The sequence below is a fragment of the Carassius carassius genome, chromosome 41 (genome assembly GCF_963082965.1).
Source record: "Carassius carassius chromosome 41, fCarCar2.1, whole genome shotgun sequence".
Classification (NCBI taxonomy): Eukaryota; Metazoa; Chordata; class Actinopteri; order Cypriniformes; family Cyprinidae; genus Carassius; species Carassius carassius.
In genome coordinates this window covers 10,578,552-10,822,626 of record NC_081795.1, presented here as the reverse complement: position 1 = coordinate 10,822,626, position 244,075 = coordinate 10,578,552, and the positions used below count along the sequence as shown (strand labels likewise).

At 38.1% G+C, this 244,075-nt stretch overlaps 3 protein-coding genes across 3 annotated transcripts; 2 read left to right on the top strand and 1 right to left on the bottom strand.

Moving 5' to 3' along the window:
• The first annotated feature begins 66,580 nt into the window (after positions 1-66,580).
• On the top strand, positions 66,581-243,432 carry LOC132122693 (reticulon-4 receptor-like 1). Its single transcript, XM_059533029.1, has 3 exons — positions 66,581-67,430; positions 239,830-240,281; positions 240,393-243,432. The coding sequence occupies exons 1-3, from the start codon at positions 67,418-67,420 to the stop codon at positions 241,362-241,364; spliced, it is 1,437 nt and encodes a 478-aa protein (XP_059389012.1). The 5' UTR covers positions 66,581-67,417; the 3' UTR covers positions 241,365-243,432.
• LOC132123241 (uncharacterized) lies at positions 102,232-107,403 on the bottom strand. Its single transcript, XM_059533811.1, has 5 exons — positions 107,169-107,403; positions 106,722-106,823; positions 106,029-106,128; positions 105,745-105,849; positions 102,232-102,990 (listed from the first exon to the last, which is right to left on the bottom strand). Exons 1-5 carry the CDS (start codon positions 107,342-107,344, stop codon positions 102,520-102,522), a joined length of 954 nt encoding a protein of 317 aa, XP_059389794.1. The 5' UTR covers positions 107,345-107,403; the 3' UTR covers positions 102,232-102,519.
• LOC132122982 (coiled-coil domain-containing protein 106-like) lies at positions 107,551-110,797 on the top strand. The gene is made up of 4 exons (XM_059533521.1): positions 107,551-107,890; positions 108,660-108,851; positions 109,440-109,625; positions 110,517-110,797. Exons 1-4 carry the CDS (start codon positions 107,713-107,715, stop codon positions 110,795-110,797), a joined length of 837 nt encoding a protein of 278 aa, XP_059389504.1. The 5' UTR covers positions 107,551-107,712.
• Positions 243,433-244,075: the final 643 nt, after the last annotated feature.

The following is a 244,075-nucleotide window of genomic DNA, read 5'->3' as shown; positions in this document are numbered from 1 at the left end:
GTGCTTTTGTGATTACCGTAATTTATATTTATTTCACGTTTACTGTAATTTTTTTGCACTTAAACTTCTTTATTTCAGTTAGTGTCAAGGCAACCCCTCTAAGTTTCATTTCCCCCCATTTAATTAAAGTTGACCAAAAAACTTTGTGTAATAATTTTAGTTTTAACAACAGTGTTGTTTCATACAATGAAAGTCCATGGTGACCAGGGGAAAAGTGAGTGACGTGACATACAGCCAAGCATGGTGACCGATACTCAGAATTCGTGCTCTGCATTTAACCCATCCACTCTCTAACCACTAGGCCATGACTTCCAAAAATACACCAAATGTTTTATCAAAATGTTTGCATTCCACATCAGAAAGTTAGTCATACAGGTTTGGAATGAGGGTGAACAAATTATATCAGAATGTTCCATTTAGGTTAACTCTCCCTCTAATTCACATTTTGTGTGTATGCAACTCAGTAAGACAACTGTGAGACAACCCATAATGCACCATGAAGTCGGCTCCTAAAGTGCGGGCAGTGAAGTCATCCATGCAGCAGGCCCCGTATGCCACATCTCACATCACTAGTGTGTCCGCCTCTGTGAATCTGACAAACAACACAATCAACCAATCAATGACCTTGATCACCACCCTATTGCAATTCAGATCAATTAGGCTGTAAATAAAGAGTCCACATAGTTGGCAGATCAATCACTCTAAAGCGGAAATATCACTCAGACATCCATGTCTCCGGTTAAGTGGGCTCCCGCTAGCCGTAAACTCATGCACTTGTGCAGTCTGCAGGTTTATAGCTATGGATGCATACTGTCTTACGAAAATATTGTTATCGAAAACTTAAACTGTAGGTTCATACCAGTGGTAATCACTCTACTTCACCTGCCAACATTTTTACTGAAAAAAATAAATAAAAAATTAAATGCATAATTTGAAATATATAGTTTTTACATGTATTATTTTATATTTTTTAAATTAAAAATGTTATAAATTTTTTGCACAAATTGTTTGATAATCTATTAAACTAAGTAATACATTCATAATTTAAAAATGTAAATATATAAAAAACAATCTCACTTAAAAAAACCAATAAATAAACATGTTTGCTGTAAAATCATGCCATACAGTAAAACAGAGGTTTAATGTTTTCTTTGTATTCTAACTTTTTAGCAATTTTGACAAAAAGATTTTGACATTTTGCCTACCTGACAAGTTTAAACAGTTTACAGAATTCACAAGCAATTGCCAAGAAAATGTTTAAATCAGCATAAAAATGAAATGCACATACATGATCCAAAAATTATGATATACAGCAATAACCCAAAAGAGCCAGTGACCCAAAATTCTCATACTGACCTGCATTCTTAAAAAAACATCATGGCCAGTAAGAGATACATATTTATTAATTCACCTGTCATTAGCAGGTGTGGATGAGCAGTAGACTCTGAATTTAAGAATTTAAGTCTGCTAAATGCAAGGGAAGACTGAGCCACCATCTCCAGTACAGCACACTCTTCAGAGATGCAGCTACAAATTGTCCTTGACTTCCTTCCTTCACTTCACAGGACAATGACAAGCATTCCAGTGAGGTGGATCTCTAAGGAGCTGTTTGAAGAACCAACGATCTGTTTTTGTTTGCTTCGGCAGGGGTCGTTAAGTGTTAGCACATCTATTGACTGGTGCACTGCTGCCGCCTCTCCTCTGTGTGACATTTAAATGCAGGATAAACATGAGACTGAAGCACATAAATTATGAGTGAGAAAAAAATGAGAGAGAATGAATATGCGAGGAGAAGAAAGGAGGAAAAAGAGAGCAGAGGCTGTTGTATGGGAAGCTGGCTGTCTGGAAGCAGACATATTTAGGACAGGTATTATTAATAGAACACAGACAGATTTTCTTTGGTTTTACACACACACACACACACACACACACACACACACACACACACACACTTCTAAACCCCTCCAACTGATTCACCTTCTAACCCAAGGGTGTCAAATTCAATTCCTGGAGGGCCGAAGCCTTGCAGAGTTTTGTTCCAATCTCACACAGCATGTAGTTTTCAAATAGCCTGAAAGACTTGATTAGTTGGATAAGGTGTGTTTAATTAGGGTTGAATCTTAACTCTGTAGGGCTCCGGCCCTCCAGGAATTGAGTTTGAAACCCCTGTTCTAACCTCACGTTCAGAATGAACTGTTGAAAGTGGCTAGTACAACTTCATGACACATACAGTAGTACAGTCTGAACTGATTGCTCTGTTTGTGATTTCTTTTTCTACTTCCTGTCTGGGTCCTAGCCTTTTTGTTTTTTTTACTGTAATATGTTAAACTAAAATACAAGAATCTAATGAGAATCACCTTTGAAAATAATGGAGATTACATAATAATAATAATAATAATAATAATGAAGTAATAGTTAAATGTCTGGATGTTAATGAGTAGTACGTGACCGATATGGTTTTTTTGGGGCCGATACCAATACCAACATTAGGGGGTAAAAAAAAAAAAGGCAGATACCGATATATCAGTCGATATTCCTTGTGTATATTATAGTATAGTACCAGTCAAAACTTTGGACACTTTCCTATTCGTGTGTCCAAATACTTGACTGGTACTATATATAGAATACAATATATACATGAACAGAATATATGTACATAAACAATTTTTTTTTGCAATGATCACTCAAATATGGTGATCAAAATGACGTGACAGTGACGTGAGGTATGTAATGTAATTCAATTTTAATTCAATTCAATTCCATTCAAGTTCATTCCGTTGAAGTTAATTTGACTTCAGAACATTCATTCATGGATTTGCGCTACTGTCTTCACACAGACAAAATTTACTAGAGAAATGTGAAGTGTGATTAGAAGTGTGAAGTTATGCGGGGTTAGTTTTAGCACACATTTATATTATGCAAAATATGTGCTTGAGCACTGGAACTGGGAACCGCTGGGCTACATCATGTGTCATTAACCAGCGAGAAAACTTTAACAGTACTACAATACCAGGAAGGAAAACCGGGTAGTTGATGTTTGTCTGCCATTCTAGCTCTGTCCGCACAGCATGTGTGAATGGGCTAAAGACGTGTTCTGTCTGCGTGAACAGGGTACGCTAAGGTATGCAGACACATTGACAGATAGGTAGGAAAGCGATTTAAAGCTCGGACCGAGCGTTTGGATTGAATGTACATTTCTTGGTTCTACGCCTTCCACAGAATATATAAATACAGATAAATACATTTAAACCACTTAACTTAATGATTCCTATCGGGATGTGATGAGACTTTTAACCAGTATAACAAAAAAATTTTCTGAAGACAATCACCTATCTCAGTTATTTATTATTTATTATTCATTTAAAATGAGACAAATCTGCTATTATTTTAATCTCCGATCTGTTATTTATTATTTTAACACTGCATTACAATGTGCTATAATATGACATTACCAATGTAATTTTACACTGTTTACTTTAATTTTAATGAGAAACAACGAGAAACAGGTGAATAAAGACTGACAGTCAATGTTTAATGTTCAGAAATTATTTCAAGAAATGTAAAGCATTTTTTCTCATTACGTTCATTGCCAAACTCCAAAATCAGTTTATTTTTTATTAATAAAAAACACCATTATTTTATTTGACACATATATATATATATATATATATATATATATATAAATAAACAAAATAAACAAAATATTGTTTATCTTATATATATATGCTGTCAAATGGTCAAGTTACAACGTCCCCCTCAGATGTTACAATGTACTCCACCTACGAGGTATGTTGTCACATTTAACTTCCATTTTTTGAGGATAAAAGAAAAACATATACACAGTAATTATTAAAGAAAGCTACATATTTGTATTCTTCAAGTGTAAAATTACCGTGGATACAAAAAAAATATTCTGAACCCAATGTGGATTTACACAAATTGAGAAAGTTATAAATTGTTACTTTGTGCCTCACTCTCCCCTGCCGCTGTGAAAAAATACATTATAAATTGACATCTCACGCACTTTAATTCCTTTTGAAAGTAATGCACACGTTCCCTTGGAACTGGAATCATGGTGGCATTTAATGTGGAGTCCACTTCGCAGGGCACCACAGTCGAATATGACAATGCTTGAATTCTGCTGCCTGAACAAGAGACCTCCTTACTGAAGTAAAAGTGTTGACTGGTGTCACTATCTCCAGAACACACCAGCGGATCTCCAAGTTCATGGGATCCTTTCAGCTCGATGAGCCCTCTCGAAAGCCACACTCCACATGTCAGTAGCCCCCCCGCAAATTTAACCACCCGTAACTCTCGATATTATATAATATTATATATGTTATATAATATGTTATTATATTTTTATTATATGTTCTGTAAAAAAAAAAAAAAATTTTATATCGGCGGCATATTCGCTGATACCGATATATCGGCTTTACTAATGAGAACATGGTATTGAGAACATCTGAAAATAACTTAAGTGCTTAAGTGTTTAATTGTCATGAAAATAAAATCAATGCAAAAAATGAATGAATGAATAAATAAAGGGCCTGATAAAAAAAAATGAAGGCTGTCAATTTAACACACACAAACACACACATACTGTGTATATGCAATCGATTTGATTAACTGACATAACACAATTAGTTCAATAATTAAAAAAAAAAAGGTTTTAAAAATCTGGACATGTTTTCTTTAATTTAACATTGGCTTTTTGTGTCTCACACACACATAGACAAACATACACACACATAGCCCTCTTCATAAAACTTGCATACTTCTGTAACCCAGTGCCCTCAACTTAAAGTCACACTTAAAAATGTATGAATGTCATTGCATCACTTAACAAAACACCAAACTGTATCACTGCACAGAGAAGCACCACCCACACTGAAAACCCGCTGTACCCAAAATCCCACTCCTCATGTTAAGCATCAAACATAGACGAGCAGACGTTGATGGTACATTGTGACAAATCCCCAGTGTTGCCAGATTGGATGGACGATTTCCAGCCCAAAAGCTCACAAAAACCCGCCCACTCCAACAAAAAACCGCCCAAAACTTAAACTAACAAAATAATGTGATACAACATGTCAGTCAAAGGTGTTAAGAGCCATTTTAACTTCTTAAAACTAAATAATAAATAATAACGTTAGATAAATTTCCCATGTATCAAATGGTGGCAAATACATTAAAGACAATTACCGAATATGATTAAAATAGGTTATGCAAGCAGTCACCGTCAAAACATTTGATTGATTTACAATTGATTTACCGATACCCTCGAAAAAACATATGCATAATTTTCAATGTCAACAGTCAGAATTTAAATGCATAGCTAAGTGTCCAATATAAGTGATAGGAAAAAGCAACGTAATTAGGTATTTCACACTTGTTTATGCACACATATAACAGTCAAAACTGTGTTGTCATTCATTGATAAATACTGTATGAAAATTAACAACAACAACAATAATAATCGCCATCCGAATCCATGAGTTTATCACTGAGGTGGTATGTAAATTTATTTTCACAGCGGTCCACATGAGAAACAATATCGCCCTAATAGGGGCTTTAGTCTTTTGTGAAGTTCATATTGTAGAACATTACAAAGTCAAAACTAAGAAGATATACCAATCTGTACTGTTTAAAAGATAAAAGACAAGATCGTTTAGTTATAGATTAGATATAAATAGATTATGTTATAAATTAAATAATTTAACTGTGCTCTATTTTAGGAGTTGCAGTAATATTAGAGTCTTGGTGTCATCTTTTCCTCAACAGGTGTAATTCACGTTTTGAGTGTTAAAACACTCTCCCACTCTTTACCATCCATGTAACATACAACCCGAATTCCGGAAAAGTTGGGACGTTTTTTAAATTTTAATAAAATGAAAACTAAAAGACTTTCAAATCACATGAGCCAATATTTTATTCACAATAGAACATAGATAACATAGCAAATGTTTAAACTGAGAAAGTTTACAATTTTATGCACAAAATGAGCTCATTTCAATTTTGATTTCTGCTACAGGTCTCAAAATAGTTGGGACGGGGCATGCTTACCATGGTGTAGCATCTCCTTTTCTTTTCAAAACAGTTTGAAGACGTCTGGGCATTGAGGCTATGAGTTGTTGGAGTTTTGCTGTTGGAATTTGGTCCCATTCTTGCCTTATATAGATTTCCAGCTGCTGAAGAGTTCGTGGTCGTCTTTGACGTATTTTTCGTTTAATAATGCGCCAAATGTTCTCTATAGGTGAAAGATCTGGACTGCAGGCAGGCCAGGTTAGCACCCGGACTCTTCTACGACGAAGCCATGCTGTTGTTATAGCTGCAGTATGTGGTTTTGCATTGTCCTGCTGAAATAAACAAGGCCTTCCCTGAAATAGACGTTGTTTGGAGGGAAGCATATGTTGCTCTAAAACCTTTATATACCTTTCAGCATTCACAGAGCCTTCCAAAACATGCAAGCTGCCCATACCGTATGCACTTATGCACCCCCATACCATCAGAGATGCTGGCTTTTGAACTGAACGCTGATAACATGCTGGAAGGTCTCCCTCCTCTTTAGCCCGGAGGACACGGCGTCCGTGATTTCCAACAAGAATGTCAAATTTGGACTCGTCTGACCATAAAACACTATTCCACTTTGAAATAGTCCATTTTAAATGAGCCTTGGCCCACAGGACACGACGGCGCTTCTGGACCATGTTCACATATGGCTTCCTTTTTGCATGATAGAGCTTTAGTTGGCATCTGCTGATGGCACGGCGGATTGTGTTTACCGACAGTGGTTTCTGAAAGTATTCCTGGGCCCATTTAGTAATGTCATTGACACAATCATGCCGATGAGTGATGCAGTGTCGTCTGAGAGCCCGAAGACTACGGGCATCCAATAAAGGTCTCCGGCCTTGTCCCTTACGCACAGAGATTTCTCCAGTTTCTCTGAATCTTTTGATGATGTTATGCACTGTAGATTATGAGATTTGCAAAGCCTTTGCAATTTGACGTTGAGGAACATTGTTTTTAAAGTTTTCCACAATTTTTTTACGCAGTCTTTCACAGATTGGAGAGCCTCTGCCCATCTTTACTTCTGAGAGACTCTGCTTCTCTAAGACAAAGCTTTTATAGCTAATCATGTTACAGACCTGATATCAATTAACTTAATTAATCACTAGATGTTCTCCCAGCTGAATCTTTTCAAAACTGCTTGCTTTTTTAGCCATTTGTTGCCCCCGTGCCAACTTTTTTGAGACCTGTAGCAGGCATTAAATTTTAAATGAGCTAATTAAGTGACTAAAAGTGTAAAATTTCTCAGTTTAAACATTTGCTACGTTATCTATGTTCTATTGTGAATAAAATATTGGCTCATGTGATTTGAAATTCCTTTAGTTTTCATTTTATTAAAATTTAAAAAACGTCCCAACTTTTCCGGAATTCGGGTTGTATATTTAGGCATTATGATCACTCATACAGTTCATTCATTTAAAATTAGATCCGTTATCGCTCATGAATCATCACATGTGTCTGTAGATCACTAGTGATTGGCTAAAAGTACGGCCGCGAAGTCCACATCAGCATCAGCACCTCTGCACTGCAGTTTATAACAATGTGATGACTGTTCGGATGCAGTATATGCACACTTGAGCTTATTTGTTAGCCAATTAGCCTATACAATTTATATTTTTGAAAACCGCCAAACTGACCCCAAACCAGCCCAAATTTTGTCCACCCGCCCAAGACAATTTTTACACGCACAATCAAATTCAAAACCGCCCAATATATATATATATATATATATATATATATATATATATATATATTACATTTACATTGGCAGATTTATTTGTGACATTAGAAACATTTTTAAATTATATTAATTAATAAAGAAGGAAAGTATTATAAGTATACACAAACAAACAACATAGAAATTCTAGATCTATCCATTCATCTTTACACGCATTAAACATTTTTTTTACTTTAATTAATAACAATAGTCATAGTTTATGTTTCTTGTTAAAAATGACACTTACTGCAGTTTTTACATTTCAGTTCATTTTAGTCTACTTAAATTAAAATTTTAATTACAATTTCGAATCCTGTTTACCATCTCTACTCAAATTCAAGGCCTTACACACAAGATCTATAAGCAGGATACAAATATGAAGTGGCTGCAAATCTGTCGCCTGTAATGATGACTACCCCAGCCTGCGGTTACAAAACACCTGCAAAACCTCATTGTCAGGTTTCCTTATTTGCGCAGTATATCCGATTAACACCAACTAGAAGGGCTTGCGGATGAAAAACTGAAATACATGAAAATAAACTCTGAGCGTCAGATTACCGGAGCTTATGTGAGAGAGAGATAGTGCTCGCTACCTGGGAATGGTGCTGTAATTATAGAGCAGGAGTGTGGATCAAGTTCGTGCTCCCGCTGGGGCTGAGGCTCAGAGCGAGTAAGATGAGGGGTTTTAGTCATGATTAGAGCTTCACACGCCCCTCGAAATGTTGACCGCAGGATAGAAGAGTCAATGTCACATATGGCCTGGTATGCTTGTTACTATAACTCTGCTCTTCTCCCACTGAAATCAAATCCACCGTCTCTTTCTCTCTCTCTCTGTCATGCTATCTGGCTCCAGCTACAGCATCTGAGCTGAAATGTCATTAAGATGCAATTAAGATGTAGAAATGTCTGTGATCTCAATAACAGGGATTGTTAATCAGTGTCTCTGTAACAGCCAGCTCGCACAAAACAAAGTCTCACACAGAGCAGATCATATTCTGTTTATTTTGAGGTTTAAATTCTAGATTTTCAATATGGTTTCAGACCTTTGGACCTCACTAAGCTCAGCCAAGGCCTGGCACTCCCTGTCAATGTACCGTATTTTCCGGATTATAAATCGCACTTTTTTTCATAGTTTGGCTGGTCCTGCGACTTATAGTCAGATGCGACTTATTTATCAAAATTAATTTGACATGAACCGAGAGAAATTAACCAAGAGAAAACATTACCATCTATAGCCGCCAGAGGGCGCTCTATGCTGCTCAGTGCTCCTGTAGTCTACCACTGAGCAGTAGAGCTGAAGATCTTTGCCCGAACCCGACGGGACCCGATGGGACCCGACTTGTTCGGTCGGGTTCGGGCTTAATTTATATCATCTTACACGGGCTCGGGTCGGGCTCAGGCTTGCGCTCCGGTTTGCGAGGTACAGTAAACGAGCGGTCATGTGATGTGTTTCGATTAGCGCGAGAAAGATGCGAAAATGAATGCTGAGTAGGTGTAATGGAGGCTTGCCTCTGGCGATTACGTTTTGGTTGCACCAGCAACTAAAGCAAAGTCTGAGGTGTTGAAAAGTTTTGACAATGTTTATAATGAGAATAATGAGTGAATAATGACGCACCATCAGTGAGCGCAGGAACGCACTGAAGCCATCTACAGTGGATTCAATCATTTTCCTCCACAAAAACATCTAGGCTTAGCCTAATCTCTGTGAGTAATGGTTTTTCAAATGATAACTAAATATTAATTGAGTCATAAATGCATAATGTGGACAGAGTATTTACGCTAATGTTGGCATTATTCTTTTATTAAATATCATCTGCTAGTGCGAAGCAAATCCGGCAGAGCCTTTATCTTAATTTCGTTATTGCCAAATACCCATCTTAATTTAAAATTTATCTTAATTTAATTTGTTAAAAATGACTCGTTTTTATTGGTGCGTTGGTCTATTTATAGGCTAAATGAGCCTATGTCTAGAATGCTGAGATGTTACGATGTCACAGAGGACTTATTTCATTTCTTTATTCCAACTTCCAAGTGGTCTAGTCTACGTTAGTGAAAGTACTTAATTAGCTGTTTAGAAAACACTTGTCAGAAGAAACAGTCGAGCTACAGAGAAGGACAGCAGCGTGTGAGTGTTTTGTCTCATTTTCTCATTAAACGAATGTGTGATCGTCATTGCTAGGAAAGTTTTTGATTTAAATTGTGTGTGTCTTACCCTGGTAAATACGTGCTGAAAGTGGCGCTTGGTTTTGGGTTCGCGGGACTGCCAGTTTCGATCTGCTAAATAGTGAGGCGTGGCCAGCTGACTTCAATCACAATTAATCAGGCAAATTCAAAACCGGTAGGTTTCACCACGGCAGTAGTCGCGGCAGCCCTCGTGTGATCCCTCCTTGTGTGAAGACCGACGAGTGTAAAGACAATCGACTCTACCTGCGCGACTCCACCAAGCAAGGACAGCGACAGGGCACTTGAGTATTGCACCCCCCCTTCTTTACTTTTTGTATAACTTGTTCTCAAATATTTCTTACACTTGTAGTCACTATGTGCTTTCAGATCTCTACTATCACTACTAACACTCGAAGAGCACGCTACGTACATTGCAGGAAAGTCTGTCTGACAAACCTATGGCCTGTACCTCTGACCTCTACTACTACGCTCTCTATTCCAGTTGGTCTCTGGAACTGCCAGTCTGCAGTTAGCAAAGCAGACTTAATTTCTTCTATTGCTAATCATTCCGGTCTCAACCTCATGGCACTGACTGAGACATGGATCAAACCTGAAGATACTGGCACCCCTGCAGCCCTCTCCACTAATTTCACTTGTTCACACACTCCTCGTACCACTGGGAGGGGTGGAGGTACGGGTCTCCTCATATCAAAAGAATGAAAATTTGATCTTCAGCCATCACCTACAGGTACTGGTTCATTTGAATCTCATGCCATTACTGTAACCCACCCTTTTAAAATCCACTTTGTGGTCAGGTCAATTGGGAAACTTCTTTGAGGAGTTGGATGTGCTGCTATCTAACTTCCCTGTAGATGGTACTCCTCTGGTACTGCTTGGTGACTTCAACATCCACCTAGATAAACCCCAGGCTGCTGACTTCAAAACTCTGCTCGCATCATTTGATCTCAAGCTAGTGTCTACTACAGCGACTCACAAATCAGGCAAAAAACTGGACCTCATCTACACGCGCTGTTGCTCTGTGGACAACTCTTCAGTTGCTCCACTGCACACCTCAGACCACTTCCTCATTACTGCTAACCTAGCACTTACTCCTGAAGCGCCTCACACTCCAACGCAGGTCACCTTTCGACAGAACCTACGCTCACTCTCTCCATCTCGCCTATCTTCTGTGCTTTCATCCTCACTTCCTGCACTCTCTCAGTTTTCAGCTCTGGAAACGAGCAGCGCTACGGACACTCTTTGCTCCACTTTAACATCTTGCTTGTACAACTTTTGCCCACTGTTGTCTAGACCAGCACGCACCGCCCCATCTGCCCCCTGACTGTCCGAGGTTCTCTGTGAACATCGCTCAAAACTCAGAGCTGCAGAGAGGAAATGCCAGAAATTAAGAAAATCTACCGACCTCAGTGTGTATCAGTCTCTCCTCTCTTCCTTCTCTGCAAATGTCTTCACGGCTAAAACATCCTACTACCACAACAAAATTAACAGCTGTTGTGACGCTTGGACACTCTTCAAGACTTTCTCTTCTCTTCTTAATCCGCCGCCACCACCTCCTCCATGGACTCTTACAGCGGACGACTTTGCAGTTTTCTTCACAAATAACACAAGAACCATTAGTGACCAATTCTCCACACCGCAGACTGAGAACAACTTCACAATGACCGATGCACACTCTTTCTCCTCCTTCTCCCCACTCTCAGAGATGGACATCTCCAAACTTCTCCTGTCCAATCATCCTACTACTTGTCCACTTGATCCGATCCCCACTCACCTCCTTCAAGCGATCTGTTCTTCAGTCATACCTTTGCTTACTCACATTATCAACTCCTCTCTTCTCTCTGGAACATTTCCCTCAGCATTCAAACAGGCTTGGGTAAGCCCACAGCTCAAGAAACCATCTCTAAATCCAGCGCTTCTTGAAAACTACAGACCGGTATCCCTTCTTCAATTCATTGCAAGACACTTGAGCGAGCTGTGTTCAACCAGCTTTCTATGTTCCTTGTACAGAACAACCTCCTGGACAGCAACCAATCTGGCTTCAAAAGTGGCCACTCAACTGAGACTGCTCTGCTCTCGGTTACTGAAGCCCTGCGACTAGCAAGAGGAGCTTCAAAATCCTCAGTACTCATCTTACTGGACCTGTCTGCTGCTTTTGACACTGTTAATCACCAGATTCTCCTGTCCACCCTCAGAAAGATGGGCATCTCTGGAACCGCACTCCTGTGGGTTAAGTCCTACCTCTCTGACAGATCCTTCAGTGTGTCTTGGAGGGGTGATGTTTCAAAGTCTCTATACAGCTGGGCTCATCAACCATTACTCCTTCGAGGACAGCCAGGAACCTAGGAGTTGTGATGGATCATCAGTTAAGCTTCACAGACCACATTGCTACAACGACCCGGTCCTGCAGGTTTGCCTTATACAACATTAGGAAGATTAGACCCTTCCTGTCAGAGCAAGCCACCCAACTTCTTGTCCAAGCTCTTGTTCTCTCCAGACTGGACTATTGTAATGCTCTCCTGGCGGGCCTTCCTGCATGTACTGTCAAGCCTCTGCAAGCCTCTGCCCAGCTGGTGGAATGACCTCCCAATCTCAATTCGTCATTTTCAAGAAACACCTCAAAGACTCATCTTTTTCGCCTGCACTTAACCAACTAATACTAGCACTTTTCCTTTTCTTGTCTTTTCATTTATTTAAAAAAAAAAAACCTGGCTATGCGTTCTATGCTAGACTAACTGAAACTCGTCATGGCACTTGTATACTGTTGTTGTTCAGTTGTTGTATATATTAAAATTTATATATAAAAAATATATATTAATTTTAGAGGACTAACAGGCGCTAATGCCCTCATAATATTCCATCATAGAATTTAGACATAGAAGGGTAATATCGCGAGTGGGCAGGGCGCCGTGAGCGCTGAGTGAGCAGCTGTAACGTTAGTGCGTTGTCGTTGAAACTCGAAAAAGGTGGATAAAACAAAAAAGCTATCGGGGGCTAAAAATAGAAAAAGAATGAGGGGAAAGTAGATGGCATGTCAAGGGATGCGACAGAAGCTAAATAAGTGGATGGTGAAAGGCAACAGGTAGGATTTAAAATGTGACGTCTATGCTTGGAGGCTTGCAAATACGTTTGCTAACACTGGGAATGTAGCAGACAGAATATGTAGATATCTTAGAATATGCAAAACCGAGGTTGCTGAGGTGAAAACTGAAAGGTAGCATCTGGAAAACAACTTTGATATCTCTGGTTTACCGTTGAATCATGCGTAGATTTGCAACCAAACTTGGAGGCTTGCAAATATTAATGTTGACTGGCAAGTGTTTTCTAACTTTCTGCAAAATAATGTTGATATCTACATTTAGATTTTGGTTAAACCCTATGGTACCAATCCCATGCATGACATATCTATATTTTATTAAAGTAAAATAACAACTGGTAAATATAAGGTAGCATGCACAATAAATGATAGGGATGGCACGGTTTGCTGAAAAAAAAAAAAAAAAAAAAAAACAGACCGTTCGGTTCACCACACACGGTTCGGCACGCGCTGGGACCGCGGTTCAACTTAATTCTGACAAAGCATCTGTAATATGGTTCGCTATAAATAGCACGTAAAACAAACAGGTTTCAGCTAATATATATTTCTGTTGATACATGCGCATTCTGGATTCCCAGACATAAAAAACGTGGACAAACCATGCACTCTAGTTCAATGTGACTGCCTTATGTTGGAATATGAGCAGTCATTTATTCCGTAATCACCCGGGTGCTGATAGCGCTCGCGCACAGATGAGAGCGATCAGCACACGTAGATATGTGTTTAAACTAAACTCGTCAGTTTAAACATTTAAGAACCAAAGGACACGAGCTCGCGTGCGCAGTGTGAAGATTTGTGCATGCGCTCATCCGAAGTGCACAAACCCGCACTAGTGATGGGTCGTTTGCGAATGAGCCGACTCTAAAAGCCGGATCTTGTAGGTGAACGATGGGAGCTGGCTCGCATACATACAGTCGGCATCTAGTCATAGTTGGGGGCGGAGTCAGCGTGGGGGAAAACACAGCGAACATCGTGTGTATTTGAATGACAAAAATGCACATATTGAGCGATCATTCCCAGAGATGCTTAAAACAACTATTCTAGTCTCTTTTAACTTTAATATTCATATACAGTAGTCCATATCGATATTTGATTCATTTTACAGCCATACTGTAGATGTATTCATTCAAAAATAGCCACATTCCGTGACGTTCTGTTTTATATAGCCAGTTCCATTTGTGACTGGATTCCGCGATTCAATCGCTTCGCAAACACAGACAGGGTGTACTTATGAATGAAAGTGTAAAAGTTCAGACACAAAACCAAGTTGTTACGTATCCTCACGCTTTTTTAAGTGGGTATACGGAAATCCTTGGTCTTTTCTAGTGGTATCACGTAGACTGCACCTCTTAGCAGACGTGTTTTCATGCGAGGTTAGGTTCGACAGGCTAACCTTACATAGTTTTGCTTCAGGTAGAATAATAAGGCTAATTATATATGCATGCCACTTTCTGAAACAACCTTACACAGTTTTGATAACGTTATAATGAACACAATGTTAACGTAGCCTGCCTGTGATGAAAGGCAGACTGCACACACACACATGCTTAGTCGTGGGATTCCACAACTTCCCTTGATCATCCTCACAATTTATTGCTTGTAGCCATTTTGTCCTCCTTTCTGTTTCTGTATGTTTATTAGGAAGGATGTAGAACTTTAATTAAAAATTTGTTAGTTTATTGGAGGTACAGAAAACGACACAGCAACTCTTCGGCATGATTGTCCCATGTATTTCAATTGGCGCCAAGGCAATGTTTTCCCCCAAGGGCTAAATTCACATCACGTGACGGGGCGTTCCTGGGGGCGTTCCCAGACCAACCGTCTGTATCTATATCTGAAGAGCCGGCTCTATTTAAAACAAATATATCCTATAGAAATTAAATCATTATGTAATAATGAAATAATGGATGCATTTTATTTTATTTAAAATAATTGACTAATTCAAAAGAACAAAAAAAAAAAATAGGCCTAAAAGAGCGCATATTAGTTTCGACTCTGATCAGCCTCACATTCTGTTCCTGTCAATCATACACGAGATGTCAACCAATTATACGGCATGAGGGAGGGGCCGAGCCATCACACACACCATGTCAAACTCAGAGGAGAGGAGAGGAAAAACACAACAGCTGTGAAAACAAAACAAAACAAAAGCAGGAAAATGAGTCAGAAGCACAGCAGCATTTGGAATCATTTTAATGATTATCAGCCCCTCGAAAGTAAGGCAGCTTGCATTTCTGAATGGAAATCTGTCATAAAATATAAATATGATCAGCATTGTGTGTGTGTGTGTGTGTGTGTGTGTGTTCATGCTAGTTATACAAAACATAACTAGTGAGATAGTTCATGCTGGTTATATAACATGCCAAAAAAGAGGGACCAGTTTAATCCTTTCAGTTATTTATTTTTCTTTCATATGGGTTTTTATTATGTTGTTCAGATTCAGATTGTATTTGTTTTATGTTGTTGTTTCTATACATTCAAAAGTTGTAATTTAAATGCAAATGTTTAATAGTATTCTTTTTTCATAACAAATCAATGCATTTTTAAAGAAATTGTGAGAAATCGTGAGTATGATTTTATTTAATAATTTAATTAGAATTGTTTTCACACCTATCATAGTCAAAACATTATTGTTTTTTAAAGAGCCGTTTTTGAGCCAAAAGAGCCGGCTCTTTTCAGTGAGCTGAGTCAAACGAGCCGGCTCACGAAAAAGAGCCGAAATGCCCATCACTAAATCGCACCTCAGAACGCGCAAATATAAGCTCTCTCTGAAGTATTGTATTTAAATGGACAAATGCACACAAAAATTGTCAAAATGCCCATCTCGATAAGTATCCTACAGCAGACATAGCCGGCTGAACGTAGGCCTACTGGATCAGTGCATTCTCAGTGACAGTCTTTATATTAATCGAACAGCAACAACAGAGAAATCACTCACTGCGCTTGATTTAAAAGCTTTTGTAACTTTAATAAAGAACAATCTTTAATTTATACAGTCAAATATACGATGCTGTTTTACATTTGATTACTTTATTCAATTTCTGTACCTAAAAACTAATGCTAGACCTCCCTAAAAAATATGGTATATATGTGCAAATATACCATATAATTATGGTAGGTTTACAGTGGCTGTCTGATATACTTTAAAATAAACATTTATTATTTCAAGCCCATACATGATGATGTCCGACAATTATTTATTTAGAAGTGGGGGTGGGGGCGCCAAAATGGTTTGCTGCATACCCCTCTAACACTGGACAGTTGCGCCCCTGGTTTAGTGTCTCTCTCTGACGAATTCTCATGAACTCCACAGACAGTTAATGTGTCTCTCTGTCATGTCTCTCTACTTCTTTCAGAGCAATGAGACGGAGTCACGCTTCTGCAGGACCGGTCAGCATCTCTGCATGTCTCTCACTTTCTCAGTTAATGAACATTAGGGGTGTGCTGTGTCTGGAAGCGGATCCATCCGTTTCAAGCTATTCCTCCTGTCTCTCAGAGGTGAAATCTTTACTTGGCTTTGACAGGACTTTCATCAAAGCTCAGTGTGAGCGAGGGGCTGCTGGCTCAAAGCACTCCTGTTTGTGAACATCTTTCTCTTTGGCCACTTAATCAAAGCCTTCAAAAGCAAATGATTTCAAATAAATAGTGCCTTTTTTATGACTGCTAATTGTCTGGAATAGAACAGCCAAGCAGAGTTAGAGAAGTGATAATTATCATTATATAAAAATATTTCAGAAGACATGGGAAATAGAGCCAAATTATGATTTTATAACTTGGACATTAAAGATTAAAGATCTAAATCCCTGATTATTAAACAGGCAAAGCTCAAATATTGATTATTGATTTTTGTGCACAATGGGCCACATACAGTACATGATTGACATGATGTGGCAGTGGTATAGAGATACAGTAGAGCCATTTGCCAGAACAGCTGCTTTTCTTTGATTTGAAGGAACACTTTTGAAACAGTTCCATTTCCATTCTAGAACCATGGAACTGCTTCGCTCTTGTTTATATTACTGTCAAATGTAATAAAAGTTTGATAATATTTAACATCTCCAACAAAAACCCTCCATATTCCAATAGATCCATAAAAAAAAAAAAACAGGCAACCTACAGTAACTAAAAAACTATCCTAGCCCATCCCAAATAGAGTACAGTAGATGCATGCATATAGTATTATAATATTTAGTAACAAAACATAAAACAAAGCAAACCACAAATCAAATCAAAACCAAAACAAAAATACCTGTGTGAACTTGAGGGCAACTGACTAAACACATCCACTAATAATCACCTTGACACCAGTTGGTTAATTGACAAAAATGGCTCTGAAAATTGAAGTTAGTAAAAATAAACAAATCAACGAATAAATAAATAAAAGGTCAAGCATCTAATGCAATGATATTAATAGATTTTTTTTAAGTGTTCAAATATTTTTGGGGTCACTGTGCACATTTTCAAATACACACAACAAGAATGAAGACCTTTTGTTGTGTTGGGTTGTGGATGACAGCCCAGGACACAAGCCTCTGAGTAATTCAATGCTGTACCCTCTGGCCGGTTTCAACAAATTTGATTGAGGGAGTGTGTGTGTTTAGCCTCTCTCTTCACTGAGCTCAGTTAACACAAAGACTAATATTAGATCAGCAACGAGGGCCTGTCACAGAAAAGCCGTCCCTTCGGACTTTCCACATGCCAGCCCTGTTTCCCCACAGTTTACAAACTACTCCTGAACCACACAACAGAGCACAAACCACACCAGCCCACACAAATCACATTACCTGTACATTCTCAACCTACACAACAGAAAAACAGTCCTAAATCCAGTCTGCAAAGCCACTGAAGTCCTTATTAACAAAGCTTCTGTGCCCATTTCTCCTTTTGCCATGATACCTGTGTCAAAGTGATTTATGAAATACAAAAATATTCAAATTGTCCAACTGTGTGCATCTGTGGTTTGAGGTTATCTCTCAGACTAGCTCAGTGGCTGTGATGAGGTGCAAGGTTGTGTGAGATGAGTGTGTATAGGTTTCGCTTATTTGATGAAAATCTGGCCTCAAAAACGCTTTGTGGTTTTCTTCTTGTGAGCAGGTCTCCGTGTCTGGAGGGGATGCAGCATTGGCTCTGTGACACCATCTATGAAATCTTGTTAGTCCACTTCAGGACAGAAATCAGACCAGTAGAGAGGAGAGAGAAACACTCTATTCAGGATGCCAGGATGTCTGTCCCACAACACCCTCAGATTTCCCACACACACTCCTGATATTGAGGCATGACCTGAAATGAACCTCGTCTGAGCAATTATTTAAGATTTCTTTTGTTAAGAGTCCAAGAATTGGTTTGTTTACCTGTGAAATCCAAAGAGAGTTTCCTTTGATATTTGTGAACTGTTTGAGTGATACTAGAAATTTTCAGCTTATAATAGTAATAATAATTCTAAAAGATTTACATCTTTTAGATATATATATATTAAAATATATATATATATATATATATATAAATATAAAATATGTATTTAACTAATTATATAGTAATAGTTAAATAAATTGCTTGCTCGAGGCAGTGCTTGCTAATGAAAACATTTCTAATTCTCACTGTATACATATGTTTAATAAAACAATAACTTATATAATAAATAATACTTCAAATCACAATGACTGATTTGTTTTGTAATTTATCTAACAATTTCTGTCTTGCGGATGACAAAATGGGTAAAAAAACTTTTTTTAAATTTCATAGACTTGCACTGATGGAGTGATCAGATTCATCTAAGGCTTAAAATAAAGACTATTCTTTTGACTTGCGTCTGTGGGTAACCATTTAGCAACAATCCAGAGATCCTTAGTAACTATCTAGTATTGTCCCAGCAACCGCACAGCAACAGTTCATCATGAGCATGCATGTAGCACTTTGGCTCAATGTATTTGCGTTAATCACTAGTCCAGAACTCTGACCTTTTTTTTTTTTTTTTAATCAGACATGATCCCAGACTTTTTAATCTGAGTTTATCCAGTCAAGACAGTGTACATTTATATCACCTGGGGGCAGTAAAACAATGTGCCCATGCACATTTTTTTATTAATCATATTTGACTGTTTTTTTTTTTTTACTCTTTACCCCAAACCTGTTAATAATGCGAGCACAGCTTCCTCCTGTTACCACTACAGGATTCCAGCCAGGTCTATGACACGCATCAGATATTTGAGCACTCTTGCTTTCTCAGAGACAGTAAAAAGTGATGCATCATCCCATGAGAGCAGTAAGAGAGAAGCAGGTGAGCAGAGAAGAATAGAAGTGCTCTGGTGCATCTGTACGTGAAGAGCTGTCACGACACACACACACGCACACGTGCACACACACACACACACACGCACGCGCGCATACATTCACATGCAACAGACGCGACAGATACATGGACTACCTAAATAGCGATTAACACACACATGCAGTTTAAAGAACAATCTCTTAATAGAAATGAAAAATCTGTCATCATTTACTATCATTTCAAATCTGTAAGATGTTAATTCTTCCACAGAACACAACAGGAAATAATTAATCAAGAATAACCTCGACACTCTTTTCCAAATAATGAAAATCAAAGTGGGGAACAACATGAGGGTGAGTAAATAATTTTTGGGTGGATTACCCTATGAAGATGTAACACAGTTAATTATCACAGCTCATCTATATACATATATATATATATGAGCTGAACTCAAAGATCTAAGACTTTTTCTATGTAGCTACACAAAAGGCCGATTTCTCTCAAATAATATTCACAAATCCTGTCTAAATCTGTTAGTGAGCACTTCTCCTTTGCCGAGATAATTCCATCCACCTCAAAGGTGTGGCATATCAAGATGCTGATTAGACAGCATGATTAATGCACAGGTGTGCCTTAGGCTGGCCACAATAAAAGGTTATGCTAGAATGTGCAGTTTTATCACATAGCACAATGCCACAGATGTCGCAAGTTTTGAGGAAGCGTGCAATTGGCATGCTGACTGCAGGAATGTCCACCAGAGCTGTTGCCCATGAACTGAATGTTGATTTCTATACCATAAGCCGTCTCCAAAGGCGTTTCAGAGAATTTGGCAGTACATCCAACCAGCCTCACAACCGCAGACCACGTGTAACCACGCCAGCCCAGGACCTCCACATTCAGCATCTTCACCTCCAAGATCACCTGAGACCAGCCACCCGGACAGCTGCTGCAACAATCAGTTTGCATAACCAAAGAATTTCTGCACAAACTGTCAGAAACCATCTCAGGGAAGCTCATCTGCATGCTCATCATCCTCATCGGGGTCTCCACCTGACTACAATTCATCGTCGTAACCCACTTGTGTGGACAAATGCTCACATTTGATGGTGTCTGACACTTTGGAGAGGGGTTCTCTTCACGGATGAATCCTGGTTTTCACTGTACAGGGCAGATGGCAGGCAGCGTGTATGGCATCATGTGGGTGAGCGGTTTCCTGATGTCAAAGTTGTGGATCGAGTGGCCCATGGTGGCGGTGGGGTTAAGGTATTGGCAGGTGTATGTTATGGACAACGAACACAGGTGCATTTTATAGATAGCATTTTGAATGCACAGAGATACCGTGACGAGATCCTGAGGCCCATTGTTGTGCCATTCATCCACGACCCTCACCTAATTTTGCAGCATGATAATGCACGGCCCATGTTGCAAGGATCTGTACACAATTCTTGGAAGCTGAAAACATCCTAGTTCTTGCATGGCCAGCATAGTGCCCAGACATGTCACCCATTGCATGTTTGGGATGTTCTGGATCGGCATATACAACAGCGTTTTCCAGTTCCTGCCAATATCCAGCTTCACACAGCCATTGAAGAGGAGTGGACCAACATTCCACAAGCCACAATCAACAACCTGATCAACTCTATGCGAAGGAGATGTGTTGCACTGCACGAGGCCCCAATACAGTAAAACTGCCATTTTAGAGTGGCCTTTTATATATATATCCATAACTATCCATAACTTCCTCTTTAAGCAGGAAGTCACTCTCAAACCAGGAATACAAATGCAAGACATGCTTACCTCATCCTAACACAACTATACAACCATGCTATTCAAAGTCATCCTGTTTTCTACACAAGTACAGTTTTTAATAATAATAAAATTCATTCTGTAACCAACTTGTTCCACAGATGTGTACTACATGTATTATGATAATTTTATTTATTTATTTATTTATTTTGACAGGGACATTGTACATTAATAAAAACATTCCTGTAAATGTACCAGAATTAGCCAAGGGCTATTTTTCATCCGTAGTCCCTGGACAAGATGTAACAAGTCAACCTAAACAAAATATGATTAAGAATACATAATATAAATTTTAATAATTACACAATACAATAAAAAAATCTATTTAAACAATTTAAGATCAATTAAAAACAATGCAACAAAATACAAACAATAAGAGGATGTAATAATATTTTAAGCAATATTATATCTAATACGCAGATATAAGATAATGATAAGATATAAGATAATGATTTTGATAGTGTTGACAGGGCTCATTTTAAAGATTTTTTTTTTCATATAACATTATTAATATTATTATTTTTGTATTATTTGGTATTATTAATTAAACTATAATACCACTGGTTTCACTCAGCAGTCTTGTGGACTTTTTTTATTCTGTTTTCGGAGTGTAAAAACGACAACAGACACTGATCTGGTCACCTGATTTAATGAGCAATATCCCATGAATTATTCCACTGTGCTCCATCAGGAATCTCTTATTTCTCTGCCCAAAAACCTCACCACATGTTTCTCTCCCTGTTTTGGCAGAGGTGCTTTAAAACTTTATTTTCTCCTCACTTCTACAACCCGAATTCCGGAAAAGTTGGGACGTTTTTTAAATTTTAATATAATGAAAACTAAAGGAATTTCAAATCACATGAGCCAATATTTTATTCACAATAGAACATAGATAACGTAGCAAATGTTTAAACTGAGAAATTTTACACTTTTATCCACTTAATTAGCTCATTTAAAATTGAATGCCTGCTACAGGTCTCAAAAAAGTTGGCATGGGGGCAACAAATGGCTAAAAAGCAAGCAGTTTTGAAAAGATTCAGCTGGGAGAACATCTAGTGATTAATTAAGTTAATTGATTTCAGGTCTGTAACATGATTAGCTATAAAAGCTTTGTCTTAGAGAAGCAGAGTCTCTCAGAAGTAAAGATGGGCAGAGGATGAGCTCTGAAGATGAGCATCACTCATCGGCATGATTGTGTCAATGACATTACTAAATGGGCCCAGGAATACTTTCAGAAACCACTGTCGGTAAACACAATCCGCCGTGCCATCAGCAGATGCCAACTAAAGCTCTATCATGCAAAAAGGAAGCCATATGTGAACATGGTCCAGAAGCGCCGTCGTGTCCTGTGGGCCAAGGCTCATTTAAAATGGACTATTTCAAAGTGGAATAGTGTTTTATGGTCAGACGAGTCCAAATTTGACATTCTTGTTGGAAATCACGGACGCCGTGTCCTCTGGGCTAAAGAGGAGGGAGACCTTCCAGCATGTTATCAGCGTTCAGTTCAAAAGCCAGCGTCTCTGATGGTATGGGGGTGCATAAGTGCATACGGTATGGGCAGCTTGCATGTTTTGGAAGGCTCTGTGAATGCTGAAAGGTATATAAAGGTTTTAGAGCAACATATGCTTCCCTCCAAACAACGTCTATTTCAGGGAAGGCCTTGTTTATTTCAGCAGGACAATGCAAAACCACATACTGCAGCTATAACAACAGCATGGCTTCGTCGTAGAAGAGTCCGGGTGCTAACCTGGCCTGCCTGCAGTCCAGATCTTTCACCTATAGAGAACATTTGGCGCATCATTAAACGAAAAATGCGTCAAAGACGACCACGAACTCTTCAGCAGCTGGAAATCTATATAAGGCAAGAATGGGACCAAATTCCAACAGCAAAACTCCAGCAACTCATAGCCTCAATGCCCAGACGTCTTCAAACTGTTTTGAAAAGAAAAGGAGATGCTACACCATGGTAAACATGCCCCGTCCCAACTATTTTGAGACCTGTAGCAGAAATCAAAATTGAAATGAGCTCATTTTGTGTATAAAATTGTAAACTTTCTCAGTTTAAACATTTGCTATGTTATCTATGTTCTATTGTGAATAAAATATTGGCTCATGTGATTTGAAAGTCTTTTAGTTTTCATTTTATTAAAATTTAAAAAACGTCCCAACTTTTCTGGAATTCGGGTTGTAATCCCTATTAGGATCCTTAACTGTGGGAATGTCTGCAAAGCAGGGAGACAGGTCTTTTAAATGTCAAAATGACAGTAAGTATTTTGAATTATCCCGCAATGTCTCAAAAAATTAGCTGAATGCTGAAAATATTCTGTAAACCCTTTGCCTTAAAGGTATACAAACACACACTTTATGCATACAACAAAAACAACAACAACAACAACAAAAAACACTTTCAGTAAAATCCCTGAATGCTCATGCTCACTCACACAAGTCCGGCTCAGTGCTAGTACAAATCAGGTTAGGGTTGTGAAATATTTATATGCCGCACCTGCTCATTCCTCATATTTCATTTGGCTGTGTGGCACGTGGCCTCATCCCTCCTCTTGCTGGCAGATGCGCCTGGCGTGAGTACACGGGGAGAGGAGAGATTACCTCCAAGATGGAGAGGCTCTTCCCTTGATATCTGAGCAACTCTACAGAGGGTCTGCCTCATTATTTCCTCTTTAAACGAATTGAGTTAGAGAGATAGGAAGACAGGAAGGATCTAGTGAGAGAGCAAAAAGAATAAGATGAAAGCAGCAGTGGGAAAATAGAGAAAGACAGAGTTAAGGAGACGAGCTGTATGCTGTAAAGGTTTCTATATTAACAAATCAAGACTTACCACGGTACATAATTTTGCAAATTTTTTCTACCTAATTTAAATGGCGACGTGCTGCTGTTCAGTACAGTTTGATTTTAACCCTAGTTTTTTTCATTGACTTTAACATAGTAACTCAATGTGTGACATTTTAATCATAATGCCTCCTTCTATAATTTATTTATAAATTACATCCAGAAGGGATGACTAAGAAACGTCATATGCGCACTTTGCATGACAGAATTAATTATCATTGGTGCTCAACAAGTATGAAATACTTGTTTATTTTGTCCAAACATTAATAAGAAGACACTATGAAAGACATCTTCATTAAGAATGGAAAATCATTATATTATTTATTTATAGCAGAGATCAGTGTTCCATGATTTTGCACATAAAAAGAAAACAAAGTGTTATCTTTATATTTATGGATATTCCTGTTTTTTAAAATGTAATTTATTCCTTTGAAGGCAAACCTGAACTTTCAGCAGCCATTGCTTCAGTCCTCAGTGTCACAAGATCTTCTTCAGAATTTATATGAATATGCCGTTTTGTTGCTCAATAAACATGTTATTATTTATGATTATCAATGTTGAAAACTTGTTTTGCTGGTGAATATTTTTGTGGAAACTGATACTTTTTTTTCAGGTTTCTTTGATGAATATAAAGTTCAAAAGAAAAGCATTTATTTGAGAATTTTTTTGGCAACAAGGTAAAAGTTGTAATGTAATTCTTGCTTAATAAAATTATTATTTGGGTAAAAATACATAATGACCCCAAACTAAAAGCCTGCACACTATATCCTTAGAAATTAATCTGCAAAAAGTATTAATTATCTAAATTAGCAAAGGCTGTTTATTTATAGTTCTGTATTGATATTAAAAAGTAAATGCAAATTTTGTATATATATATATATATATATATATATATATATATATATATATAATTAGCATTTACTTTTTTATAGTAAACTATAAAAAATATTATGAAAACTAAAAAAACTTTTTAAATGGAACTTATGGAGTCTTAATAATGAGTTACTTACAGTGTTAAAACTGAGGCACAAACGACAAAAATCTGCTGTGTATATACATCAATAAATGTATTTACAAAGTCACTTTATAAATGTCTTCATTTTCAAGCCTTTCTCACATAATAAAGGTGTCAGATTAATTTGATTACAATTTAAGAATCTGTTTTTATATGCAACCAAAATGCGTGTTAGTCCAAACATACTTTTCATACACAGAGTACAAAAAGTACCTTATCAAAAAAACGTGGAAAAAAAACCTTGCTTCTTACAACAGCACAAAGAGAACCAGTAGGGGGGTATGACACTGTGAAGATCAAACATCCTCCACTTCAGCCTCTGAGGATTTTTTTTTCTTTTTTTGTATAAAAGCAGTATCCCTGTCCTGATAGACCGAAAGGTCTCCGTACCCACACACCTTATGCAAACCGAGATGAAAGAGCATCTGTAGCACCAGCATCTCTGCTAATGATTGGTTGAGCATTGAGCCGAGCTGTAAGTAAAGTAAACAGAACCTGTTTCCAGAACATGCAGACAGATGTTTTCTCTAATGCTGTTGGAAAATCCCGTACCCCACTGAAAAACAAGATCATTCCACACTCTGGATATCAGCCGTTGGTCCCCCAATGGGTTTGCCATTATGCAAATAGGGGTTCTCAAACGTACACCCACACAAGCTAAGACAACACAAACTGGTCATATATGCATCTATAAAGCTCTTTTGGGAATAGAAGGATGAACTATAAGCGAGGTAAACTGAATTTTCAGGGCTTATCTGAGGGGGGGTTATCGTGGCTGGACATAAAGGCAGATAACAAATAAAGGGATAATATATGTCCAGTGGTGGGTGGAAGGCTTGAAAGGTCAGCCGTGAGATTTGAGGGTAGGTTTGCATGACTGGCAATTCGTTCACCTTCATGTTGTTCCAAAGCTGTGTGATTTTCTTTCTTTCTTCCTTTCTTTCTTTCTTCTTTCTTTTCCCATGCACATTTGAGTGTTTATTACATAGATATGACAATGCATAGCTTAAGATTTAAGATTTTACAGAGAAGTCTTGTATACAGAGATATCAAAGAAATAATGAGGTACAAGTTCATTCATTAAGCCACCTGATTTCAAAGCTCTATCACAGTGGAAGTAAATGACTGTCTTTATCTACATTTCACTTCGTGTCATTCTGATGAAAGAAATCTATTTATCTTTCTATTCACATTTACTCCTCTGTTCTGTAAAACAATTTTGTTCCTTTCTTCTCGTTCCATCTTTTACCACATCTTTCACAAATTCCTCTTATTCATCATTAAATACATATTTCCCCCCTATTTTTTTTACACTTTAAAGGCTCTTTTGAAAAGATCTTGATTTAAAAATAACTACAAAAATGTGAGAACACAATTACATTTTCATTGAACAGGCAGTCACACTACACTTTTATTCCATCAACATCCATTCATGTGACAGGATAGTTCTCTCTAACCATCTCATTCTGTCTTATGAATTCATATGGCATAAAGACATGATCAATACAAGATTACTGCCACACTGCAGTAATGTGGAGTAGATTGCATATTTTAACATTTTGAAATATATTATGTGTTGAAATAATGTTAAACACACACACACACACACACAAACACACACACACATGCGCGCGCGCGGAGAGGTCATATTATAACCACTGAAATTTCATGTGCTTAAAGTCTAGTGTGATTGTGGCTTGTATAAAAATTTAAAGGTGTAAATAGGTCTTAAATCTTGCTTCCTTATATATGTTCACTCAGAAAATGCTGAAAATGTCTGTCTTTGTCAGCAAAAGAGTGACTGACTGTAAGTGCTAGAGGGCATAGAAGCGACTGGCCCACACATCCAATTCCAAACCGGAGGCACCTTCTCACCCCCTTCAGTCTCAGAGAGTTTCCTCACGGTTCTTTGATTTGAGGTGTCTCGTGTGCTCTGCACCTCTATTACCTCCAGCGAGTCTGTGAGGCTAACATGGAGTATGGTTTTCTGAGGACAGCACAAGGAAACCAAGTTCAGTCTCTTTCTATAACAAAGCAAATCAACACTCAACTTTGCTTTTAAAGCCCTGCTAAATAATTTCACATCATAAGCATTAAAGTGAATATGAAGACATTTGTTGTTAAGCACCACAGGCACAGAGATCATGGTGGTAAGTGGATGAGGAAAATATGCAAATTGGATTTGCAAAGGCTCAAACAGTAAAGAAAATTATAGTTATATACTTGTCTGGATATTTGTTCCTCAATTAAATTGAATGTGATTAGTAAGAAAGTTTAAGTAGACTGTAACCTTGAGGAGAGAAGGTGATCTAAGAGCCCACGCGGTTTCATGAAACCATTTTGTACTCTGAAAAAGTAAAAAAAAAACACATTGGGGAGACTAGGATGGTTGGAACACTTTTTGCTTTGCCATCTGCATCTCATTGATTTAACTCAAAACTATATTACAATTTTTTCCACATTTATCTGTTATAAACGAAAGTTAAAATTAAAATTTACATATTATTCCTTAACTGTGTAAATTACGAAGAGTGCTGTTGTTACACATGACCCCACTACCAGAGTGAGTTACAGTTACAGTAAATTTGGGGTGTTATTAATTGGTAGTTGTTTGTGTGTGGGTTGTGAAATGCTGAAAAACAAAATAATAAAATAGTCTCAAAATCCAACTGAATCAAATAGAATCGACTCAGAAAATTGTCAATGAATGCATGCTTGCCACTCGATCCACAAATGCACACCTTTTTTGATTCATGCACAAATTCTGATACACTAATGCAAAAGAAAACATCTGTATTCACAAAAATGTTTCTATTTGTACAAAATGTAGCACATTCATAGCCTGGTGATACCAAAATTTGCTACTTCACTTTGCTTTACTTTGCTTCGGAGGAAAACTGGAGATGGTTTGCTATCTCAGACTGAGTACAGAAGCGAACTGAAATTGAGCGGAAGTACGAAGTCTGACATAGTCACGCTAGCACATTCATGCTAAATTTTGAATTTCACAGACACAAGTTGACAGACATTTGGTTGTGGATAGTAAGATACATTTGCAAAGTTTTTCAAGTTCATGGATAATTATGCATATATTCGTTGGTAAATTAGAGTCTAATTTCATCCCATAAGTAAGCGGCAAGTTCAAACTAGAGAGACATGTAAGTCTGGATGGTGCAGTCTCAACATTTTACCACATAAATAATTATGGGGCGATAAAAGATTTAAGACCAAAATATTTTAAAATCTTACCAGTTTGTTAGTTATTTTATAATCCATTTCAGCGTACAAAACAATCATAGCAAAATGGCATCAGCTGTGTTTGTAAGAAACAAGATTGCAAGTCTGCATTACCACGGACATACCTCGGAATGTTCCGATTGACTAATCAGTTTTAATGCACACTTATACACACACACACACACACACACACACACACACACACACACACACACACACAAATTATACATATACAATATGTTTAAGCAACACAAATTGGACTAAATCTGCAACCATACTCTGCAACACTGCTGTGCAAGGGAACAGGATGTTTATTTTATTGTTTCGTAAATAATAAAACCCCACACCGAGGACCATGCCAGTGAGGCGGTCTCCATCTAATTAGCTAGGTCAGAAATACTACACAGCACCTTTATATTTCATAAACACGTACATTCACACACACACACTAAATAACCTATGTGTTGACAAACTTCTCATAGAGTCAGTCTCTCTCCTGGATGACATTCATGTCAAGCAAACAGCTTATGAAATTCCTAACGAACCGTCTGCTTTTGCAGTCTGCACAATGGTTCTGGAACCCAACGAGTTGCAATTTGCCATACTGACAAGACTGATCAAATCAAACTTTTGCTGTTTTCTCCAGGTTTCTGTCCTTATTATTTTAGCTGTTTTTCTTCAACCTATATTGATTCTTGTGACTTATACCTGTTTGCTACCAGCAAGTCAGTGCAGTCCAGTTTTTTTATCTTTATTATGACAGATCCTGAGTTTCTTTGACAGAACTGTGATCGCAGTCAGATGCCGTCGCACTTGAGGCTTTATTTAGAATATGTACACTTCAGTAGACAGAGCTTCCCTGGGACTTGCTGGAGGTAACGTGATGTTCAGGTGCAAGCTGCAGGTGCAAGTTCTCCTCTTTGGACCTCAGCGTGATATTCACAGCATGGATCTAAAAGGCTCCATTCCAGGTACTCGAAAAAAGTGTATAAAACAATTTGTCCACCTGCTATGGCCTCCTTTCATAGACCCAACAGAGTGGACAGCAAAAGGAATTGAGGAAAGTTTACAGAGAAAAATCTTTCAGCCAAAAATGACATGACAGCTTCCCCGCTAACATCTGTAAGCGCTGTTATGGCCATCTGTAAAAGTGACTGTGACTGCAGAGAATCTCGGACAAAAGGTCTTCGAGAAATCACACATCCTTCAAATCAAAACTGAAAGCAGATGACTGCTGGCCATCTGGTTTAAACTCATCTCTAAAATGGCTGAAAGAAATTCTACATATGATTTTAAAACTATTAAACAACAACATGAAGAGCTGGTAGACTCAAATCCTTAGCGTGTTCCTTCTTATCTACAAATTTAGTGGCCCTCAAAATTTTCTGGACACTTTTGGTCACAAATCTCTAAATGTCATTGCATTTGATACAAAATATCAAACCAAGTAGCATTTGCAAACAAATTATTCTAGAGCTTATGTCAAAACTAACACTTTTCTTAGCAATTTTTTTTTCACAATTACTTTTCACCTTTAAGTCTGACAACCTCGAGAATCTAAATACTTTGGGTTAATTTTGAACATTAGTATAGGTTAGTTTCTGTACACTATGGTTCAAAGGCTTGGGCTCGATAACACCATGTTTTTGAAAGAAGTCTCTAAAAGAAACACATCTTATTTTTATGAATGTTGACAACATTTGGCAACAGTTATGCCTAACTTTATATTTCATGGAAACTGACAGGATTCTTTGATGAATAGAAGCTCAAAATAACAGCATTTATTTGAAAGAAATTTGTTGTAACTTCATAAATGCCTTTAATATATCAGTTTTGATCAATTTACTTTGGATCCTAGCTGAATTGAAGTGTTAATTTCATTTAAAAACAAACAAACAAACAAAAAAACGTTCTGACCCCAACCTTTTTAATGATAATGTAATACAGAAGATATAGATAAATATATAATTTTTAATTTAGGTATTTTTAATGTTAATAATTATAATTATATATTAGTTGTAAATATACTATATTTTGTTAATATATGTTCATAACACACTAATGTTAATTTATACAACCTGAAATGTATAAGAAAAACACATTACTGTTAATATTTTATTATTTGAAGCCTAATTTTGTCACATGTTGTGTTATTTCTTTGAAATAAATGCCACTTGGTTTGATATTTTGAGTAATACATTTTTGTTTGTGTTTCAGATCATAAAATAAGCAAAGTAGGAGTTGTCAATATTTTCGGTCCATTTAGTCAGAATGTAAGTACTTTACATGTGAAATTAAAGTGTCTTTTTGGTCAGCCAACCTTTAGAGGAACATTATTGTTGACCTCAATGCTAACATACATGGATTAAAAGCCACAAAATGTAAGCTGTCCTTAAGGAATCTGTCCATTAAGGGTAACAAATAAATAAATGCAATCACATACAAAATAAAGTGCAGCCCTTGAATGGGTCTAACTGATGGACGTTTACCAAACAAATGCTTTCAGATTTAATATAAAAACAAGAACACGCTACCCAGTCTGTCAGTCTCGAATTGAATGGTTCAAGGCAGTAAAATTGTTACACAAGCCATTTTTAATGGTTCAAACACAGCAGGCTTTTTTAGAGAAGTTGCTGTTCTGAATTAATCTCCTTTAAAGCACTACAGCTAAAACATTAAACTTAAAAAATAACATCTAGATGGCCTGAAATTCTCTCACACTGAGCCCTGAGTACTCCTCAACATCAACTACTCAACTAGTCGTCCATCCACTCCATATCCCTCTCTATTTTCTTCACCCTTTCCCCCGCAGCACTTCATGCCAATGAGACAAGGCAACACACTGGGTGTGTAGGCAGGTAACTCATTACACAGAATGGCACGGCAGCTCATTAGTCATCGACACAGACCGAGCAAGAAAGACACTGCGAATGAAAGCGAGAAAAGGGACAGAGAGAATTGGCTTGTTCTTCCAGTGGCTGCGGGCCTGGTGATCTCTCCTCCCAGTACGAGCTCCTTATATAAGAACTGAGGAAGACAGACAGCTGGGACTCACAAATACACACACACACACACACAAAATCATAGCTCTGCTCCTGCCACCTACATCTCAGCTGTGCAGTGTGAGTTGGCAATGGGGATTGTCGGCCCCATGCCAGGATCTTTGCTACACACTAACTTTGACATTTCCCCTACAGGGGCCGTGGGCCGCAGCCTGGAGATATGAATCAAAGAAAGTGAAAATTGGGCCAGGCATTAGACAGGAGGCTCTAATGGTGGAGTGAAAATCATAACATTGTTGGATAAGGAGTGCGAGGAGTTATCTGTCTCCATTGATGGGAATGATTCACAGACTTTTAAAAGGAAGAGTTCACTCTAAAATATGTCTTCACCCTCACATTAACATTAATCCAAACTTTTTTGGTCTTTCATAGAGCAGAATAAGATATATTTAGGTGAATACCAAAGATGTTGATCTCAGCTCTCAAGCTACAAAAAGTACTGTAAAATTCAAGCATACGTTTCAGTGTCTCACTATGGCATACGCCCCTTCCGCATATTCTTCAGAAGCCCAATTCCATTACGCCAGCCACAATTGGCTGGCAGACATGACGTTGCATCAGGGAGTGGCTCCCTTCTCTCGGTATAAAACGAGCGATGCAACGACATTACGACATTCAAAAACCTCTTCTCGCTTCACACCTGAAGCCTACCCAACTCTGATAGCCATCAACTAGTCTCCACGCTGGTTGCTGGCTTATCATTCTGATACTTGATAGGAACGAATGAGGGGCTTAATTTTGGAAACATGGAAAACGGGATGAATTCTCCGGTACGCCGGAGGAAGTTTGAGGACTAAGGATCCTGGTGACGGTAAATGGGCCAATAAATTTGGGAGCAAGCTTTCTACAAATGGAGTGGAGTGGAATATCGGTAGATGAAAGCCACACTTTTTGACCAACGATGTAGATGGGAGGCTTTGACCAGTGGCGATCGGCCTGGGCCTTGGTGCGCAACCCCACCTGGAGGAAGAGTCACCCTGGCTGTTCTCCAGATGTGTCTGCACCTCTGGACAAATTCGTGAGCAGAGGGGACCGCGACTTCGGATTCCAGACTGGGAATAATTTGTGGCTGGTAAACCTAAACTACATTCAAATGAAGATAGGCCCGTGGATAACACTGGTAATGAGTTATGAACGTACTGTGATAGATATGCTGACTCCAAGAGGATGGATTCTGTGACGCCAAACATTGCAACCCTCGCTCCAACTCTTGGTTGTCCCTCTCTGTCTGACCGTTACTCTGGGGGTGGAACCCAGAGTAAAGACTGACACTCGCCCCCAGCAACCGACAAAACTCTCTCCATAATTTTGATATGAACTGGGGACCTGTATCAGAGACCACGTCAGTGTTAATTTTGGCAGGCATTTTTTATTTAGTCTTAGTCTTGAGACGAAAATACTGAATAGGTCTGTGTCACATTTTAATCATTTGAGTCTTTCATAGTTTTGGTCTAGTTTTAGTCGACGAAAAGTCATTGCATTTTTGTCAACTTTTAGTCATTACTTTTAGCCAAACTGTAGTTACCAAAATGTATTAAACAAGCAGCAGGAGGTGACAGACGAGGTTCCGTGTTGCTGGTAGATCGGCTGGTGGGTGGAACTGCGGATGGTAGGGGTGTAATGGTACGTGTATTCGTACCGGACCGTTTCGGTACAGGGCTTTCGGTACGGTGCACGTGTGTACTGAATGACCGAATACAATATTTTGTTTGCGGAACATATACATTTTCTTGTTTCCAAACGAACATATTAAGTGGCGGAAGTCTTCGCGTTCAGCGCAAATCCAGCCCTGCAGCTGATTCTAAGGCCGGTGACACACTGGCGTTTCTGCTGTTTGTCACTTGCGTGACACCTGCTTCGCGTTCTCTGTGTCTTTACACACCAGAATCGTGCCTGACGCGGCACTGGGGCGCTGCTGCTACTGTAGGTGACATAGAGGGAGACCGCCGAGGCGCCGACAGACCAGGATCTTGTCTTCACTACAACAATATCTATTCTTCATGTTGAGCATAAATATAAAGCCTACTGATAAAGGACATCGTCAACAGTATTGACGGCAAAATAGACTATGTTTGACAGGTGCAATATGCCAGTGTGTCACCGGCCTAAGGTTTTCAAAAGGCATCACGAGAGTGTGAACATCACTACAACTAGGAAAAAAACTATTGTAATTCAAACGCAGTTCACATCGGCATTTAAACAGACCTTTGCTCTTAATTCCGATAGGTCCAACGCAATAACGAAATCTGAGCAGGTCTAAAAACTGAAACTGTTCATGCTGCACTTTACACTTTGGAAAAGTTATATTTTTTAAATATGAGCAGGCCTACAAGCTGGGATTGGTAATGCTGCACTGTAATCATAGTTATTTATTTATATTTTTCATTATATTTTATTATATGATATTGGTTTGAGACAGAGTATTTTATTTAGTGGAGAACTTTGCAGCAGTATTTTATTTCTTATTCTTTTTTTATTTTATATATATTTTATTAAAAGTATTTAAAAAAATACAAATTTTAAACAAATTGTTAAAAAAAGTTTATAGTAATAAACAACCTGCAGTTTAATGTTTGCATTTCTTTCCCTTACTGTACCGAAAATGAACCGAACCGTGATTTTAAAACGGAGGTACGTACCGAACCATGATTTTTGCGTATCGTTACACCCCTAGCAGATGGTGTAGGCACAGTGGGAGCGTGGACAGGCTCGACCCTCAGATGTTGTATCTGGCTGGTAAGATCCGAGACCTGTGCTACCAGGGCCTGAACTGCTCAACCGGTTGCCGTGATCTGTTCATCCTGGCGATCAAAACGAATGTAGTTTCTCTTTAAGATCTCTCGTTCTTTGGTTATATTTGTTGAATCCATGATGGTCAGATAGTTATGTCAGAGACAGAAACACTAGATTCAGTTGCAAAGGAATAATGGCATTTATTTAAATGCTACAAACAAACAAGGTCAGAACAACGATCTGATGAAGGACGAGACAAAGTCAAGTTAAGTCACCTTTACATAGTGCTTTAATCAAAATAAATTGCGTCAAAGCAACTGAACAACATTCATTAGGAAAACAGTGTCAATAATGCAAAATGAAAGTTAAAGGCAGTTCATCATTGAATTCAGTGATGTCATCTCTGTTCAGTTAAATAGTGTCTGTGTATTTATTTGCAATCAAGTCAACGATATCGCTGTAGATGAAGTGACCCCAACTAAGCAAGCCAGAGGCAACAGCGGCAAGGAACCGAAACTCCATCGGTGACAGAATGGAGAAAAAAACCTTGGGAGAAACCAGGCTCAGTTGGGGGGCCAGTTCTCCTCTGACCAGACGAAACTAGTAGTTCAATTCCAGGCTGCAGCAAAGTCAGATAGACGCTGATAGACAATCAGAGCAGGAACGCAGAATGAGCAGACGAGCCTGCGAACCGTGACACCTATTGCTCCTATATGGACATAGGCAAGACAGGTCTCATGTCTAATTCAAAGCAAATAAAGAGCCTGTGAGGGATAGATAAACAGTTCTATAAACTGCAATGTCTTTACATCTTAAGTGCATTCTCATTGTTTGTAAGGAGGCATTTTCAAGGTTTGTCAGCTGAATGATTGACAATCCTATCCCTCACAGTCTTGTTTTTATTCATGTCAAACTAAATATGGCATCTATCCCAACTTAGGTCCATTCAAGGTCTCCTAAAGTTATACAAAAGATGAAATTTAAGTCTTTAGTCATAGGAAACGTAGTCTTCAACTGGTTCAAATCAAGATTTGAAGATTACCCAGAATTTGTGCTTGCATTCACACACAACCCGTAAAGGTCCCATAAAGACATGTGACATCAGGGTGTGACATGTAATGTACGAGTCGAAAATGGTAGGCATATTAACTTTCACTTAAACTGGCGAACAATCACAGCATTAGTGCAGAAAGTGAGGAACTAACGGATCTCTGCTTCGTTACAGTTTGCGCATATTTTTTTTTTGAATCAAACATTGATCTTCCTTCAAAACACCCGGTTAAAGAGTCACGTGATAACATGCGTCATCACTACGACACAACATTTACGGCATTACTTCTGGCTTTTGTTTACACAGCGCTCGTTCCAGGACTGAACCTGGCAATGTTACTAGGTCCCCGATCCGGGATCAATCCCGGAATCTATCCCGGGATGTGTTTGTGTTCACATAGAAGGTGACTTTTTTGGGTCCGACATTCAGTGTGAAAGGGGCTATATTGGGATGATTGGAGACTGGAGTAAAGGCTGTGGAAAATTCAGTTTTGCCATCACAGAAATAAATTACATTTTAAAATAAATTAAATTAGAAAAGTTATTTTGAATTGCAATATTTTCACAAATCATTTATTTTCTATAAAAAAAAAAAAAAAAAAAAAAAAAAACATTCCCACCTTGCTGAGACACTTCTTTCTAAATTATTAAACAATCTTACAGACTCTGACCTGTAGTGTATTAGGACTTAACTTCATTCAATGTCAAATCAGATAGGGCTGTTGCTGCACTAATGTAGCTCATAGCTTACTTATTTCAAATTTGTTATTTAAAAATAAAAATAAAAATGAGAATGAAATTCAATAATGTCATTTAAAGCTTGTGTTTTAAGATAAAAACATTTCTTATGCTTGGTGTTTTAAAAAATGTTAATAAGGCATTAATGCCTTTCGTCTGGAAATGCTTAACTCCCCCCCCCCCCCCCAAGTTTATGGGTCAGCAATGAACATATCTGTACTTGGAGGAGACTCAGAATCACACCTGACCTCCTAGAGATATTTTTGGACTGGAAAAAAAATATTTCTGTGACAACCAGTATATTTTTCTAAATATATCCTTTTGAATTCTATGGGAGAAATAGGAGAGATATGATGATGAGAAAACCATAATTTTTGGGTAAATTATCCCTTCAACAAGATTATTCTGATGCAATCCGATGAACTCGGCGAAAGACAATCTCTTAAGCTTTTAGTCATGCATTGCTCCGTATAGAAAAATATCAGGCATATTTTAATAATTAGAGTAGCGCAAACACATTTGCATGCATGTTGAGGACTAGACGAAATAAATCACCTTGCTCAATAGGGCTGTGCCAAAAGGCTACAATTGCGGCAATATCCCAGCATTTTTATGAAACATTATGAGCTACGATCAATACAATAAAAAGCCTAGACCTTTAAGCAGAAAACTCAATGAAAAGCCTGTTGCTATTCTGAGATGTCTTAGCTGTGAAGGTGGCATTATCAAGAACATAACACTTAGTGACAGACAGCACAGGAGGTATTTCCACACTCCTTATGGGCCTCAAACATGACAAAAACTGCAGGAGTCTTGGCCCAGTGCAGCGAACATGTTCAGTGGCGTTCACATGAGATCCTTTCATGCTTTTCGAATCGGCTGTCAGTGTATCAAAGTCAGACTGACGTATGCTCAGCTCTCAAGGTTTGTCGCAGTGTCTCTTAACAAGCAAGAACTCAAGTAACTTAAGCAAGTTGAACACCAGAAAAATATGTTCTTCTAAACGAGTTAAACAGCAACTCGCTACTATAGTGCTCAGTGATTTTTTATTTAACACCATATTCTGTTAACACCATATTCTATGGAGACAGTTTGCCCTATGCAGTGACTACTTGGAGATGTCAAAGAAATGCAAAACTAAATCAAACAAATGCATGTCAAACAAAAAGCAAGTTTTGGCTCATCACATGCTACCCAAATGTTGTCGCACAGTTACGCTGATTTTTTTACTGTAAACTAAATCAATTATAGCATGAAGTGTGTGGGAGTCCACCTCTAAGAAGGTATATGCACCTTTACCCTGTGTAGGTGTTTTTAGCTGCATTTGAGGAAATGCAAGGACACTGTGTGAGGATACCTACAAAATGTAGTGCGTGTCAAATCTGGATATAAATTGTGGAAGTGGGGCTGACTGTGAGATTGTGTCTCTGTGTGTGAATAAACTGCAGCTTTTTCTGTAATACATAGCAGCTTCCTCTCATTAGAGCTTAAAACCTCATCATGTTTAATCAGCTTATATTCTGACGATTTATACAACCTCTTTTCCGCATACTGACATGGAGCTCAGTCTATCATAGATCACATGACGGTCACATCCTGTGCAGTCTCCAATCTCTAGTGTGCTTCTCAGTCCTATGAAGACTGTTCTAGTAGACTGTTTCTTAGTCTCAGTCTAATATGATCTTTGTTGTATCTCATGTTTGGGAGTTGTACCCTTTTGCTCTCTTTGGTGTCATGTAACAACAAATCCTTTCCCGTTCAGCATGACCCTGAACAAATATAATCTGGAGTCACAATATACACATAAAACATCTGGCACTGTTTGATTTGTTTAGGCCAATATGATCCCAAGGAATACAGATTACAAGCATAAATGGGTCCAACATGTTTGTGATCAGATGACTTGAAACATTGTTTTTTGTTTTTTATTTTTTTATGCCAAGCTCCAAATATTTCATTAGGTAGAAATTGTGAGTAAAAAAGAAAATATAAAAATCTTTAACCTGTAAATCACGAATGACTGGAAAAGTCATGGAAATTCCTAATCAATACTTTCATTCGGCAAGAATGCATTAAATAATCAAAATGATTTTTACACTGTTGCAAAAATCTATTTCAAATAAATGCTGTTCTTTTGAACTTTTGTATTCAACAAAGAAGCCTGAAAAAAATGTATAATGCTTTATACAAAAATATTAACCTAAGGTTTCGTCCCATAATTAAGCAACATACAGAACAGCCCCAAAGTCTAATGATGAGCATGTGCTTTACGCCTAAACAGCTGGAGCCCCAAATACCAACGAGGAAAAAATGTTCTATGCAAGCCAAGCTAAAGGCCCTCAGAGAAACTGCAGATCGAAGAAATCCTGCTGGCAAAAATCCAAAGATGTGGTTGCGGGAACGAGGGGGAGAACATGCAGAAGAGGGATGGAAAGCTGTGGCGGATGTTAGGAGGGGACGGGGGCTTTCGCAAAGTTAATTAATGGACATTAATTGCTCTCATTAAACACTGACTGGTTTCATTGGATTACTGAGCATCTGGACATTTGTGATGCTAAGCCCTGCTATGATGAAAAAGAGGCAGCTCTTTAGCAGAGAGCACTATCTGGACATCTGATAAGGAGGGTAGAGTACACATTATATGGCACACACTCAAAGCACTTCTCTCACATTTAAGTAGACACAGAGAGAGCGAGAGAGGGGCCAAAACCCTTGCTCCATCATATTACTAAGGTTTATCTGACCCTATATTTATGGTAATACCATTGTACTGATTAACAATATGTTGAAGAATATACAAAATAGAAAAGGTGGAAAGATTAATAGGAAAAAAAGAGATCATGAAAGGTCATTGTTCATTCTTGACTGACACTTTCTTTTTTTTATAAAATGCCTTTTCAATATAGTCAATATTTCACCATGTCATCAACCTTGATTATAATAAGATTCTTAAGCAGCAAAACAGCATTTAAGAGCATCAAGTGACACTGAAGACTAAAGTAATGGCTGCTGAATATTCTTGAAAATGTACCAAACTAGAATTTTTTTTTTTTAAATATTTTACAATATTCCTGTTTTTAATAATATTAATGCAAATAAATGTTTTTGTGAGGATAAGAGAAAAATCACCAACCCCAAACTTTGAAAGGTATTGTATCAACATTTAAAATAAATTCTTGTGGTGCTATTTTTTTAATGTGTGTGTCTTATGTTGTTGTTTTTTTTTACAGTACATTTTAAATAAAAATGTTTTTGTGGTGTTAACCAGGAGAGTCATCCAACAGCAAGACTTTCACAGGACCCAATCAAAATATCCAAAGCCGTTTGCTAAAACTCACTGACTCTATGCTCACCTCCAAATCAAACCAGCAGCCCTGAGTGGGATGTAGCCATTACAGTCCCATAATGTATTCATAATACAGATTAATCCTCTGGGATTCTGGGTTCCCGAGGCTAAACATATCCCTCAATGGAAACACTCACCCATCTCTCCACAGCTGAGAATGTCCCTCATTGGTATTGAGCAGACAGCCGGAATAGGACTCTGCTTATTCGGAGGAAAATGGAAACATACTTTAAAGAAACAGGTGGAACATTCATCCCAGGAGATGGTGGAAGAGAAATGCAGTGTTTAGTATAAAAGGAGGAAAGGCTCTTAATGGAACAGTTCTTTTCAGGCTTTAATAAGGATGCAACGGGACCATAAAAGTATCATAAAAATGGCCATTATGACTCATGTTCTGAAGTAGCTTACTAGCTTTGTGTGAGAAACAGACCAAATCTATGTCAATATTCACTTGAAATCTTGACGCTGGAAGGAGCTGGAAACAAGTGCGAGTTAAACAGTTTAATGAATATGAAACAGACAAACAAGGGTACAACACGATGCTGGGAAGACGACAATCCAAGACGGCGGTGAGGCGGTGAGGAATCCGGATGGTGACGGTGAGAAGGCAGCAGGAGAGGATGGCACAGGAACTGCGGGGAATCGAGCCGAAGGTAAGTCATGATGCTTTGTGGAAGTGCGGAGAGTGGATGAGGTTCCGGGGGAAGACACGGACATCCAACGCAAACAACACAGAAGCAAGAGACAGAGATCAGACCTGAAACAACGTTCTCACAAACACAAGCCGTGAGACAAGTCAATATATAGGGAGTGTGTAATGAGTGACAGCTGCTGCTGATGACAATTAACGGAGACGCCCACAAACTAATCAGTGCAGATGCGAAACACACAGACTTCACCACAAAGTGCAAAACCCAGAGATCACGGTTTACCAACCGTGACAGGTCTTCTGCAGGCTCAAATGCTCTTCCTGTTTAACCAAGGACATCCATCCAGGCCGGACCACAGTCCTGAGGAGTGCTGCACGAGTGTGTGTGGTACCTACCTCTCAGTGATGTCAGCGATCACACAGGCAAACATCGGCAGACCCTCGGGCAACTGCAAGGCCACTGCAGGTCAAAGACAGAGAGTCCAGTCAGTGCAATATAATACAATATGAATGACAGCTGCTCTGGCCTCCTATATATAAGTCTGGTGATGCAGGCAGTCTGATGTGCAAAATATAAACTAGAGATGTACCAAAATTAAATAAAGCCTTGGCAAATACCTATAAAATAAACAAACAAAAAATGCAGAAATCCAGATTTCTAGGTACTAAATGAGAAAACTGCTTTTAAATCCACTATCCCACAAAGATTTAACAAATGTTGGCCTACTATGAAACAATTAAGAAATGTTATACAATTAACCTTTTTTTAATCCTAAAATAATACCAAAAACAAAACAAAAAATGCATAGCTTTAAAAACATATTTACATGGCACTCAAAATATAAAGAAAGAAAATGCCTGTATGGATTAAATAAATGAATACTTTTTTTTTTATAAATAATTAAATACAAACAGTTAATTTAATTGAAAGATGTCTTCCTTTAAACAATAGGCAAGTTAATTTGCTCATCAAATAGGAGGGCTTTAACCAATTAAAATAATTGTTGAGATAAATTTGCAGAAGTTTACCTTCTGTTCCGCATCAATAATGACTTTATGTGTACTCAGCTATATTACAGAAACAACTGAGTACTACTATAGCAGCTAATTATTTAAGGAAACCATAAGACAAAACTTTAGACAGGGTTGCCAACTCTAATGCATTTGGTGTGAGACATGCTATTGGCCTCTGTCTCACATCTTCACAATGCCAAAACACAAATGTCATGCTTCATTATGAGCCAGCAGTTACAAAAATGAAATTCAGCCCAAAAAACTGCATTGAAAAATTCATAGGTCAGGTTGCTGAGGTTGAACACAAACCCAAAAATCTCAATCTGCACATTAATTATTTCATGCAAGTAGTACCTTCTGACATGTCTTGTCATAACATAACATAATACTGTGTATGTTCCGAGATAAGTGATACTCAGGTAAATTTATAATACACACATTTATATGCATACAAGAATTAAATGCATATAAATCACTCTAAGCAGCTGGCAAAGTTGGCATGAAGCATAAATGCAAAGATGGCGAGGTTTCAGACAAGCTAAGCATTTTAACCGCTGCCATAACTTGCTTGACACACAAAAATTACACCATACCTAAAACATTGACAAAGATGCACTTTCTATTTTTTCGAGAGAGCTCGAACAGGGCAAAACAAAAAGGCGTCTCTCAGGGTGGAAATGCATGAGCAGTTAAATGCTGTGAAGGGAGGAGTGCATTAAATCAGTGTGAAACGAATGTGCATAGAACAACAGAGAGATGATAATAGGTGCATGGACCACATGAAAGCGTGGTATACCATGGATGTTGGATCCATTACAATGTCTCAATCCAAGAAAAATCAATACATTACCCCTTATTGAGACCACTGACCTTTAGACAAAGCCATACATCCATATCTGCACTGCTAAATTCAATTAAACGATAGTAATTCAATAAAAGACTACATATTACTAATAACATGCAAAGCAGTTAACTTCAATGTATTAAAAGTGATGGAAATATTAATACTACTTTACAAAATAAAAAAAATAAAAAAACAGGCTGACATAATACTCCATATGCTCATTTCTAGAGATTTATTTTGCATAAAATCACTTTTCTAAGAAAATGACAAATTATCTTTACCTGGATATTTGATATTGAAAAATAGCCAAACGGGCTGCTAAAAAGAGATTGGCATATTCTATTCTAAATAACAACATATTGTCAGATAGTTTGTATATTATTAAGGATAATTTAACTTTTTTGGTATGATGCTAAGCTATTATTTCCAAGAATAGAATAACAACCAATAAGCCGATACTGTACCAGTCTAATGAAATCATGCTTTTTGTGCTTATGATTATATTTAAATCATTCAAACTCTTTAAATTATGTGGTTGATGAACTTAACATTAGACATGTCTAAAGAATGTGATTATTTTTTCTTCTGCCTCATTGTACATCAGCATCATGCTTAGATATGCTGCGCTGTTGTCTTGGAAACAGACGGATGACCTAAAATTGGATCTGTTACATGTATTATACAGCCTAACAATTGTTCAAAGGAAAAAAAAGGCACAGTGAAATGTCCAATTATCACCATTCTACATGCCTATCAGGTAATAATGATGTCATACAAGTGTGACCTATCCAGCTAGGAGCCTTTTCATCAGTCAATAAACGAGCATGAATCATAACAATTTCTAGTCCATCAAAAAGACTAGCAACATCTCATCTAATTTTTTTAATCAACCGATGCTTTCAACTTCTGACTCTGTTACAGTAATTATAAGATATTTTAAATCAAGCTAATATTTGAATATTTGTACCATTTTACATGACAAATACCAAATTTCTTACTGAAATACTGGTGGCCCACAATCTGCTATAATGAATTATTAAAATATGCTGGATCACTGCAGTAAAATCAATTACATCCGTATCCATTTCATCAAAACATGGAATTCCCTCCATCTTTAGAGAGCTTCTGGCCAGTTTCAGACACATTTGACCAGTGATGCGTTTTTGCATTTGTGAGGTACTGAACATTTTTGCAAGTTCTGCTTGCCTAAATATACTGTCAAAGTAAGGTTATACATCTGATTAACTACATATAACACAGGTAGTGCAGTGCAATTTGAGAAAATTACTGTGATAGTCTTCTGAGCATCAGTTAAAATGCTTTGAAGTAATTTATGTGCTGTAATAAGCAGTGTTTTGAATCACGTGTCAATTTTTCAGCAAAACAGTGTTTATGAATTTATAGCGGACATTGAGTTACACGAATATACAGCTTTCAGCTATTATTGCAATAAAAAAAACATAATACATTATTTTTTTTGCATAAAGTTGTGTAAAAAAATCATATACATATATATTTTAAACTGAAATTAAAAATCTATCAAATTATACAAAAAAATATATATATATAATATGAAAATTCTGACACATAAAGTAAAAATTTTTTTATATCATTTTCATATTTTTTTTTTGGTTGAGAGACAAGTACAACAAAATTTGCAGGGCAAGCCTGAACATGTTGAAAAAAAAAAAAAAAAAAAAAAAAAAAAAATATATATATATATATATATATATATATATATATATATATATATATATATATATATATAATATTTTTTTCTATTCTCTATTGAGGCAACTTGCGAACTCAGGATGTGCCCTACTTAGAATTCACACTCTCTTTTAAGAAGTCGTTAAATTACATGAATATGGCTCAGCTGGGAAGAAATGAGCAATAAATGAGATGGAGAAAAAAAGAAGATAAGCAATTTGTTCTGAGAGCAGACGAGCTAAAGAACAGCCAGGATGAGTGATGGATGTAAGGAAGAAGGGGGAATACAGCTGGGCTGAGTAACACTCTGATGAAAGGTTAAAAGACTGGCCTCCTTCAGTCCGGACAGACACAGACAGGTCATTACCTGGGAAAGGGCGAGTTTATTAACAGAAAAAGGTTATTCAGCTCAGTACAGCCTTGCCTGACAAATCTCTCCATCCATCCATCCAACCATCCATCCTCAATCAGCCGCTGACGAGCTGTTTCTCGCCAAGGAGGCCCGGCACCAGCCCAGGGCTAAGTGAGCACACATTTGTACACCACACATCCAGAAATGTCATAGAAGCTCAAGAAAATGCTAAAATGCCAGAACCCTTGACTGACATGGAGTGGACAAACGCACACACAGATAAATGTGCCTAGTTTGTTGAGTTACACCTGTTACAACACCACAAGGACTGACAAACAAAATGTTGGCCTTTATCAAACTATCTGAATGACTGAAAGAGCACGGCTGCAAAAATAAAAGCTAAACAGATGGGATGAGGTATGTTATATAATTAGGTAAATTATTATAAATTACAATTAGACAACACAGCATTTAAAGGAATACTCCACCCCAAAATGAATATTTTGTCATCAATTACTAAACCAAATTTCGTTCCAAACCTGTAAAAGCTTTGTTCGTCTTCAGAACACAATTTAATATATTTTGGATGAAAACCAGGAGGCTTTTGACTATTCCATAGACTGCCAAGTAAAATACACTGTCAAGGTCCAGAAAAGTATGAAAGACATCGTCAGAATAGTCCATCTGCCATCAGTGGTTAAACCGTAACATTATGAAGTGACAACAATACTTTTTGTATGTGAATAAAACAAGAATAACGATTTATAAGTGAGTTTATAAGTGAGTGGGTAAGTGATTAACAATAAAATTTTCATTTTGGGGTGGAGTATCCCTCTCTTTAAACACATTATAACAGTAACAGATATGATGCGTCAAAGTTGGGGGTGGGACTACATATTCCGCTAACCAATGACAAAAACAGGGAGTGTTCTAGGAAACCTATTTGAAAGCCTATTTATTTTTGGCACAAAAAAACCCCCACACATTAGCTTAAGATCCTGTTAACCTGCACCCCAACGACCACATCCTCAACACCCCTCAACTCGCACGTGTCAATGTTTACAAAATGGAGCGCAGCTGGAGGAAAACAAAACTAGAGGTATTTCGTATTGCTTGGCGGGAAAGTAACATATCCTACAGAAAAGCATTAAAAACTGCTAGATCCGATTACTTTTCTTCTCTTTTAGAAGAAAACAAACATAACCCCAGGTATTTATTCAATACAGTGCCTAAATTAACGAAAAATAAAGCCTCAACAAGTGTTGACATTTCCCAACACCACAGCAGTAATGAGTTTATGAACTACTTTACTTCTAAAATCGATACTATTAGAGATAAAATTGCAACCATTCAGCCGTCAGCTACAGTATCACATCAGACAGTGCACTATAGACCCCCTGAGGAACAGTTCCACTCATTCTCTACCATAGGAGAGGAAGAATTGTATAAACTTGTTAAATCATCTAAACCAACAACATGTATGTTAGACCCTATACCATCTAAGCTCCTGAAAGAGGTGCTTCCAGAAGTCATAGATCCTCTTCTGACTATAATTAATTCCTCATTGTCATTAGGACATGTCCCCAAAACCTTCAAACTGGCTGTTATTAAGCCCCTCATCAAAAAACCACAACTTGACCCCAAAGAACTAGTTAATTATAGACCAATCTCGAATCTCCCTTTTCTGTCCAAGATACTAGAAAAGGTGGTATCCACACAATTATATTCCTTCTTAGAGAAAAATGGTATATGTGAGGATTTCCAGTCAGGATTTAGACCGTATCATAGTACTGAGACTGCTCTTCTTAGAGTTACAAATGATCTGCTCTTATCATCTGATCGTGGGTGTATCTCTCTATTAGTTTTATTGGATCTTAGTGCTGCGTTTGACACAATTGACCACAACATTCTTTTGCATAGACTTGAATACTTTGTTGGCATCAGTGGAAGTGCATTAGCATGGTTTAAATCGTACTTATATGACCGCCATCAGTTCGTAGCAGTGAATGAAGATGTATCCTATCGATCACAAGTGCAGTATGGAGTACCTCAAGGCTCAGTACTAGGGCCGCTACTCTTCACGCTTTATATGTTACCCTTGGGAGATATCATCAGGAAACATGGTGTTAGCTTTCACTGTTATGCTGATGATACTCAGCTCTATATTTCTTCGCAGCCCAGTGAAACACACCAATTTGAAAAACTAATGGATTGCATAGTCGATATAAAAAACTGGATGACGAGTAATTTCTTACTGCTAAATTCTGAAAAAACAGAGGTGTTAATTATAGGACCTAAAAACTCTGCTTGTAATAACCTAGAACACTGTCTAAGACTTGATGGTTGCTCTGTCAATTCTTCGTCATCAGTTAGGAACCTAGGTGTGATACTTGATTGCAATCTTTCCTTAGAAAGCCACGTTTCTAGCATTTGTAAAACTGCATTTTTCCATCTCAAAAATATATCTAAATTACGGCCTATGCTCTCAATGTCAAATGCAGAAATGTTAATCCATGCATTTATGACCTCAAGGTTAGATTATTGTAATGCTTTATTGGGTGGTTGTTCTGCACGCTTAGTAAACAAACTACAGCTAGTCCAAAATGCAGCAGCAAGAGTTCTTACTAGAACCAGGAAGTATGACCATATTAACCCGGTCCTGTCAACACTGCACTGGCTCCCTATCAAGCATCGCATAGATTTTAAAATATTGCTTATTACATATAAAGCCCTGAATGGTTTAGCACCTCAGTATTTGAATGAGCTCCTTTTACATTATAATCCTCTACGTCCGCTACGTTCTTAAAACTCAGGCAATTTGATAATACCTAGAATATCAAAATCAACTGCAGGCGGCAGATCCTTTTCCTATTTGGCGCCCAAACTCTGGAATAACCTACCTAACATTGTTCGGGAGGCAGACACACTCTTGCAGTTTAAATCTAGATTAAAGACCCATCTCTTTAACCTGGCATACACATAACATACTAATATGCTTTTATTATCCAAATCCGTTAAAGGATTTTTAGGCTGCATTAATTAGGTAAACCGGAACCGGAAACACTTCCCATAACAACCTATGTACTTGCTACATCATTAGAAGAATGGCATCTACGCTAATATTTGTCTGTTTCTCTCTCGTTCCGAGGTCACCGTGGCCACCAGATCCAGTCTGTGTCCAGATCAGTGGGTCACTGCAGTCACCCGGATCCAGTACGTATCCAGACCAGATGCTGGATCAGCACCTAGAAAGGACCTCTACATCCCTGAAAGACAGCGGAGACCAGGACAACTAGAGCCCCAGATACAGATCCCCTGTAAAGACCTTGTCTCAGAGGAGCACCAGGACAATACCACAGGAAACAGATGATTCTTCTGCACAATCTGACTTTGCTGCAGCCTGGAATTAAACTACTGGTTTCGTCTGGTCAGAGGAGAACTGGCCCCCCAACTGAGCCTGGTTTCTCCCAAGGTTTTTTTCTCCATTCTGTCACCGATGGAGTTTCGGTTCCTTGCCGCTGTCGCCTCTGGCTTGCTTAGTTGGGGACACTTCATCTACAGCGATATCGTTGACTTGATTGCAAATAAATGCACAGACACTATTTAACTGAACAGAGATGACATAACTGAATCCAATGATGAACTGCCTTTAACTATCATTTTTGCATTATTGACACTGTTTTCCTAATGAATGTTGTTCAGTTGCTTTGACGCAATGTATTTTGTTTAAAGCGCTATATAAATAAAGGTGACATTGACAAATAGATTAAATGAAACGGGACAAATTTAATCTTGACAAACTATATATCATTATAAAGATCTAAGCCTCAAGCATCGACGACAGATCTGTTTTTCAATGGACTGTATTTGCTACATTTGTGTAAACAGTACACATCAAAACATGAAAAATGAAAACGCAGTACATACCAGATTCGTCGTAATAACGAGTCATAAACACATCCACAGCTGTAAACAGGGGCATCGCAGCCATTATAAAAGTGTGTGTGTGGGGGGGGGGGGCAGCTGTATGGTGATGTGACCCAAAACTGATGTTCATAATAATAAATTCTAAATAGAATACCAATTGGCATTTTACAGCACCCAAGTGGCAATTTTGGGAACATGCCATGATAGCTTGGAACCTATTTTTGTGAAACCATACTCAAAATTCAAAAATACTGCAGGACTTTGAGACCAATGTGAGACCATCTCTACTTCATTTTTAGGAAATATAAAGATATTTTATGATATATACAATATTTCAGTTACACTATATTTAAACAATAACTTTTCTTACTTCTTAACAGTTAGACAAAAACAAGTGTTAAATGACTATACAGATTACATCTACAGTAATTTTATACACCATTCATTTTATGAAAATATATCAATAAAACCTAAATCAATGTATTTACAAGTTTTTAAAATTTTCAAGATACCATTTCCATAGTTAAACAACTTCACAAGTTTTTCATTACATGTATATTTAGCAACCCATAAATAGCCTACAATACAGCAGTTAACACTATTGGAACACACAGCCTTTATACATAAAACTAATTTTATTTAACAGTTTGAACATAAAATAGTAAATGTTATCTCTTTTTTTTCTTCTAGCGATTATCATTGATTTGATTACACAGATCCTATTTAAACTGAGCTGACTGCATTCAATAATAAAATGTCTTTAACTGGAAATTGAGTGTTTAATCTTGTCTTTTTAAATTACTCTATTCTCCTATTTGATACTGTTCAGTGCTTTGACATAATCTGTAATATTAAAAGCACTATATAAATAAATGTGTTTGATGGATGATCTTTTGTTTAATGGAATTAAATTAATTTAAGGAATTAAATGAAGTGTAATTCCTTAAAATATTGGCAAGCAGTTCCAATTAAGAAAACACTGCCTTAAAATAGTCAATCTGCTTTTATTTTAAATACAAATCTCACCTGTACACATTCTGGAGAGGTCCCCACTCTCCGTCAGTGACGTCACAGTCTGCCTTTCCTACAGACCAGTTATTACATAAAGTAGCAGCAATGAATTAAAAGAATAACATTTGATAAAGTATTTTAAGATACTCTGTGCAAAACAAATTTTATTAATTGTGAAAGGATAATTCTACTCCGCAAGCAGCACGTAGGCCACAAAAGACAGCAGAAACCAATAATTTGTTACGTTTCATTTAGCAGACGCTTTTATCCAAAGCGACAATTAAGAGAGCATTTAACACACTTAATCCGGCGCAACGTGACGAGGTCCAAACAGGTTCTGTTGTCTCTTGACGTTACAGTAGGCTAAATCATAACATGAAAACTTTATCGCGTGATTCGTGTCATCGCGACATACTATAATATACTTACAGTGTGTGTTTGAAAAAGGATGTAACGTTAATAGTCCTTTGCTTTTTTCTGGGGTGCATTTTATCTCAGACGGCCTAATAGCAAAGTGAAAGAACGAGCGAAAATTAAGAAGAGCAACAAGAGATTTGAAGCTCATAGAACACCCGCCATAGAGATGATTCGCTCTGTGATTGGCTGAATGTTAGTTCACTTGAATCTAAGTAACAAACCAGAGAGCACTGCCAGAAATATTCACGCTGGATCAAAAAAAAAAAAAAAAAAAAGCAGGGGTCAGAATCACCTGTTTCTAAAAGTGCGGGTGACATGTGCCCCCCCCTGGTTGCTACGCCCCTGGCTTTAAATCCTGGTTTAGTTAGAAAGGTAAGGGTCCACTGAACGACATCTCATGAAGCACTTTTAGTCCAACGAAGCAATAACATTGTAATATGGATCTTAATTCCTTTGTTTACGTATAAGTTCTTCAGTGACAGAACTGGTTGTGTCCGTTATGGAATAACTCGCGCTCAGAAACTGCGTCTTGGTAGTAAAAAAACGGCATGGTTTTGTAGTGTACAGTGTCACACACAAAATGAGACGATCCACAAAAAAAAAAGTGAATGAAAGATAAGCGAAAGATAGTATATTTGAATTCTGGCGCTCCCTCCTGACGGCTTGTAACGCGCTCTGACCCACCTGTCAGCTGATGGAGGCGGAACTTATAGCGATCGCCGTTTTCTTTGTTTGTTTTATTTTTCAACCGTTTTTATACGTATATGTGAGAGTATGTTTTATGTTGAATGTGAATGTATCTGCATGATTACCATATGTTTGAGTGCAAATCAGCACAAATCAGCTCGCTCTCATTGTATAATCACGGCTATTAAAGTGAACACGTCTATATGAATAGAGAGAGTGGATTATTTACTTTATGGCGCATTTGTGTTAATACCATCTCTATAAATGGCCATCAGCACATCAGCATTTATTTGCATTGTAATTCATTGTAAATGCTGCATTTCTAGCAATCTCAGGATTTTCTGTAATTGGCAAACAAAGTTAAATCTTTTTTATTTTTCTTATTATTCTTATTTTTCTTACTCAAATTATTCTTATTGTATTTTTCTAGTGCTCAAATAAATCACTTATATGATGTCTAAGTTTCTGTCTAGTGTTTTATAATTTAAATAAAAAAACTATGCAGTGGTATATTTAATGACTAAATAGTTTGTAGAAGCCTTCAATACAGTTGGTAATTTTTTTTTATATTTGGGGGGGGGGGGCATAGTCTCAGAAAAATATTTGCAGGAGTCTCATTTTTCATGATATCTTATTCAGATTTGAAATAGAAACTCATGAGACATGTGACTTTCAACCCATTACTTTTCTAGATTGCTCCAGGGCTGATTTTATGATTTTAAGTGTGGATAAAAAAAAATATCAAGGCACTTCAGTGTCTATAACTTTTAATATTTTGAGCATTATCAAATCTGGTTGATAAAAAGTAAAGCCCAAAGGGTCTTCTTTCCAAAGACACCAAAAATTATGCTTGTAACACACTGAAGTAAGGAACTGTTACAATTTTAAGTTAGGTAGAGCACTTTCAGCTGTGAGTCCCATAATGGGGGTTGCTGGCTAACAGGTAAAAAAAAACTGTTAGCCATGGCCTATTTTTGCAATACAGTGCAGTCCCTTGTACCTTGACCAAATACTTGTAGATGGTTCAAGAGAAACGTTTAGCACTGAACAAACATCACATATGCACTTCTTTCTGTACTTCCATCAGTTTACGAGTAAATACAAACTGGCAGACCTGCAGATAGAGTTTGCATTATGATCTCATTTATTTTGAGACACAGTAGACTAATTATTCAACCACAAGAATGAATTAATCTGGGAGGTAAGTCATCTCTATTATTGTCTGCATTCATCATCGGCATCCTTAGGCCAGAAAAACTCACAAATAATCAGTCAGGCAACCAATGCATCCTCATTATGTGAAATGAACATAGAAACAGATATTTGTGCAGCTTTGATGAAGCCTACTGAGACAGAAAGGAACAATAAGGTGACAGGAGAGACTAGAATGAACCAGGACCTGGGCAGAAGGGGCTGTAGCTCTGTGTTCTTCAGCTCTACACTAGTGCTCAAAAGTCTGGGATTTGTTAAGATTTAAAAAAAATTGTGAAAGAAGACTCTTTTGCTCAGTAAGACTGCATTTATTTTATTAAAAGAAAAGAAAAGTTATTTATTTGAATATCTCTTAAAATGTAATTTATTCCTGTGATTGAACTTTAGAAATCATTATAATACGCTGAGTTGGGTCTCCTATTGTAATTATCAATGTTAATTTTTTAAAAGGATTCTTTGATGGAAAAAAAAAATCAAAAGAACAGCATTTATTTGAAAGAGAAATCTGAACAGTATAACTGGTAACTGGTCTTTTTGGTAGAAAATTATCAAAGTATAAAAGCTTGAAGTATCATACTGAATCTATAAAATATTTTGCAATAATGACTTTTTTTATGTGATTTATCAATATCAATTATTGTTATAAACGTAACATTAGTAATAAAAAGCTGTAAAATATGTACATATGTAACATATGTAACACAGCATATCACATGGTTTTGTAAATGATTATTATTAAAGTATATATTAACAATAACAATTTTTATGAATAATATAATTAAATTAATTAATCAATTATATTATTTAAAGTATTAACGGACAAGTTAAAACTGAAAAAATAAAAACAAATAAACATGCAATATAAGTCAATTACAGCCCTAAATAAAACTGCAATCCATATAACATTTCTTGCAAATTAATTTTAACCACTGGTAAGAACCAGAAGTGGATCCTGACATAAGCTGTAAAGGCTCTAATCTAATCAGACTAAAATGCACTTTGGCTTTTAATATTTATCCTCCAATATAAAGTAACAATTCTGGTCTATTAAAAAAACGTACATATTTAAACTCAAGACCTTCAGCAAAATAATGAGCTGTGCAACATCAGTTTTTTTTTAAATATTTAGATTATAATTTAATGGTATCTTTTAATTAACAGGCAAATCATGATATTTGTGGACTACTCTCAGGATGTCGTTTATGTCTAGTAATGCCCCATGAATGAATCATAATGATTTATTCTCAAAATTGACACACAACCAGATTAGGTTGCAAGTGCCTCTCATTACAGACAGGAAATGCATCTCTGAAAAGTGCTGGTCTCTAGGGCAATGACTACATCATGTGCAACAAAACAATGTTATATTCCAAGTGTGGAAAGCTTGTTAATATATATGGTGTGACTCACTCAAGTCAAGAGAACATTACAGCATAAGTCATTACATTTGAAATAATCTGTTACACAAGCTTCCTTGTTACAGATCCATATTCAAAGTTCACCTTGTCATAGCAGGAAATGAAAGTAGATGAAGTTTGTCCTGATGCCACACTACAAGAATATTTGATACAGATCTAATATAATAGAATACAAAGTGACCCGGCACAGGTCATAATTACGAATGCAATTTAGCCTATAAATACATCAAATGGGCTACATATGAGTGAAATAGAAAAGGCTCTGCAGCTCTCAACAATAAAGGTTTTTACAATCAATTAACATATACAGTGTCCTGGAAAATTATGGTATAGTGCAAATCATTACTTCATAATTTGGTCAATGCATCACACTAAACCAGATGTTGGAAGACACAAATGCATATGATCATTAAAGCTTTCTAAAATAAATATTACAGTGGGTATAAAAAAAGAATCAATCCCCTAAAATAATCACAACACCAATATGAAAAATTTAGAGCGACTGCTTCATTACGGATATTTGAGGAAAAATAATAGTGGAAAACATGAAAAGTAAGGTAGAAAAAAAAGAGCAAGGGAGAGTCTGGTCAAAATGATCTTTGCCCATTGAGTCAAGTAATAGAGCGGGCTTTTAAACTGAAAACCCTCTACAACAAAGAGCCTAGCAGACTGTAGCATTCTGTCCAATCCCCATGAAAGTAGCCACCTGCTAACACATTCAGCACATCAAATACTTGTCTGTTGTCATTCACATCAATAGAGGCTTGAAATTGCACATTTCTGTGGCTGCAGTGCATTATTAGGACTTTTTGTGATTAATGATTGGTCATCACTGTAGGTTTTAACTCTACAGAGAGATTCCTTAAAGTAAAAAAGTATCTAAATATACTGAAAACAACCTCTTTGCCTGGTTTTCTTTCATTTTCTTCCTTCATCTCACTGTGTAATGGCCCATCTTGAAGGCTCTTTGACACCTGCACTAGAATAATGGAGGACATGCTTCAACAGGGCCATGGGACAAATTGCCATCAGTTACTGACGCATGACCAAAGTAAGGGGATACGAAGTAGGTCTGGTGAGATTTAAAGAGACAAATCGCAATTTGAAGCCCAAAAGGTCACATGTCAATGGCCTTTCTTGAAACCAAACTTTGGGTGTTAATACAACTGCACTACTGGCCTGTTTTAACTCAGCTGTTCTGACATGTTTGGGTCAGCACGAATAATAGAATTAGCGAGCTTTTTATGCCATGATGAAATTCTCTGAGGTTAGCTTAAGGAGGTAAAGCATGTGCATTAGAATAAGATGTCTTTTGTTTTTCTATAAAAATGGATATTTTATTGTAAGATGCTATTAGTGAGATAACGTGGGGCAACCATGGGAAAATCTTGACCACGTATAATTGCTAAAATCTCACTAAGAAAATGTATGACATCTCACTAGAGCAGTTTTAAAACAAGGCATAAGTGTTGTTTCTCGAGGGGAATATTTTCACACCAATCTGACAGGATCTTTGCAAAAAACGCTTATGGAAGTCACTACAGAGGATATAACATTTTGATGCAAAACATCCCACAGTACTTTAGTTTGCGAGCATATGTGACTAAACACTGGCCATTGAAGACAGATAAAAAAAAGAAAAAAAAGAACCATCACATATTTTTCCAAGAAAGAGTAAAATTAAGACTTCAAGACTTACTGAGATTGTTAAACTATGTTAGAAATGAAGTTAACACTTTACAATAAGTTCAATCAGCCTTAAGTCATGCAAAATGTTTAATGGTTAATGTTTATTTATCAGTATATTATTATTTAGTTAATTCATGTTCATTCATAATACATTTATTTATAGCTATACTTCTTATAAATAAAAAAGGATTTTAATATTTAGAAATTAACATTACCCACAGTAAATTACGTAATATACTTAATGCATAATGAATGCATTAACAAATTTTAACTTATTGTAAAGTGTTACCAAAATCTGAATGCAAAACAAATGGTAAGATAATATTTCAAGCTGCTGTGATATGATAAATAAAAGTCATTCTGACTGTGTCAAACATGTCCTTGTTATTCAGCAGCATCAGCTGATGGTTAATAAGCTAATGACCATATCATCCACATTTTGCTGAAGCAAAGTCCTGACAAAATGAGGTAATTATGCCTCTAAATGTCATCATGAACTTCACCAATTTTCCCAGCTGATTTAAAGCGGCCCTCTGCAGTAATTTTGAAGCTTGCACTTTGTTCCAGAGAACAGCAAAAAGACCACATCTTAAATGTATGCCTTTGGAAACCTCCAAGGCAATTTTGCTTTTCAGTGTGCTTGACTCCATCCATGTAACTAAAATAACACAATAGTGAAGAAAATTAATCTATATAATGCAGCCTATCTAATGCTACTGCATTATCCTGCAAACAGAGATTAACTTTCAGGCAAGTTAATTCTCTATAGACAGACAATCAGAATGACTAATGTTCTGGAACTGAAACTGTAAGCCTAATAACAAAAAATACAACATATGACCATTTTGCTGCAATCAAGCTACCTACAATATATAGCAGTGTTGTCCCATTTTTTGAAGTAGATACACACACATAGTGGAAAATTTATTTCTAAACTAAATTGCTCAATATAGCCTTAAATGCATGACAAAGCACTGTAGGTTAACCATGTTATTAACTTTGTTTTTTTTTTGTTTTTTTAAACGTGCTCACCTCTCTTGCCTTTGGCTTGACGCACCCTCCATATTGTTTTGTGGATCTCAAAACTGTAGTAAGCTGGCAAAGCCTTAATGGCCTTGTTGAGCTCTGGATTGTTGAGGATCTCGTCAGGAATCTGATTGGCCACTCTCCTCGGAGCTCGCACTACATAAAAAGACAATAAGAGAGTTAATTCACTCAATTTAAGTTAGCTGTAAACATTACTAAAGACACCACTGTGCAATACAGAATGTGCATTACAAATTGCACTAGCGAGTTCCGCTAAAAATCACATTTTTATGAGAAATTGACTGGGCTACAGCCTATATAATAAGACAAGGATAGCCCATCCTGTCGTTTCTCACTTCCAAAATTAATCATCACACAAATCAATCAGTGCGCCGTCAGGACAGCCGCTGAGCTGGGAGGTCAGTCATCAGCAGAATGAGTCTGTCAGTGGCGTCCATTTATTTTTGAAGTCTATGACAGACAGGCCATCTGTAATGTAAGTCCTGGCTACAGTTTAGAGAATGGCTATATTCCTATACTACCAGTCAAAAGTTTGGAATAATTAAGATGTTTAATGTTTATGAAAATTCTCAGCACCCTTTACTCCAATCTTCTTTCAAATGATTTCTGTAGGATCTTTTGACACTGACGACTGGAGTATGCTGAAAATTCAGCCTTGCCATCACAGGAATAAATTACTTTCTAAAATACAAAATAGTTATTTCAAACTGTAATAATAATTTTGCAGTATTACCGTTTTACTGTTTTTGATCAAATAAATGCAACATTGGTAAGCATAAGAAACTTCTTAATGACAGTAGTCTTTTTTCCACAGATAAACATATAAACACCACTGGTCCAAGAAAAGGTAACTGAAAAGCAAAAGACGAGATAGATTGAATATTTACAACTCATTGAATATTTCTGGGAGCACTACTAAATCAATAATTAAGAAACATAAAATGTATGGCATTTGTAAATCTACTTAGAGCAAGCTAGCCCCAAAAACTCAATGACTATGCAAGGAGGAGACTGGTCAGGGTGGCCACCAAGAGACCAATGGTGGTTCAGGTTCTAGCAACTTTGCTTTACTCTCTCTACATGCTTCCTTTATGTTTGATTCTGAGAAAGCATGGCATATCTTTCCACTTTATGAAGATGACACTATCTGCCTATTAAAGGAACCGACCCTTCGGCTATACAATCGTTATTTGCTTGTCTTGATGAGGTATAGCTCTGGTTGGCTAGTAACTTTTTTACCTTAAATGACTTAAAGACTGAGGTTATTGTATTTGGCCCATCTGACAATTTCGAGTTTAACAACTCTACCCTGGAAAGCCTGTCAGTCTTTGAATCAAAGTGTTTTCGGAACCTTGGTGTTCTTTTTGACAGTTGGCTCATTTTAGAAAAACATGTTTTCTCTGTTGTTGCCTCCAGCTTTTTTCAACTCTGCTTACTTTCTAAAATAAAACATTTTCTGGCTTAAAAATCTCTTGAGATAGCTGTTCACATGTTTATACCCTCTGGATTGGACTATTGTAATTCTTTGTACTGTGGCATCTCAAAGTCCCAGGTTGCTCACTTACAATTGCTCCAAAATGCTGCAATCAAATTTCTTAAGGTAGGTTCTGTAGATTGTCATGCGCAATTTGTTAGTAAAGCCGGTTCTATAATAAGCAGTAAATCATCATCACTTACTTTTAGATGGAGCAGCATTTACTACACTGACAAGTTATGTGAAAAAAAATAAAAACAAAAATAAAATAATCGCAGACGATATTATTGCGCAATTATGAAATCTAAGAAATAATTTGCAATAATAACAGCTGTCTGCATAGCTTCTCAGTGAACTATAGCTCGGTGTAGTAAATGTTGCTCCATCGGAAATCACGTTAAAATAACACATTTAGTAACATGTTTTTACTCCAAACACACTTTATAATGTCAGTCGAGTGTTTCAAATAAATCCTTCTGTGAAATGATGTGGCTTAGGAATAAGGCACGCAACATATTTCATAGTATTCTAAGCAGTGATAAAGGCATTGCATTATAAATATACATTATTTTAATGAAAATTATAATAATAATAACTCAGATAAACCATATATTGTCGTAATCATTCAACTTGATTGATTCATCAAGTTGAATCAATAAAAGCAGGTTAAATCTTCTGTTTATCCAGCTACCCTCTGGCTAGATTTACTGCTAATCACAGAACCGTGCTTCATTGAAAGATATGCATGACAATCGCAGCTTTCATCTTAACTTGATTTAGATTTATTGTGCAGCCCTACCCCATGTTACGGTACTCATCAGAATTACACATGTGGTCAGAATTGTTGCTTTTTAGCAGCAAACTCTCAAAATTGGTTTGGTGAAAACAGGAATAAAAAAATACCCCATATGTACAATGAAATTGTTACGTTTATGGACTGTCTGTTTCCTTATTTGGTCTTTTTCCTGTTATTGTTTGGTTAATTGATTATTCCCCACCTGTCTCCAGTTCCCTCATTTCCTTCTGTGTGTTTAAATACCTGGTCTGTTCAGTTCCCCGTGATTAACCACATTCAATCCGTGATTGAATGTGAATGTTGTATTGTAACCTAACCTGAATGTGCATCTGAATATCAAGTTAATGTGGTGTTGTGTATAGTCTGTATTCTCCATCGTCATTCTTCAGTAAACTCCTCACTTTGATCAAGATCCTCCTCAAGCTCCTTCTTACGTTTAGCACACACCCTAATTGTAACAGAAATATACTGCTGTATTTTTAATGTTGTGGACCTATATTTCTGCTGGAGGTCCTGGACATCTTGTTTAGACACACGGCATTACTAATTCTATCAAATACCAACAGATAAAAAATCCAAAAGTGACATCGCAAACACGATGAAGTATTAAGAAATCAAACTAATAATACCTACTCACCTTTAGTTTTTTTTCTCAGTGATCACTTCAATCTCGCAATGGGAGCCACCATCTTTCCCCAAACAAGTGCACGTGGAGTGAAACAGGCATTACTCATTAAACACAGAGTTGATGTGAGCAAATCAAGTGTCGTTTTTTTTTTACTAAGAAAAGTGTCAACTATAAGCCATTGGTTGATAGCTTCAACCAATGGCTTATATTTTAGCATTTTGGAAAGATAGCAGGTACCTCAAACACAAATCCAGAGTTCAAAGCCTTATTTACAATCACAATGTCAGGAATGTTTGTGAAATAGTCACTGTCAGATGTGTTATGATAAAACCAGTTTAATTCAACAGTAGTATGCTGGTCTTTATGTATTGTATTCAAGTCCTTTACAATCAGATCCACCAGGTGATCGTGTCTGGACACATACAGTCCTTTGTAAAAACAACATCAATTTAAGATGTGGGCAACAGACAGTAGGAATTATAATTTGACGGGTATCATATTGACAGATTGTAAATAGGTAATAGTGCTTTAATCATAAAAGTTAGAATATCCTCAGAGATTGAAAAGTTTGTCAAAACAGAGTGGGATTGTTCATTAGAAGTATTGGACTGTAATAGGTGAGGATTTATTATTTCTAGCTTTCCTCAATGGGGTGTCGTTCAGAACACAATGGATTCGATCAGTTCGATGCAAAGGAGGTTTATTGTTGACAGTTTTGGCTATGCACAGAACAGCGGTACACAGGTTGCTTAAAGTATTTAGATGTGTGTGTTTATGGTCTACAAAGGGAAAGAAATATAGATATATATTAACAAATGTCTCTAGTATTATTATACAAACATTACTTCCAAAACTACATTTCTCAAATAAAGAATTATCAGGTTCGATTCTATATTAAATAAAGAAATCAATATGCAAGCAACGAGAATATGCAACACCGCCACCCGGTGGTCAGAAATGGCATAAACATAAAAAACCGAAACTAAATCTGAGGTAATTTAAATGAACGGCACATAATCATAAAGATCGCGTCCTTAACTCGAAATAACAAGAGTTTCAAATACTAATGTAACGGTCACACATACATATGTACAAATCAAACACTGGGTGCAATATAAATATTATAAATTGCAAGTAATATCGAACATAAAACGGCACATTCACGAACTCTCAACCTCACGCGATTAACGGATTCATCTCTCTTAAACATGCATCACTTTATGAAATTATGACATCAAGGCTTTACAGCTCCTTAATCAATAATTGATCACCAAACTAGGTGAACAGTCAACTTACATATATTTATTGACGCACTTTGCACACACAGTCTTGCTTGTACAGTCCCGCTCATACAGTCCCGCTCTCTGCTGACGATGACTGACAGTAAATAGCGCATGCGCACATGACTCGGCCTTTCCAACACAGCCGCCCCCAAATTTGGTTACAAATTTGCTCCATTGAAAGGCCGACACTATAGGGACTACCGTTAGTCACTAGTGTGGCTTTTATCAACTTCATCTCGGATCTCCGGAAGAACAATCAGTCGAGCGATGGGTCTTGTGTAGACTTTGTCCTTAATCTGCACCTCGACCGTTCGAACTCGATTATCAACCCCCGGAAAGACATTAAGCACGCTCCCGATCTGCCACAATGAACGGGGTAACTGAGGGTCAACAAGCATGACAACTGTCCCGGGTTTGATGTCTACTGATGGATTCTGCCACTTTCCCCTGGCCTGCATGTCAGGTAAGTAATACTTTATGAAGGCCGTCCAGAATCTGTCAGACAATACTTGGGAATGCCTCCATCTCCGTCTTCCTAGGAGCTCAGACACTGGCTATATGACTTGGGGTAGGGACCCATCCGGCCGCCCCATTAGAAGGCAGTTCGGGGTGATCGGATCTGCATCAGCAATGTCTGCTGAAACGTAACCAAGAGGTTTGGAGTTGAGGATGGCCTCAATCTCTATGAGGACAGTTTGAAGCACTTCTTCGGTTACTGATTCTGAGCCCAGGGTTGTATAAAGTGCAGCCTTTACTGAACGAATCTCACGTTCCCACACCCCTCCAAAGTGTGGAGCAGCTGGAGGATTGAAACGAAAGCTAATTTGTTGCTTCGCTAGCTGCTGTTGCAGATCACCACTGAGCTGACTGAAGGCTTCTCTAAGCTCTCTCTCACCACCTCGGAAGTTGGTGCCTTGGTCCGAGTATAACTCTGCAGGTTTTCCACGGCGACCTATAAACCGACGTAGTGCCATGAGAAAGGCATCACTATCTATAGATGTCAGCATCTCAAGGTGCACTGCCCGGGTGGTCAAGCACTTAAATAAAAGTCCCCACCGCTTCTCCGTCCGACGACCTATTTTGACCAGAAGAGGTCCAAAGCAGTCCATTCCGGTTGAATGAAAAGCAGGCTTGAACAACCGAAGTCGTGGTGGAGGGAGATCAACCATCTTCTGGGAGGCTGGCTTCGACCTCCATTTACAGCATTCAAGACATGTTCGCTGGTGCTTTCTCACTACTTCTCTCCTTTTCAGTATCCACACATTCCGACGGAGCTCCGCAAACACTCGCTCTGGTCCTGGATGGCAAAGGCGAGCATCATATTCCTTTATGAGTAGCTGAGTGTTAGGGTGACTGGAATCCAACACAATAGGGTGTACTGTGCTTGGGTCTAATCCTTCCACCCGCCTTAATCGTCCTCCAACCCGTATTACCTCACCGGTTCTGTCGAACTCTGGGGAGAGACAAAGTAAACGGCTGCTAGAACGAACAGGTTTACCACTCTTCAACAAATGGTAATCTTCATGAAAACTATCCATCTGGACCTGTCTCAGTGCGGTCAGTTCTGCCTTTTGGTAAGCACTGGCTTGAGGGGAGCCACTTTGTTCTGCCGCCCCGTGCAACTCCTGTGCTACTGCTCCGACCAAGTTTTTCCAGCTACTAAACTTGCTACCATCTGCTGTCACTGCTGCTGAGTTAACCACGCCACAGAAGGCACTTCGCTTTAATTCCGTAGCATCATCAGGCATTAAGCTGTGCACAACTGGTGGTGCTGGCCAAGTACTCTGAGGTTGGAGGAGGAATTTTGGCCCTTGGATCCAACGATTGGGTTCAATAAGGTCCTTAAGGCTCTTACCACGGGTAAGATCATCCGCAGAGTTCCTGACAGAGTCAATGTAATTCCACCCTTTAAGGTCAGTCAATTCTTGAATCTCTGCCACCCTAGTGCCCACAAACACCTTGAAGCGGCAGGATTCGGAATGTAACCAGTGGAGGACAGTTGTTGAATCTGTCCAGAAAGTTACCTTCTGGATCTTCAAGGTGAGCTCATTTTCAGCCAGCTTGGCCATCTGCGCTCCTATTAGAGCAGCACACAGCTCCAGTCTAGGAATTGAGCACTGCTTACGTGGGGCAACACGTGATCGGGCCATGAGGAATGAAAGGTGTACCTAACCGCATGGATCTTCTGAGCGAAGGTAAGCGACTGCCCCATAAGCCTTCCCAGAAGCATCGGTGAAGATATGGATTTCCCGAGTGACCTCTGAGTTGTCCATGCTGGATGGAATGTAGCACCTAGGGATTACTACAAGAGGTAAGCACTGAAGCTCAGCTTCCCACACCCTCCATGCCTGCTGAAGATCATCGGGAAGTTGTGGATCATCCCAGTTCCTGTTCTTAATCCAGAGCTGTTGAACAATCACCTTGGCTCGTGTGGTGAAAGGAAGAATGACACCAAGGGGGTCATACTGACTTGCTAACACACGATATATGTTCCGCATCGTCAGAGCACTGTAAGTAACAGGTCTATGCTTAAATCCTAGGTGGTCCGACTCACAGAGCCAATTCAGTCCCAAGGTGGATTCACGTGGGTCTTCTTTATTCTGTGAAAGCCACAACTCTAGTTTGGGAGATCTGGCTTCTGGTGGCAAGTGACTGACGACTTATTGCACGTTGCTGGCCCATTAACGGATATCAAACCCTCCGGACGCTAGCAGCTTACGAAGTTTGTCTAGTAACTGCCGTGCCTCTTGAGCAGATGGGAAGCTCTGTAGACAGTTATCCACATAAAAGCAGCATTCCACAGAATGTCTCACATCTTCATCCGCTGTGCTGTGCGATGAGACATGTCTTTGGAGGGCGAAGGATGCACAGCAGGGACTGCACGTGGTTCCGAACGGCAGCACCTGCCATTCATAGACGTCAGGGGGATCGCCGCGTCTCATGCCACGCCAGAGAAAGCACAGGAGGGGTTTGTCCTCAGGTAAGAGCAGAACTTGGTGGAACATTCCACGTATATCACCGCTGATAGCAACACAATGCTCTCTGAAACGAAGTAGAACACCTAACAGAGAAGGGCTCAAGGTTGGACCAGGCATCAAGGAATCATTGAGGTTCAGTCCTTTATATTGGAAAGAGCAATTGAACACAATACGGTCCTTATCATTGTGGCTGACTAAGTGGTGCGGGATATACCAGGTCTCCCCTGCCATAGTGCTTGCAGCAGCTGAGAGTTTGGTAAATGCTCCATTCAGTTCCAGCTTTTCAATTAAAGCATTGTACACGGCTGCTTTCTCTGTATTTTGCGTTAGTCGTCGTTCCATACTCTGGAGACTTGGAACCACAGCCTCTTTCGGAGCACTAAAGGAGGGTGAAGCCTTTCTGCGCAACAAGGGTGTCGCGTAACGTAATATTCCATTCACCTCCACGCGAGTTGTCCTGGTCTCTAAGAGGTTAATGGCATCCTGGTCCTCCCTGGACCTTGTCACCTGCTTTTCACAACGGAAAGGCAAAACATCAAGTTGCCATAGCCTTTCAACATCTCTTTTGAGTTCTAGTTCCGCAGGAGTGAGAGACAGGAAAAGGCACTGCTGTGGCTGCAACTTAGTCTCCAAGATCCTGGCTGGTCCCTGCAGTGTCCATCCTAGCCTTGTCTTTATGGTGGCCGGACCACCAAGTGGACCAATTCGGACAGGTGCAATTGGTGTGATTAGATGGGTGTTATCAGCTCAGATGAGAAGTAAAGGACTCACTCTTTCAAAGGCCTGCAGGGGGAGATCTTTGAGATGCTTGTACTTCAACAAACTGACAGGATAGGAGTAATTGGCCAGACCAAGACGTTTCGCAGTGAATGCTGCATTGATCTTAAAGGTCTTCTGTGGTTGAGTGGCAGGAGATATGTGGAAGGTAACCGTGGTTCCACTGATGGTCTGCACATCTTGGCGGATGGTCTGTAAGGCTATGTTTTCGGCTTGACCTTGTATACCAAGCTCATGGGCGGCATCAGGAAGAAGAATAGTGCGCTCGGACCCATCATCCATGACAGCATAGGTGTCGAGCGTCTTGCCTCCATAGCGCAGCAAGACCCGGATGACCTTTAGGAGAACACGCCTGCAGTCGGTGGGTCTGTCCAAGTACAGAGTCTCAATGGTTGAACCAACAAGGCAAGAACCTTCTCTGGTACTCTTTGTGTTGACCTCATGCAAGATTTGTAAGTGCTTCCCTTTGCAGATGCTACAAGGCTTCTTGAGTGTGCACTGGGCTGCTTGGTGTGCATGTCCACAGCGCCAACAACGATGATTGGTCTGGATCCATTCAATCATTTGCTGTTTATCAAAGGACTTAAAAGTGGGACATTGACTAAGATAATAGTCCTCGTTATCGCAGTAAGGACAAAAAGCTCTAGGTGGGAGTTTAGGTTTCTCCACTTTAACTGGTCTAACTTGAGACGGTGCTGAGGGTATCTTTGTGGCAATGTCGTCCACTCCATGAAGGATGGTAGCTGAACGGGCAGTGGGTTTGGTTTCTCTCCAGCGTTCTGGTCTCTGGCTCTTGTAACTGATCTGTGTCTCACTGCTTTGACACCAGGCCTCATACTGGAGCCACTGTGAAAATTCACGAAGGTTATACACAGACCCAGGACGGTGGTACATCTGTCTTCGGAATCCTGATCTCATTTCAGCAGGTAACTTACTCAGCAGCCTCTCTACATGTGACCCACAACGAAGCTCAGCTTCACCTTCGTCTCCAAGAGTTTCCAACATACCCACCAAAGCCCTAATCTGTAAAGCAAATTTGTCAAAGGCCTCAGTATCTCCTCGTCGAATATCTGGGGAATCCATCACTTTGGCAATCTTCTTGAGAGCCAACTTGTGAGGCTGGCCAAACCTTTCATTGAGAGCAGCCATGGTAGCAGAGTACGGAAATGGTGAATTGAGATAGGAATCTGCCACCAGACGAGCTTCATCTAGCTTCAAATGATCCAGCAAGATTTGGTACCGGAACAGCTCTGTGGCATCTGATGGTAGAAGGTTCTCAAGAGCTATCTTTAAACGAGTAAACTCACTGGGGTCCTTAGTACAAAAGTTGGGTATGGTTGGCACTGGAGCTCGGTATGTGGTTTCTTGTCTTACAGGATTCAGGTTAGAGGCATAAGGATCTCTGTGTACTAACTGTGGCCCTGTGGGTTGCTGGGACTGAGAACGCACCTGTGTAGGGTAATCTGAAGACTCTCTAGGGGACTTATACAATGTCCTGGAATGCCAGTGAGGGACAGGAGTATCTGTTTGGAGACCCGGCATAGGAAGAGCTGTTCTCTGATAAAGAGGGTGACTTGGGTTTTCAGCATGTTGCCAGGAAGGGAAATCATGGCCAGCATGTTCACCACCCATGGTTGGCCGAATATGTGATTTAGTAGGTGCCGCCGCTAAGATCTGATCTTTCATTATCTGAAGCTCACCCATCATTGTTCCCAGAATGTCTAACATTTTAGAGTCACCTGTTGTGGCAGGAAGGGGCTGGTGTGGCTTTAGAGGTGACGCTGTTGTGTAGTCTGTCTGGCGATGCTTACCATAGGTAGGTGGGGGCAAAGATGTAGACACCATGGAGTGTGGATTGTAGGATGCCGTTCCAGGATGTGGGAGGAGTCTATCCTGTCCAGGGAAAGATGTACTTGGCAATGGCGTGGACTGATGTTTTTCCCATGGCCGATGATATGGAGAAGTCTGAGGACTATTAACTGGCTGCACTGGAGCGTAGCTGGCGCTAGGTTGTTGCAGTTCTATATTATCCATTCCTTGGATAAAAGGATCCCTTTCCCCGACTATGGGCGACCATTCATCCACTGTGTCCCATGGACCTTGACTTATAGGACTCGTTCCTCTGGTAGAAGGTGAAGAGATGTTCACTGCAGCATCTCCAAGCCACTGTGTATGCTGTATTGTGTGAGGCGATACCGGCTGGCTGCCTGCTCTATGATGTACTGTCGTAAGATCATAATCTCTTAGGTAAGCAGGAAGATGAACTTGACGTTTTGGTCTGACAATCTGTGAAGATGCTTCTTCAGGTTGCATAGTGATACTGATCAATTCTTTGTCCATAAGGAATGCCAGATCCGGCTCGAAGGACCATATGTTCGTTAGAAGTATTGGACTGTAATAGGTGAGGATTTATTATTTCTAGCTTTCCTCAATGGGGTGTCGTTCAGAACACAATGGAGTCGATCAGTTCGATGCAAAGGAGGTTTATTGTTGACAGTTTTGGCTATGCACAGAACAGCGGTACACAGGTTGCTTAAAGTATTTAGATGTGTGTGTTTATGGTCTACAAAGGGAAAGAAATAAAGATATATATTAACAAATGTCTCTAGTATTATTATACAAACATTACTTCCAAAACTACATTTCTCAAATAAAGAATTATCAGGTTCGATTCTATATTAAATAAAGAAATCAATATGCAAGCAACGAGAATATGCAACACCGCCACCCGGTGGTCAGAAATGGCATAAACATACAAAACCGAAACTAAATCTGAGGTAATTTAAATGAACGGCACATAATCATAAAGATCGCGTCCTTAACTCGAAATAACAAGAGTTTCAAATACTAATGTAACGGTCACACATACATATGTACAAATCAAACACTGGGTGCAATTAAATATTATAAATTGCAAGTAATATCGAACATAAAACGGCACATTCACGAACTCTCAACCTCACGCGATTAACGGATTCATCTTTCTTGAACATGCATCACTTTATGAAAGTATGACATCAAGGCTTTACAGCTCCTTAACAAATATTGATCACCAAACTAGGTGAACAGTCAACTTACATATATTTATTGACGCACTTTGCACACACAGTCTTGCTTGTACAGTCCCGCTCATACAGTCCCGCTCTCTGCTGACGATGACTGACAGTAAATAGCGCATGCGCACATGACTCGGCCTTTCCAACAGGGATTCTGAATGATCAGCCGAATGGAGAAGTGCTAATATATATATATATATATATATATATATATATATATATATATATATATATATATATATATATATATATATATATATATATATATATATATATATATATATATAATTATTATTAGTAGTAGTAGTAGTAACACCAAATCAAGCAAGGTTTTATTCAAGCCTAGAGAGAGTAGGGAAACAAGCAAGACACACAAACACACACACACACACACACACACACACACACAGAGAGAGAGAGAGAGAGAGAGAGAGAGAGAGAGAGAGAGAGAAAGAGTAGAGCTCCACATACCAAGAATATATCAACAACTAAACCAAAACATGGTAATGTCAGATTATTTTGGGGAGGGAGACAGGGAAAACAACAGCCCATAAGTGGATCGAGAGCCCCAACAGCTCAAAGGCATCACAGGCACGCGCATCTCTCAGCTGGAGCGCATCATCTGTCCATTCCGCCACTCACTCACCGCGCGCGATATGTAAAGGTGTAACGCTCATATGTGTGATTTGTCCGTGTCCCGAGACCCGAAATATTTGGACAAAATGCTTTCAAGAAGGTGGATTGTTGGAGATTTTGTATGGAGGCAGCGGGACACCTCCCCATAGTTCGGCGTAGAATCTCTCTGAAGAGTGCGCGAGAGACCGACACAAGAGTTCCCGCGGCTCGGATCGAGGACCATCTGCTGATTTTCCCCAACAATCTGTGTCTTAGAGGGATAACCGATTCTCAAACGCGTCAGTTGCTGGCAATGAGAGCTTTTAAAGCTTTTCTGGATAACATACTACAATACCGCTGAACTACATCACCAGGTGCCCCTGCTTAATCTATTCACTGGATAACAATTAATACTGCAGAATGTGTTCCGCTCCTTTCGGACAGCTCTCAGTTGCATCTAGTGAAATATTTGCTCTGGACCACACAGGATGAAATGGACAACAGTACTGCAATAAATTAGCCAAATTGACATTCATCTACATACATTTATGTATTCTGATTAAATCAGAATTTGACAGACCGCCTGGCATCATACTGACAGTGTGAAGTCTGGAATACAAGAATAAATGAACCTGAGTGGACAGACAGAGAATTAACAATATCCAACATGTTTAAACGGGGTAAGTGCAATTTACAACTTTTATTCCTTCTGTTTATAAACAGGTATAAGTTAAATTTTGATTTGAAGAACATTTATCCTTAAATATTGCTTTTAATAATAATAATAATAATAATAATAATAATAATAATAATAATAATGAGAATAAATAATCTCGTGTGGAATCACTGCATGCCAGTTTTTTTATATAAACAATAAATATAAAAAATACATTTATTTTTTATTTTATTTGTTTCTATTCGAGCTGTTCTTCATTGAAAATGGTCATTTCATCATAAAGGTTGCAGTATTTGCAAAAATTGAAGTGTTATTTTTATATTTATTTATTTATTTTGAAAAAAAAAAAAACAGTTTGAAATGGAAAATGACAGAGGTTTTATATAAATACATAAAAACAAAGATGCTTGTTGCAGTAGGTGTTGAAAGTTTATGTAGCAGGCTGTTAAGTTGTTACAGCTCTCATCCATGATCATTTTCCCAGAATCTTGTGTGTCTCCCCCGGGTAAGCTCAGCGTAAAGCAGATGTGTTTAAAATATTCATCATCATATCATGAAATATTTTCTTAAGATGCTAGTGGTGGGTGCCGCACTGCAGTTCATGGCCAGTTTTTTATCAGAAAGCATTGTGCTATCTTCCTGGCTCCAATATATTTCTCTTGGTGGCTTAAACCATTTTGGCTCTTCCAGTCTGTCACATTTATTTATGGACAATGTTTATGATCAAATGATGAAGTGTAAGGAGTGAATGGTAAGTCGACAGATTAACTGGTTAGTGCTGAAGCTGTCAGTGGGAGACACTTGAATGACCTGCAGATTATTGCAAAGTCTGGTCAGTTTGTGTTCACTAGATCGGAGGTCAGTCATGGTCCTTGAGTACCAAAGCAGTCAAACCTTATTTAACACACCATCAGCTCATTAGTAGAGGCTCAAGGATCTGAACAGGGTGTGTCAGATAAGGGAGACATCTAAAATGTGCAGTGCCAGGGTCAGAATTGACAACCACTGCACTATATCAAATCATACGTGGTTAAACAAATCATAAATATGATCTAACAGCCCAGTGTTTACTAGGACATTTGCCTTGCCTCATTTACTGCACATTTAATTGTTTCTAGACCTTTTGCATGACACTATCACAGATGCTCAAGCTCTCAGGTTGCTGACTGCATAACCATATAGTGAGTCAGTCTGGAAACCGAATTTCCTCGGAGGAGGCCCAAAGCTTAATGCAGAGACAATTGTTATTTCAATAGACTTGGTTTAGGAACAAAACACACCCATCAAGCGTCTCACAGCACAATAAAGACCCCTTAAAAATGCCTGTGAGGATCCTGTGGTGCAGATATGAGAAAAATGGGTTGGGTTTGAACTGATTTGGGTACACCATTACAGAGTAGTTTTGCAGTATCTTTTTGGAGATATTTGGTCTCGTATACACTGCATTCATTTCTTTTATAAGTCTGCAGAGTTGATGTGAATATTATATATACAAACTACCATACAAAAGTCTGGTCTGGCCAAAAGGCCATCAACTGTGTTGGATTTTAGAATTATGCAGAAAATTAGTTTTTAAAAGTCAGATGAGTTGCTTTTAGGCTAATGAGGTTTCTTTGCTCTGTTGGGTAATAATTGGCCTTTCACTTCAAAGTGCATCAGAAATTATGAAAAATTCTGCTGCTTTCTGTTGTGTCTATGACTCATAAATAGATAAGAGTGAAAAATACTGAATCCGATCAGAGTTATCAGAGAATGCCCTCGTTCTAAAATTCAGCATCAAAACATTTTCAGGCCCAGAAATCTACATCCGGTGACAAATATATTCTGTGCTCTAGTGGATTCAGCTGGTTTCTGCTCAAGACAAACAAAAAAATCAGACACATCCCACACCTGCAATTAAACCAGGAAGATTTTCCCTGCAAAACCTCTGCAATGAAATGAAAGAAATAACTTTTTTTGTGGATTAGCTATGATTACCCAGCTGTGAGTGGAGAAAGTAGGTATTCAAACGTGATCCTAGACAGCGTTGCTATATGGGCAGATGGATGGGAAAGGAGAGCGGCAGTTGGTAAGCAAAAGAAGGAACACCTGTGGCCTGACAGCACTCTCCTGCACAGCTGCTCATATTCCCCATTTCTGAGAACTTCACTCATCACCTTAAGCACCACCAGACTGAAATACAGAGTAACTAGAGACAATCTATCCAGCCTGCACCTGTTCAGTACTGTTACTGGGATACAGGGTAACCCTTTTTTAAAATAACCTGATAGTGTAATTTCCAGCACCAAACATATTGATTGTTTTCAAACAGGTCTCTGAAAGACACACCTTCGTTTGGCCAAACATGGACTGTCCCAAGATGCACACCGCTGGTTGAGCCAATGAGCAACAGTGTTTATTATAGCGTACTTATAAGTTATAATTGTCAAAATTAACTTGGATAGGAATAAATATTTTAACATTGAAAAAGGGCCACACTTTCCATTCACCACTTATAAGTTAACCATAATCAGCCTTCAGCTTCATTTTCTCATGTTATAAGAGTGGCAATTGGGCAGAGGTGGAAAGTAACGAATTACATTTACTCGCGTTACTGTAATTGAGTAGCTTTTTTGTGTACTTCTACTTTTTAAAGTATTTTTTTTAATCTGTAATTTTACTTTTACTTAAGTATATTTTGTTTGAAGTATTGTACTTCGCTACATTTTAAAACACATTAATTACTGAGTAAAAAAAAAAAATCGCTCCCTGGAAGCTATGTCAGTAAATAATGGGCAGGAGGGCAAACTGCCGCTAAAATCACAAGAAAGATGCAGACGGACAAAACAGGCGTTCGTGGTGCAGACACCGCTGAAAACGAAACCCCGTCATATTCTGAAGTTGAACTCAAGGAAATGAAGTGAACCCCTGGCCATATACTATGCTCTATTATGCTGTGTATGCTGTGCTTGCCTAGGGAGACCAAACTAGCAGTTTATAAAATCTCGACAAGACATCAACCCCACGTAAGCATAGAGGTGAGCTAAATAATTGGGTCATTGCATTGGTGGTTAAAATGATGCTTTGACATTTTAGCAAGAGGTTTTGCACAAATTAGCCAAAAAGATTGGTGCGGAGTGTGCGATATATATTGTCTGCAATAATATCATAATTGTTGTTTTAATGATGTACGCGCGCATTTAGAGTGTTCTTTCACTGTGTGATTCAGTCTGTTGAAATGCATTTAGAATGAAATCAATCAAAATCATTTAGAATCAAAATCACACAAAGAATGCTGTCTTTTCCTCTAAAAATCATAATCACACACACACACACACATACATACATATATATATATATATATATATATATATATATATATATATATATATATATATATATATATAGATCAGTGGGGATTTCTTTAAGACTGCAAGGGAAGCTCAGCTTCCCCTCTAATGTAAAAAAAAAACCCAACGGTCAAATATGTACTATTGTGTATTATGTATTGTGTTAATCAGCTACGTGTCGGCTGACTCGATTTTCTTCTCATACATTCCCGTAGCGTCACAGTGCATTTCCCTGTTGAAGCCGAGCGTCCATTGACTTCGATGGGGCTGCTTTGAACAGTTTTTTTCAGTGCTCCGAAGCTAGACGGTCATTGGATAAATGCTGCGATTATGTCCCGCCCACGGACGCTCAGCGTCTCTGGAGGTGAATGAAGACTGGGCTTCCGCGTGATGATTGGAGGATCTGTCGATCTCCTTTTGACTGACAGCGGTCTGCACCATAAGAAGTCGGCGAAGCTGTTTCACGCTCAGTCCCATGATCGCGGATTTCTCAAGTGTATTCGAAAGACAAACTGCGGCAATATTTCTTGATATTTGTAAAATGCAGAACCACCACAAAATTAAATTGGTAACTAAGACAGATTGAAGAAATGAAGAAATGTGCGCGCGCACACACACACACACACACTATAGCCATCTAGTGGTTAAAGTGATTTATTAAAATTTTTAAACTGAATTTCCCCAAAAATGGGCAAAAATCTTACATTAAACCTTATAAAATTATCCATGGTATCCCCATGTATGAAAGTTAGAAATCTGGGTCTTTTATGAAGTGAATTTAACCTGAAATGCTTTTTTCTTTTTTTGTAAAAAAAAAAAAGCCTATTTAAATAAATATTTATTTATTTATAGAAATGTAAAAGATTTAAATCCTCCAAAAACTGTACAAAGTTTAGTAAAAACATAAATGAACAGAGTAAAATTATATTTGTAAAAAATTTAAATATTTTACTATTACAAAATGAAATGTTATTGTCTGGGGTCAAAAAGACCCCGAGTGTCACTACAAATGAAGACCATCAGAGGGTTATAATGTAGGCCGAAAATGAGCTTCCCCTCTTTGAAAGACCAGCAGCCGCCACTAATATATATATATATATATATATATATATATATTTTTTTTTTTTTTTTTTTTTTTTACAACAGGACAGTAAACTAAGAGACTTGCGTTTTAGACACCATATTGCCGGTTTTTGCTCTATTTCTACAACAAAAATTTATTCCAAACACAGCCACCAAAGCAAAATTTTGCATCTCTGAGCAACATGACAGTGTTTCGTTCCTGAATGAATCAACCGTTTAAATGATTTGGTTCAATCGCAATGACTCACTTATTAACAGTGACTTGCTGACACATACTGGCCATTTTAATTTCACATTTAAAGTATCTTTTGATTTTTTTTTTTTTTTTATAATTAAGTTTTTATAATTTCAAATGAGTATTCAACATTTTATGTCTGGCATATCAAAACATTATTCATGCATTTGTAACTGCAGGTTAAATGCATTCTTGTCCTGCACTAAACAGTGTAATACATCTAAATGCCACGTCCGATGAAGCTTTTGCATTTCCTCTGTATTGAAAAGATGAGTTTGTTGATACTGATTTGCCAGATAACAGCCCAAATGTTTTATTATTCTAAATAACTGATTCCTTTAATTAAAAACAACTAGTTTGAGATTAATAGACCTATCCCAGGAGTGTCAAACTCAGTTCCTGGAGGGCCATAGCCCTAACCCTGCTCCAGCACACATATCATGTAGTTTTCAAATAAACCTAAATGATTAGATTAGCTGGATCAGGTGTGTTTAATTAGGGTTAAATCTAAACTGTGCAGGACTGTGGCCCTCCAGGAACTGAGTTTGACACCCTTGGTCTGTCCCATTTTTGACTCCCTCCCACTGGTTAAAATGTAACTAAGTAATTTTTACTCTGAGTAAATTTTAAATGAGCTACTTTTTACTTTTACTTGAGTGGATTTTTTAGACTGGTACTTTTACTTGTACTTAAGTAAAATTTCATTAATGTAATGGTACTTTTACTTGAGTAGAATATTTTTGTACTCTTTCCACCTCTGCAATTGGGTTCCGGAAGTAAAGCCCATTCATTTTCTCCATAGGAAAATGGATTTTTAACAGTAATTTCTAAACAATTAAAGGCAGAACTTCTGTTAGCTACATGGTTGTTAACTGATGTTATATGCTTAAGTTTGTCTCCATGACTTCAAATTATTTTTGAAATAATCATGTTTAACAGCTGAATTCCTAGTGAAAAACTACATTGCCCATGATTATGCAGTAAAGTCTCAACCAATCAGATAATCTTGAACAATCTCGCCCACTCCCAAGAAGCACTGCAAATGACTTTTTAAATGTAATTTTTAAATAGTCAAGGGAAGTACACAGTCTTGTATAGTCTTTTTGTCAGATTTTCAAGTACATTTTTGCTTGTAATTAGGGATGGGACGGTATGAAAATGTAATATCACGATTATAGTGACTAAAATTATCACAATTATCAATATTATCACGGTTTTGTTGAAACGAGATGAAAGTGTTCAAAAATAGTTGATGCTCAGACTGAAAACATTTCAGCAAGTTTTATATTTAATAATCAACAAACAACTAATAAGCCAAGCAACTCTATGCACTCAATTTAAAGAAAGATTAAATTCTGTGGCATTTCCTTCCTTACAATGAAAAGTGTAGAAGCATAGAAAAGCATAGAAAAGTCACTGACTTTCGCCATTCCTTCTCCAAAAAAAACATTGTGCGCTGCGCTTGCGTCAGACTGTTGCTGGCTGGACATGATTTAATAGTGAGTTATTAAAACCGCGATAATCAAACACGGTTTTAATGATAATTCATTTTTAAACGATATTACTAACCTTCAGCACATTTTATCACGGTTATCAATAAAACCGGTTATCGTCCCATCCCTACTTGTAATTAAAGGTTGTAATGTTGTGATTCACCTTGCAGCTGTTGGCTTATAACTTATAAGTAAGACTTTTATAAAACTCTATGGGAAAAGTAAATGAACCAAGGCTGCTGAAAATTGGGCGGACACTGTTGCACTCTATCACAAGACCTTTTGGAATACTTGATTCTGATTATTTGATTTGTCATTTAACGATCTGATATTTCCTATCCACATATTGGATACATTGAAACAGGGGACATGTTCATGCCTCTCTTATAAGATTGCAGATTTTCTCTCTTATTTCAAACAAACAACTGTTGCCCTCTTGTCTCTAACTTATTGAATGCAGTGAAAATTTCCTCAGAAAGCTTAAGTATTATTACTCTGAGTTAGTCTGATTGTTTTGTACATTGTAATTAACTTTTTTTTTTCTTCTTCTAGATAATATGCAGGTAAAATTATAAAATAAAATAAAATAATTATACTCAATGACTTTGAGTCAACAGTTTATGTCAAATATACTGTACACATATATACAGGGAACTACACTAACTTTTTCCACTGGTGGCACTTGCGCTACTAACTTTTTCAGTTACTGGCACAAAACATGATTTGGTCGCACAAATTATTTATAGTATAGTAATTACTGGATAATAATGAACAATAATGAAACTGTATTGCATACAGATGTGCTTTTAATTTTACTTGCCATCTTTTAAACCACATGCCTTGTTCTATTTCTTACAGTACACACAGTTCATTGCTCCGTCTTGCAGCTGGGGTTAGAGGGGCCCCGGTGCAGGTTGTACAGTGGGCCCTGTTTAAAATAGTTTAATTTGTACTGTATGGTCATTCTATTTATTTATTTGTGCTATTTACACAATGTTTACTTTTTTAAGTTTGTTTTTGTTAATTTAAAATAGCATCAGACACCTTCAACATTTCTCACATTATCACAGTTTATTTGCTGTAGTTTAGAAATTGGTAATAAAATATGACAATAACTCAGGGTTAAACTGTGTCAGAACAAATTCATCTTGATAATGTCGGATAACTTTGATAAAAAGATATGTAATAGAATCAACCAAAACTTCAGACAACTGTCAGTATGACAATATTTACACAACTATCAATACTTTGTTGAACAGTTACCAAGCAAGCAATGCTTAATTTGGTTCAGTCTGTCGTGTGAAAAGGTTGCATTAGTAATTAAAGAAAGAAACACTTAAGCAAAACATGGTCAGGTCCCTAATTAATTAAAAAAAAAAAAAATCAATTTCACTGGTAGTCTACAGTATGAAGAATTTTTGGGTATAATATTTCACAGATCACTATTTTGCCATACTCATTTACATAAATGAACTAGTGTCCTGCACCCACTAGTAAAACAATATAATCAATTCTATCTGATTTTTGGATTGACTTTGGATAAATTCTTGTTAAAACTACAAAGTAATTCAGTCAAGTGCAGTGAGTGATTTACTTTCATTTTCATACATTAAAGACACCGACAGTAGTAAATTAGGCGCAGCCACTTTAAGAGACAGTGCATCCATTATAATGATACATATCCGATTTCTTTCTCAACTCTTTACTTTCACTTAAGACATAACCACTGACTTTTTCGAACACACTTTCCAAGACAAGTATTTTGACATATTTTGTATGTATTTGTTGTCGGTACAAAAGCAAGAAGACTTTGAGACTCGTGGTGTACACTGTGTGCGCCCTGAACACCGCGGTGCTGAATTGGGCTCTTTCGCTTTTCTCTCTTTTTTTCTGTTTATTTAAACTGCGATTTGTATTTGTTCATTTAGGTGCAGGAGGACATGAACGTCCTAAAGGAGAGCTCGGTTCAGTGTTGCTCTCTGTGAGACGCGGATCTCTCGTGCGCACCGAGCGAGCGAGTAACCAGATGCTCAGTTCAGCTTTCCCGCATCGCGGGGCTGAAGCCAACTTGATGTGTTGAATTCTCGGAGCACGTTATAAAACGTATTCTTAAAATACACATTTCTGTTTTAATAAATGCTCATATTAAATCATAGCATAACACATAAGTAGGTACAAAAAAATCATTGATACATTTGCGACCCCATAAAAATTTGGGTCACAATGGCATTTCAAAAGGTCGCATATGCAACCATTTTGGTCGCAGTGTAGTTCCCTGATATATATAAAAATAAGGTACTGTTTGATCAAACTTGCATTTTGAGAACACAACTTAAGTAGAAGACATTTTTTGAGCTCAGTGTAATTCAGTAATTTCAAGTAATACACAGACTCTGATCACATCACTGGACTTCAATTACCATACAGTTATGAAACATGCCTAAGATCTCTCTTCATGCCAAAAAGCTAATTTCCTGAAGGACACTCACTGAATGACAAAAGGATGAGCATAGAGGCCAGCAAGCAACATTGCCTGTCATCCTGCCCTGTCCCATGGGAGATAAGTTCTTATCATTCCAGCTTTCTGTAATTATAAGTAATTAGTAGCACAAGAAGTGGTATTTTAATGAGAGTCATTCTCTACTTATGTCCTCATCTTCATGTACTTTTTGACCATTTCAAAAGCAGGCACAGGTTGCACTTGGTTTGGACAGGGATGTTTTATTCATATATTATTTGCATGTTTTGCCTCCACCTAGACAAATGTTTTGTTTTTCTTCTCCATAAGGCTGACTTCCACTGGCATTAGACTGTTGGCTGTACATTGTAATGGTTTAGACGGAATGAGTTTGCATACCTGATGCTTGTAGCTGGTATTTTATCTTGCAACAATGTTCTCATTAACTCATAATTCATACACAAGCTTTAATTTAATACACATTTTCTGGCTGCTGTGGTGTCCAGAAGGGAGGAAGTCTCCAGCGTAGCATGGGGCTTCTCTAAATGCCCTTTACTCACACCTGAAATCTCAGCACAAATATCTCTCCTCTGTCTTTGGAGTGGAAATGAGATGCTGGCTTGGTCATTAGTGGATGATAATGAGGTAAGAGAGACAAACAACCCTAAGCCCTGTTGGTTGTGTTAATATTAATAATTAATTTCTGATTAAGTGTCTAATTGCGTTGGAAAGGTCAATGTCAACCTAAGGTCCGTTGATGTTAAGAGATGAGTAGAGTATAAAGGAAGGGAAGTGGAAAAATATATATATATTTTTTCAAATAAGCCATGAAACAACATATATATATAAAACAACATATATATATAAAAAGAAAAAGAAATCAATTAATAAAATATTAATTATTGTTAATAAATTAATGCATTAAAAAAAATAAAGAAATTAATACTTTTATTGGGCAGGGAAAATTCAAATTGATAAAAATTGACAATGAGGCAGTGCAAAAGATTTCTATTTTAAATAAACACTGTTCCTTATAAATTTGTGTTCATGAAATAGTCCTTAAAAAAAATCTTGTTTTGTTTCTGAAAAAAAAAAAATTTCTAAAGGATTGTGTGATACTGAGGACTGTAGTAAAGCCTACTGAAAATGCAGGTTGCCATAACAAGATATATACATTATATATATATATATATATATATATATATATATATATATATATATATATATATATATATATATATATATTAAAAACAGAAAATATTTTAAACTGCTATAATATAGTTCACAATAGTCCTGTTTTTCTTTTTTTGCAATTCTTTTTCTTTTTTAACCAGCTACTACAGGTACTATAAATTGTTACTTTGGTCATGGTTTATCTGGACTAGGGCAGTAAGTAAGCCAGAATTACCACTGGTGTCCCTTCAAAAAAAAGTTAATGATGCCCTGAAAGGATATGGCAGTGCAACAGTGTTGACAGTCATCCCATGCCTTCTAACACTCTACTGACAGAAACACCCGAGAGATGCTTTCATTTCCATAGCGCCATGACCAGTGAGTGCTAAAATAGGGATGCTGTCCTCCCTGCAGGCTTTGGCTGGCATCTGTCACATTGCACTACTAACACATGACATGTGGATGGCGCTGGCTAAGGAACTGGATAATCATCGGGGAGACACGTAAATTCCAAAGAGAGCATGCACAAATTGAAGCAGCCATGCAAAGACATATGGTACACTGCATAAATCAATGTATATGCAAGGATAAACTCACACACAGCTACACTACTAAATCATGCTCACTCTTTTTATTAAAGTGACCTTGAAAATTTGTTCATTTTCTCATGATCCATAATTGAGGTTTTATGTTCTTGCTGCACTTAATGCAGATTATGGAAAAAGTCAAGTCCAGTTTGGTAAAATCTTTGCCTCTGATTGAAGTCTCCTTTATGGGTTTGTTTAATTATAAAACTCTCAGCGTGGAGCTTATAATAGCCAGAAACTATGATCTGACCATAATCTTGCAGAGTAATTTTTAGCCTCTCTCTTGTTCTCCTCCTTTACTTTTTCTCACTGACTGCTTCTCTCTTGGGTCATACTTCTATCAGCGCTTTCTTCTATGATCTAGTGATGGGGAATAATATAGAAACTGGAGATGTGAATTAGGGGTGTGCACTGATAGTCGAACATTCGAATATTGCTCTAATTATTCGATAAATAAAAATGATATTCGAATTTCGAAAAAAAAAAAAAAGTTCACAATAAAACCTAATTTGGTCACTTTCTGTGATTCTCCACGGCATATTTGAAGATGTATGCAAGCAAAAAATAATTAATGAATGAATAAGGGGCTGTTCACATATCGCGCCTAAAAACGGTAGGCGCGTCGCTTTCTCCTTCTTTCCAAAGCGCTCGGGCAGAAGCGCTCCTGAGGCGTCTGCCGTTGCTAAGCAACAATGACGCGCTCTCTCCATGAAGACGTGGAAATTTCAGCAAAGGATAAATGTATTTGCAGCATAAAAAAATCGCTTTCAGTAGCTCTGCTACTAAATTTATTTCAAAATGGCTATCCATATACAGCTATGATCAGCTGTTCCTTCATCTTGGCTGAGCTTTCAACGTAGTTACGGGAAAGGATGAAGCTGATTGGTTAGTTCTTGTCACATGACCTGCGGCACGCTTGCGGCTCTTTGAAAAATGTAGATGTTTTTAACTCGATGCGGTGCGGATGCGCCTGGATAAAACGAGCGTGTCGCACCGCGTGTGTATCGCGACCGCGTCGCTTCCATTATGAGCGCGCATACCGCGCGCCTACATTGGAAATAACGAACTTGAGCGCGCAAAAGACGCGATATGTGAACAGCCCCTAAGAACTGCGGTCTTCTACAGTACTTCAAATATGCCGTGGAGAATCACAGAAAGTGACCGAATTCAAGAACATTGTTGCGGCATCTCTCAAGCAATGAATAAACACCGCTAACTTGGAGAATGCAGTGAAAACTCCTCTTCTCGAGTCTGCCCTAGACCCTCGGCACAAACATCTCAGGTTTCTCGATGAAAACATGAGAGAAGTAAGAAAAAAAAAACTTTTTTGAACATTATCAGAACATTTTCCTTGATGCGAGTGGAGCGGATGCCGCCAACGATGAAGAGGAGGCAATGCCCACTTGTTGGAAAAGGCTGAGCCAGTTCTTCAGTGATGATTACAGAGAGTCCAGCCGAGACGAAAACACGAAGCGCTTCACAAAACTTATTCGCTTAGCACACCTTTATTTGTGAGTCCCGCCAACGTCTGTGCCGTCAGAACGCGTTTTCTCCGCAGCCGGCCTTATTGTTAACAGACTAAGGAGCCGACTTTCCCCCGATCATGTTTACATGCCCGTGTTTCCTAACAAGAACATGTAAAACAATAGAAAAAAAGCAAAAAAGATTTGCTGACATTTTAAAAGTTTAAAAGTTAAGTGTAGGCTACGTTCTTCGATAGCCTAATTGCTGCAGGCTGCTTTACGTTTTTTCTTTGTTCACTTTTTTTTTTTTTTTGCTTTTAATCTATACTTTTGTTTGTTTGCATTGTTAAAGGTTTTCAGCTACAAAACATGATGTGTAATGTTCAAGCTTATTGTGTGTAAGCTTGTTCAAAATGACGGAAACAATAAATGTTGCTGAAAAATAACGTCTGTATAATTAAACTTAATTTAAATAAACGAATATTCGAATATTCGTTTTTTGTGAGCTCAAATATTCGAATGTGATATTTGCGGAAAACGCCCATCGTACTCGTTATGTTGAGACAAACCCGATCACATAATTTTGGTTTGAGCCCATAGAAGGAATCTCAGTCATTGCTAGGCCTTCTTTTCACATTTTACTCTCCACTCAGACTGAATTAGAGATTGAGGCACTGAGAAAAAGCACCAAAAAAGAGACAAATCCTCTATGAAAAGGCCTTTTCTTGCCTGCAGGATCTTCATCGTATGATTGAAGCCAATTCAAAGATCAGCATTCCTCCAAGATATTAACTCTACAGTGGGGTGTCTGGCACACTGTCCTCCTGGGGCTGAAAGAACCTGTTTATCTCCAATTAAAAGCTAATATGGCCATATATGGGTGATGGGTCCATCACCCAAGCTGAAGTCACCGAGGTAGTCAAGAAACTCCTCGGTGGCAAGGCACCGGGGGTGGATGAGATCCGCCCTGAGTACCTCAAGTCTCTGGATGTTGTGGGGCTGTCTTGGCTGACACGCCTCTGCAGCATCGCGTGGCAGTCGGGGACGGTGCCTCTGGGATGGCAGACCGGGGTGGTGGTCCCTCTTTTTAAGAAGGGGGACCGGAGGGTGTGTTCCAACTACAGGGGGATCACACTTCTCAGCCTCCCTGGGAAAGTCTATGCCAGGGTACTGGAGAGGAGAATCCGGCCGATAGTAGAACCTCTGATTCAGGAGGAACAGTGTGGTTTTCGTCCAGGCCGTGGAACACTGGACCAGCTCTATACCCTCTACGGGGTGCTGGAGGGTTCATGGGAGTTTGCCCAACCAGTCCACATGTGCTTTGTGGATTTGGAGAAGGCATTCGACTGTGTCCCTCGCGGCGGCCTGTGGAGGGTGCTCCGGGAGTATGGGGTCCGGGGCCCTTTGCTAAGGGCTATCCGGTCCCTGTACGACCGGAGCAGGAGCTTGGATCGTATTGCCAGCAGTAAGTCAGACTTGTTCCCGGTGCGTGTTGGACTCTGGCAGGGCTGCCCTTTGTCGCCGGTTTTGTTCATGATTTTTATGGACAGAATTTCTAGGCGCAGCCAGGGGCCGTAGGGGGTCAGGTTTGGTGACAACACGATTTCGTCTCTGCTCTTTGCGGATGATGTTGTCGTGTTGGCTTCATCAAGCCAGGACCTTCAGCATGCACTGGGACGGTTTGCAGCTGAGTGTGAAGCGGCTGGGATGAGAATCAGCACCTCCAAATCCGAGGCCATGGTCCTCAGTCGGAAAAGGGTGGCTTGCCCACTTCAGGTTGGCGGAGAGTTCCTGCCTCAAGTGGAGGAGTTTAAGTATCTTGGGGTCTTGTTCACGAGTGAGGGAAGGATGGAACGGGAGATTGACAGACGGATCGGTGCAGCTTCTGCAGTAATGCGGTCGATGTACCGGTCTGTCGTGGTGAAGAAAGAGCTGAGCCGCAAGGCGAAGCTCTCGATTTACCGGTCAATCTACGTTCCTACTCTCACCTATGGTCATGAGCTTTGGGTCATGACCGAAAGGACAAGATCCCGGATACAGGCGGCCGAAATGAGCTTTCTCCGCAGGGTGGCTGGGCGATCCCTTAGAGATAGGGTGAGAAGCTCAGTCACCCGGGAGGAGCTCAGAGTAGAGCCGCTGCTCCTTCACATCGAGAGGGGTCAGCTGAGGTGGCTCGGGCATCTGTTCCGGATGCCTCCTGGACGCCTTCCCGGGAAGGTGTTCCGGGCGCGTCCCACTGGGAGGAGACCCCGGGGAAGACCTAGGACACGCTGGAGAGACTATGTCTCCCGGCTGGCCTAGGAACGCCTCGGTGTCCCCCCAGAAGAGCTGGAGGAAGTGTCTAGGGAGAGGGAAGTCTGGGGTTCTCTGCTTAGACTGCTGCCCCCGCGACCCAGCCCCGGATAAGCGGAAGAAGATGGATGGATGGATGGATGGATGGCCATATATGTGTTTAACCTTAAACATGAAGGAAAATAGCTGTATGAAAGAAAAAGCAGAAGTCCATTTAGAATCTCTCTCTCTCTTTTTTTGCCTAGAATTTCTTCTAGACAGAAATTAGATTAAATATAAATAAAATGGAGGTCCCACTAGGGGACATCAGAAAACTTCCAAGTGAGCCATACACTCAGAAAAAAAGTATTAAATCTGTCACTGCGGCAGGACTCTTTATTAGTACCTAAATTGTACATATTAGTACAGTACCCTTTGAATGGGTCCCGTCTCAGTAACTGTTTTTGTATTTTTTTTCCCCCTGAGAGTGCAGGATGACTTAAAAGTAATTAAATTAAGACAATTAAGAGTTCTTTGGATATTGTTTTAGAGAATGGAGACCTTCAAGTCGTAAATGGACCACTTTACTATAAGTTTAGAAAAGATTTAAACAACATATCTGTGATGAGAAGCAAGGTCTTAAAGCAGCTATTTTAAAGATAAACTAAACAAGAACATAAAATCAGGGAAACAGGAACTCAGAACAAACCACAGTGAAACATGGGTAAACCAGGGCTTAAATACACGAGGGATAACAAGGAAATAAAGGACACCTGGAGACACAATCAGTGGTAACCAATCAGAAAAGAAACTACAGAATGACTACAAAATGGCACAGGAAACTCAGGAGACAAAAATACAACAAAAGAGTCCAAACACAAGGCAAACTTTTGCACATATGACAATTCTGAAGTTGTGTTTGGTTACTCTTTAGATTAAAATCTGCAATAAAACATAATGTATTTTAAAATTAACTCAATAGATTTCTAATCAAAACCTTCCAGAACCATAATTAAGGCTATGCAATCTACATTTTCTTTTATAGTTCTTTACTCTTACTGCATGTCAACGGTTTGAATTGATTTTTGGGGAAACATCTGGATCTAAGTCCTCAGTTAGATTTCAAGTCTTCTGGAGAAATGAAAGAACAATATTTGAGAAATAAAATTTCCTTTGGGTATCTACTCAATGTTATCACAGGTTTTTACAAGGTCTTGATACACTATGCTACCAAAAGGTAAAATATTTACTTCAAAAAAGGTACTGCTGCAAACATCCACTCAATGATTGTCTTCTCAAGTCTTTGTATGCTTGTGTGTCTCATACTTTACTGTTTTGACATAAGGGAGGTCATGAAATGTTAAACTGCTTCCTGTGCAAATAAACCGTAGATTAAATCTCACAAATCACATACTGAGTTTGGCAAATATTGTCACTCAGAACCAAACCCCCTGGAAACCTCTGTTCCCTTTACACATACAGATGCTACACACACTTATGCTTCAAATCTATGTTGTACTTAAGATTTCAATTTGTATTCAATTTCTGTATCTTGTTTGGTACCTTTGCTAATTTAAAAGACATTCTTAATTAAATTCTGAATGCACAACCCTGGCCTGAAAAAGTGTGCATGATGTCAAGGTCTGACTTTGAATTAGGCTCTCAATAACAGTGTGAAGGCCACATGTAGAGATATGTCAGCATACAATTCAAACAACAACAAAGAAATGATGATCTGATTTACAATTAACTCAAAATTCAACTGATGAGCACAATTATATTTCCAGCCATGTTCTTCACTCCTAAAACACACATTGCTATGTCAACAGCGAACAGACCTGTTGGATTAATTTATTGACAGCAGAAAATCATTTTTTATTTCAATTGGACCTTTACCGGTTTTCAGGTTATTTCAATTTCAGCAGTCTGAGTGCTTTGCTCTGCAGATCTAATATCTTGTATCTCATACTCTTTATCTCTATGTACATCTTTGTATCTTTGTGCACTCTCAAAACAGCTATTAGCTTTTAATAAAAGATACAGCAATGTCAGCTTCTAACAATGATGTAAATCCACATCTCACCTTTTCATCTCAAACAGCATTGTTCTCAGAAAAAAAAAAAAACATTAAAATGAAACACAAACATGCATACAATGTTTCTTTACCTGGATATGGAGTAGACTGACAATGATATACAGACATGTAATCAGCTAGATTGGGAGACATTCAGTGCACACGTTGCTATGGGAATGCAATGCTCCCTGTGCTACAAGAGGCCCACCTTAATTGTCATCCCTCTTTGGTGAGCACAAAACTCATAGAAACTTGTGGATGGTCTCTTTTGTCATGGGCCAGTAAACAACCACATAGAAATGTAAAAAAAAAATTCCATCAGAACATCCTAGCAACAAAACACAACACTCAAAAACAATGGTTATTTTCTTAAAAAAAAAAAAAAAAAAAAAAAAAAAAAATATATATATATATATATATATATATATATATATATATATATATATATATATATATATATATATATATATATATATATATATCAAACAATAATAATATAAGAATACATGTGTTATTTTAATTCATATATTATTTTAATTCATTTTATTTTATATACTGGAATAATTTAATTTAGAGACTAGGCTGCATGTGTTACAAGCTGAGACTCGATTATTAAACACTATAAAAAGACATGACCTACTGTAGATTACAGCTATAATTGGTCTGTCCAGTCATGAAGCATTTTTTTCCTTACTTTCATGATTCTGATGTCTTTAAATTCTATTTTAGGAAGTGCGATTGAAGCTTTTAGTGTCAAGACAACCTCTGGGAGAGCCATTGGTTTAGCAGATTTTCCCTTGTCTCTTGTAGCACAGCCATGTCAGTAATTAATCTAGTACAAACAACAGAAGAGCAAGTGAATGCTTTGTGCCATGCATCACATTTACACTTCCATATTCACCCAATGAAATTCATCCCCCATCTATGTCTCTTCATTTAAACCGCATACTCCCAAAACCATCTCACCAGAGCAAGAGAAAAAGAGTGTTGTAATGCAATGAAAAAAAAACAATGCAACAAAAGAGAGATGCCACAGAGATGCATATTTTGTAGTGGACTGACATATTTTATAGAGGAGACAAGGAGAATGTAAAATGTAAATTTAATGAAAAGAGAAATTAAATGAGGTGTAGGCTGCAGCTACAAGGACAGATATTCACTTATTTAAGGATATTAATGGAGAGAACTGGTTTTCTTTGACATGTTGCTCTCTCCCATGATAGATCAGGAGGTTAGCAGCCTCTCACAGTTTTTTTTTAGAAGCCCAGCAACCAACCTCAGTCGGCCCATAGGAATGTCATATTCACTGATGCCTTTGTTCCCATCTTTGGGCTAAACATCAAAACCTCACGCTACTAAGGGAACTGGAACTTGATTTCAGCCAATTTGATTATATTTGCATATTACTTTGCTTAATTCAAGCCTTTGAGAGCCTTCTTTAAAAGTGCATGGCACAAAGAAATAATGAGATTTACTGGATGATCTTTCTTCAATGGAGATTTAAAGGCAAACTGCTGTAAAAATCAAACTAGTGGAAAGAAGTGGAGAAGTTGTGATTAATGTATGTAGAGGCTGATTAAGGAAGGGCAGAGGGGCAGTTAAGGCTCTATTTACTGTCAATGCGGTCAAAATCATGCATGTCTTCTAATAATACTGCACTAAAACTGGTCAAAAGTGAAAATATGTTACAAAAGTAAAATTTGTTCTTTAAACTGTGTGTCCATTAAAGAATCTTGAAAAACATATCACGGTTTCAACAAAAATATTAAACAGCACAACTGTTTTCAACATGGATGGACAGAAATGTTTCTTTAGCAGCAAATCAGCATATTAGAATGCTTTCTGAAGGATAACGTGACAATGAAGACTGGAGTAATGGCTGCTGAAAAGCCCAAACTTATGAATAATGTATGTGTGTCTGTGTAATAGTTTTCAAGATGGCTGCCAAGTCAACTGTGGGTTGGTCCTGAACTTCAATGAATTGAGCATATTTTTTTTTCTGAGAAGAAAAGCTGTGTTTTCTATCCTCCAGTCCTTTCCAGGTCACATTTTTCTCTTTAACAATTTCATTATTTAAGCTTCTCTTCTATTGCTCTCTGCCTGTGGCGTTCAAGAGAGATGTGCAGTGCTTTAGTAAAAGAAGAACTACCTTGTGCTTACTCTGAAACTATACTATACATTATTGTCAACAGGCTAGGGTCATCAAAAGGGGCCATTTAAGTTTTTACACACAAATGGAACCAGGATGCAATAAGACCTTCACAGTTCAAATAATCTTTTCTTTATTTTTCAACATTTTTCAACATTTTCAACAGTTTACAGTTAGCATGGTGCTGGTAGTCACAGGAAGTAGTGTTCAACCAAGAAATATTTAATTGCTGTGACACTATTTCAAGGAAATTTTGAACCTCACCACAAAAACACAGCTAAAAAAAAAAAATCCAAGAACATTCCCATGAAACTGTTACTTCTGAAGTTCAAACATCCAGTTTTTTAAAGGGGTCTTCAGATGCCCATTTTCCACGTTGATATGATTCTTTAAGGTCTAAATGAAAAGTCTGTAACATAGTTTGGTTTAAATTTCTCAATGGTAGTGTAAAACAACACCTTTTTTACCGTCAAAACAGCTCTTTTCGGAGCAAGCCGATTTGAAACATTCTCCTTTAAATGTTAACGAGCTCTGCTGACCCCGTCCCTCTCTTCCAAGCCACTCTCAGAGAGCCTGTTTACTTTAGCCGCATTCATTGTGAAACTTGCTAATTAGCACATTATTAAGAAGTTGGTGAAGCTGGATCACGAATGATTCGCATGAAAATAGATGAATTTAGGTAGACCGGGGTGCATTTTCCTCAGAAACAAATGTAATCTACTGCATCTTCAGATGCTCAGATTTCTGGAGTAAATGATGACTGCTATGTGCATTATTACATCCAACAACAGAACACCTCAATCGCTTCGGAGACATTCTTGTCTACATCTGGTCTAGCATCGAAACAATGGTGGACTGATGAAAGCTCACTCAGGGCGGGTCTAAGGTAAGACACCAGTCCAGTCTGTGCTGAAATGCTACTGTCAATCAAACTATAATGGGAGGGGCCTGTTGGTGTGACGTCACAAGACAGGCATCTGAGATTTTAGTTGATAAAAAAAAAAAAAACACTGGGTATATTTTTATGATTACAGGGTGGTTGTGTCAACACACATTTCAGTTCAAACAACTTGTAAAAGTGCATGTTGCATCTGATGAATCCTTTAAAAACATTACAAGTAATATGAACGTTAAAGGGGTCATATGATGCTTTTTTAAAGATCATTATTTTGTATTTGGTGTAACAGAAAATGTTGACATGCTTTAATGTTCAAAAAACACATTATTTTTAAAATACTGTACATTATTGTAGGTCCTCTATGCCCCACCTCTCTCAAACACGTCGTTTTCTACAAAGTCCCTCCTTCCGACAAGCGCAGTCTGCTCTGATTGGCCGAATACCGCAAGCACACATCGGAAATGTAATGCCCCTTTCCATAATTGCGAGCTTCTTCTTTCAAAATAAATGTAAAGACAGTTAATAATGTCCTTAGTTTTACCATCAGTTCAAGCCCAAAAAGGAACAGATTGGCGTGACAGACACAGTGATGAAGCTCGTATGTGTTTGCGGAACACAAGCCACGGACAGTTAAGACAGCTGACTCCACTGTGTGACCCTGTCTCTATCGCTCTCTCTCTCTCTCTCACTCACATACACTCGCGTGCACACACACACACACACACACACACACACACACACACAAACACGCGATGCGCAAAACTCTGCATTTGTACATTAAATAGCAAATACTTAAACTAATAACAAAACATACTTCCAGTAGCTGATTCAGAAGTGACAGATTGTCGTAGCAAAGTCAGATTAACATCCTCTCCTAGGTTTACGAAACAGTCGTCCATAAAATGTGTTGCTGTTCTGTTGTAATTAATGTTAAAGATTCCTAAATGCATCTACTTTCGGAAGGCCAAATAAAGTGATTTTGCTTTCGCATAGATACCCACAGCATCTCCATGGCATGGCTGCTTCAACACTAACTGTGGTTACTGAAACCACGCCTTCTTTCTTTGCGTGAACATTGGGCGGCATTACGCAAATATCATATAATCCCTCTAAGGGAACATGCAAACATTATGGGTGTGTTATTTTTTTATGTTATTTGGACATTGTAAAACAAGTAGTAAGTATTATACAAGTATTTAAAAAAATGTTAGATAACCATACAACTAAAAAGTTTCAGAAATAAAAACATGAATGATGTATAAATACAATTTAGGTGCTAATGTTTTGAGAACATTAGTAAAGACCAGATAACTCTGGACAAATTTTACAATGCTGGATGAAAAATGTTTTGTTCATAACTTTGAGAGAACCTTGCCAGAATGTTAGCCAAAGTTCTAAGGATGTTCCTTGTTAGCTAAAACCAGTTTGCAATGCTAGCTGGTTTACAGTTGAAGCTAGTTGATCAGCTAACCAAATAGGTTATGGGCTAAAGTCAACCTGAGAGGACATTTCAGCAACCTGGTTTAAACAACCTGGTTTACCATGTTTCAAAATGTAATTGGTTGGCTAGCTTTTGTGTAAGACATAGTATTTCTGTAATATTTATCATCCTTCAAGTGAATAACAAATGATTTGGATTTATAATGCTTTTTGTTTTCTAAGATATCATTCAAGCCTTGCTAACATTGTTATGCTAATAAACTCACACAACCGTTAAAATTCCCCATGTCCTGTATCACGCTTTTTAATGGTACATGAACAACCATTATTCATTTTGCTGTTTCTTACAGTGCAAACAAACAGCAAACACAATAACAACCAAGACAAAACCCCTGTAGAAGGCTGTGGTCCAAACATGAAGCCTCAAAACTCTGCCGCAATTATCTTGCTGATTGGCAAGGCTGCTTGCTTTATGCAGACACAGCTGTGCTGAAGCAGGTGCATTAGCTGCTTGTGTGAGGCTGCGCTAGTACAAGTCCGATCCACAGGCTCCTTCCACTGTAGAACATGCCAGAATAACAAAGCAGGCATCACAGACTGCTGATGCTCTGAGAAACTGCCACTTGGACAGGTGCGAGCGTTTAACGTAAACAAATGCTTTAACCTACCCCATCATATGCGGCTCACCATCATTCGATATCCATTAACGGACATTTTGGGCAGTTTTTATTGGGTTCCTTCCAGCTGCCTACATAAACAGGCTTTCAAAGACTTTAAGAGATGCCATTGCATTAAAATGTAAATTGTTTTGAAATGTCATACTGTGACAGCAAGCTTTAGAAAGCCTTGTTTGTGAAAATCTCCCTTTAGCCTTCGCTCATTAGCTTGTTTTAAGGTTACACATAGGTTTGAGAAGTTAACTTTTGCTTGAGAATGATCCCTGTAGACTTCACTCTGGGGACCATAAACTGTAAAAAGAAAAAGAAAAAAGAAAACGGAATTAGAAAGATGGAATGACACGTCTCTACTTCCTTACAAAGCCAAAAGCCAAAATGTCTGAAATATTGCTGTTGTCACCTTGTGTTGACAACATCATTTGTAGCCCGAGTCTATGCTGTAGTGATCGTGAGGTAGAGCAGCAGTATCAATGTCCTGCCCAGATTCCTGCAGACCCAATCACAAGCACACAATCATGACACCACACCACTTTTTAAAACCGAACTTACTAGAAAAACGGACATTTGAACATTCATCAACTTAAAGTGATAGAAACTATCTTTGGGTAAAGTACATTTGAAGTGTGATTTGATTTTTAGTTTGGCTCACATCCCATTCATTCATTGATATGGATAGGGCGGGGTTTATGACTTATATTGAAGCCCGCCACCAGGGGCAAGCTACATTTGTTAGTTTTTAGGGATGTGTGTGTCACACTTGGTGGGGACGTTGGGCACGAATATATAGCTCTATGAAATAGCTCACAGCAGGGATGTATCTAATAAAGGAGAAACATCATCAATTGTCACTTAATTAGTGTGTGTTAAACTGCTGGAACTTATTGTTTTTAATGTTTTGCTGAGTGATGGTTACAGTTGTGATGAAACTGACGACGGCAATGCTATTTCCAGTAGACTCTCAGACACACACTTTACTCTTTTCCCCCCCATGGCTCTCCATTTGTTCTGATGAAATCAGAAAACATCATTTAAACAAATGTCAAAAAGTTGTATTAGGATGGATGAGAACTCACAGTTCAGAGTTATGTTATTGTTAATTAACATTTTAATAACTGTCTATTTATTTATATTATAACTAATAATAATATGGATATTATAAAAATATAATAATAATCTTCACCTTTCAGTTTTGACTTGGAAGTATTCAACTACATACCTGTTCTCCTGGTAAACTTACAACCCAAAAAGGGTTTTCGCTGCAAAGCCTTAGAAGAATTCTGGGTTCTCCAAAAGATCTTTCAGTGATCAGTTTATCTACAGCTCATCTGATCAGTTCACTCCCTCTTTCACCAATTGTTCCCTCCATTTACAAAAAATAAATAAAGTACATATGATCTCACACAGACAACTACCACTCCTAAGAAAGGTCACCTTCTCCTTTGAGTAAAATAGTGTGTGGTAAGTAGTTATACACACATAAACGTCACTAAGGTTTATGTCAAACTGTCCAAAAACGCACGGTGGTGTAAAACATCTGTCACTGCAGATAGCTAATTATTGTCTGAATGTGCCTGAAGGTGTGTCAGAAATTCTGTGTTATCTTCATAAATGATAGCCAGCATGTCTCCACCAAGAAACACAAGACAATCGCCAAGTAAACACATTGCAATTCAAAATGATAAATGGCCTGAAACAGAATAAAAAGGGAGCGGAGAGATGCGACTTATGCATTAATCAGTGGAGTACAGACACATCAATCTAACTGAAGAACTGTCCATTAATTCCAATCTTGATGCCTCTATACCCAGCTCAGGATTGGGATAATAGCAGATGGACAGTATGGTCCATCAGGCCTAAAGTCTTTATAGTAGTGTCAATAATACTGGAGTCCCTTATGCCTTCAGAAGTAATGAGACAAAAGCCCCAACCCTGAAAGAGTAATATCATTCATTATCCATGACTAACAGGCTCTCTCTGGCTCCAGTGAGGGGCTGTTCCTGCATCCTGCTGTCATTAGCCCTATGTCTTCATGGACAGCTGATGCAGAGACAGTGTCTGGATGGTGGAGGACCATGTCTCTGGTGGACTGAACTGGACAAATGGGACCTGACCTCTGCCCATTACTGCAACTGCTGCCCAAGTACTCTGATAGAAAAAAATAAATAAAAATTGTTTAAGTTACTTTATTACTATTAAATTACTGTCTATATATACATATATAATATGACTGAATTCATACAGTTGCATTAGGTTGCATCTATGAGTCATTTTTAGAGGTGAAATGTATAATTTCTTGCCCGTCTTCGACTGTTTGGACAAATATGAAGTCCTGCGCAACTGCCAGAGATGCCTCAAAGCATACTGTTTGGAAGAAATGCACAAGCCACACATTTTTCTGTTTACAGAGCCTACGGCCATCACAGGCACAAACGTGACTTCTCTGTAATCCCATTCCAGTGATATCAGTCAGGATGTAGAGCCAAAATGCATTTCATTACAAGGAAGGAAACAATTGCTCATTTTCACTATTTACAGCAAAAACACAAACATAAAAACACAGATTATGATACTACAGAATCACCCCCACAAAACATGCAACCCACGTGCTTGTAAACCTTCGGGGAAGACCTCCCACACACATACCCATGCGCACACACTCTAAAGCGCAGTAGGTGAATGCTAACCTCTGTGTTCATGCAGAGGTGATAAACAACCCACTCATGCAAGGAAACACATAGTAGTCTGGCAACATGGAAAAGGATGCCAGCTGCTTCGCACTGAAAATGGCAGAAAATGAAAAGGAAACTTCTGTCCCTTGACCCATGTATTTACATGTGGATCTCTCATAATGAGCTGACATGAAGAGAGAGATACGGACAGTGCCATTTTCAGCTTAGCTACTTTCTCTGTTTCAAGGCCTCTGGCAGGGAGATTTTGCATGTATGCGCGCTAAGTGAGTGTGTGCGCGTGTGTGTGCATGCATTTTTTGCATAATTTATTGCATAGGAGTAAGATACTATAATTTCATGGCAGTTATTTTTACCTTAAACTTAATGTTAGCAGTTGTTCTGAGTTCTGAGTCCCCAGACTGTGATTTTACAATCATGTCAGTTTTAAGACGCATTTTTTATTATCACTTTTTTATTAATGTTTTACTCTACAGTTGTGCAGTTTTGGGGGGATACAGTACAAAAGTTTGGAAACCTTACTATTTTTAATGTTTTTGAAAGAAGTTTCTTCTGCTCATCAAGCCTGCATTTATTTGATCAAAAATACAGAAACAAATGTAATATTGTGATATATTATTACAATTTAAAATAATTTGTTTTCAATTCATTATACTTTAAATTATCATTTATTTCTGTGATGCAAAGCTGAATTTTCAGCATCATTACTCCATTCTTCAGTGTCACATGTGACATCCGGTCTATCACATGATCCTTTAGAAATCATTCTAATATGATGATTTATTATGAGTGTTGGAAACAGTTCTGCTGTAATGTGTGTGTGTGTATATATATATATATATATATATATATATATATATATATATATATATATAATATATATATATATATATATATATATATGTCGTTGTGTCATTGTGTATATATATATATATATATATATATATATATATATATATATATGCTAAATCATGAACACAATGACAGGGTGAAATGGGCTGTGATGCATGGGGCGCCAGGTAAAATCTTGCCTAGGGCAGCACATTGGTCAGGGCCGGCCCTGGTGCAAGGCCTCAAAATAAATAACTGATAGAAAAGGGAATTGTTAGCAGGATAATCACAGGGGCTCGGGCTAATTGGAGAGTGTTTTTCACCTTGTTGCCAAGTGCGAGTGCATTAAAAAATGGTAACCAGAGGGGATGTGAAGTATAGACCAGAGACAAGGGAGCTTGAACAGGAACACAAGACAGATTGTTCCATTTATGATAAAATTCAATTAACGTTAGACTTCCTTCAGAATGAGGGGGGAAAAAATAACAGTCACAGATGAAAAGCTAAACTGAGCTCTCCAAGGCCCAAAAGACTTTAAAGAGGGAATTCACTAAAAATCAATTGTGCTGTTTATTTGCACATGTAGTCTTCATTGTTTTAGCATCCAATTCACAAAATTTATTATGCAAATAATTTAAAGGTGCAAATATGCCTACTAAATGTCATAAACAGTGCAAAATTTACATGCTGCAGACTATTGAAATCTGCCATACTTTACAGTGTCGCGACACAACTGCACCTAAATAGACTCTTTAAAATAATAATTAAAAAATAATAATAAAATAAAATAAAAGAATGCTAGACTATGTCAATCAATTGTTTGATATTGCAAAATACATGGGGTTATATTCAAGTTAATATTTTCCCCAGTCATCTCACTGGCAAAAGTGTTTCACTTTACCTGAATTCATTCCTAATTTATAGTCTACATTTAACAAATTCATTTATTTAAAGATATCTCAACTCATATTGTAAACGTATTAAATGTTTTGCCACTTGGCAATTAAATATCACAGACAAGCACAGCATTTGTTCAGGGAATTTGCCCCTTTTAGACACATTTAAAAGTGTTGATTTGGGTGAGAAACTGTTATATTTGTATCTTGAAATTTTATAATTTGCCTTTATGAAGACATCGAGTTGTGACTTCTTGATATGTGATGAAAATATGGCCTTCATAAGCATGTTGAGTTTTTTCATGGCTGTGTTTTTCAGTCTGTGCTTTTGCCACAGCCTGTTGGCTTGCTGCAGGATTCTCTCTCTTCTCTCTTCTCTTCATGCTGAATTATTAAAAAGCGTTTTGATTCACTGAATGATTATGAATCTAGGGCTACTTCTCTTAGCAGCACAGTCGCAGTGCTTGTTTTTCGTTCTTCAGCTCCTCAGCTTTCTGCACCCTGTTTAGTCACGAATCAGCCCTCTTTTTCAGCGAATTGCTACCTGTCGAATGGGGTAGGCGTTTTCCCTCCAAATATGTACCCTTGATGTCTACCCCCTGCCTGTGTGCTGAGCTATTTCTCTACATCTACATTCAGGTCAGCCTATAGTGAGAAATAAATAAATAAAACAAACAAATAAATAAATAAAGTAAAAAATAGAGAGATCTTTTCATTCCCAGAATGCATTGAGAACTGCTTCGGAAATGGCACAGGATTCTTAAGTATTGTCCCTGGGGATGTAAAACTCCTTCCCAGACTTTCAATGGAAAAAAAAATAGAAAATAGCCTTACATATTCCTTGCTTTCCCTCCTTGCTACACACATTTGCAGCCTAGTTGATGACAGAGGCATTACTAGACCCATTTTAAATACCGGTGTCCCAGTAAAAAAGTATTGGTAAATCTATATATGACGATTACCACATACTGATAATTACAGACTGGATAATCATTTTCTCTGATAACATTTAAATAATCAAGTTGTGTTTTTTCTTTCTATAAACTCTTTGAAACAGAACTAGTGATGCCAGATTTGTGAATTAATCACTATTTTCATCCACTCTGTCAAAGAAAACTTGCGAATGTCTTCTATAATTTGTCAAGATTTATCAGCTCATTATTGCATGTGCAATAAGCACATGTGCAGTTGTTTGTTAACTGCAAAGCTGTGCAAATATCTGTATTTACCTCAAATTTTGGATTGTAAAAATATTTGTATTTGTTGCAACTCTCAACTGGCCCCCAGACAATACCACCTGGCTGGTGGCCCCAGGTAATTTGAGTTTGAGACCCCTGGCCTGTGATCTTCCCTGAACTGATGCAGAATGCAACATGCATTGATCAAAGCTGTAAGCACAGTGATGCTCTACATGCTTATGCTGTATTCAAGTAGGCATAAAACAAGATCCCTGTAGACATTACGATGGCTAGCGTTAAACATAGATAACAGAATGTTGTTAAATTGCATTTACTGATTAAATTAAACGCATCTGTCACATAATGGGGAAGGAAAAAAGGCATTATGTGAGCAGCAGTGTTGTTTTATGAGAAAATGGTGGCAGTAGCGTTTCCTGATATTTATCAAACATGGCCCAAGGCTCTTTCTATTGCATGAACATGAGGCAGTGATATGTCACATACCTGTAGGAGTTCTAGAGGGGACAGAGGCAGCTTGGAATATTCTCAGTCCAACTGATGACTTCACATGACAGTGACACAGGTTATCCTTAAAAAAGGGGATATTTAAAAATATAAGTAAAGAGAGCATGGGTTGATTTAATGAATAATGATTGGAGATCCCATTTCAGTGATCAACAATAATTTTTTACGCTTACTCGGTCAGTTGTTTGCATGAACTGCCTACATTTCAACTGGCCCTGTCATTATTAGAATTGCAATATTCTATAAATACTACCATTCAAAAGTTAGGTGTTATTAAGATTGCTAAATTTGCGCCTTTTATGAGACAGGACAATGTAGATGAGACAGGAAACAATGAGGTTTTGGTTTGATCAAAAGAAAAGAAAAATAAAGAAGAAAACGGGAAAAACTCCAATATTATTACAATTTACAATAACAGCTTTTTTACAGTAAACAGTATACAGATAGAGTATATTCCTAAATGTAATTTATTCCCATTATGGCAACGCTGATTTTCAGCCATTACTCCAGTCTTCAGTGTCACATGGTCCATTAGAATATTTTATTTCAGAATTCTTTGATAAACAGAAACAGCATTTATTTGAAACAGAAATGTTTTTTTGACATTAGAATTATCTGTACTGTCTCTTTTAATCAATTTAATATGCCCTTGCTGTAGAAATTTCCCTTAAAATGTCTTTGTTAACCCAAAGTATAGTATATGTCTATAATAAATATATAATTAAAAAAGTTATATTTTCTCAACAAATCATAAAACAAGTAATTCACCCCAAATTGAAAATTCTGTCATTATTGATGAACCCTCATGTTGTTCTAAACCTGTATGACTTTCTTTTATTCTGTTGAACACAGAAGATATTTGTATTTATTTCATACAATGAAAGTAAGTGGGGTTAAATGTTTTTTTAGAACCCATTGACTTCAGCTATACAGGTTATCCTTATTTTTGAGCCCTGCGCTTATGCGTTGTGCAGTCTCTGATTTGCATTTAAAAACTGAGCTCTATCTGAGGAATTAAGGTCAATGATCTTGCTTTGCTCCGTTAATAAAAACTCCCTCTCATAGGCCAGCCTTCACTTTCTTGGGACTTCTATCACCCATCACTGTCTGCATTTACTAATCAAGACAATCCGTTCAGACACCATCTGCACTCGATAAAAAGAGGCATTGAACAAAACAAGACTTTACTCTTTTTTTCTGTGAAAAAAACCCTGTGTGCTTCCATTCAGCATTCATTCAGTGCTGCTCAGTGATTCTAGTGTAGTTGGACAGCAGTGGACTTTATTCATCCCTGCAAGGGAGAGTTTTGAGGGCTGGGTAGTCAGTACAGAGTCACACATGTCAAAAATCAATTGGAAATGCAGCTTTAAGAATGGACATCTTGTCTTCCTTTAAAAGAGTCAATCGACTTATTGGTTAAGGCATCATTTGGTCATTAGCTTGACAGCTCTTTAGTGTGATTGAATTAAAGAAGTCACTTTTATGTTGACTTATGTTTCCAACATGTCTGCCAAGTAAACTGACTTAGAGTTAGCGTGAGAAATATCAAAATACATCAACCTGTGGTCGAGGGATGTGCACGTAGGGGTATCTACGTGTAAAAACTTTGAAGCAACCTGATCGGTGGTCAGTGTGATTTCAAGAGAGAGAGCAAGGGAGAATGGCCTGCTGTAATATACACTGCTTTTTTTCCATCCTCACAGTCACAGAGCCATACACATTACAGTCCAAACATTTGTCTGACAACAACTGCAAATATCCAAGATGTCAAAAGACTCTGGAAGACCGTTATTTATTTTGAGTGTGTGAGCGAGAGTAAAGTTCAATCTTAAAGTTAATTAAAGTTTATCTTGGGGCAGTATGGCAATAGCATGGAAATAAATCATAGAACTACAATGACTTTACTGTCGTCATGGTCATATATACAATAGTAAAATATCACAGAAGTAAAACTCTTTCGTCTGATCCTGCTTTGACAAAGATCTTACATGATCTGAAAGGCCTCTTTGATGTTTTTGATGGAGAAAAGATTAATAAGACGGGATGTGAAATACATTATTCAGTTCTCCCAAAATGCCTTACACGATACATTAGCATGCTAGGTAGCACCTTTATATGTCTTGTATGTCTATTGTTGCATTAGAAGTATTTAACAGTCCAAATTTAGAAAGAAATTCTATGTAATTACTCAATCTCATGTCATTTCAAACCTGTATGACCTTTTTTCTGTTGAACATAAAAAATATAACAATATATGCAACTTGGCCCCATTTCAAAATCACCAAATGCAGCCCTTCTTGCCGCTGCTTCTTACCATTGCCTTTGTTCTCCCGAAGACACACATTTAAAAATAGCAACTGTCACCAAGAAAGAAAGAAAAGAGGGATATAGCGGGAGACAAAAATAAAGGGGAGTGAACAAACACTTCTCAGATTCAAAGCAGCGCACAGGGTCCTTCTTTAACAATGGGATCTTGCCTCACAAAACTGAAGGTTATATAAAGACTGACCCTTTAGGGACTAGCAAGGAATTGTGAACAGCAAACAGCACACGTGAACACATTAGCTTGACAGCTCTTTAGTGTGATTGAATTAAAGAAGTCACTTTTATGTTGACTTATGTTTCCAACATGTCTGCCAAGTAAACTGACTTAGAGTTAGCGTGAGAAATATCAAAATACATCAACCTGTGGTCGAGGGATGTGCACGTAGGGGTATCTACGTGTAAAAACTTTGAAGCAACCTGATCGGTGGTCAGTGTGATTTCAAGAGAGAGAGCAAGGGAGAATGGCCTGCTGTAATATACACTGCTTTTTTTCCATCCTCACAGTCACAGAGCCATACACATTACAGTCCAAACATTTGTCTGACAACAACTGCAAATATCCAAGATGTCAAAAGACTCTGGAAGACCGTTATTTATTTTGAGTGTGTGAGCGAGAGTAAAGTTCAATCTTAAAGTTAATTAAAGTTTATCTTGGGGCAGTATGGCAATAGCATGGAAATAAATCATAGAACTACAATGACTTTACTGTCGTCATGGTCATATATACAATAGTAAAATATCACAGAAGTAAAACTCTTTCGTCTGATCCTGCTTTGACAAAGATCTTACATGATCTGAAAGGCCTCTTTGATGTTTTTGATGGAGAAAAGATTAATAAGACGGGATGTGAAATACATTATTCAGTTCTCCCAAAATGCCTTACACGATACATTAGCATGCTAGGTAGCACCTTTATATGTCTTGTATGTCTATTGTTGCATTAGAAGTATTTAACAGTCCAAATTTAGAAAGAAATTCTATGTAATTACTCAATCTCATGTCATTTCAAACCTGTATGACCTTTTTTCTGTTGAACATAAAAAATATATTTTTAAAAAATGTCTTTGCATGATTTTTTTAAACAATAAAAAGTAACTGGGGATCAATTACTTCAAACCCATCACTATATAGACAAAAATATTTAAAACATTCTTCAAAACATCTTCTTTTGTGTTCCACAGAAGAAACTAAGTGATTCAGGCATGGGACGAAATGCAAATGAGTAAATGATGACAATATTTTAATTTATAGGTGAACTAGTTTTTTAACAGTTCACATTTTTCCCGCATTCTGGACCATTTCTGGATTTATGTTTTCACTGAGCTCATTATAATAAATTCTGGGTTTTCCCTTAAGGTACTTTAGGACACTGTATAACACAATAATTTGCTTACCTGGAATAGCACTGGGAGCGTGCCTCTTACTATTGCCTTAACACCTAAAAATGCTTCCTACAAAGGAAGCTTACTAGGTTATGGAACAGTGCTAATGTTTGTACGGTCCTGTTTGTTTACCCATGCAACTTGGCCCCATTTCAAAATCACCAAATGCAGCCCTTCTTGCCGCTGCTTCTTACCATTGCCTTTGTTCTCCCGAAGACACACATTTAAAAATAGCAACTGTCACCAAGAAAGAAAGAAAAGAGGGATATAGCGGGAGACAAAAATAAAGGGGAGTGAACAAACACTTCTCAGATTCAAAGCAGCGCACAGGGTCCTTCTTTAACAATGGGATCTTGCCTCACAAAACTGAAGGTTATATAAAGACTGACCCTTTAGGGACTAGCAAGGAATTGTGAACAGCAAACAGCACACGTGAACACATCCAAGACCCTGTAGTGCTGATTAATAGTGAAATGGCTGAGAGAAAGAGACACGCAGATGCCATGATGAAGTGTTGGCGCTTATGGAAAGGGGTTGGCGCCCTCATGCATGCCGTGCCAGTGTGTGTGGCAATATCCTTGAAGCAGCAGGGGAACCATGTCAGCACCACACTACCATTAATCTGTTGATGGCCTGACTCAGCCCATATAATGAATCAAAACCGCTAACTGTGTGTATGTGTATGCGTATGCCAACAGTGGCCCCACTTAAAACACTTAGATCACACAAAAATTCCTGAATGCCATTAGATACATAATATCAAAGCAAGTGGCATCTGCAAACAATTGATAAAGGCATTTACATTTCCAACCACTTAATTAAAGAGAAAATGAAAATTATTTTACTAATGTCGTTCCAAACCTGTATGACTTTTGTGAAACACAAGGGGACATATTGTTTTGGACCCCACTGAATTTCATTGTATAGGGTAAAAAACAGTTTTGGAAGGTTTGAAAAAACATGAGTAAATGATGGCAGAATTAAAAATTTTAGGTGAACTATCCTGTGGTAACTCTATAGCATCACTGTAGAAGAGTAACTAGCTGATGAAGTAGATTTACTTACAGTAAATTTAAATTTATGCATTTAGCAGACACTTTTATCCAAAGCAACCTACAGTGCATTCAGGCTATCAATTGTTTACCTATCATGTGTTCCTGGTGGAATCGAACCCCCAACCTTGCGCTTGAAATTGCAATGCTCTACCAATTGAGCTACATCAACACTAATGAAAAACGTCTATAGTTTTTAACAATATTTTGAATTAGTTTTTATTTTTATGTTTTATGTTTTTATGATTGTAAAATTTAGTTTTATCTTTACCGATTTTGTTATGATTTTGCTATGTGCTGTATTGAAGAATTGTGTTGCTCCTCTCCCTTCACCTCTATTGAAACAAACTGAGTATAGCTCATCCCAAATCAATCATGTACAAGTTTCCATTACAGCTAGGATACTGCCTTGGAAGACAGCTGCTTATGTATATGAAGCGATGCCTCTTGCTGGGTTTTATTCTCAGGTGTAGCTAAACAATATTTGCTGAAGATGTATGTGCGCATTGGCTGGTCTGTTGTGCTACATTTTGTTGCTTGATGGTGGATTAACATTGTTTTTTTTTACAACAATACACGTTGCCATCTGTTATTAAATACAACTACTGGCAATGTGCTAAACAGATACAGGATGCTTTCTATGACAATAAACAATTGAACAGTCATCATAACCAGTGACACATAGGACAATGTGCTGAAAATGAGCCATTAAGGGCTTTGAAGAAGGTTGTCTTGTACTCTAAAGCTAATCTGATAAAAATGACCCTACGTGGAGCGATAACTCAGATGAGGTCACTGCGTATGTTGCTCTCTCTTTCTGAGGTCGTGACCATGATTGGGACAGAGCACTAGCAAATTTCCTACCCATAGTTCAGTCTCAGACAGAATGATGTGAGAAAAAGCAAAAGTCTAATTTCTCTATTAAAGAGGTTAGACTCTGGATGACAAGGCCAGAAGCATGGATATTTTCTCTTTGTTGTAGACATCGCTTGTGCCTGTGTGGATATCTGGCTGACCCAAGAGGAACAAGAACACAATAAGAGAGAAAGAGAGAGAGAGAGAGAGAGAGAGAGAGCATATAAATACAAAGAGGGGAGAACCTAACTGAAAGAGCAGATGGCACAATTGGTCTGCCAAATCTGTGTCATCCCTGCCTCAGTGTAAGGGAAAACAAGAGGACATCCATGGTGTGTGTGTGTGTGTGTGTGTGTGTGTGTGTGTGTGTGTGTGTGTGTGTGTGTGTGTGTGTGTGTGTGAAGGTATGTCAACATACATTCAACATATGACCCCTAATCTCACAAGCCAGAAAGAAACCAACCAATGTTTAGCTTTTTTAAGGGGCACTTTGCCACTCAAATGACAATGACAGTCTCAGAGGTTACAGGAAATGACTGACAGAAGAGTGAAAGGTAGGACCACAGACAATTTGAACCCAAGATCCATCTTTTACATGTGCGCTCCTGTCTTGCAATTATCATTGCATAGTTTGGCCCCTATTGTTAATACTTAAAATCAATATTTCCATAATGTGTTTTCTGTGAGTAAGTAAACAAAATGATTTTCACATCATTTAGAAAGAAAAAAAAAAAAAAAAAGATCCAGTTCTCAAAAGTCCCGGAACCAATGTTCTGTATGTGTTTTATGGCCTTATTTAAGTGATTTACAATTTTTAGTTTTACCTTAGCCATGCATAAACATTGTTTGGTAACACTTTACTTGAAGGGGTGTGCATAAGACTAACATGACACCTTCATAATCATGCTATGACACATGTCATGAATATGAAGGAGTTTTTATGCATGTTTATGACAACTGTCACTAAGTGTCATTCACTCAATTATGACATTTTTAATGCAAAGATGACATTGTTTGAAATGTCTTTGTTATGACACCTTGACATAAACCAATACATCATAACGTGTCAGTGTCTTTGTCATGACATCTTGACATTACCAAGACAACACAACTTGTCAGTGTCCTGGTAATGACAACTTGACATTACCAAGAAAACATAACCTGTCATAAATCTGTTATAAAGTATGACATAGCAGATTAATTATCAAATTTAGGAAACTACTTAGCTTTATGGGTTAACAGTACATTAAACTGTCATGTGGTTGGTTTTGACTGTCATGAGGCCGGGATTATAATTGTGTCATGAATTTATGACCACTTTTTTTTTCTTCAGTGGTACAAATTGAATTTGTCATTAAAATGTCATTAAGTGTTAATAATCTGTCAAATAGTTTTATAACGGTGTCATGAATATATTTACACGGTGTCATTGATAAATTTCTTGACCTCAAGTAAAGTGGTACACATTTAATTTGTCATTAAAATGTCATTAAGTGTTAATAATCTGTCAAATAGTTTTATAACGGTGTCATGAATATATTTACACGGTGTCATTAATACATTTCTTGACCTCAAGTAAAGTGGTACACATTTAATTTGTCATTAAAATGTCATTAAGTGTTAATAATCTGTCAAATAGTTTTATAACGGTGTCATGAATATATTTACACGGTGTCATTAATACATTTCTTGACCTCAAGTAAAGTGGTACACATTTAATTTGTCATTAAAATGTCATTAAGTGTTAATAATCTGTCAAATAGCTTTATAACAGCGTCATGAATATTTTTCATTTCATGTTTATTTTTTAGATAATAGACAATTTCAGATGTCTTAAAGAAGATGAATAGGTGTTAGAGAAATGAAATCAATCATCCAATAATAATAATTAAAATTGATAAAATTATATTTTATTGCATTTGGAGAACGATTCACCCAAAATTGAATTAAAACAGTGCAATGGTGGGGGTTAAGCAATGCAGCATTTGGTCCATATCACTGCAAAAACAGTTAATTACAGCATCCCACACATTTATATTGTCTTGACATGTTTTTTTACATCATGAATAAGTCTACCTAAGACACCATCATAATGGCGTACACCTAACCAGTGGTGCCACTCTATCATTTTGAGGTGAGTTTTCAGGGACTCAGGAGTACGATTTCCTCTACGACGCCATATTTCCAACTTGTAATTCTGCCATGCACGCTCAATATGCTGAGTATGAGCACCAGTCCCTGGATCAACAAAGTGTCTTTTATGGCAGACAGAATACTGACGATATCCGTACTGGGAAAGCTGTCTGTTGTAGGCACGCCATTCATCCGTAAGGATAGATGTTCTAGGTCTGATATGTCGTTGAATTTGGCTTATAAGTGTTTGCCTTGAGCGGTCCTTGACGAGTCTCAGAATGGGTCTTCTTGAAAGGCCATCAACCTCTAGCATCCCGAAGACCCACTGGCGTTTACGCCGCCAAGTGTTGCCACATCGGCCACGATGGTACTAAAAAAAGAAATAAAACAAGATAAATTCTTTAATAAGGGTTGTGCTGTATTTTTTTTTTCAATCATTGGAATCCAGTCCTTTTGGACAGTTAATAGACTGATCCTTCTTACCTGGCTTGATAACAAATAATTGCCCAACAGGTGCAAATGCATTTTTATTTCTTAAATGTTTCCATTTTCATAATTTCATTTCCTTAAAACAAAATATTCTTTCACTTCCATATTTTTCTGTACAAAAGCTTTCATATAGTACAACATAAAAAATATTTTGGATTGTATTTCTTTTTAATGGAACATACTGTAGATTAGCGGAATGCCATCCTAACCTGATTTCAATATATTTTGTATACGGACTTATTGTCTGATTTTAAATGAAGGGTATATTTATTTCTTACTATATTGTATGTTTTCAAACTAAATAAGATATACACATTTTTGCATTGCAATCTCAACACAGAAGACTGATGAGTTTTGTCTTATAAGGACATACACAGCAGCCATAGACTGTAAACATACAGTATCAGCCTTGGCGCCTGTTTCCAGGCATTAGCGTTCTCTAACGTCTCTCCAGCGCTACAAAACTTTTCTAATATTAACGCAGGTTTTATTACTTGTCTGATCGTAACACTTCATTTTCTAGTTATTTTCCTCCGACCTTTTTGTCTTTTGTACACTGTAAAAAATTAACTGTAGAACTTACAGCAACTTACTGGCAATTTTGGTTGTCTGTAAATTTATCAAGAGTAATGTAAATCATAAACTACAATTATACTGTAAAATTATACAGCACACCTGTAAAAGCTACAAAACAAGAGCGGCTGTGAATTTACAGTTCTTTAGTGTAATCTTTACAGTATGTTACTGTTATTAATAATGTACTGAATAAAAACCTGATAACTCATTTCATTTGAGGAAATTGATTGGTCAATTGCCATTAAATATTTATAATGTGAGATTATTTCATTTGAATCCACTAAGAAAAAGACTTTATGAGTTAACTAGAAACATCAATTTAACTAAATCCTACTAGTGATCATCATCACACATGAACAAGTTGAAAAACTTAAAAACATCATCAATGCATCAGCAACTACACAGTCACTGTCTTTAAATAAAGCAACATGCAGCATAACATCAGTGTTTTTCTGCTCATCCTGGACTGAAGCACAGACTCTACTCTTCAACACAATGGTGACACACAAAACTTAACAGAAACCCTTTAAATCCCAACAGAACATTAAACACTAACAACATATCTCCACTATAGCATTATGTGCAAAAACACCTATAATCACACAAAGCAAAGCACAGAATTGTACTTTTTTGTTCAGTAAATTTTACAGTGAGATTTTACTGTAAACAACTGACTTAAGCCACAGCTTTAGATGAAATCAACTGAAGAGAAAAGAATACTTACTTTATTTCTGTCATAATCAGACTTAATGAGAAATAACGGGCGTTTAGATGTTGATGATGTATTGACATTTCATTTGAAGTTACCATGATCGTGATTAGTGCTTTCTTTAGTTGGGCTCTCGACTCTATTTCTTAAACATGTCTTTGTACATGCTTGTTATGGCAATAAAAGCCAAGAAACAATATACTCTGGTATAGACTAGAGTCTGTTCTCTGAATATGAAGAATTGGTTGTAATAGTAGTATGATACTAGGATGTGATGTCATGAGATCAGATCATTTGTGTTTTACATATTTACGAATTACAAAACTTTTAAATTTACAGGAACACACACACATATATCAAGAGTCAGCATATGAACCTCAACAATGGTGACAAACAAAATATTCTGATAAACAGATAAACTCTAAACATCACAAATCAAGCTACTAAAAAGTCACATCAAAAAACAACAAAAATAAAAGCACATGGTAAAAATAAAAGAAAATAATACAATTCAGCTACATAATTTCTGCATGCAGCAATGCATTCTGGGAATTATGTACTATGGTGGTACCCAGCATACATTGCAACATGAAGCTTTTCATTTGAATGTCACCATTGTTGAGATTCATACGCCGATTGTTAATGTCTGTGTGTGAGAAAATAACTTAGCATTTTTAAAACTTTCTATGCATTATATATTATTAAACTGTTCAAATTATAACAAAGCTTTTTGATATCATATGTGTATGATTAATAGTCAATCATATGAAATGACCCACATGATTGCTTGAGAACAGATTAACATGTGAATAAAATAAGGTACAGCCTTGTAAGCTCAATTGATGACATCATCAATACAATGCCATAAATGCCAGATCACTTTTCTCTCAGCAGTTTTTGCTATAGCTGTTGTGCCTCATAAACACACATGTAAAGCAGCCAGAATAAAACTAATGTTCAAATGTCAAGGGCAAGAGCACAGCAAAAGCCAACACTCATCACCATCATGGTAAGTACACAATAAACAAACCATCAACATCTAAACCTCCGTTAATTCTCAAAAAGACCCTCTGATTATGACAGAAATAAAGTCAGTGTGGCTAGTAATAAGTGAAGCTGGTAATGGTGTTTGTGGAGTTGTTTAATCCTCCTCTGCTGAGATCTTCAGAGATTTAATGTCTTCTTTTCTCTTCAGTTGATTTTATCTAAAGCGGCTTAAGTCAGTTGTTTACAATAAAATCTCCCGTCATCTCTCTTTACATAATCCCAGACTGGCACTGCACTAACATGACAAAACTGATACATGTCAAGTAAAGTTTAAGTAGGGCTTCATACAAATAAACAGCCTACCTTTCGTTTGTGAGCAAATTTGCTCTCGTCAATAACAACAAATCGATGTTGACCACCAATTCTCATTCCTCTGATCCTCAGTCTCTTGAGGGCAGCAATGCACACCTTCAAATATAGAAATAACACATCACAAGTTGACTGTTACAATGTCTTGGTATGGAAGTTGAGTGCATCAAATAAGTATGTAGCAATGCTGAATCCAGTTGTCTACAGTGGGTTTGGACACTGAAATAAAATTTTTCACATTTTACTTTTTTTTTACAACTAATAAGTAATGCAACAACCTTTCTGAGTACTTTTGTCATTCTTGTCAGTGTCTTTGAGCTTCCTGCTATACCGTCATTGATCATGGCAAGCTGCTTCAACTGCAAACCTTGTGCAAACCTGTAGGGAAGGAACAAATATTAAAACACCTAATTAGAGTCACTTAAAATTGTACTGTTTTTGCATTGATGGCCTGGCCTGCATAATTTCCTGTCACTGAACTGGGTAAAAGCAAACAACCCTTTGCGAAACAAAACTAGCCCCCTCTTTTTTTGATTCAAATAGTATAATATGACATTGGTGTAAAAACTTTTCTACCACTGTTTGACACATCAACAACATTTTTTCTGGTGAATTCTGAAAATGGAGTCTGTGTATTGCAATATGCAGGGCTGAGTTGATGTTGATAAATACACAAGTATAATTCACACACTACAAATCTTTAATGTATTTGTATTTAAGCCGTAAAAACTGTAATATTTTAAATTTTAAATGTTCCATTTTAAGTTTATAATAAGCTTAGGTTTTACATGGTTTATATATATATATATATATATATATATATATATATATATATATATATATTAAAAAAAAAATGGTGTCATTATCTCCAAGGATTACAGATGAAAAATATTTGTGTGGGCTAATTCTGACACATGTACAGTATTTATTATTTTTGTGCACTTTACTTGTCAAATAAATAAATACTGTACCTGTACATAAACTCAAGCCATTTCACCAAAGGGGTGTGAGAATTGGTGAATATTGAGCCATTGCGCACAGAGAGTGGTGAACTTTTGTGATGCTTACAGACCCTACAGAAAAAGAAGGCAAAATGCAAAAAAGTATAACACATGAAAATATCAAATATCATACGGATAAAACATATTGTAAACATTTCACATAATAATGCTAATTTCAGACTTCCGGGCCATTAATACAATACAGGTGGACTTCATCCAGACAGGTCCACTTCAATTGTGCAAAATATAATAATAATAATAATAATATATACTGTATATATATATATATATATATATATATATAACTTGTACACAGCTGTTTTCAACATTGATAATAATAATGTCTAGTTTCAAATAAGATAGCAATTTCACTTCATTAAATTCTTTATGTATTTACAGACAGACAGACTGGCTTACCATCGTAACCCATCGCTGCGATCGCATTTTTCCAGGCGCATGCTTCGATTGCATTTTGGACACTGCATCCTACTTTTCAGGATACCCCATTTCTGCATCCATCTAACTATTCTTCTTTTTTTCGTGTTATCATAACTTCTAATATTTTTTAGGAGTTCTTGCAATAACCGCGTCATCTGTAACTGCTTTCTAAGCCAACAACCCAACCAGCCTCTGTCCTGTTCCACATTCAAATGTCGTGCCACATCAAATTTTGGCGCCTAATGGATGCGCGCGACGTGCGTAACGTTACCTGACTGTCCCGCGCGTTTATAATTGTCGTAAAACATACCACACGGACAACATACAGGAGCGTCAAAGAAACGAAGTACCCACGAAGTTCTCTATTTGAGGTAAGCTAAACATGAAACATTTGTATTTATTTAGGAACATTGACATCATAAGTCTTTACTGTTCTAGCCAAAGTTGTACAGAACTGGTAGTTTACGAATGTAGCTGACATGACATGGTGTTTGTGTTCTTTGCTTTGCGCAACTTTATTTAGATGAAAACTCGTTTCAGCAAAAGAGCACATGGTGGAGTGATGGAGGCCAAGGAAGGTAAAGAAGAAGTACAAGTTGTGGATGATGCGATTGCGAATGAGGGCCTACAACAAGATGTGGATGATGTCCCTGTTGGCCCAAAGAGAAAGAAGACAGTCAAACATTCCCCGAGGAAATTATGTAAGTCATTTTTGTGTTAATACTTTAACAATCAGTGCTTAATTAAAACCTGTAGCTTAGTGTTCTAGCCACTTTGTCAGCAGATTGCCAGCATTTTTTCAATCTGTATTTGGCTGATTGTGGCACATTATATTTCCTATTTTTATTATTTTGTTTATATTGTATTTTTTGGTAATTGTAGCATAATAGTGTTGTCCCAATAGTAAAATTGCAACCAGTCCAAATACAAGTAATTTAACAAAGTTCTCCATACCAAAATAAACATGTTTATTTATTATTATTTTTTTTACAAAATTCTGTCTAATAATAATAATACATATTATTTATGTTTTTTTTTTGTTATTGCATCATGGATTATATATATATATATATAGCCAAGTACTTGGCTTTTATTTTGCAACATGCATTTAAATTGATGCACTCTGTTTTAAGAACACGAGGACATATGCTTTTAAAGGAAAAACCTAAAAAATTAAATTTGCTGATAAATGACTCCAGGCAATCCAATGTGTTGGTGACTTGCTTTCTTCAGTGCAATACAATTGGAGAAATGTAGTTTTCGTTGAAAAGTAAGCAGCAACAAAAATAATCCTCACAATTTTAGCTGATACACTGAGGTCTTATTAAGTGGAAGAATCGTTCTGTTTAAAAATTACATGTTATTTACAACTTAATAATTGACAACATTGCTAGGCTCCGAGCAAGGAACATTCTTGGGATGGGAGAATATATATACAAAAACATTTGTTTATTTAAAAAAAATGTGCAGTGTCACCAACAGGAATGTTGGAGTTGGCCAAACTAAAAGAACAGACCAAGATGGATCGACAGAAGATTGAACACCTCGAGGACCGCATTAAATACCTGGAAGAGGCCAACAGTGAGCTAAAAAACGACAAGGATTTCCTGCTTTCACAAATTAAGAGAGCCCCCAGTGCACCTGCATCTACTGGAAAGTCAGGTATATTAGGAACACAATTACCATTATTCATGGAGTTTTAAATGTTTGTGAAAGTACAGAGACATTGTGATAGAACCATTATCAACTTTCGTCACAGCAAACAGAACGAAAGTGTAGCTGTTTACTGCTCACTGAAGGGCCATGCAGCAGTAGTCATGTTTATTAAATGCAGTATATACATTATTAATCACATTATTACATAAGGATCAAAACCATTGTAATTGTAATGTAAATGTAAAGCATTAATACTATATTATAGACATTTTCATAGGCACGTTGTGACTTTTGTAAAGCTGCTTTAAAACGATTTGTATTATGAAAAGTTCTATACAAATAAATTTGATTTGATTATATCCAATGACAAGCACTTACAATAGCTCTTTGCTCTGGTTTCAAAAACAAGACTTTACAGAAAGTTCCTTTAATCATCAACATGTTATGTGTGTTCTTCTGTGATACAGTTCTCTGCTTTCAGATGGAACCCAAAATTGGGCCTATTGAGAAATGTAACTTTTTAGATTTTGGGGCTTTGTTTATTTATACATTATTCTGCTTGTCCACCTGCCCCATTCCCCCTTTTCCCTACAGGTTTCAGAAAGACTGCTCACATTCCTTCTTCATCTTCACCTTCAATGTCTCCATCCCCCTCCTCTTCATCCTCAGACTTCAGCTCCTCATCATCCTCAGAAGAGGAGCAGCAGAAGAAGAAAAAGAAGAAGAAGAAGGAGAAGAAAAAGTCAAAAAAATACACTGACTCACACAGCCGTTCAAGAAGTAAGCACAGGCTTTGATTCATAATGAGATGGTTTCTTACATTAAAGTTGCCCATTACTGAAGTTTAAGCCAACATTTATATTCTGTCATAATTTTCTCTCATTCATGATGTTCTAAACCTGTGTGACTTTCTTTTTTTCTGGATATAAGATATTTTGAGAAATGTTTGTAAACAAAGAGTTTTGGCTGCCATTAACTTCCATATGGACTAAAAACAAAAACAACACTGAAACATTTCTCAAAATATCTTCTTTTGTGTTTCACAGAAAAAAGAAATTCATACAGATTTTGCATGAAATGAGGATGGGTAAATGAAAACAAAATGTTTCATAATAAATAATCCTATATTTAGCCTTTAAAGCAGACTAGAACAGACAGTAATTTCCACGCTGATTCAGTGTGCATCCTCCATCCAGGCTGGTTATGTTTGATTTAGGCTGTCAGATATGAAAAGACACAGCTTACTGTGCTGGTTCTTGTAAATTGAAAGGAGAATGCACAGTGAACCAGCAGGTTAAGTATAATTCTTTCATATCTACTGTTGCCTGAAAAGAAGCTGACACGATTAATCGCATTTGCTATTACATATCTGTAACAATGACAGACAATTGCCAGGAATTCCCAAAACTCACATTTCCGCTTCGCCACCTCAAACATCTCCCAGAAGACACGTGTTACTCACCATTTTACAGAAGCTTCTCAGGCATACCATTTGTCCCAGAACCTCCCGCATTTCGATAGCGTTTCCCGGATGCTGAGAAATCGCAGAGTGGGATGTCTGGCATCTTAAAGAACATTAGCTGAGATTAAACCTACTTCTAATACTGCAAGGATGACTGCAAGTGTCTCTTTAATATTTGTATTAATTAGGACTGTCTGTTTTTTGTTCAGTGACCACAACGGATGGAATCATCCGCCGCTACAAGAATGCCCTTAAGAGATTCACCAAGTTTGGATCCATGAAAAAGGCCTTTGCCAAAATTAATGTTGACCGCAACACAATTGCAAGAACAGCTATAATTGCTGAGCTAGCAATCACATATCCTGATACATTTCAGGAGCTGCTCCCTACAGATGAAGTCAATGAGAAGATCTCAGAATTTGCAGAGCGCTGCAAGAGGGCTATGACAAAAGAGATGGCTGAAACGATCACAGCAAAGAAAAAAAGTTGACAACTCCTCCCAATATTGTACAAGTACACCTAATTTTTTTTCTTCTCCTAAACAAGTGATCCTGTTGATATCCCTCCAAAACACTAAATATATGTGTTGAGATTATTTTGTAACCCTCTGTTTGAGGAAGCACAGGTAATAATTATTATTATTATTATTTTTTTTTTCATTCAATGTCAGAAAATGTCAGAACCCTCTGTGTGAGGAAGAGCAAGTTCTGCTACTTGTCAGTTTTTTATGTATTGTGCACATACATAAAGTTAAGTCAAATCTTTTGACGTGTCTGTTGCATTTTGTTAAGGTATTTAACTTTATTTGACCATATAGGAATACCACTTAACATTTAATGACAAGTTAAACTCGTACCACTGCAGAAAAATATTCATGACACCGTTATAAAACGATTTGACAGATTATTAACACTTAATGACATTTTAATGACAAATTAAATGTGTACCACTTTACTTGAGGTCAAGAAATTTATTCATGACACCGTGTAAATATATTCATGACACCGTTATAAAACTATTTGACAGATTATTAACACTTAATGACATTTTAATGACAAATTAAATGTGTACCACTTTACTTGAGGTCAAGAAATGTATTAATGACACCGTGTAAATATATTCATGACACCGTTATAAAACTATTTGACAGATTATTAACACTTAATGACATTTTAATGACAAATTAAATGTGTACCACTTTACTTGAGGTCAAGAAATTTATTAATGAAACCGTGTAAATATATTCATGACACCGTTATAAAACTATTTGACAGATTATTAACACTTAATGACATTTTAATGACAAATTTAATGTGTACCACTGAAGAAAAAAAAAAAACTGGTCATAAATTCATGACACAATTATAATCCCGGCCTCATGACAGTCAAAACCAACCACATGACAGTTTAATGTACTGTTAACCCATAAAGCTAAGTAGTTTCTTAAATTTGATAATTAATCTGCTATATCATACTTTATAACAGATTTATGACAGGTTATGTTTTCTTGGTAATGTCAAGTTGTCATTACCAGGACACTGACAAGTTGTGTTGTCTTGGTAATGTCAAGATGTCATGACAAAGACACTGACACGTTATGATGTATTGGTTTATGTCAAGGTGTCATAACAAAGACATTTCAAACAATGTCATCTTTGCATTAAAAATGTCATAATTGAGCGAATGACACTTAGTGACAGTTGTCATAAACATGCATAAAAACTCCTTCATATTCATGACATGTGTCATAGCATGATTATGAAGGTGTCATGTTAGTCTTATGCACACCCCTTCAAGTAAAGTGTTACCCATTGTTTTCTCAAAAACACAATCATGTACATACATGCTGGTCTCATATATTATAGCCCAGTTTGTGCTGATTACAGTGATATTAGACTTTAGCCATTTAGATGTTTATAAGCAACTGAAAAAAGCACAAATTTCAGGGCATGACAAAACTTCTCCAGGCCCCAAAAATACCCTTAGACCTCAGAGGGTTAAAAGGTTTCCTGTATTGGTGTTGGCTGCAACACTTCTGAGTTTTGCATGTGCATTTACAGACTGAATTGTAATGCAATAAAAAGACTCACAGGCTGAATGCAAAAACAAACCAGTGAAGGTTTAGTCAGATTTATGATTAAAAATGTATTTTGAGCTCATTCTCTTTAGTGAATCAAAAGCATGCAGTTCTTCGTAGTGAAATAAAAACATGCAGCACAACCACTGTAGTCTGATTTATGAACAAATAACTCATTTGAATTGGTTCTTTTAAGTGAATCAGAAGCATTTTTTAATAAATCAAGGTACATACAGCACTTCTAGTGTAAATCAAATTCACAAACAAATGACTCCTTTGAACACATACTTTTTAGTGAATCAGAAAATACAATGTGAGCAGTGCAGTTTGATTCACAAACAAATTACACTTACGAATCAGTTCATTTTAGTGAATCAAAACATTCACTGTGATCAGTTTAGTCAAATAAGTCATGGGCAAATGAATCATTTGAACGGTTCTTTTAAGTGAATCAAAAACGCAGTGTGACCAGCATAGATTTTCAACAAAATGACTCTTTCATAGCATCTATTTTTAGTGAATCGTACATAGTGTTGTTCATTTCCTGAAAATTAATGACTTTTAAGAGACTTCAATAAATATCTTAAAAACAGTTACTAAATCAGTGTGAAACACTTCCCTGTATAACTTACAGCACCCATGCGTTCCATACATATGTAAGCACAATATACTGTATACTGTAACTGAAACAAAATGATAAAAATCAGAATCAAACAGAATTAAAGTTTGTGAATCAGATTCAAAGATTCAATTCTTGTTCGATTGATTCATTTATCTGAATGATGCAGCCAGACTGTGCACCGCCTCAGCTTGGTATATTTAAGGAAAAACAGAGGATGGATGTTACTATTCAAGAAGTGAGACATATAGCTGGAGTGTGCGATTATGTTGTCTAATCAGGTCTATGTGGAAAACTTCAAACATTCCCTCTCTCTCTTTGTGATCCACTCGCTTCCTTGATCATCTGCTACGGACAGTACTGAAAAGAGGAAGGGGGTGAAATGTCTCAAACACACATTTTGCCATTACGTGCAACTACACACACACAGTCATCGAATGAAAAAGCCTGGTGAACTTCACATGTGAGGCCATAGTTTGTCCAGTGCACGGCTCTGGAAAGCCACCAGGGTTACAGTATGCATAAAAATCTCATTCCCTCCCCACTGTAAGCTCCTGAGCACCAGGCCTGAATGCAAGGACCTCTGCTTCCTGATCCGTCTTAATGGATTTTTTGAAGCGCACAGTGGCGAGAGGATGTGCAGCTGCCCACAGTAGTGATAAAAACAGGCAATATGAAGCCATGGAGATGATGAAAAAGTCCACATGTAGAACATACACACACCAACAATCGCATAAATTTTCACATAAAAAGTGAGTATGTGGGCGGAATGTGAAAGGAGTGAGGCAGGACAGAACCGTGAGAGAGAGAAAAATAAAATGACGGAGAGGTACAGGAGCAAAGAAAGAATCCAATCACAGGTAATCAAAACATGCACTTCTAATAAGCCAAGACATTTCTTATTATTTGCAGGGTTCTTTTCATCCGTTTCTTTAATACTTGCAGGGTATTAATAATGATTTGTCTCATTTACCAAAGGCAATTTTCCCAACATACCCTTTCATTTCTGATGACTATGAAGCTGCTCCTCCAGTCACACCAGGGAGTTGCTGGGACGAGTCTTAATGTGTGGGACGAGACCCTTAACATAGGCTACCCTTTGATTGGCAACAGCTATTAATTCAGTAATCAGCAGCAATCAACAGACAAAATACAGAGCAATGATTGCACCTCTTGACCCACAAAACCTGACTTTTAATAAGTATTATTCAATGGGCGGATTAGAAATCATGAGCGCCACTTTCTATGACATTTGTTTGATATTATTTCTTGTGTTTACCTCATAACGGTGTCAAAACACTGGAGAGATATGCGTGGGCAGGTAACCCAAAATCTGTGTTTGACAGTTACAGGATGTGAATCACAGGAATGAAGTGAAAATGTGTGCGTGTAAAAGAAAGACTGAAACAGAAAGACAGAGGGAAAATGAGGTGCTGCTGGCATTTAATCAAGCAAGAGTTCTTGTGTTAATCTCCCAGCCCACCTGATCAACGACTGAGAGTTCTGTGTCTTGTAGCAGACAACCCCCAGGCTGAGACCCATATTAACTTCAAGTCCCTCGTAATAACGCACTTCTTTAAACACACGCACACACACACAGTTGTGCTGCTGCTTTTTTTTTTCCTTTCATTGATTATTTGAAGAATCATTTAAAAATATATTTTTACCAATCTTTTCTCTTGTTGAAAAAAAGTATAAATTTCTTAAAAATAAATAAATAAATTTGGATTGTATATTGTTAAAAAGATGGGGGGTATGATTTGCGATTGTAAAATGTAAAATAACGTTAAGTGGTTTTATAAAATAAGTAACTATAAAACTATAAAATCTGTTGTAAAAAATAAATACAAATAAACATGAAGAAACTACAAAACACCTTCTATAGAATTAAAATATTTCCCAATGTGTAATAACGTAACATTTATAATAAATACATTTCTCCCTACACATAGGATATTTGTACAGTGTTAATAACTTAGACCCCCAGACTTCTGGGCCCTTTGCACTCTGTCACCCTTTTCCTCCCACTAGCGACACCCCTGTTTCTATGAACAGATGAATACTTGATTCTCAAAAAATACTTGCTTACCTCTTGCAGTGTTTGTTTTGTTGCTAACCTGATTGTTTTATACATTGTAAACTTTTTTAAACTAGTGAAATTTTTTAGTGGAAGCATTAAGATAATATACAGGTGAGATTAAAAAAGTATCCAAATAAAAGAAAACAAATCGGTATTTTAATATTTTTCCATTTATTATTTTATTTATGAGTATCCGTAACTGGGATATTGTACAGTCAGCCAGCCTTTATCATACTTAAACTAAATATATATCTAATAAAGATAAAGATAGCAAATATTATTTTACATTAATTTTATATATATATATATATATATATATAATTTATTCATCACAACACAAACATCTATTTAATATTTATTTTGTCAAATGACCTGCCATAATGCCCCTTTACGGACTGGTGTCAGAGTCAAATCAGTCTGGCTCAGTTAAATTTGTTGCAGTGAATAGCTAATTGTACATTATCTTTACTTATGTCACCAAACAAAGATACACTAAATGATAGGTAACATTTCCTGCTCTCTCCCTCACTTGTTTTTACATTTATATCACTGTGCAGAACACTGTAACCCCAGATACATTTCTGTAATAAAACACTGCAAGAAATTATCCACTGCATTTTCCCTCAGCCCACTGGGCATCATTATTCTACCCAGCATTCCCCTCCTCACCTGTGACACTATAAGTAGAAGAAAAATTACACCCTCAGACCCCTCCTGTTTCTCTCTCTCTGTCTCTACAGCAAAATTCTTGAGGTTGGTGGGGTGGGGGAATAGACAAGAAGAAACCCAATTAATTTTAAGCTGCAACATTCAGGCACTCAGAGTATTTGATCCTTTCCCCAAATTACTGAATCACAAACGCAAGCTGAGCCACCACATGCTACAGACAGTGGGGTGATCCCAGGGCACCAATAAGCTCCATCCAGAGTGCCCCTTTTTTTTCGGCCTCAATGTGTAATTTAAGTAAACCCCTTCATTATTTGTACCAGAGTGTACTATACAATGCCTGCTCCGACATGATAACCTCTTAGCATAAGCAATTACAAACTAATCACTTGCTGAAACAGTCTTTCACTGAATGCAATTGTTCAGGCATGGATATCTTTTTTTTCTGATAGGGAATTACATCTCTTTGGCTATGCTAATGGAGATGAGGTTTAATCTGGGGTGTATCAAATGAGCCAATAACTTCGTTTATGGCAATAACAGCTTTGATAATGCAGATTTGTATGCATATTTGATCTGTCTACAGGTTTAAACAGAGTTGCAGTGCTATCTGTTTTTGTAAAAGTGGCCAAGGTTGATTTAGATTGGCGCACTGCTAAATCCACACCCACCACCAGAGGCAGCTCTAATGGGGCAGCCTGTGGTCTTGCACAACACGGCTTGGTGCTGAGGAATGCAAGATTTATGTACTGTATAAAACAGAATGTAAGATGTTCAACAGTGATCAATCACTATGTTTCATGAAACTATTAGTATAAAAAAATTTATAAACATCTCTATATATCTGTATTTAATAAAGAAAAAAAAACAGTAATATTGTAAAACGTTATTACAATTTAAAACGTTTTTCTATTTTAATGTATTATAGAATTTTATTTATTCCTGTGATGGTAAAACCTGTCTTCAGTATTGCATGATACTTCAGAAATCAGTATGCTGATATGGTGTTCATGTGTTGGTTTGTAACTGGCTTGGTAGTAGGCCAATCTGGGTGTCCGTCATGTCATTTGATGTGTAATCTAATTGAAAACATTAATTTGTATATACAACATACCATTTGTAAGATTTCTATCAGCCACCAATTAGAGCAGTGGTTCCCAAACTTTTCCATTCCACGACCCACCTAGACAAGTGTAATATATTTCACGACCCACCAAAATATTAAAAAAAAAAAAAAAACAACGAGTGAAATTACTTTAAACCTAATCTTACTTAAAATTTTTATGACAGAAATTAAGTATTTAAGAAAAATAACCATTTTATTTTAGAGTACAACTGAAAATTTCACTACAAATTTACAAGTTTTAATTTTTGTTTACTGGCGTTAAAATATGTAGTGTCCATAAAAACGTGAAGCAGGCTCACTCCAGTGAAGTGTGATCTGCGCTGCTGTGTTTTGTTGCATTCATGATCCTTCCGTGTGTGTCGGCGAGAACGGAGCACAATCCAACACTTTTTTAGAAAAGCATAAGAAGCAAAGCAGAACTATCTAAAACAGTTTGGAGATTAAAATAATTGTGAAATAGGTAAAAAAAGACCGATTGAACCTTTTAATGACATTGCTCTGAGACCTTCAAAACACGCAACGCACACGGACTTAATTGCAATTTGAAAATCACACTAAGGATATTGCAGTTCATTATTAATGTTGGTGGGCTATATCGTTGTGATGAGTGGGTTCCCAGTTCCCGCCTCCTTCTTCCTGTGATTGTGAAGATTTTAATGTTTTACACTGGTGCCGAAGCCAGGGAGGAAGGAGGGGCGCGCTGCCGAAGATCCTTCGCCGCTGGGGTGAATCCGCAGTGCCATCGAGCAGGGCGAAGGAGTCTGCCGCCGAGGGTGCTCGATGTGGTGGGCTGGAGTGAGTTGCCGGGGGGGGGGGGGGCGAACTCACTCCAGCCCACCGCCTCGATGACTCCTTCGTGGAAAGAGGTGGGAACCGGCGGACAATCAAACAAAGTTTTAATAACCAAATAAACACAAAACAGCGCGACAGCCCCTCTCGGATGACTGCCGTGCACAAATAAAAAACAAACACAAAATAAAACCCAGGCCTGGTCCTCTCTCGTCCTTCACTGTCATCGCTCCTCTTTTGTATCTTTCCGATCTCCTCCGTGGTTCTTGAGACCGGTGAGTGTTGCTCATTTCCCAATCACTCCACCGGCCTAGCTCTGTTCCCATGGCACTAGGCCCCGCCCCACTCGTCACATTCGTGCAGCCCTAGACTGAACTGTGTTAGTGTCTGTGTGTCATTGAAACGCAAAATTAGCTGCAGCCAAGTGACTTTGTGCGACCCACCTTGTTCCATTCCGTGACCCACGAGTGGGTCGCGACCCACAGTTTGAAAACCCCTGAATTAGAGTACCAAGTAAGTTCTTTTAGCCAACAGAATCACTTTTCAGTTCAGTGGGAAAAGGATTGTGCTTCTACCTCGTCCCCTTTTGCTCTCCTTTGAGGACCCAGCAGGACCAGCTCAGTTCCTATCAGAGTCCAAGGTCATCTTCTCTTATTATCCAGCACAAACATTTACTTTTTTAACTCCCAGTAGCTCCTAGAAGAATAGCATTTAGTCGCTGAGCATCCCCGAGAAAAAAACATTATCATGGCACAGCAATCCGACAGCCAGATATTTTTTTACATTTTATTACAACACGTTTAATAATTGAGGGCCACATGGCTGATTTTCATTCACATAATGCTCAATGGATCGAGGCTCCTTGAGCAATGCGCTTTTAATGTGATCATTTCCCCCCTGCGATGCTAAATCATGTAGCTGTCGCAGTGTTATCTACTGCCATAAACTTAGCATTTCAGAACAACATCACGCAGTCATATTTTCCGCTCCCTCTCTGTCGGGAAGTGCTGTAGTGGAATAATTACTACCCTTCTTCTAGTGCACACTACAAACAGGACATCAGAAAAATGCCACGCTCATATTGCTAAAACACGTGGTTGCAGCATCAAAGACTAATTTTGCATTAATTGAAAATAGCCCGTTGTTTGACAAGCTGTAATGCATGCCCAAATAAATCCTCCACGGAGATCAAAACTAGCTTCCAATTAAATTGCTGATAATATCACCTTCGCTGTGAGCAGTGTGGGGTAAGACACAAGTTTAACTGCTAAGGGTGCACAATCTGACCTCTGCAGCCTCCCCCTCCATCAGCCGGGGTGTTTTCTCACTGTGCTTTAATTAAAGCGACACCATGCCATTCTGCAGTAATTATCTGATTTCACACGCAGATACGTCAACCTTATTACAGAAGCGAGTGGCTTGTTGAAACTACATTTGTGCACACTGAGTTTGGAAATTGATTTAATAGTCTTTGATCGTATTTACTAGTTAATTTAATAGTGGATTAGTGTTGGAGCACCAGAATTTTATGGCCTGAGCTAGAGGAATTTGTGAAATGCAGTTATGTGTTCAATCTAATTTTTGTAGTTGGACAAAGATGCATCTTGTAGGGTCAAGGGGAAGTCAGTGCAAAAGGGTTTTAAGAAGAAATTTGTCTACAATAAGAACCACTGCAATACTTGTTTTTTTTCCTTATTGTACTGGAAGCTGTTTAAAAGCTAACACATAGAAAATATATTGCAATTTTAAAAACCTCTAATGTATTTCTGACATAGTCTCTGTAAAAAAGAAAAGAAAAAAAAAGTGGTTTGGAGTCCAGTTCAACATTGACAAAATATCAAGAAAGAGATGTATTTTTCCCCACACTCCATGGCTGTCTCCATTTTAAGACTTTAAAAACAAACCTGAGATCTGAAATACAAGATCTTCCGTCTTCCAATAGCTCTTCTCACCATCACACCTGCTGAGCAACAGCTATGTGAGTTTCCTCTCAATTAACACTGTGTTTGCTGTTCACACCGCACTGCCTCAAGGGACAGGACCGCGGCTCCATAAAACCATAGTAGCTGGTGCAGCCTCCGCTTACAGAGCTTCCCGCTAGGCCTGCTAAACCACAACAACACAATTTTTGCCATACCACCAGGCCCTGAGAGAGCTAGATGTGAATCCGTGATCCTGTTTCAGGTGCGATGTTGAATGAAACCACAACGGTGTACTGTCAGCATTTGGCCCTCTATTTCAGGGTTGTGTGCATTTCAGAACTGAACTAAGAATGCATTTAAAACCTGATTTTAAATGCCAATACTGCAATGAATATAAAATGGAGTAGAATTAAAATAAAACATATTATTTAAATCATATAGCTTTGATCGGCTGACAGACAGACAGACAGACAGATACATAGATAGATAGATAGATAGATAGATAGATAGATAGATAGATAGATAGATAGATGCATAGTATAATTGATAATTGGCAGACAGACAGACAGACAGACACATCTAATAAATGAACAGACAGACAGACACATATAATAGACAGACAGACAGAAAGACAGACAGAAAAACAGATGCATATGATAAACAGACAGACTGATGCGCTCTCCTGTTGGAAAATCCATCTTTAGCATTTAGCAGTGTTTTAGAACTTTATTTCTAGCTGTTCAAAGCTATTCATTAGCTGGTCCAAGCTGGTCATTAGCTGGTCGACCTTCTCCAAAAACCAGCCTGACCAGAGTGAATGACCAGATGCTAGCCTGTTTGTTGCTGTCCAAGCTACCATGTTCCAAAATACATCTGCCAGTGTAAGCTGTATTGTCTAGCAGGGTTATCTACAGCTGTTTTGTATTCAGCACCTGATTTCCCTGGGCATTTCTTTCTACTCATTGGTCTGGGAATGGGAGCTGAAATGCCTGAAATGCAATATGATGATTAATGCTAGCTAGCTAGCTCTCTTCTGCTATGAAGCCTCTTGGTTCTAATTGTCTTCCTGTTGGATCCGCATTATGAAACCTGCACTGGAACACCAGGATGTTTCAAATGCAGAGAGTAGCCATATTCTGTAAGTTGCATAATAAATTATTTAAGCACCGGGTAGGAGCTAGAGAATAAGCAGAGCCTCTGAATCAGCAAACCAGAAGTTAGAAGTCAAAGAAGTCATTTTAGAAGCAAGAGCCCGTTATGGAGTGTTATACACTTTCTCCTTGTCATCCGTTCAACCAGTATGGCCATTAAATGACCCCGGGAAGCCCAAGGCAATCCCCTTTGGTTCTTATCTAAGTATTGTGATGCAGCACAACTTTTGTGCAGGGTTTTATTTATCAGAGCTTATTAAGAGACAAAACAAACATGACCACTGCTACTGTGTCTCTCATCACGGCATCCGTAATCCTCATTGAAGCACGGTGAGCATGACAGGGACTTTTAATTAATGCCTTTTCAGAGTGAGAAAAGGCAGGCAGAGTGTCGAATTAAACTCAGTCTTGATGGACTCGAAGTCATCCCACTGTCTTTCTTGATGACTTGAGAACCCATAGAGATGAGTGAGTGAGTGAGCGAGTGAGTGAGTGAGTGAGTGAGTGAGTGAGTGAGTGAGTGAGTGAGTGAGTGAGTGAGTGAGTGAGTGAAGTGACGTGTGGCCAAGTATGGTGACCCATATGATAGACCCGGAATTTGTGCTCTAACCCATCCAAGTACACACACTCAAGTCCGCAACCTTTGGGCTACAAGTACAACTCTCTTATCACAACTGGCCTAATGATGAGAACAGAGGAATTAGAACAGAGGACAGATAAATTGTTAGCCTGTATCTGGTAGCTATAGTATTGTTGAAGCTGATTTTGTCACATGATATTCCTTTTTCCAATTGGTAAGCTAAAAAAGGGAGCGAATGAGAAATGGAGGAACTGATACTAGCATATTGACCAGCACTACTGCAAAAGGAGAATTAAACACTCTCCAATAAGCAAGGCTCTGCCTATGTAATGCGTCTAGTCTGCCTCTCCTTAAAGTAACTCGGTAATGAGAATCTGCATTACTCGAGCAGGCCAATTGTACTATGGCAGACTAGAATGTGGTATGGCACAGTAGTTTGTTGGGCAAGTGGATGAGAGGCTTAAATCTGATTCTATCTATTACTCTCCATTGCACCATTCTGACTGGCACCACTTCTGAATTCAAATTTCTGGCCCAGCATTAGTGCAGCACAGCATGCCAAAACCGGCTTTTTCTCCCCATTAAGATTTGGCCCCCGAGAGAGATTGTGCAGGAAAGAAAGTGACAAAGCACACACAACAGTCGACACTCAAGGCACAATTTTAGGTGAAGAACAGGCCTATTCTAATTTCTTCCTCCTCTGTTTATGTGCTGAGAAGTGGGCATAAATCCAAAGTGGCATGGGTGAATGTGCTAATTGTGGCTAATACAACATAAGAATGGTGTTTGTGTGTTACTTGCTAAGATAACTGGGAGAGTTGGCTGTTTTTTTTTTTCAAAGCTGGGGAAAACATTGGATTTTTAAAGGAGAAGTTGACCCAGAGAAATTAAAATTACAATCATTTATGACTACTGTGGAAAACAAAGGGTGAATAACAGCCAATAATAATTTTAATAACAATATTTTTTTTTAGTGAACTATTGCTTTAAGATAGCATATGAAGATAAAATTAGTTCAACCTAGTCCTTGCACATAGTCCTAATGTTTTTTGATTTGATCGACAGCAGACATTTTAACATACTGTTAAAAACACAGCTGAATATTAATGCACTCAGAGCCTAAAACAGAATCTTAAATGTTACTTACAAATTGGATTCAATTGAGTACATTTTTTCAACAAAAATGAATGAATATGACCTGACAAAAAAATTAATTTGATTAAATTTAAAGCATATTTGTGTTAAAAGACAAAAACAATGACTACAATTTTTTTTTTTTTTTTTTTTTACGATTTGTAAATAATTATGTGCTTTTGTACATCCCTAAACCTGGCCAAGTGAGTGCAGACAGACGCTTATGCAAAATCCTAGATAAAGAACTCAGAGCTGCAGCCAACACATGTCAATGTTGGGATATGTGCAAAAAGAAAGAGAAAGAAAAAGAGAATGAAAGAGAGGGGACATGAGAGATCTCTTTCATCTCCTCCTGACAACTTCAAAGACAATGAGAATCACTTTCCTTTGGAGTGAATTAACATGCAACACACATACACAAACCTTGTTCAAACACGAACGCAAAGGCAACTGACACCAGCTCGTTTCTATATCCATTCCATCAGCAGTCTATTCTCCACGTGCCCTTTGTTTGGCTGAATGTCAGCTTGGAGACTATTAATAACAGTGGCAGTGCTGGGATGGTTTGAACTGATCTCCTCTCCATCAACACCCTGACTGCTCTGCACACACACATCAAAGGGGTGACGAGGTTGTCATGCTCATGAAAGCGGGTGGAGGATTCATGAATGTAAGCTGACAGGCAGAACAAATTTGTCTAATAGTCTTTTTTATCTTTATTGTGGGTTTAGATTCTGTTGGAAAACAAAAGCCACATTCAGCATTTGGCCCTTATGTTGACATGAAAATCTTATCCTTGTGTGTCTCGTCCGCTGTGAGGGAAGCTACAGTTGCAAAGTCGCTTACCCCTTAAAGGGATAGTTGACCCAAAAATTAACATTATTGCATTGAATGATTTTCTTATTTCTTTCAAATACTCTGTTTCTGTCCATATAATGAAGGTCAAAACAAAACTTGTAACCTCACTGAAAATCATTGTGTGGACAAAAAAAAATTAAAAAAAATAAATAAATCTGAAATAAAAAAAATATTAAAATATTAAATAAAACATTAGAAATGTTACAAGTAACATAAATAAGTTTAATTTGAAAAACTAAAATTATTAAGTGAAAACAAATACAAAAATAAAATACAATTGATCTAAAGTTAAAAATATAATTATAATGAAAACTGAAAAATCAAAGAAAAGAAAATTCACTTTTAATAATAAAAAAACCCCAATACTAAGATGACAATGATTCTAATATTTTTATGTAAAATATAGTCAAGGTGTAGATCTTTTAAATAATTAAATAACTATTTTTTGTTTGTAGCTTATCTTAGCACAAAAACATGGAGGTTTCTAAATGAATACATTCGATTTAAAAAATATATTAAAAAAATACACTAAATACAACACACACAAAAAAAAAATATCAAACAGCAACATTTACCAAAATATTTATATTTTTAAATGAATCATCCAATTCATTGGAGAATGAATCAGACTGTTTGAGAGAGTGCAAGGGACTAGTTTACCAATGGGCATTTAAATATTGCCTCAGTTTTGTCATATAATACAATGTGACATAGAAATTTAAACTGTTGGGAAAAAGTAGCTTGTTATTGGAAAAGCTACAGCATTCTGACCTAATGAATGCAATTGAAAAATACAGTCAAGTTAGTAGCATCGCCTTGGGAGTTAGATCACGTCTGCTTTGGGAATTACCAGATGCTGGGTCTGTAAGGTTTATAACATGAACTAGAAAGTCCAGTTTGACTATGGACTTCTAAGAGAGCCTATTGCCTAAGGCCCCAATCAGACAGAATACATTTTTTTTTTAAATGTGATTTTTTTTTGCTGATTTATTTTGGCTAGACAATCACCAAATTAGCTGTCCTGTCAGTCTAATCAACGATTATAGTATGAGTGCTGTAAAATCTTTGGTTTGCTGTTAAGTAATATTAGCAGAAACTAAAAAAACTGAATTATGTGTAACCTGCAACAGCCACCACAAGTTTCTCCTCCATCATTAGAGAAACATGTCACCACAATGAAAGGCCCTCCTCCCCATTCATTCAGTTGGACAATGAAAAAACAAACAAACAAAAAAAACTCAACCTCATGACATTGGGAACTTTTCTGATCAGAGTTCTTTTTTTTTCATCTTCGGGCGCTCTAGAGCGCTGCTACAAAAATGCGAGGTGCAGCAGGCATCTAAAGCGCTCAGTGACAATAGAAAACCATTTAAAAAAATGGTGCCTCTCACTGCAAAAAACACGTTCTGTCTGATCGGGGCCTAATAGGTTCAGCACATACATTGAGATAATTGCATAGGATAAAGTTTGAGTACTCAGCAGGACTGTCTATTCTGTCCTTTTTTTCTTTTCTTTTTTTTCAATTCCATCGAAATCAAGTTATTTATATGTCATTGTTTCAGTTTCAGATAGAGGTTTACATTTGTGTTGCATTAGCCGCAGCTCAAGGGCCTGTACACTTGGCAGCTAAGTGTGCTCATCTGAAAACTTGTTTTATATTTTAGTGCTGTTTCAGTGTATGCTGCTGTGATAGACGGTAAATGCTAGACGGTAAATGCTGTTAGGCAGACCGTGTGTGTGTGGGTGGGTTGATTTCAGTGGCTGTGTTTATCACTCACAATTTGAAATGCATCAAGTCAACACAACAGTGCAATAATATGAGCTCTCTCTTGTTTCTTATTCTAGAGAAATTATTATATGAACTATGCAATTACAATGCATTCAAAAAATTTATATTTCAGTTTTGGAATATGATTATTGACATCACTTTTAGAAATTAAAGAGATCAACTTTAAAAATAGTGCCTTGCCCCTTGTGTGTAAAAGTGTGTGCATATTTATATGAGAGTGTGGTCTAGGCAATTACAGAGTAATCATGTGTAGCCATTATCTAATAAACTGATCAACACAACATGCATACACAGACTACATCAAATATGGCAACACAAATGTCAACTAATGTCAGACCTTATTAGTTCTCAGATGTAGCATGACCAAATATCATGTCATATTTGAGATTGTCTATGAATGCTAACATTGATCAATGTTTGGTGCAAATGTTCATTTCTGGGTGAGCTGTATTTATTTTTGTCTTAGATTCTACATGTATGGCTCTTTTGGTCATGTAAATTAAAAGTACCCGAGGCATTGATACAGATACAAAGTACACAGATACAATTTCAGATTAAGAAGCCAATATCCCAGAGTGTCTTAAAGCTCTGTTTTGCCCTTGGGATTGGCACAGAGTGTATTTTTCCATGCAGAAAGGTCTCTGAGATATATTTCAGGGATGTGTATTTGTTATGGATGGGTGTGTAGCGGTTTGTCATGCTGAATAAGGTGGCATCAGTATTATCTCTGCCTTTCAAAACTGTGTACCTGTGTACCAAAAGTGTACCTGAACCGTTGGCACTGGGGTACACACAGGCCATCTGTACCTGAGGTTACAGCAGCAAGGTTATTTCAAAACAAACACATGGTTTTGTGTGCACATTAACACATGTGCTAATTCACTAAACAGCAACTTTTGTAGCATTTTATGCACAAATTTCCAAATTAGACACTTATCTACATGATTTCTTCTGCTGAAACTACGGTGGCCAAGAGAGCTCAACGCGCTGCAAATGAAAAAACACATGCAAATAGAAAAAAACCTGCATATTAAGAAAACATCTTCATCAATTTTACAACACAAGCACTGCAAATGCTCACAACAAAACCAAATAAAGAAATGCGCTGAAAATACTGACATTTGTTTGTGTTGTGAGCATTTGCATAGCGTTTCTTTATTTGTATCTTTTATGAGGATTTGCAGTGCGTTTCTTTATTTGGTTTTGTTGTGACCATTTGCAGTGTGTTTTTGTATTTTATTGTGTTGTGAGTATTTGCTTGTGTTTGTCATTTACTAAAAAATAACTGTTTCATGAGATTTATTCATTCAGATACTGGTCAGTCTACACTCATCTCGCTTATGGTCGTGACAAAAGAATAATCAAAGAGTGATTCATTCTGGGAATCAGACTATAGGTCCACTTCATAAAAGCAGCAAGGTTATTTAAAATTTTTTTTTTTTTTTTTTTGTGTATGTGCACACAAACACACATGCTGATTCACTAAACAGCAAGGTTTGCATTGTTTTATTCAAAAATCTACAAAAAGATACTTATTTACATGATTTATTTTGCTAAAACACCTGACACTTCAGGCAGGCATCAGAGGGTATGATTCATTTAGCAAATTCACCCCGCACAGTGTATTTAACCTTTAAGTAGACCTTTCTGTCCTTGGGACTCCATCATGACCCTCGTCCAGCCTCAGCAAGATTGTAGCCCACAGTACCTGTTAGTGTAGGTTGAACTGGAGGCCCTAAACACAATAGGGAGCCTCTGGGGTCCGATAGTCATCATAAGCGTGTGGTCTCTCTCTCTGGTGGTGAAGCTGATCAGAGAGCCAGCCACTCTCAGTGTGATCAGCCTGAAGGCTTTGTCTGACCTTTAGCAGATTAACAGCGCTGGCAGTGCAGACTGGCTGCTGTTGATATTCCACCATTGGCTCTGATCTCCTACCATCTCCATTCATTGTGAAGATAAGCCCGGGCAGACACAGGTGACTGTCTGTCGGCACAACAGCAGAGATGGAACTGCCAGAGAGTTATTTTAAACCGAAACCCTTTCGAAGGATCTCTGCTATTGTCTTACAGGTGGAAGCAGAGGTGTATGTCTTTCTGGTGCTGATGGAGGGGAAGAATAAAATGCAAAATAATAGTGTGAATCTTGCTTTGCCTGAAAATGTGGCTATTAAGCCATAAAGGTGTCTCTTCTAAAAGTTTAGTCTTAAGTTCTTACAGATTTATTTTCCTAGATGTCCACATGCAATTTGGCCTTACACATAAAAACACAGTTTATTTGGAGCAGCTGGCTTCACTGAATCACAACCTGGAAAAATTATAAATAGTAGATGATTATATTTTTTTTATTAAGTGTTCGAAATAAGGAACTATGGTAATGGGCGTATCGGTTCCAACACACACTGTACACGATAGACCAATGACAACAGACTGGGCCATCTGACCAATCAGAGCAGAGTAGACTCATGGAAAGGAGGGGCTTGGAAAGACTGAATCTTAGAACTGCTTTGAAGGAATTGTTTGAGAATCATTGGGAAATGAGAAAACTTTTATTTCGAGAAAACGAAAGTGTCTTTTGATCTTGTATACATCTTGTATAAAAATGGCATAGTAGGGGCACAAAACAACTGACTGAGCGACAGTCATTTCAGAGTTTGGTTTTACTATTTTGTTGTGCTTATGGTCTTGATTCACTAGTTATTAGTTCACCAAAGCAACACTGACTATGCTGTATGTTAATGATTCAGTAAAAAGAACTGGTTCATGATTCATTTGTTCAAAGATTTTTGGACTATACACTTGATGCTCTTATAGTCATGATTAACTGATTATAATTGACTATCATGAATAATCAAAGTAATTCATTCTGGGAATTAGACTACAAACCCACTTTATGTCGATCCCTGTAGATTGAGTTACAGTGTTGTGGTGCCACTGATTTAAAGGTTATGAAACACTGACACTAATGTATTAGTAACGTGTTCTCATTCTCATCTGAGGACAATGCATGTGCAAGGCACTATTATGTTAGTAATGAATCATCCACCTCTAAAACCCAAAAGCCTATAACCCCCACCCTGAACACAGGTTCATATGCTAATTGTTGTATTGATGCTGTCACCCATTCATGTAACATCACCAAAGTAAATTATTTTTAATTGTTTTGAGAGTTACAGCTACATAAAACTTCACATTCTTTAAATCACTTATGGTAATTAACCAGAGATGCGGGCTCGGCAGGTTAGGGATGTACTGACTGACATTAATTAACTAATTAGATGTGGAACAAACACAAAAACAAGAACAGGTAGCAAGATGCAGTGTTACAGGCCCAGGAATCAGTGTCATCTACATTCACAGACAGAATAGACAAATCTTTCTACACACCCAGGCACGCATGATGCAACAAGTCCAGGGTTTATTCAATTTGTTTTGCATCCTAAGCACGTTGACCATGCCAAACAGGAAGCATTTCAAAAAGGAGAGAAAAAAATATTGCATGCAGTTTTCACTAGTACTTTGAAGCCCACTACAGAGCCTTTGCTCGTCACTGGGAAGATGTGATTGGATGGTGGCACAATCTGCTCACTGAAGAAATAAAACAAGGCAAACAGAGCTAATAACCAGAACATCACTGTTTTAAAGGACATTGCTGTTAACCGCCATCCATATCACAGGTGCACAGCAGGCCCCACTCAAGTGCAGAGTGTACATAATGGTAATTCCAAACTGATTACTGTCTCCCGATTGCAGCAGAGTGATTCAGTGCATGTGAGTTTATGTGCAGACCATGTAAGTGTGACAGATTTTCCATTACCACTTAGACAACAGTAATTACTCTCCTCACGTTCAGAGGGACAGGTCCATGGGGTCAACAAAGCTGACTTGAGTGATTAAAGGTGCAAGGGGTGAATGCATTTAAACAGTGACGGTCAATGTGCTGTGACAGTGTTGGCGTGACTTACAGCAGCCCACTTCTCTCTCTCTTTCCTGCCCCTCTGAATAATGCGGCCAATTGCAACTCTGCTCCTATATCTCAGACAGCCACCAATGTAAAAGATTCATCACAGGGAGAAATTATCAGTGCCAATCAAGGCGGAGGGTGTGGGTGGCACTTGCAAAATGACCACTAAATGACCAATCAGGGTGCAGTGGCAACAAATGTGAGATCTTCAATCCAAACAGCTTCCTCCATCTCATTAAAACAACCCTGCACCTGTGCCCCTGCTGCAGCCCACATCTGCCAAGATTAACCCTACTGTGTTTTCACAAGACACATAGAACGTAAGGCCTATACAGTACATAAATTAGTGCATTTAAGTTATTTTATAAATATATAGTGGGTATAGAAAAGAATCACCCCCTTTAAAATAATCACATTTTGTTGCTTTGCAGCCTAAAATGATTTACACAGCTGAATTTACTTAGTGCAACTTGTAAAATTCAAGTGAAAGATATAACACCAACAAAAAAAAACGAACAAACTGAGCTTTATCAAACCACAACTTGAAGATTCTGATGCAGATGAGAGTAAAATGTAATTATTTGGCTTCAACGCCAAATTATATGTCTGATGGTAATTTAATACAGCTCACAGCACGGAAGTGGTAATATCCTGTTATTGGAGTGTTTTTCTGCAGCAGGGATCGAAGCACTTGTCAGGATAGAAAGAAAAATTGATGGAGCAAAATACTGTCAAATTCTTGAGGAAAATCTGCTGCCCTCTGCCAGAAAGTTGTCAATAGGTTTACCTTTTAACCTGACAATGACCCAAAGCACACAACAAAACTGACCACACAGTGGTTGAAAGAGAAAAAGGTGAATATCCTTGCATGGAATAGTAAGTAATAGTAAAGGGGAAAAAACTACAATAATCTAATAAAAGTGGTTATTTTTCAACATTATTTACTTGATCATAAATCATATTATAGCATATAAAGCCTCTCTTTTGATGATAGAATCAGCTTTAGAAATCTAAGAGCTAAAGAGCTCTTTTATTCTTCCTCATACATCTCTGGAGTAATGAAAGCTCATTACTCCAAACAAAGTATTTTTTCTTTCACAACGAAATACACAGTGTCTCCACAACATGGGCGAGATGGCAACATCAAGAATAAAAGTTACGCCTTCTTTCTTAGCATGAACATTTGGGCGGTGATATGCACATCTTCTCACATCATGACGTAGACGTGGGGGCATGTTAGAAAGAGCCGTTTTAGGTAGGCATGGTTGATGCTTAACTTTTATGAACAATCGCTTTGTATTTGAGACTTTATATTTGAAATATTGAAAAATTTACCAATTTAAATTCCATCATATGACCCCTTTAAGTGCATGTTAAGCCTGCTGTGAAAGCAAGATGCATGGCTCAGCAGCATGAGAAAGAGAGGGATAGAAAGAGTGATAGAGAAGCGGAGTAAACAGGAGGTGAGAACTTCTCCAATTAACCTTAGATTTCCTGGTATCAAAGAGAGTGCTGTCCACAGCAATCATGTCCGGGTTGGAATGTACTTTACTTTCAGTCTCTCCCCTTCTTCTTTGCCCATAAAGTGGTAGCCTAATTGTGTGATCTTGCAGTAAGTCCAACAGCTGTGAGACCAGCTGCTTTAACCGAAGCCATTCACATAGGAGGTCAGCACATACATATGGAAGCCTTTTTCAGATTATAAATAAAAAGATAATTGTGAAATGAATTGTAATATAAGAAATAGCCACATTGATGGATGTAAAGTCACATTGCGGGATATAAAGTTTCAGTTGTAAGATATAAAGTCATGTTGTGAGATATAAATCCACAGTTATGAGAAATAAATTAGCAAAAGTGGAAAATACAGTCACGCTGTGATATATAATGTCATATTATAATATTTGAAGTCAGATTCCATGATATAAACCCACAATTATGAGCAATAAAGTTGCAAAAGTGAGAAATGCAGTCACATTGTGAGATATGCTATATTGTATGAATTCAAGTCAAATTGCATGAAATAAAACCACAATTAAGAGAAATAAGTCAAAGCAAGGGTAAGAAAAAAAAGTAAGAAAGTGAGAAAGTCAAAAGACATTGCAAGAAAGTCATATAGTAAGACATAAAACAATTATAAGAAATAAATTCACAATAACATTTTACTCAGAAACAGGTTTCCATAAATGAAAATGGCAGACTAATTTATTAATAGTTTTTTTTTTTAACCTAATTTTCTAAGGCATTTTCCCCATTTTTTAAAACATAAAACAACTACAAAACAAAACAATTTGTCCTCACGGTGTCTTCTATGAATGGACACGTCTTTGCTTCCTGTGTTTTTGTGATTGACTTTCTTCATGCTTGTGTATGTTGGTAAGAGAAATCGTCTCTAGGTTACGTATGTAACCCTAGTTCCTCGAGGGAACGAGACGCTGCGTCGAAAGCGCTTTGGGGAACGCGTCCAGCGTACGCGACTCTGAATATCGTGTGTAATCAATCCAATGGAAGGGCGTGACGTCACCGACGGGGTGACGTAAGCGACCAGGAAGCTATAAAAGCACGTGCCACGCAGCTGACGTCAGCTTCGAGTACCAGCAAGCGCCGGCAGGGGTGCCGGGGGTATGACTCCGAGACGCAGCGTCTCGTTCCCTCGAGGAACTAGGGTTACATACGTAACCTAGAGACATTCCTCTTCAGGAACTCGAGCTGCATCGAAAGCGCTTTGGGGAATGAGTCCTGCAGAGAGCCTAGCCTGTAAAAACTCCAGAACTGTACCAACTGGGCAGTTTGCTGGGTCTAGCTGGCGGTCTCTGCACCATGAAGTGAAGAGCTTCCACTTCAGGGCGTACAGTTTCCTCGTAGAGGGAGCTCTGGATTGGAGAAGGGTCTCAACAACCTCAGTTGAGAGACCGGCTGCTAACAGTTGTGCCCCCTCAGGGGCCACACCCACAGCTTCCACAGCTCCGGACGAGGGTGAACTATCGTGCCCTGCACCTGTGAGAGTAAGTCTGTCCTGATCGGTATCTCCCACGGAAAGCCGTCGAGGAGCGAGACTAGGTCTGAGACGGCCGACGGCCCGGCCAGAACGGGGCTACTAATAGCAGACGGGCCCCGTCCCGGCGTACTCTCGCCAGAACTCCCGGGAGCAGAGTGATAGGGGGAGAAGCGTACAGACGAAGCCTCGGCCAGGTCTGTACCATAGCGTCCAGTCCCAGAGGAGCTGGATGAACTAGAGAGAACCAGAGGGGACATTGTGACGTCTCCTGAGTCGCAAAGAGGTCTACTTGAGCCCTGCCAAACACTCTCCATATCTGATCTACCATGAAGTCTCCATTCCCTGGGCCTCGGCCCCTGCCTCGACAGTATGTCTGCTCCCATATTTAACTTCCCAGGAATATATATTGCTCTTAATGAGAGGAGTTTGCTCTGGGACCACACCAGGATCTGGTGCGCCAGCTTGTACAAAGGGCGCGAACGCAGACCTCCCTAGTGGTTGATGTAAGAGACCACTGATGTGTTGTCGGTGCGCACCAACACATGGTGACCTCTCAGGTCTGGGAGGAAGTGCTTCAGTGCACGATAAACTGCTAGCATTTCTAGACAATTGATATGCCATGTTAGATGGCGATCGCTCCACAGACCACGGGCAGGGTGGCCACTCATGACCGCACCCCAGCCGGTGAGGGACGCGTCCGTCGCTAGTGTCACACGGCGACAAGGAGCTCCCAGCACCGGGCCCTGATTCAAGAACCAAGGTTTCTTCCACATGTCTAAGGCACGAAGGCAGCGCCGCGTGACCTTGATAGTGCGAAGCGGATTGCCCCTCGGGGAAAATCCCTTGGTCTTGAGCCACCACTGTAGGGGTCTCATGTACAGCAGGCCAAGAGGTATCACGTTGGACGCAGCTGCCATCAGACCCAACAATGCAATTGTTTGACAGTGAGTGACTGGCCTTCTCTGACTCTCTTGACTGAGATGAGGATCGACTCGATACGAGCAGGGGACAATCGTGCCTGCATCGCGGTCGAATCCCATACTACGCCTAGATAGGTGGTTCTCTGAACCGGAGAAAGTACACTCTTCTTGGCGTTCAGTCTCAAACCCAGCTCCCCCATATGTGCGAGAACGACATCTCGATGTCGAACCGCAATCTGCTCTGACTGAGCTAAGATCAACCAATCGTCGATATAATTGACAATGCGGATGCCCTGCATGCGCAGGGGGGCCAGAGCCCCATCTACACACTTTGTGAACGTGCGGGGTGAGAGTGCGAGGCCAAAGGGAAGTACTCGATATTGGTAGGCTTCGCCCCCGAAAGCGAACCTCAGAAACTTCCTGTGTTGTGGAAGGATGGAGATATGAAAATATGCGTCTTTGAGATCTATCATGACAAACCAGTCCTCGGACCTGATCTGAGCTACAACATGCTTGATTGTAAGCATTCTGAACTTCAGTCTCATAACTGAACGATTTAAGACCCTCAAGTCTATAATTGGACGCAGCCCCCCATCCTTCTTTGGAACTATGAAATACCGGCTGTAAAATCCGGACTCCCTGTCCTGAGGAGGGACCACCTCGATGGCCCCCTTCTCTAATAGGGTTTTCACTTCCTGTTCCATAACCAGACCCTGCCTGGGGCCCACTATCGTGTGAACGACCCCGTTGAATATAGGCGGCACGGAGCCGAACTGAATGCGGTAGCCTTTTTCTACTATATGCAGGACCCAACGAGATACATTTGGCAGTAGTTTCATTTGGTATACATTTGGTAGTAGGTGGCGAATCCCTATCGAGCGACTCCACATCGACCTCCTCAGAGGAAGAGAGGCGGAGCGTCGATCCCTCATCCTGAGTGGAAGGAACCGCTGTGCGTGCTTCCGACTCTAGGGATTGGGTGCCGGATCTGGCAGAAGTGAAAGGAGATAGGGACTGGCCTGTCTCCATTCCCTCCACCAGATCGACTTGCGAACCCCACGAGTGCAGCCGCCGCTTTGCCTCGGCAGAAGCGGGACCAGCACCGCGGGGAACGCTGGCGAAGGCCCCCTCCTCGAAGAGGGCCCTCCGGGAACGAAGCAGCCGCACCGACATTCGCTCGCAGTGCGGGCAGTCGGCCCCCTCGAGAGCCGACTCAGCGTGCTTCGAACCCAGGCAAACCACGCACAGGTTGTGTGTATCCCCACCCGTTATATATCTCGGGCAGGGAGGAACGCACAGCCTATAACGCGATTTGGAATCGCCAACAGAGTGCTTAACTTTCGCCTTGCTTTTTGGCATGTCTAGGAGCTCTTTTAACTGGACAGACAACAGTAAATAAGACTCACAAGACGGACAAAGGACATTCACACACAAAGCGCTTGCTGAAAGACGCGAAGCTGACGCCAGCTGTGTGGCACGTGCTTTTATAGCTTCCTGGTCGCTTACGTCACCCCGTCGGTGACGTCACGCCCTTCCATTGGACTGATTACACACGATATTCAGAGTCGCGTACGCTGGACACGTTCCCCAAAGCGCTTTCGACGCAGCTCGAGTTCCTGAAGAGGAAATATATCAGCTTTGTGGTGACTGCACTTCCCCAGTCTCTTTGTGAGAGTTCTGAATGGTGTGTGTGTGTGTGTGTGTGTGAGAGAGAGAGAGAGAGGAAGAGAGAGAGAGAGAGAGAGAGAGTGTGTGTGTGTGTGTGTGTGTGTGTGTGTTTATGCACCTGTCACCTGTCCACCACTGTAGGCTACAGGGGAGAGACCAGTCTGCTCTGAGACAGGGAGTATGGCATGGCGGGCAATGAGAGGCTGTCACTATTATCTCACTACTTTCACCACAAACTCTAGTCTCTTTATATAGCCTACCTGCTCTCTGCTCTGTGCTGCCCACTGTCTTTGCTCTGCCAATCCTGCTGATCTTTCATCTGATTTAACCTGATATGTCTTGTAACAATAACTACTAATATCCATCTCATTCCAATTTAACCACCAACTGCAGTATGAGACTTCAGTGCTATGGGATTAGATTTGTTGATTTGTTCTTTGCTTAAACATTACATTTTTATGTTAATACTGACTTGGTACTGAAGTACTGGTACATTTAGTATTGTGTATTGACTTAAGGGTTATACATTGAGAAAGAATAAAAACACTTAAAAAAACCCTCAAAAGTCAAATCTAAAAAGAAAAAAAAATAACTTTTTAACAGGTTTCCTGATTTGAGCGTTTTCATTTACACTTCCGAAGCTTGTGGAAGTTATAATTGAGAGTTTTCATTCTCTAAAAATGTATTTGTTTGTTTAATACTTTAGATATGTTCAGGCACAAATCTAATCCCTTTCAATGCTGCATCCTCTCTAATGCTTGAACTTCAAAGTGCTTGCTAGCTTCTAAATAACTCACGCTATTTAATGCAAACTACTACTACTACTAACTAAATTCACTGTACTGAATACTAACAACTAACAACTAAACTGCTACTAACAACTAAACTACTAATGTGAACATCTCTGAATATATTCTGACTAACCCACTGATACTAACAACTATGTTTGTCTTAACGGAACTCTAAAAAGAAGTTCAGGAGAAGCATGCTCATCTAATCCTGTCAAACACAATACAAGGGAACATGAACTGCTGCTTACCTCACTCCAGTTATGGAATCCTCCATTATTTCATTTATTTCTATTCATTTGTATTATATAGTGGGGTCCACAAGACCAATTGTCCCAAGTTTTTCTATAATAGTTTCATACAATGAATTTCATACAGTTTCTTTGTTTTTAAATTCTTCTCAATCCTTAAAACTTTGTTTACTTCTAGGTTTAAATGAGATTTTCAATCACAGATTTTCTTTGCAGTCTCAGAATTTTGGAGCCCACTTTATATTTGATATGATATTAACTTAATTAAATAGTCTGGAGGGGATTTAGAGCTTGAGTTGACTCTCAAGCCCTTCATCACAGACGGTAAGCCAAATATGTTTACCTTCATCTATTTTAAGGATTATATGAATGTGTGAACTTGTGAATTGCATGCTAACAGCCTTTCTCACCTAACACTAGAAAACAACAACAACAAAGTGATCTGCATTCTGATGGTCTACTAAATCTGTGATTGTGTGCGTTTCTTTCTCTTAGCCCTAAATTATCATACCTGATTAATCCACAGCACTAATCAAGATGCTTGTTGATGAATTAGCTGTGCAGAGCATTTGGAAAACACCAGATTAACACACTGTCAGATTATCTGTCACAGTATTACCCTTGCTCTGTTCCAGAACCCAGTGAGCAGCATTTTAAGGCATCATTTCACTCTCTATGAGTTAGATGTTCCAAAAGGCTGGCATCTTAATCTGTGCTGTTTCATTAAGGCCAAATTTTAGAGCAGCATCTGAGAATGCACTGCAATAAGTTCAGTGAAAAAATCAAAAAATCAAGATGGTAGGGAAAGTACCAAAAATAATCTATAAATTGTAAGTAAAATGGATTATCCACAATATTTGTGTATATTATGCAAATGTTACGCTTTTCAGAGTATAGTCATCTTAGCAACATGCTAACCTTAGCTCAATTAAAATTACAAGTAAAATCTCCCATAGTGAGCACATTGCCCATGTAGAGTGTTTTAAATTGGTCACTCATGTGGTTGCTCTGCAGTTTGAAGGCAGCTGCCTATGTAGGAAGCAGACAAGATGACAACTCACTAGGTTTTGGAAAAGGGCTCCTATGACTCCCTGAAGCACTTTATCATCTTTTTTAATATCTGCATGGATGCTCTGCTCTCAGATCAGCTCTCTCTCTCTCTCTCTCTCTCTCTCTCTCTCTCTCTCTCTCTCTCTCTCTCTCTTTGCCATTTCCTGCACTCCTGTTGTTTCTCTGTATGCTAACACACATTCTAATCTCTGATCATGAACTAAAATATGAGCTTATATCTCCTGCTGGTCTCTCTCACATTTAAATTAGCAGGGAAACCTCGCTCTTACTATGCAACTGTTTGCAACTGACATCACCAGTGCTATAATTGCTCCACTGTTATTGATGTAAAATACTTTTTCACACCCGCACGAATGCCAAGAGAATGTAAGCTCTGCCCCATCAAAGTGTAACATGTTGTTCATAGCAGGATGTTGAGGGCAACTGGTGTTCTTACAGTCGTTTATTTTTATTATTTTATGTCAATGCAATCTGGCCAGTTAAATGAACCTACCTGTTCCCTCTCACCTCACATCAAGAGTTGTGCATATATATATATATCAGACATGGGGACTTGTGACTTGGTGACTTGGACTCGAGTCGACTCGAGTCGCTATTTTTAAGACTTGAGACTTGACTCAGACTTGGAAGTTAAAGACTCGGGACTTGACTTGACTTGAGACAGGATGACTTGAATGACTTGAGTGTTAATCACATTATGTTTTCAGTTTGAATATAAAATATATAAATTATTAAAAAAAAAAAATTGATTACTCAGCTGGAGCGCAGGCTGAGAATCGCGTTGTCATGACATCATCAGTCATGCCCTCTCTACCTTACGCAGACCACGCCCACTTAGATCAGATATCACATCACATCAACATCTCAGCTTGAGGGGTACTGAGGGTCATCGCTTTTGTCGTCAATAATTCGCGCTTAAAAACGCGTGGAAATCGCTAGTCATTGTTTCCAAAGCGCTCGGGCAGTTGCGCCCCTGAGGCGTCGAGAGTGTCGCACCGCGTGCGCGTCGCGACCGCGTTGCTTCCATTATGAGCGCGCATACCGGTGGCGCATACATGGTGGGATAGGCCACATCGTGCTCGGCTTGCAGACAAGACTCTCGAATCTTATATTTTGCAAGTGCAATACCTTCTTATAGAGGTAATGACTTACGGATGTACTCTGAGAGAGAGATTGTGTGTGTGTGTGTGTGTGTGTGTGTGTGAGAGAGAGAGAGAGAGAGTGAGAGAGAAACACACTCGTGCTTCACCTGATGAAGGAAACCCAAACTGAGTCTGACTCCAATCACAACCCCAACATTCAGAAACTAATTGACAAAAATCTGAAGTATAATTATGATGAAAAATGAAAAAAATGAATTTGAGCTCCAAACCAAACTCCAGTGTTATTCGGCCCTAAACAGAACCACAAAACTGGCAAATTACTTATCACTCAAGCAAATAAAAGAAAGACAAATCCTTTCAAAATATCGACTCAGTGATCATGATTTGGAAATAGAGATTGGTAGACATAAAAGATCCTGGCTCCCGAGAGAAGAGAGACGGTGCAAACACTGTGAGCTGAATCAAACAGAGGATGAGAAACACTTCCTTCTTGTCTGTCCCAAATACAGCACTACAAGAGAAAACATTCTTCCCACAGTTTGAAGCTTTGAATCGTTCATTCTTGTCTCTAAATGACTCGGAGAAACTACTCTATATACTTGGAGAGAATGAGACGGCAGTCACAATAGCTACTAAATATTTATACACCATACACACCATACGAAAGGGATAATTTATTGTATTCAACTGTTTTATTTTATATTCTTAATTCTATATAATTACTATTATTAATATAAGAAATATTATCTGCTGCTGCTATTTTTATTGTATTTTATTGTAATCATATTTTATTCTGTATCTAAATGCTAAATTTGGCAATACTGTAACTCAAATGTCATGCCAATAAAGCAACTTGAACTTGAGAGAGAGAGAGAGGAGAAATGTAAGAAAGTTTAATGTTGTATGTAAACTGTGTTTGAGGGGAAGTTGTGGCCTAATGGTTAGAGAGTCGGACTTGCAATCGAAGGGTTGTGAGTTCGAGTCTCGGGCCGGCAGGAATTGTGGGTGGGGGGAGTGCATGTACAGTTCTCTCTACACCTTCAATACCATGACTTAGGTGCCCTTGAGCAAGGCATCAAACCCCCAACTGCTCCCCGGGCGCCGCAGCATAAATGGCTGCCCACTGCTCCGGGTGTGTGTTCACAGTGTGTGTGTGTGTTCACTGCTCTGTGTGTGTGCACTTCGGATGGGTTAAATGCAGAGCACGAATTCTGAGTATGGGTCACCATACTTGGCCGAATGTCATGTCATGTCACGTCACGTCGTTTGAGAGAGAGAGAGGGGGGGGGTGTTCAGAGAGGAGTCTGTTGGATGTTTAGCTGTTATTTGTTTTATGGACTCAATGTTGAAAATGTAAAACATTTCTGTTGGCAGAAGTGAAAAATAAATAATTTTATGAAGTTACAATTTTGTTTGATTCCATTATGTATTTTACTGAACATGAGTATTTACAATGCAAATCCAAATTATTTTAATTTACTGTTACTTTAACTTTATTAAGATCAGATTCTGCAGGTAAAATTACAATAATAAGGTGACTTGACTTGGACTTGACTTGACTTACTACAGGACTTGACTTGACTTGACTTGACATAACTTGTGACTTGACTTGACTTGACTTGACTTGCCCAAGAAAAAAATACTTGGGACTTACTTAAGACTTGAAGGTTAAGACTTGAGACTTACTTGAGACTTGCACATGTATGACTTGGTCCCATCTCTGATATAGATATATATATATATATATATATATATATATATATATATATATATATATATATATATATATATAATTATATATATATAAAAAAAAAAATTTCTTCATCACTGGCAGAATAGTGTCTATGTGTATAAGAAAGAAATATACAGACTGTAAAGTACAGCAGCTGTCACAGTGCCATCAATGGTATGAAGAAAAACCATTGAAGGAAAATATATATTTCCGAGGCGGGCTATAAAATGTCTCTCTGAGCTGCTCTATAGGGAGCTGGGGATTGTACTGTAGCCACCGACTACAGAATGGAGATAATATAACTGGAAATGTGACAGGATGGGTTATAGGAGCAAAGCATCCAGCATTATAGACATAAATGGCTGTGTGTCATGGTGCAGAAACATTTGGCTGTTGTGGTTCGCCTGACATTTGTAATGGCTTCAAGACTGTTTGTTTAGACTAAGGCAGGATCAGAGAGAGAAAAACAGCAGCCTTAACGCATTTCCTTCCCATCAGCCTGCGGATTACCCAACCACCATTAGAGTCGATTGCAATGGCGTAAACAGAACTTCATAAGATAGAGATCAAATGCACGCTGCTCGTTGATTTTGCCAGTTTCTGTAAGCTCTTGACAGTCATGCTTCTGCCTGAACTATGCAGAGAACTGTCCATGGAGCTGACACAGATGAAAGTGGAACTTTGGCTGTTAGGGGGCTTTAACCAAGCTGAATCACAGTAGCCTGTCATACTGTGGTGGTTGCAAGATGCTTTTGAGCGGCACCACTGATGGGGATGTTGATAACCGGGCTCTAACTCACTTTCAACACCATTCCTCCAACAGTACCTGTCACTGTCAGTGGCAATAAAACTAGGCTTTGGGGTAACTCACTCAGACATAATGTGATCAACTTAGTGGGCATACAAAGTTGCTTGCCTTATCGAAATGGCTGCCAACTCAACAGCATGTAATCCAGGGATGCAATTCACAAAGACTGACAGCTCGCACAAATGTGCACGCTCACACCTGCAGACATAACTACACACGCATCTCCTCCATGAACGCATGAATAAAAATCATCTAGATTCATGTTATTTAATGTACACACTGCAATCTAAGTGACAAACAGATGCAGACTCACCAGCAAAACTCACTTCACATATTTAATCTAACTAAAGGGCCGCAGTTATGAATAATAAATGAGCTATGTCCCTATAATGGTGAGGGGACAAAACAATCAATTTTCTTTATGAAAGAAGGATGAAAATTAGTCAGATTTATCCTTGTCATTATTGAAGATCAAATTAGGAGAAAGGAGTGCAAGCTTGCAAGGGTAATTATGGAGTGAAAAGAGTGAGTAAGAAGATGTTTTTGGGGGGAGTTACGTAAGGTTTAATAAAATGAAGATTTTGTCTCCATTATCATTATAAACATGAGGGAAATACAGGGGGTTGTGCTCATGGAGGCGAGGCATTGTGGAAATTTTTGAGATGGAATGAGAGAGACAAATAAATGGAAGAGAGGGAAAAAAATAGGAGAAATATTTGCAGGACCCTCGAGGGAGTGGAGAGAGATGAAAAAATGACAGATGGACAAGCACTTTCTTTAAAGCTATTAGAGTGGGCCACAGCCATACAGTGAGTAAATGTCAGAGAGGAGTTTGATGAAGATAAGCTGAGTGAAGATTTATACAGCTAGTTGAATAGGGAAGGAGCCAATGTCCACTTCTCATCACTGATCCCTCTCACTATATTTCTAGGCTTTCTTTATCTATATAGGACTCACCCAAATTAGGTATCTCGCAATCTTGCCTCGATCTCCATGACTGGGTACATGCAAGGAGACCATAGGGACTGGTGAGATAAAAATAGATCCAGACATAAAATGTTATGCTTATGGTTCCTGGTGTAGCACAGTAAAACAGGTTTGTACTGTCAGTGTTGCAGCAGGGAAGGGAATGAGTGCCCCAGTACTTAGAAGTGACAGCAATGATTAGTCAAGGAAAATACACTAATTATGTGATTTTGTCAATTAGAAACATTTAATTTTTAATTTTATAATGGGCTACGGTTATTTTTATATTCGGGCAGTACTTTGCTGTCTGATTGGTTAAAACTGGAACTGTTATATCCACAGTGGTGACACTGATTATATAATGCATACCTCATAATGTTACAATTATGGGTGTGTACAGTATGTATGCTAAACGAAAGGATAAAAGTGCTCGAGGAGGATCGGGATCAGATGAGGAGTTTAGTAAAAGAAGAAGGAGAATACAGACAATATACTACATTACATTGAGCATTAACATAGACATTCACAGATAACTTCACATACAATCACGGACCAGGAGGAACTAAACAGACAGGGTATTTAAGCACACAGGTGATGAGGGAACTGGAGACAGGTGGGGATCAATCAATTAACACAACAAGAAAAGGAGGATGACCAAATAAGGAAACAGAAAGTTCATAAACGTAACACATAACTGTTTGTGTCAGAATAAATAGCCTTCGCAAATCAAATTCTTTGCATCTCTTGCAATACATTCAGGGCGGACAAAAGCTAGTGCCTGTGCCTGTAAAGTTTAAGTGGCACATCCAAAGCAACAAATACATATTAAAACTTATGCTGAGAGATACAGTAGCAAATGCTAGTATTAAATCAAATGTGTAAACAACTATTTGTTCTCTTACAGGAAGATATGGCTGACCTATCCACATATTTGGAAAAAATCTAAGAAAATTCTATATTTATAATATTAATAATAATAAACTCAGGTTATTTGTAGCACACAAATGGCTGTACTTAGCTACTTTTGGTCTGGGGCGGAGACAGCACTCAACACTCTCTTTGGAGACACACAAGTGTTTTTACATTCAAAAAATATTTCAACATAACTCAACTGATGGAGTGGAGTGCAACAAAATCCAGGGGTCTTTAAAAGCTGAACTATTTTTAACTTGAGAGGCAGTCCTGAAACATGTGGTATGGTTCAAGACGTTACACTGTCAGAAAAAAAGTGAACAGCACCTTGTCACTGGGGCAGTGCCCTTAAAGTGACAGCTTTGTACCTTGTCCTATCCTAAAAGTTGCATATTAGAATACTAATACTACTCTAAAATACATTGTAAAAAAGTAACTACATATTTTCCTGTTTAAATTTTTTACAGTGTACTAATATGCTAATATACTAATATCTACTTTTAGGAGTAGACAAGTTACATAGTCGGCACTGTTACTACTATGAACCTTTTAGAGGTAAATAAGGGACAAAGATGTCCTTTTGAGGATACTGCCCCATAACGTAGAAAGTACAATTTGTGCAAACAGTTGAGCAGACAGAATTCATTCCATCACCTGCTGTCTCGCCTTAAGTTTTCCAATACCTGAGCAGTCAAAATGACCAAAATTCACTGTGGCAGTTGCAGTAAAAGCATCTGTTAGACATTCAGATAATACAAAATAGTATTTGCTGGGTGCAGCATGTCTAAAACCATTATTTCTGGACCAAACGGTAGTTATTGTACTGTGTAAGTTTAGTATCTGTCTTAGAGCGCTTTTAAAGGTCAGGATTCTGGTAGTGGAGAGAGCTAGAAGACTGCTGGCATTTAGGAATAAAACAAGGATGTTGGGAGAGTCTTGTGGGGCAGGACTAGAAAGTAGAGTATACTGATGGGATGACCCTGCACGTGCCTGGCTCTCCATCTGCTCCCTGGCCTCCTGCTGCAAGCAGGATTGATGAGAGTGGTCTGGCCACCAGACACCAGGCCAGATTACAAACAAGGCGCTTTGTCTATGTACACCACAGCTTCTCAGAGCATGGAGGCCCCACATTAATTGGAAGCAGTCCCCCATAGAGAGAGTCTCCAGCTGTGCAGTTCACTTTCACTTCTCTCGTTCGCTGACTCCTAGTACAAAAGTGTCTGAGTAACAGATGGAGGCAGTGTAATTGTGTGAGTGTACATGTACAGTATATGTGTGTAGAGATATAGTGGGAGAGTCCCTGCATGCAACTTTGTGAATTCTGCAATGTTAACAAGATGTAATAAAACACGTTTTTTAGAACTGAATCTCACACAGGAAAACGTGCTTGAAGGTGCTTTCAGTGGCAAGTGGGGCTGCACAATTAATCGAAATGGAATCAAAAACCAGATTCGACAGAAGCTGCGATTGTCATGCATATCTTTCAGTGAAGCACTGTTCTGTGATCAGCAGTAAATCTCCATCCAAAGGCCAGATGGCTCTTGCGCCGAAGATCCAAACACGCTTCACAGATGAAATGCCTATAGCTGTAGCAGGATAAACAGAAGCTTTAACTGCTTTCATTGATTCAGTGTGACTAATAATAAACAGGACTATGACAATATATGGTTTATCTGAGTTCTTATCATTATAATTTTCATTAAAATAAAGTAAAAGCAATGCCTTTATCACTGCTTAGAAAACTATGAAATATGTTGATTGCCTTATACTGTGTAAGAAGCCACATCATCTCATAGAATGATTTATGGCAAACACTCAACTGACGTTATGAAGTGAGTTTGGAGTAAAAATATGTTATTAAAATATATGGATTTTTTTTACATGCTTTCAGATGGAGCAGCATTTACTACACAGAGCCATAGTTTTTAGCGTAGCTTGTCAGTGAACTACGGCTTTGTGTAGTAAATGCTGCTCCATCTGAAAGCAATGATGATGATTTACTGCTAATTACAGAACCGGCTTTACTAACAAGATGCCCATGATAAAATGCGCATTCGATTAATAGTGCAGCCCTTAGTAGTTTAAATGCCAAACATAAAATGTTCCTACTAACAGACAAATATCACTAAAATCCGTGTTCTGAGATATAAAGGCTGTCTTTTTAACAACCCTATAGACTCTTGAATGGATGGTTTAACCAAAAAGGAAAGTTCTATCATTTACTCGCTCTCATGTCGTTTCAACCCTATATTACTTTCGTGGCACATAAAAGAAGATATATATATATATATATATATATGACACAATGGTGAGTAAATGGTGACAGAATTTTTTTTTCTGGGTGAACTATCCCTTTATGCAAAACAGGAAAAGTGTTCTGAATAGCATGAAGGACAAAATCTTCATCAAAATGCATAAGAAGCTTAAGAAGTGTGTGTCCCTTGTTTTCTTTAAAGCGAAAAAAATTGTTTTTCTTTATTTCCCCTCTGGGCTCACCTACAGTGAGACACTTGCAATGGACCTGAATAGAGCCAATTTATAAACAGTGAACCTACTGTTTCAGTAGTTAAGCCACAATATGTGAACAATGTATCTGTTAACAATTTTAGTGTGAAAAAAATGCTTTCAAACCTTTTCTGTGTAAAGCTATATGCAGATTAACAACTCTGTTGCCATGACAATGTAACCCTTAAAATGGCCATAAAAAGACAAGAACAACTTAATTTCAGTTAAGGTCAAATAATAGAAGAAATAATGTAAGTGCTTTTTTACAAAATTATAGGCTTCACATTTCTGCCTTTAAAAAATTGGATTCTTTTCATTGTCATTGTAAGTGACTCAAGATTTCCTTGATTTTAGGAAAACAGGGTGGGAATCAATGTTTTGTGATAATCAACATTATACCGTAAATGTTGTCAATTGACCATAATTTGTATTGAATTCAAAATATTCCTAAAGCAATCGTGGGGCAGCAGAGAGGGTTAAAAGGGTCTATAGGACAGCGATTAGAGTCAGAGGTTTGAGGAGGATTGTGCTGCCGCATTTAGAATCCGAGCTGGACTTAGCACAGACTAGTCAGCTGTGGAAATCATAGATGTGCCAGAGCAGCAAGTGCTCACAAAGGTTCAGGGACAAAGCACACTTTGATGCTTTCTAGCCACATTGGTTCTCGTGACGCATTCCTCTCTCATGACCACTCGCTTTGAGCGCCATCCAGGGAGCCAAGAGAAAGAAAACCGCTTTTGAGTGAGAGTTCTCAGCAGAAACCCTTCTGTGTCCATGAATGTAAGTGGAATCTATAGAGGCTTGGCATGTTTATTATGCTAAATTAGATTCTTGAATCACAGAGAATGGCTGCTAATGAAGAACACAAGGTGTCTGGGCTACCATAGGGCGAGTATGTTGTTTATTAGTTGCCACTTTTCTCTGGCTACATTTATATTAATTAATTTTTGCTTTGTGAGGGTAAAGAGAAGGAGTAAATGGACTTATCAATGGGCTGGATCCATGCTTTCATAAAGATGCTTGCTTTGAGGCAGATTTGCACGAAGCCAAGAAAAAGCAAGGTAAAGAAATATGCATAAATGAAACAGAAATATATATTGATTATCAACAACAGGCGAAGAACTCGAATAGAAACAGAGGCGTTATGCAAAATGAGACTAAATGCGAAGACGAGAGTGAGAAAGAGATGAGGCAGAGGAGGACAGAGAGGAAAAGAGAGAGGTTGACCCAGTTTGCAGACACCATGCTGAGCTCCCAGCCAACCCTGCAATAAATAACAGGCTGCAGGCTGCAGGCTGCAGGCTGCAGGCTGCAGGCTGGCAGAGTCTAACAGCTGCTTGGTGACTGTCTGATCCTCCAATGTTTCCTTTCGTCCCCTACTGCACTTGCCCTCCCCTTTCACCTGAAGAGTGTGCATGTGTGTATTCATTTGGTGGTCCATGCGTCGATAGTGATGCTAAGCACTTCGTCTCCCTGCTTTAGACTGATTAGGATGTAACCAGGAAACAGCAATGTTCATGGGACATGTGCAACAAATACACATGAGCCTGATCTACAGAGAGTCTTTCAGGCACAAACAAGAGATGAAGATACAGCTTTGAAGACACATTTTGATAAACATTATGAAAGGGATAATGGTAACACTTTAGTATAGGAAACACTTATTAACTATTAACTATGACTTTCCCCTCAATAAATTCCTTAATTTGCTGCTTATTTATAGTTAGTAAGGTAGCTGTTAAATTTAGTTATTGATTAGGATTAGGGATGTAGAAAAAGGTCATGTAGAATAAGGCATTAATATCTTCTTAATTTGTACAAATAAATGGCTAATATTCTAGTAATATGAATTCTACTAAGCAACTAATTAAGAGACCCTAAAAAAAATGTACAGTCATTATTGCAAAATAAACCCAAGTGGATTATCAGGACCCCAACACAATAGGGTTTATTTTGAGATAATATCAGGCTGACTGCACATTATGTTACCTAATACACTGCTATGTACAGAATATGAAATATGTAAGAATTAGTGCTCAAAGTAGTAGTTGTTATTATTAATAATGATAAAAATAATCAAGTTATTATCACTATTATTTATAAACAAGCAAGGGTGCAGTAAACTGAGTGACCGAGTGTAACAATTTGAAATAAAGTCTGTTGTTTTGAACATTCCTTCTGAACATTCTGAAATTCTAAAAAATGCATGAACATTTCCAGAAAAATTTTAAGCTGCACAACTGTTTTCAACTTTAAAACCGTAGACTTGGTACACTGATAGTATAAGCAAAATTTGAAGCATTTTCAGTTATACAGTTTAGTAGTAATATAAAATGTTTAATTACACGTTGCAGTTACATATTCCAAAAATCTGCAATAAATATACTGTAACAGACTTAAAGAAATCACGCTGATGACATGATATTCTGTCAAAGTGTGAATTTTTGTCCTTTAACATTGCCATCGGCATTGCCATCAAATAAATATTCATAAAAGCTCAAGGATAGCTCGCTCATCCCATGTTGCATGTTGTCACCAGACTTTATCTACACACATTTTCCCTTCTTTTCAAGCCTCGTTTCTCCTGCTCAGATGAACAAGATGTGATTGTATTCTCAAAGTCAAAGCCACTATTCACCAGGGATTCACCAAAAAGCTTGACAGGACTGTATGTGCTATGTGTGTATTCAGAAATTCCTGTTGGGTTGTGAACACGTGTGCTGGAAAGTCCTCTTGCCCTTGTTAAGGGTCATGCCCCACCACAAACAATCAATCAATGAGCCCTTGAGCTTAGGGGTTACGCAGCCTACATTCCCTGTCTCCTTCAGGGAAATAAGGACATGTTGTTCCCAGCACAGAGGTACTGTACACAAACACACAAGACCCAGATGTCCTATACAGCTACCGCATCCAGTAACACCCACCAACGGTCAGTGCTTCTAAAGTAGCTGCGTGCATTACAGCTCACTAGAGTTTGATGTTGCAATGCACACTAGTGGTTTACTGTTTTAGTGCTTGCTAGAGGTCTAATGTTTCAGAGTTCATTAGAGTGCTAATATTTTAGTACCTACTAGAGGTCTGATGTTTTATTGCTCAGCAGTAGTCTAATGTTCTAGCATTTTAGTACTCATCACAAGTCTGGCGTTTTAGTGGTCACTAGTGGTCTAGCGTTTGAGCACTCTCTAAAGGTCTGATGTTTTAGCATTCAGCAAAGGTCTAATGTTCAGATCAACTCAAAAACACTGATTATAGTCTCCAGCATACCGCTTAAGAAATTGTACCTAATAAATTGTAATTGCGTTAATGTTTTGCATAATTTCCATATTGTTGCAAGATAAGAGGAGAAAAATTTGAACAAAGGAGAGTAAAAATCAATATGTCATTGAGTATTTTAGTTTGCCATTCATCATGAATTACATTGTGGTGGAGGGCAGCACTTTCTGAAATGTCAAGCATGGCAATAGCAGGTGGGAGCTGACTGTGATTAATCAGTTTTAACCAAAGCAGCATTCGCCGTTGACCCTAAAGCAGAGAGAATCAAAGGCTTTTAGGCGGTTTTCACACTTGGTTTGATTGCTTGATCCAAACCTGAATTCAATTCCACCCCCACAGTTCACTTATTACAATGCATTATTTGGATTAAATCCATGGTACATTTGCATCATCTGTAAGTACCACCGTGTGTACTAATGGCTGCTGCTTTCTGCTGCGGCTATAGGCAACAACTCTGAAATAAAACTGAAAGTGTTGCTCACTATAGCTGGGCAAAATATATCTTAAATATTGCACTGATTTTAATGATCTCACCAATAATAAAAACAGTGTAAATTCAGTTAATTTCTTACAATTGACTCTGATTGATTGATTCATTTGTATAATTACTATACTATGATAATAATGTCCATGGAAGTTTGTCATTATTTGTTTTTTATTAATAATAAAAAAGTTGAGTTTACTTGACCAAACAATTGGCTTAAATGTACAATTTCAAAGTGATTTAGTAAATATCAAGATATATGTTGAATTTCATAAAATGGTAAATAGCCCAGCTTTATTGTTCACTTTCGTTTTACTACAAAAGCATGCATAAACCAGCAATTGAATCCACTGCCCACTCAAAGCAATTTCTGCAGAGACAAACAGCAATTAATATGATCATAAATGATATGTCATCAACCATGGTTCACTTACACAAATTATATCCGATTGCTTTCACACCAATTACAGACTATACTGGTATCCAACACTCTACTACAACAACAATTGTATGAAAATGAAAGTACAAATAAACATAATGCCACGCAGTCCCAGTCAATGATGCAGATTCATACACTTGTGCTGCTTAAGCTTGACATCTGCAACAACTACACACGAGCCTGACCTACAGAGAGTCTTTCAGGCACAAAAAAGAGATGAAGATACAGCTTTGAAGATACTGACAAAAATTCTGAAAAGGATAATATACAGTCATTATTGCAAAATAAACCCAAGTGGATTATCAGGACCCCAACACAATAGGATTTTGAGATAATATCAGGCTGACTGCACATTATTTTACATAATACACTGCTACTTATAGAATATGAAATATGTAAGAATGTGTGATCAAAGTAGTAGTTGTTATTATTAATAATGATACAAATAATCTAAACAATAAAAGTACACAAAGTTATTATTACTATTTATTAAAATATATTAAATTGTAATATTTCACAATATTACTGTTTTTATTATGTTTTAATTAATTAAATGTGGCCTTGGTAGGCATAAGAGATTACTTTCAAAAACATTACATACACTTCATACCTGTGCTCCTTGAGCTTGTATAAAGTACTCCTAATGAGTAGAGAATGTAATATGGATCCAGATGTGCTCATTATCAACCACTGTGCATGCCAAATATGTTTAATTATATGTCATAATTATATGAGAGTGGAGAGAGGAAATATTGTAAGCAAATGAGAACACAGCGTGCATCAAAAGTGTTCTTCACATGAACAATCTCTTCCAGAAGTGCAGCTTGTGAACAGTTTTGGCCTGTGTTCATGTTTCAACTCAAAACATGACTCTTCTCTCAAAGGGCAGGCTGGCACTGATCCTGTCTGTCTACGTTCCACCGGCAACATTATCAACATACTTTTATCTCCTAGCCACTCATCTTGATGGATGACTCTCCAAATTTTGCTTTCCAAATTAAATCCTTTGAAATCTCTTTGTTGACTGATTTATTATTTTGCCTGAAAAATCTGTCATTTACCCACCCTATGGTTGTTCCTGCATTTCCTTCTTTAAAATAAATAAATAAAATAATAATATAATATATAAAAAAAAAAATTTTTCAATACCGGTAAAATGAAAAGCAATGGTTTCCACTGACTTTAACTGTGGACAAAAATTTTCTTTTGTCTTCTTTCGTGTTCTTTTGTACACAGAAGAGAGTAAGTCATATAGTTTTGGATCGACATCGGTGTAATTAAATAGTCAGTTTATGATATTTCTGAACTATCCCTTTAGCACAGAGATAATAAAAAAAGAAAGGAAAAAATTTAAGCTGACAAACATAGGGTCAGGTAGATCATCTACAGTCTGCATCCTCATATGTTCAATAACTCATTGATGTATATGCTAGACAGTGTATGCACACCTGAGATAGTGGGTAGAAAGAACCATATGTGTTGTGACACCCTGTCGCCTCTGTCTGCCTGAAAGCAGGAGATAAGTGCAGAAAAATTATGGCGGGAGCTGGTTTCAAGGTTGGTGGAATAGAGGGAGAGAAAGTGAGCGAGACAACAGTGGCTAAAGCCATGAAGACACAGACAGATCAACAGATAGAGTGCAGCGTGCCACCTGTGTAATGCTTGGCAGCTGAGAGCTGTAGTGTGCTTCTCTCTTTATTTGTTTACTGAGTTATCTGGAGAGCGGATTTTGGAGGTTCAATCTTGCTGATAATAAAGGGAGGTAATGAGGACTCCAGCAGCAGACAGCTGCAGGGCCAGCAGTAGAGCACATGGGAGCAGCCTCCTTAACACTGTCAGACACACGCTGAGAATAGTAGCATGTGTAGTCTACTTTCAGTCACTGGTGTTCAACTGACTACTGGACTGTTGGTGAGTTACACTCATTAGCTGTGTTCTGAAACCTAGAGAGCTGCTTCGTGGCCTACCATAAACATCATGGAAACTCATAAATGACTGAATTGGAATGTTCAACACCGGCAAAAGCTCAAAAACAATAAACAAACAAATACCTTTTTTTTATATTGAATTAAATAATTAAAAATGTCTCTAATCTTGTCTGCCACCTTGGATTTAGTTTTTCCAATTGAGCTTGCAGTTCATTCTGGGTTTGCCTGTTAATAAGATAAATTAGATGCTGACTTGAATTGAAAAAACAAGGTATCTTAAGAGGTAAAGACTCTTAAGACTCCCATTAAGCTACCTCTGTAGGCTCAATATAGAATAGAGTTTAATACTGAATGGTGAATTCCAAAATGACACATTCCAGACAAGAAAATAATTATGAGACATGAACCGTCATTTTCATATATTTAAGATTCTGGATTACAACAGTGTCCAAACATTTAAATATACATTACTGTTCAAAATATTGGGGTAAATATTTCTTTTTTGTTTGATCGTATTAAAGAAATTTATTTTATTCAGCAAGGATGCATTCAATTTTTTTTTTTTTTTTGTAATTCATAATTTTTATTTTGATAGAACACAAAAAAATTCATCACGACCAAGGAGAGAAAACCTATTTAATGGATGCATTGAACTTATCAAAAATGACAGTAAGACATTCATAATGCTACAAAAGATTTGTTTCAAATACTATTCATCTAAGAATCTTAAAAAAGAGTAACACTATTTCAACAAAAACATCAAGCAGCTCAACTGTTTTCAACAATGACAATAAAAAGAAATATTTATTTTCCCAGATATTGTCCAAAACCACACATAGGGCGTTTCCAATGTTTTAAAGGGTAGTGTATATTGAATTTGTCTCATAATGGAAGAAGCAGAAGATATAGAAATATATTAAATTTGGTTATAAAACAAAGCAGACTTCAAGGGTTGACTCTGAAACTCTAAAATTACGTTGGATCTTGAATACTATTCTATGTTTTGTCCGACCTGAGTCATTGGCTCTGGGTGCATTACTTTCTCACATTCACACTAATGTTACTTTACCTCTGCAATTCTGAAAGCAGTGGCCTTGTGCTGAGTGCTGACTGGTCTTCAGGCTACAGACTAATTGTAGGCGGTATTAGGTCTGTACAGACATTCTAAAGGGAGCACTCATTAGTGAGGCTAAGAGTCTTCCATTGCTTTAACGCTGGACTCAGTCCAGCCCTCCTACCCCTCTGACTGGAGGCTTTGCTTCACTTCCACTTCTATATTTAGAGGCTGCTTTAACAGCAAGACTGTGCAGCCTGGCATCAGTGAAACTGACTAATATGTACAACAAAAGCTCCAAGTATGTTGTAATGATGTTAGCCAGACAACCTCTGCAGAGATTGTGTGTTGTCTCGTGCATGGTTTCAACGGCATTGTTGGATGCACAGAGAGGGCACAGCTGGACTCGCATCACACGTCCCGGCTAAGTGAGATAAATGGCATGGTATTCCCTCCTAACTGGGATCGCCGCTAAAAGGTTTCCCACATGCCATACACTGTGTAATGATCATAAACTCTCGCCCCCACACAAAAACCAGTGTGTGAAGGGGTGTAAAGTTCTTTTAAAGGAGCCCTAGGGAGATAGGTTCATCCAGAGAAGAGATCGCTTTTCCCATCATTTCCAGCCTCTAATGGACTTGTTGTGTGAAGGGGCAAGAGAGGCCCTTGGAAGTTTCAGAAGCATCTTTTTCAGGGGCTGAAGATTTCAAAGATGCCCCGAGCTGTACTGGTCTTTTTGTGAAAAGATTAATGCTGTTGATAGGAAAACGAAGAGGAAGGCAGATCATTGGATGGGGAATAGGAATGCTAGGAGGACTGAACAGGTACAAGATCAAGCCATGGCAAGATAAGGTCATGTACATTTAAATTCAACACAGGTTTGGAAAAACTGGCCTGCTTGCAATATTTAAATGACATTGTGCAAAATTTTGTGACTCTTTCAAAGTGAAATTTCCAGGCACTATAACCATGATCGATTTTACCCAAAATAGTTTATCCTGAATGTGCCAATTTTGGTTGTTATATTTATCACAGCATTTTCAGAATAAACTGTAAATGGAGCATTTGAGCAAATTGGTTACATACGTATGATGGTTACATACTTAACCTGAGACAGTTAAAAAAATTATGCATTATAGTTAATAAGTTTTGAGGTCATAACATATTGTGCAAGAAACTTTACATCATTGTCTTTATTAATTGATAAACTTCACTGAAGGTTATGTTTTTGAAGTTTTGCAAAAATGTATGTAGAGGCATGTTTTTCCAATGAGCCTGTGTTGCTGTAATTGTACAAGACACTGAAAAATCTGAGATAACCTGGTTTTCCACTAGACACAGTGGTTAGAGTGGGAAAACTGGAGAATGGGAGCGACAGGGAGAGGCAGACATGTTGATGGAGACCTGGATTGAAAAAGAAGCGTATCAGAGAGGCAATCACAGAGGGACAGTGGGCATTTGAATTGTCCATTTGAAATTTCATTTGTTGGAAATGGGATGATGGAGCAAAAATAGTCAGAGAAAAAGAGGGGGAAAATGAAAAAGAGAGAAAAAGACGTTTACAGATGGAAAATGATGCAGCATTTTGGGTTCTTCTCCAGGTGTACAGTTGCCAGGCTATTTAGTATTAGCATCTAAATCAGCCCTGTAGCAGAAATTTGCCACATTTGGCTGTCGACACCCCTTGAACCAGTTCCTTAGCCGCATAGCACACCCTATAATTAAGGGATAATAAGTTTGCATAAAAAGTCATGCAGCAGCATTCCTTCAAGGAAGCACAGTGTCTTTATGTAAATGTGCAATTTTTAAACATGGTTAAATATATTTTTGGATTCATCTCAGGTCAACGAAGACACACATACACACACACTTAGAGGTGCTGAGCAAAAGGGCTTCTGAGTGCAGTATTTTTGCAGTTTTAAGCAATTCCCAGTCCTCTGTCACGCTTAAATACTTTTTCCATGTATCTACTCCCTCATCCTCCAGGCACTTCTAGGAGAAGGACAACATAAAATGACAGAACATTCAGATCCGGTGTGCTATTTTAGACCCATAATCCAAAGCGTTAATGTGGTGTAATACACAGTTCTCAGCCAAAGTGCTCATGTATGTTTAAAAGTAATGACATTTGTCCTATAGGTGAACTTTAAAGTGTCTTCTTTAGTTTTTAATTTTACTCATAAATGAATAATAATAATAATAATAATGTTCTACTGTCCAATTGTCCAATTTATTTGATCAAAAATACAGTAAAAACATCCGTATTGTTAAATATTTGTAAAATATTATTGTCACATGATCCTTCAGAAATGATTCTAATATGCTTGATATGGTGTTAAAGAAACATTTCTTATGATCAATGTTGAAAACATGATTTTTGATTAATAGAAAGTACTTTTTTAATCAAAAATTAACACATCATTGTTGAATAAAATTATTAAATCTTGTGTGTGTGTGTATGTATATATATATATATATATATATATATATATATATATATATAAATAAAAACAATTTACTGATTCCAAACTTTTGAACAGTATTGTGTGTTATACAATTATTACATTTTATTAATAACAGAAAGGAAGTGAAAACTCAGTTGTTTGCATGCCAATGTTTTCATTTCTTTTTAAATTTTATTAAAGAGAAATAGGTGCCTATGCATTTATTTTCAAAGACACATACATATTCACTGCACAAAAAGAACTGTGTTTCTCAGTTTCCGTGCCTGTACCTGCACTGTGAGCTACTGTGTAGTTCATCCCTACTGCTCCACTACTATTAGGCTTGTCACGACAGATATTACTATGGAGATTTCCAGCAGGGTCAAAATGGGGTTAATCCCTTCAGGAAATCCGTCTATTAGATGTCAAGGTCAGTGTGCTAAGCACAGTTCATTGACCAACTGTTGCATGGCCTTCTGAGTAGGCGCTGTCAATAGAGGCATTTCTTCTGCCTCGTTTGCTTTGATGCAGTCATTCAGGGGCACAGCATTGCATGAAAGGTCGAGAGTGTGTCCTCACGTTACCCCGATATCCCTAAAAATCACCACAATCATCAGTGAATTACAAATAAGGATGAGGATAATGGAAAGAAAAAATCTAGTGAAAAAAAATAAGTTATTGGAAATTTGTAACGATTGACGACAGGAACAAGAGATCCAATAGCAGTGTGTTTTAATGGGTAATCCAAAAACTCAATATCCAAACAGGCAAGAGGTCATAACCATGAAATCAGTCCAGAACAAGAAAAACAGGAAACATGAAAACACAAGGCAACGTGAGAAAACCAGGTGACGGAAAAAAAGGACTCCATGACACAGAATGAAAACAGACCGGTATATATGGACAGGTGATGACGATGAAAGTGAAGACAGCTGAGTGCAATTAACAGGTGTGCAATTAACCGTGATGAAGGAACAGGGCTTGTGGGAAATGTAGTGCCTGCAGTGGGGTGCCTATGGGGAAGTGAGACCACTAGTGAACACCCAGGGAAACATAGACCAGACACCGTGACATTACCCCCTCCTCTAAGGAGCAGCTACCAGATGCTCCACCTGAACACAAGAACAAACCAAGGAACACATTGACCAGGAGGGAGGTGGACTGGTGGAGGATAAGGGGGAGGGATGGAGGGCCAGGTTCATAGAGGGAAACAGAGACAGGAAGTGCAAAAAACAAAAACAAAACAACAACAAGGAGACCAGGAGGGAGGTGGACTGGTGGAGGACCAGGGGGAGGAACGGAGGGCCAGGTCCATAGAGGGAAACAGAGTGAAAACAAAAAACAAAACAACAACTAAACACAAGGCCAGGAGGGAACAGAAAGTTCAGGGGCCCAGGGCCGAGCCGACAGGGCAGGAATCCAGGGTGGAGCAGGTGGAACTGGAGCCATGCGGTCGAGACAGAAGCCCACCGGGGCGGCACAGAAGACTACCACAGCCGTGCGGTCGAGACAGAAGCCCACCAGGGCAGTGCAGAAGACCACCACAGCCGTGCGGTTGAGACAGAATCCCACCAGGGCGGCGCAGAAGACCACCACAGCCATGCGGTCAAGACAGAAGCCCACCAGGGCGGCGCAGAAGACCACCACAGCCGTGCGGTCAAGACAGAAGGCCACCAGGGCGGTGAAGAAGAACACCACAGCCGTGCGGTCGAGACAGAAGACCACCAAGGCGGCGCCGAAGACCACCACAGTGGGATCGATGGCACAGGAGAGCAAATCTGGTTAGATAAGCCTGAAATAGAGAACATGAACAGGTTAAGGGTGGCCTCCGTGGCCCTGAGGAGATAGTAGATGGTCTCCATGGCCATGACAGGGCAGGCGGTGAGTTCCTGGATGGCCTCCATGGCCACGACAGGATAAGTCGTGCGCTTAGGGAGGTCGGCTGAGATGTGACGAGGCTCTGGAAGTTCCGCAGAGACGTGAAGAAGCTCTGGTAGTTCAGCAGAGACGTGGCGAGGCTCTGGTAGTTCAGCAGAGACGTGGAGAGGCTCTGGTAGTTCAGCAGAGACGTGGAGAGGCTTTGGTAGTTCAGCAGAGACGTGGAGAGGCTCTGGTAGTTCAGCAGAGACGTGGAGAGGCTCTGGTAGTTCAGCAGAGATGTGGAGAGGCTCTGGTAGTTCAGCAGAGACGTGAAGAGGCTCTTGTAGATCCATGGTAATTTGACTGGGTTCAGGAAGATCAACTGTGACTTGACTTTGCTCATGAAGATCATCGGTGACTTGACTTTGCCCATGAAGAACACTGGTGACTTGACTTTTCCCATGAAGAACACTGGTGACTTGACTTTGCCCACGAAGAACACTGGTGACTTGACTTTGCCCATGAAGAACACTGGTGACTTGACTTTGCCCACGAAGAACACTGGTGACTTGACTTTGCCCACGAAGAACACTGGTGACTTGACTTTGCCCATGAAGAACACTGGTGACTTGACTTTGCCCATGAGGTCTAACTGTGGTAGTGCTTAACTCATGAGTGTTAATGGTGACTTGACCTGACTCGACTCTGGAGGGTCTACGGGGACCTGACTCGACTGTGGAGGGTCAACGGGAACCAGACTCGACTCTTGAGGGTCAACTGTGGCTGTCATCTTGTGCTGTGGCGCTGGGCTGGCGGCCATCTTGTGCTGTGGCGCTGGGCTGGCAGCCACCTTGGGCTGTGGCGCTGGGCTGGCGGCCATCTTGTGCAGTGGTGCTGGGTCGGCGGCCATCTTGCGCAATGGCGCTGGGCTGGCGGCCATCTTGTGCAGTGGTGCTTGGTCAGCGGCCAACTTGCGCAATGGCGTTGGGCTGGCGGCCATCTTGCGTAGTGGCGCTGGGCTGACGGCCACCTTGCGCTGTGGTGCTGGGTCGACGGCCACCTTGTGCTGTGGCGCTGGACTGGTGGCCACCTTGTGCTGTGGCGCTGGGCTAGCCATCTTGAGCAGTGGCGCTGGGCTGGCAGCCATCTTGAGCAGTGGCGCTGGGCTGGCGGCCATCTTGAGCAGTGGCGCTGGGCTGGCAGCCTTCTTGTGCAGTGGTGCTGGACTGGCGACCCTCCTGTCTGGAGACACAGGTCTAGAGTCGGCCTTCACACCTGGAGAGACAGGTGTGGCTAGGGTATCCCACTGAGACCGATGTTGTAGGTACATTGTGAATCCCCAAAAATCAAAAATCTCCAGCTCCTCCATCTCCCGCTCAGGCACAGGGTTGTCCAGGCAGGCGTTAAAAAGGTCTTTCAGTGCCTCATCATTGTACCCCATGCCTTCCGCCATAGTCCAAAACAGTTGCGCTAAACCACCCACCTCACTCCCCTTTTGACAGAGGGTGGTTAATTTTTGGAATCTCCCCCTCCGCTCCTCCATGCTGGCTGGGGAACGGACACGAAATCCCACACCGCTGGATCTGGGCAGGGTGGAAACCTTCTGTAACGATTGACGACAGGAACGAGAGATCCAATAGCAGTGTGTTTTAATGGGTAATCCAAAAATTCTATATCCAAACAGGCAAGAGGTCATAACCATGAAATCAGTCCAGAACAAGAAAAACAGGAAACAAGAAAACAAAAGGGAACGCGAGAAAACCAGGTGATGGAAAACAAGGACTCCATGACACAGGATGGTATATATGGACAGGTGATGACGATGAAAGTGAAGACAGCTGAGTGCAATTAACAAGTGTGCAATTAACCGTGATGAAGGGACAAGGCTTGTGGGAAATGTAGTGCCTGCAGTGGGGTGCCTATGGGGAAGTGAGACCACTAGTGGACACCCAGGGAAACATAGACCAGACACCGTGACAAAATTGTAATGATTGTATTCATCAGCTTTCATAGATTTTTCATAATTTTTTTGACTAATTTCTACTAAATTTTTGATTTAGGAAAAAATATTAAGCATGATAAAAACATCAAATATGAAGTAACATTTTTCCCGACAGAAATATTTAAACAACAAAAAATTTCTGAGTGTTTGAAGGCCTTATATCAAGTCAATAGACTACGGGTCTAAATCAAAAAAAAAAATTAAGTGCTCCAAATACCAAAAGTCCATCTTTGCATTACACCTTGAAAATATCTGAGTTACCACAATTAAAAAAAAAAAATTCAAACATATTTGATGTCTTAAACCACCCTGACATTTTTTCAATTAATTTCTCACAAAAATATCAAAATGCATTTTAATTTAGAAATTGGTATATTCATCATTGAAATTACTTTTCAAAAGTATGAGGTCAGTAAGATTCTTTGTACTTTTATTCATCAAGGACACAATTGATCAAAAGTGAAAGTAAAAATATTCATATTTTTACAAAATATTTCTATTTCAAATAAATTCATCAAAATATCCAGAAAAAAAGATGATACAAATAACACTGATGATAATAATAAGAAATGTTTCTTAAGCACCATATCAGCATATTAGAATGATTTCTGAAGGATTATGTGACACTAAATACACTGGAGCAATGACTGCCGACAATTCAGCTGTACCTACACAGGAATTAATAACATTTTAACGTGTATTAAAATAATAAAACAGTTATTTCAAATTGTAACAATATTTGGCAATATTGCTTTTTTATTACTATATTTTTAATCAAGTAAATGGAGGGCATAAGAGATTTATTTAAAAACATTTTTATAAATCTTACCAACCCATAAATTATTAAAATGTAAAATGCAATTCAACATAAAATTATTTGGGGTGCAAAGTGACAAAGTTAGTTTTGGGCCCTCAGCACAGTTATTTAATTAAAAGATATATCTAACTACCCTCTCTGGCCATTAGCATATATTTTGTGACAGTTATTATAATAAAACTTTTATAATTACTAAAACATTTGAAAATCTTATAGACCTATACACTTAATTTCATTTTTACACTTTTACACTTGCACACTTTAAATACCCTTTATAATTATATTTCAGCAAAGGCAAACACTGATCTTTCTGATGCTTATAAAACTAAAACACTCAAAACCTTTCTGATGGAATTTTTTTTTTTTTTGCTTAAATGACTTTTTATACTTACAACAAGACTGTATGTTTTCTGCCTGTCTGTAAACATCTCTGATAGGGCCAAGAGCAAAGTATTGCCTATCTCATCAAAGCCTTTGCTATTTAAATCAGCCCTGCTCTCAAGTACCCAGCTCATTCTGCCCGAGTTGTGCTTTTCTTCACTGTCATTGCTCCCTCTCGTTCCCTCCAGGCTTCTCTGTCTGGCATATGACTCACAAGCGTGTTAGTCTTTATGACCCTCCTATTGGCCCCCAGTGCACTTGAAGTTCTGTTCTCTTTATTGGTGAGTGGTAAGTGTACCGTGTGTTATCGCGACGCCAATAGATGATTTTCAGCCCAATCCCAATGTCCGCTCCACACACAGAAGTCAAAAGCACACATGCAGGATTGCCTTCTTGCCAGGTGCACTGTTTGATCCTCCACATACAGCCAGCCATACACACTCCACTTATTTCATTCATTCCTTTTCCTTCCAGTCTCACTTCTCAAACTGTCTGACTGCTGCATTACCCAGGGCTCTCTCTCCACCATAGCCTGATCTCATTTTCTCTCGGTCCTAAAGCAAAATTGATGATAATTAATTGATAACACATGGATGAGTTTAAACAATGGAGGGTTTTAATAAAGCACCTCTGCACTGGCTGCTGTCACACGCAGCACAAAAAAAGTGGAAGGAATCCAGAGTACCAGAGCTCCAGGAGAAAATGAACTTGATGCATCATTTCAGAAGTGATAGAAATGTCAAATACAATAGTTTTATGTGGGCCTATGTTTGTACTATGTATCATTTATTTATTTATTTATTATTATTATTATTATTTTTACAAATAATTATTTTCTTATCTCTTTGAATTTGCTATAAGAAAACAAATACACTGCTGGACAATAATCAATCATTTGTAATCTATATATATATATTTATTTTTATTTTTTCATAATGGCAATTTTATGATTGTTTTATATACTACAAACAACTATTTAAATTTTCTGCACAGAATTGAGTAGAAAATATACTATACAGTTTCTGTAATGTAATAAATGGTATGATAAATGATATGTCAATTAGCACCGCATCATTCATAAATGTTATTTATTTATACTACAAACAAATATTTTAATTTTCTGCACAGAATTAGGTAGAAAATATACTTTATAGTTTCTGTAATGTAATAAATGATATGTCAATGAGCACTGCATCATTCATAAATGCTATTTCAAGGTTGTTGTTAATGCTGTGGTTATTTTAACAGTTTCCTTCATACATTTGGTTCAACAACATTGTTAACACACAATGGAACTGTGCATATGCCTTAGACACTTACATTTTTGTAAATGCAGAGCCTTCGACTGCTCAGGTAATGTAGTCGGCATGACTGAGAGCCACTGAAAAACTACAGGAATGCAAAACAAAGCTTGAGTGCAATACTGTGACAGTCACAGGCGATTAGTGAGGGCACAAACACTGTTCAAGGTCTCCATTAATTCGTGTTTGTAGTAATTTAATATGCACATATTTTGAAAGCATTTAATTGCTATAGAAATTGCGATTCATTAAATTTTTAGCCTTTTAAATTGATGACTATCCGAAATCACCAATTCACGATTCAAAAATCCATTTTTCAAGATCAATGCATTGCATCGTCAGGGCTTGTAATCAATGCATCGAGAAAATGAGTGAATCGTTACACCCCTAATTTGATCAAATACACATAGTAATATTGAGAAATATTAATATAATTTTAAATAACCGTTTTCTGTTTTAATATATTATCCGTTCAGTGTATCCTGTCTAAACACACACACACAATTTCCTTAAATCTTAATCATAAGCAATTTGGTATTCTTCTTTACAGCCAGTTTATTTGTCTGTTTTATTTAGTGATTGTATGTGCCTGTTTATTTAATGTGGTCAACGCATGCTCCCCAGTCCTTGTTATGTTTGCTGTGGGCTGCGTGTCCGCACTTCTCAAGCTTGAGAGCTCATTAGATAAATTTGGTCTTTTTCATGGACAATGCTCTCATTGTACGAGCACTGTAGTTAAACAGTGGGCCACAGTGGATCATGGCAGGCATTGTTATTTATTACAAAGGTCACTTGAATCAAGAAAAATGCCACTGCAAAGACTCTCATAGTGCCCTCCAGTGCCAAAGGTCGCAGCTACAACAGATTTTACCAGATACACATAATACCCATAATCTTGCCCTCGGCCCCTTCAGAGTTATTACTTTATTACTCTGTAAAAAACAACAAACAGGAACAACAACAAAACTATTATTTTTATTCAGCACACTGGGAGTTTTGAGTAGTGTCTACGTACTGTAAAACATGTTAGACCATCAATATTCTTTAAACGTTGCGCTGCTGCTGTTGTTGTTGTTTTCATCACTGTTAATTATTTACAGTCATTCCAAACCTCTACAACCTTCTTAATCCTATGGAACACAAAAGGACAATTTTTTTTTCTGTTCATTTCTCTGTATTTATTTTGATGCTTTTGCTTTCTCACAATAGAAACAAAGAACTACTGTTAAAAATATAAAACTAAACTTTTACTGTAACAAAATGCATACTTGTACATGTTTGAATCATTAATTAATACAGGTATAAACTAAAATAATAATAATATTTCCATTAGTACCAGTAGTACTACTATTATAATTTATAAAAATAACAATGGTAATAGTAATAGGTAGATACAATACCAACAGAAAGTGAATAATTGTGAGTAGTATTGTGAGCTACTGATGATAGTTTAATGTTAATTATACATCTTTTTGGATGAACTATCCCTTTAATAACTTATCATATACTGTTGATATCTATGTGCATTATTACAATGAATATGTCGATATTATAAATTCAATTATGATGGTCAAAATTTGCCTATTTTAATTGAAAATTTGCTGAATGGGAATGGGAAGACATTTTAGAAATTAGAGACCAATTCAAATATAAACAAACTAATGATAGCCCCGATTTTGATAATATTTTAGAGAACTTAAAAATATGAATTTATCCAGCTGCCTTAAGATATACATTTCTCTCAACCATTTATTTGTTTATTTGTGTATTAATTGATTTTCTCAGTGAGAAAGGCTGTATTAAAACAAAATGGATTTCACCTGTAATATAAATGTAAACATATCCTTGCATGGCCTGTTACATAAATGAACATTCCTTTGAGCTCTAATAGGTGATGATTTAAGAATATTTTCTGTTTTTGGTGCATGCATGGGCGTCACTAGGCCATTTTTAGGGGGTCTATAGTCTATTCACACAGGTGTTTCCTTCAGTGAAAATGAAGCACATATGAACGCATACTTTGTAAAACGATCATGTTGCCATTTTCAATTGAAAATTTAACTTTCTGTCTAATACATTTTCCAGTGCATGTGGCAAAGAGATTTGCATACTTGAGCTAAGCAAAGAGGTTTGTACTACAAGTGCAAACAGTAAAATTTTGTCTGTGTACAGTAAACAGGTGTACGCCTATACATGTGTGTGTGTGTGTGTGAGAGAGAGAGAGAGAGAGAGAGAGAGAGAGAGAGAGATCATGAAGACTTGTATTTGGCTTATTTAGTTATATGTTATACCTATCTATGCAGTACAGTGGAATACTGCTCTTTTCGGTATATCAATTTAGCAATATTTATATATATTATACCTTCATTGGGTATAAATGAAAATCCTAGAATCGCCCCTGGAACCATGCATTGCTTCGCCTCGGTGCAAAGAAACTAGGGTTTATGGTCAGTTAGCATATTTACTCTGGATACAATAATAAAATTGCGATCACTTGCTGTAAATGGATGAGATCTATTATTGAGGTTTCGCTCCTCTGATTCGTCTCCAATTCCATCCTGAGACAACACCAAAGCTGTTGTGAAAGCCAGGCGAAAAGGATATTTAATCACAAGAATCAGTAGCAGTTGGATTATTTCCTAGCATAACAGTATCATGCCAGTATGATGAGTTTTCCAAAAGGTCTATAATGTGGAAAATGTGGAGTATTGATTTTGCTTGGATGTCATTATGGATTACACTATATATACATAGATGCAGACCATTGTAGCCCTGATATTTTATAATATTATCTAATGATGGTGATAAATGATAAATAAAGCATTTTATAGTGAGTTATGGCTATAGAAAATACTTTCATCCAGCAGTATATATGCCCTCTTGAATATGACTTCCTGCACGTGCCTATGAATGTTCTATGAAGTCAAAAGGCACAATATACCATGTATATATACCAATATACCATATTTTTTTCTCAAGCAAAGCTCATAGTTCTCAGCAAATCACATTTTTTGCCCCTGATAGGAAAGTAAGGCTAGGGAAAATATGTTACCACTGAATCTTGGTTAACAGAGCAATGTAGCCAGCTGATCAATTTACAAGTCATGCAAATATAAAACTGCATGAACACATATTATGTAATATAGCACACATCAGATTAGATATATTACCAGAAGTTCAACAACACAGCCCTAATGTCAATTATAAGACAAACTACTTCCAAATGATCCTACAGTTCAGAGTGATTAAACATTACTTTCTAACTCATCTAATGAGAAGCTAATTGAATTCAGATTTGTGATTATTAAAACACCAGACAATACAGACATTTTTGTCAGATTCGACTTCTCTGTGTGGTAAAATCGAATGGCTTTGCAGGGAGAAAAATAAATTAATAAAAAAACTATTGAATCACTGAACAACAATAAGGCAAATTAAATAATTTTGGGCTGCACCAGCACATGGTGCGATGCACATGGGAAATTCATTCACCTTAATTCAGATTTCAATAAATGATTAAATGTTTGAGATATCTAATTTAGAAGTTTGGCAGTTTTTTTTCCCACTTCCATCTGTGCCTGATGAATCTTTCATCTCTTTCTACAAAATTCTGCCACTTGCATTGCTAACACTGAGCCTGTGAGACATGAGGATCCGCAGTCTGAATCTCAAAGTTGCGACAAACCTCCAAAGATAAGGTCAGGTGAGATAATAAGATAGTGAGACGTTCTTTTGTTTGCAAAGAGAGAAGCGTTTTATAACAGATTTAATTTTCCTTATCTATATAATTTTATCATTATTCTTTTTCTTAGTATAATTTTATAATTTTTATCTTTTTCTTTTCTTTTCTTTTTTTTTTTTTTTTTTTTTGCACCTTCTCGCACCTTCTTTTTCTGATCACAAACCAAAGAAATAACAAGAAGTCCAACCCACAAGACTGAACCTATTCTAGTTTAGAGTGTAGAATCTAAACTAGAACCGTGGTAGAGGAAGTCGTGGCCTAGTGGTAAGAGTGTTTGATTCCTAACCCTAAGGTTGTGGGCTTGAGTCTCAGGCTGGCAATACCATGACTGAGGTGCCCTTGAGCAAGGCACCGAACCCCTAACTGCAACATAAATGGCTGCCCACTGCTCCGAGAGAGAGAGAGAGAGTGTGTGTGTGTGTGTGTGTGTGTGTGTGTGTGTGTGTGTGTGCGCGCGCTGAGTATGGATCACCATACTTGGCTGTATGTCACTTCACTTTTCACTTTACTTTAAAACGCTGAAATGTTTTTTTTTTTTTTTTCTTTATTGCCATCTATGGTTCCATGTAGATTTAAAATCATAAAAGGGCTTCAAATTGATCCTTTATATATGTATTAGTATTTTTAAGTACCTTTCATCCTCTTAAATTGAGTAAATAAAAACAATTTTGAACAAATCAGTTGAGTGATTGAATTAATGACTCATAAGACCACATTTTGTTAAGGTATAAATCAGTCTTTTGAATGAATGATTTGAATTATGAGTGGAATAAAGTAATTGAATCATCACTTGAAAGAATCAGTATTTTTGGAATAAACTGGTTGAATGAATGATTCAGTGATTCATGTGTGTGTGTGTGTGTGTGTGTGTGTGTGTGTGTGTGTGTGTACTCATAACATGATGTTATACCACCTATTCCTATGTAGCTATATCTGAAACAACAGAAACACAAAGACAAACATAATCCTGCCATAACACAATACCTATAAACTGCAGATAAAGACTCACAGAGATAAAAAGTCAATAGATCCATATTGTTACTGGTCTGTACCCTGAAATGGAAAAAACGCCCAACTATTACTATTCTAATAGTTCCAGATTAACAAGAAAAATACTCCAGAATTCTTTGTTGTCTCCAGGCCAGCTGCTTTGATTTCGAAATTAGAGTTGGCGTCATGGTGGGTGACTCTGTGAGTAGGGAGAGTGTGTGATTAAGGCAGCATGAAACAGCTCCTGCCATTGCTAAGCAGACAGAAGACCTCCAACTAGCCAGCAGTGGCTCTCCTTCAAAATTTTCCACTCACATACTGAGACATCAACCATTTAGTCTCCAGCACATTATAAACAGCCTAGCAGGGTTTTGTCAAGTGATAGTCACAATCACCTGTCCCTCTTTTTCTCTACTGCATGTTGCCATGTGCAGCTGTCAGATGTTCTGTCTCTCTGTTACTCTCGGCCTCCTCACTGTTACTGTTCATTATTGGCCTTCCAATTTCGCTTTCTGTTTTCTTGTCTCCCTGCCAATATCCCTTAATTTTTCTTTTTTCCATTATGTAGTATAGTCCAGGGGGTTAGTTGGATAGTTAGCACCTGCTGGTAGATGCTGTAGCTACACACTTTGAGAGGGGAAATGTATCTTTCTCCATTGACAGCTATTCAAATGTAAACTTGTGATAAGCCAAATGACATTTACAGCACAGGTGATTAAGAACTGATTATCATTGCATTCTAATGGCTAATATTGTCCAGATAGTATAGACTTTCTTAGTATATTTCTTGGGCATTGCATACTACCACCTTTTGAGTTGCATACTATTACCACTATGCTATAAATTATGCATACTATGCAAAATCAGAAACTCTTGGTATGCATGAAATATTACAGTCAGATTGTCCTATAATTTTTAGAGTAACGTTGTAAATGTATAATAAATGAATCTATCTAGCTAATTTATTCGACACTTAAAACATAGCAAGATATTTTAAAATAATTTAATAGTAAGCTGTGTACAGTGTACTGCCAGTGACATACTGAACATTTTTGAGACCCCATTTGTAGCAGGATGTACATTTTGTTTTATCTTTCTAAATTTGCGTCATTAAAAAAAAGTCTCTAGATCGTACCAGAAATTAATTGGTTGCATCAAGCTACATCACATGCAATAAACAGTATGCTAGTTTTCATTCTGAATATTACCACACTTTTATCTGTCCCGCTGTTTAACTTCCTGAATGTTGTAGTTTTTGTTCAGGTAGATTGCAATCCCTCCTCTCCATCTCTGTTTCTCTAAGACTGCTTTCTTTCTTTCTCCAGTCAGTATTCAGATCACACTTGCCTGTCTAATTAGTGTGAGGCAATGAGAAAGAAAACGAGAGGGCTTTCTCCCTTATCACCATTCCTACCCTCGGTCCTCTCCTCCTCTTTTCTTTCTCTCTCTCCCACTTATTTCATTCTATCAGCTGTATCACAAGCAGATTTTGCTAATTGATTCATTAAGAGCCCTTTAATTTCAAATGGCTTTCTGAATTAATTGTTCTGGAAATGTCTGTACATATAAATATATGTTCACTAACAATGTGCCTACTGAGAAAACATCAGCGCATGATGACACATAAAATAAGAGATGCATTTGAGATCAAATTGAATATTTATGGAGAGGTGTGTATACAATACTGTTTTCTACTATTTTACATATACACTCTTGACGTTTTTCTGTATAATGATTCAAAAACTATTTATACCTATGCACATTTTAGTTTGTATAAGAAAGAAAAAGCACAAGTCAGATGTTTCTCCTACCGCAATGAAATTAACTGCAGAGCACATGAGGAAAATTAAAATGGTCATTAACACACCTTCATGCGGTTACAGTATGACTTTCCTTTCTGTTGAACACAGAAGTGGATGTTTAGCATAATGTCCAAGCTGCTATTTTAAATAAAATGAATGAAAATGGTGACTGCAGCTATCAAGCAAGATTTTCATTGATCAATGAATCAAATTTTAGCCAGATCATCAACCAATCAGAGACTTACATGCTCGCAACAACAGCTCTCTTGCTATCTTATATTTTATCATCTATCTCTCTCTCTCTCTCTTGTGCACGTTATTGTGCTGGCTGATCAATAATTGAGCAAAGTTTCATCAAATTCAGGTCTGTTTTTATAGGGCTTCTCTGTTCGAGTACACACTGAGAGACGAGAGGAGTGCGAGCTTGTGGACAGAGGCTAACGGAAGTCTCTTTGATGCACCACATACTGCTACAGGGGATTCTACAGCAGAGCTCACCACGCACTCTTCATCACACAACACCAACATAAAACAAGTTAAGATCTCTGAAAGTTCCACACCCACCAACCGGCACTGAACATTACAAACTAAGGACCCTCTCATACTACACATACTCAAATTAAAAGAAGTACCTTACACCCCATTCAGAACATGTTCCCAAAAGGGTCTCCCTATGCTGCTGATCTTCAGCGCACACACTTTCTCCCACACTTTCTTTAAAATCTCCATAAGCAGGCTCCCTGGCCCGCTCGGTACATTCATAATGAAATCTGGTGTATGACGGGGCTGGATGAAAGCCGCGGCCAGAGCTGCCGGCTGTTCCTCCTCTGTCTCATGAAGAGCAGAGATGTGACTCGCTGTGATCAGTCAGGCTTAATATGAAAAATTCAATCAGTCCTTCGCAGGATGCTTGACTCGGCCATGCCACCGACTGACAGCCATGCATGCAGAGAATGGAGTTACATGACGACGACATTAATGAATCCATTATTGCTCTTTGAAACACATCCATGGCTTTGCATTTGGCAGACATCTTAATCCAAAACGGTGCATTCAAGGTATATTTTAGCAATAAATATGTCAGGGATCCAACCTATGGCATGTAGAGCTATTTGAATGCTTTTGTTTGGAGATATGAAATATTCATGAGCAGATGCAGCATTTGAAGCTTGTTTGTGCATGTCAGTGTGTTAGCACTTAAACAAAATACAGCAAGTTCCTTTTGCAGGAAGAGCTCATCACGTATAATGTGTATAAATGATTCAGGTTGTTGATATCTTAAACTGACCTTAGGCAAGCAGTGAGTAAACGTTCATTTTTTATTTCGCAAGTTGCTCCATCTCTGAAATCAGTAAAATCAATTTTGTTGCCATATCAGTTCTTGATCTTTTCCCTCCCTTGCTGCCCACATCCCCTTCCTATCCTCCCTTTCTCCTGGCCCTCTCCCTCTCACTTTAATTGATGTTGTCTCAATTCATTTTAGCCATTTTGTGCTGCTGGAGAATTTCAAACTCATTTTCTCGGCTTGTTGCATGTTGTGTTCATTTCAACCTCCACTGTCACCAATAAAAAGCGATTCAATTCTAAAGCAGGAATCAGATTTCTCCCCAATACTCTGAAACATTTTGCTCAGGGCGATAACCTTGGCAAAAAACAAGAGACCATTAACACCGCCTACTATTACGCACCGCTAGCAATGCACCGCTACTGCAAACCGCTAATTACAGGGCTTCTTCTACCCAGAACTTTTAACCTTAATTGCAGTTTCTCATCCAAACGATCAACCCTGACTACTGTGGAATTATATATCTGGTTGATGAGGTCTCATTCACTGTGATTACCACTGCGATTTATGTCTGGGTAGTGCTTTGTTAGATAAATATGCGGAACGCACTCAGTCAAATGTATGTTATTTAGAAGCTTTTGTTTGAAATAACAGTTTTGGGCAAATTGGACACTAAATGAAATTATCAAAAATAATGTATGACCGCATTTTTGGACCAATACATTGATTTTACCGTACAGCGTTCTGGGTGTCTGCTATGTTTCCACTCTGTAATTCAACTTTGGGAAGCACATAATAGTTAGGTAATGGGTGCATTTGAATTTCATGCTGAGCACGTCAAAGGATTCTCCACACTGAGACCATTCAGAGGCAAATTAGGATCCAGTGACTCCATGCCAGGAAAAGATGGTTATTGATAAATAGATTCTTAACAGCAGATGGGTCTCACAGCAAAATCATCATAGGAATGAAGGGATGGACACTGAAATAATGGAAGACCCCATAGGCCATGAAATTTATATAGTTTTAAAAAATACTGAGGGTGTTTTTTTTTAACCCAGTTCATTGTCTTATTCCTAGCATTGTCTTTGGGTTTGCATTCTGTGAGGAGCATTCATCTGCCCACAGAGATTAAACAGTGGATTGGTATTTCCTGAACCAGTATTGTGCTCCATTCAATATTTAATTGAGAATGTTTCTATCTGAATCTACAGGATTGGAATATTATTGAGATATCAAACATGACTGTAACTTAAACTTGAATGTAAGACTTGAATGATAGACATATGGAGAGATAGATGAATATACAGAAAGATATTGCATGATAGATAGAAGTACAGAAAGATAGATGATAGATAGACAGAAATAGATGGAGAGATAGATTGACACACAGACGAAAACAAACAGAACAACAGTATGACAGATAGAACAACATAGAACGAACGATCGATATTAACACAAAGTGGTTCATGCCAAATGATTATGCTTCCAAGCTCCCATCCTAAACCCAAGCCTCTACTTGAGTGAAATGGGTGGAGCGGGTGGGGAGGTGTCCTGACAGCCAGCTTGAGCTGGTTAAGTGATGGAGTGGAAGAGGAGGATCAAAGTACTGAGAGCTTTCACTGGCAGGGAGAAGCGGTCTCGTCCCAGCATGTGGCATGTGTTTGAAAAAAAGGAACACAGCTTAATGATGATGCTGCTGTTGTTGTTGATGTGGAGCAATCCCACACAAGCTGTCGCCCCCGTTTTGACATGGCATTTTAAGGAGAACTAACCATCCACCCTCCTACAGCGAAACAGCGCTGGATGTGGGGAGGTGGCACTGCCGTGACCGATGTGCCAGCTTTCTCCCAGCCACCCTCTGAAACTGTCATCTGAAAGATTTATACATTTCACATAGCTGGGGCAAAGAATCACTAAAACAGTGTTTAACGTCACACACTGACTGCATAGCCATACTGATTTAGGAATAAAACTCATTCAATCTGAAACCCTACATCTTAATTCACTTACTAAATTCTTCCCTGGTGAATGTCAGGTCACAGAACAGCAGTTAGCACATGTGCACTAAACACACTGGATCCATGGAGATAATTTCTCTCTAAGTAAAAATATCCGGTCTCTTTCAAAAGTTAAAAAAATATATTGTAATGTGAGTACATTAAAATATTTGTAAAAAATTACATTGTGGTTTGTCACCATTATTATTAAAATATATAAGATATATATATATATATGTTATTATTTTTATTTTTTTCAAAGTTCAAAAGAGCAGCATTTATTTGAAACCATTTATTTGATACCTTAACTTTCACTTTTGATCAATTTAATGCCTGCCTTCACAATTTTTTTTTTTTTTGGAATGGTAGTGTTAATATAGTGTTACAGTCACATCATCAGGCTGTCGACTTGATCATGCTGTACATTCTTATTTGGAATGGTAGTCATTCTAATCATAACATTCTCAGACTGGAATCAGCATGCAACCTACGACATTTACAAATGGCTCTATTTTTTTCCATGTGTCCATGATTCAGTAAGCGGAAAGGTCTGATTTGATGCAGGCCTGGGGGTGTGTTGCTTAGCCTTATGGCCCTGTGAGCTGTAATAGATTGGAAATGTAAAAGAAATGGCCATGCTTTTGCTAACATGCGTTCACATTTCAGTAATAATGGCATCATACGAAGACCAGCATTCTATTACATTCTTATAAAATGCAAGAGAGACACCCATGCGGGTAATTGGTTCATAACCAGAGCGAAAACAATATCAGAGACTGGAAACATGACACCACTGAAACGAGTGAATGCACCCTGTCCTCCTCACTTATTATTGCCATATGTATATATACATATGCAGAGCTGCCAACTCTCACGATTTCACCGTGAATGTAAATCACCTTGTAAATGTGATGCGACCACTGATCTATAATATAGAACTGGATTGCTCATGATGTCATTAAAGTGAAGCCGCAGCGCCGCCATATTGGTAATCCCTAGTGTGCGTAAACGTTCTATTGAATTAATAGGAAATTGTATGATTTTAATGAGAAAACATCACCTAACAAGTCAGCGTTTATAGATCTGAAGTATTTCTGTACATTATTACAATGCAAACACCCTAGGCATGTAAACGGTTATTTTTTTAAAGGTCGCGAATTTCCCCTACTTATTAAAAAAGCTACGTTCATTACAGTAGCGAACATGAACACAATAAACATCAGACCGACACGACCTCAACATATATAACAAACTACAAACTGCTCATTCTGAAATCTGAATTTATTCAGAGAAATAAATTACTATATACAGTACGGATTTAAAGACATAAAGCTTTAGATCACAGATAGTAAGTTAAGCGTTTCATTTATAGAGCAATATTAACAACATAATTGTATTATCCATTGTAATATATTCAAATCAATTTCCGATACTAATACGTTCATGTTTAACACTTCCTGAAAAATTATGTTCATAAAGAAACAGGCTATATTTTGTGTGGGATCAGTTAACGTTACCTGTGTCGTCAGTGCGCAGCAGACACACCCACCTAAATGATTTGAATATATCGCTTATACTGCCCCAAAAGACCATAAACACTGCAGATAACATCTGAAGTAAAGATGAATTTACATACACATAACATAAAAACGAATCCGATTTGACTGATTTGCTTCAAAATCAGTTAGTTTAGGACAGCGGTTTGAATGTAACTCAATGGTGCTCTCTGCTGGTATTGATTAGTAAGATGGCGGATCGAACACTTCCGGTGGCTTCACTGTCTGTTGGCAGTTTAGCACGCGATGAGCGATCCAGTTATAAATATAGATCAGTGGACGCGACAGATCCCTAGCGGCACGTGAACCGATCATCTCAACTAAATAAACACGAATGAACAATGTTGAAAGATACAGTACAACTTACCGAAATGTATATTCCTCATACATAATATCGACCAATCAATCAAACAAACAAAGAGGTCAATAAAACAGATGGAGAACAATTATGTCACATAACATTTACCTCAGGAAAGCCATTTGATTACCATAATAAGCTATAGCAATTTATTTGGCTAGAAAAAAAAGAGCTATAGAGAATATTGAGCTAAATATGTGTACTATTATTATATTTTTACTTAGGCCTATATCATTAAAGGAGCTATGTGGAGGTTTTTACTTAAAAAAAATCTTTAAGATGCGCGTTCTCGTCTACTTGGGCTTACAACTGTACGGCACGCCAGCCATTATAGTAAGCAGCGGCAATAGTGTTTTCAAGTGGACTCTGCAGATGGAAAGAAGCGACCAGCCTCCAGCACAATTCAGACACCCACGAACACTCCTCGTAAGTAAAAAAAAAAAAAAAAAAAAGAGCGTGCGCACCGAGAACAAGCATGAGACTGGCTGCAGTTCCTCTAACCGCCACTGGTGTCAGTAACGGTTAGAAATTTCAGAACCTACGCAATGCTCCTTTAAATAAAGTTGTTATTATAATAAAAAAATGCATTATATTTAATTTGAATTATTTTTAATCTTAAATAATACTGCCAGCTGATAGGGCTCTCTGTATGTTTACAGCATTAGGTGAGTTATTTTTTTATCTTGTGTAGCCTATGTATCCAAATGAGTCAATATTAAAACAAATCAAACTGAATCGAATTGAAATAATAAAAAAGCTTAGCTTACCAGAAATTGTACCAAAAACATTGTAACATGTTGTCACTAAACCTAATTGTGATGAGTGGGGCGGGGCCGAGGGACGTGGGAACGACTGAGGCCGGTGGAGTGATTGGGAAATGAACGACACCTGTTCGACCCACCGGTCTTGAGTCCCATGGAGGAGATGGAAGGATATAAAACAGGAGCGACGACAGTGAAGGACAAGAGAGGACCAGGCCTGGGCTTTAGTTTGTGTTTTGATTTTTATTTGTGCGCGTCAGTCGTCCGTGAGGGGCTGACGCGCTGTTTTGTATTTATTTTGTCATTATTAAATATCAGTTGATTGTCCGCCGGTTCCCGCCTCCTTTTTCCCGAAGATTACGGAGTTTTTATTATTACAGTGGTGCCGAAACCCGGGAGAAGGAGGGACGCGCTGCTGAAGATCCCGCGCCGCTGTGGTGAATCCGCAGTGCCATCGAGCTGGCGAGGAAGTGTGCCGCCATGGACGCTCGAGGCGGTGGGCTGGAGTGAGTTGCCGGGGACGGGCGAGCTCGCTGCCGGCCGCCCATGATGTGGAGGGGCGGCTGCCATCCGTGAGGGAGGGGAGGAGTCGGCGCCGTTCGCCAGGTGGCCGGAGCCTGCTGCCATTCGCCGGAACGGGGAGGAGCAGGGAACGGGGGACTCCTGCCGGCTGCCCAAAACCGGAGGAGCCGTCGCTGTCCACTGGGCGGCGGAGGAGTTTCGTGCCATCCACCGAGGGCCGTCCAGTGCCACCGCCAGGCACCGCGGAGGAGATCACCCAGCTGGTGGAGGGCCGAGCAGCAGTGCGTCTGGGAACGGGGAATTTATTTTACTTTTATTTTTTTTCTCTCGCCCCTCTCTCGTCTCTGTCGCTCCTCCTTCCATCTCCTTTTCTCTCGCCTCGTCTGTCCTACCCCCAGGTTCCCGCAGGTCCCCATGAGCGGTCCCCCCCGGAGGGAGGGGGGGGTAGAGCGCAGTCTCGGGAGTACCCCCCGGCCTGCGAGGGGCGATGGGGGTATGTGACGAGTGGGGCGGGGCCGAGGGACGTGGGAACGAGCGAGGCCGGTGGAGTGATTGGGAAATGAACGACACCTGTTCGACCCACCGGTCTTGAGTCCCACAGAGGAGATGGAAGGATATAAAACAGGAGTGAAGACAGTGAAGGAAGAGAGAGGACCAGACCTGGGCTTTATTTTATGTTTTGGTTTTTATTTGTGTGCATCAGTCGTCCGCGAGGAGCTGATGCGCTGTTTTGTGTTTATTTTGATTATTAAAGTTTCATTTTGATTGTCCGCCGGTTCCCGCCTCCTTCTTCCCGATGATTATGGAGTTTTGATTATTACACTAATAAAGTTCAGTTTAGTTACTAATATGTTTTGACAATCACAATACACTTATTGTGATGCAATATGTTTTTTTTACATCCCCCAATCACACCCGCCCACCACCCCACCACCCCCACGCCGCCGCCATAAATCTCACTCCAAGCAAAACTCAAAAGTTGGCAGCTATGCATATGCATTATAGCCAAAGAAGTACATCATGTGTAGTGATAGAAATAGAAAAATATGAAGATTTCCTGGATAAGATTTGGCAAACTAGCCAGCCATGATCCAGAGTGTATGCAAAATAGTAAAAATTTAATGAACACCTTTTTTAAAATGACATGGTCTGTGTTGAGAGAAAAGAGAGAGAAAAGAGAGAGAGCGAGAGAAAGAGAGAGAGAGAAAATAGGTAGGCCTACTAGAAATGGAAACGTCCAGACATGGTGACGGTTTTGATGAATTTCCTCATCAGAGGTTCGTCACGCAGTGTGGCGGATCTCTATTTTACACATGACCTTCCCCTGTTAAATACCTGGTTTCACAGCTGCAAGGTAAGCAGATAAGTGCCTACAGTAGCTGTGCTAGAACAGTGAGGGCTTCAGAAAAAAAAGTGTCCTCCCAAGAAGTCCTCCACAGACTGCTGTGTAATAAATAGATATTTTAAAGTGTCTAGATACAGTCCAAAATGTAACTGGCTGAGCAGCTCTGCTACAGTCCAATAGCACTGAGACATAGTACGGTTTACATCACTCCACTTGTCTGTGCATTAGTGTTTTTTATTATTTATTTTTTTTTATATGTAGCCTAATTTTTCTGCAAGTTAAAATGAAAAGCCAATTGGTGGGGACAACTGACAGTCTTAAGAAGTCATTCATTGATTAATACACATTTGTTCAAACACACAAATTTATTTGTGAGTGAAGCAAGTGACTGGATGATAGCAAAATAGTTAAACTCTTACTATTTCTCTCATATAAAGATACTGTATAAAAGAAAGAGCAAGGGTGTAAGGGGTAAAAAATTAAATGTAATTAAAAAAAATTAGAAATGTTCAAATGTAAAAAATTGAAAATAGAAACTATCAAAATAAAAAGTTGAGTATTAAAACAATATAGCTATTTAAAAAAAAAATTTCAAGCTAAAATGAAAACTGATTTTTTTTATTAAATAATATAATAGTACATTAATAATACTAAAATAACATTATGAGACATGCAACAGTTTTTCTGTGAACAATTTTCTTTAGTGGCGCAAAAAACAGACAAAGTGATTCAAATTTCATGTACTCAGTATCACCTTTGTACTCAGTATTACCTTTGTTTACTGTATTGTTGCATAAAAGCAACACCACATTGCACTAATTGTAATTATATTTGTAGCAGCAGTGGGAATGAGCATCTATATGCATGTCTTAATAATCATGTGGAGCTATGAATATTGAAAACTGCAGTTCGAAATATGGGGTCTTTTGATTGTCTTCACTCCGGTCTGGGGCACTAGCCGAGAATGAGAGTTTTTTTTATTCAAGATGTAATCTTTTTCTATTAGAATAAACTGCAGTTCTGAGATACCAGGCCAGTAGGGGATCATTTCTAAGTTGGTAAAAAAAAAAAAAAAATTTTAAAAAAGTGAGGGGAAATTAAATCCCTGGGCTCCAAATGAAAAACTATTAAGTGAGGAATTTCACCCTTTTGCATAGGGGGTGGCTGTGTTTTTTCTCACCCCAGTGTGCGTAATGAGAGTGTGAATTTGAATCGTGCAGGCAGATGGGCGCGTCTGATGGATGGAGGGATGCGAGCAGTTGGGTGTGACTGTACAGTCTGTGAGCTGTTTAAAGGCCCAAAAAGTGCTGATGAACGCCGTGTGTGGAAATCTGTCCGCCTTAATTCAGTCCAGAGTCACTATTCTGATGATTCTGATTAGAGGAGAGACTCTGAATGCCATGTGGCAGGAGAACGTGCATCAGAGAGTGACAGAGAGCAAGAGAGCAGTGTTACTCTCCTCAACAAATCTACTGACAAAACAATTTACTAAGGTTTTTTTTTTTTTTTTTTGTCAATGACAAGACAAAACATGTGCAACACTAATTACTTTAATTAAAATATTTTGTATAAAAAAAATTACACTACAAAAAATTTACAATGCTCTAAACTACAAAAGACAAAAACTAATGCTAAAACATAACCAGTGAAAAAAAAACTGAAGAGGTGGAAGAAGGACTAGGTCACCTTATGGCTCATCTGCCCACAGAAAACTAGGTTCAGCGGGGCTGGCCTCTGCATGGATGAATTTAATGTAGCCGCTGTAAGACGGCGAGAAGGGGAAAGAGATTAATATCACCTTTCCTGGGCAGTAGGTACCATCTCTGCTCTACTCTTGACCAAACCTGTTCTCTCTTTCCCAGATAAGGGAACATGAAATATTGCTTTGCATCTAAAACATACTCCTCAGACACATACAGGGCCAGAAGGTACAAATGAACACCTTTACACATGCAACCTGATAACCGCCATGTGTACTGAGTTGAAACGGTTTCCATTTATATTTCAACTGTTTCTTGTTCTTGGGTGATTTAGTTTTTTTTCCTGTAGATCTGACATTTTTAAATGATTGGGTTTTGTTTAGTGTCTTGGCTAAAATAAATATAGTTTTTCATTGGCATGAAAAATTTAAGTGACACCAGGAAATTCCTTTTGGGCAACATAATCCTCTAAGCCCATATAAGTGCTGATAATAAAAAGTCTTTGAAAAGAACAGGAATGAAATAAGGATGAAGAAGAAAAGAAAAGAAAAGAAGGACCTCAGAATATGACAAACCTCACAGAATCTGCTGAATATCAAGGGGCAAAACTCAAGAGATGCTGAAGTTGTACCCAAAGGTACCATGTCTTCCTTTTTTTCCTGGTCTTTATCACTCTCACTTTATCCCTCATTCACAATACAACTGAGGGAGAGATGTGAAGTATGGAGTTCCATAACGACTGAAAAGGATGGAACAAAGCCTTGAAGAAAAGAAGAAGGTGATAAAATGTTCAAAGCTAAGGAGGTCAGGGACAGGAAGAGCACAATTTAAAGCCTTTTTCCCCATTGTAAACCATGTCCTTCATGGGCTCAGGTGTTTCACATTATCACTTGACGAGTCCAATGCCACTGACTATTTGAAACATTTTTAAGGGCTCCAAGACAAAGGTATATCAAGAATACAGAGAGCAGGTAGAACTACACATCTATAAACCGGTTCAGGTTATGGGAATTACATTACCATTCAAAAGTTTGGGGTATTTAATGTGTACTTCAATGATGATAACATTTATTTCCAAACCAGTATGATTTACTTACTGTGAACCAAAAAAAAATGTTTAAGAATGACAACTCTTTTTCCATATGTAAGTGAATGAGGATCTGGCCTGTTAAGTTTTGATATGATAAAAAAAAAAAAAAAAGCACACAGATGTACCATAAAAGTAGTTTAGATTACTTATGCAGAGTCTTCTGAAGTCTGTATGCTTATCAATGAAAATTTGTCACATTTCGTTGACATCAAATCGGTTGTTATGTAATATAGTGGAACCATATTTGAATAGAGGGCAAGATTTTCAGTCAAAAAATGCTTACAGTTTGGTCTATTGTGCATAAAGTGCTCCCAAATTACATCTGAAACACTTTTATGATAGATCTACAGTATACGCTGTTTTATCATCATTTGGTAGTTCGACAGCCTGGATCCACTTTCATGTTATAATAACATTGTGGTACTTTTATTGTCATTTTGGAGTTAAACAGCACAGATCTATATTCACTTTTATAGAGGCAAGTACATTCTTTAAAATATCTTTTTTGAGGAAGAGAGTAAAACATGCTTGGATTTCAGCAAATGAGTGAATTATTTTTATTAGTAAATAAATTGGATGCAACCCCAAAATCACATAGAGAGAAAAAAAAAAAACTTAAAAACAATGCCTTTTTATGTGGAAATACAAGGATTTGTCACAGCCAAGAGAAAATGACTGAATCCATGCAAAATGCAAAGGTATGAAATGACTCCAAGCCGGAAACGGGATTAAACCATCGGTTAAGGGTTAAGAGAACATGTCAGATTAACATGCCAGGATTAAATGCTAAAAGTGAGTTTGTTTATATGGACCATGGCTGCTCATTTTTTTTAAATCACAGATTTGTATTCCGGAACGCAGCCCAAGCTTTGTGTTTAATACACGAGTTCCATCAGAAGTTAATTTAGCAAATGTTATTAGGCCAGAGGGTACGAACAGATATAAAACTTAACAAAGAAATTGAAGTGCTTTTTTAAAAAATAGAGTGTAATTGAGCCCAAAGAAGTCTGGAGACTGAGTAAATTGAGCAGCCATTGATGACGAGATTTTAATGTTCCCCTCCTGGATTCAGTTCACTGAGCAAGTGAGTGAAAAAGTTTCTCTTCCATCATTGCGCTCACTGTGGTTGCTTTAAACCCTTATCAGAAGCAATTATGGAAGGTTCCACAAACTCCCTTCATCTCCTCATCGCAACACAAAGTATCTTGCATACATCTGGAGAGAGAGGACGCAGGCTGCTCCTCCAGGCTCTTCATTACTGCTCCACACATGATTGGCTTATTTGATCAGATTTCTCTCCTCATTCCCTTCCTCTGTTCTCTCTCTCTTCCCTCCATTAATGCATCACTCCTTCTGGCTCTCTTGTGTCTAGAGTGGGCTGAGCAGGTGAGCTGGCAGAAAAAGAGTCATCAGAAATAATGACAGGAGCACTTCATATTGTGGAGATTGGGAAGAAGAAACTGTATGCTATGGAGGTAAATTAGTCTGCAATGGCTGTTGCAATGATTGTTGTACAGTATAACAAACAATTAGTTCATGTTTGCTCAGGCCCATTAAATAATACATACAGATGCAACTTTTGATTTGAATAATGTATTAGTAAATGCTGAAATAACTAAGTTTAATAAATACTATATATACACTGAACAGAATTATAAATGCAACACTTTTGTTTTTGCCCCCATTTTTCATGAGCTGAACTCAAAGATCTAAGACTTTTTCTATGTACACAAAATGCCTATTTCTCTCAAATATGGTTCACAAATGACTATGAACTGAAGTCAGGTCGAGACCCCGATGAGGATGATGAGCATGCAGATGAGCTTCCCTGAGATGGTTTCTGACAGTTTGTGCAGAAATTCTTTGGTTATGCAAATCGATTGTTGCAGCAGCTGCCTGGGTGGCTGGTCTCAGATGATCTTGGAGGTGAAGATGCTGAATGTGGAGGTCCTGGGCTGGCATGGTTACACGTGGTCTGTGGTTGTGAGGCCGGTTGGATGTACTGCCAAATTCTCTGAAATGCCTTTGGAGACGGCTTATGGTAGAGAAATTAACTTTCAATTCAAGGGCAACAGCTCTGGTGGACATTCCTGCAGTCAGCATGACAATTGCACGCTCCATCAAAACTTGCAACATCTGTGGCATTGAGCTGTTGGGGTAATTTAACAGTTAAAACCCAAGGACCAGATATGTCGCAATGAAGACCAGGAGTCAGACATGAGTTCAATTAATAATAATAATTTTACTGAAGAAAATAGTTTGCTTCAATACTCTCGACGGAGTTCGTAGGCCGCCCCCGTACAACTCAAAATCAACCACAGTTATACCCTGACAGAGGATACTAATTGCGTCAATACATAAGTCAACAAAATTCTGATTGGTTCCAAAACCTAGATAAACTCTCCAAAGACGTATATCTGATACGCTGGACACTAGCAGTTGATTGTTTGTCCTGGGACTGTCTGAGCTTCTCCCTGTACAGACAGATACTAACACACATACACAGAGAACTTATCTAAAATTCAAGGCTTTCTAGCACTGGCGAGTGTCTTATCATTACGGTTGGATACACACACATAATATGTGGCCATTAATCTTGAGGAAAAGAAATAGAGGGTAGAACAGGATTCTTTAATATCTCTTAAGCGCACATAAGGTTACACATTTCACTCTTGCCATAACTTGATTAATAGTCAAACAATAAATCATGTAATAATATAATTAATATCAGTATGCAGCATATTGCAACTCGGCATCCACTCCTTCAGAGCTGTGTTATAAAACTGCACATTTTAGAGTAGCCTTTTATTGTGGCCAGCCTAAGGCACACCTGTGCAATAATAATGCTGTCTAATCAGCATCTTGCTAGCCACACCTGAGGTGTATGGATTATCTTGGCAAAGAAGCCTTTTGAGAAATAGGCCTTTTGTGTACATAGAAAAAGTCTTAGATCTTTGAGTTAACTAATGTTAACAAATGCAACCCTATTGTAAAGTGTTTGCAAGAATGTGAATGAGAATAATTTATTTCATGGGGACCAAACATTTGTCCAAAGTAAGCCGTATGACTTTGGAATTAAACACCTGCAAGCAATGATGTAATGTAATTGGTTACTTAATTTAAAGAATAACACAATGTGTATAATGTGTATAACCCCCCCCCCCCCGCGCCCCCGCAGACCCCCCCCCCCCCATTAATATACGTTGACATGCACCAGTCACTTTGTGCACTTATCTGCCTTTTGCCTTGCGCTGCTTTAACTTTATTTTTCATTTTATTATATGTCTTTTTTTTACATTCCCTTATTGTATAGTTGTATCTACATTTTATATTTTGATCTAGATTTCTAGGCTTTAATGTTAATGTTATCTGTGTGCACCGGGGGTCTGAGAGTAACGCAATTTCGATTCTCTGTATGTATGTACTGTACATGTGGAAGAATTGAAAATAAAGCAGACTTGAACTTGAATAATGTGTATAATTATGACAATGTGACAGGTCTGTGGGAGATGGTGTAGGTGTGTTTTGGCACCAATCTTTCCAATTACTTACCACGCAGCAACCTCACACTTTTGAATTTTACATTTTTTTGTGACAGTCGTGCATGTAGGTCGGCCTGAAGTTTTCCCTGACCTTTTCTCCAGCCCTTCTCCTCTTCTTTCCACTCCATACCTTTCATCTCTGTGAATCTACCAAAATAAAGCTCTTTTTTGCATCTGTGGCACTAAATATGTCAGCTCTCCTCTGTTGGAGGGATGCTGGCTGCCTGGACTCAGCTTTGAACTGCTGAGATGACAAATCCACCTCTGCTATAAGCTTCTGCAAGAGGTTGACAGACAGAGAGAGAGAGAAAAAAGAGAGATGGAGTGAGATCAACCTGTCTTTAATATTTCATCACAAATGCGAGTATGGCAGATTACCTGGAGAAGTTGCAGGCATGGGGCCCCTGCTGTGGCAGCTTCGCTAAATGAAAGTAAAAAATAAATCAATAAATATTTTAATGACCACAAAACTCTGAATGGTATTTATCATAATTTATATATTTACCAATCATTTTTACTTTAACTAATAATAAACACTTAAACATTTAAAATACTATTAATTCGTCAAGGTGAGTTAACTTTAACAGAATTCCCTCTTTTGGTGTGTAGGAAGCAGGGAATCCTGTGAATCAGATCACAGCTACAATCTTATTAGCATAATAAACCATCAGTACATCACTAAAGTCATATGTCACTGTCTGCAGTCGCTATACCCCCCAACAACACTCCAAATAATTTGCAAGAGCCCAGGTAAAGGGTCTACCACAAATACTGTAGGTGGCCTTCATTAAACATTCATTATTCTGAAAGTCTCAACTAGCCTGAAACTATGGGGATCCACTGGTTCTTGCATGAAAGTGTTACAAATCAGCACTGATTTACCAAAGAAAAGCTTTTCAGTTCCAAGACATTGTGTTTTTTTAGCACAGTGTCTTTGGGGATTCGTGGAGCTTCATCGGCCTTTCAGCTTTAATTTCATTTTGGATAAGATGAGCTATTAGTGGCCGGAAGCCGCTGTGTCAGCAAACACCTAAACAAAATAAGTAGATTTTTTCCTCATGTGGAGTGCTGCAAAAAAACCAAGCATAAAATGTATCTGTGCATATGAATATGTGTACACTCATAATAATAATTTCTTACATCTATATAATGCTTTTCTAAGCACTCAAAGCACTTTACATTGTCAGGCGGTATCTCCTCATCCACCACTCATGACACATCCTTGTGCCTAAACTATTCCCTTTTGATACATTGAAAAGGTTGCTGCAGTTCACCAATGAGGAACTTATTAACATCGCTTTTTGATTATCTTTAACAGGGGTAGGGATAAATACCACAGCCAGGTATAATTAGGTCAACTAACTTCACTAAGGTCAATGCTTCACTCAATAAGAAGACTGAGACCAAACACAATGCAGACAAATGTAATTGTATAAGACAGACTCCTCCCAACAGACCACAGATAAAGTAAACATTTGGACAGTGTCAATACTCTTTGTAAACCTGTTGCTGCTTTTCCAAATGGGGGTTTCTGAATGTTTGCCATATCAATTTTCATTTTCTTCTTTTAAACACTATTCAGTGCAAATATTTTTACAGTTATTAACATTTACACTAAATGGAAATTGAAGCAATGGTCTTGGCACTGCTAGTAGACTGTTGTTTTTGTTTTTGTTTTTGTTTTTTTGGTGTAAAATTGCACAACTAAATTGGTCTAACTCACAGGATGGTTCTTAACCAGGGGTCGGGGCCCACTAGGAGTCCTCAGGAATCATCCAAGGTGGCCACATGATGACTTAAATATATTTACTTACTTACTAATCAGATTTCAAAAACAGATTTATTCTTCCAACTCAATAACTACAGTTTTTACCAAAGAACATACAGTTCTTGAAATATTTGGAATTACAAAAATGAAATGGCTAAAATTTGAAATGAAGTACCAAAAGAAGTCTAATGGGGGCCATAAAAAAATTGTGTTAGACAAAGAGTCATTTAGTAAAAAAGGTTTAGACCCTCTGGTCTAAATGGAAGCGTGGGATGAATTAGGTTGCTTTCACACTAGCACTTTTGGTGCGCACCCGGGTTCGATTGATGTCAGATTTCGGTTTGTTTGGATGATGTGAACGCTGTCTTCCGTACTCGGATGCGCACCCGCCTACTGTACCCGAGTCCGCTTAAAAACGGTGGTCTGGGGTACGCTTCATGTGAACAATTGTACCAAATCGCAGAAGTGAACCGCTTTTAATGACAAATTATTTGATAAAAATGTGTGTTTGTGTGTGTGTTTCACTCACTTTCCTGATGAGCGTGACTGACGTGCTGCAAGCAGAGAGCTGTACATCTCATTTATTTTCGCCTTCAACGTTCTTCATTTTCAGTACATTCATAAGACAGACGCAAGTGCCGTTATGTACAGAAGCTTTATAAACAAAACGAACAGTTCAAGAACATAATACATAAAAGTGCAGAGAGTAATGTTATGCATTTGCCGCCTTCTCCTGCGCTGTCGTTACCAAGCAACGGGGTAAACAGCTGCTGGCTTGATGACGCAAGCGAACCACGGTTCAGACTCAAATATTATAATATGAACACAGTCCAGCGGGGGCAGGGGGAGGGGGGAGCATCCGAACTCGGGTTCGGACCAGGCAAGTCCAAATCAAGTGTGAAAGCACCCTTAGACTAGTTTTGGGTTCACCTAACCCTAAACAATGTTTTTAGGGAGCATTTATTTAAGACATGTTCAAAGACAGCTAGACAGTATTTTGAAACACAGTTTCATTGTGCACTATTCCTATCACCTTTAGCAAAAATTTTAATTTTGTCTTTCTTTAATGACTCTCATGTCATACCAGACCTTTTTGACTGACATTCTTCTGTGGAGCAAAAAAACAAGGTATTTGGAAATCCATACAATGAAAGTCAGTGGGATCCAAAACAACAGAGGGGCCTACTGATCTTCCTTTGTAAATATCATTATATAAACTCAATATATACCATATAAACTGATTTAGGTTCAACCAGAGGATTTGGGCAGCTTTAAAGAGCCCCTGGGATGTGAAAGGCTGGTTTCTAGAAATCAAGAGTCCGGTAGTTGCTGGAAGACGTGGAAGCCAACCACTTATCCTCAGGAGTGTACATGGCTCTCTTTTGTCTGTCTTGTCCAATTCACAGGGATCTTTCCCTGGCCTGGTTTAATCCGAGTTCTGCCAGGACTGTGAATTTCTTCAAATGTTCGCTGGCCCTTTCTCACTAGCACTCAGCTCACGCTCTCTGACTAGAGGATTTGACAAGTTTTTTCAAGGACACAAGGCTCCTCGGAGAGGGTGTCAGGGTTGTGTGCTCTGAGATGGTTGTCAGAGTAGCAAAACTGTTTCTTTTTTGCTCTCAAGGTCATCTAACACTCCCTTCCTTCTCAGCCACAAAACCCAACTGGCTGAAATGATAAGTCAGCTGCGTCTGCAAGTGAATATGTCCATCAGCGTCAAAGTGAACATGTTGACATCAAATTACTGAGAATGTCGGAATTGGGAAAATCACAGCATGCTAGTGAGATTAGCCATGCTTTCTCAGCCCTCATCAGAACTAGAGAGAATAATATTCATGTGTTTCTGGATAGACAAATAAAATCAATAAAAAGATTCACCCTGATATTAAAAGGTGATTGTGATACTTGCTGACATTTATCCCTTTGTGTTTATAGATGATCTGGTTATGTTTACCAAAGAAAGATTATTTAGCCATGAAGTGATTTTTTAGCATCGTTCTATTGATTCTTTTAGATGCTGAAGGGACGTGTTTAGGGACGTATTGTCCTCTCAGCATATTTACTATCTCGCATTTATCAAACCGAGTGCATATCAATCGCTGGGCCTGTCTCCACGAAGACAGAGAGACTGTATATTCACCTACTTTATTTTCTAGCTGGTTCCAGCTGTAGCCCATCTTTGCGTTGTCTGCCTCAAGGTCGCGTTGCCAGGTATTTCTAGGTCGGCCCCTCTTCCGCTTGCCTTGGGGGTTTGTGTAATGTGTGCCCTATCCAACCCCATCTCCTCTTCCTGAAGTCTTCTTCAATGGGAAGTTGGCTGGTTCTTTGCCAATGGTTGGTGTCTACCGGTATCTGCTCTTCTTCCCAGATCTTTTCAAAGAGTGTGTATAGCATCTCCACTGCTTTCAGGGCCTCTGCTGGGATGTAGTCGGGTCCAGCCGCTTTCCCACTCTTCATCTGGATGATAGCTTTCCTTATCTCGTCTCTGGTTGGTTTCTTGCAATCAATTGGAAGATCCACATTAGCTGGTTCAATGTCAAGGGGGAATGAGGGGTGCTGATCTGTTTAGAAGCTCTTCAAAATGCTGAACCCATCTGTTCATCTGCTGTACTAAACTGTTGATGGTGTTCCCATGTTGTCTTTAACAGGTCTTTCTGGCTTATTGAAATTTCCGGAGAGTTGTTTGGTGGTGTCATACAACTTTTTCAAATTGCCGTTGTACGCTGCCTGTTCTTATCTTTTCTTATCTTTCTTGATGCTGTTCTTCACTTTTCTGTGGGCTTCTGTGTATTCTTCTTGTGACTTCTTGCTGCTCTAGTTTTGCTGTTGTTGACTGCTGCCTTCTTCTTTTTCCTGTCTTCGATCTTGGTCAGTGTTTCTGTTGTCATCCACTCTTTCTGTTGTTTCTTCTTTGGCCTAAAAACTTCTTGGCATATAGACTTTAGTGCCTCTTTAACTTTCTGTCATCTGTTGAGAATGCTGTCGTCTTCTTCTTCATCAAGTTCCTGAAGTATTTTGAACTTCAGCACCAGACTAAACTCTTCTGTAGTCTTTGGGTCTTTCAAAAGACTGACGTTGTATTTTACTCTTTTGGTTTGCATGCCTAGTATTTGATTCTTCTTCAGTTTTAGTTTTAGTCTGGCAACCACCAGGTGGTGGTCAGATGCCACATCTGCTCCTTTTCCTACTCTGACATCCTGTAGAGATCTTCTGAATTTTTTGCTAATGCAGAGGGTTGTCAATCTGGTTCTCCGTCAAGTTGTCAGGTGACCTTAAAGTATTTTTGTGGATCTGCTTGTGAGGAAAGATGATGCCTCCAATGATCAGATTATTGAGAGCACACAGGTCTACAAATCTTTCTCCATTCTCATTCATCTCTCCAAGTGCGTTGGTGCCCATGACTTGTTCGTACCCAGTGTTATCTTGCCCAACTTTAGCATGGAAGTCTCCCATGAAGATGGTGAAATCTTTGTCTGGGTAGCTCTCGATGGTTTTCTGGAGCCTGCTATAAAATTGATCTTTATCTTCTTCTTCCCCGTCATTTCTTGGCACGTAGCACTGAACAATGTTTAGTTTTATCTTCTTTTTCTGTGTGTGGAAGTGTGCTGTTATGATCCTTTGGCCATGTGCCTCCCATCCAATTAGTGCCTTCTGTGCCTGACTGGACAACATAAACCTTCTCCCTGTGTGTTGGGTGCGTCATTTTCTTCATGACCATAGTACAGTAAAAGCTCTCCATTCTTTAGTCATGTCTGTCCAGCTTGTGTCCATCTTGTCTCGCTAATACCCAGTACTGTCAGTCTGTTCTTCCTCATTTCACGTGCTACTTGCGTAGTCTTTCCTGCCTCGTACGTGGTCCTCACATTCCAGGTTCCTATGTTCGCTTGGGCCTTCCTGGTCGACAGAAGGAAAGTTTGCTTTGTGGCTTCCTTTCGGGTTTCAACACTCAGCGTCAAGTGTCTTTGAGTAGAAGATCCCTCTTCTCCCAGGACAAAGTTTCTTTTTTTTCTGTAATTGACGTTTTTGTAGCAGGGTTTTTTTTTGACAGGGTGGGGTTGCTAGCCCCACGCCCAACCCTCCTCCTTTATACTGACTTAGGACAGGCAGGTCATTGGCACCGAAGGACCTCCCTGGTGGAGTTCGTGTCACAACTTATGTTTGACTTATTTTCTTCTATGGAACACAAAACAATTTAAGATATTTTTTCCATATGATAAAAGTCCAAAATAACTTTGGGCCCCATTGACCTTTTTCAAAATATCATCATTTTAACTTAATTTATATTAATAGAGTATTTCAAACTGTATTTCCAAGAACATTTTGTGAATGAAATACTGTTACAAACGTATGCTGGAGTGTACATACAATGCACAAGGAGGATATAAATCAAAAGAGTATTTTAATTATCATGGGAGAAAAGGGTACATTCAACACATCTTCAACCATCAGAACTTCAGGACATAACAACAGGATACATAACATATTTAAATCGCGGACCCGGAGGAACTAAACAGACAGGGTATTTAAACACAAGGAAAGTAATCAGGGGAATGGAGAACAGGTGAGGATCAATCAATTAACAAAACGAGGAACGGGACATGACCAAAATAGGCAAACACAAAAGGAACAGAAAGTCCATGATCGTGACACATACAAATTTTGTTTACAAAATTTTGTGGATCAAAGGGAGACTTGATTTGCTCCCAGATTTCATCCCTGACAGAATGTTCCAATTTGTCAAAACAGAATAACATTGTTCCACTAGCAAGAAATAGTATGGCGATACCATCACTAAAACCACAGAGAATGTGAACCCTTGCAAAAAAATATTTTCTTCCCTTGTCCAAGTCAAAAAATTCTCACTTTCTTCAATTAAGGACAATATTATAACATATATCATCTTCCCATCCTTGTTCCTCAAGGAATTTTGTGTAACGTACTGCTCAGTTTATGGGTAGACAGAGTCTGTATTGACAGTTCTATACAAACAGACCCCCCCCCCCATTTAGCTGTAAATGTTCTGACAGTTTCTCCTTCTGTTTTATGCACATGAAACAAATTCGCTCTCAAGCTCTCTCACACACGAACAAACTTCCTGGAGAGAGCAGAAAAAAGAGGCCAATGGGGGGAAAAAAAGCAAAAGAAAAAGTGCATGATAGAATCTGCATGCCAGAGGAGAGTGCATACTAAAAGAGACACCCTCCTCTTTCCTGGAACTTAATTTTTTCATGAATGATTAAATATTAAACTTACATTTTTGCTCAAGTTAATTGCATGTCAACACACTAGCAGGAAAGGCCAGAATTGGAAGTGTGTGCATCGAGGATGGGATGGAGGGCAGCACATGATCCTCATCTGCACTGAATATCCTAGCAGGGCCTGGATAAAGATGGGTTAAACATCAGCAACTGTGAGTTTGAGAAAGAATGTGTGCATGTGGGTTCTGGAGAGTACAACCATGAAGAAGAGCAACACCATCATTAATTCATGGGCATCTTCTGCTCTTCCAGGCTGGCGTTGCTCTTCAAATGACCTTTTTTCTCCCAGAAACACACTTCTCTGCAGGAAAGTGGCATGGGTGTTGCTGTGCACAACTTTGAATGATAAAAGCACGTATGATGTAATGGAGCACCCACGCAGAGCTAATATTATGTTAAGTTTAGTGTTATAGAGATCAGAGAGTCGGCTGACCCAAGGTCTGTGTGATGGAGAGCTGGTGCTCAAACCCATTCTGGCCTCCTTGGAATATAAGTGTCTACCACTGCGTGAGCGGAACCTTGGGTGAATCATTGATTTGTAATGTTACAATCGTACGCTGTCTAGACAGGCCGACGGTGGGAGGGTGGGAGCACTGAGAGGGACATATTGTGTTCATTCATCTCAGAATGTTCACAGCTTGCTCGCTTTAAAAAGTATTCAGACTGACACAGAATGACAAAGTCATGCTTAAGTCTTTATTCTTCACTGTTTCTATCCCTTGTATCATGCAAATGCCTGCCAATGAGTCAGGTTAAGGATGGCATCTGCGCACCTACGTGTCATATGCACCTGGGTCAATGATGTATAAGAGAGCTACAAATGTTTTTTTTTTTAAAGTAAGCTCCTTTCTATGATATAATTTTATGTTTTTCTCTTTCTAAAAATAGGAGCATGATAAAAATGCAAATTTTCAAAGAAAATTTCAGATTGTACTTAGAGACTTTGGCATCTGAATTTCAATTGTATATGTAAAATATTTTCTAATAAATAAATAGATCCAATGAGCATCAAGTTATTGACTCATCTCTTCTCAAACAGCCCAAGCAAACAACCACCATCTGAAGTTTTAGCTTTTGGTATTTCATTTACATCACAACTGTTATGGGTCATGGCCTTACAACAGCCACCTGTTCATCACTGCTGGTGGTGAGCACATGATGAATCACAGACATGATGGGACTGAGTGTATCATACCCTCCATCATTGGGTTAGGTTGGCTCCATCCATTCTTTGATCTGATGCAAGCTTTTTCTGAATGAGTGGGAAGCCCTCTTTACAGACAGCAATTCAGGGGGCAAATGCAAGAGCAATCAACTCTTAAACCAGAGACTGCAAAATGAAAAAGAGCAGTGAGAAAGGCTGCAGACGTATCCATATCAAAAGCTTTAAGGGCTACAGCTAAAAGTGGCAAGACGGTGAATGGGACTGAGGGTGTGTGGATGATTAAAGCTAACCTGCTCAGAGCAGCGACGGCCGTGCTCGGTTTGAGAGTACGCCACTCTCTCTTATGGCAGACATAATTGATTTTCATCGCTTCCAGCTTCTTCTGGGTTTGTCTGTCTGTCTCTTACCAATCAAGAGCAATATTGGACATTTTCTCTGTGATGTAGAAGGGTATGATGGAAATAAGCTAGTGATTGGGTCAGTACAGCAAGGTTCTGCGGCATTCAATTGAGAACTCATTTTAAATTAAATTCCTGAATTTGAATTGAGGCAGCAAACAGGATGCAACTGCAATTTTAATTTTAATGCAACCAAGCAGATTTAAAATTAATTGAATTCAATAAACACACTCACACACACACACACACACACACACACACACACACACACACACACACATTGAAAATCAAATTAGAGAACAACCTACAATTTCCTAAATTTCAAGGTCACTGCTTAGTCATATTTGAAGTTATCCTAACTGGAGTAGAAGTGCATTTTAAGCATATTTCATAAATTAATTGAATTCTGAAGCACAGTATAAGAAACTTAAATTAGATATTTGAAAAAGAACTGATCAAAATTAGAGTACACTTACAGATACCTCCAAGTTATTGGTGTTAATCTGGCACCTGGTCCTAATTTCCTTAATTATATTGTAGCTAATCAGCTCAACGGGGAAATATGAATAATCCATCATAACTAGTTATGATTAATTATAAATATTTAGATCTGCTGTAAGTATTTACTTGACATCTCAGTGTCAACTGTTTGTCGATTTCTTTCCTGTACTTTCTTTCCGTACTTTCCTGTTTAAGGAAAACAACTTTCTTACTGTACAATACTACTCAGAGCATGTAGAAAAAAATCTGCATGATTAGGGACTCTAGTTATGAACAAACAATGCACAACCTCAAGTGTGATACAAGTAAGACTTTATTAAACACATAACACTTAAACTTGTCTTACATGCACACACACACACACACTCACGCATACAGTTGGAATAGGAAGAGGGGTTAAAGCTTAAGCAGTAAAGAGAAGAGAAATAAAGACATTAAGCTATGGTACAATTTGATATTCAGCAGATCTACGGCCTGAAGGAAACATCTGTCTCTTAGTTCAAACACACCTTTGTGCAAAAGGTGCAAATTATACTTATTGTATCAATTAATAAGTTTAAGTTTGATACTTGCACGTCTTGTCTGTCTGAAAGGCTTAAGCTTATCCTTGCTGAAGTTGGTTGATGAAAAAGAGTCAGAGGATCTTGAAGTGGAAAGAGTCAACCATCTTAGGTTGGGTTCTTGAGGACTTTTATCTCTGCATCTTGCCCTGAAGTTTCTGCATCTTGAAAAACCTTTCTCTGATCTGGTTATCAGTGATCTATAAAGGGTGACAATGTCACACCCTCAGGACCTGAGTGAGGAATGGTAGCTTAGGAGGGAAAGTTTACAACCCTTTGTCCTCATATGTTTTGCATATGGTCTTAAATTGGATGTTGATTGAGAAACTATTAAAGATTCTGGTAACACTAATACCTTCCATAGGTATCAACATGTAATATAAATTAATAGTTGGACCATTAAAAATGCAGCCGAAAGATACCAAACATGGCATACCTGTGACCTCTGTTAGCAATAATATGCAATTCTAAAATATTCATTTGAAAGAGTTTGTTTCAATACATAAGCAAAACACTATAAGAGGAAAAATAATGATATGGTGAAAATTGGGTACATGTCCCTACATTTCTCAAGTGGTTATATCTAGAGGGAGATAGAATTACTGTAGGATGGACTGTACAGTACCATGGTACATTTGTCTGTTTCAAAGTAAATTTAGAGTGAAAACTTGAGTTGTAAAACAATCTTATCTTGATGTGTGTCTTAAATATAACAAATACTTGTGTCTGATCTAAATATAACAAATACTCGTGTCTGATCCACCTCATTCATTACAATACAACAAATCATATGTAACTGGCAGCATTCCTCTAATTTTCAAATCATATGTAACTGATTGCAGGGTGGCAGGCCGCTCTGAAACCCTGCAAAAGGAGGCAGTCAAGATGAATGCCAAAGGGATGACCTTTTCAGCCATTGCAAGAGAAGCTGGTCATTCCAAATCTGTGATATCTAGAATATTGCAGCTTTACAATGAAACTAAATCAAGTTGCCCAAAAAGGCTGGTCGTCCATGTAAGACAAAAGCATGAAAATACAGGATAATGTGGAGACTCGATGGGGAATCATTTCAACACTGCAGTTGGAATTGCTCGCCAGTTCAGTGCTGAACAGTGTATGGATCTGTCTCTGCATTTTTAAAAGAAGTTGGACTGAAAGCGTACTCTGCAGTGACCAGCATACAGCAGAAAGAATCAAAAGGATAGATAGATAGATAGATAGATAGATAGATAGATAGATAGATAGATAGATAGATAGATAGATAGATAGATAGATAGATAGATAGATAGATAGATCACATCTTTAAAGTGGTTAGCAGATGTAAATCATTCATATTCAACAATACTTGTAATAAATCTCCATTATCAAGCGGAATAAGAGAATAGACTCACTCTTAAGTTCTTCAGTGTAACTTAATTATGTAAAGACTACCTAAAGTCATGCTGAGGGAGCACTAATTTAAACTTTGAAACCGAACAAGATATATTATTGATGCCTTGTCTTCCTTTGATTCATAATAGGAAAACTACCCCTTATCCTCCCACCCTTTCATCCATCCAGTCCCCTCATTCGCTCACTCTTACTCACATTAACTACCAAATGCACTCTTTACACCTTCTCAATCACTCCTTGGGAGTTCCCCCCATCCATTAGCATTCAGGTTGGGAAAGTGAGGGTTACAAATGAGTTCTCTGATTTCTTGACTCCATGAGCTTTAAAGCAGCCTCTAAAAAGCAGAGGCTCTTGAGCTATTTGCTTACCTCTTGTTGTTTAGATAACATGCTTTTTCAAGTGCTCCTCATTGACTTGATTAAGATCTGCCACTGAATAAAACCGCCACGGCTCTCTAATGTGCTTTTCCTCATCTTTTCTGAAACATAGCCGAGTGATTAGAGAGAGGCATTCATCACCTCTCATTACACTAGCAGCTGCACTCGAAGAAACGTGATCTTTCAGTCTCTCCTCCCTATCTTTGACACATTACCTCATATGCTCTGTCATCCACAGATACTGCATCTGAAAGTTAGTTGCATTGTGTCTCCTCCTCCATCTCTGTTGCCATTCTCCCTAGCATCTATCTCTCATATACAAACTTCAGAAGAAAACTGCAGTTGTTATGTTCACTTAAGTGATGTCAAGCATATCAGTGCAACGGCATGTCAAGCAGAAGACTGAATCAGCAAATTTGCCTCGGACAGAAATACTTGACATAGCCACATTTCCAGCCACCTCAGCTGAAATGCTTCAGAAACCACACACTGCAGAAACATGCAAACAATGATAGCATTACATGCCTCCAGAGACCTAAGAACCAAAGCAGACTTAGGAAATGAGCTGATGTGTGGAGATCTGCTTAGCATTACTGTTGGTTCAACTATTTAGGTTTAAAAATAAATTTAAATAAAATGACAGAAAACATTTACAAAAAAAAGAAAAGATGAACAAAGTGAAAATTTAAGCTACATTGAAAATTCAAAACTATAATTGGTCGTGTGTTGCTGCTCATCAGGTCAGTGGCCATTAGTAGTCCTATTTTTTCTCTGAGCTTGACAGATTGTAGTCATATTGAAAAAAGCAGTGTTCAACAACAGAGAGAAAATCATTCACATTCAGGTTTGGAACAACATAAGGATGAGCAAATGATGACAGAATGTTCATTTGTGTGAGAACTATATTATAACTACTACTATAACTACATTCTAGTTAAGAGTTATTAAGACACACAAGCCTGCAATGGAATATTCAAGGCCATGCCTTACCCCAACCTCAAATCCAATTACAAATGACACTCTCACATCTACTTGAGGGAAGAGCTCTTTTGAAGCTTCATCCTTTTCTTACTTACCAAGAGCCTGATTGAACATTAATGACATGGCATATATCACAAGAGCTCAGAAGCTAATGGTAAAGCCCATCGCTCTGCAATCCCAACTAGCTTTATTAGACATGTGACACGGATAGGGTCAGTGATGGCCTTTGGTGGGATTACAGCTCATGGACTTTAGAGCAAATTAATGTATCATCAGAAAAAGCTCCAGTGACTATGGTTCACTCTCCAGCCACAAATAGCATAATAATTTATTTCCAACTTGCCAGTGGGCATCTGGTCACAAAATTGTATGCTTGTGTACTTTCTAAGTTTGGACCAAATTATATTTGTGTTACATATGAGGTACTTCTAAATGCTGTCAGTGGTGAAGATACACACTTGTGTGGCATCTGGAAGCATGATCATTCAGCCATGCTGCTCCATTTTCAGTTAGCTATAAAATATACACTTCCATTTATAGATTAAAGCATATCATTGACCATCAGAGTTACAAAACAGCAGCTCGGATCAGTCGTCATCAGGACGTGCATAATTTATGCATACTGTGATGAAAACCGTATGCTTCCATCAGGAAACCACACACTACTTATTGCTGAATGTTCACAGGTGACTCGAAATGAGATTTCTTTATTCATATTCCATTTAAGATCGAATCTAAATTTCTCATTTCATTCATTTCTTCTCTGGAAAAAAACTAAATATTTTAAAGAACTGTTGGTCATATAATGGAAGTCAGTGAAATGGTCAAAACAACAGGTTTGGAACATTAGCTGCATTTGCATGGACTACACTAATCCGATTGTAATAGGACTAGAACCACAATCAGAATAAAAAGGTCACATGTAAACAGGTCAATTGGATTAAATTAACCAGATCCGACAAAAATTTTGATCAGATTGTAAAGGGTGGTTTATTCCTTTTGTAATCCGAGTGAGAGGACATGTAAACATTTGATGTGTTGCGCATTTGCAGTGACGTAAAAGTAGCGTAATGACATATGATGCGCGGGACAAGCTTTTTTTCCTGGTGAATAAAGTGTCATAAATTAGTGTTTAATCATCATAAAACTCTCCTTTCACACAGCGTCTGTGAAGTGGAGCAGGACAAAGTCCCACCAGTCCTTGTTTAAGAATCTCATCAACAGACGAATGGTTTTGGGTGCAGGAAGGGGCAATTTTACTGTTTTATAAAGTAAGCAGCACTGCACAACAGGTCATGTGCTGGTCATCACCTAGTCTCGCATAGAAGGTCTGGCTAAATTCAGCATTTAGTTGATCTTGATAAGCGCTTGTTGTCACAGTTGTAAACACGGTGTCTTTCTTCTTTTGTGAGTTGGTTTGGTGTCACGGTATCTTAATTTCCAGGCAGAACCTTAAAAGAACGCAACACACATGTCTCACGGAAATCCTGTAGAATTCAACCGATCTGATGACGACTTCGAGACTCCTTTCTACTTTTGTGTCCCATATGCATCAGACGTTTAGCCAAAGGTCCGTGGGCGTGATGTCTGAGGCTGAGACTAGTCGTAACCTAATTAGAACCCAAAGTAGATTAATTTCATGTGTGCTTTATGCGACAACAGCGGGAAACTCTGCATATTTATGCAGTGTGCACATGTCAATAAAGGGGGGATAAAGGGGTGATTTGGTAGGTTTTTGTTAAATTTGAGCCTAAATCATCACAATGAAAAGAATTCACTGAGAAGCACCTGTAGGTTTGGGTCACAAGTTTTTATAAAACCCAACATGTCGTACAAATTACTGCAAAATGCTGAATGCTTCATTTGGGTTAAAATCTTTACATGATAATGAACCTGACCAATCATTTACAAAAACCAAAACCAAACCAGAAATGGTCAGATGCAGTGCATGATTTAAAGGTGGTTAAAACTGTGACACTTGGCTTAAAACTATATTTCCCATGCCAGACTCTTACACCAAAACCATACAATATGATCATACGTCTTAAGGGGAACATATTTGATTTTACATGAAGCTGTGCTTGAGTGAAAAAATAAAAATATTTCTGACTTTTCACCTTTGAGCTTACATGGTAAAAAGCCAACATAGCACAGCTGTAGCCTAGCAAGAGGTGTTCATTTAGATCTCTCTTCATTCGCCACCCATTCTCCTCTACTTTTCTTCTCATTCCCGCTCATTATATTTGCCAGTCTAGGAGGGAGGAATTACCTCTGAGATTAAAGAGGGCTGAGCAGAGAGCTGCAGTGTGTATCCAACAGACTGGGCTAGAGCTGCAGGATGCAAGCCAATAGTCCAAGATTCATAATTCATATTTCATCCCTCATGTTTGCCTCAGCATAGATCATTTCTTGCTCTCTCCACAAACACAAATACTTTTACTATTCCCTACCACCCATTTGCCCCCATCCCTGTCACATGCATCCCTTTCCAGATGGCTGCCACTATGCTTCAGTGTTAACTATGGTCACCAGGTCCCACATACCCCTCGCTGGGGTAGTGGCACTAACCCACTTTTCCCCTACTATTGATCCTACTATTAAACTCTCCTCCCTTCACCTCCACTCCCATTCCCCCAGGAGGTGTGGAGTGTGAATATATTCTTGAATTAACGTGATCTGTATCCCACAGAGAGATACAGTGTCTTATTGGTAATCCATTATACTGAGATACTGTAGTATGGAAAAGTAGCTTGGTGCAAATAGTGAACCTCACATGTGGATTACATATTCAATAATACAGATAAGCAATTATCTTGTTTTAATGACCTCTTACTTGAAAATTATGGCAGAACTAGTCTAAAGTTATGGAAACACATTAACCAAACATAAAACACAAACAAATTCACTTTAAATAGACAAGAATGCATGTTTACTTGCATGTTTTAGTACTACTGAGATAATATTATAGCTTTTATTAATATTTTGAATTTGTTTCATTTTTTATAATTAATTAGTTATTTATTTTAACTTTTATTGTTTTTATTTCAGTTATTTTAGTTATTTTAGAATTATTTTAGTATTAAGTTAAACTAAATGGGTTACATTAGCATCCATCTGAAATAAAGTAATATATCATTTTATTTCAGTTTACATTATTTCATGTTTTTATGTTTTTGTATAATAACTCTGTTGCATGCACAGCATTGCTGAGTCCGATTCAGGAATTGTTCATTTATGTAGTATATCAGGTAAATACTTACATGTAAATAAATAATTACTTACATTTATTAATTACTAAATTAGGTAAAAGAGAATATTTTTTTCAGCCAGTATTTATCTTGTTTTCGAATAAAATATTCTTTCGACAAGATACATTTAAAAAAAAAAAATACCATGTAATTTTATAGAAAATACAGCAAAATGTATATTAAAATAAATGTGAGATTTCTTTTTTGGCATACAGTACATCTAACAAAAATGAATGATGTTTAGAAAAAAACATTTAAAATGCTGTACAAGGAATATATTTAAATCAACGTATTTTATATATATATATATATATATATATATATATATATATATATATATATATATATTATTATTATTTTTTTATATTATTTTTTTTTGCAATGTTTCCTCCCAAATAAGTAAATATATCTTGTTTAAATCAATCATGTCTTTCAAAATCATTTAGAACATATTTGATGAAAAACAAGACAAAATACTTATTAATGATTTATTTTATTTTTCTTGCAATAAACACGATTTGATACAAATTAATTTACCTACCAGATGAGGTTAAGTCAATATTTGTTTGGCATGTACATAATACCTGGCCTCCAACAGAAAGGAACACATTGACCAGAGATGACACTATTATATCTCCAATGCAATGAAATGCGATATCATTCGTCTACTTTAGAATGTGAACTCTGTTCTTTCTGTACTGTCTGCCAAGTAATACAACAACAGCTGAGACTTCATGCCTAATTGTCAGAAGTAAAATGCCATTCGGTTAAGAGGAAACGTCAGAGCCAGAGGACTCTTCTGTCAATATCAGCCTAAGCAGCATCCCCCTCCTAAAATATCAGCGGGGGGCGTTCAGTACACTACAGTTATAAAAGCTAGTCAAACCACCACTTTGGAGCCAAAAGTAAATCTACAAGCAGAATTCATCAGTTAACAAGGTGCTTCCTCGTGAGACATGGTGCTTGTGTCAGAAATGTTACCTTATGACAAATGCATCCTGAGAGAGGCCGCGGCAGCCATCTGGATTATGGGTTTATACTTTACCAAATCATTCCACTGAGAGCTAAGCACTGGAGGGGATGCTATTTCTAAACATTTACAAGGAACAAGCTCTTGCTTTCAATAAAGGCTCAGCCATCCAATTGCCATAGAAAGCACATCCTGGACTGAGCGGCTATATAATGCTTACAGCAACAATGATTTCCATAAAGAAAAGGTTTCTTTATTTTGTGTCACAGCTGTGTGTTTAGCCGCACAGTGTTTTGTTAGCATGTGTATGTAATTTTCACAGTGTGAAACTCATTTTTCTAGCTTGGCATGATAAGGGGATATTTTATAGTCAAGAGTTTGTACATTTGAACTCTGTTCCAAAACATAGCGATATGCTTAACTAGACATCAGTTTAAATCATCACAGATTTGTCCCTGATGCAAAGTTATGCTGCCTTCTAAAATACCTACTTTAAGTCAAATTGCATGTACTGAAAAGAGCTCAGGGATAATGTTCAACCAAGAAAGCAGGCAAGAGAAATGTTATTAGAAATTTGATTATATTTTACTCAATACAGGAAAATATTGATTGAAAATGCTCTGCTCCATCATTTTGATTCACTCGGAACCAGAAACACATTTTGAGCTTCATGCACTACAGTAAAATGGAAAGCCAGTTCTAATGATATTATAGTGTTTTAGGGCTGTGCAAAAAAAATCGAATGCGATTTCCATGCGCATCTCATCAGTAAAGATGGTCCTGTGATTAGAAGCACGTGCGTTCAGATCAGGGTTGCCAGGTTTTCACTAGAGTTGTTCCGATTCCGATACTAGTATTGGAAATATCTCCGATACCACAACAAATTCTGGCATCGGCATCGGCGAGTACATGAACCCATATACCGATCCGATACCATTTTCAAGACCTAGTTATGAACGCTAGCTTTGCCTAACCGCTGCACGGTTCTTCTTCACTGCTCAGAATGCATTGCAAACACAGGACGTTGTGCTGTAATGCCACAAGCAACCCCTGTTTAGAGCAGCGAAGAAGAAATGAAAACGCGTTAGCAGCACTGATCTATATATGACTGGATCGCTCATCGCGTTCTAAACTGCCAACAGACAGTGAAGCTGCTTCTATATTACAGATCAGTGGTTAGCAGTATGTCCGCTGTTTAGCAGTATTTCAGACTGGACCAACCAGACAGTAAAACGGCGACTAGGGATGCCACAAGTACTGGCACTTCACTACCAAGACGGTGCTGAAAATTTTAAAATGTGATGATACCAGCGTCTCTGTAGAACCGGTAGTAAGTTTGAGTATATTCGTTACCCGCAGCTGCGTTCAGTCGCTTCCGTGTTAGTCTAAGCGCAGGGCTCCAGACTGTAGCCGAATATATATACTAGTGTCTGTGAATATTAAAATGCAAAATACTATTTAAATATTACTCCTGCAAAGTCTACATCTCTGTGGGAGACGGGCGCAGATGCACGGGAGCTCGCTGTTTTGTGGCCTCTGCCGTGTGTCACTATATGAGGACATGAACGCATAAACCGTCACTTCATGAGAATTTAACGTTTCATTTGAGAAAACTGTCATATCATAAACACAGACACTCAAAGATCTTCATGGCGAGTAAATTGACAATATATTAAGCTACTGTTGTAGCCTACAGTAGATTTAGCTACGTCTCTATGTAGTAATTATACGTCTCTATTAATAATAATAATTATGCCTAGACGGTTGCTTGTTTTTTACTTGTTTTGTTGTAAAGAGATTATCTGATTAATATAGAATTTTTTATATTCCTAGACTTATTTGTTGCAGTTTTTTATACACTAATATTGTAAAACTAAAATACTAAAATACCTTTTTTAGTTTGCGGTGTTAGATTTTTGGCTGCATTTGAGGTTCTTTTTCGCTTAAGAAATTAAATAATATTACTGTCAAATTCATGTCAGATAATAAAAATACTGTAATAAATACAGTAGTTAACCATGTATTTGTTCATGTTTTATCAAGGGATAAGTCTGGAGCACACCATAAAATAATTCTAGAAATTTACACAGGGCTAGTAGTATATACAGCTGTATATACAGATACACACCCAGGTATCGGATCAGTACTCGGTATCGGCCGATACCCTGAGCCCAGGTATCGGAATCGGTATCGGGAAGAGAAAAAGGGTATCGGAACATCTCTAGTTTTCACAACAAATCCTGCCCAGTTGCTTCTCAAAACTAGTCCAAAACTAGCCCAATCGCGTTTCCAGGAGGTTCCCCGATAAAAATTGCTTCCCAGGGTTAAAATATACATTTTTTGGAAGGGTTGCCTTGGTAAAATTCGCATTTTAGGGGCTAAATATCACGTTATTTGTATTGGGGTTGCTTCAAACCGTGGACATGAAAAACAATCGCAGACTTGGCAACACTGGTTCAGGTGGAGCGGCAGTTACTACACAGAGCCGTAGTCTACCGACAACTAACACAAAATCATTTTCAAAATCGACAAAGAATCGCCTGTGATTTTAACCGATTTTGTGTAGATTGTCAGTGAATTACGGCACGGTGTAGTAAATGCCAACCAGTGTTGCCAAGTCTGTGGCTGTTTTTCATGTCTGCAGGTCGAAGCAACCCCAATACAAATAACGTGATATTTAGCACCTAAAATGTGAATTTTACCAAGGCAACCCTGCTAAAAAAACTTATATTGTAACCCTGGGAAGCAATTTTTATCGGGGAACCTCCTGGAAGCGCGATTGGACTAGTTTTGGACTAGTTTTGAGAAGCAACTGGGCAGGATTTGTTGTGAAAACCTGGCAACCCTGATCCGAACGCACGTGCTGGAGATATACTTCTAATTACAGGACCATCTTTACTGATGAGATGTGCATGAAAATCGCATTCGATTTTTTGCACAGCCCTATAGTGTTTCTATTTCAGCTGACTATCACCCGGTCACACTATGTGTAGCGAGGAATGAAGAAACAAGGAATGCGTGGAACAATCTTCTTTTAATTTAATAATCCACAGGAATACACAGGGCAGACAGGAGCACAGGAAACACAAAGGTAGACATACAATCTCCAACAAAACTGAACTGAAAGGACATGGGATTATAAACAATGGATGATTGGGAAAACACAGGTGCTATGAATGACACAATAAACATGGGACACGGAACACATGGAGGGAAAACACAACATAATGGCTGCATCCGAAAACTCTAAAATGCTGCCTTAGGAGGCAGCATTCCAAGGCAGGAAGTCATCAAGGCACGTTCAAATCCAAATTCTGCTTTACTTACTGTTTCTGGAGGTACGTTCTTCTGATCTAATTTTGAAGGCATTTAATATCCCACAATCCTGTGCGTTCCATTCCGTGATGGTTGAGCTAAAAAAGTAGATGGCGTCTGAAAGTTGCATTTGGTGGTCAGTTTGTGTGTAAATGTATATTTCTGACTAACTTGCACTTTTGATTTTATTTCTAGTGAAAAATCCTAATTATATTAATTTAAATATTAATGTAGTTATCACAAAAAATCGTTCTATTTTGTTGCCTCAGGAGTCTGTCCGAAACCAGTTTCATGCGGTGCCTTCGTGCAAAAATGCTGCCTGCAAAGTCATTGCCTTATACGGCAGCGAGGCAGCAAGTCAGCAAGTCAGCTGCCAAAGTTTTTTTGATGCAGCCAGAGTCCAGGGGCGTGACACACCCACACAATTTAATATTGAGACTAATTCTAGACATGATTCGACAGAATAGTTTTCAAATCAAATAATGCATGTATACAATAATGCATATATTAGTACAATCACTAATATATGTGCACTACTATATCACAAACAAAACATATTGTTTGAATTTGTAATAAAAAGTCATAGTTTGAAAACAGACTATTCATTCTTCTAAACAAAATGAAGCCCAAAATATAATTTCTACATAAACAATGGCTTCTGACTAAAAGAGCATAGTGTCAAAATAGTTGCAAGTAAAAATTTAGTATTTCTCCCAATGTTAGTTTGTAATATGTATTTATGCTAGAGTAGCATGTTTGTGGCATGTGAGTTAATGGCTGCATATCTATAGACATGTATGTAGACTCTAGACAGCAAGGCAGTTAGGTTTTGGAACAGACACTGCTTTATGATATTTAACTGTTTTTGTTCTGAAAGCCAATGTGATTTAAATGTCTTGTGTAGCTAATCATAAGCATCATTTCAGGCTTATGACACCCACAAGCACATTATATTATGCAGTGATGTAAAATTTTCATATCCAAATACTGAAAATTGGCTGCGGTGTTATGCTGCGTCTGCCCGACTGATTTAATTAAGAGAATATTAGCTGATATTCATGTTTTGGACACAACAGTTGTGTCTCTGCCCCTGATTATTATTTCAGCATCCATTTCAGTTTTTTAAGAGCTCTGTCAAATAATTCACTGCAGTTAACCTGATAGACAGAGGGACAAAAAAAGACGGCTGTATCAAGCCTTTGCTTTTAACAAATGGATGGCTATCAGAGCATAAACATCCACAGGGAGGCAATTCGCCAGCCAAAAACAATGGCAACAATTCCTTTTATGCCCTTATGTGATCAAGCTGTGTTGTACTGATGGTAATGGGCTGGCGGAGTAAATGCCATCTGTAATGTAGCCATTAACAGGGCTGTCAGTGTGCGCCCAGGCAGCTACTGCATAAATGTCATCCTGTAGGCTAACTATGCAAGAGAAAGGACTGTCGATGGAAGTTCAATGAGGGGAAGGTATAATATGGCCCCTGACACAGCAATCGATGAAGTGTGTCTGTAGGGGGGATACAGTGCTCCTCTGCCGCCACAGATTGGATCAGGCTCTGTAATGTAAGCCTGGCCAGTGTGAGTCAGATCTTACTGGCCGTGCCTCAAATGTTCCCTTCAAAGCCAGAAACCACTACTGCCTTCCCTCCGCTCACACTCTACCAACTGTTAGCCCGAAGTCCCACCAAGGAAGAGAGACCGGCATCCTTCCAAAATGGCAATGAAGATGGGGAAATCAATGAGCAGACTGCCAACAGCTTTTATTGTGTCAGACTCTCATCACCTGGGCAGCCCTCACACTGGGGATTCGGGGAAAGATGAAGGGGACTAGAGAGAGATAAAAGAGAAAGACAAGGTAAAATTATGGACAAACTCGAAAGACAAGAGAAAGTGTGCGAGGTTACAGGATTAGTAAACTCTTCTGTGCCACTAGAATGAGAGGTTAGGTGAGGAAGATAAAAGGAAAAGGAGAGAAATAGAGTGAGGGATTCATGCTTTATACAATAGAGAGACTTGTACAGATTGTTATTGTATAAAGCCCTTTTTAAATAATGGTGACTTGACTTTCGTCTCTGAATAAATCTATTCTGTCAGAAAGAGTTAATGGACGTAGCATGCACATCATTTTATATATAGAACAGAATAGAAGTATTTTAAGATAAAAAAAGATAAACTTCACCTTTAAAGAGAAATATAAAGGCATATGAACTCTAAGTTCACTAATTTGATGTGAGAAGATGTCTGCTAAATGGGCAATAGGTCAAACCTGTGTCTTTGTGTGACATGGAGTATCCTTGACCAGCGTGACTGTGTTTTTGAAATTGGGCCCCTGAAGCAGGAAATTATCATTGAAGGGATTTTCAGGAGCAGTTCAGTAAAGGAAAGGGTGTTCCAGGATGCATCTAAATTAACAGATATTTCTGGACAAAGTCATTTGCTTTTAAAACATTACTGTCCAATCTTCTGTCTGGGTACAACATTAAAACAACATGCAGTAGAGGCACAAAGTATCCGGAAAATATATATATATATATTTTCTATTTATGTGACATTCATGCCCAATCTCAGTATTTGCTCTAGATAAATCAATGCTACTAACTTAATTTAATTTACAGATTAATTCATTCCCACAAAAGAAAAAATATCAAATAAAAATGAACTACAAGGAGCTCAGACATCTCAAATTCTACTTAGCAAAAAGTGAATTAGATGCAGCATTTGAATTTCAAACCAAATTTTTAACTCCTCGACTCACCACCATCAGGGCTGTCAGACTCACAGTACAGAGGAACACAGCACATGGTCCATAGCTGTGCCATCTGAGCTTTGCACAGCATGGTCCCTACCCACCGTGGCAGAGCTGAGTCTAGACAGCTCTGCTCCTCCAGCATACGGACGAGGGAAAAGGAAACAGCTTGTATAAATCACTACTTCTCCCATATCAACACAACAATAGAACATTACAGCAGAATTACTGTAGCGCTTAAAAGAAGAAAATACTTTGAAAATAGACTCACATGAGGAGAATAAAGTAAACACTAGCTGTAAATTTTATTGTGCCATTAATCAACATGACAGCCGGCTGGCTCCTGTAGCCATCAGCAGAGGGAATACAGTGCAATGACGTACAAAAAGGTCTACAGACACAAAAAAAAATATATATATATAAACTAACTATTCAGAACTATATACATTCCTAAAGCCCTGTTCGGATGAGACTAAAGTACTAAACAATGCTGGAGTTACTTTTCTTAACACCCATCTGTGATTCCAAGTATCGATTCAGACTGGAATCTAACATCTCCTTGTTTATCAGAGGTGGGATGGTCTTTTTGTACATCTGGGCATTGCAGAGATCACATACTATGTATGTGTGCATTGCGTATAGTCATGCGGATTGATTACCATTAGTATAACCACAATTTTATTACAAATAGCATGGTTAAGCTACGGTTGGTATAGCAAAACTGAAATTAAGGTGAGTAATCATACCTGACACTGGTATTACAGCAGTCTTAACAGTTTATGCGATCTGGCTCTTGATTTAATTTAATATTAATTTTTTTTATTATTAATTTCTTCCTTGGGAGGCAAACACATCAAAACATGTGCATAGTAGTTAGAGAGCCTACGGTAGTTCACGTTTCCCACAAAATACAAGGAAATGTGTTGTGAAAACAAAAAAAAGAAGACTGTCAACAATCACAGACATTTGGATTCAGAAGGGATTCGATTTCTCAGAGTTTGCCGAAAAATAGTTTGCTCTGGAATTATTACAGAGGTTGTGTGAGGAAAAAAAATTGCAAAGTACATTTGTGAAACATTAAATTCTCGAATGACCTCTCGGATAACCAGTTCTATCCGAATAGGCCTAAAGAATTGTTTATTACATAGAATCTGCACCAATATCACAGACCATAACTATGCCATCCCTTCGCCATTGAATGTAGTTTCAGCTCCTCTTCAATGCACCCTATAAATCAGGGGTCTCCAAACGTGGTCCTGGAGGGCTGGTGACCTGCAGAGTTTAGCTTTAACTTGCCTCAACACATCTGCCTGGAAGTTTCTAGTATGCCTAAGACCTTGATTAGCTGGTACAGGTGTGTTTAATTAGGATCAGAGCTAAAATCTGCAAGACACCAGCAATCCAGGACCGGGTCTGGAGACTCTTGTTATAAATGTTTTCATATGTTTTCCACACATCCAGCCTGTTTTTCTTCATTAGTAACATGCAACTATATGGGAGGTGATGAATCTTATCTTTAGCTCCTCTTTATAGTTATTTTTTTCTAGCTGACTGAGCTTATGGACACAGAATGGTTGTTCTGAGGTAAATGATTGTTACGTGGCATTGTTTACAACCCTTACACGTTTACCGCAGTTTGAAACAGTGAGTGAGTGATTACATGAGACATTTCAGTAAGTTGTACTGGGGGCTCTCTTATAATATACCTCTTGATGTCCATTCATGTCTATTTCGTACTATAGTAGTAAAGAGAAAAGTCATAGCTCATGCCACATTAAAGAGCGCCAAAACAGTATATATTCATTGACTGAATTTCGTTATGAATTTGGCAGAATTTGGAAGCTTTTTTCCACTAAAATTTTAATGTGCATCATCAACATAACAAAAGATGTGATCACAAAACAACCAAGAAAAAAAGGCAAATTACATGCAAATTTTAAGTTAGAACATGTACATTTACAGTACCTGGCGAAAGTATTCATATCCCTTAATTTTTTGCACATTTTGTTATGTTGGTGCCCTAAGTTAAACTGCTTCAAATTACTTTTTTCCCTCATCAATCTCCACTCCATACACCATAATGGTAATGCAAAAAACATCTAACATCTGATGATTTAACATCTGCAAATTTATTAAAAATAAAAAACTAAAATTATTACATTGCTTAAGTATCCATACCATGAAATTTCAGCCACTGATATTTAGCTCAGGAGCATTCATATTGCTTATAGATGTTACTAACCCTCAAGTGAATTTAACCTGTGGCAAATTAAATTGAATAGGCAGGATTTGAAAAGGCACACAGGCCTTAATAAAAGGTCTAACAGCTGATAATGCATATCAGAGCCAGAATCGAGCACTGTGGTCAAAAGAACTGCCTGTACAGCTCAGAAACAGTTTTGTGTCAAGCCACACACTGGGGTAAGAGTTCAGAAATAAAATCTGCTTCATTGAAGGGTCACAGAAGCATGTAGTCTGTGTTACCCTTTATGGAAGAAGTTAGAAACAACCAAGACTCTTCCAAGAGCTGGTCTTCTGGCCGCACTGAGCAACTGATGGAGAAGGGCTTTGTTTAGTGTGGTGACCAAGAACCTGATGGTCACTCTAGTTGACTCCATGATCATATGTGGAGATAGGAGATATCTACGGGACAAACATCACTGCAACACTCCACCAATCTGAGCTTTATGGATGTGTGGCAAGACTCAATCTTCTCTTCAGTCAAGAAAATTTGTGTCATTTTAAAATTAGTACATTACAATATTGCGTTACTTCCTAAAAAAGTAACTAATTACGTAACTTAGTTACTTTTTATGGAAAGTAATGCATTACATTACTTTCACATTACTTTTTAAATCTGGGCTGGGCTTGCTTGTTTGCTTTTAATATAAAAAGTTATATTTTTGTATATAAAATGTAAATTCGTGTATGTACAGAAGAATGCAGAAGAAGAAAGTTCAACACTTCAGCAATAAAAAAAGAAGAACAAATGTTAGTTTATCTTGTGTAGTTTTTGCTTATTAGTATGGTTGAATTGGATCATCCAATCTCAGCAGCAAATTGGTAAGGTTGATAAAATGGCATTAAATACAAAGGATTTTTGTATAATTTAACATATTTAATTATTGCAGCTTTGAGTCATATTCTGAGTTGCTTCTAATTGTTTTTATTAATTTTGAGGAAAACTAAATCTGTTTGTGTGTGTGTGTGTGTGTGTGTGTGTGAGAGAGAGAGAGAGAGAGAGAGAGAGAGAGAGAGAGAGAGAGAGAAACTAATGCATGTTCACGTTTATTCTAGAACTAAAGTAACATCTTACTCCCGATTTCTTACAACATGGGGACAGGAGAGCTTTCAATCAATAAATGGAATTAAATGGAAAAAGTAACTGCCCTTATTATTTGAAAATGTAACTCAGATATTCTCTTGTAAATTAAAAAGTAATGTGTTACTTTACTATTTACTTGAAAAAAAAAGCACCTAAAGGACCCTCAGGACCCTCTGAGAAACAAGATTCTCTGATCTGATGAACCTCAATTCTAAGCATCATGTTTGAAGAAAACCATCTCTGATCATCACCTGCAGAGTACCATCCCAAAAGTCGAGTGTGCTGGTGGCAGCCTTATGCTGTGGGGCTGTTTTTTAGCAGCATGGACTGAGGGACTCGTCAGAGTAGAAGGAACACTCAGTACGGGTATAGAGATAGCCTTAATGAAAACCCAGTCCAGAGCACTCAGAAGCTCAGACTGGGCAGAAGGTTTATCTTACAACAGGACAATGACCCTAAACACACAGCAAGAGTAGATTATAGACAACTCTGTGAAAGTCCTTGAGTTGCCCAGCCAGAACCTTGGACTGAACCCAGTCAAATATTTCTGGAGAAGCCTGAAAATGTGCATCTGCCCCCCATCAACCTGACAAAGAATGAGAGGTGAAAAGATGAGGAGAAGGATGGCAGATAATTGACTAATGCTGATATGCAAAGCTTGTCGCATCATACCCAAAAAGACTTCAGCTAAATATTTAGTTAAGGGTATGAATAATTATGCAATGTACTACCATTTTAGCCGCAGTCTGGAGCCCTGCAAAGAGGCAAGATACTTTGAACATATCTCAGGTGAAAAGCATATTTTCATGGTGAGTGTTTAATAAACCATGAGAAAGAGCGAAAGGGGTGGGGGGGGGTTCTTTTATCTCCCACTACACTCAGTATCAATTTACAGCAAAAACAAGGTTAACGTGCTGCATATGTATTTCAGATTTATAATTTTTGTTGCTCATGTGAGAGAAATAAATCACTGATGACACCAGTGAAATGAATGTCAGTCAATTAACTGTAACCTATAGCTTTGATGATTACAAAGAGAAACTGTAAACAAATTACGTGTCCATTATCCTAATCAGGAATCATAAAGGACCAACAAATATATGCCTTGCAGTAGTTATTCCAGTCACATAAAAGGCATATGGTGAAGAATACATTGCAATAAAAGCTCTTTTCAAAAATTTTTACACACCTAATCAAACTATCACAAATCATTTGTGTGTCGTAACCAAATTTTCCCACTTTCCCAATTTCCTTTCTAGCACCTTTTATTTTCTCCTCCCTCATTATCCCTTGCCTCTGAATCTGGTGAGGACAAAGAGCATCCATTGTGGTGCCCAAGGATATGTTTAGAGCCTTTTCTCTGTGCTTATATGAGGTGCTTAACAGCCTTTCGTAATTTTTTTGGTGACCGACCCCCTAAAAAAAACATAACGATTAGATGCAGTCACAAACTAGGAGCCTGCTGTTATACAAAAACAACCTGAATAGATCCCCTTTTCTCTCTTCCTTCAAAGCAACACTGAAAAATTACACAGAGAGGGGAACTCTCCAGCCATCCTCAAATACTGCCCTCTGCTAATCTAGGCAGTAGGACAGTGTGGAATTGGATTTGGACGATACTGATTTCCAGACCAAACTACTAATTGCTGATACCGTGATTCCTGAAAGCCCAAGCAAGACTTCATAAACACATTGGGCTCCCTTTCCTTGTCTAATTTGTTTGAGGCTTGGTAAGCTCTTTTTACAGTCTGAATTCATTTATCAGTCAAAACAAGAGCCTCTAAGTGTAATAAGAACTGGGATGTGAGACCGTAGAGGTGGACGACATACAAGAGGAGCACACATAAATCTTTTACAGTTTGTAAATAAAGAGTTGTGCCAAAATACTTAGCAAACACCCAAGGCATCGTTCTGCAGTTGCTAAGGAGTTCTCAGTGGCTGCTAGGTGTGTAAAAACTACTGACCCAAGATAAAAGATCCCACCACAAAGTCTCTATATTCTGGTCTTGTAGATGTGACTCTGTATGTTAAAAAGATGTGAGTGATTGCGATCTGCTATGTAGTTTTTGGATGTTGCTAGGTTAGCGGTAACAGTTTCAAATCTTAAGTCCCACTTACAAGTCTCTATGATATTCTGATGTTTAGACTCAGTATGCTAATCATAATAGGAAGCTATTTGGGTGTTGGGTGACTAAATGAATTACAGTAATTAAATGAAAAAAAATGTGGTTGCTAAGGCATTCTCTGTAGTTGCTAGGTGGTCCAAGCCAAAAGAGGCACTTTAAGACATTCTACAATATAAGATGTAATTTATATTCATAGCTCAAGCTTTGAGAGGTTTTTACAAACCAATAACCCTAACTATGAGCAGTAGTAATAGTGATATTTGTCTCAGCACCATAATAAAAGTTAAAGTAAGTTAGAGAACAAGAAACAATCTCTGAATGCCAGTTCATCCTTCAGCCAATCAAAAGCAGAGCTTTCTTTGTTTTCTTCCTGGTTTCTTTCCATGACCTTGATCGCAAGCAGAAGCTATACAGTAATTAGTGCAGCTTGTGGAGATGTTCATCCAAGAGGCATTAATAGATGCCTTTAGGGTCCCATCTGCATTTCACCTCCTTCTCTTTCTCATTTGTCTGCCTCTCCCTCCTTTCCTCTCTCTCTCAAGCTTTCGGAGTCACACAACCTTGTGGTCTTGTGCACAGTGCATTGCCAAACAGGCCCTGGTCCTATCAAGCAAGCACACAGCATTTTATCATTCCATTTTCAACTATCTGTATTTATAGCAAATGCATATGGGATTCATAAAGAAAGATTCAGAGGACAGAGATGTTCTTTCCTCCCTGGTGATTTAAATGACACAGTGTTCAGTTGCACACACTCCACGAAAAAAGAAAAAAAAAAAACGAGAGAGAGAGAGACCTTAAAGGTGCCATAGAATGCAAAAATCACTTTTATAAGGTGTTTGAACACAGTTGTGTGGCCACAGTGTGTGAAAACAACCAGCCTATAATGGTAAAAATCCACTTACTCATTGTTTTATAATTCCAAAAAAATCATAAACAGTCTCTCTACACAAGCAGTTCCAGACTATGATGACATAGTCGGTGAAAGTCCCACCCTTTTGTGATGCTCTCTGCCCTATTAGCATATACACAGCCCTGAGTGAGAAGCTGCAGTCCGCCATTACCAGAGGTGGGTAGGAACGAGTTACATTTACTTCGTTACATTTACTTGAGTAATTTTTTGGGGTAATACTTTTTGGAGTATATTTAAAGATGGGTACTTTTACTCTTACTTGAGTAAATTTTTGGGGGGAAATCTGTACTTTTACTTCGTTACTGTGGGCAACGCTCCTCTCGTTACTTTATCTTAATGCAATAAATGTTATAAATGCTTCAGTTTATTCCAAACGCTCCGTCTACTTTTCTCTGGACAATAAGCGTTGCCCATTCGCGAATGATTCATTCTTTTGAGTCAATTCTGTTCAAAGGCTTGATCAAACCAATTGGCAAACAAGTGAATTGGTTCATGAATCAGTTTGAATGATTCGTTCAGTTCCCTGTCGCACGCGCTGAGCGTCTGAAGCGGTTCACGTCACTCAGAGTTGTAACGTATAAGAACATCAGCAGCGTTGAAAACGTGGATATGGAATTGCACTTAATTGAAAGCAAATCTGCAAAGGCTATTATTTGTTTGCGATGGAGATCCTTATTAGATAAACACTGAATGTTGTGCATCCACTTATTATTAGTGTGACATTTTAGCATGCAAATGAAGTGGAAAACTTCAAGATATCGGCCCTAAAAATCGGCAGCACATATCGGCCATTGGCTGACCCTGACCTCTAAACATCGGCATCGGCTATAGAAAAACCCATATCGGTCGATCTCTAGCCTGGACATTTGCGCACAAAGCATTGGTATCAAACCCTCTTTCACAAGCAATCTTTGCACAACTCCAGCGCTGAACTGACCCTCGTTTGTGAGGCAGTCAAGTCCGGTGTAAAATGTTAGCACAAAGTATTTAGGAAATTTTTTTGGGGGGGGACATTTCCTTCGAAAAATAAATGTAACCACCCTGTCATCAGCGGTCTATGGAGACTCCTATGTTCATTGGTGCATCCCAACACACAACAGTTTTAATGGCTCTTTGGTGCTGACATTGTACCTCCAACAGTTACAGCAAGTGAACAGTAATGGCCAGAGGTGGGTAGAGTACCCAAAAACTGTACTTAAGTAAAAGTAAAAGTACTTCTAGAAATATTTACTCAAGTAAAAGTAAAAGTACTAGTCTGATTAGTTACTTGAGTAAGAGTAAAAGAGTATTGGATAAAAAATCTACTCAAGTAGTTAATAGCAACCAGCAACATTTGTGTTTGTTATAAATGACACAGAACATCTAAAGTGCATTCTAATTTCAAACTTCGCAGTCTGTTCATTATTAAAATAAAGTACAGTCAACCAAACATATAAAAGGTTTCACTGGTCAGTTTAAATAGACTGTATACCGGTCCACTCTGCTGTTATGCCAAGGACGTTTTTGCTCATGTGAAGATTATAGTTTAACATTCAGATACATTGCGAATATGGAAACATTTGGATATGTGCAGAATGAGACGTGAGCAATAACCTCCAAATACATCTAGCCAAATCTGCTCTCGCTCGTCCTCGTATGGATCGGATAATTTTTCGGATCAGCAAAAAAAAAGAAAAGAAAAAAAGGCCAAGACAAATAAACATACGTTTTGTCTTTTTTATTAACATTAAGTTATTAAATTAAAATATATGAAATCAACTTAAAGTTCACATGACATAATATCTTCTTTTTAACATAATAGCCAGACTTCTCATCTCCCAGTCTGCTGTGATTGTGAGCAGTTATCGTCACATAGCTCTCCGTCCCCCTGGACGTCCACCCGTATGTCGTGAGCGCAACTTAGGATGCTCAGTATAGTTCATCCAAAACTTTTTTCTTAAAGATCTGGCACAATCTTTTTGCTGAAGTGGGTGCGCGACAGGATGTCGTAACGTGGCTCTACGCACCGTCTCGGTTTTACACTCTAACCTCATCCTTCATCATTATATCTGACAGGGAAGCCAAAATGCGCGGGGCGTTCAAGCTCCTCCGTTCCTCCGCTCGCCATGACCACTGAGTGTGGACTGAACATGCGCAACGTTTTTTTTTTTTTCATAAACCAATCCGCGGGTCACGTGTGTGCCGAACCTAAGATATTGATCCGAACGGATCACGGATCAATGATGATCCGTTGCACCACTACTATAATGTCATTTGAAAACATTGCAGTTGCGTTTTAGAATACAACAACGAGCACCACGAAACCATTTAAAGAGGCGCATTCAGCGGTCTCCTTGAGGGGAAACATTCAACAAAATAAAATGATCTCAGACGTTTGGCGCGCTCTCTTCATTTTATCAAATGATCATAATCACATCTATTCATTTTACAGTCCTGCTACTAGCATGTTATTTAAACTAAAACCCCTTTAATTCGGGTGAGAAAGCTTTTTTTCCAAGTGGCTTTTGCACATAATAATAATACCGCTGCAGACGCATTTTGCAGCATTAAGGTTATTAATTGATCGTTCATTTAAACGACGATCGATCATGGAAATATCGAATATTGACATCCCTAAATACAAATGAGTTGGATGAAAAACTGGTTACTGTCTGCATCAAACCATACTTCCGAACAAATGTCATTCACCATTCTGGGCAGCTCCAGGACAGCTGTCTCTCCGATCACGGTGCTGTCTGTGAGCTGGGCGGAGTAACGTAGCCCTCAATCACGCTGCAGTGTTTGTAAGAGCTGACAACTTCTCCACCCCATTTACAGAGTGAAATTCTCTGACTACCTTTATCTCCCAGGATTGTTGTTGAATCTTCCAAAAGTTTTGGCTTGGGGTGCTTCACATGAGGCAGCAGCAGCACACCAATAACACGGGGCTGCCCGCCAACGTGCCTGACTTTAAATCGGCGCTATTAAACACGGATATCGGCCGATGCCGATATATTAAAAAATGACAAATATCGGTCGACCTCTAGTCCAGGCTCCAGACAAAGTAAGCATCACGCATCATATTTTGTTATGTATTTTGTTAAAAATTGCGTTTGGAAGCAATGTGAGGTCAGTAACATGGTCACCGTAACACCGGTATGCCCGCGAGCATGAGCCCTTGAAGCTCCGCTCTTTTCTTAGAAGGGAGCAGGGTTTACCAAATAAACATCAGAGGAAATGCTTTGAAAGATACAGTAATGCTCATTGAAATCTACCATGTATTTAGTGTTTCAATCTCGGAAAGACATCATTAAAACAGGTTATGAATAACCTCATATAAAAGAACTTAAAAAATAACATCACATAAACATATCGCAAAAAAATAAAATAAATTATTAAGCATTAACTCATTTTATTATAGACAGATGTCCAAAATATAATGCATGCAACCTGTATCCTGTGCCATACAGACATTGGCAAGTTTGAGAAGGAAAGCCTGAGAAAGAAAAGCTGAGCAGAGCAAAACAAATCTCAGTATAGGTTCGATGGACACCGATGGACAGTGTTGGTTTTTCTGAACTGCAATGAAAAGGTTTGCCCCCCCCCCCACACCAGAACATGAAGAGCAGATATTTACAGCCCGAGGCAGAGCTTGTCAAACCAGGATTCTCTCCTCAGCTTTGAGTGAGAGACAGAGCCTAATGCTGCAGACATCCAGACCACTGCACTGCTGCAGTCCCTCAGCCTTCTCAGTCTACAAACCCAAACAGAAGCATCAAGCAGCCATTCACTGATATGTGATTCACCACTTTTAAGTACAGGAAGCATTGTTAAAACATTATCAGGGATAAACCGGTAAGCTCTGAGCACATTATGACTTAAAAGTATTTCCATTCAAATTCAAATTGAAACTATCCATCTCATACAATAAAGGGGGAGGCTTTGTGGTACATTTTCCTAATCGATGTGTGAATTAATAACAAGTTTTTCACCCATTTTAACCAAACCACAGGTGGTTTTTGCTCTGAAAATGGGTAGGAGAGGAGAAAGACCCATGGCACAAAGAATGAATCTTTGTTGTATACATGATAAATAAAATAAAAACGAAGCCCCTTTCTGGCTCACCATTGAATAGGAACAAAACTGTTTCCTATTCACTTTTGTTCTCCACTGTTTTCATTTGCGGTCTTGTTGAAGTGGTTGCGACTGAGTATTGCGGGATGGGAGACAGAAGAACAGCAAGAGAGAAAGAGAAGAAAGGGAAAATGGTAGAACCATCAAAAAGCAATCATAGCTTGATGAAGTGAGGCTGTGGGCCTCAGATAAATGGGAGGAAAGCAAATGACAGCCTGGTAGGGGTAAAAACGAGAGCGCAAGACATTAAATCTGCATAAAAATGCTCAGTTGACTAGCACAACAAAGACTTTTTAACCCAAAGCAAAACCATACACATGAACATTAAAAGTCCGCACAAGTACTTACACATCAACACAATAAGACAACAAATTACAGCCTGGCCTATTATAAGAAGTTTAATGGTAGAGAATGATGGAGAAAGTACATGCCGTCTGCATGTGTTTATCTCGCTAGGTAGGTCAGCTGCTTGATGTTTGCTGGCTTACACAAGCAGATGTGTTTTATAGGTTATTTGGATCTGGATCGGTGACAGTAGGACGGCTTAGATATGCTCGTTGTTTGGAGTCCCCACCGGGAGGTGTGAGCTCTATCTTGGTCTACTGCAAACATCTCACAACATGAAACACTTGGACAATCATTAGGAGGAGGATGGAGAAGTAGGACAAAAAGGATGTCTCCTAGAAGTGTCTCAGCAATAAAGAAGAAAACTAATTAGCAAGTTTGGCTTCACTGCTCTTTCTGGATATGCCACACATGGGTGAGAACAGTGGCAGCTTTGAAGGATATCAGAGGATCCTAACAATATTGATTTTTTTTGGATGTGGGATGCATTTGTGAAACCTTTCTTTTCACAGACGGTGGCCAGGGAAGCAAAACACAAAGCATAAGCTCGAAAAAGGACATGAAAGAGAATGACTGAGCAATCTGAAATATAACAATGCATGCTGGCTTCAACAATGGATGTTTTCTGCTTCAGTAGTTCAGATTTGTACTGGCCCTGTCGACATATCCACTGGTCCTAAGATGGGAAAAATATCATCATATTTTATATGCATCAGAAAGTAACATTATAATATTAAAATATATATATATTTTTCTTTTAGCATTATTCTGTTGTCAAATTGTTTATTTAAAATGAATGATTTTTTTTTATTTGCAACTATTTGAATAAAAAAAATAAGCTATAATATGTATATAATAAAAGCCAATTTAATATTTAATAACAATATTCAATACTGTATATCACACAAAACCAAATGTTTGCAAGGCATAAAAAGTATGCATATGATGAAAGAAAGATTTAGTGACAACACAGCACTGACCCAATAGTGATGCAACTGTTAAGTCAGCTAGCCAGAAACTGAAAAATCATTATTCTTGAGGCCTAGCATGGCTGAAGGCTCATCTGTGGACAAACAGGTTTAAATGATATTAGCATGCTTGTTGTTATACTTTGTACTTTATCAATGGCACACACTCAGTGGCGTTATCTTTATTTGGTGCTATCTTTATTAGTTTTTCAAAGCTAATGCTACCATGACCCCTATTCTGGATTCAATTGCTAAATTCTGGATTTCAATTTTTTTTTAACTACTGTGTTTTTAATACAACTGTGGTATGTTTCACTGTCAGAAAACTAGAAGAAAAAAAAACACGGATTCTCTTGGGTGTTTGTGCACATTACAGTGAGCTGCGATTAGCTAATGTATTCAGAGATAGCAAGTGTGTGTTTCATAGTTGGAGGTGTGAATGTGCCTCTTTGTGGCAGACATATGCTCTTCAACACGGCAGGACCGCAGGGAAATGCTAGTTCTGGTACATTTTCACACTCCTTGCCTTAAACCTCCTCAATGCCAAATTCCAGTATTAAACTAAAGCACAGTAGCCAATAGCTCTTTTTATTTGTCAGTAACACTTACTATGCTAACGCACTAATAAACTATGAGTAACTATTTTTGTTTTGCGTGTTATTTAGCATATTGATATGTGGTTGCTAGGGTGTTTGGAGTGGTTTAGTTTGCCATCAATCTGATCAATAGCAGATTATTTGGGTGCATGTAAGCATAGCTAATGTAAGTATTGTGACGGGAGGAGCACAAGACAGACACAGTGGGCGTGGCGTCAGGCCTCGGAGAGGCTTTTATTAACAGAAAATCAAATAAAACGGGATAAAGGTGGCCAAAGGGGAAGAGTGTCCAAAATAAACAGGGAATCTGGTGTCCTCGTCATGCTGCGGGGCTCGTGTGGGTCGGGCAATGTTCATGGAGGAAGGGTCCAGGTAAGGGGCGGAGTCCCATTTTAGACTTTACAAGCAAAATCTATGGTGTGAAATGGGATGTGAAAGCTATTGTGAAGTCACACAAGTAACATTACTCATCAGCTTTGAGCATCATGTCAACTCTGCAGCTCTTTTTGAAATGTTTCCCATTATGCCATGTGCCAGAGCTGATCCTCCATATATGCAAAATACACAAGCTGCGTAGGAACCCGGAAACACCAGGGGGCCCCCTTGCTCTCAAAGATGATTTAATTTTAGTTTCGTTTTTTTAATTTGGCCAGCGGTTAAGAAAACATTAATGATAATTTCTTTTAATGTGGTGCGCTATCGCTCTTTCTTCATAAAAATCAGTCAAATCATGTAATGTGAATGTCGTACAGTCTTGCTCAAGACTGAAAAAAAGGCTGTAGCGAGCCGTGGAAGAGACATTGTTTCTCAAGCGCTTTCTGAAACACAGACAAATGCTTTACATTCATTCGTTCATAACCACTCATAATTGCAAATTTTTTTTAAAAAAAAATAAAAAAATAATAGTAATAATAAAATGTAATTAAAATATGCTTTTAGGCTTAATAATAATTAATAATAATAATTCATTACATTTATATAGCGCTTTTCTAGGCACTCAAAGCACTTTTACATAGACAGGGTATCTCCTCATCCACCACCAGTGTGCAGCATCCACCTGGATGATGCGACGGCAGCCATATTGCGCCAGAACGCCCACCACACACCAGCTTACTGGTGGAGAGGAGACAGAGTGATGAAGCCAATCAGCGGATATGGGGATTGTTAGGAGGCCATGATGGTCAGAGGCTAATGGGCGAATTTAGCCAGGATGCCGAGGTCACACCTCTACTCTTTTCGAAAGACATCTTGGGATTTTTAATGACCACAGAGAGTCAGGACCTCGGTTTACGTCTCATCCAAAGGACGGTGCTTGTTGACAGTATAGTGTCCCCATCACTACACTGGGGAGCTAGGACCCACACAGACCACAGGGTGAGCACCCCCTGCTGGCCTCACTAGCACCTCTTCCAGCAGCAACCTAGTTTTCTCAGGAGGTCTCCCATCCAGGTACTGACCAGGCTCAGCCCTGCTTAGCTTCAGTGGGAAACCGGTCTTGGGCTCCAGGGTGATATGGCTGCCGGCTTAGTTTTTGTTTGTTTGTTTGTTTGTCTGTTTGTTTGTTTTGGTATATTATAAAACCTGAATATACTAAAAAAAAAGTCTTTACAATCTGTCTGAATTAAGATCGAAAATTCCAAAGGATTATAGTAAGTGCATTAACTGTGGCAGCACTAAAATACTAAAACTACAATATATATATATATATATTTTATATATATATATATATATATATATATATATATATATATATATATATATATATATATATTTTTTTTTTTTTTTTTTTTTTTTTTTTTTTAATATATATATATATATATATAGAAATTAGAAAACTTGAAGTTTTATTGTAAAAATACACTACCATCCAATATAAAATGAGAAAAATATATAAAAAGGAAAATTATAATAACCTTGCCATTATCTAAGCATGGAAAAAAACACAATTTTATCACCTGATACCAATTCTTTTACACTGAAGTATATAACCAATAAACCTATGTGCAAAAGCAAATCTTCTGTTTTATTTCTATTTATTGATACAATAAATAATTCACTATTAGACTACAGTAATAATAATAATAAACATTCAGTGCTTAAGTAGATTAACTGCAAATGCATATGACTGCATGTGATATATATATGTGTGTGTGTGTGTGTGTCTGTGTCTGTGTGTGTGCATCCAGGGTGCATACTTAAAACTCTAAAAGATAAATATTCTGTGGTGAGTGCTTGAGTTATCTATTAGCATGAATGTCTAAAATAATGGATGGAGTGTGAATTTTAAGCATTTTGTTTTGCTACTCTGTGTGTGTGTGAGGTTTAGGGTGGTCGGCTGTCAGAAGCAGCACCGGCTGCAGTCAGTCAGGAGGAACAAGGTGCTTTCTGCTGCCACTCAGCCCCCACGGTAATGATGATGGGCCTGTGAAGCGCCGCACTCCGGGATCTCGTTACACTCAAATAATTGGAGTTTGTAAGAACCGGCCAGCTTCAATCTGTGGCCCAAGACAGTCAGGTGTGTGTCTGGGATTAGGTAGAGTGCATAACTGACAGCACAGCCCATTTATATGACCTTATCACCTCTGACTTCATGGGATTGGTGAGGGGGGTCAGCTCTGGGCCATCATGAATACATTTGCATAGGAAACAAAGATGCCGGAACATCCAACATTATCATACCTTATCTGTCTGCACAAATAAATAAGGATATGTGCATGGCATACAAACTAACTGTACTATGCCCCTTCAAACTCTACAAGAAAATATTGTCCTCTTATACAAGGCCGAAAAGTCATAAAAGGGGCTGGTCTGAATTGAAGAGGCTGCATCTTGTTTGCTTTGAGATGCAATTTTCACCCCAGTGCACACAAACCGACACAGATATTGATGCATATTGACTGCAGCACGCTGGTGTTAATGAGTTACTAATACATTCACAGGCGAATGGAGGAACATCTCATCTAGTGCACACAGGCTTCTCCATCTGAAATTTGGCCTTACACACACACACATACACACACACACACACACACACACTGCAGCAAGCCATTAAATCGTTATTCATGAGGCGCTTGTTGGTTCTCCACTCTCTTGTCAGTGGCATTGCTGTTATTAGAAATATATGCTCTCATACATGCGCTATTAAACTTCACCTCGCATTTCAGTGCATTTAAGCAGTAATGAAAATCACCATAATTATTACGGCTCTCATCCAGCAGATGAGTGCCACAGCCAGGGATTCATTTGACGCAGCAGTTCAAAATTAAACACAACATACACAAACAAGGGAAAAATACACGAAAACATGCAATTACTCATAATTAAAAAGTGACAGATATTTTTCAGTGGGGTCAATCAACCTCTTGCATGAGAGATGATGACTCATAATCATAAACAACAAATATTCCCCCATTTAATACTCAGCCCAGCCACTAGATGTTGTATTTGGTGTGCAAGCCCTCATTACCTTGATTATATTTCAATATTATGATAGTTCAACCAAACATTTAAGTTGTCATTGTTTGTTCGTCACTTCAAAATTCTATGGTTTCTTTTTTCTATGTAACACAAAAGGTTAACAGTTCAGTATAATGGTGTTTTTACATACAACATTTTACAGGTACGTACAGTTTCATATGACACACACACACACACACACACACACACATGCATACGTACTGTATACAAAACTAGCAGCTAGCATATGGCTTCAAGTTGTAATATATTGTACATGTACTTTAATATGGATTTGATTTATGGTGTTTTTAATGATTATTTTATTGTCATCGTATTGAAATATGGAGCTTGACAGCAGCTGATCATCAACCACTTTCATTATATGTAAAAAAAAAAAATTGCAATGTGCACATCTTGTCTAACTACTACCTTTGTGGTCTACAGAAGAAAGAACATTATACTGTTTGAAATGAAAAGAGGCTGAGTAAATGATGACAGAATGTTCATTTTTTGGTGAACTATCCCTTAAAGCTGTAAATCTGTTCTTGTTTCAGAGCACTGTAACATGAATACTCATGCTGCTCAAATAGAATCAAAGTCTCAAAGCTAGAAGAGTGCAAGAAAAGGGTCCTCGTGTCTTCTGATGATCACTGGGGTGTAATACATTCTCAGTTTTATAACCTAAGAACTGCAGTATATTTAATCTTTTGAGAGATTTTTTTTTTTTTTTTTGATCCCAATTTTCTAAAGAAACATCTTAGGAACAAGTCTTCCCTAATCATAGTGTGTGAATGTACGCGTATGTGCATATGTGATGACACGCCTCCTGCTATTCATTAATTAATCAACATGAAAGCATTCACAACCCATGAAACCCAAAAAAATGTATGAAAAAGAAAAATATAAGGACGTGATTTTATCCATAAGGAATTGATTGACTTTTTAAAAAGCAGGGATTCCATACAATGCAGCCAAACTGATGTAAACATTTTAATTCAAAGAGGACTAGCATTTTATTTCTGCTTTTTAACACAGTAGGTTTTTTTTTTTTTTTTTACTTATGCTGATGAATCATGGACAGAAATGTATATTAAAGGCACATAGGGTAAATTTTTCTTTTACATTTTTCAGTTTCATGCTAACTTTAAGAATTGGCTGACTGTTTCTGACCTGGCTACTGACCACCACAACAAGGCCAGAGTTCAGTAGCCAAGCATCTTCTTTCAGAATAATCCAGAAAATTCCATTGTACTGTAGTGTCTGGAGCCTCTGTGGTTTGTTCCTGGATTTTGTTACTTTCTGATGGTAAGAGCCTGTGCAGCTTGTAGAAAGAGAGATTGTGAGAACTGGTTTTATTTGGATGAGCATGCCAAGTGTACAAATCACTGCTAAATGAATTTACCCCGAACATAATATGTTTGTGTGTGCAATTCATTTACACTTCATAGCAGTTGTTCCGTTTTTTGTACATTGCATATTTAAGCACTGCAAAAGTCCATATTACCATAATTGAATTTCAGGTAAAATCAGTCTGCACTTATTTCCCTTTTTAAAACGTACCATGGCTGGACCATGATAGTTTAAGATGACAATGCTAACAAATTGTACTTTAATATATACCACAATACTAAACTTTATTTACCATTTAATTACCATTTACCACATTATTTATATGGTAATCCATGGTACCTTTTAAGAAATTAATACATTTATACAGCAAAGATGCATTAAGTTGGTCGAAAGTAACAGTAAAGGCATTTATAAAAGATATATTTTTCAAATAAATGTTATTTTAACCTTTCTAATCATCAAATAATCTAATTTGTTAAGTTTTTATAACACTGCTAATAAGAAATGTTAATTGAGCTCTAAATCAGCATATTAAAATGATTTTGCAGGATCATGTGTCACTGAAGAATGCTGAATATTCAGCCTTGGCATGAGAGAAATAAATTGCATTTTAAAACATATTACAACAAAAAAAAAAACAGAAAAAAAATACAAATTAATATTATATACCAATATTACAGTTTTTACTGTTTTTTAATCAAATAACTGCAGCCTTGGTGAACATGACAGATGTCTTTCAAAAACATTTAGCTTTTTTAAATGAATGGTAGTGCATGTCAAAAAATCTTTTTCACATCTTTCTTTAAGTTATTTTGATACTGCCATTTCCAGTGCTACTATACTTCACTTCTTAGCACTCAATTCTTCATCTGCACTGTCATTTTCGCAATTTTCCATGCAGTCAGCATATCGTAGTTCCAGACAGCCAATAGTGAATGCTTACAGATATCAGACTTAATGAGCACTCCAGAGATTGTGCGGGTGTGAGTGTTGTCATACGACCCAGCTTGGTCAGATGCTTCAAAAACGAGAAAACAATCAGCGCTGAGATCTGCACAATATTTTATCCACTCCTCAATAAGGAGTTGTTATCATTTTGGTTCCAAAAAGTGAGTCTGGCAGAGTAGGACAGCCCTCAGTCTCTGCTGTTCTTATGAGTTTCGAGCAGTGCCAGGATGAATTTTATGGACTGCCAAAACCTGCAACATGTCTTTATGGGAATATGAAAATAATGGGTCCAGAATTCACAGCAGACAAATGCAGTTATCGTCTTGTATAAAGGCAGTTCCTGAGAAACATCACTCTACAGTATACACATCCTAGGCACAATCTGTTACCTCAAGCAATGCCTTGGAGTAGCTTGCAGGCACACGGTCTATTTCATCAAGTACACCTCATAAAAGAAGAAATAAGTTCTATCTTTAAATACCTCTCTGATATCCCTCATCAACTCTATTACGTTGACAGTGGGCCCATGGCTCACTTATTTCTGTGTGAAAAATATACTTCTTAATTTTGTTTTGTCATTTCTAACTGGAGCAATCCACCAAGCCAATTCCCACCAGAAAGCTAAAAGTGTGTAAAAAAAAAAAGGGTAAGATAAAAAAGAAGAAGAGGCATGCCTCTCTTAACGGAAGATTCGTCACCTAAAATGAAAAGCGTACTCTCCCTGAAATCATTAGTCCTGTACTGGGGAACACGAAGGGGGATTATGAAAACAAAAATCATATTCTTAAGCACAGGGTGTGAGTGAGCCGGTATAAGTTTTCTTGCCCGCCATTTATACAGTGAAAACAGCTGAAGGCACAGTCAGGAATGTGGAGCAAAGCCACCTGCAGCTGGAGAAGCTGTACAGCCATAGCTGATTTACAACAATAGCTGATTTGTTTTTTTGCGATTGTATAACTGTCTGGACTCAATGCACCAGTGAGTCAGCCCTACCATTGAAACGTGAAAAGACGATGCTTCAAACACAATTCTGTTTCATCTGGGCTAATTTGATCACTGAACAGCTTATTTATGATAATCAAAGGAACAAAAAACAACAATGCTGAAAACAACAAGCCAAAGCATCCAAAGCAACCAATTTCTTCTAAAGTCTATTTCAAAAGTTCAGGCCACACTTTCATTGGGTGTATTGAACAAAGATGAGATGAACAATTGATCAAGAACAGTAGACACAGGAGACATGCCTCTCCTTCTCTTTCACTCTTTTTTTCAGGAGGATGGCGTCTTACACATTTTTGAGGCCCATTTTTGCCCTTTTGCCCTTTAATGAAAAGGGAATGAAGGAGCAGACGGGGTGTGTGCAACTGAAGTGACAGGCAGTTAAGGGTCGCATTAAAAGATGAGTGAAGTGTTGTGTGTGTGTGTGTGTGTGTGTGTGTATTGTGGGTGTGTATTATCAACTAATAAAGCCTAGTAGTCACAAACTGGGGAAAGCTATATTTTATCATTCCCACTCATCCAAATGCAATTTGCTTAACTGGCACAGGATACCCAGATATGAGACTTAAAAATTATTTAAATAATATATTTAAATAATAAATCTATCATCATCATCATCACCATCATCATCATCATCATCATCATCAAATATATATGAAAAGAATAAAATAGTATTATGAAATAATGAATTACTAATTTTACAAAATTACACAATGTAACAATAAATCCCATTTTTATATGCATTACAAAAATGTTTTCAAAATTAATAATAAAAATAATAATAAGGCATTGCTTATTTTAATATTTTACTGTAAGAGCACAAATTCTGAGTATGACTACATTGACTACTTGACTACTGTACATATCACAGCTACACGTCACTTTCACAGATTGTGAAATAATAAATAAATATATACATTTTTAGATTAAAAAAAAAAGGTTTAAATCAAATCGGTGCAAAAATATTTTATTCCACCTGAATACACATCTCCTTGTAAATGGGTTTCAATGGAGAATGATGCTTTTGGCAGTACAAGGGCGTAGATAAGGCATCTACCAGCAAGGGCTAATTGAACCATGTTAACCAGCCAAACCTCAATGTATATTATACCAGTGCAAAAACCCATTACATTTCTACATAGTAAGCGCTATATTTTATTCAGGGTAATAGAAGTTGTCGGCATGTCTGGAAGTTGTATCATTTAAAAAACATAATCCAGAAATTGAAGTGGAGAAATGCTGAGTGTAGCAATGTGGAACTTGTGAAACTAAATAAGCTATTCATTAAGAAGTGCTGCGATATCATGCAAACTAAAGTGTGAGGATTCAATGAAAAAAAAAAGTACAACTTTCCTTGTTATATTACATGTGAGATGTTCTTAAAAGCCATGCCTTCCCCTTCAAAACATCAGAACATGCAGTGAGGGTTTGTAATATGGAAACATAACAGGCAAATGCATTCAGTTATTTCAAATGTTGGTGCATGAACCCCCCCCCCCCCCCCCCCCCCCACACACCCTCGACTCTGGGGTCCTCTCCGAACTCTCTGATGGTGAGAGATTTGCTCTCTCTCAGCTCTCCTGCTTTAATTTTCCTGTCTTCTTCTTCACTCCTTTCCTCCCATGAGTGTTTCCTTTACCACTTCTCTCTCTCTCTCACTCTCTCTCTCTTTTTCCCCATTTCTCTCTTCATACATCTGCTGACAGACCACGTCTGAGACAGCTGAGCCCACAGTTGTCACCGGTGCCACTCAAAGTCCCTTCACAGAGCATGATGTGGAGCTGCCTGCAGTGTTTCATTAAGGCCTTACACACCAAGTCCCAGAGGCGAAAAGGCCTAAACCAATCATTTCCCCTCCACAACCTTTCCTAAAATGGAAACCCAGCTGAGTGGCCGTTAGAGGCAGAGTTAGTGGAACAAGGCAGGAATATGTGACGATAATAAACCCAACGGGGAGATTCGCAGGGCAAATGTAATTTTACAGGGCTAAGCCGGCCTGTTGTGAAAAGAATGAAGACTGGCACCGTAAACCCACTCTCTCTTTCCTTCTAGTTTTTATATGTTGATTCATAAATGTCACATTTCATACTAAAGTGTTTCTTTACTCTCATGGTCAGACTTCAAGGATAGTGAATCATTACGATTCTTTGGGAAATGTGCTATAAAATGGGAATATGGATTTTCCCTCACCCAAAGGACAGCCATCCACAACAGATGGTCTTAGTATGGCTCATTTTGTTGATATTCAGGTACCTTGTTTGGCTCCAAAAGGACAGCAGATGCAGCCTGGGAGTGATTTGAAGTACCGTATTTCACTCCCTCTTCTGTCTAACCATATGACAAACATGAGGTTCAAATGAGACATAATGGCTCACTTAAGAGTTTGCAGAGGAAAGGAAGTGTTCCTACAGTGTTCCTTTTCCATTGTCATTTATGTTTAACTGGTAGAAATAAAGGGATCAACGCGTTAGCACACAGTGATAGCAAGCAAGCTATTTTATTTATATAGCACATTTTTTAAACAACAGAAGCTTCAACAAAGTGCTTTACAAAAATAATAAAATTAAAATCATACAACAATAACAAAAAAAACATACCTTATTCAAAAGCTAAAGAAAACAAATAAGTTATAAGACTTAAAAGTTATAATCGATGGAGCTGACCTCACATGCAAAGGGAGACTATTCCAGAGTTTGGGACCGACCACAGAAAAAGCACGATCTCCTTTTGATTTTAAATTACAACGACTGTTAAAAGCTGTTAAACGGTGGACCTAAGTACTCTAGAAGAAGAGTAAGGAACAATAAGATCACTGATGTACTGGGGGAAAGGCCTGACAGGGCCTTGTAGACAAACAATTTTAAAATCAATCCTGAATTTGACCGGAAGCCAATGTAAGGATTGCAGTACAGGAGTAATATGGTCTCTCTTTCTCACCCCCGTTAAAAGCCTAAACCAATAATTTCCCCTCCACAACCTTCCTAAAATGGAAGCCCAGCTGAGTGGCTGATAGATGTTATAACCACTCTGCCGCACTCAAAAAAGCTACATTTCCATAGAGCAACACACTCTAGAAACTTAAACTAATCTGAAAGTCATCCTTAAAGTCAAATTTAGCAAAACAGCTTTACAGAAAGTCATACTGTTAAGTCTGTAATGCGTTCTTCCAGATTTAGATCTGGGTAGATTGTTTCTCTAGAATATAGCAATGCCTCAGTGACTCAGCAAAAACCTCTGATCATTCAAGGGCCATTAAGAAATTTAAATATTGGTTGATTTTTTTCACAGTGAGGGTACATGATTTAATTAGCAGTCATTTAAGCAGCAATAATGAGAAAGTAGCTAATTTACAAAGCCCTGCACATGACATGCATGGAGGAAAAATAAATATTGGTGTTGTGAATTAAGAGTTAAATCCCACAATTTTTTAATTAGTTCCCTCATTTTATTTAAATCTTAAATTTAACTAAATTAACTACAAATGTACTTAAATAGCTTTGCTGAAATTAAAAAAAAATAAAGTCAGCACTTGAAATTGACTTTTTTTTATCTGCTGACTTTCAGGTCACAGTTTTCATCAGTTGATGACAAATTGATAGCTTTCTTTCTCCCAGATAGCACAGATAGGTCTCTAAGATGTCTGTTAGAGAGCATTTTACAACATCTAAAAGGAAATCTTATTGAAGATGAGCAAATGCTTATAAAATCTTCCACATGATAAAGATGTGTTTGTGCTATCAGGAGTTATTAAAGGACTGAAAAACATTTATGCTGCTCCTCTGGTTATCTGTCGTGTTGTTCACAAGAGCCACCCACGATGTAGCGCCATAATCCATAGAGCCCTTTTCAAAGACAAAAAAGTTAGTTCTAAGTTTAAATATTTAAGTAAATTAGCATGATGAAGACTTTTTTTTAAGCCTAATGAATAAACTTTGAAGTCGGTGTTGAGCATGATGTGGCTTCCGTATGACTCAGTGAATCCAGTAAGCTGCCTTACTATCTCTAACGTCCAGATTGGCTTTGCCATAATCAGGACCGTACGCTGACTGTGTTTTATCCAGCCGAGCCTCCTGTGTCGCTGCTCGTGCTGAAACGACCAAACAAAAACAGAACGGGAAGTGTAAACAACCCTGGGATTGTGACACTGGCTGAGTGGGAGGAATACAGCAGATAGGACACAAAAGGGAAGAGTGTGAGAGAGACAGCGAGAGATTGTGAGGAAGGGTGGGTGTTTGGGAGGAGCAACTGTCTCTAATATGTATGCTTGATGACTGAAGACATTAGCGAATGAGAGAAGGAATATATTGCCTTAATGAAATAATTCAAATGGAAAAGCAGTCAGAGGGAGGGCAACAGTAGAGAATGGGGCTAGTTGTCACACATTTTACAAAAAAAATGTATTTCCCAAATTGTGCATGGGCACATATATGAAAGTCTTGAATACAAAAAAAAAGTTATTGATCATTTACACCATTATTACCCAGGGGGGTGGAGGGGGACACAGTTCTTACACAATTTTTAATGCTCAAAATAAATATAATGCATGAATGTTGCATGTACATCTTTCACAAAACAAGGGTTAACAAAAACGACCTTTGACTTTACAGGTGAGAAGAATATTGTGGGTTATCATCCATTATGTTCCATCAGTGACATCTGGCTAAAGGCAAGAATCTCACGCTGGTCAAGGACACACACACAGAGTTTTAAGAACATTAGAGCAAGAAGGTTCAACAGAGTCATAAGTGCAATGGTTTTTGTGAACAGGAACCCTTTTAATGGCAGTAACTGTGGGGAGGTCAGAGCATCAAGTCTGGGGTCTCCTTGCTTCATGCCAGCTGTCAGGTGTTGTTCTTCTGTACTGAGGGTCCCAAAAGCAGCTCTTACAGATATCTATTTCACACTTGAACTAATGAGCTGATAGTGTATCCTGTTTTATTAGTAATCTGCTGCTTGAGTTCTCTTAAGAGGAGGGCCTTAAAGCTCCTATTGATACAGCTTGAGCCTTATTGTTTGCACTTAAAGGAGTAGTTCACAGCAGTTACATTTTCAACCACGATACAACCACAGTTCATGGTGAACATAAATAAATAATTTTTATAAATAAGTACATATTTTTTGTTTGAACTATCCCTGTAAGTGTGTGTATTTTTTTCCCCTTACTTAGAGACAAGTTGCCAAAAAAATAAAAAAGTAAAAACCACTACTATTCCATAATTTATTGCCTCCATATCTGGGCCAGGCGAATGGTTGGCTTGCACGGCATGCAGCATGTGCATGCACATGTGAAGGAGCCCTGTTTTCTTTGAAGGCAGTCTCATAAATGTGTTGAAGGATGCCAATACTAAAATGAAGTGAGCTGGAAAATTGGCCCCTTCGGTTGCAGCAGGATTGGGGTATGCTGGTCTGCCTTGAGCGAGGTGTGTTTAAGCTGTAAATCATTCATCACAAAAACCTTTTACCGACAGATCATTTCGGTAAGCACGACATGTGTCTGCCGGCGCTCAACCAGTAGGAACACAGCAGCGGAAACACAGCACTCTTAAGGGCCAATAACAGACGATTGTGTCAGGCTGATCAATGGCTAACATCAAGCTTTAAATTTAAATTAGAGACGAGTGGAAAATTAGCTCTATGAAAAGTGCTCTATACATGTCCTAAGGCATTGTATTAGCCAGTCATTGAATAAGGCTAAACATTGAAGGAGGTAATGAATTGGATGTCAAAGTGAATTGTAGCTATTTAACCCTGATATAAGCCATTAACAAATGATGCACCCAACAAACCTCTGAATCGCAAAACGTGTCAATTTTCAACATAGTTTACTGTGAATTTATCTTAAAGGACAAAAGAGCATGCAAGACAGCTTGTCATTCTGAGCAAGGTCAAGTGCTGGATGCAAAACTGCTCTATTAATTGTGTTATACAGCTCCAGAGTTCATGCAGACAACATTGGTTGGGTTTGACAACAATTTGATTTGTACGTGGCCGAACTGGGAATGCAGTGATAGATGGCTTCTCAAACCGCAGAATCATCATTCACAGTGCATCTCTCTGATAAAGGTTGCGGTCCAGGGTTTGATTGCTGAGCAAGACCAATGGGATATTTTGAAGCCCCTGTAAACTAAACAAAGCATAAAACAATAACCCTCCCTCTTCTCTCAATAGAAGTAAATAGAATTAACATCACCATGACATCTATTAAATTCCCATAATTGAAATCCAGGTATTAAACATCTGCAGATTCCAAAGCTGTCCGCCTCTGCATTTTTGTAACCTCCTAAATCCTCATTTGACAACATGGTATATTCATCTGCACGCACTGCTCAAATCCCTCTCTTTATTATTTACATGCCCATATGGTGTCTGTTTGTTTAGACCAATTATGTTTAGCTCCTCAACTTGAAACTGCTGCTGTCACTGGAGCAGCTTTTCTCTTTCCTTCTTTTCCCTAACCCTCCCGCCTTCTGTGTTTGGGTTTGTGCTTGCATATGTTTGGTTGTGATGTAATCTGAGTCATAGGTGACATATTCATAAACCATTTTTTTAATCCATCATAATTTGCTATTATTTCCAATAATTGTATTGCATTATTGCTAACATTAATAGGATAGTTCACCCAAAACTCTTTCAAATGTCTTTCAAACCTGGATGGATTTTTTCTATCCATACAGTAAAAGTATTTAATAGAATGTACAACATTTCATTATAATGGCCAAAAATTACTTTCATTTTTTCATTTTAAGTGCAGAATATTTGTATTATTATTTATTTTTTAAGATCTGTTTGTACACAAGAAACATTGTGATACAGGTTTGAAACTATATTTCTGACATTTACTTACTATTGGGTGTACTATCCTTTTAAATATAAACAAATAAAAAAGCTTGTATAAATCTGCATTAGCCTAAAACAATGCCTAAATTGCAATTTTTAACTAATAGCTAGAATGACCTACATCACAACAGTCAAAAAAGAAAGTCATTTGATAGGGAAGCAACATGCAAATTTCATGTTGACTTATATACATCTATCCTAAGTCATTCTTTTGCTCTTAGATATTTATTTAGTAGGCTATCTCTAATCCCAGACAGATCTATTGGCATCTCAAACCAATTAACTTGTTAAATGCACCGATTTTTAACCGCAACAACACAACAGAAGCATAAAAAGCAAGCACTGAAAAAAATCCAATCTTGTCCACTTAACTCAGACAGCAGTTGGCAAAGCACAGGGTTTCCCTCATGGGTGATCGGTGCCAGCACCACCTCTGCCGTATTCGTCAGTCTGGAGAAAGATGGTTAATATGGTAACAGGGACTTTCCTTAGCTCTAAAATATCTGTCTGAATAGAGAGATCCAACACAGTATAATAGCTGACTTAAGAGGCAAAGTGTGGAGTGATTGACTGAGGAAAAATATTAGGTGAGTGACCCTTAATATGAATGCTATAGTCGGAAAAACACTTGTACCATAACAGCCTGCACACACATTTATTTTAATTAATGTTGTTTGTACTTTAAGTTAATTTTAAACTGACTTGATCTCTGTTTAATTATGTGCAAAGCACTAAATTACCACTGTGTATACTGTGCTACATATATGAACAAACTCGTCTCGTCTTGAGTGATTTATGTGTTTTACTATCCTTGTGGGGACAATTGTTCCTGTCCCCCAGCACATGCACTCATCTAAATTATTATTTCCCATTGGCACAATTGCTATAATTACCTAATTGCTAATAATTACAATAGACTAACTGTAATCCTAAAAGCCATTATTCTGTTAGAAATGCACACAAAGACTTTTCATGGTTATGGTTGAGAACAAAAACCCAGATTTCATTGTTCAAAAGATTGTTATTTATTAATACTTGTTCTGCAAGGTACCATTAAATTAAAAGTGAAAGTAAAGATTTACAGTGTTACAATATATATATATATATATATATATATATATATATATATATATATATATATATATATATATATATGTGTGTGTGTGTGTGTGTGTGTGTGTGTGTGTGTGTGTGTGCGTGTGCGTGTGTGTGTGTGTCATATTTTCACATATATTGCATCATGCCTTCATGGTTAGGACAACATAAGCTAGTTTCGAGGGGTTTAATCAATTTATAAGAAGGAAATACAGCCATGTATTAATGTGAACAATTTTAAAAAACCTGAAACTGACAAAAAAAGCAGAACACTCAAACAGTGAAATACGCAGTTATTAATTATTAGACATCTCAGCCTCATTAATGTTGTCATTAATTAACCACAACAGAATGTTGCCACAGCAACATTTTATTCAATAAATAATAACCAGCTATCTCTCTCTCTCTCTCTCTCTCTCTCTCTCTCTCCTGCTCTCTCTCATATGAAGGGATTTAGCTTAGGCTAGCATGCTGATGTGATGAAAAGTAAATAAACAGCTTGTCATTACATATTGAGATAAATAGTGGTTACATTAGCTAGCATAAGCTCAGCGCTAACTGTATGGGGGGAAAAGAACCACTATGTCACATTAAGGCAGTGGATCACACAAATATAATAAAGTCAATGTGTAGTCTAATTGGCGCAATTAATCATTGCTCGGAACTAATAGCCACTTCAAACAAATGTCACATAAATTAATGTAGATCGTAATGAAATCTGATTATTCAAAGCACAGTGGTTGGTTATTCACACACTAAAGCCTCAATCACTTCTCCGATAAAGGTCTGCCGAGATCAGCCTCACTTTCCAAATAATTGGTTTTCACACCACGAAAGCGACCTTGCGACATGATGACATTGTGGTACTTTTCTTTCCCTAAAACAGCTCATCCTGACCTTTATATCTTTAACAAATTACCTGACACATAAGACCAGCGGCCTTCAACCTTTTTCAGACCTCTGTGGGTGTTGAATTTTAAACTGTAAAAACATGCTATTAATGTATTTCCATAATGTGCTTTGTACATCTAGAAATTATTATTTCAAAGCCTTTAAACATCATAAATGAGTCATATACTTGTAGATTATATATTCGTTTAATAAGCTGAACTTCTAATGTGTGCTTGCGTTTAATGCATATTTTCATAACAGTAATTGGCAGACCCTATTGATGACTCCTGGTTAAATCTAAATGTGTCAGAAGAACAAAGATGAAATTGCCCATTATGTCAGCAGTAATTAATGTTGCTTTTGCTTGTGACACAGCAAACAATGCTACAATTTTGTTCAGGAACAGCATGGGATAATTTTTTAACCTCCCAGTCTATGATTAATTAATCTAATGTCTGTCTAACCATAACCACAGTTTAACTTAAAAATAATGTCTGCAATGACTAAAAACTCACTTGATTTCCCTTTGGCTATTAAAACCAGGCTCAAACCAATCAATGCTGAGCTTTACTGCTTTGCCATTAGCTTGATTGTCAAACATTGTGTGTATGTGCAAACATCAGCATGAACACCTATTATGTGAAAGCATGTCATTTGCGAGCAAGGCAACAAATAGCCAAGTGCTTATCAGGGTCCTTAGAGAGAAACAGGAAATTGAGTTTATCCAGTGTAATGATGGACAGAGTCACCCAGGGAAACAAACGGACCATTTCTCTCCTATTAGCAACCATGTGTTATTCATGAGGGCAAATTTAGTGTGAACTATGTTTCATTGATATTCTGTGCACTTACTTTGCGCTGACTGACTGGGGACCAATGCCATTCTGTTTTATGCCTTTATTTATTTATTTATTTATTTCCACACTTAAATTCTGCATGGCATGAAAAGGCACAGTGACCGTGGGGTCATGGGGTCAAACATCGAGACTGGTTGAAGGCCATTTAAACAGTTTCGGCTTAAAAAGCTTTTAACAGTTATAGAAGGGTTCAGAAAAGACTGACAGATAGTGAAAGAAAGAATCAGAGAAAAAACTGAGGAAGTGTTTTGGGTGAGATTGCCAGCTTACAATAATATGAAACCATGGAAAACAGTGGTCAAAACAATCTTATTAACTTGATTTGGTGACACAGGCTCATTGCAAGCAAAAATAAAAATATGACAATACTCATCCACATCCTCTGTGTTCAGTAAATGACAACCTTTCAAGCCATGTGCCATCCCTCCTTCTCATTATTACCTCTCATCCTGCTATGCATACCTGGCATCTCAGGGCTGGTTTGATATGGAGATGAATATACTCAAACAGTAAAATAGAAGAGGACAGGAGCTGAATATATATATATATATATATATATATATATATATATATATATATATATATATAATCCTTCAAAGTTATATTGAAGGAAGGACCCGAGTCAAATCTACAGATGAGAATATGAAAGGGGTAGGCTGTTTAGGGCCAGTAAGCATGCAACCACTATGAAGACAAAGCACACTTAGCAAACCTAGTTACAAAGACGCTGAAAAACACTCTAGCGCAGTGGTTTTCAACCTGTGGTCCGCGACTGAGGGGGCATGTGAAATTGTTAAGGGGGCTTAACTTTATTACACCATCAAAATGCAGCATCTTCATCAGCTGTACTCTCAATCACACTTTCAGTGTCCTTTTTGTGGTCTGAAATATGCTGCATATACTTTATGTCCATTGTTGAATATTAATGATAATTCACATTTTAACTGAAACTTAATTGCTGATAATATCACCATATTACTGTCTATGATTATCACACGTTCAGATATTTGCTCGACGGACACCGAATGGCACGGGGTTGGATAAAACCACGCCCCTTGCTTTAAATTTAAACAACTGTATTTTCCATGTGACTTAATACCCACATCAGGAAATCACACAGTCAACAAAAGATAAGCCAGCGTCATTTATTATGAATAATTAACCCTTTCACACTTAAGTTTAAAATATTCTAACTGACTCCCGAGAGTAATGCTGTGTTCCAGGCAGGTTTTTGAGCCTGTAAGTCACGATTTCAAACCACGACTCACGACTTTATAGCGTTCCAGGCAAGTCACGCCAAACTTCCTGAGCGCAAGCAATTGTAGCTAGATTATTAATTTTATTGCAATGTTATATTGTCCTAAAATCGTTTTTTTAACGTGCACCACTTGCGTAAACACTGCATCCATAGGCAATATTATCCGTAGAGGCTGCCATTGTTGTTTCGCAGGCTATGTGACATCAGAGTTTCTTAACTCGGAGTACATCTATCTAGTACGAGTTCACGGGTGGGAAGTCACGGGTTTGACTGCTTTTCCAGTGCAGTTTCACGGGTAGAAGGTTGGAAAAACACAGGTTACGGGTTGCCTGGAACGCGGCATAAGATTTTTCAAGGCGACAGTTATTTTAAAACGTTCCCCCTTAATGTTTCCATGGCAACGCGTCATATTTGTCACGTGAAACACCGCAGCCATAATAATAACACTGTATAACAGATGTAGGCTATCCTTCATTTCGTTTTTCCTTTTTTATTCGAAATATTCACAAACTTACTTACCATGTCATCAACTATCTGATATTCCGATTTTCAAATAGGTGTAAGTGAGTGTGTGTGGTCGTTTAAAAATCTTTATAACAATAGAGTAAACTTTATAGTTAGCCTACTTATCTGATATGAAAAACACACGTCTGCAAATTATATTTGAATAGATTGTTTTTACTGCTTTCACAGACTCCAAATGTAGGCTATTGTTTTACCAGTGCTTATGTGTAGCCTATTTAAATGTATGAAATCTATATAAACATTATGAGGTTGAAAACACTGCATAGTTGTGATATGACAGTGCTGAGCTCGTCCGACTCTGGCTCAGCGCTAACCAACGCGACACTAGCACTTGCTTCCACAGACATCAGTGTGTATTTTACAAACTCCAAATGTAGGCTGTTGTTTTACCAGTGCTTATGTGTATTTAAATGTCTGAAATCTAAAATAAACATTATGAGGTTGAAAACACTGCATAGTTGTGATATATGACAGCGTTGAGCTCGTCCGATCTGGCTCATCGCCAACCAACGCGAAAGACGTTTGAATCTGGCAGTAATGTCACGAGTCACAACACTGAACATTCTAAATCCCATGGGAATAAGGTTAAATTATTATTTAACTCAAAAGCTTGAACATTTTATTTTTAAGCATGAATACAAAAATGAAACAGAGGGGGCACAAGTCAGATCTGAGGGGGCATTACCCCCTTTTGCCCCCTTGTGGCGCCGGGCCTGCATTTCAGTGAGATGAGGGAAGGGGTGTGCCATTCATGATTAGCTTGTGGGTCACAGATAACTAGTTTCTTGTTAACAATTTAGACTAGGGATCAAGGTAGTAAGGTAGTTACGTTTAGGTGTGTGGTGGATTAAGGAGGATATAAAATATGGTTCTGCAGAATAAAGAAGTAATATAACCTTTATAAGTATTAATAAACAGCCAATATGATGGTAAATGATGGCAGATAGTTAGTAGTGATAATTGGCCCATAAAAAGGGGGTTACCAGTCTCTTAATCCAAGGTTGATAAAAAAGAAGCCTTATCTCAACTTGTACTGTTATCTACAAGATGATACCCAGTTCTGTTGAAGTTTTATATATAAAAATGAAAGAAAAAGCAGGAATTTGAGGAAAATAATTACACCTGCAGTGTGACAAAAGCGGAGACAAACAGTGGGAAGCATAGTATGTGCAATTAGGCGATACGCCTCCACAAAAGCCAATGCTACACCAAAGGAATAAGTCTATTATGTAAAGTGCTGAGGAAGAATTTCATTATATGTGATATGCAAAGTTTAATGCGAGGAGGTTTGCAAACAGACGTAAACAGCCAGCAAGTAAGAAAAATAAAAGGAAAAGGCTCAGCAGCTTTGCCAGCCAAAGTTGTTTGCCTTGTCTTTCCCGATTTATCTGGCTGAAATCCCAGAAGCTTAACTTTCCATGAGCAACACAACACACTCTTGCTTATTTACTCAAAGGACAGGTATGAAACTAACAAATAGGGGAAACATAGACACATAGGGAAAGAATAAAAAAATACCCAGTACTGATTGGATAACAACTGAAGTAATATTGCATTACTAGACATCACATTTTTTTTTAGATCTTTTAAACATTGGGGAAGTTATTACACTTCATCTTTTGAGCTGTTCATCTTAGCTAGATAATTTTCAAACCCACAGCTCACAACACACAGCACTGAAGTTGTTTAAGGCTTGTGAACCTGATTTAGAGTGGAGATAGTGTATTGGCGCTATAATCCCTCATGCTCGATACCCTGAAAAGACCCCAGAACTTTGCCATCCTCATTGGGATTGGGACTCGTTTGTGTAAAGAGTGTCATATTTTGAAATGTTTGCCATCTTTGCTAAAATACAGTTTTTTGTTTTTTTTACAATATCCAGGCTTATATCCTGCAAGTTTTTGCTAAAACAGATTAGCATATGTGCAAAGGTAGAGTAATATGTATTTCTGCTCCAGGTTACAGTTTACAGTAGCTGACCGACATTACAAGAACAACAACCATTTTTTAAATAATAATAATCCCACATGCACGTGCAACGCCAATGGGGGGAGCTTGCGGAGGGTTCTGGCTGCTTATTTAGTATGTTGGTGAGGACATATTTCATTTTGGCATGCCATTAAAACAAATGGGATTACATGGCCACTCTGGGCGCAAGGCTCACGCGCAGGTGAGGCAAGCTGCTCAGGCGCTGTCATCAGACGCCCAGGGAATCATTGCTAAAGGTCAACATAGTCTGCATCTGAATGCCAAAGCTTAGACACATTTGGAGTCGAAAGCAATTCCAAAAAATATCCGCTCATCCACTGTAAAAGCATAATTCCTGCCTCTCTATTTTGAAGGGTTATGGTGGATGATAAGAGGCAGCGGGAATCAATTTTGAGTGAATGACAGGAATGATGCTATGAATGATGCATTCTTTAAAAAGAAGGGCGGGGGGAAAGCCGCCGTTCATGAGCAAATGGGACTCTTATAATAGTAAAACTCTTATAATAGTGGAAAATGTTCTCCTTCCCTTCTATTCTGTGTGTAGATGAATTTGTGGATAAGTTACATAAAATGGCTCCGAGGAAGCATGTCAGAAAGCAGCAGGGGTATTGTATGCCTCTCAGAGGCTTAACACAGGTTTAACAAAGCACTCAAGAGGTTGTTGGTAGGCCCTGGGATCAGTCTCAGCAGAAGCAGGGTGAGCCCGACTTATGCACACACGGACAGAATAAATACTCGTAAAATACCAGATTTTGCTGCTTCCCTGAAGGGCTCAGAAGTGATTCTGTTTTCTTGTCACTGTTTATTTCCTTTTCAACAGGGTCTCCTTGGGCAGTCCTTATTTCATTGAAAGTTACATGAGTTAATGACATAGTTTTCCCAAAAACAAAAATTCTGTCGTGTAGTCAACCACATGTCTTTATAAACCCTTCTTCTGTGGAAAACAAAAGACAAATATTCTGGATTATGTCTAAATGTCTTTTTTTTAATGCAATGAAACTCAGTACGGCCCATTTTTGTTCGGACACCAACATTCTTCAAAATATCTTATTTTATGTTCCACATTCACTGAAAAAAATTGTACAGATTATAGTAAATCATGAACATTTTTGGCTGTACTATGTCTTTTAAAGAGCCTGAGGGAGACGAACAAAACACATGCAAACCTTGTCTTGATTACCACCATGAGTATACAGCACTGAGCATCTACAGAAAACAATGTGCCAGACATGAAAGGACACATCAGTGAAATTTACCTTGAGGCCTGCACATCATCACTGATTGATGCAACAGCTTGCAGATACTACTGTCAGTGAGCTTGTGTCAACAACATGATGATGATGACATCAGTCTTGTTTGATCTTTATGTGAAGACAGTATCCACTTTACAGCAATCAACAGCTTGGTACAACTATGAAAATGTATATAATTCTTACTACATCAGTAGTCTTAAAACATTAAACTTCCATATATACTTCTTCAGTAAAGATTCCATATTGATTCATTGATTAATAATTAATTATTATTTTTTTTTACAAGGTTTATTGAGATCTGTATAATGTTTTCTTCAATGTATTCTTATTTTCTAGCTCTATCACAGTGTTTTCGAACCTTTTTTGTACTGGGTATCCCTACAGACCCATCAACAAACCAGAAATGTGCTGCTCTTGCTTGACATTATACTCAATATCATTCAGCATTATCATTCTTTTTAAGTGGCCTTTTTTATTATATATATATATATATATATATATATATATATATATATATATATATATATATATATATATATAGTACAGACCAAAAGTTTGGACACACCTTCTCATTCAAAGAGTTTTCTTTATTTTTATGACTATGAAAATTGTAGATTCACACTGAAGGCATCAAAACTATGAATTAACACATGTGGAATTATATGTGGAATTATATACATAACAAAAAAGTGTGAAACAACTGAAAATATGTCATATTCTAGGTTCTTCAAAGTAGCCACCTTTTGCTTTGATTACTGCTTTGCACACTCTTGGCATTCTCTTGATGAGCTTCAAGAGGTAGTCACCTGAAATGGTCTTCCAACAGTCTTGAAGGAGTTCCCCGAGAGATGCTTAGCACTTGTTGGCCCTTTTGCCTTCTGTCTGCGGTCCAGCTCACCCCTAAACCATCTCGATTGGGTTCAGGTCCGGTGACTGTGGAGGCCAGGTCATCTGGCGCAGCACTCCATCACTCTCCTTCTTGGTCAAATAGCCCTTGATGCCTTCAGTGTGACTCTACAATTTTCATAGTCATGAAAATAAAGAAAACTCTTTGAATGAGAAGGTGTGTCCAAACTTTTGGTCTGTACTGTATATATATATATATATCATGAAGGTAAATGCAAATGGGGTCCAATGATATCTTGGGTCCACTAACTACATTGTTTGGACAAAAACAGTTCAAACAGTCTTAAGAATATCTTACTTTGTGTTTTGCAGAAGATATTAAGTCATTCAGGTTTGGAACGACAAGACATTAAGTAAATGATGACAGAACCTGAGGCCCGTGTCTTCCAGAATCACCTCTATCACTTGTAATGTTGCTCCCAGGAGAGGCTGGCAATCCAAAAACCTGTGAGAGAAGATCTTGGGATTAGCCTGGAAAAAGCAACTGCAAAGCCACTGGCTAATTAATTTGTCCTCTTAAAAATCCCAGTTGAGATTCTCTGCCTCCTGAGACCTCACCTTCAGCTGATGCCTGTGCATATATATATATATATAAATATACAGTACAGACCAAAAGTTTGGAAACATTACTATTTTTAATGTTTTTGAAAGAAGTTTCTTCTGTTCATCAAGCCTGCATTTATTTGATAAAAAAAAAATATATATATATATATATTATATATATATATATATATATATTTTTTTTTTTTTTTTTTACTGTATAGTGTCTACATTTAATGAGACACCTGAACTTATTTATCTTCCACAGGTTTTAACAGTTCTGAGGGCATTTATGGAGAAACTTTTTCGAATAACAAGCAGCTAAATTCTTTACTATTTACAAATTTTGATTTAACATAGCAAGCACTAAGTCTGTCTCTATCTCTCTCCATATCTTTCCAGGCTGTGGCCTGGAGTTCCTGCTGGTACTCTGTGGGCTGGAGCTCTCCTGGTCCTGCCCACGTCACTGCATTTGCTACATGGCCCCCAGCACCGTCAGCTGCCAAGCCCACAACTTCCTGTCCGTCCCGGAAGGCATTCCTCCACACAGTGAGCGCATCTTCCTCCAAAACAACAAGATCCATCGACTACTGCGGGGCCACTTTAGCCCTACCACAGTCACTCTGTGGATTTACTCCAACAATATCACATATATCGAACCAACTACTTTCCAAGGGTTCACCTTGCTGGAGGAATTGGACCTGGGAGACAATCGCCACCTACGTTCACTATCTGCAGAAACCTTTCATGGGCTGGGCCGGCTCCATGCCCTCCATCTATATCGCTGTGGCCTCAGTGCATTGCCGAATAACATCTTCCAGGGTCTCCGCAATCTCCAGTATCTGTACTTGCAGGTGAGACACTCACATAACTGCTTGTGTAACAAAATAAAACGGCACTGGTTGCATCTTGTACTATTGCAGTAGTAGAAAAATATAACCAATATTTTATTTCTGTGTCTAAAGGACAACCATTTGGAGTATCTGCAGGATGATCTTTTTGTGGACTTACACAACTTGAGTCACCTGTTTCTTCACGGGAACCGTCTGTGGAGCCTGTACCAAAATACGTTTAGAGGACTGGGGGCTTTGGACCGGCTGCTACTGCACCACAACCAACTTAAGTGGGTGGACCGCCTGGCATTCCATGACCTGCAGCGGCTCACTACCCTATATTTGTTTAACAACTCCTTGACGGAGCTAGCTGGTGAGTGTCTCACCCAGCTGCCTGCACTGGAGTACCTTCGCCTAAATGACAACCCTTGGGAGTGTGACTGTAAGTCTTTATCACTGTGGGACTGGCTCAAAAAGTTTCGGGGGTCCACGTCATCAGTGGGTTGCGTGGCACCGGCAGAACTGGCAGGCAAAGATCTGAAGCAACTGAAGAACGAGGACTTCCCAAATTGTTCCGGATCTGAGTCCCTGCACCAGAGTAAGACTAAGACTTGGGCAGGAACAGAGAAAGTCTCACTGAAGCAGGAGCCCCATCCTGCTCAGCCTCCACAAACACACCCACACCACCACCAACTGAATGAACAATACCCTTCCCCTCCCTCTCCCCTGCCCCAACCACCCCCTGCCATAAATGGTGTACAAGCAGGACCAGGAGGGTCTCCGGACATGGTCCCTGCTCAGAGGCCCGGCCGGTCTCGAAACTGCACACGCCAGCGTGTCAGGGGCAGCAAGGGAAAAGGACCTAACGAGGTCCACACCTTAAAGGAGATGGCGGATAAGGAGTACTCCTCTCCCGATTTCACAGGGAAATATGATGAAACATCTGCTGATGGTTCAAACACCCGCAGAAAGCACAAATGTACCCCCAGGACCTCTGTGCGTCCCCCTAGTGGGGTCCAGCAAGCCACCAACTGGGGACACTCTCATCATACACATTTCTTTCTTTCTAGTATTCTGGCACTGCTTGTACTCATTTTGCGCTGAACTCTGATGCTGGACCATCAATGCTCCAGCATTACCAGGCCTACTAATGTGTGTGTGTGTGTGTGTGTGTGTGTGTGTGTGTGTGTATGTGTGTGTGTGTGTGTGAGTGAGTGATAATGTGTACTACATTTTATGAGGAGCTTTGCCATTTAGACTGAAATAGATGAAAACTGAACACCGGATGATATAAATTCCAAATTTGGGTTGGGCAATAAGAAGAATAGTGAAGCAAACCAAACATGCTTGCACTGCCACTGCCACTGTTGTTGTTGTTTTTTTTTCTTTTTTTCATTGTTCTGTTTTTTTAAACAAGAACAATTACAATTACTAAATGTAAAACAATTTTAATGAAAGAAAGCACAGAGATGACCAAATAAAGGTGTAGAAAGAACACATAATAGGAGGCACAAGTTAGCAACATAAATGGAGATTGTGTATAAGAAGCATATCCTACTGCTTCATTTTTCTTCAACATTTCTAACAACAAAACAAACATTCAGGAGACTATCAAATGGAACGGATGCTCCTAATTGTATAAGTACTTCGCCCGGTGTTAAATATATCACATTATTGCCAAATAAATGCACAAATATATCGGTGTATGTTCTCCTATGTTCAGGAGTTTCAACCACTGGTAGGACTTGCTTTCTTCACTGTGGGGATATTATTTAACCTCACAGAGTGATGTGAATCAACAAATGTTGAAAGAAAAGAAATGAAAAAGTGTTATAAAAAGTCGTCCTAAACTCAATAGCCAGTACATGAGCACATACATTCTCCTTACCTCAGAAATGTTATAGCCTATGTAGAACATTATTTTCTCTTTTTTTATTACTTATTTGTCAACCCCCCCACACCTTTCAATAACTTCCTCTAAAAAGTGACTTCAGGTGAATCATTCTTGTTTTTGGATTGTATTGTTTTATAACAGCACATAAAAGCCAATGGTTTTACTAGCTGCTATATTGTTCATAGAAGCAAATGAGACCCATTTTACCTCATCTGCTTCCAAAAAAACACCGTGTGTGTGTGTGTGTGTGTGTGTGTGTGTGTGTGTGTGTGTGTGTGTGTGTGTGTGTGTGTGTGTGTGTGTGTGTGTGTGTGTGTGTGTGTGTGTGTGTGTGTGTGCGTGCGTGCGTGCATTTGTGCGTGTGTGTGTGTTCAGTATAAAAAAGCTGTGAAAAAAATTAGAGTTGTGTTTGTTTCATGTCCTCAGTATTGTTTGTTTTGTCTGGCTGTGACTCAGAGGACTTAGAAATGGACTGCTGATGGGGGGCCGACTCTGGAGGGGACACAGGTCTGATTGAAGTGAACTATATTTTGAAAAGCGCCTTCAGCTTAAGCCCGCCATTGAAAACAAAGACGCCTCTCTTTCTTAGAGTGGTGTGAAATCAACAAGTTTTAACAAGACAGACAAGAAGAAAAGAAAACAAATATTAGAAAAATACACACACAAAAACTAAATGTATCTTTAAGAGACTTGATGACAAAAAGCACATTTCAAATAAAAAAGAAGACCTTTTGGAGTCATGGGCCTGATTGAATGCCTCTACAGTTTCTGTAAATGCAAATAGGAGTCCAGGAGAGGGACAATCACATGAACACTCGGGACACTATGGATGACAGTCTGCTCCTGTTCTAAGACACACTTTGTAAAAAAAAAAAAAAAAAAAAAGGGAGAGAGAACTGTATCATCACAATCTGCAATGGAAATATTAATCAGTACTGACACTGATATCATTATGACATTTTTAATCACAACAGGGTTCCTGAATCACTGAAGAACCTCTCTTCAGAATGCAAATATTATTTTTATTATTATGAATAGATCTTTTTTTTGTTTTTGTTTTTTTGTTTACACATTTGTTTGTCATGTCCGTAGGGCCCAATTTTCAGACTAAACGGCACAATCCGGTCTCCCCTCATCCCTCCCTCTCTCTTCTGTGTCTCTCCATCCAAGTGATTTGATGGTTTAACGAGTTGTTCTCAAAAAAAGAAGAAAAAAAAGAAAAGAAAAACAGAAAAAACGTTTATAAAGATATTAAAATCTATATCTTCTTATGTTAAATGTGTTTGTTTGCATTTACTTTGCTTGTGTGTTTATAGATGTCGATGAATCCTGACAGAAGATGCTTATTTACACATTTCCACCTCTCCTTGCTTTAATTATTAATTTAAAATTTGATTATTTGATACATAATTGTTTTATTATTATTATTATTATTACCTAAAACATCTAAATAAAATATATATACTGTAACTTTAGACATTTTTTGAAAATTTATCGAAGTTCATTTTTTTTCAACTCTTAATTAACAACTAGTGTTACCACTATACCATTCTAAAGTTCAGTTTGAATTGAATTTTTAAAATTTTAAAAATTAAGTAATTGAGTACACACCACAGCTCCTCTGGATCTGAATTGAATTTACCCCTATATATCCATGTTTACACACACACAACCAGAATATCATGAGTCATCATACATTAATATATGTGCTTGATTACATGGAGAGCTCAGGAACATCACCACCCACAAACACTATTAATTTAACCTATTAAAGCAATTTCACTTAACAAGTGCTGCACAGGCTCAAGTGTGAAGAAGCCTATTCAATCAGTGGAACATGCGAAAACTCATATAACTAACCCTCTATAAATCATCTCTGATGCATTGCATATTTATGAATGTCACTGAAAATCCGGAGATA

Bases quoted from the DNA above. Each gene is read 5' to 3' on its own strand.
- LOC132123241 (XM_059533811.1), bottom strand. From the start codon at position 107,344: ATGACGCGGTTATTGCAAGAACTCCTAAAAAATATTAGAAGTTATGAT. The intron at 106,129-106,721 runs GTACAGTATTTA...CCTTCCCTACAG, and splicing joins TGGCTTGAGTTTATGTACAG to GTTTGCACAAGGTTTGCAGT. The intron at 105,850-106,028 runs GTTGTTGCATTA...CTATATTTGAAG, and splicing joins TGACAAAAGTACTCAGAAAG to GTGTGCATTGCTGCCCTCAA.
- LOC132122982 (XM_059533521.1), top strand. From the start codon at position 107,713: ATGAAAACTCGTTTCAGCAAAAGAGCACATGGTGGAGTGATGGAGGCC. The intron at 107,891-108,659 runs GTAAGTCATTTT...AAAAATGTGCAG, and splicing joins ACATTCCCCGAGGAAATTAT to TGTCACCAACAGGAATGTTG. The intron at 109,626-110,516 runs GTAAGCACAGGC...TTTTTTGTTCAG, and splicing joins CTCACACAGCCGTTCAAGAA to TGACCACAACGGATGGAATC.
- LOC132122693 (XM_059533029.1), top strand. The intron at 240,282-240,392 runs GTGAGACACTCA...CTGTGTCTAAAG, and splicing joins TCCAGTATCTGTACTTGCAG to GACAACCATTTGGAGTATCT.